Consider the following 288,358-nt stretch of genomic DNA (forward strand, 5'->3'; position numbering starts at 1 on the left):
AGATGGATAGTTGTTTGAATAGCGCCACATTCACAGTAAATATCATTGTGCTCAGGAAGAAACCCCCATTTTTCCATTTGATCTTTAGTTCTACCCAAGCCAGTGTGCAGTCTATTTAAGCAGGCAAGTTGCTTCCTAGATATATGTTGCCATATTTTACTATACTGTACATTCATTCTATTCAGTCATTCGGAAGATAGCTTGTCCTTTAAGTGCAGTGTAATATTTCTTGACCCCCTTCTCCACACAAGTGCTGCTCTGATCTGATATCAGTGTGGCTTCCCTGAATCCCCATTCTGTAATTGAGAAAAACAGCCCATAAATACAGCCCAGCAACTGCTCTAGAGGAAACATGTTTCCTCTGTAGCAGTGAGTTCGCAGTAGCAGTGAGTTGGACCCCTTGTTCTATCTCCCAGCTCCTAGGATTTCCCTCCTGTCTCCCTTCATCGTATCTGGTCATTTTGAGAGGTTGCTTCATTGCTCCCCTGCACAAGGGGTGGGTGGGTGGGTTGGTTGGTTTCTTGCCACAAAAACTAGTGCAAGGCAACAATGAGGATGGGAGGGTAGAGCACTGGCTGGAGTGCAGTTTTTATCCCCACCCCCACCCTCAGTGTCTGCTAGGGTGTGCTAGTCTCATGAGCTTCTGCAGCAGCACTGCTAACTGTTGTTTGAATACAGTTGTGAAGGTTTGGGATAGGTGAAAACAGTGGCTCTGTGGATGTTTTGACATATTCCTGGTGAAATGATTAGTTCTTCCTGACTCTCCTCAATCTATACATTAAAGATTAATTTATAGACATTCCCTTTCCCATTCTGGAAATTGGAAGATGTAAAAATTCACTGTGTACATTTAGTATAGCCACACTTGCACCTGAAGCATCCAGAGGTCCCTCATATATCTCTATAGGAGCTAGAGGCCAGGATCTGCCTGTTGTGATGTTTATGGTCCATGTAGTCCAGAGTGGGTTGTTACAGTGGGTTTTTCATGTGCCATTGCTCAATTTTTTTCCAGTTAGAAGCCAAAATATCAAATCCAAAAATGTTCATAAACGTTCAGCCTAAGTCATGTACGTGTCCTGTCTTGCTCTTTCCTCTCTACTTCTTTTAAGTTTGTCATTTCTGAGAAAGTTAAATAGGTCACAGCTTTGATCTGACTTTGAATCAAGCTGAATTGCTTCCAGAGCAGATTAGACATAAACATCTATGTAATTGGTGAATTAGGACACCGAGCAAACTTGTTTGAGAGCTGCCAGTAGTTGAATGAGTCAGCATATTATGAAACAATGTAATGTAGCACTAATATAGCACAATGATTGTACATCAAACATGTCAGATTGTACACAGACGTGTAATTTTTTTTAACCTTTTTCTTTCAGAGTTAATGGATGCTTGGTCACATCCAAGGAAACAAGGTGTTTTTCTGGCTCGACTCCTTTGTTGCTACCCCCTTGACAGTTTTATGGGTCATGCTCTCCAATGAAGGAGAAGGTATGACTGTTTTAAGTCTCTTCCCACTCAACATTGAAAATCTGGAGGGAAGGAGAAATACCTGCTCATTCTGGGTGGTGAGTTCATCCTTCCACATTAGGAAAAGTTTTATTCCTCTATTTCAAATCAGGCAGAAGTTTGAATGTTTTAAAAGCTAAAGCTAAAATTATGAACTTATTATGTTCATAAACTGTTTCTGCCTGGTAAAAACCAGTCCATGCTAAGGCTTTCTTAAGTCAAGCTCAACTCCTTATGTTCATGTAGTATTCTTGGTATTGTTGTCTTCCATGGTGTTTTTTCAACTTCCCAGTCAAGCCTACAGCCTTGGGATTTCTTTCTTGCATCCAAAAATAATAATCAGTCTAACTTTTCATAGTTTTTTTTTTTTTTTTAGTCTAGGTCAGCTACATGCTGCCATCTGAGCTGAACAGTAAACAATTAACAATTCCATAAATACTGTGAATTTTCTCTTCATCCATCTCTTCATTCCAAACAATCCTTATAGGCTAGACAAAACTTACCCAGATCTGGTGCTGTTGAGATGTGTGATGTTACAGTTCCCATTATCCTGCCCTGCTGAGAAGAGGTGATTGGTTTGTTGGTCAACAGATTGGGGAGTTCCTGTTTGCAAAGACTTATATAGAAGAAATACATACCTCATAATAGCTAGGCTAAGGTACTTCAGTAGAAAGAAGACAAGGCAAAAGAGCTGGGAAAGGAAGTCTAATTTTATGGAAAATAAAAGTATCAGTAACCATTGATAGAGATGCTCAAGGCATTTACCCTACTTTGTAGGACATTGCATGATATAGGATTGTCAATCAAATAGGGCAGATTGTTCTTTATGCTGTTATAGATTCTCTCCAGGATCTAGACACTATGAGAAATAAGATTATCTCAGTCCGGGTCTTCGTAAAATAATGTGTCCACCCTATAGAAGTAACTTCTATTTTATTCCATTCATAAATAATAAAAGCAGGACAATATTCGCATCTCAGTATATATATTTAAGCTTTATTATAAGCATCAAATTATTAATTTGCTGTTGGAACATTGCTATATGACAAGTAATTAAGTATCATTATCCCTCTTTTTACAGATGGGAAACTCAAAATACACATTTGTTTAGTAATTTCACAAAAACACCCACTTCTGTACACTAAAACCTGTGCTATCAATTAAGCGAATACTATAAAATCAAAGTAGAATTTCACCCACTTGCAAAAATATGCAGAAGGCATTAATTCAGAAAAGACAACATAGGATACATGACTATTCAAAAGGCCAGCCTTAAACAGTTTCATCACTTTATTTCCCTTCTTTTTTTTTTCTTTTTTAAAAAACTCAATGCAAGTATTGACTACAGTGGCTACACAATTTAAATGAGACCCTGATTTTCAATTTGGAAAAAGGCCTTGGGCCAAATTTGAGGACCTCCAGTCCACAGTGCCCCAAAGCCATCTAGAAAAGCCAGGTCTTTAAAAATTTGTGAAAGCACATCATGTCCCCCCCACCACCAAATCCTGCTGTGCTGCTCATCATGATGGCAGGTGGTGGGGTATTCTTGGGAGGTATGAGTGAAGAACACTGGGAGTGTATGGCAAGAATGACCCAAGACATAAAGATGATCTCAGTTGCCAGCTAAGGCAAGCAGGCACCTATATTGGGCAGCAGTGATATAGGAAGATGTCGGAGGCAAATGATCACTTCAGTGATAATGGCAAAGGCATCACTTGATACTGCATGGGAGAAGGCAATGATAAACTACTCATGTGTTTTATCAAGGAAGCCATATGGATCGACAAGATAAAGCAGTGTTTTTCAAACCTGGCCACTTTAACATGTGTAGACTTCAACTCCCAGAATTCCCTAGCTGGCTGAAGTTCATATCTTAAAGCGGCCAGGTTTGAAAAACACTGTGATAAAGCAATTGACAGTAGAGTACCAGATGATTGGCCCCTCAAATCGGATGGCACTCAACATGCTACTGAGGAAGAGCTGAGGAGCTTTCATGATACCAATGGTATTCATGACGTGTCTACATTAAAGCCTTCGAGACTCATCATTTACAAGGAGGACATCAAGAATTGCTTTGAAATCCTGAACCTTCTTGATAGGGAACCAGAGAAATTGTAGAATGAATTCAAATAGGTTGTTAATGATAAATGTGAAAAGAGACTGCCAAAGACCAAGAAACAGAAGAAAGTAAACTGAATGTTTACTTCAGATAAACATTAAGATAAACCAAACCAAGAAAGACAAAGATTTGAGGTGGAAGTTAACAAAGAATTTCAGAGGGCTGTTAGAGGAGACAAGAAGCAATATTACAACAACATCTATAAAGATATAGAAGATGGATACAAGGAGAGAAAAACAAGGAAAGTTTTCCAAAAGATCTTCAAACTCAAAAGAAGATTCCAACTTTGAATTGGTATGCTAAAGGACTCCAATGGACAGATAGTAACCAATTCAAAGAAGATCAAACAAAGATGGAAGGGGTATTGAAACTGTGTAGGGATGTCAACATACAAGATACCTTAGCAGATATTCCCTATTTACAAGAACCTCTAGTCCTAGAAGATGAAGTTAGATCAGCGCTTAGGTCATTACCAAGACTACAGGAACTAATGGAATATTTACAAAAAAACCGCAACCAGCAGAAGAACTATCAGTACAGATTCTAACCAAACTATATCAGCAAATCTGGAGAATGACCCAATGGTCAAAAGATGGGAAAAAATCAGTCTACATACTTATACCAAAGAAAGAAGACTGAGTATGGAAATTGTCATATAATATCCTTAATTTTATTGTCTAGCAAAATAACGCTTAGGATCATCCAATGCAGATTAGAGCCCTGCATGGAAAGTGAGATGCCAAATGTTCAAGCTGGCTTTAGAAAAGGCCAAGAAATATGCACGCTAGATAATTGAGAAAACCAAAATATTCCAAAAATGAATCAATATGTCTTTCATTGATTATAGAAAGGCCTTCAATTGTGTCAACTGTTTTAAGCTATGAAATGTCATTAGCAAAATGGAAATCCTAGAATATTTCATTGTTCTCATGTGACACCTATATACAAGACAGGAAGCCACAGTTCAGACAGAACATAGAAAAACAGATTGGCTCCAGGTGAGCAAAGGAGTGAGACAAGACTCTTCTTATTTATTTAACATATTTGTTGAATAAACTGTATATTGAGGGAAGCTGGATTGGAAGAAGATGAGTGTGGTTGTAAAACTGAAGGAATAAACACCAATAACCTGCACTATGTTGATACCTGAAAATGCAAATCATCTTGTACTCTAATAATTAAAGTCAAAGAGCACAGTGAAAAAAATGAGACTCAAATTATATTTAAAGAAGACCAAACTAATGACACAGGTGCAGCAACAAGCCTTAGAATTGACAATGAAGCTGTTGAAGTGATAGATAGTTTCTGCCTTTTAGAATTGACTGTCAACAGTAAAGGAACCACCAGTCAAGAAATATGACACAGACTAGCACTTGGTAGAGTAGCAATAAAGGCAGTGAAAAAGATATTCAGATTCTGTGATGTGTCTGTACCTACGAAGATCAGAATCATGCAAGCAAGGTTTTTGCTGTGACACTCTCTGGAAGCGGAAGTTGAACTTTGAAGAAGTAGGATAAAAAGAGTAATGAACATGTTGAACTTTGGTGTTGAAAATGACTCTTGAGAATAGCATGGCTAGCCAAGAAGACAAGCAAGTGAATCACAAAACAAATCAATCCAGAGTTCTCACTTAAAGTACAAATGACCAGGCTCAAATTATATTTTGGACATACTATGTGAAGATCTAGCTCTCTAAGAAATCTATAATGCTAGGAAAGATGGAAGGAAAGAGTGGAAGAGGATGACCGGCAGCAAGGTGGGTGGATCCAATTACAGCAGCAATGGGTGCTCTGTTGAAAGACCTGAAGGACCAGATTATCGACAGATTATTCTGGAGAAGGTTTATCTGTGTGGTTGCTAGGAGTTGATATCGACATGATGGCACATAATCACATAAGAGGCAGGGCCATATGCCCTTTGAGGGGAATGCTGTTTCATAGTGAAGACCCACAGCTTAGGTCCACAAGATGATATTGCCTTACAAATGGGACCTGGCGCAATCCAATTCTGACAAATTTTACTGCAGTACAAAAACAATAAGAGAGAGGTGTTCCTGTAGGTGTTCAGGTCCTAAGCCATGAAGGGCTTTATAGATGACAAGCATACCTTAAATTGCATCTGGAAGTTTACCAGTAACCAGTGCAGCTCACAAAATAGAGTTGTTGCATGGCAAAATGGGAAATGCTACTTGTGTCACCACATTCTGGAAGTGGTCTTCAAAAGTAGCCTTATATAGAGCAAAGTGCAGTGGTCCAGACAGGAGGTGATGAAGACATGAGTGACTGTGAGAAGGTATAGATATATATTATAGATTTGTTGCTTATTCTTGTTTTTGAAAGCATGCCAACAGTCAGATTTCACAGCCCTTTTCCTCTCCTATGAGAGAAGTAGCAGACAGCACCTATGCTGCAGTAGTTCTGAGATACTATAACATTATCTTCCCAGAACGTTGAGATTTGCTGCAGTATTTGGATTTCTTTGATCTTCCTGAATTGGCCCAATTTGGTTGTGGATTCAAGATTTGTCCAAATCTGTTGTATGCTACTAATATGCCTTTCATTTTATCATTCTTAAGCCAAGAAACAATCTGAACGTATGCATTAGGACTATGTGTGCTTTGAAAATGAATCAGAAGTGGTCTAGATTATATGCAGGTATAACACCTGTCTGCTGTTTATTAAAGAAGTCCTATGTTTTTCAGGTTTCTATGTGAGTTTGAAAATAAGATACTGCTGCTTTAAGGAATCTTCTCATTAAAGTTAATGTGTTTGTTAAAGGGGCAGCCTTTTTTTAGGCTCAAACAGAAGTCTGAAAAAGTTGGGATTCTTTAAGGAATAGCAGAGAGGAGACATGCTTGTATGAGGTCCAAAGAACTTCTGAGAGTTTTCAAAACATGCACAACTTTGCTGTTCATGTTTATTCAGAATAAGGCTGAGTGAGTTCAGCAGGACTTAATCCAAAGTAATTGTGTATAAGATTGCAACTGAAAACTCATAACAAGTGAATTAAGTGGCTTATCTGAACACAGGCAGCAGCTGATACTTTACCTTGATTTGTGGCCTTACATCAGAAGTTACAAAAAAATATTAGATTAGGGCTATAGCAATGCTTTTGGAAAGATGAAAATATTTCAAATCCCAGATGATAATCTCTAGGTATAATCCTGTTTATGCTGTGTGAAAACCACTGGGAAGTTTTTACAAACTGATCAAGAGAGATAGTTGCACTCAACCCAGAATGGTATTGCCAACAAGAAATACTGGTTTAGCTTATCTAAAGCATAATCAGAACTATAAGCAGTTTTTAATCCCCCTTCCCTAAAATACTTTGGGCAAATTGAATTTGGAGTATACATCTGTACAAATACATTTTAAATTCTATTGATTTAATTTTGTATATTAAATGGGATTACAATCCTATGGTGATCCTCTGGTATTAGGGAGGGGACTGTGGTAGGGCTACCATAGTAAGCTGCAAAATGCCAGATGATCAATGGAGAGTTTCTGTATCTGGTTGCTGACCTCTAACATTCATCCAGATTTTTACAGCCTAGACCATGAGTACTACAAACAGCTCTTTCCATGGACTGGTCCTCTTAGAGACTGAGAGACCCAGACTACTTCCCCTTTTCTTATCCAACTATAATAAAAATAAAAATGAATATTAAATATTAAAAACAGTAAAACTTAATTTGAATGGTTTATAAATTTTATAAAGAATCACTAAAGAATTTAATATATCAAACTAATTTATTTCCTAAACAGTTTTCTTAACAGTATTAGAGCAATATTTATCCTATTTAAAAATGTCTAGGGATTTTTATCTTATCTTACCTTATCTTTCAAGGTGGCTTACATTTTAAAAATTCTATATAATAAAATAGCAAAAATAAATACAATCCATTAACATCAACAGTAATGCAGTTTAGACAGTACAAAACTCAGAGATAACAGGTGCGACTCAAGAACAGTCCAATAAATCGCAATCAAGAAAAAGCTGAAGATTTTTTTTTTTTAGGGATTTCCTAACAGTGTGCCCTGATAAGGCCTAATATAAACTGTATCAGAAGAAACAGCTTGTCAGGAAATGACCACAGAGGCATATATTGATTACATACAATATATGCACTCATAGTCCAGAACTGAAATAATGGCAGAAGTAGAAAACTGGAGATAGCATCAATCCGCAGTTTGTGAGAGGGTAGCACAGAGGACCATATGGAGTTTCTTCTACTTTTACTTATCCTGATTATTGCATGTGCTATTTGCATGTGCACAATAAAACTTGGTCTATATATTACACTTACCTATAATGTGATTTGTTTGGTTTTAGCTTAGTGCAATCTATTAATTTAGCCATTACAGTTCATAAACCATATTTGGTGTCTTAGTGCAGTGGATATAGTGAATTGTGGCTTAGTAAGCCATGGTTAAACAAGTTATGGCTTAACATAATGAATGAACCTGACCTGTGTGTATCGGTAGATATCCAGACCTGAATGATCCTTAAACTGGAGGGCAACACCTCCTTTAGCAGCACTGTATGCAGGATATCTGTTGTGTTAGGGGCTGAAGTTCTGTAAAAGGGTAGGAAAGGATGAGATTCTGAGACAGTGCCTGCCTTCTGCCCAGCAAAGCCATAAAGCACTGTTCCCCAATTTTGTACTCTCCAGATGTGTTGGGTTTACAGGCCACAGAATTCCTAACCAAAGTTACAGAAAGATTTCTTGGCTGGGAATTCTTGAGGTCTTAGTCACAACATATCAGGACAGCACCAATTTGGTGAAGGCTGCTCTAAGGTTAGGATTAGCATTCAGTCCATAGGTATTTGTAAACTACAGTAGGATACATTACAACTTTGTATGAGGATCTGCACTCACTCACTTGCAGAACAGACAATGTTCTGTGGTAGTTTGGGGAAGAGGGGACATACTGTAGGTAGAATGCACTTAGAAATGTTTATTCACTCATCAAAAAACAACAGGGAAGCTGAGTTGGAGCTAATGTTCCTTATCATATAGTATAAATATAGTAGCAAGGTATTCTACATTTCTTTAATTGGCTACTCATGAAGGTTTAATGAGTGAAAAGTTTTTCTTATTTTGCCTTATTTTGCCTTTTGCAGTATCTTGCCTTTTTTTCTCTGTTTTGTGGCATTATTTCTTCTTAATACATGCAATGTTTTGACTGTATATTTTGCATTTAAGTTCACTGTGAGTTCTTGCTTTATTTGTCTGCTTCCTGTAGTAGCTGATATCTACACTTACAGCGTCTTTGCCACTTCTATTAATGTAAATGGCATATTTCATATTTCATGCAAATAAGGCCACTTCACAAAGCTCTTACATTAGAGACACGTCTGAAAGTGAAAGAAATAGGCAGTGCTTGTCAGGGTCACAAGCAGTGATAAATACTGTTTACTATGATCATATTCTACTTTTATTTTGAAAAATGAAATTTCTCCATAATCAGGATGGTTTGGCTGACATATAAGTCATTCAGAAAGTTCAACTATCATTCACAAGAGGTACTAGTTTTTCATTTCTACAGAATCATTTTTAAAGTCAGTTAAAACAGTCTTCAGAATTGCAGTAAAGTAAGCCTATGGAATGCTTGTGCAAAACTGAATTACAAGGTTTACTCCAAGTTCTTTTTGAGGAATATGAATGTGTGCAAATGCTGGGAGACGTTTTCACTGGGTATGGTAAATGCAAGTGGAAGGTTTCAGATAACACCAGAAGAATGTTCTACCCAGATATTGCTATAGCAGTGGTAAATATATTTCCTCACATACTAGGCATTTTTTAAAAACAACATATGGGTATTTGTACTAGAAGTATAGAATCCAGGCCTGTTCAAAAGTTTTCTGTGTGTATATGGAGAGAGGAGGACAGGAAGAGACTCTTGAGCAGGATGGATTTTGTGGGCTACTGTATCTGAGTGCACTAAAAGTATATATAGGTGATACAACTAGAATATGCAGCCTTGCCATGCTACCCATTTTAAAATCATCACGCTCAAACAGGGCTAATGAGAGCAAGACCAGTATATTTTGGAAATCTAGATTGCTAAAAACTTGTTATTGTATACAGTTTTTCTGTAAGACCACTCCATTCATTAGGTACCTTCCAGTGTAGCATATTTTAGCAGCCTAGAAGAACATGTACAGGTATCTACAACAAATAAATAAATGTATGATGATAAAAAAATTAACACAAACAGTTGATGTAAATATAATTACTGATAAATATTTTTCTCATCATATGTGCTTGGTTTCACTTGGAAGGAGACAGGAAGAAACTTAACTTGGATTAATAGTTATTTCCTCTCTTTAGGGAAATTTAAAAACAGTAGAATATTTATCATAATTGAATTCCCAGTATTTTTTTGAAGGATGTTATTACTATCAGATATAAAACTGGTATATGTTTACTTTGTGGATTTGCCCTGTGACTCATATGGAGCTATGTGATGCTAAGAGGCATTGTTAGCATAAACTCAATGGCCACAGTTAAAATCCTTTAACAGGTTGCTTTTTCATTCTGTTCTTACCAAGTATCAGGAAGTAGAAATCTACTCTAAAATGAAACAGTTGCTCCAGTTCAAGTACAAAATGTTAATATTCTCAGGTGTTTGTTAGTAAACATGTACACTTTACAATATTTGGAAGGACAATCAAAGTAGTTTTACAAGCTTTCTTACTAGAAATTTATAATCTTACAATAAGTAGGGGATTAGAGTATGGAAAGGCAAATCAGACCAAGAAAGAAGCAGTTACATGGTATTTTTCTCAAGTGGGGTGAATCCAATTTCTCCAGCGAATGGAATGCAAATAATATGTGTACTGATCAACAAATTGAATACTATTTAAATAATTTGCTTGGCCTTTCTCTATTTGCCTTTTTTAAAAATTAAAGTTCTGCATGTACATTTATACAATTAAATATACTTTACTTTTTAAATTTTAAAAGCACTGGATGAGTTTAAGAGTTGAAACAGTGCTCCACGGAGGACTTTTATGCTATCGTGCTTCAAACCAGTCAAAGCTGTCCATAGCTCACTGTTTCCTGCACATGTGAGCTGCAAAAGAAGATGGTGTATTTGAACAGTAATTAAGTAATGTTAGGATTGTGAAAGCTATGAACATTAACCAGGCATATTAAGAGTTTTCTGCTATTGATATGATGGAATATTCTCATTAAACCACTGTCAGAAACAATGAGAATTCATTAGTTAATTGGCTGTACATAGTTGGCAGGAAAGAGACCAAGCTTTCCATGTAAACAGCCTTTCCACCAATGTTCATCAGAGTTGTCCAGGACTTCTATGACATCTCCAGTGCAGAACCCCAGCTCATCGCCCTCCACTGCTTCAAAATCATACAAGGCACGGACCCATTGTGGCCTCTAGTAACAAAGAAAGAAATGCATCAGCCACAAATACAAATCTTAGAGATTATAGTGAAATTTGCTATCATCAAATCACTAATGGCCTAACTTTACTTGCAACGTGGAGAGCTTGTATCTTAGGACATGCTGCTGGATTTAGAGGCAACCAGACAGGATATGGACCAGAGGAAGCAGTACCAGATGATCTATAGCCAGGGAGGAGAGGAGAAGAAACTGGGAAGAAGCCAGTGGCACCTGAAGACCAAGGAAGGTTTTACAAAGAAGTGGTAGAAGGGAGAATGGAGCCCTGGTTTGTAGATGACGGCAAAGCAAAAACCAGGTAGTTCTGGTGCTGGGCAAGAGTGCATTAAGGAGAAAAAAATAGTGGACTCCAGTACAGTAACAGGTTAGGCAGGAAAAGCATTCCTGAGCCATGCTGTTGATAAACAAGTGTGGGAGGAAGAAGAAAGTAGCAGCTCAGAAAAGACTCAGAAAAGAAAGTGTAAGAGCAGAGGTTGGAGTACTTTATGTCTATTAGTATACCTTTAATAGAATATTGTTAATGTATATACTTATATACTGTAGATGCTTGGTTACTATGTACATAAACACTTGGTCACTAGAATTATTGTAAATACATTTTGCGCTAAACTGGTATAATAATAAACAGTACGGTATTTCACTTGTTAGCTCTGTGTGTGTCTGGCTTCATTCCTATCCATACCCACATTCTGATACTTATAAATAAAGATTATAACAGATTGGCACTTTACTTTATAGCATGCCAGCTGTAAAGCTTCTCCTAGCAATGTGGACAGGCATTTAAGAATACAAAAACTACTGGTACTGTATGTAGATTTGTTGTAAAAATAAAAGCTAAAGAAGCCATTACAAAAGAATTCCAGCAAAGGAGTCCACATGTTATGGTCAAAAAAGTCACAACACACATAAAAAACAGGTTAGGGTCACACTGTCATGGCTGCTGGAATGTTTTCCATCTTTTTTGGGGGGGAAGGGGGGTAACTGACTAATCTGTTATCAGGCTGTTTGCTTGTGACTATGTGAGAACTTGTTCTAATTAACAAAGTTAACTGACAGAAATCAAAGGAGTTGTCTGTATGCATACTGGTATTCATAGGTACCATGTTGTGTTATGAGCCAAAGGCCATGGTATAGATCCTCAGCTGTTTCTGGGTTGAAGGCTGTGCTTGATATTTAAGAGTTCTGCTGGGTTGCACTCCAAAAGATAGTGTGTGGGACCAAGAAAATAACTAAGTTTGATCATTTACATTTAAGTTTAATTAAAATAATATAATCAAAATGCATACCCTCCAATTATTTAAATTACTTCAATATTTAAATTATTAAGTAGCTCCCCTTCCATAACATTAAATATTGCAGTTTCTTAACCATTTTTGGAAGTTCCTGAGAGCTTCTCCAAAACTTCCCATTTTGCTTAATGTCATTTTTCTCTTCAAGTGACATACTGTACACAGAAAAATGAATTTGAACTGTTTTTTTAACCAAAGTTGAGTTGCATTACCTATCAGTCTAAATTCTGTCTCTGAAAAAAAGATGAGCTTACAATACCTGTGACTGTTGCGCTGGATCAGTGTGTCTCCGGAACATAGATGATGCACTTGGTTCTCCACAATCCTTTGGGCCCTTAGGCCGATCTTGAATATCCAAACTCCTGCCAAGTCTTTTCTATGAAATAAAATAACATCAGCACCATGAATATGATCCAATATGGAACTCAGATTTTCATGGATACCCATTAATATTAACAGCTATTGTTGGTAAACTCATATAGTGTAATTTTTATATAGTGACATTGTTAGTTACATCCTATTTATTGTTATAATAATTATTAATAACAATGAATATAGAATGACAGGTATTACAAGGATAGGAGAACAGTGCAACCTCAATTATACAAACTTTATTCTTTAAACCAAGTTGTTTAAAATGTCATAAGGATCTACTACCAATTAATGAAGCCCATATCAGTACCAAGAAACATGGATTGATTATGTGCCGTCAAGACAGTGTCAGCTCTTAGCAAGCATATAGATAGATCTTCAGGATGATTTCTCCCTAACCTGGCCCTTCATGTCTTCCAATGGTGCACCCATCACCTCTGTAATTGAGTCCATCCACCTTGCTGCTGGTTGCCCTCTTCTGCTCTTTTCTTCCATTTTTCCCAGCATTATGGATTTCTCAGACAGTTAGGTCTTTGCATGATATGTCCAAAATATGATAATTTGAACCTGGTCATTTGTGCATCACATGAGAACTCTGAATTTATTTGTTTTCTTGGCTAGCCATGCTATTCTCAGGAGTTACCTCCAGTACCAACATTGAAAAGTATTCAATTATTTCTCTGTCATGCTTTTCAAAGCTCAACTTTTCCTTTCGTAAAGTGTTACAGGGAAAAGTATTGCCTGCACTATTCAGATCTTTGGAGATATTCAGTTGCCACGATGTGTCTACACCTACAAAAATCAGAATCATGCAAGCAATAGGAGAGGTCAAGACTGAAGCTTCTGAACTGTGGGGTGCCAGAGGGCTCAGTGCTCTTGCCTTTCATGGGTAACATCTACATAAAGTAGTGGGTGAGGTCATCTGTCAACATGGGATCAGGTATCATCAGTACCCAGATGATACTCAGTTATACATCTCAAGACCTGGTTGACCAAGTGATGCTAAGTGATGTTAAGGTTTTGTCCAAATGGATGGAGGCTATTGGGGGCTAAATAGGCTTAAGCTCAACCCTGACAAAGCTAAGTGGTTGTGGATTATGTGTCACATTAAATCCTGGATTTTCCCCAGGCCCTGGGTTAGGTTACGTGTTCCATCTGTGTCATAAATTTTCAATCCTCAGTTCTGAATAGGATTGGGTTTTTTCCTAGATTTGCAGCTGCTGCTCAAAAGTAAGTGGCAGCTGTGCCCAGGAGGTCCCCTGCATAGATTCATCTGGCATACCATTGGGCCCTTTTCGGGACTGAGAGTCCCTTTTCACAATTACTTATGCCTTTGTCATCTTGTGTGTGAACTATTACAATGCACTGTACATGGGGCTGCCCTAGAATACCACTTGGAAGTCACAGCTGGTCCAGAATGCAGCAGCATGAGCAGTTTTAAGTGTACTCTAGTGTGCCCATTTGCTACATGAGCTCCGGTGAGCTTCCAGGAGCAATTCAATGTCTTTATTGTCATCTGCAAAGTTCTATAGGACCTGACTATCTGAGGGACTGCCTTTCTCCCATTGTTTCTCCCTGTCTTGTAAGATCTGAAAAAGTGGACATGTTCCAGGTTCCATTTGTTAAGAAATGCCATCTAATGGGGCCTAGGAAGCATACCTTCTCTATCATGGCATCTGTCTTCTGGCACAGTATTCCCATGGAGGTTTGGAAACTCCAACCCTGCTATCATTTAATGAACCTTGAAGACCTGGATTTTTCCCAGGCCCTGGGTTCAGTTAGGGAGTGTGCACACCTGGACTGGAGTAAGTCTGATGTGTCTGTGTTACTTTTTTTCCCCTTGGTTATGGCCATAGTGATGTTTTACTGGTTTAATGTATTGAGGCTTTGTTTTTTTAAATCTGTATACTGCCTGGAGTCACTGTAAATTGGGTGGCCTTAAACATCTAAATGATTGTGCCATGGTTAAATGCAAATGGGGACAGAGCCATGGTGTAATTTAGGCCATATTTATTTCATTACAGGAACACCTCTTTTCTTGGATTGTGAAATGTTTTCTGCTGTACTTTATATAATGGTAGGTGGGAATCAGGCTCTGCATTGCCATAGGCTATCTGCAACCCAAATCCTCGCTAGGACACTCAAAATTCTATTTATATGCATCACTACTATAAACATCACAAAAATAAGTTGGAAAAAAATTCAAAAGGAAATGTAGTGTTTTAATTTTGAATTATGCTCTGAGTTGGGGAATTTTATGCCTAAAAGGCATAAAAAATACCTAAAGATTCAGAACTTGATTTTCAGGTTTGTACATCAATTTGGACCACTGTTCATCATGACTAGCCATAATCCTAAAGTCATGCAAATAGGACAACAGAAATCATCATCACCATCACCATCATTATCATCCTATGGAGCACAGAGATCAGCAGGCATCTACTTAAATTCTACCAACAGGAGCCAAATGCCGAAGATATGCATGTAGAATAATTCTAAATTGAGGAACTAGCTGAGCTGAATGGAGTTCATACACATAAAAATCCATTCCTAGTTATCTTAAGCTTTTTAAATTAAACTTAATTTTATTAATTTTATTCTTTTATTTAATTCAATTTGGACACTGCCCAACTCCAACTGTCTCTGGGTGGTTCACAAACAGTAACATAAGAACCCGTACAAACCCGAAACAAGATGGTTTCTTGGCACAATATAAAAACAGAAAACAAAAATAGCAAACACACTTAAGGGGCCCCATCCAACTCACAGCAAGGCCTGGGGAAACAACAAGGTCTTCAAGGCCTTTATAGAACAGCAACAGAGTGGGAGCCAAGCAGACCAGCCACCAGCACGGCTTGTGGAGCAGAGGGGTCACATGGTCATACTGAGGCATACCCTTCACTGCTCACACCACTGTGTTCTGGACCACCTGAAGCTTCTGAATGGTTTTCATGTAGAGTACATTGCAGTAGTCGAACCTTTGGGTGACTAGGGCATGATTGTCTGAAGGGCCTCCTAATCCAGAATATGGAGCTGAGCGAAGGCTCCCTTGGCCAGAGCTGCCCCTTGTTTTTTGAGCAGGAGCTGTGAGTCCTCATATTGTGCATCATTCTTGAGCAGGTAAGTGCTACTCCATCCAAGATTATGGATGGAAAGTCCTTGGATCCAGGGGTTCCTAATATCCACAGCTACTCAGTCTTTGTAGGATTGAGTCAGAGTCAGTTCTTCCCCAACCAGGCCTGCATAGCTTCCAAGCACTCAAGAGCCTCATGTGGCCAGCCTGGAGTCATAAGGTATAATTGGGTATCATCAACCTATTGATGATGATACCAAACCCCAAACTGACAGATGACCTCATCCAGTGGCTTCATGTAGATGTTAAACAAGAGGGGAGAGAGCATCAAACCCTGTGGCATCCTACATAATAGGGGCCTAGGGGATGACCTTTTTCTGCCTGCCAACAAAGACTGGAACTCGCCAAGAAAGAAGGATGAGAACCACCATAAAACGGTGTACCCGGTTTCAAACCCGGCAGCCAATTCAAAAGGATACTGTGATCAATGGTACCAAAAGCCACTGAGATATCAAGGAGCACTAGGATGGATGCCCCACTTCTATTCCAGCTTTACCACAGTTCATCAACAAGTGCAACCAAGGCTGTCTCAGTACCAAATCCCAGCCTGAAACCTGACTGAAACAGGTCTAGATAGGTAATCATTTTTATTGTTATCATTATTAAAAATTCTGAGAAATAAATCCTTGTTGATATATCACATAGCTCCAGATCTATTTTCTGCCTACTCTTGATCGTTGTATTACCTGCTTATGATGCCAAGATGCAAAAGGATCCTCATACTTATTGTGCTCTGATGGCCTTGCGTCTTTCATAGATGGATGGAACACTTCCTGCTCCTTTTTAGATTGGTTCTTAACGCATGCTTCCTGGAAAGAAACAAGTTTTTCCTGTTATACCACATATTTATTCTTAAATATTCCTTCCCATAAAAGATGTCCCTGTTTTTCAGCTTAGATTTCTTGTAAGTTTTCCCAGAGTCATAATCACATGAATCTATGATTCAACAAAAGCAACAGAGTATGGTGGTGTTTAGAAACCAGTTTATTACAGCATAAACTTCTGTGGATTAGAAAAACTTTTAAGACAGCTGTATTAGCGTGACTAGTCCAATTTACAAGTAAGCAAACCATTGGGATAGCCACACTGTCTCTAGCATTCCAGGATGTTTTCTGTGTTTTTTCCTTCCAAACAAAAAAGTGAACTCCAATTATCCATTACTTTTTACTTTCTAAGAACATCTTTGGGTTAGGGCCCAGAAACATTCTTGGAAATAAAGATTATACCTGAGAGCAGAGCTTTCTTTTGCAGCATGTTACCTTCCCAGAAGAAAAGTTCAGGGCTGCAAAAATATGTACACCCTTACATATTTTTTATGTGGAATGACAGAACCATGAATCAAGGCAACTTGATGTCAGAGTAAAAATATCAAGATTGAACATTGACTTTCTGGAAATCAGTCAATTGAAATGGACTGGAATGGGTCACTTCTCATCAGAGGAACATTAGATCTACTGCAAACAAGAAAAATGACAGAGGTACTGGAGTAGCCATCATTATTATTGAAATTTGTTTAGGATACAATCCAAAAATGATAGAATGATCTCCATTTGAGTCAAAGGTGAGGAAATCAATATAACAGTAATCCAGGTTTATGTTCTGACTACAGATGCTGAAGGAATAGAAGTTCTATGATGACATGCAAACCTTGCTGACAAGTACTTAAATAAATAAATAGTCACACTAATTACTGGCAACTAGAATGCTAAAGTTGGAAATAATGGGAAAATTTGGCTTCAGGGTATGAAACAAAGTTGAAGATGAACTGGATTCTTTGAAGAAAATTCAATATTTAAGGCAAATATTGGATGCCAGTACTTGCATTTGAATTTATCCCTGTCTTGGAGTATGGCATTTGACAAACCATGAAGGGTTTTCCTTCTACTACTTTACCTGCTGATCCTTTTCCTTCCTTTTATGTTACTCTTCTACCCCATTTCCTGTTCTACATTACCTGCCTGGCGAATTGTTCTTTAACTTCTGGTAGGTTTCCTGATTCTTTTAAGCACTCCCTTAAACTGAAATATTGATAAGACTATCATGTTTTGGCTGATCTTGAATCATTTTCCTATTTGTCTTCAGGGCTCCCAAGTTGCTCCAGTTTAATCTATCCACAAACATGAGGTCTTCATTGATGACCTGCTGATTTTGGGCCCTTTTAGTGATTTTATAGCTAGGGTTGCTAATTTTACTTGATAAATATTCTTAGGAGCCAGGTGTTTCTGGTGGAGGAGACTGCAGGATTATTGGTTTGTGCCTTGCTTGTCTCATGCTTGATTATTATTTTAATAGTCTCCTAGCAGGTATTTCTGATTTCTGTCTTCATCCCCTTATCTTAGTCAGAACAGTGCTGCTTAAGCTTTTGTGGACCTTCCATTGTTAGTCTCAGGCCTTCATACAGTGCAGGGCTTTTCATTGGCTCCCTGTTCCAGCCAAAGCCCAGTTTAAACGAAAAGCCCTTGTGTTTAGAGCCTCTAGTCGTGGCTGTGGCTGTCTGCTCTTACATTCCTCTTAGCAGGGCTTTCTTTCAGTTCCTCGCTCCAGGGTTATAGTCTCTAAGTTATCAGTTAGGGATCTTGGTTTATAACTCTGGATCAGCTCCCTTCTTCCCTTTGTTTCTGTGGAACTGTGATGGCCTTTAATAGAGATTTAAGGACCTTTTTCTTTGATTCATGGGTTAGGTACTTATTATCAAGGATGAGGTTTTCTTAGATGTAATGTGCCTGTGAAAGACCATCAGAAAGGCTGAACAAAAAAATAAAAATAAAAATAAAAATAGAAGCTTTTGAAATGTGGTATTGGAGAAAATTTTGAGGCCTTGAAGAACAGCAAAATCATTCACAACAAATCACTCACTATTAGATGAAGGAAAAACTGAAAGCATTAATAATGAAGCTACAACCTAAACATTTTGGTACATAAGGAGGAAGCAAGTGTCACTGGAAGAAACCTAATGCTTCGAAAAATTTAAGATAATTGAAAAAGAGGCCAACAAAATACAAGGTAGCTGATTACTACTACTTATGAGATGAGCTGGAGCTTATAAGAACTCTAAGAAGCAGTTACCGGACAACAATAATCCTGGTGAGATTATGTCTATTGGGTTACAAATAGCTGGAAGCAAATTTGGCCGGGGGGGGGGGGGCAGAGTCATTTTTTGGCCTGTGCTTTATGTAAGGGTGAAATGGTGCTTGAACTAGTTACAAATACTAATTGGCTAGAATCTTCATTTGTACTACATGTAATCATTCACACAGAATATATTCAAAGTCATCTGAATCCTGCCATGCAAATAATTTGGAATGCTGTACAGGTGGTCCCCAGGTTAAGAACACCCAGTTTAAGGACAACCCATAGTTAAGAACAGAGCCTATTGTAGCAAAATTTGAGTTAAATACACAATGATTCAAGTTAAATACACAATGGTTCGAGTTAAATTATACAGTACTACTTATACAGTATTATACAATAATATTGCCTGGCTTAAGTACAAATTCAACTTAAGGACAGAGCTTAGGAATAGAACTCATTCTTAAATTGGGGACTACTTGTATTGAGAAATCTTGTGCATCCATTAATTTAAGCTACCATATCTGGGTTGCAAGAATTCAGATGACCATTAGTTGCCAGCAGAAAGGTTGTATATCTTTGTTTCCATCTAGTGGTCATCTGGAGTTTTGTTGTTATGATATGATAACCCTACATAACTACCATCTAACACTGACAGCAACCAATGAGGTTTACCAAAATAGCAACAAAAAATCTTCAGTCCCAACTTGAACTGCTTATAATACACAAAAAGTATCAGCTTACATAAATATTTTATCTCTAAAATCTAATATTTGTTTGCAGTATATTCACAGCATGTATATTTATGAATTGCTTTTTAATTAAAAAGGAACTACTTAATATTTCATGTAGTAGCTTGCTGCAATGACCATTTGAAAGGGAGACTCATGTCTCTAAATACATTGAGAGTGCTTCCGTAATTGAGCAATGGCTGTGTTATTTTCTTTTAAATCATGTTCTTTTCTGCAAAACCACAGAAGCTGGTTTTTCTAAACTCACACACTTAGTGTTTAGTCATCTTTGTCAATCTTACAAATTGAACTTTTTGAATGAGTAGATCTACAAATTCCTACAGTTTATGCCATTCTGCAAATAAGGGAATTAAGATTCTCAACTCTTTGTTAATTTTGTTTTCTTTAGCTTTATGTGACTTTCAGTCATGCTTTATGCCTGCTTTCGCTTTGGGGGCTTAAATCTGTTGGCACCCATTTATATGAACATAAATTCATTGCTAATGAGAAAAAAAGAGATTCCTGTAATGGTGGTAAACAGTTCAAAGCCACGGAGGTTTCATATCCAAAACACAAAGTGATTTCTTTTCTTTGTAACAAAAGATACTAAGAAAGAGAACAAAATATCCAAGCACAATTCAGATTAGGGGTTCTAACTAATACTAGATTCTCTCCTAGGACTTTCCTTAAAAACCAGGTTTTAGCGGCTCTCCTAAAACAGAACAGTCCGATCTTGGGTGGAAAAAGGAGTGCTTCCGACAAGAAGGCTCCAAGAGCTTGTAATCAAAAGGCACTGTGCAAATATCCTATTTTTTTCCCTTTACAAATATTTTTCTGGAAAGATAAAAGATGGAAGAAACAATGGCAAAACACAAGAGGGTTATTAGAGGAGACAGTCTCCAGGATTTCTCATAAAATTCCATGAGTGAGGCAAGATAATTGCAAGGTAAAAATCTCATCCAAAATGATCAGTAGTTCCGTGGTCAAAAACATTATCCTTCAGCATGACTGTCTTTATAGATGCTTCACCCTTTTTGTACTGTTGCTGATGCTGATACAGTACTTTCTGATATGTTTTAATGTTCTAGAATGTTTAAGCATTTAAATGGGTTACAGGTGGAAAGAAAGTCGATAATTTAACATTCCTTTTATCAAGAGCTCTTCCTCCTCACCATAAGGCCTATAAAAACATTATTATTCTTGTGAGCACATACTATTCTTTTTCTTGTCTCAGCACTCATATCCTGGTAATTTAATGTTAGCGTCCACTTCCTTGTTAAAACAGGGCTTTGGTTATTGTGGTTTCAGTGCACATTTCCTCAGTTGTGTCTTGGGTAAAATGATTTGCAGTCACTGAATGACTGCAATCTTGCAGTTCTAGCATGGGCTGAAATAAATTGTCAGTGGTCTGGGATCTCTCCCAAATAACCTATTTTCTCTTTTTAGTGCTTGAATTATTCCAATATCTGTGGCTGTTTTTATCACTATACTGAAAAATATGCCTTTGTTGCAAACCTCAAAGCCTTCTTTGTATTTAGGTAGATTGCTTTGTGAATAAATACAGGTGATGTGTTTCATAGTGTAATTTTTTTTTCCTAGGTGGAAGTATACTTTGTATACTAAGTTAAAGAGTAGAAACCCTTTTTCTAGAGGTCAATTGCAGCACTCCTCCACTCTTTTAATGTACTCATGAATCATTGTGTTCCTCTGTTCTCTTCTGTCATACATATATGTGACTTCCTTCCATTATAGCTGTAGTTCCCATATTGTGTAATCCTGCTACATCACATTGGTGTCAGTGTCCCTGTTTTATTATCTTCATATTCAATACAAATAAATAATCCCAATTCTTTATTCGTTTGATCTGATTTATATCCCAACTTTCTGTCCAAGCAGGCCTATTAAAGGGGCTAACAATAACCTAGAATTTTAAAAAAGGCAGTTTTGTTCTACCTGGAGAATGAAAGTTGTGTGTTATCATTCTGTATAGTCCTTTAAAACTATGTTTCCTGAGAATGACTTGGGATCTTCAACCACTTACTAGCACAAGTGACAAAGCAACTGCATAAGAACAGAGGAAGCTGCTTTCCCTTATACCAAGTCAAGCTGTCTATCCTGCCTGGTATTGTCTACTCTGACAGTGGTTTTCCAGGTGCTCAGACACAGGTGTTTCCCATCATCAGCTACCTGAGTTTTTTTAACTGGAGGTGCCAAGGATTGGACCAGGAATTATCAGCATGCAAGCCATGTGCTTACTATAGCTCCAGAGCAATTAATCTTTGATTTACATCTCAGTTCTGCAGCTACTTTAAGGTATTTTGTTGTATGGACCAGGAAGCCCAGTTTATACTCCTCTACCTTTCCTACAACCTGACCCCGCTTTCCTATAACCTGTGAAACACATCTAAGCTGATGACAAATGTATAAATAGTTGGTTTATATTTCTGACAAACGTATCTGACAGTAGTTGAACATAAAGTCAAAGAATATTTCATGGACTTGAATTTGATACTGTTTCATATAAGCTCTGACAACATCGTTTTTCTGCCCTAGTCATGTTGTGAATAGCCAACTTGCATTCACAATACAGTACTGTACCCTCCCTGCCAGTCTAAATGCAAGAGTGTATCTAAGTTTGAATACACATGTCTTCTGAGGCATGGGCTTAAGCATGTATACTCAGGAGATTCCCCCAGCCTCTCACTCTAACAGAGAAAATGTGATGTTCTTTAAAAATTAAAAGCAGAATTCCACACAAATGGAGCAAAAGGTTCCTGTGCCTGAGCTGGGAAAAGATGAGCACATGTGTGTGTGTTCAACCTCTCCCCAATCACTCTGGTTAGAATTACTCCAAGAGACTTGGAAGGTCCAGGAAAAGAAGCAGAGAATTTTGCTTTGAAGTTCAGGCTGTCTCTAAGAAATCAGTAAATATTTTAGACAGAAATATTAAATGCATTAAATTTTAAATTGTTTGCTGTATGTGCAGAAGTCTAATATTCTTTATATCTCTGTCTAAACTCAGTAATTGTATTCTTTATGACAGCCTGGAATGATACATCAGACATGTTCCAGAATATCTTAGTATTTCCCTTTTTAAAATAATAATAATAATAATAATAATAATAATAATAATAATAATAATAATAATAATAAAAAAATACAAAGAAGGAGAAGGAGAAGAATGGCATCTTGTGATCAGTATGGTGCATTACATTGTCAGTTGACTTTTCACCAAACCAGATCCAACTTCTTAAACAATGAAGGTTTGCATTTTTTATTTTAAAAAGGATTCTTACTGTTTATAAAAATACAGTTTTGTTTTTGTTCATCTCTTCTGAAATTAGTCTGTCTCCCCAAGTGGGGAAGAAAGGGTTGAAACCTCTAGTCGCATGTCTTTACGCTACAAGACAAGGAATTTGCATTACAGGAAATGTTTCATTTTTTCTTTTTATTGCCAGCAATGTAATATGGGTGGTCAGGGCCCTTTTTATTATGGGGAAGGTCACCAGGTGAGATACTCCCTGAAAGATATGTTGTAGCAGCAGCAGGAACTACCAAGCACCTACTCATAATAAGGAGATGGGGCCAGGGTATGTAGAACCAATGGGCTTATGCAAGAAGAGATTTCCAGCTTTTTATCCTACAGGCTCAGGTGTGCTGGTACAGCCCATGACATTACCTTCATCTCATCCCCAGCCCATGAATGAGACAAGCATAAGTCCTCAACTCTATCAGTGTTAAAGTGGTATTTCTCCCCTTATTCCAACAATGCTCAGGGTGCGCAATATCTGTTTATGACTTTGCCACCCAGTATCTTGGAGAAATGGCTTCAGCCTGCCTTAGCAGCAAGCTGGCCTTCAGATGGAGGCTGTAGTGTCCTCAAATGACATGTCCTCAACCAGTGGTAAGCAGGGAGACTCAGAACTGGGCTGTGTGGATGAGCCCAATGTTACAAAGGAATGATAAAAGGCTTAAATAAGGTGTTAGCAAGTTAGCAACAAGCTCCCTGCATCTTCATATACTGTTATAGGTTTTACTCAGTATGACTACACATGATCCCTTCCTGAATTTTTGATCTTTGTGAACTTTCTAAATAGGTGGCCCAGGCCACTGCCAGTTAATGATAGTGACAGTTTGATGTTTGTTTCAACCAAGTGCTGGCTGGCCAAAGAAGGTATATAGGCATATAGGTCTGTGAAACAGCATTTGCCCTTTTGGATTTTCTGAATTTTTGCATATCTTTGCCATTGAATGTTTTTGGATCCTGCTGATAAAGGTAGTCTGAGTTTGGTGCTTGTTTCATTCATATGATTAACAAAATCATCTGACATATAATGTGCCTGTGTAATTGCCCCCTAAATTCATTAACTGGTTGCACCTTTGCTGCAATAGCTGTAACCACATGATTCCCGTAACTGGTGATCAATTTCTCACATCACTATATAGCAATTTTGGCACATTCTTCTACACTGCACTGCTTCAATTAAGTAACACTTGAAAGTTTTCTATCATGAATTGCATATTTCATGCACTGCCACACTTTTGATGCAGTTTAAGTCTGGATTGAGTTCTCCATTCCAAATCACTGAATTTGTTCTTCATTCATTCTTTTATGGACTAGTTTGTATTTTTGGGCATTATTTGTTTTTCTGCATGACCTATTTCTGCTTTAGCTGATGGACATGTGGCTGATATTCTTCAGTAGAATTCTCCGATTCTACACAGAATGTGTGCTTCCTTCCTTCAGGTTGTCCAGGTTCTGAAGCAGCAGAGCACCCCCAAACCATGACATTACCACCTCCATGCTTGACCAGCTGGCATGAGCTTATTGTGGAATGCAGTATTTGGTTGCTACCAGATTTAACAACACCCCATAGCCCACAATATTCCATTTTTGACTGGAATTTTGGCCCCAGTGCTTTTTGGCAAACTTGAAATTAGTATCAGTAGTGATCCTTGCTACTTTCCCATGAACCCCTTTTGTATCTAGTGCTTTTATGATTTTGGAATCTTGAACACTGATTTTCTCATGATGAGAGATGCCTGCAGATCTTTTGATGATGTTCTAAGGAAGTCATCCTGGATGCATTTATGCTGTGCTTTTGGGAGTGATTTTGACAGGGTGGCCACTCTTTGGAACTTTACTGTTGTCACAAATCTTCCCTATTTCAAGACTACTGTATGTTTGATTGTGCATTGGTGGAACCACAAAGTTTTAGAAATGGTTTTGTAACATTTTGTTAAACTGATAGGCATTATTTACTTTTTTACAGAAGTCTTCAGAAATTTATTTTGAGTGGAGTTTGAATATGTCTCTAGAATCTGTATGGTGAATATTTCACTATGATGAAGGCAATCAACACTTTTGATATATATAAAAGGCAAGGCTGGCTCAGCCTTGAATGTTTAATGAAGTATTCACAGAATTGTTTTAATTCTGGAAAGAGATTAGGAAGACGGCCATGTAAGACTGGTTAGAATTTAATTAGAAAGAGTTAAAACTACTTGGTTCTTAGATCCAAAATGAATTAGCCTTCTAGCACTGATAGATGTACATACAATGATAGCATAGATCTAGCACAGCACATAACCAGCTTCCCCAAATCAGTTTTTTCTAATGTGTTGGGCTATAAGTCTCATTGTCAACCAGCAGACCAGTAGCCATGCTTTCTTGGGATGGCTGATGTAATGATTTAACACCACTGGGGAGCCCTGTGTTAAGGAAGCCTGCTATATAAAATTGGTAAAAGGAAGGAGAACCCCTATGTAGAAACAACTCATGTAAAAGTTGATAGGGTGGCTAATCTCATGACAAAAGTCACCTTACAGGATATCTAATTACAACTTTTTCTTCCACTCTGTCATAAAAACTGACCTCTCTGAGGTTTACTTGTGATCCTTTCTTGGTTTCTTCTCTCAAGAAAATCTGTTTGTGTTTGGAGATGGAGACACTCTTATAATACTCCACAAGTTTGTTTAGTGACTGAAACTTCTCACTCCATAGAAAATAATTGCCCTTTGTGTCCTTCATCACTTTGAAATGCTGGACATCCTCTTCATGCCTGGGTACCAATGGAGAATACAAAACATTTGGCAATCCAATCATCTAATTTTAAAGTAGCATTATCATATTTGTACTCTGTATTAACATTCATAAATTGGTGTCCTTTAGATGAAAAGCATTATTTGAATTATTTGTGAAAATACTAATACTTATTATTCTATATCATTCTTCATAAATGGTTCATGGTGGTTTACATTTAAATGTTTTAAATACAGTACATATATTAAAGTTAATGCAACTCATATTAAAACATATTAAATAGTTTAATATCTTAAACAATTAAAATTATTGAAAGCCAGACTGAAAAGATGGGTTTGTAGACCCCTGATATCTACAGGCAGTGTGTTCCACAATCTGGGGATGATGGCTGGGAAGGTCTAGTCTCAAGTCACCATCAGAGAAGCTATTGGCACTGGAGATGGGTTAATGAGTGATGAGTATCATATAAAAGAAAGGCATTTTCTCAGGTAACTGAGGCTTAAGCTATTTAGGATTTTAAAGGTAAGAGCCAGCATTTCAGTTGGTGTGGGGTGGGGAGGAGAGATCTGCTCAGAAGTCTCTACTTTGTTAAGAGCCTCATGGCTCTCTACTCTCTCCACTCCTCTTTACCATCTCTATGAAACCACTGGGGGAAGTCATCCATCAGCATGAGGTCTGCTATCACACTGATGATACCCAATTATACATCTTGCCCCAGGGCCAAACAAATATATAAGTGCCTGGAGGCTATCATGGTTTGGATAGGGAGGAAAGGACTGACTGAATTCCTCCGATGGAGTAGCTTTGGGTTTATAGACCTAACAATTCCAAGGAAATACCATCTTTGACTTTGAATGAAGTTGAATGGAGTTGTGTTCAGAGGTGATTCACAATTTGGGTGTTCTCTTGAACTCATGGTTCCTGCTTAATGAGCAGGTGGCAGTTGTGGCTAGCACAGCTTTTGCACATCTACACTAACTGTGGCCAGCCTTTAGGTTCTTACTCATGCCTTAATCACTTCCCACTTGTGTTACGGTAATGAGCTTTACATAGGGCTGCCTTTGAAAAGCATTCAGAAGCTGCTGTTGGTACAAAATTAGGTATGTTTGCTGCCTTGAGTTATTTATATATAAAAAAAAAAGGGATAATTTTTTTTAAAAAAATGCAGCAGTGTGTGCAGTAATGGGTATATCCTGATACACTTGGGTAACCCCACTATTTTAAGAGCTCCATTGCTTGCTGGTTGGCTTCTAGGTGTGACTCAAGGGGCTAATTATCACCTTTAAGGCTCTACATAGCTCTGGACTCTTATCTGTGGGACTACCTCCTCCTATATTCATCTGCCCATCTGATCAGATCAAAAAGGGCTAACTCCCTCCAGGTCTCATGTTTAGAAGATTGTCATTTGATGGGGTCTTGAAAGCAGACATTTTAGACTGCTACCCCCATTCTTTGGAATCTTTGCCTTAGAGATCTGGTCTGCTCCTTTCTTCCTAGGCTTCAGGACAGCAGCCAAGGTCTGATTGTTCAGTCTAGTGCAGGATGAGGGTATGTTGTGAGTGAAGGTTGGAGCCCAGCAGATGCACAACCCTGCATTTTTGTTAAATTATGTTTATATTTGGGGGCTTTACTCATTATTTTTGTGGGGGCTTTATTCTTTATTTTGGTCTACCAGATAAGACACTGGAGACCCAAGTTCTAGTCTGCCTTAGGCACAAAGCCAGCTGGGTGATCTTGGGCCAATCATTCTCTCTCAGCCCTAGGAAGCAGGCCATGGCAAACTACTTCCAAAAATGTTGCCTAGAAAACTGCAGTGAATATATGATTTGATCATCCATTCCATTCTCCCAATTAAATCATACACAAGACAAATTACTTGGATAAGATTATCACATTTGGACCACAGAAATCTAGATGACCACTAGATGGCAGAAAAGAATTAGACTCTGAAAGAATTAGAATTTCTCAGTTGCCATTTTGTGGTCATCTGGATTTTTGCAGCTGAGATACAGTAGCCCTATACTTGTGGTGTTTCCAGGTGAGGCTTTTATTACTTGACTTTGTAATAATAGTAAGATGGATTTTGTTTTTGTCTTTTTTAACTATGATTTATGGAAAAAGTTATACTGGCTTGAGTTTCATGCAGCTTTAAGCCAGAATGCGTAGGTTCAAACATCACATTAAGTCAAAATAAACTACACTGTAAAATACTCATATTCTTTTACACTTGAAAGCAATATCCCCTTGTTCCTCTGTATTTTATCTTTACACAAGGAAAATCTGTTATGGAAGGAAAAAGAATAGCTTCACAATACTTTTGATTGTGTCTGGGAGCATTTGAAAGACTTAAAACATAGTTCATGGAAAGAGTTCTGCCTGAAACCCTGGAACATCCCACAAGTTTATGAAACCATGATGATAGCTTCTTCCGTTTTGTTGCTCCTTTGTACATTTTCTTTGCAACTGGACACCTGGCATAGCAGACAAAACCACAGCTTTCAGCCACCCAAAAAATAATCCAATCAAGCATCTGCTTGAATATGTAATTACTGGGCAATATTTGCTTGATGCAAAGCACCTCAATTCTCTCAAATTTTCCTTCTTGTGCCTGTCAGCTGTTCCAGTCTGAAATAGGTGTAGGTAATTTCCACCTCACTGGTTTCACGAAGTGAGGGAGGAATCTGTTTTAGCAAGATCTACCAAGTTGACATAATAGGGCTACTATCTTTGGGCTGCAAAAATCTGGAAGATCACTAGATGGGAGCAAAGATCTCTTCACAGTCATCTGGTGGTGGTCTGCATTTTTGAAGCCCAGATATGATAGCCATAGAAATAAGCACTGTGATCATGTATAAATCCAAGTTACTGACATTACTGTATTGTCATTCTTAAATTAAGCACTCAGCAGTTTTGACTTACAAAGAAATTACTTTCTGTCATCTTCAAAGGCTTAGTCTAGATAATGGCTTTTTATTCCTCTATAGGGTTAATAATTTACCAAATCTAGGATGTTTGTGATACCATTACTCAAGTTTTGTGAATGGTCACTGTGAATAATAATAATGATGAGGATGAGGATGTGTGCGCCTTCAGGTCAGTTTTTTAGTCCTGGGGACTGCCTGGACTAGTCCCTGCAGTTTTCTTGGCAAGGTTTTTCAGAAGTGGTTTGCCATTGCCTGTTTCCTACGACTGAGAGAAAGTGACTGGCCCAGGGTCACCCAGCTGGTTTCATGCCTAAGGCAGGACTAGAACTATGGTCTCCCGGTTTCTAGCCTGATGCCATAACCATTACACCAAAATGGCTCTCGTGAATTATTTTACATGCAATTTAATGTTAATTTTCCTAGTCTGTGTTTAATCTCCACCTAAAAATTCCATCCTGCCTCTGGCAAGTTAGAGAATAGGTATCTGCCAATACAGGATGTTTCATGCATTAGAGGAATTAAAGTTAAGTCATAATACATTTGTTTAATATATTAAACAGGATTCTTTGTTACTTTGGCTAAAATAGATTAATGCAGGTAAATTCCTGGAAAGGTTTAGTTTTAAAGTATTTGTAACAGCTGCTACTTTTTGTTTGTTTTGAAGTGTTTTCTGATTTAGGACTGTTTTGTGTCTGCTTTTAGAAGTCTTTAAAATCATATATACGTTTACCTAAGGGAAGCCCCACTGAGTGATTTACTTCTCAGTAAGTAATGCATAGTATTAAGTACTTATTCCTCAGTTAACAATGTACTGGATTTTATTGGTGGATTTTTTATAATATGAGAAACCAGCCTTTTCCAACCTGGAGTTTTAACATATTTACAAGAGCTGGATTGGAAAAAACTGTTATGGGCCATCCAGAGGCTCCTATGGTGGTAGGGAACACATTTTGAAATAAACAAACCACTCTTGCACACACAGAACAAAACACTACTTTAAGATACCTATCGCATAAAGCCCCCTGCCTCCCAACATCCATCTTTCTTAAATGAGAGAAAGGAAGAAGGAAGCAAATCACTGTTACCTGACAGAGATAGAGAAGTCTCCTGGGGAGTTCTGACTAGCTCGGACTATGAAAGCACCAACTCCTTTATCCCTGAGCATCGTCTCAGCCATGTGGCGGGATACTTTCTCTTGGAACCAGCTGTCAAAGGCAACAAATCGTAGGTGATGATAATGGAAAATTTGAGAGAGAGTAAGCCTGATTTAAAAAGTATACAAGGGTAGGAAATGCTTCAAAATTTATTCTGAAACAACACAATCATCATCATCACAATCACCATCACCATCATCATCATCATCATCTCCTTCTAGCCTCTATAGATAACCTGTGTTTAAAAGATGTTATGGAAGAGGAACAAGTTTTACCAGACAAGACTGAGACTGATCTGAAAGTAGATTTAAAAACGACAGGCTTCAAGAATGATATGGAAAAAGATGCTACACTGGGCATACAAAAGAAGCTGGCTGATGTCTTAATAATTAAAAGGAATATACAAATAACAAGCCAAGAGAGTGATCTGGATGATCCAATCCTATACTGGATTTACAAAAGAGGCTCGTTAAAGCTTCGAAGAATTTTGTGAGAAGGGACAAAGAAAAAATGAAAAGAAATCAAGGTCTAGGAGATTATTTGAAGGAACTAAAGATCAAGATGGTTAAAAGTAAAAGGAAGGAATATAAAGTTGGTTTTATTTGATCAAGGTTAAAATAATTATGTTGTTATCTCTGGTAACCCTTAATGGACTTTTGCTGACCAGGACTGATATGATGAGGTTTTTAAGGATTTGGTTATAGATAAGAAATGGGATATGGGAAGAGATCATTTGTTGTATTTTAAGAGAAGGTGATAAGTTACTAAAATTGTTTATACTTTTGATGAAGGGGAAGTTATATGTATATAATATATATATATATATATATATATATATATATATATATTCTTTTTCTTTACTATATTCTTATTTTTTCTTTGTTTTCTATTTTTTCTTTTCTGCACTTTCTATTTTTTCTTTTTCTTTTATTTTTTTAGTCTGTATTAGTTTTTATCTTTTTAATTGTAATTTTTAATACAATTACTATAAAAATTAAGATTTATGTGTAGAGAACTAAATAAATAATATAGTTCAGGAGGCTAATACAGATAAGCATATATCACCCTAATGCAATAAACTAAAGGGCAGGCACTTCAAAGAGGAAAAACTGATCAACTTTAAATTTAAAATGAAGTATAAGCCAGCTTGTTTTGTTTTGGTTTGTCAGGAGTCCCAAGGTGGCAGCAGAGCAGAAGGTCAAAAGAAATGCCTATGAGTATAGTGCTCATGTTCATTTGTACATCTGAAATAAAAATATTAGCATAGGTATAGACACACACGCACACACACATGTATCATCCTAATTTTTGAAAGAGTAAGAACTTTATGCAGAGTATATAAATGAGTATGAAGTCATAAGCCAAAGAAATTAAAAGCAGGAGTTACGAAGAAAGAAACAACTGTAATTAAATCTATTTTATGCCAACACCATTCATTATTATTGCTCCATACTTTTTTATCCTTGCAAACTATCCTTGCTTCTACCACTTTCATATTCCAATTGATATAAGGCCTTTTGTTTTAACCACTACTTGTTAAGAAGCCACTGTCACTTGGTTCACAATAACAGGAAAAAAAAGCCACAAAACTCATGGTTTTCATGCTATAATGACTGGATTCACATGCTATTTCCTTCCTGGATAAGTCATGTGATACAGAGCACAAAAAGCAGTAAGAAATACAAAGCTGCTCTCTTTTTGAGGATTCATCAGCCTGAGCCCATTTCTACTTTTTCAAACTTCCCTTTCCTCTCAGTTCATTCATGTTTTTCATATATTTGTCTTGCAGTTTAATCTTTATTCATTTTCTCTGTGACCAAGCCACTTCTGTTTCATTCAACTTACATTACTCCTGACATACTCAAGTCTCAGTTCCATATAACAAGTGGGGAGAAGCCCACACTTATTTATAGTAATTTTTGTTTTAATATCCTGCAACGGATCATATCTAGCCACTACCTTTTTATCAGCATTTACATCTCAACATTTCTCCATTTATTTTCCCAACTTTAGTTAACATTCTACTGAGGTTCATCCACTTGCTTTAATTTTTTTGCTATGTATAAACTTGCAAACATTAATTCCACAACTATTTTGGTTTCTGATACATTAATTTCTAGATCCACACTTCTTACTGCAATTATTGTAAATCACTGAGGTTCTCAGCCACAACGTCATTATCTGTGTATAAAAGTATGCATACGTCCCCAGCCTTCACACATCATAAGAGTTCCTTATACATTTATCTATAAAAACATTAAACCATATCTCACATCCTTGGTTTATTCTGTGATCAGTGTTGAACACTGAACATTCCATTAATTCTAATGCATGCTTCCATCATATACTGCTCTTATATTTCTTTATTATTTCAGTTTATATACCATTCTGTTTCCGAACTTTCTGTTGCTTAGAAAGTGCCAGTATAACAGGATTATAAACAAAAGCATTAATAACAATTCAGTCATGCAGATATGCCACCATCTGGGGGATAGCATGAACTTCATTTGTCCTCAGATGCCTTTCTGAAGAGCCATATCTTCTTGGCTCTTCAAAAATAAAGGATGAGGTATCAAATATCTGGGGTTAGTTTGTGTCAAAGGATGGGGGCAATCACCAACAAGTCTCCCTCCTGAGGTCCCTGAAGATGATGTTCCATTGATAGTGGAACCCCAGCAGGGCAATCTCCAAGATTTTCTCTGCCAGATCTTATTGGGCATTGGGGAACCAACCTTCAACTCCATATTCAGGTGAAACATTCCATAATTCAAGCTTATTCACTTTCTTTCTCACAGTCATACATATTTCAATGACTTGTTGAAAGAAAAGTTCAATTTAAGCATGGCTTACTAATAACATCTAGGAAGCTGTTAAAATTAAGAAAACTCCATTATGGAAACGAAAGGCTTGTCTTAATGAGAACAAAAGGAGTATACATTCTGATAGAAAAAATGTAAGATGATAAAGAATTTAAAAAATAAGAATTTGAGGAGTGTTAAGGCAAAAAATATAAGGAAGAACTTTTCAACGATTATGTTGAAAGCAAAAAAACAGCCAGGGAAGCAACAGAGCTGTTAAAAGGGTTCCTTAAGAAGAACAGGGATATTGCAAAGAAACTGAATGAATGGTTTCTATCTGTACTTCCTGCAGAAGTTATAGGGCAGCTACCTAAAACTGAACTGACTTATTCAGGTAGGGAATAAGAAAAAGTAAAGCAAATTGAAATAACAAAGTAATTTAGGATGTTTTGAGAGACTAAACAATAGCAAATCGCCAGGTCCTGATGGCATCTATCCAAGAGATCTTAAAATAAATGTGAAATTACTGATCTATTAGCAAAAATAAGTAACTTGTCACTCAAATCCGGCTCATTGCCAAAGATCTGAAAATAGTAATGTGGCACTAATTTTTACAAAGGGATCCAGAGAAGATCCAGGAAATTCTAGGCCAGTCAGTTTAATATTAATTGGTAGAAATGGTAACCAAAGAGAATCTAAACTATGAAATAGGGGAATAACCCTTGTTGAAACATAATTAGCATGGATTCTGCAAAGATAAACCCTGTCTCACCAATCTTTTACAGCATTTTGAAAATGTCAGCTAGTACATGGATGGAGGTGATCCTCTTGACAATGTGTATTTGGATTTTGAGAAAGCCTTTGATAGAATTGGCTATTTGACAGAAAGGCTCTTGAGTAAACTTAGCAGACATCTAAGCAGACACCTGTCTTTTATGGATTGCTATCTGGTTAAAAAGCAGAAAGCAAACTGTAGAATTAAATGAACATTTTTTCCTCAGTGGAGGGAGGTAAGAGGTGAAGTCCCTCAAGGATCGGTGTTGGGACTGGTGCTTTTTAACTTGTTCATAAATTACTTAGGGGTAAGCAGTGAGCTGGCCAGGTTTGTGGATGAAACAAAGCTATTCATTTTCTCTGCCTCTTTTAATCTTAACTATTTCTTGCTTTCTTTGACTACGTGCTTTGCAATTTTCCCTTTTACACATTAAACAGTATCTTTCTGTCATTTCCATTTTTGCAACAATAATGTTTTTTCTCCCACCCACAGCCTCTTTCACTTTTTCATTGTATATATGAATAACACCTTTTTACTTCCCAACAGAAAAGATTTCAACTGAATTCTGTTCATAAAGCCAAAGAATTTCTGGAAAAATTTAAAGGAGACCTGGAGGAGATGCAAGTGGAGGAAGAGCAGACAACCTCAAAAGTCAAACAGACCGAGGAGGAAGATGAAAAAGAGGACTCTGAGTTGGGTGCCACAGTTATAGACTTTTCTAAACTACTGGCTTAATTATGGATTACAAATGGCTAATATGGAATATTAATCGTGCAAAGGCTCCAAAATAGAGAAGAAAAGTATTTCACATTTAAAAAAACTTAAACAAGATGTAATTTGATTACAAGAAACTCATGTTAAAAAGAAGGACATAAAATACTTGATTTATAAGAATTTGGGATAAGAATTTATTTTGGCAGGTCCAAAAAAAGTTAATGGAGTTGTGTTATATGTTAACCCACAATTAAAACCAAAATTAGTTTTGGCTGATGAACATGGTACATTTGTAGAGTAGAAGTCAAATTACAATTTGTCTTGGGACTTTATACTCCAAATGAAGATAAAGGAAAGCCGGGGAGATGGTTGGCGTATAAACTAAGAAAGCAGAAAGAAAAGAAAATGATTACAAAACTTCAAGAGGGTGATACTGTAATAACAGGCAATGAGAGTATTCAAAAAAATTTTTTTATCAGTATTACTCTAATTTATATAAAAGACAGGATCTCTCTCTGGAAAAAATATATGACTACTTAAAAAAACAAAATTTGCCAAAGCTTTCAGATAAACAAAGACAAATTATGAATGGACCCATAACAATAATGGAAGTATCTGAAGCTATAAAAAAGTTTAACCCAAGTAAAGCCCCAGGACCAGATGGGCTTCCAGGATCATATTATAAAAATTTTGAGGATGAAATTCTACAACCACTGCAATCTATGATGAACTTTATATTGCTGGAAGGTGGAATGCCAGAGTCTTGGAAGGAGGCCACTATACCATTATTACCTAAAGAAATGATAATAAAAATAAATGGTTAACTTATGGTGATGTGTTGGAATTTTCTCAAAGGGACTTTAAAGACAGAAGAGGAATTGATATCAGAAGGATACATGTGCCAATGGTTTCTTATGTACAATGACGAGAAAGATTTAAAATAGATAAAAGGATGTATGGTTTTGAATATGGTAAGACTGAATTTGAAGCAGAATTATGTACTAATGATGAACATGTTATATTGCAAAGATGTACTGTATAAACTTTTCCTCAAACTAGAGACAGAAGATGAACAAGTTAAGGACTGTATGACAAAATGGGCTAAAAACTTTGGCTACAATGTACAGATGGAACAATGGGAAAATATGTGGCAGAAAAGACTGAAATTTACATTGTATTATAACCTTAAAGAGAATTTTTATGAAGTGATGTATTATTGGTACATCGTCAGAAAAATGATCTAAAATGTATAAAGGTACTTTGAATGTATGCTGGAAATGTGAACAAGAAGAAGGGACATTTTATCATCTTCGGTGGACTTGTAAAAAAGCAAAAAATAAAATATAAAAATAAAAAATTGGAATCAGATACATATCTGTATACTGAAGATTTTAAAGATCAATATTCAGTCAAAACCAGATACTTTCCTTTTGGGTTTGATGGATAAACAGTTGGAAAAAACTCATGGTACTTTGTTTTTATATATGATAACAGCAGCAAGGCTTTTATATGCACAGAGGTGGAAAGATAAGACATTACCTACAATGGAAGAATGGATGGTGAAGTTGATGGAGTTGGCTGAGATGGCAACACTGACAGCTTTGATTTGAGATAAGATATTGTACAATTTTAATGCTAACTGGAAACCTTTTTTGGATTTTTTGTGGGAAACAAAAAATGAAATTATGTTGTATGGATTTGATGATTAGAAATAATACGGGTTAATAGACATAATGGAAGTTATGCTTTAAACTTAGAGTAAGAATTTGATGTATTTATTCATTTATTTATTAAATTTATATGCCGCCCATCTCCCCCAGTGGGTGACTCTGGGCGGCTCACAAGTAAGATCAAACATTAAAAACAGTAAAAATATAAATACCCATATTAAATTAGCTAAAAAATAATACTATATAAAAAGACTATATACATAAAAAGACTATAAAGTTCACATTTTCACATGATACATCAACTGCCAAAGGTAGTTTAGCTCCAGGATGACTAATGACTCCTCTTCCTGGTTCCATGGCTGCAGACACCCATCCATGCTTCACATACCAGCAGGGCAGCCATGCCAACCAGATGCTGTGACCCCTTTTGCTTGGAATAAACCTGAGAGAGAATCTTTTGTGGTACATTTATTTGCAAGTTTCCCCTCACATTTATTTTAACCGTAAACAGTCTTTACGCCAGGTTTATGTGAGACAGCCATTGGAAAACAATGGGAAGTTGCAGCTAGTATACTCAGCCAGAGTCCTCAAGTGTTTCTGCAGCCAAGCTGTGGTTGGTAGTGATGTTACTTTTATCTGTTGCAAGGAGGGTCGGAAGTCAATTCTTTGTTTTTTCTTTTCTTTTCTGTACCTTTGATCTTTACTATTTTCTTTTTTTTTCAGTTTTGTTTTTCTTCTTCTTTCTCTCAGTACTAGTTTTTGTTAGTTTTTACTGTTCCTTTTTAAAAACTTAATAAAGTTATTACAAAAAAATGTTTTCATTACTGTTATATCAACATAGTAAAGATTAGGTGATGCTACAAGTCTAGTGAGAAAATGGTTTTTGCTTTTTTTTTTTAATGAGTCAACACTGATATTTTTGAATGACTACAGGAACTACACATTCCACCAGTGGCAGAAATTATAGGTACTTTTACAAGGAATTCTGGTGTTTGTGCCTCATATACATCTTTTCCTTGGCTTCCCTTAATATATTCCAAGTGGATACTGAAGCATCCATTATTTGGCCAGGCCAGGCCAGGCCAGGCCAGGGAGGGTAGGTGAAAAAAGGAAACAGAACTCTTTTCCAGAAATTTGCCACTTCCTTCTTTTTACCTCTGTTTGCTAAATGATTTCTTAAATGTGTACACAAAACCCAATACCTTAAAACACTGACGTAAATGTACAAATTATATACTTACCTGGGAACCTGAAAATCAATATAATTCTTTGGGACATATCCCTCATAGTTCTTCAACTCAGCTTTGTACCAATTTTCTTGAGAGCTTAAGATCTGTAAATCAGGAGGAAAATTGTAATTAGTTGAAAGTACTGTATATGTGAGTCTTCTGCTAGCCTACATTTTGAAGGTTCCATACCTCCTTAACTCCTTCGCTATGCTTCCTGCTATCAGCTCTTACCAGTTTGCCCCCAGAGATCTGAAACAAGCTTCAGCTATTTTTTTTTCCTGAAAAGAACTCTGTTCTTTCAACTCAGTAGAAATGAACTAGCATAGCAGCTGTGCCAAGCCAACTGTTAAGAGAAACATAGCTCCTGACTTTCATTTATTAGGCATGGACATCTGTAGGAAGAAAGCCTACATGCAAAGACTTTTCCTTTAAGAAAAAACCCTGATTTCACAGAATTTCAGCTCCAGAAAAAGTTTGTGTGCACAGAGATCTATGTGCTTCAGCTCTGCAAAAAAGTCAAAAGGGTGGACCTAAGCAACTATGTAAACATAACAAGAAAAATGAAAATTAGAAGCTGTATTGGGTATTTGGAGTTATTCTCCTATATGTTTTGGTTAATTCCTTTATCAAGAAAAACTCTTATCATATAATGTCAACCAAAATGTCTCCTTTCCTTGAATGAGCCCGTGTCAGGTACCCAACATAACAGTGGCTTCTGATGTATTGCTTAGGCTTTAGTTCTCCCCTTAAAGATGTTCAGGCTTAGTGGGAGATGGTGGACCAGTGAAGTGGCTCTGCTGTCCTTTAAGTGTTTAACTCTTTATAAATGGCTGCAAAGACAGAAGTGAAATCATTCCAGAAATCTTGCAACTTTAATAATATAATTAATATAGTATATAATTCTTCCTTCCCCTGTGTGAGGGAATAACTCTTTCATTGGAAGCTATGCAGTCAAAAGGAAAAAGAAATAAGGAAATCAAATAGTTTGGGAGTGTCAGGCCCAGCCCAAGAACAGCAACAAGACAGTCCAATACAATATAGTCCCTTTATTAGCTTGCACCTAATACACAGAATCTCGCCAGATTAACCTATGCTAAAGCAACTATGGACATACCCCGTGAGACTCTAGGGAGGGGCCAGCCTCATCCTCTTTGTCTTCCCACGTTCCTGCTGGGGACTAAGAAAGCACTTGCTCTGGAATGTTCCTCCTCCCTCCTGATAACCTTGTTCCTCCATTCCAGTATCCTCCTTGCTCATGCCATCCATTACAGGGAGGTTACTGTAGCCTGGATTGGGACTGTGGAATTGCTGAGATGATTTTAGAAAGGAGAGGTAGAAAATGCGTTCAGAAGAACTACTGTACATTATAATAAAAATAAAAAAAAATAGAAGGAGATGTGCTAGTTTTACCCGTTTTTCTGGACCTCGGAAGCACATCTTCTCTGTAGCAGTGCCTGACCTCTGGAATGAAGTACTCCCTGATAGTCAAATGACTCCCACCCTACTGGTATTAAAGACCAGCTCTTCACCCAGGCCTTTGGAGAGAATGACAGATGCCCCTTTCTTCCTTTCAGTTCCCTTCTGGGTTTGTTTTCTTTACCATCGTCTTGTGCTGTTTTTTGTGTTTTTTGTATTGTTCCTTAAATGTCTTAAATGTTTTAATAATTGTAAACCACCCAGAGTCACTGGGAGCTGGATGGCATATACTGTATATTTAATAAATTATTATTGGTTGCACAGTCAGCCATATGTTTAGACTGGATTTGGCATTTTTATCCACTTATTGAGTCCTTCCCAAGGACCTGGGATAGGCAGATGATGTTGTTTGATGGTGTTAGAGGTATTGTCACAGCATATAAGCTGTTCCAAGTAAATCTGTCTTTTGCAATTGACTGATGGTGATTTTGTCAATGCCGGTGGTCTTCAAGTGGTACTCCAGATGATTTGGGATTGCAGCCAAGGCGCCTATAACTATTGGTATTATCTTTGCTTTCTTTTGCCACAGTTGTTCTATTTCTATTTGCAGGTCTTCGTATTTTGTGATTTTTTCCAGTTCTTTCTCTTCTATTCTGCTGCCTCCAGGTATTGCAGTGTCCACTATCCAGACTTTTTTGTCTTTCTTATCAACAATTGTTAAGTCTGGGGTGTTGTGTGGCACGTGCTGGTCTGTTTGAATTCTAAAGTCCCAGAGCACTTTAGCTTCTTCATTTTCGATTACTTTGTCTGTTTTGCGGTCCCACCAGTTCTTGCTTGCAGGCAAATGGTATTTCTTGCAGATATTCCAATGCACCATAGTTGCTACTTTGTTTTGCCGTTGTTTCTAGTCAGTTTGTATGATCTTCTTGCAGCAGCTAACTAGGTGGTCCACTCTTTCTTCAGCTTCTTTGCAGAGGCGGTATTTGCTGTCTGTTGCTGCCTTTTCGATTCTGGCTTTGTAAGCATCTCTTCTTAAGGCTTGGTCTTGTGCAGCCAGAATTAGCCCCTCTGTCTTTCTGCAGCTTTCCTGCTCTTAGCCATTGCCAGGTCTTGTTGTTATCTGCTTTGCCTGCTAGTTTTATGTGTGTGTGCCTGTACTAGCCATGTAATACTTTGCCTTGCCATGTTTCTTTTCTATTCTTCATTTGGTCTTTCTTATAAGCCAGTTTGTTCTCTTTGGTATTCAGTAAGCCTTTGTGGTGTACTAGCTTCAGTGCCTCTTCTTCACTGTCTTTCAGATATTCTTCTAATGTCCTTTTTTCTTCAACTGTCTGGTGTACTTGCAACATTCCATGCCCACCTATGCTCCTTGGTAAGTAGAGTCTGTCAACATTGCTGCATGGATGAAGGGCAAGATTCGCTGTCATTATTTTCTGGTCTTCCTATCCAGGGCTTCTAGTTCTGCTTGAGTCCAGTCCACTACTTCAGCTGTGTATCTAATGACTGGAATTGCTCAGGTGTTAATTGCCTGGATGGTATATCCTCCACTGAGTTTGGACTTTAAGATCTTCTTCACTCTCATGATGTATTCACTACTAACCTTCTTGACTTCAATGTGCTTGATGTTGTCAGCTTGAAGGATGCCCAGGTATTCGTAGTGATCCTTCATCCAGACTCTTGATGTTATTTCCATAGGGCATCTTGATTCCTTCAGTTTTCATTATTTTTCCCCTGTTGATGGTAAGGGTGGCACACTTGTCTGATCCAAACTCCATTGCAATATCTTGGCTGTATACTCAGACAGTGTTGAGCAGCGAATCTATTTCAGATGGTGTTTTTCCATATAGCTTCAGATCGGCTATATAAAGGAGGTGGGATAGGTTGGCAGATGTTTTTGATGTTTGATAGCCATGGCCTGACTTGTTCAGTGTTGTTGACAGAGGAATCAATGCAATGACAAACTGTAGTGGTGATAGTGAGTCTCCTTGAAAGATTCCTCTCTTGATATTAGCCTCTCCCACTCTATCACTATTGACCAGCAACTGTCTTCCATTGTGCCATTGGTCTTTGCCCAAAGCTTCTGATGTTTCTACTGACTCCTGTTATTTCTAGGCATTTGATTATCCAATCATGTGTCAGGGAGTCAAATGCCTTCTTGTAATCAATCCAATCTATATTCAAGTTGCTTTTCCTTCTCTTGCAGTTTTCCAAAATCATCAATTAGGAGCTGATCTTTTGTTCCTCTGCTATTTGGGCAGTCTCCTTTCTGCTCAGATGGAAAGAGCTTGTTTTAAACTAGATGCTGTTGAACTGCATCAGCTACCACATCAGTTAGCAATTTGAAAGTTGCTGGTAAGCAGGTAATTGGCCTGTAGTTGCCTGGTGCTGCTCCTTTTATTGGATCTTTCATTATCAGTTCGGTTTTGCCAGATGTTAACCAATTTTCAATTTCACCTCATTACTACTACTACTACTACTACTACTACTATCCACTAGTTTAAGTAGAGGGTAGAGGAAATCTTTAAAAAGTCAGTATATAGAACAAAGTGCATGCAAGCTTATGCATAACAGTGCATTCACGTGTAATTGAGAATAAATGTTCATACTATTCTTGCATGAGGAACAGGTACTAAATTCATGAGACAAGGGTTCACACTCAATTTCATTACTCATGGTTGTGACAGCACATATGCTTAAGCAAGTCATTGTCTCTGCTGAATTGTAGTAATTGTGTTTGGCATTATCTCTTCACATTCACTAAAGGGTATGCTCTAATTGGGTAGCATTTTAAGTTTCTTACACAGGTTGAATGTGTGAAGTCTATCAGTTAGCAAAATAATGACTACTTCTGCTTCACCATCAGAATGCTACCCTTACTTATCTCTGCAACCATAAATTAGAATTTCTGTAAATGTTAGTAATTTCATCTCAGTCAAATTGCCAAAAAAGTAATGCTACCCCAGCAAACTTTTATAAAAAGCTCCTGATCTCAAAATTCCTTTATGTCTAAAACGATTACAATTTTTTTCTTCCAGTGGATGAATTCTGAAATCCAAACAATACTAAAAACTCTTAAGGATACTTGTATAACTGGAATTATATTTCCAGTGAAATCAATATACTCTGGGGTAAAGAGGACTGACTTTTGATACTATCTTTTTGAGAAGAGGTTAATGTGGAGACATAGATTTCCTCCTGTCAGTGGGCCTCATCCTTCCTGCTTTTTTAATGTCTATATTGAAGCTGTACTCTTTTTGCCCTTTGAAAGCAATTCAGCACTCTTTAAACCAGGAGTTTTTTAATTTTTTTCAAAATTGGCTCTATTTGAGAGAATTTTTGGGGTTTTGTCCTTAGTCTTTCTACAACCCCACAACTTCTTGTGGAACTCAGTTTGAAAAAAACCTGCCCTAAACTGTGTGTATAAGAAAGGTATTTCACATTTGTGATCATACTATTTTCTTATGAATACTGAGAATATTCAAATATTTAGGGAAACCTTTTTCGTGTATTAATGATTTTCCCTGGAAATTTCTCCTAAAAGATTGCTTTCTGAACATTTTTTCCAAAATTCAAAATTGAGTAATATCTTGTGCCAAATCCATTTATTTCATTCTTTAACTCATCTTTGAAATACAAACAAAAAACTTGTACTGAAGAGGAAAAAAACATTTGCAAACTTGCAGTGATCAATGAGTCTCTTAGCTAGAGATGATATTTTTAGAATCAGTTCAAGTTTATGCCTCGTGGCACTGATTATTAATAGTACATATACAGGTAGTCCTCAACTTACGAGCACAACTGGGACTGGAATTTCCATCGCTAAGCGATGCGGTCATAAAGTGAGATGTCATGTGACTGCATCACTTAGTGATGGGAATCCCGGTGCTCCCATCATTAAATAAATTCCACAGGTCATTAGTTTAGTCATATTCCAGGCCTGGTCCCTCCCAGCCTTGAGCCTCAGTAAGGTAAGGGACTGCCTCCAACTCCCCACAACTGCCCATCTCTCCCATCCATCTCTGCCCTTTTGTCTGCCCTGCACTCTGCCTTGTGGGCTGGCCAGCGGCCACAGAACCACACAGCTCTGAGGCTGCTTGCCATGCTGCAGCTCAGGGGCTTCTTGGCCCTCCTTCCCCCTTTGCTCGCTTGTACCACACCTTCCTTCCCCCTTCGCTTGCATGCACGCACTGCACCCTCCTTCCCCTTTTGCTCACTCGCATGTACCAGCACCCTCCTTCCCCCTTTGTTCACTGAAGGACTCTCCAGGGTGCTTCCAGCACTGAAGGAGTGCTCCAGGGAGCTTCTGGGTGCTAAAGAACTCTCTGCAGCTTATGTTGGAAGCTGCTGGCCATTTGTGAGGCTTTCTCCTTCCTCCTGCAAAGCCTTCCTCCTGCAAAGTCCCGGAGCCACAGTGCAGTGTGAAGGGGGTGTGGTGCATGCGAGTGAATGAAGGAGGACAGAGGGCATGGTGCGTGCATGTGAGTGAGCGAGTGAAGTGGGAAAGGAGGATGTGGTGCATGCAAGTGAAGAAAGGCCAGGGTGGGTTGGGGGAGACTTACCTGAGCGACTTTCAACCTCCTCTGCTGGCTTCCCCACTGACTTTGCTTGTGGAAAGCTGGCAGGGAAGGTTGCAAATGGCAATCACGTGATCGCGGAGTGCTTGGCAACTGGTTGTAAGTGTGAATGGGTTGCCAAGTGCCTAGATCACGATCATGTGACCACAGGGGCACTGCAATGGCCGTAACTTCAGGGACCAGTTGTGAGTCCATTTTTTCAGCATCGTTGTAACTACAAATGGTCATAACTTGAGGACTACCTGTGCATTATCTCTTCACAGCAAACACCTCCATATCCAGTCTTTGCTCTGTTCCAAAATCAGTTTTGCACCTATGTGACCTAGGCCATTTCTGTTTGGCAGCTAAGCCAATTTATTTCTGGTTTACTTGCAATGTATTCAGAATCACCTTTCCCACTGGAAATGCTGAAGCTGTTTAGTATTTTCGTTATAAGATTTCTCCATTGGCAGAAAACTGTCTCTTGATTCTTCATTTCAAACCAGCTTCTTCCCTTTCCCTACAGAGTTCAGCATCAAGCTGCTGCAGTCACTGATTTTTTAAAGGTAGCCAAGGGATATTCCCTTGGTGGCATTGCAGCTTCCCTTGTTGCCTGTGCTCACCATTTTGAGGAAATTACCAGATAAATTAATACTTAATTATTAACCTGGGTAAGGGATGGCTGAATGCCACTTTGTGCTATCTTAGTGGTCGTCTGGAGAGAACAATTACAGTGTTTTTAGCACTTTGAGTTCACTGGCAGTGAAGATAATTGTTGGTTAGCTTCAAACTGCTTTTGAGGATTTGGGGAATAGAAAAGGTGATGCTGTGGAATTGCTCTTTGAAGAAGTGTTGATTGATACATACCTTCAGAACATCCCGTGCCTGGAAACTTAGCTCATCTTCTCCTGATGCATTAAAGTCAAATTTGGCAATGGCTTCCATGGTATCTCCTGTTATAGGATGAAGTAGAAGATACTATTTATAACTGTTCTGTAGTTTTCGTCCATAATAACCTTTATTATTAACCTGTTGCTCAGGAATCTTTGGTTGAATTTGTAAGGCAATGATGTTGTCATTTATGGTACCAGCCATGGAAGCATTCCAGTCATCTGGTTTCACTGAAGTGGTGGCTTTGCCATAACCAGCTTCAGTTAACATAGACACAATCCTAAATGCAACCAACAGCTGATTCAATAGTATTGTATAACAATCACAGAAGCAAAAGGTAAATGCAGTAACACTAAGAGTAATTCTACAGCTTCCCTGAAAAGTACTATCACCAATTCAATCATTGTCTTGGCCACAGATCAACACAAGGCAAAACCTAGACAGTTCCATTCTGTCATCCAACCTAATACAACTCCCTTGCGTGCACAGTGTCTAATCATCATCCATCAGAGGCCCAAATGATGCCGAATTATGCTCATAGGAACCTTCATGAGCACTGCATTGCAGTAGCATTGAACTTTCAAATCCATGTAAATACAGTGGTGTCCAGCAATTTCCACAGCAAAGAATACTGTTAGAAAGTTAGAAAAAGGCAGGTCTGACCTAATTATGAAAGGAGGAAATAGGATTTCTACCAAAATAGTTTTTGAGAGATATCATTAATTATAGGAGTTATCAATTTTCATAAATATCAAAACTGGAATTGATACTGATAGCAGCTTCATCAATTTTGTCTGTAATGGATCCTTTATTTTTCCCACTACATTATCATTGTAAAATGTGTATTATGCACAGGTATTTACCAAGCAAGAGGCAGCAATATTAATACATATGTGCTTTATTACTAATTGTACCTTTAGCTTCTAATAATGCGTTGAGATGAATCAAACGTACAATCAACACATGATCATGCAGTAGTACTGGCTGATTGCATCTTGTTCTGTTGCTGAAGTAGACATAAGCCACTCTTACCATTTCCTGCTAGCATGACTGTGGTAAGATTTGAAAAGAAGATCAGAGTCAACTTTTAGTAGATTGATCTGCTGCTCCTCCCTACTGAGGCTCCCAACAGCAACACAGGAAGTGGCTCAGTTTAGGGAGTGAAAAGCAACACTATACTGTAGTGTGAGCAGATGAAATAGACAACCAGATCACAAAAATCTACAGAATACAGCCCATTATTTGTTAATGCATTTCATTCTTTGTTAAAATATATTTATCCTTTTATTAACTGACTGCTTTACACAATACCATTAGGATATTTTTACAGCTTGCTCTTTTTCTTTTTAAATATTAATAATATTCATGCTAGATATATCATTAACTCTATATTTCTTGCAATAACCACACAAGGAAAGTCTATGGTTTTCAGTAGGTTCCAATTGGGAAATAACTTTACTACTTGACTTTTGGGAGGAATGTATCAACTCAGATGATTAACACATTGATTTTGACAAAGCTTTGGAGGACTACATGAACCTGTCAAATTTGTATCTGATGATGTATCTGCTCCATGTATGGATGCCAGCCCTACGAGATAGACCAGATTAGGAGACTGACTCCACAGAAAGATTAGGGCTATACTTTATTGTGATAGGCTACAATAACAGAATTTTGCAAGCCTGATTGTGCTTTACCTCCCCTCTCTTATATCCCAGTGAATCAGGAAGGAGCATGCCTGAGTCTTCCACTTCCAGACACTATCTTGCTTCTCAGGACTTGAGAAATATTTCAGCCCTCTTTGCTTATATAATGATAGTTGCCTATTTCCTTCAAGGTCATCTCCCTGACGCTCGACACTAGGTATTTGTAAGAATATTTCCACAGGAGTAGGTCGAGGACTGTAAAATAGTACATATGAATGAAATCTGAATTTATAGCATGCAGCATTATAATACATCCCTATTGTTTTTGTTACTTAGTGGCATATTCCATAACAGAAATACTGTAGAACACCATGTTTTTCATAACTTTGATAATTTGTCATGAAAAGGGTCACATGATCTATAATAGCCATCTCTAGTCCATCCTACCTAATACTGGGCCTTAGTTTGAGGCTGCTTTCTAACCCCTTTCCAGAGAGTCTAAGCCTGGTGACTTCTGATGTAAATTATGCAACTTTACTTCATCTCTGAAATATTCATGAGCATTCTGTAGAGAAGCACTGCAGTCCGCATGAAATGATTTTTGAAGCAGAGATGAGGAGAAATCAGTCAACTTGGTTAGGGTTTGATTTTACTTTACTTTAAAATTGTTGATCAGCCATTTTTTTCATTGGTTAATATTATACAACTTCTACTTTATTTTAATTATAACCTGCATGTATGCTTAGAATAGAACAGAAATTCTATTATAGAATTGTAGATATGTATCTAATTGCACATTTAATTAAAAGCAAACACCTGAGAATATCAAAGAGCAGGTTGGTTGCAATCCTGGTGACTTAATATTTTGGGCAGCTGGTCACCCATGGCAGAAACTGGTATACTTTTAGCCAACCATTTCTTTTTCAGGGATAAGCTTCAGATCCAGATGATTACTTTCCATCTGTGGCTAAAAACCTCAAGTGTTGGTCCAATGAAGCTGTTCAAGTTCTAAGACAATTGATGTCAGTAATGTACTGAATGAAGGAAAACAAATTGTTGCTTAATCTAGATAACGCAGAAGCACTTCTAGTAGGAATAGGAACTATGCAGAACTATCTCCCTTCCTGTCATTCTAAATGCCTATGTATTCTCTTAACTCCAAGTTCACTCACCAAGAAACAAAGGTAATCCTGCTATACAAATTTCTCAAGATCTGGGCTGTGTATTGTGGTAGATCTGGTGCCAGCCTATCCAATTATCAGAGCAAACCTGTTTCTGGAACTGTGGAAAGAGGTTCCCCAGAGATCCAGATGGCCCCCATTCTGCTGTCATTTAGAAGAGCCATGAAGACCTGGCTCTTCACCCAGGCCTTTGGCGAGGGACAGCGAGACCCCTTGCTTCATAGTGCTTGCCATTTTTTATTTTTTATTGATTTTATGGTAATTTCTTTGTTTGATTGTTGTGAGCCACCCAGACTCATTGAGTTTAGTTACTCATAGTAATTTAGTTACATCCTCCATGGGTTATTATAATATGCTTTATGTAGAATTGCCTTGTGTTTCAAGTGTTTAGAAACTTTAGCTAATGCTCCTATCAGATTTAGATGAGTCAGATGAGGAAGAAGAGGCTATTCAGCCAATATTGCTATTTCCAAGAGCAGATGATGATAGATTTCCTTCAGCCATACCTGGAATGTGATCAACTAAGAAGCTGACTGGGGTCTGGATAAAGTACCAGGCATCTGGCAAAAGGAGGATACGTCCTCCTTTTTGTCCTTATATCCTCCTTCCAGCAAGCAGAGCCTTAAAATCAAATATTGTCTGGCTTTTTCAGTGTTTTGTTTTTTAATTACTTATTCATTAAATCATATACATTTAATTTATTATTATTATTGACTGTTTTCACAACAGTAGTAATTCAAACGTTCATGTATCATGAGCTTGTAAATTGTCCGCTTCTTTCTTTCCTTTGTCTGTTGATAGACTCGACATCTAGATTTACATTATTTAATTTTATTTGCCAATTCCGGCAATTGGCTTCAATCCAGCCCCTTCAAATCTATGATTACTGTAGTCTGTAGATCACATGACTCATCATATGTTTCTATAGTGAAATTTGAAAAGTACATCGTTGTCGATTCTATATTATTGCTAGCATATGTTATTGAAAATAAAGATTAGTTGGAAAAATATTGCAATTGAAAAACCAGTCTTTCTGATACTGGAAAAAATAATTTCACATACATGTAGGCCTAAGTACTTTCTTTTTTGCAGTTTTTTTTCTGTATTTTTCTTGCGGATACCAAGAAAGTTAAACAGTTAGTATGTCTTCCTTTCCCCCCTCATTTGTCCTCGGATTGTCTGTGTCCTTCTTTGCCTATTCAGATATCTGGTAACCCTAGGCTTGGAACAATGTGGAATATTCCTAAATTCATGAGAGCAAAGACGTGTGTGTAGAGTGCCAGAGGTAGAACCTGAAAATCCTGCTTGGGGTGGGGTCGGGGGGCAAAATGAAGAAAGAATCAAACTTCCTGCAGCTACTTGCAACAGAACAAGCTGAAACAGAAGAAGGGCAAGAGATACATCAGCTGTAATAACCTTAGTCAACAGTTATAAACCCTTGTTCCTTTTTGATTGCTGCTACAGTACTTGACATTACAGCTTATGCTCCTGCTTTACATCTTGACTCCGTTTTCTTTTGCTCTGTTTGTGTGATCTCCTATCTTTGATCTTTGATACTTTGAAGACCGCTGTGTGCCCTTCCACCACCTGTTTGGAAGACTCCAGTAGGGCATTCAGCCTCGATCAGAGCAACGTTATTAAATTAGTTAGTTATAAGAAGCAGGCAATTCTGCTTAGGGCTGCCTTTAAAGACTACGCAGAAAATTCAGTTGATACAGAATGCAGCTGCATGCTTGCAGGTGGCGATGGGGAGGAGCGAGGATCTGCTTCAGCAGGGCAACCCCTGTAGCACTGGTTGCCATCATACTTTTGAGTACAATTCAAAGTGCTGGTTTTGAGCTATGAAGCCCTTCATGGTTTGGGCCCTAGTTATCTGCAGGGTAGAATCTGCCTGTCTTGAGAATTCAGTCTGGGAAGGGATGCATTAGACCCCCTTCCATGGAATGTGAGGGGGGCGGGAGTCTGAAAGCAGCCCTTTTTGATTATGGCCTGCCCTCCAAGGTCTGGATGGTTGTTAGTCAGTTATTTACTTGGTTCAAGACTTACAGAGTTTAAAATACAGCATACCATTAATACATGCATAAATAACAGTACATACAGTATATAAAAGGGGAAAACCCCCCCTATAAAGTTAACATTTCATTGAAGTCAGCAAATGATTTCTATAAGCTTAGACTATAAATAGAAATTTTGCTGCTACCTTCAGAACACCTGGGTATTGGTCATTTAATAAGAATACCTCAATCTCTTTGTCATGAGTGGCATTTATCAGACTCAAGAGTGGGTGTATTAGCTCTGATCGCTAGTGCCAGTACAGTGGGCAATTTAAAAAGATGTGTGAAACAGACTCAACCTCTGTGTTTAAGCAAATAGATATGGAAGGTTGGCATATCAACCAGCTGTCACCCTAGTATGGAGAGCATCCATCTATATAGGATAGGAGAAGACCCTTCTATGTGAGGTATGCAGATTCTTATAGAAGTAATTGGGGAGTGTCCAGGGGGAGAGAGCAATGAGACATGGGAAAGTTTGGCTGTCTACCTAAATATCTAACTCCCATACCCTCTGCTTAAGTTCTACCACGTTTTTTTTCTAGGCCTAAAGCAAGTGAGGCTGGTATTGACCACACTCAGATCTCGGCCTATTTGTTTTTTCAGAGTAGACTGATGTATATCCTATAGAACAAGATGTACCAATGAGGTTCCCCAAATGATTTGTTTCTCCCAGAATCTTAGACAATATAATCTTGCCTAAGCCTCGAATGAGATGAACCTAGTTCTAATCTTGTAATGGTATTAGAAGTAAAGTATGGGGTGTATGCTATTGATTTAAATAATTATGTTTGTATACATTCAAGGAATGAGAAATTTTTGTAAATACATGTCTAAGATCCATATAGCAGCATGCCAAGAACTTTGATCTTGAATAGTTTAACTGCTGCAAGGATGAAGTTTCTCCCCTGTCAATTAGCAAATTTGTTGATCGCTAGAGATAGTTTTTGACCTTTCATAGCTAACTCTCTCATTTGATGACCCCAGCATATGGAGGATTGGAAGTGAATACCTAGGTATTTAAATGATTTCACCTGCTCAATGAGTCTGCCATTAACTGACCAGGTTGATGGATTATCAGGGCATCTTCTGGCAAAAACAGAACTTTTGATTTTTGGTAGTTTATTTCGAGGTATTCTCTATCACGATATCTTGAAAGTTCCTTGAGACTTTTACATAGCTCAGTTTTTGAAACCAAAAGAACAGCTGTGTCATCCACATTCAGAATTGGGATTGGAGAATGGGTGAAATGTGAAGGATGGAAGTCTGGATTGGCAAAAGCCACAACAGTATCATTAATGTCAAGGTTAAACAATAGGGGGGCTAGTATACATCCTTGCTTAACTCCTTTATGAGTGGGGATAGGCTCTGCTAGATCACTAAAATTAGTGCCTTTAATGTGTGTAGTGGTATTGCAATGTAACTGAATAATCTATGATGATCGACTGATGAGTTAGCTAGTTTCCTCCAAAGTTTTTCTCAGGGAATGGAATCAAAAGCCTCCTTTAAAGGCAGCAAAAAGAGCTCCATTTGAAAATTTATAGTATTTTTCTGCCAGATGCTGTCTCATATAGGCACTGATTTATTATTGAATGTCCATCCCTAAATCCTGCCTTTTCTGGCACCATAATGTTCTCGGAATACATCCAGTGCTGTAATTTGTGGCACAGAAATCTAGCATAAAGTTTACTAATTACAGAGAGAAAACTAATTGGATGGTAGTTGGCAGAATCTCGTTTGACTCCTTTCTTATCTGTTGGGAGAGTGATGGAATTAAGCCAGTTTTTAGGAATGACCATGGAGGAATTTATAGTGGTGAAAAGTGGGGCTAACACTGAAGCCCACCATGGTGGATTTAATTTTAAGAATTCTAGAGGAATTAAATCTGAACCAGGAGCTTTATTATTCTTTGGTACTCAATTAGTTTTTGTATTTCCGCATGGGTTACTAATGGCCACTCTGGAATAGGGTCCTCTAATACCAGAATGTTTGATATGCAGTCTTGGGTAGCTGAAAATACACTTTGAAAATGCCTGTACCAGGTGTGAAGGGGGATTGAATTAATATCATTTTCTGGCTTTGCGTTAACTTTAGTTTTTGATATTAGAAGCCAAAATAACTTATGATTTTTGTTTGTTACTGCCTGCTGAATCCCTGCTCAGGATTCCTGGGTGTATTTATTCTTTTTTTTTTCTTTAATAGCTTCGTATATCTCCTTTTATGCTTATAAAAGATTTCATAGGACTAGGGATTATTAGTTAAACATGCCCTCTTATATGCCTGCATTACCTGGGTTTTAACCAAAGCACATTCTTTATCAAACCATGGTTTAGATCTCCTAACTGGTCGATGCATAGGTGGTGGAACTGTAGGCTGGATATAATTTTGGGCGACACTAGTAAGACTTTGAAAGACAGAAACTGTTTCATTATAGCTACTTGAAATCCACAGAGACTGCCATAAGAGGACAGTTTGGGGGACATTAAAAAACCGGGATGCAGCAGAAGCTAACTTGTTTATCCATTTTGGCCTGATATAACTGCCATTGGCAGATAAGGGCTTAGGGTCCTGTTGTCTATTCTGCCTGATACCAGCCAGGGTAATGAGGCCCAGTATTAAGAGGTGGTCACTCCCTTCATGAAATACCACTCTAAAATCCTGACACAAAGATAGGTTGCTTTTCAGTATTAACATATGATCAAGGGTAGACAGTCCTTGGGAACTCCAGAAGGTGAGCTGCTTTTCAGTCACCAGGCATACAGCCATTTAATATTTTTACATCAAATGTTACTGTCAGTAAATATAGTCTCCATCCACCCATGTTACTACCATTATCTTTTGACTTTTGTGAGGTATCCCCATAAAGGGAAGAATATGGGGCATCAGATTGTTGTTATAAAGCCTTATCATTTGGCCCTATTCTGCCCTTAAATTTACCAGCCAATAGCAAAATAAAATCAGGATGCTGCACAATTAGGTCACTAAACCAGGTTTCAAAACAGTCCTAGCACTTATTAATTTGGGCTATTAGTCTTTCTGGAGGAAAATAGACATTTACCGGAAAAAATTTAGCTGAATTAATTAGGCTAGAGACTGTTATTGCTAGTTGGTCACATCTGAAGACAGACACCGTTTGAATGTGCAAGGAATCAGATAATAGGATACTGATACGCCCTAAAGATCAGCCTCTCTTCAGACTTGGATGGGCCAGTAATGAATGAGATCTCTGTAAGGACTCGGTATCCCATGTCTCTTGTAGAAATATTATTTATACAAGAGACATGGGATACATGGGAAATGATTTGTAACTTCTACAAAACCTGGGATGGTTGTTAGCATGTAAAAAAGTAGCAAAGATGGTGCTTTTCTGTTTTGTGTTTGAGGATTAGGTGCCACCAAGTCATTGGGCTGCTTTTATTCTTAAGGGTTTTTAAATTTTGGTTTTTTTAAAAAAAATAGTTGTTAGGTTAGTACTTAACATATCTGATATAATTATTTAATTGATTGTGGTGGATTATGTTTTTTATTAATTATATGAGCCATCCAGAGTCTTCTGAAGAAGGATGCATGTAATCAAACAAACAAACAAAAAATGCAACCCTTCATTAAAAAGGAGCTTCTAGTCCCTTTCTAAAAAAAAAATTCAGTGCTGGTTATGACCAGCATGGGATCAGATTATTTGAAACGTCTAATTTCTTATATACCAGGTGCCTCCCTGGGCTATAAGATCTTCAGGAGACACCCTTCTCTCAGTCTCACCCCCATTAGAGGCAGATTTGGTACAAGGGCCTTTTAATGGCTGTTCAGCAGGGTTTGGAAGTCAAAATAGCTACTTCTCTGTTACCTTTGGTAAGTGGACAAAGATTCTCTTATTCAGGTATGTCTTTGGCACTGAAGGTAGTTTTCTACAGAGGTGGGTTTTAGTGGAAGTATGTGCTTTTTGTTTTGTTTAAAATGATTCATTTTTAAATCTTATTTTACATTGTTAGCTGTCTTGACAGGGCTGCTTATAAATTAATGCCATAGTTGCCATAGTATTCATGAGTTAATCTGAACTCACAGTAGTGAACTCAGAACACTGTTTGTAGGCCTGGAATAGCTCACAGTCTTTCTCTGTTACTATTCCACTTTTGAAATATGTGTATCTGCATGCATTGGCTGGATAATTTTTAAATGTTTAGAAATGTATTATTTTTAAAAAGTGAGAACTGATTGATAAATTTTACAAAGGCCTCCTTTGCTCCAACATTTTATTTTTCAACAGACATGCTGCTGCCCAGTTACTGACTCTGCAAAATCCTTCTTTTTGCAACTGGGCTATGATGTCTGAGTGATTATATGAGCTGTGGTTTGGGGAACTTAACGTAGTTTCGGGAATTAGGATTCCAAAAAGAGCAGAGGCTCTCCATGCAATAAGTACAGTGGTACCTCGGTTCACGAACTTAATTTGTTCCACGACTCTGGTTGCGAACCGAATTGGTCGCCAACCGAATCAAATTTTCCCATAAGGTTCAATGTAAATATGGTTAATCCGTTCTGAACCATACAGTATGTATTTTTTTTTAAACCACAAAAATATGAAACAAAATACATTACAGTACAGTATGAAGAGAGAGAACACTAACCTTGCTTGACTTCTGGTGTGGAGGAGAGGAAGGCGGGTGGGGAGACGGTTATTGTTTGGAGGGAGAGTCCCCCTCTCTACAGGAAGCCACAACCATGTGTCACAGCAGGGAAAATGGCCGTGGGTCATGTTCGTCACCCGATGCAGAGTTCACGAATGGAAGCAAAATTTTGCGAACGGTGCTAGTCGCGAACCGAATTGTTCGTGAACAGAAGCGTTCATGAACCGAGGTACCACTATATCTGCAGATTGCTCACCTTCTATCTGTATCCTGAATCTTAAATATTTTTGTTTTATTATTTTTGCTTATAGAAGGTTTTTCAAGCTCAATCCTTGGCACTGCCAAGTAGGATACCTAGTCTGAAATGGAGAAAAGCCACCATCTCTCATTGTCAACAATACTGAGCTAGATGGCTGATTCTGTACAAGGCAGCTTCTTACGTCCAAATATCCCTGTGGCAATAACAATTTTTTAAAAAAACTAAAAAAATGCTTAGGGACTACAAATATGTTTTGCATTATGTTTTGGAATGAAATGGAGATACATTTTCATTTTTCTGCCTCCAAGCTGCAAAACATGAAACTTGAAATTAGATTTCTTAACAGGAATAGCTCTGGGTAAACATTAAATTATGAGTTTTGCTTACAAAAGGGTTGGTTCCAATATTTACAGCTTCAGTGAGACTCTGTGAAACAAACCATCTTCAAACAATCTGATAGATGATGGATTAACTGTTTTTTCATTGCCAAGGATTGGCTGTATAAGTAATGGAAACATCCTATGCAGTAGTCAGCTTGATTGACACACTGGTATTACAATAAGACCTTAGCCTTAAACTTTCCCTTGCTCAACATGGCTAAACATTATTGGTCAGGAAATTTAGTTTTGAGACACACCCCCATATCTTCATCCTATGAAGTATAAGCAATTTGTACTTGTTTTCTTATATTTTCCAGTCATCATTGGGCTTATTATGAAAGCTTTTCTGTTAATGGTTCATTCTTCTTTAAATGTAAGGGAGTGTTCCCTGATGTTTTTAGACACTGATTTGCATTTATTTTACATTCCTCAGAAGGTTTTTATCTTACTGGATATTAAGGCCTCTTTCAAACTGTGAATGAAATTATGCCTTTTGTTGGCTGATATAATTCTGTCAGCTTTGAGGGGCTGCAAAAATATAACTGATTGAATTTATGCTATGTTCAGCTTTATACAAAAAACTGCTATTATTTCTCACAACAAGCATAATTTACAAGAGTAAATTACCTGATGGGCATACAAAAACAGCAAAAATAAATATTTTAATATAAGGTTATAGGTAGATATTTTTGTGATGTGTAGGTATACTAATAGATACTCTTAAGAAAGCCCTTTTGATAGATCTACAGCTATACTATACAAGCACATCACCTACCAGTCAGAAACCTCTTCCTACATCTCAGTGCCCTTCCAGACAACGCACTGGTATGGACCCTCTCTCAGGAACTTGTCCTATTCTTACAAACATTCCAACAAGAAGACATCTCATAACACTTCTTCTTTGGCACTTTCCCAAACAATATTGTTTGCATATTAATTCCTTCCCCTCTGGATTTCTCCATGCCAAGTCTTGGCCATATCACTCTTCCACCTATGCAGGAAAACTTTCTAGCCATTCTTTTGATCAGTCAGCTGGGTTCCAAGTATGGGTATGTGAAGCAGGAGAAGGAAAGGGTTTTTCTGCATTGTCCAGCAAGAACAGCAGCAAGGATCATCTATTGCCAGAAAAATAATAGTTTCTGAATTCTCCATTCCTACTCTAGCGCTTACCATACCATTTTTGCCCTGCTCATAGGACAGCCTGGCAGGCATTCTTACAACCAACCAGCTGCTTAAGTTAAAAAAGAAAAAGTATTGTGTTCATTAAAAAGTAAAGTGTCTTTCAAGTCAAGCTTGACTCATGGTGATTTCCAAATAGTTTTTAATAACAATATGGACTCCCATTGTCTTCTTCCAGGATGTCCCCCCCCCCCCAATATTTCCAATCTAACCCACTGCCCTGGGATTTCCTGATAAAGTCTTTCTTGAGTTACAGTACTGTACACATATAAATGGATCACAAGGTTGAGGAGAAGACTGCTAACAAGTCCGTTTTCTTTCTGTGGAGGAGGGGACTATAATCAACTAGTTTGAAGACAGCAAACATATCCCAGATTGGTTAAGGTATTCAAGAAACATCCCATGATTCCCCCACATGCCCTCCCCTCCAAGAAAAGATTCTGAAACTTAGAAGTTAAAGAGAGGCATAAACCATTGCTTATGTTTTTGATTCCAAATTCACAAGGTTTAGGCAATGGCTGCACTCTTAGTTTGCAAATAGCCTAAGACAGGGATAGAAACCTAGAAGGCAGGGAAGCTTCCAGTGAGGAAATGGCAAACTGACATCCTGCAGAACAGTGGGAGACATTATGGACAAAAACAGCGGGAGACATTACGGCCAAAAATGGCGGCTTTGCTGGACTACCAAAGTCTTTCTGGAGAAAGAAGAGATCTTTGAAATCACCCATATGTACTCCAGACATCTGTTTTCTGTGAGTAGATGGCAGGAACTGAGGTTTTTGTGGCCACTTGCAATCAGCTGGGAGTTGCGGGATTTCACCGAGCTCATACCTGTTAATGTAGTCTTCCACGAACTCAAGGTCTGACCAAATCTCACTCCTTAATCATTTTCAATTTTACTTTTTTAATTGCTTTTCAGGGATTGAGAACCTTCAGAATCATAAGCTTTGTTGTATTCACTGTGTGAGGTTTTTTTCCTTCAGTCCTTTAAGAAAGAAAATTACGAGTGTAAGATTTTGTAAAAAATTTCTTTTTTGGAATATACAGCAAAAGGGTGATTAGAGTATTGATTTTAGAAAGTTTTAAACAGATTTAGGGTATAGATGGACTTGAACGAAGACCTTGAAGTTAATTAAAAGGATCCTTCTCATAGGAAACTTTCTACGTTTACATTTGAAAACAAAAAAACCTGATAAGATGACTTTGAAGATTGGTCTCTAGAGGGCACCAGAAGGAAGTGAATGTATCAGTGGATTCATTGAGAGAGATATGTGACTTTTGGGTGCAAAAAATAATTTTAAAGTTATCTGCCATGATAGATAAACTGGATAGTGTTATGGAAGAGGAACAAGTTTTATTGAATAAAGTTGAAATTGATCTAAATGGGGACTTTAAAATGTATAAGTAGATGGAAAAAGATGGAACAGTGGATTCACAAAAAGATGAACTGTTGGATATACAAGTGAAACCAGCTGATGTTTTAACAATTAAAAAGACATACAAATACTAAACAAGAAGAGTGATTTGGTTAACCTCTTTATTTGGGATTTACAAAAGGGATTTGTTAAAGCTGTCGATTTTGTGAGAAGAGACAGTGAAAATATGAAAAGTGATGTGGATAACCTCTTTATACTGGATGTACAAAAGGGGCTTGCAAAAGTTACCAATGATTTTGTGAGAAGAGACAAAGAAAGCATGAAAAGAAAACAGATGTTTGGAGATTTCTGAGGGGACTAAAGATTGTTATGAGAAAGGGGAAAGATTACAGAGTCAGTTTTTTTGATCACGGTTAAAATGGATTACTATTTCTAATGGACTTATGTGGACTAGGACTGGATGATGATGTTTTGTTTATTTGAAGAAATGAGATGGGATTTGTTTCAATAGAAAATCAGAAATAAATGTAAAAGGAAGGATTCAAAATGGGCTTATTAGATATGGTTTGCAATAGTTATGTTGTTACTTCTGAACTCTTAATGGACTTTTTGCTGATTAAGATGGAGTGATGAGGTTTTAAAAATTTGTTTATAGAGGATGGGGTGGGATATGGGAAGAAGAGACGGTTGGTTGTATTTTAAGAGAGGGTGATAAGCTGCTAATGTTTACTATACTTGCTGGGGATGAAGGAGGAGGCTCTTTTTTCTTTTTCTTTTTTTCTTTTTTCTTTTTCTCTTCTGCACTTTTAATTTTTCTATATATTTTTCTTTATTGTTTTTGTATTTTTTACCTTTTATAGTTTGTATTAGTTTTATTTGTATAATATAATTCTTAATAAAATTATTACAAAGAAGAAGAAGAAGAAGAAGAAGAAGAAGAAGAAGAAGAAGAAGAAGAAGAAGAAGAAGAAGAAGAAGAAGAAGAAGAAGCAGCAGCAGCAGCAGCAGCAGCAGCAGCAGCCTAGAGCTTGGAATTATATCTGGCTCTGGGAGAGAGGACCAGAAAAGATTGGGACTGGAAAAGGTGATGAGTGTAAGTGTTAATGAGGAGGGAAGCAGAAGGGATGGCTTGCCTTTGCCTACTAGGAAAATTGCTCATAGCAGCAAAAAAAAAAAAAAAGAGCCACAGACAAGTCCCATAGCTTCTTTCCCTCTTAATGAAACAGTTAGAATGACTGTATATATAAATAGATACCCAACTGATCCCATTTTTATTTTGTCTTTTATCCTGACTTTTATTGTACTGACATAAAATTTTAAATTCTGAATAAAATATATTAATTTCATGGTCTCCCAGTTTCTAGCCTGATGCCTTAACCATTATACCAAACTGGCTCTCTTTTTTATATACTAAAAATATATAAATATATATGCTGTAGTATATATTTTAAATACTATACAAGAAACAGGCATGGTAGATTGAAAACACCTAATATTATACTCTTACAGGAATTGTAAGGCTAATAAATTTGAAAGCTAATAAAAATATATACTATTTGTAAGGTAACAAAAATACAAACCCTAGTTTGAGAATACCATACACAATCAATCTTTTCAAAATAAAACAGGCTCTTATTCAAGTTAATCACATACCCAAGTAGTGGCAGATTACATAATTTTTTTGCTACTTTTCTCCCAAACCAACTCTCCTCCTTAATCATTTTTGTTAATAGGGCAATTTTGCCCTAGAACTTCACTGGGGGCAAAAAGCAGTTGGGGGAATGGAAGAATTCAACATCTTCTTTCAGCTTTTTAAGCCCATCCTCTTCATAGAAATATAGGAAGAGCCTCCATTTTTATGCAGGATTTGCTGCTATCATATTTAGTTAATCTCTGAACAACTGTTGTAATAATAAATGTACTTTAATATAATTAAAAAGTGCCAGCCCCTCAGTGAATGTACAGTTTTACATTTAAGAATAGCTTGTTGCAATTTAATTTAATTAGGGAGAGAGAGTCAGTATGAAAAAGTGAAATGAAGGTCTCCTTATGGGATGTTGATCACTTTAATGAAACTGGTTTCAACAAACTATGCAAATTAAAGCAATAGACTGGATGCAAACCCTTTACTTTCTATAATATAATGGATTTTCAAAGACCCTCACATTTTTATGGCTGTATTGCATAATCCAGACATGTGTCTCCATCAAAATCATTTCAGAGACAATGGCAATACAAATCATGTAATGATACATAGATATTCTGGTTCAAACCAGTGAGCCGGATCCTCCCAAATACAATTCCTTTATATTTGGGTTAGTCAGCCTCTCATATTCTGACATCTAGTAGCTGTTTTGGGATTGTAACTCCAGAATTCCCTTTGGCTTTGCTAGTGAGGAATTCAGTGAGAAGGCTGTTGTAAGCCAATTTGAAAAGAATAGCATTATCTAGAGTTTCTTTTGAGAAACGTTAATCTGTGGCTACAAAACTGGGCTGAAAATATCTTCATATCACCACTTCTTTGATAACAGTTCCAGGATCTTTGATTTTTTTGGTGAACTGTGAACATCTAGAGAGAAGCAATTTGTGTGTGTTGCTTTCTACAACTTCAGTTTTCTGTCATGAAGTATAAAATAATCATAAAAATGTAGGTGGATTTGAAGAGTAACACGATTGGAACTTTTGTCCAGCTCCAATTTTGTTAGCATTTGAGGTTAATTGGGGTTTGGCTCTGGGTTGTTTTTTCGCACCTAAACTGGTTCAACCTTTTCCTAATTAGTTTGGCTCAAGAAAGCAATGCTGTCAAAAACTGAAGAGACTGTGCACAAGAAGGTGTAACCTTGGAATGGAGGAGAGTTTCAGTTGTCATGTTTTGTAGTGAGGATCAATTAATCAACCAATGGATGAAACTGTCAGGCTATAACTTCACAACAAGGAGAGAGTTATGAATGGTAGCTGTCCAGCTTTCTTGATCTTCCATCTATTTCTGTCTCAGATGTGTTACACATAAAGCAATTCATCCTTTTCCTTGCCTCTGACAAAAGACAGCTGGTTTAAGATATATGTAATGGCAAGTCATTAAGAGGGTGTTATTTCTTCAGAGAAGCATCAGCATAGGGCATGTGTACATTTCTTTACTGAACTTTACTGATATATCTTTGTCAAGTCCTGCTGAGCTCCTGTGATCAGGTTACTTCCTCAGATCTGTAAACCACTCAGATTTATAATGAATTCACATGTACCAATCCTTGTATTGCAGAAGGATAAGTACATTTAGCCTTAACATTATTATTATTAATACTTTCATCCAGCTGCAAACCTTGGCTATTAATTTCATTGCTGGCCAGTGCATTATATCTTTCAGACTTAAGTCCTCCTCTTTAATTTTGAATAATAATAACCTCAACTCCATAGAATTTAGGGGAGGCAAGGGGAGATTCTTTGTATCTTGCAAACCACATGTAAACACTTTTCTCTCTCTCTGAATAATGACTGTTATGAATAAGAAAATGGGAGTAGATCCTAGTTATCTATGGTAACAGTGACAAATGTCAAGAAGATGAATGACTTGGGATTAACATACAGTATGTATTGCTACAGGTTTGATGTTTAAGACAAGAACAAATGCTTTTAAAATGTATTGTCTTGCAGTTTTATTTTGAATACGTCCAAGAGCAGGCATCTTCTTGCATTCTCTGTTATTAGGGGGTGCAAAACATTTTAAATGTGAAATGTTTTGAACTTGAAACAGAGTTTTCTGACTATTACAGAAGTATTTTGACTTTGAAACAGCTTTGATTTGAACTCAAAACAACTATTGTTAACTTGAAAAAGAATTGTTTTAAGCTTGAAATACTTCAAGAATAACTTGTGGAATAACTTGTTTTATCTATCTATCTATCTATCTATCTATCTATCTATCTATCTATCTATCTATCTATCTATCTATCTATCTATCCATCCATCCATCCATCCATCCATCCATCCATCAAATTTATATGGCCACCCATCTCACAAAAAGTGACTCTGAGCAGCATACAACAGTTGAATACAAGAAGTTTTATTGTTTTAAGCTCAAAACAACAATATATTGTTACTTATAGATGTTGACCAAGCTTCCTGTGGTCCTGCTAGGACCAGAACATAGCTTGCAAGTCTGGAACCTTGTGGTCTTGAGGTTCACCAATCCAGTTGCTATGCTGAGTCTTTTAAAATAAAATCAGAAGAGACTGGCTATACTCTGGGGTTAAATCTCAGTCATATATCACATAATTATTTTCCCAGAGAGCCTCTGAGTGGGCTGGTCCCTGTGGGCCATGAAGCATCTTAGTGAAAGGAAGGTGCTGGATGTGACTGCAACTTTGATCTGCAGCATGCTTAAATTCTCTGAGCTTGGTTGTTTTCTTGCAGACATTTCGTTACTTGGCTAGGTAACATCTTCAGTGCTAGAAGGGAGTGGGGTTTGTTCTCTGTTTATATACAGTAGCTACTCTGTTTATATGCAGTATATATAATATACTGTATACAGTAGCTTCTGTATGTAAACAGAGAGCAGACCCCACTCCCTTCTAGCACTGAAGATGTTACCTAGCCAGGTAACGAAACGTCTGCAAGAAAACAACCAAGCTCAGAGAACCCCAAGGACTCTGCAGTTCACCCCTGAGCTACATATATTATCCTCTATTGATGCTTAAATTCCTCTGGAAGTGTTTTTAAATGTACAGCTGTGGTGGGAGGGGGGGAACAAGAATAAGTATTAGGGAGAGAAAAGGTAGAGAAGGAGGGAAAATTTGCACATGGGGATTGGGGAGGAGAAGAAATAAAAATGAATGAGAGTAAGCACCGGGATGAGGGATTGGAAGAGATAAGATGGGGGCCCCAGAAATAGGAGTAGTTCTGCTTTAACCCTCAGCCAGAGGCATCTGCGAGGGGGCAAAGGTGGTCAGAATGAGGGAAGCAGAATTGTGATATCACTAAAGCCCCACTGTATTTCCATGTCCATTACACACAACTCCAAAAGGGTACAGTTTGTGGCAGGATGTTGCAACACTGCTTTTGTTAGGAGAGCCTGCAGATGTCACTCCCTTAGCCCCAGCAGCACCACTGGGTAAACCTCCATGAACTGTTACGAGGATCGCAAAACTGCTTTAGTAATAATTATAAATAAAATTGTATTACAGAAAAGCCTTGGCTTTATTGGCCAGGCTTTTCTATGCCAGTGGGTGAGATTTAGTTATTTATAGAATTAAATACAGCTTTTCATTACAAGTAAAACCAAAAGTGGTTCACTCATCATATTAGGTTATGGCTTGTTTTAGCTGTGGTTTGTTCAATAAGTTCATTTGTCTGAATTTACACGATACATTAAGCCAAAGTGAGTCATCACATTATAGCTTGGTATGATGTGTGAACCAAATCAATGCTTTCTCAATGCTTGAAATTCCAATTTTTTATAGCAGACAGACAGTAAAGGTGGGTGTGGGGGGGTAACAGTGAGTAATTTTCTACCACCATTTTTTCAGGACAAGGAAAGGAGGAAATTCACAGACACAGGAAAATAGGAGCAATGCTTGCACATTAAAAAGGATATCTCTATTATGAACGTGAAGACCCATGCACTTCAATAGTCACTGTGATGGTTCATCTCATTTTCCCTGATCACCGTCTGAACTTCTACTAAACTAAGCAAGTGAGAAAATGGCCAGCAGAACACCATAAAAATGTGCTACACGGGTGGTTGATTTTCTTAGTAGGAGAGAGAAGGAGAAACTTCCTCAATTAGTCTAAATTTCTAGTGAGACTCATTTGACCATACATTAATTTTGAGGATGCACACGATCCTTTTGATGAGTGGCTTGTGATCCTGGAGGTCTTTTAACCACCAGAAAAGGATGATTTCTCCTAAATCCCATTTCTGTTTCTTTCTGTTGGTTTTAATGATGATAATCTGTTTGAGTCGCTTCATGTGAAAGTTTATGAAGCAACTTAAGTTGCTTAATCTACAATGATCTTGACTCTAGGATCCCCAAAAATAACTTGCTATCTATTAGAAGAATGCTAATTTAATATGCTTCCTTTCGTTAACGTTGTTATGGAGTAGATTCCTTCCTCTTCCCCCCCCTTGAAATTAGACAATATACAAACACAATGGGTGCTTTGGTGCTGTAAAGACTGGATGGATCAAAACAAGCTCAGATTAAATCCCTAAAAGTAATAGTTCCTGTTTGTTGGTGATCGATCTGGCCTTTGTCCAGTTCTAACTTGGACTCTGGATGGAGTCACACAGCAACTTAAGGAAAGGCTCCACTATCTGGGGGTCCTCCTGGACTTGCAGCTTTTGCTACAGCTGCAGCCCAGGGGGCCTTTGCTAGTTCTGGCTAGTCTTCCCATTGTGGATCTTGGAGCTGGGGCATCATGGCAAAGTGATTCATACACTCATTGTTTTATATATAGTCTTGTAATGTACCATACCTGGAGTTGCCTTGGAAAATGACTTGGAAGCTCCAACTGGTCGAAAATGCAGCGACTAGTCTGCTAACTGGGAGCAGCAGATTCAGCAGCGTTATACATATGCTGCAATTATTGCACTGATTACCAGTTCAAAACACTGGCTACTACCCTTAAGGCCCTTCAGGGTGCAAGGCATATAGGGGATCATCTTTCCTGCCTAGATTCATTCCACCCTGTGGGATATTTGAGGGAAGATATGTTGAGTGTCTCCACTGTGCAAGAGGTGAAGGGGTGCGGGTTTGAGAACATGCCTTCTTGGTGAAGGCCTCATTCTTTGGAATCCGTGGTCTGCTGAGATATGGAATGTCCCCCATCTTCTGACCTTTAAAAAAGCCCTGACAATTCTTTTACTCCACAGACTATATGGGTACTGATGGTATAAGCACTGACTAGGTCTAGTGAGATTAGATTCAATGGGCTATTGTTTTTAATGTCTTATGGGTTCTTGACTGCCTCAAGTCCATTGTGGAAATGGGTAGTCCATAAATAATTATAGAAATAAATAAATCTTAAAATAGTGAATTTCCTTAAAATTTCTTGTTTTTTTCCTTGGCAAACTGAAAAGTTTCTTTAAGCACACACTTTATATACAAAATATTCAAATAATGTTTGTTTAAAGTTTTGACTGAGAGATTATTTTAAGTTAACATGATTTGATCTGTGTACAGAGGTAAATGGAAGTTTTTTGGTGGTCTCTTGGAATGATCTCTAATTTCTACACCTCCACATGCACTTTTACTAACATGTATATATTCTGAAGAACAGAAGCTGATTGCAGACTCTCCCCCAGCTTTGTCATTGTTTCAGGCACACTGTTCGCTTTGTTCATGGTTCTATTTTTTATGTGCCTGGTTATTTATTCAATTAAGCATCTGCTCAGATTTTTAAATGAGTTTTATTTTCAATGTACAGCTCTACACAGATCAAGTAATGTTAACTTAAAATTATAAAATAGTTTAAAATCTACTGCATAGGGCTAGAAGAAAAAGCAAACAGATCTGGGGACACTAGATCTTTTTTTGTTAGCATTCATGGTATGGTTTGCGATTGCCTGACAACAATGGAGACAGTGGTGGCCTGGCTGCTATCTACTAGCTCAGCTGGCTGCAGCTTCATTGTGTAACTGAAGCAGATGCTGCAGAAGTTTCCACTAATCGACCACTTTTGTGAGAATTTTTTCTGATGAGGAACTACAGCAGGGAGCCACAAAATCTTCTGACCTATTTGTCAGAATGCATCTAACAAAAATTGGAGCTTTGTGCAAAGTGTATGAATGAGTCATTTGACATTTTCAGGTTGACTGAAATAATTCTGCTGCATTTATTTCTAAACTCAACATACTATTCACATATTCAACACTGCAGAAAGAAACTCTACTGCATACTGTTAATATACAAAAAGTTAAAGAGTTTCCAGCCTGTGTTATCTAGTTCCAGACAGGTACATTTGGAATTTTGGGAGAGTGTTTTCAAAAACAAAAGTTTGGAAAAGAAGGTTGTCCAAAGGCGGAGTTGGAGTTTGAGCTCCAAATTTTCTCCTTTTGATTCTACAGTTTTATGGACAAACTAATAAGGCTCAGGGATTAATAACTTGGCCAAGAAACTTAGTTCAAGGGAAAATGCCCTCCAAGGAGAACTCATCTCTTGGTGTCTCTCATCCAAGTACCAATCAAGTCCAACCCTGCTTAGTTTCTGAGCTCAGATGAGGACTGCCAGTACTCTGCTGAGATTTTACTTATTTTCCCTAATGGAAAAAATAATAATAAATATTATAAAAGACAAACTAGGACTTTGTGTATACAATACAAAAATAAACAAATAAATATACTATACATTTGTGTAGTAACAGCATTGTAAAGCTTAATGTTTACAATACTATATAGGACATCCTGAATCATCAAACTAGTAATATTGAGAGAAAAATCACAGAGGAAATATCCAGCCATTCCAATCTTCCTCCTTACCTCCCCCACCCTGGTAATAATTTGCCCAATGCAAACAAAACAGTGAACTTTCTGTAATGAGGATAAAGATTTCTCTGTCAATTGTAAGAAAAAGTTTGGAACTTAGCGTGCATATGCCTGGTTATTTTTTCTAATATAAATTGCAGTTACCAATGTTCAATTTCAAGATCTTATTGCTCAGTCACAAAATTTTGCAAGACTTTCTTGTAATTCTTATTACTTTGTCTTAGACTTTATTTCATTCATTTTGCATATAATTATAATGATTGCTGGTACTGTTCTCTCTCTCTCTCTCTCTCTCTCACACACACACACACGCACACACACACACACACACACACATGAATCAGCATTTGTTATCTTCCCTGCTATACTTGATACTGGACATAGTTACACAACTGGATATATAAGGCTTATCATGAGAATAACTGTGTTCTCAAACTTAACCAGTAACTACAGATTAGCATTTACTGTTTTCAAATACAGTATAATTTAGTAAGAGACAAAAGGAAGCACAGCAGAAGGATGGGGGATACCTGCACATTCTGCATGGAAGAAGATGCCACTGAAGGGAAGTATGTGTTATTAGCTCTGTTTGGGAAATGGTTTCTAGGGCTTCTCTCTATTGGTTTTTCTACCAAAAAAAGCTAGGTAGAAAAGAGCACACAATGTTAAATGCTGATTTTTGGAGACTTCTGGTGAGGATTCATAGTGAACTAGACATCCCTGAAGATTGCATCAGAGATCAGCAGCCAGATGGCAAATTCTGGTTGGCAAAGTCTCTCTGGAAAAAGGAGATATTGTGAGATCGCCCACTTGTACTCTGAACAACTGCTCCTTATGTGTGGACTGCAGGAACTGAGGTTTTTGTGGTCAGCTCATGAGGCAAATGGCTGGGAGTTGAAGGATTTTAATCAACCTCACAGCCATAATGTAGCCTATATGGACATAAGGTTTGTGAAGCCTTATTTCTTAATCACTTTCAGAAATTGCTTCTTAACTGCTTTTCATCTGTTAGGAACCTTTGGAACAATAGGTTTTACAGCACCAGGTAAGTTTCCTTCAATCCTTAGTGAAAGAAGTTTTAAATACAAGTTTAAGGACTTAAAAATCTTTTTTTGGAATAAACAGCAAAAAGTGATTAGAACGTTGATTTTGAAAAGTTACAAATGGACTAAGGGTCAAGATGAATTTGAAATAAGATTTTGAAATTAATAATAAGAATCCTTCCCATGGAAAAATAAGTTCTTAAAAAAAAATGATAGGATGGAATTTTGAAGTATTTTAACACTGGATGTACTGAAGGATATTTTTGAACAATGTACTCAGAAGTTAACTTTAAGAGTTTTTATAATAAGTGCTATTATAGATAGCCTGTGTTTAAAGATATTATGGAAGAGGAACAAGTTTTACCAGGCAAGACTGAGGCTGATTTGAAATTGGATTTAAACATGACAGGCTACAAGAATGATATGGAAAAAGATGCTACACTGGGATTTCTGGTGGAGACGACTGGCAGTTTAGTCATCTCTGAAGGAGCAGAGATGGCATCGCAGTGGAGATCGACTCTCAGAGGGCCAACACTGGACACCAAAATCCCTCTGGATGAAGGAAGGAACATGAAATAACCCACTTGTTCTATGGACAGCTGCTTCCCATAAATAAACTGCAGGTATGGAGGTTTTTGCAGTTAGCTTACGAGTTGAGTGGCTGGGAGCCATGGGATTCCATCTAGGTTCACAGCTACAGTGTATCCTATAAGGACAATAAGATCTGAGCCTAATTTCTTAGCCACATTTGGAAATAATTAATCTACAGCCTGAGAGAGATTTTCTTTTACAACATATAAGTACTCTTCTTGGTGACTCTCATTTTTTCTAGATTACAATATTAAAAGAAGATTTAAAGACTTAAAGTATACAGACTACTTGGCAAAAAGCTTAACAAAGGATGATATAAGAAAGCTTAAAATGGATAAAGGGGAATGTTATTTTTTAAAAGATTAATTTTTCTACAACACTGCATTGGAAAAACTATAACTGAATTAGGTAGTTGACTCGGACCTTCCGTGGGAATGTTTTTTGCTTTTTACTAAAGACCGTCGATTTATAAAACAAAAGATAAAGGTAAATTGAATAGACTGAGTACTTGACTGTAACCATGACTGATTTGAAATTATAGTGGTACCTTGGGTCACGAACTTAATTTGTTCCACGACTCTGGTCGCGACCCGAATTGGTCGTGACCCGAATCAAATTTTCCCATAAGGTTCAATGTAAATACGGTTAATCCGTTCTGAACCATATGTATTTTTTTTTAAAACCACAAAAATATGACACAAAGTACAGTACAGTACACTGAAGAGAGAGAACGCTAACCTTGCTTGAGGCGTGGAGGACAGGAAGGCAGGTGGAGAGGTGGTTATTGTTTGGAGGGAGAGTCCCCCTCCCTACAGGAAGCCACGACCACGTGTCACGGCAGGGAAAATGGCTGCGGATCCTGTTTGTCACCTGATGCAGAGTTCGCGAATGGAAGCAAAATTTTGCGAATGGTGCTGTTCGTGACCCGAATTGGTCGTGAACAGAAGCGTTCGTGACCCGAGGTACCACTGTATATGCAACTTGCTGTCTAGTTCGGATGAAAGAGTGGATGATGCTGAGAAATAGAAGGTTATTGGAGCTAGAAGGACATGATTTGAGATTTGGGTGGCATGGATACTTATGGTACAATAAAGTTAAGGTTAATGTAAGTTTTAAAAATCATTTTGTTAGACGTGCTATATTGAGAATATGGAATAGATATAAACCCAGGTTGTGTCTGAAAATACCTTTGTGGCTCTCATCACAAGAAGCATTTCATAGATGAGAAATGATAAGTAAACACAAACGGTTAATTTATTTTGAAGAATAAGTGAAAAAATGTATGATAAAATTGGCTAAACATTTTGATTACAACTTACTAATGGAACAGTGAGAGAATATGTGGGTAAAAGGACTGAAATTTACATTATGTTAAAATCTTAAGGAGAATGTTTATAAAATGATATATCATTGGTATATGTCACTAGAAAATTATCTAGAATGTGTAAAGGTACTTTGAATTTATGTTGGAAATGTGAACAACAAGACAGGACATTTTACCATGCTTGGTGGACGGTGGAAGCTAAAAACGTTTGGACTCAACTACACGAATTCAGAAGATTTTAAAGTTTAATATACAATTGAAACCAGAGGTATTTCTTTAGGGATTGATTGGTAAACAGCTGGAAAAATGTCATGGAACTTTGTTTTTATATATAACTGCAGCGAGATTATTATATGCACAAAGGTGCAAAGATTTGACATTACCCACAATGGAGGAATGGATGGTGAAGATGATGGAACTTGCTGGGATGGACAAATTGACATCTTTGATCAGAGAAAAGACATTAACCAAGTTTAATGCTGACTGGAAACCCCTTATAGACTTTTTGCATGAAACAGAAATAAAACTTAACAGAACTTATGATATATGGTTTTGATGCTTAGAAAAACAAAGATTATAGAAAAAATGAAAGTCATTCTGTAACCATAGAGTAAGAGGTTAATTTACACTTATTAATGCTCTAAAAGAAAATTGGAAGTTACTTCTTTATCTTTTCTTTCTTTCCTTTTCTTTCCTGCACTTTTGAGTTTATCTTTTCTTTCTTTCTTTACATCTTTCTTTTCTTTATTCTAAACATTAGTTTTTGTTAGTTTTTATCTTTTTTGTTTAAAATCTTAATAAAGTTATTTAAAAAAAGAAAAAAGATACTACATGGGATATACAAATGAAATCAGCTGATGGCTTAATAATTAAAAGGGGTATACAAAGAATAAACCAAAAGAGTGACCTGGATAACTTTCCTATATTAGATTTACAAGGGAAACTTCTAAAGATTGGAAGGATTTTGTGAGAAGGAACAAAGAAAAAATGAAAAGAAATCAAGTTCTAGGACATTACTTGAAGGAATTAAAAATCAAAATTGTTAAAAGTAAAAGGTATATAAAGTTGGTTTATTTGATCAAGGTTAAAATAGATATGTTGTTTTCTCCGGTAATCTTAATGGACTTTTGCTGACCAGGATTGAACAACGAGGCTTTAAGAATTTGTTTATAGATAAGAGATGAGATATGGGAAGAAGAGATTATTTGTTGTATTTTAAGAGAAGGTGATAAGTTACTAAAATTGTTTATACTTGTTGTGATGAAGGGGGAAGTAGTTTCTTTATATATTTATTTTCTTTTTCTATACTATATTCTTATTTTTTCTTTCTATTTTTTTTCTTCTTTCCTGCACTTTCTATGTTTCTTTAGTCTTTTATTTTTTAGTTTGTATTCTTATCTTTTTAATTGTAATGTTTAATAAAATTATTATAAAAATGTTAAATGCTGCTTTTCAGAATTGTATGGATCATATTAGAGTAATGGGTCCCTATACTGCTACTTGACCCACTCTTTCCTGAGAAGGATGGGTGGAGCAAGGCAAGAGTGGCTAAAATTTGTCCCTGCCTTTAAAAGAGAAGAACAAATGGAATGTCTGAGAAAGGGGTGGGGGAGGGAGCAGAAGCTTTGTAATTTCTACAAGGGAGTGAACAAAAAACCACAACTGCCAGAAGAGTGTGCATAGCTCCAGGCAACCATTGCCAAGGAGACTGCAAAGCTGAGAGAATAGTAGCTAAAGGAGAGTATGCAGTTCAACCAACAAGAGAAGATTGAGCAATGAAGTTGACAAGGGGAAAAGGAAAAATAAATACTGTCTTTGGAATGGATTTAAGGAAGCAGCAATGGTATCATGATATTGAGGGCTGGTAGACAGTGTGTTGTAGTGGTTTAGTTGTTGGAAGCAGGTCCTTAGATTCAAGTTTAAGTCCACCCTCAGCCATGAACAATTCATTGGGTGAGTTCTTCCAGTTACTCTCCCTCAGCCCAGCGTATCCCATGAGGTTGATGTTCTGGGAGAATTCAGAGCACTGGGTTTGCCATTTTAAACTCCTAAAAGAAAGGCAATGTATAAATTTAACATGCCATACAGCGTGGAAGTCAGTTATGTATAGCCTTTAGACTGACTAGTACAAATTGCTATGAAAGACAGAAGGATTGAGAGAAGTGAAAGAATCAGAGGTCAGTGAACTGCAGATCTTAACACTATGATAGCTGGGTAGCATTATGGAACTTCCTCATAACCCCATAACCACAGCATGAACATCCCCAGTAACTCAGTTTTTTATGCCATATCAGCATGATGTTGCTTTTGTCTCATCTGCAACCTGCAGAAGAGGCAACTTAAGTTTATCTTTAGCTGCTCCAGTTTTATAGTAGTGTTTTCCCTTTTCTCCTGACACAATTCTTGCAATGGAAACCATCTAGCATGCTTCATCAACAGAGCTGATGAAACAGTCAGGGGCTTGGAACTGCCCAGGTCCTCTTGGCTGCTTTAAGGTTGCTGCAGAGCACTGTTCTCCATATCCATCTTTGCTTGGACTGCATCTGCCTCCATAATCCTCGACTGGTGTTTCCAAAGTGCATATCAGGTCTTACTTAGACTCCTTAGGTGCATGCGTTAGTGCTCTTTTGAAACAGCGATAGATGTTTTTAAAACATGGATTTAACACATGAACAATAGACGCTTGTTTTAAAAACAGGGCTACTGTTCTCGTGAGGAGGAGTTTCCCACAGCTATGCGATCATTTGGTGAGAGATGATGCAAAGCCAGGGAAATCCACCAATTGTTTTCCTTAACTTGCTCTGTGGCAAAACACCAATCTTCAGCTTTGTGGCTATGGTAAACTAGGCACTAGCTGTTAGGACAGCACAATTTATGCTAGCATAGTTTTCTGCTAGCTATAGTAGTTTAATATGGTCATCTGACTATGGCTCTAGTTATTAGAGAAGATGCATTTTAGTATTTGCATGGCAAAGCACATAAGTTCATTATTATAAGTTGAGGGGGAGTTACTTGTTAAAAATGTACTCAAACTTTCATCCCACAGTGTCTGCTGTTAGGGACCATAAGCTACAGCAGCAGATTTGATGAGGAAGCACCTCCCCCTCTGATCTGATATCTGGCTTTCTCTGTAGAGAATAAGGCTGATATCCTTGTTAGTTCTTTGGGCCCTTTCTGGCTCAGATAATCTCAGGAAGGTTAATTGTGACAAGTTCACAATTTAGTGAACTGAGCAGAATAAAAGGGGAGCACTCAAGTGGAAACTTAAAACCACCTTTAGCCATCCGAGTAATATGTTGTCTCTTTTGCTGTACTTTGAGTATATTATTAGCCATAGTCAAAAACTATGTGGCCAGATTAATGGCAGTATTTATATCCCACCCACAATCAATAGTCTCTGGGTGGTTCACAATGAATAAAGGGTACACATAAAAGAACCTATAACCTTAAAAAATTCCCAAGGACTCAAATGAAAGAAAAGAATAAAATGCATAAATATATATGGGAATATAGAAATACAGAGATAAGGAAGAAATGGAGTATAGAAATAAAAAAGTCTCCAAGAATCAGGTAGCCCAGACTGCCCAGCAAAATAAATCTGTCTTCATTGCCTTCCTTAAAATAGATATGATGGGATCCAGCTGGGTCTCTGGGGGCAAATTATTTCCTAATGGCGGGGTACCACTGAGAGAAGCTGTCTCTAGGTTCCCACCAATCTCACCTCTCAACACAGTAAAATTATACTCAGAAACCTCTTAGCAATTAATGCAGCACCTGCAAATTAGAAGTCACACTGCTGAAGCCAGATAACATCCAGGACTAGCCCATGGTCACTATGGAGTCTATGAATTCCTGAGCCTATCCAGATCCCAACTACAGGGCATGGAGTTTGAAATTCCCCAGTACTAACAACTAGGTAGTGTCCAGTACCAGCTCTGCAATGAGATCTAGTTGCTCAGGAAGGGACAGTGCTAGGTAGCAGGGTGGATAGTACACCAGCAGTTTCCTTAACTTGTTTGTACAGTCTGAGTTCAAATAGAGGCCACTCATATCCAATCTCCAATGAAGCAAGACACCTAACACTACCAAAGCCTCACACAGAATCATTGTTATTCCTCCTCCCCAGCCTTGGTGTGATGGAATTCTCTGATCCTGGGAATGAAAATTGGGCGTTTCCAAAAAATATCAATCTATTCTTGTTCTACAATATTTCATCCCCAGGGTCAGAGAATTCCGTCATGCTTGGAGTTGTGGTTGTTGAAGCACCTCAAACCAGGAGGACAAGTTTAGGATAGGGCCACCTATTCAAGTTTGACAGGTCCACATGCTCATCCACAACAAAGTCATGAATGAAAATGGCTTTATTACATATGGATCTAGCATTTATCAACACAGCCGGAAGCCAAGGCACTCAGTAATCTGATCTTATGGATCCAGGGAGAAGGTGGGCTAGGAAAGTGCTGATTCCTTCTCTTTATTTATTTGTTCATCTATATTTCAAATTTGTCACCCCCCATCTCACTGTGGAGTGACTCTGGGCGGTTTACAGTAAAAATAGAATAAATATTAATTAAAATAGATAAATATTAATTAATTAATTAAAATATGCTAAAAACAAACTTCCTTTATAATACTTCCAAGAGGCTGTTGTTAATTAGGTGTTAATAAACTCAGGGAGCATCGTCAAGGTGCCAGCCATCCCCAGGGTCGATTGTATCTTTCCCCGTCCCACACAAGTTGGCAGAGCCAAGTCTTCAATTTCCTCCGAAAAATTGGGAGGGTAGGGGCCCACCTCACCTCTGGCGGGGAGAGTATTCTATAGGGCAGGGGCAACAACAGAGAAGGCTCTCCTCCTGGAACTTGCCAGTCGACATTCTCTCACTGATGGGATATGCAACATGTCTTCTCTGCCAGACCAGGGGGGACGGGTTGATGTAATGGGGATGAGACAGTCCCTCAGGTAACCTGGACTCATGCCATGTAGGGCTTTAAAGGTGATAATCAACACCTTGCATTGGACCCGGAAGCAAACTGGAACCCAATGCAGCTCTTGCAACAAAGGTGTTACATGTGCCCTCCTTGGGGCACCCATGTTTGCATGCGGGGCCGCATTTTGAACCAGCTGTAGCTGCCAGATACTCTTCAAGGGTAGCCCCATGTAAAGCTCATTGCAACAGTCTAAATGAGAGATGACCAGAGTGTGAGTAATAGACTGGAGGGACTCCTGATCCAGGAAGGGGTGTAACTGGTGCACAACACGAAGTTGCGCAAAGGCCCTCCTGGCCACGACTGCCACCTGCTCCTCAAGCAGGAGTCATGTGTCCAGGAGGACCCCCAGATTACACACCGGGTCTGTCTGGGGCAGCGCAACCCCATCAAGAACCAAAGATGGTAAACCCCCAGATACAGAGGAGCCTCCAATCCACAGCCACTCTGTCTTACCAGGGTTCAGCTGAAGCCTATTGTTCTCCATCCAGACCCCTACCGTCTCCAGGCACCATGAAAATTAAACCATGCATTTTAGGCATGCTTATTCAAAAGTAAATTCATTTTTGCTGATTAGAACTACTTTCAGTATGAAGCTTCCTGGAACCGTCAGCCCAACTCCTCCTATCTTATCTGTACCTGCCATTGCTGTGGTAATTCATTCCCTGCCATCAGTAATAAAAGTTCAAAATAAATATATAAAGATTATGTTAGGAAGTCTCTCCTTTTGCTGTAGCCATCACTTTTCCTCTCAACCTTCCTTTTTGCTGGTCTTGGCTAATTTTACCCAAATTATTCATGATGGGATAGTGATGGGCAAATGCACCAGTAAAGCAGCTGGCTCCATTCTTATGTCAGCATTGCAAATTATTTAAGGAGGTACAAACTATGTTTAAATAAAAACTCATCAGCCTTAGTCGAGTTAACTGAAATTACCAGGCTTCAACAATATTTGGGAAATGAGATTTATATATCAGAAGGGTTCTGACTTGGAAAATTTAGTGCATTAAATATAGTAGTATTTCTTCCATTGCCTTTGATCCATTGTAATTTTGTAGCAAGTTATATCAGGTTCCTTTTGTCTTTTAATTAACATTTCAACTTAAACTGCTATTAATGAAATCTAACAAAATAAAATTGTTTTCCATATTTGCACATCAAGCTGAACAACTGTGACCCACCCCACCCATTTTTATTCATAGGTCTGCTTGACTATTTCAATTTATGCTGATAGTCATGTTGGAAAATGTTACACTGCAGAGCAGGTTCTAAAGTGCAAATAAATAAATACACAGTATGGATGCCAAGGGTAGTATTTGCATGAATTGCCACAAACTGTAGTCATGTTAATTTTTTAGAAACTGAAAAGGGAATTTTAAAAAGGCTGCTTCCTCTTCATTCTTTTGGAAATCAATACTTGTAACCAAGCATTTTAAAAAAATGTTAGCAAAAGGAATTCCAGTCTATATAGGGACAATTTACTATAAACCCTTGGCTGGACATTGCTTGAACTTATGGTACCAGAAATATGATGGACAAAAACCTGTTCCAATGACCTATGTTAATACTGAACACAATTCAGCCAAAGATGAAAAACTGTAAGATTTATTGATTTGGTAATAATGAGACATTAAACCATACATTTTAGGCATGCTTATTCAAAAGTAAATTCATTTTTGCTGATTGGAATTACTTTCAGTACAAAGCAAGGGTGTACAGGATTGCAGGCAAAGGTGATAAACCAGTAGTAAGCTCCATGGGACATTTCCCTGAACATACACGCATACGATTCTGTACATATTTAACACCCAGTCACAGAAATTAAACATAAATGTTATGTGGTTGAATTATATTCCCCCAACTAATATTTTGTCAGTGTGAGGCTAGATAAAATTGAATTGTGCAATCGCTTTTCCAGTCAACTATTAATACAAATTTAGATAGAAATTATTAACAAGTTAGTGTAAATGTTTTCTTACCTGAGCCACTTCCTTTCACAAATATAATTACTTACTTACTTTCAATCCTTTCCTTGTACCAGATTTAATGCAGAAAGAGAGATTGAGCTTGGTAAAAACAGTATGATAAAAATGTTGGTAGGTGGATCCGGAAATGTATCTGTCAAAAGATAATTGCCTGATTCCCAACCACAGTAAAAAATGTACCATAGAGAGCTGCGGTCGTATTTCACTTTTAGTTTTCTTTGCTCATTTATTTGTAGTCCAGTGCAAATCTATTCTGTAGTATGCTAAGTTTCTTTCTTTCTGAGTCTTTATACAGCTACAGACTTGGTGATTATGTTAAAGCTTACATATCTGGGCTGCAAAATTCCAGATGACCACTAGATAGCAGCAAACAGATATAACATTTCTAGCGGTCATCTAGATTTTTGCAGCCAAGATATGGTAGCTCTATGCTCCGTAACAGGATGATTCTGTTGAGATAAGATTCTGTTCTTAACATAGAGCTATTATCTAAAAATGTTCCTCCCATGACTAACATCCTTTTCCTTCAAATAAGTTCATTTTAGCAAATTGAAATGCTTGCCCATTTTATTTTTTTCTTGTTGAATATGGTTGGGGTATCACTGATGGATACATATAGTCTCCTGTTACCTTTAATGACATTGTGTGTGTGTGCATGTGTGTCCATGTTTTATTTACTAGTTTGTCTTGTTGCTGTTATTTTTTTTAACCACAGAATACCATTATTTCTTAAAAATGAAAAAAAAAATTAGGAAAATAATAATTAACAGAAACATTAGGATCAATGAAAGGAGCTTCTTAAAGAGCAGTTTATAGATAATTCATTGGTAATGCTGCTGTATGTGCAAGAAAAAAATATGATAGGCAGGACATACAGGCAACAAACTTTTAATTAAAGGCGCAATAGTTCTGAAAAGCTTCAATACCACTTTACCAATCCACACTGGAAAACTGGTGCTAAATCTACATGTTAGCTGGATTATTTTGCCAAAACTAAGTAAAGAAAGAATAACGAGCTAGTGTAGTCAGAACACTGCATGAACTTCAGAGCTGGGAATGTCTGGGCAATAATATAATAAATCTATCTGTCTGGGCAACAGTAGCTTACAAGCTAGCCTCTAGAATAGAAATCCTAGCTTGCATTGGTGTTATTGATTCAGTGTTGGCAATAGAGAAGATGAACATGATTAACTTGAAACTGTTTGTTAGGTAATGGTGAGGAAGAGATTTCAACCAGTGTGGATTATAGGATATGAAATCCAACAAATATAGATGGCCCCTTCTTCGGAAGATTGTTTTTTTGTAGATCTGGTGGGATGTGTATTATACTTGCAATAGCATTTTATGCATATTGATTCAAAAACTATTTATTGGATTTTAATTTGTACTTTGTAACCTTTTTAACGATCTGCACTAGTAACCTATACACTGCTAGATGTTGTCCAGTCTGAGTGCAATAGAACACTTTTGTGTTTGTAGCATTTTTTTTTAGTACTCCTGTGAAAATTTGAATGCAGAATATTGTTATATACCATATTATTATATCTGTATCTGGATATTATTACCATCTCAGGCATTTTTTATTGTTTCATGCATTTTGTGAACACTGAAATTTTATATACTTTTTGACACCATTGTGTTAGGTCAGCCTTTCCCCATCTGATACTCTCCTGACATCTTGGGTTTCAACTCTCATAATTTGCCTGTCAGCATGACTTTATACCCTAGTGGATTGGCATTAGAAGACTTGAAGTCCAACATATCTAGAATGCATGTTAGAGTATATGGCTTGAAATAAGTTAGTTGCTGGCATTTAGACTATAAATATTTAATAGCTGTACTTGCAGCTTTTACTTTCCCAGTCAAATATGATTAGAAATAATGGCTAGTTTTGATTGTATATAAAGTTATTCTTGAAAACTAACAGTTTGAAAGTTTTAAAAATATATATTTTTTGTTACATCTGTGGTCCTTTTTGAAACTTTAGCCCCATTTTCATCAAATGAAAAAAAGCCTCTACTAAACTATGTCAGCAGCCAAAAATAACGCCCCCCCAAAAAAGATTCATCTTGTTGTCAATGTCCAATGTGACAGAATGATAAAAGAGCAAGAAGAGATGACAGTGAACTGAGAAAAACGAGGAAAAAAGATGAGGAAGCTATACCTCATTATATGGACTATAATATAAAACATTTCAGAACATTGAGGAGACAAAATTCATCCAGATGTTTAGTTCTTGAGAAGATAGCTCTTCTCAAGTTCTAATAACTCTTATATGTTTCTCTGTAAGGAGAACGTAAGTTTATTTATGTATTTATTAGATTTATATCTCACTCTCCCTCCAGAATATTCTTCCAGACAGCTTATGTGAAGGTTATAGCAGAAGCCAGTAGTTCTCAGGCCAGAGATGGCAGGTGTGCAAATATGCAACAACTCTCAGTTTCAAGGCCACCAAAAGTAATGCCAACAGTTCATTAATTTGTGGCAAGTGCAGGAGGATAAAACAATATATGTAAACTACTGAGGGCATAAGTCATTTGCACACTCTCACTAGCAGTGGGCAGACAACTATTTTGTATGGCTTCATTCTCATCAGCAATAAAGATTCTTATCTAGGTGAACCACATTTGTGAGTCTCCTGCCAAGTCAAGCCAAAGAGCTGAGCTAAATAGAGTTAGGAGATTTGTGAATTACTTTCAAGTCCTGGTTGAGGAAGCTAGACAGCTTACACTGAATTGCCTCCTTCAATTTTTCCTTCCGATAACAACCTTGGGAGGTAGATTGCACTGAGAGACATGACTGGCCAAAAATCGCTCAATAAACTTCCATCCTGAGGATGGACTTGAACCTGGGTCTCCACCATGCCATGCTTCTCTCTACGTCTGTCTCTAAATTGCTTTCTTTCTCAGCAACAGACAAGCTGCTGAGATTGGGAGAAGTGGCTGCAAATAGTAAATTAAATGTTAGAAATAGAGAAAAAGCCTGGAGAAAATAGCCAGTCCATCTGCTTCCCACCTAGTGCTTTAACTCCCTTCTCTGAATACCCAGTAAACAATCTAAAACACATACAAAAACCTTTGCAAGAGCCCAATTTGCTGCCACCTTTAATTTCTCTGCTTTGATGCTTCAATAATTGTGCTGGGAAAGGGGTACATGTAGAAGATCCTCTCTTATGCTCTACTTGCCAGTGCAATCAGCTGATAGCAGCATCACAAGGTTGTTTTATAGATTATTAGATGTATGTTTTAAATGATGGCATGGAGTTCCAGAGCAAAAAGGAAAGACATTTATGATCCATTCCAGAAATGTTTAGAAACCAATGGAAAACAAAATAATGCATGTTCTTGGGCTTATAACCTGAAACACGGCTCAGAGGAAAAACAAGGGTGAAGGAGGGAGGAGAAAAAAACAAAGTCAAGTGCCAGCTCACAGATTCATAGAAATTTTGTTTAAAACCTTTTAAAGATCTTTTGTTTAAAGAATTTAAAACAAGCAGGGAGTGAGGCCTTAGTAAACAGCTCCACTCTTGTCATCATGCATGCCATTTAACCTCTTTCGAAGTGCTTGCATGTATAATGTTAACATCTGCAGAATGGGGCCTTCCCTCAGCTAACAGCTGGGGTTCTGGTTTGCATGGAAGCATCTACACATATAGCTGGATATAAAATGAATATATATAGTAAAATAAGAGGGTATAAAGAAAAGTAACCAACATGCATCATTTATTTTATGAAACTACAGTGTTGATTGCTTTATGAGTAAAAAAGTAAGACAAAACAGTTGGGTGTATCATTTAAAATAGTCTCAAGGCTTTATATTCCTTCCAGGTAGTAGTATTTGGTAATCTGTAATACTGATTTTAAAATTTATTTTCTTTGAATGTGTTCCAACAATTATGAAAAAAATAATCCTTAATTAATGCTGAACACTGTAAATGTATAAATAAACAGAATTGGCTCTAGGCTAAGGCTGAGTAGGCGCTGGCCTAAGGGTGCCAAAATTGAAAAGGTTTCTGAAAAACATAATAAAAAAGCAAAAAGCAGTAACAGTGTACTTTGTGAACCAGCGCACCCATTCAAGGGTTAAATATAATTTCACAGTGTAAACAGGGTGAAAATGTCTGAGAAAAGAAAAAAAAAAAGTCCGGACTGAAAATCATAAGTGTAAAGCTCAAAAACTCAAAGAAAAAAAGAAACAAGAGGGCACGTTTTTGAAATTCCTAACAAAATTGGAAGATGAGGCAAACCATAGGGGGTGCCAGAATATGCCTTTGCCTTGGGCACCAAAATGTCTACAGCCAGCCTTGTAATTAAACAGGGATAGTTGGGAGGTTAAGTTTGCTTTTTAGTCTAATTAGTAAATGATTTAGAACAACTTTTTAAAAAAATCTGCACACACACACACACACACACACACACACATCATTGTAAATGTAGTAAATGCAAAGGATCTGGTCTGGAGGAAGAAATGGCAGACTGAAGACAGCTCTGTGAAAAACTGAGCTGATGACCATGGTGGAATGAAGAGCTGGCAAATAGATTGGCTCTTTGAAACCTCTCTGGACAAGGAGAGGACTTGAGATCACACACAAGTGCTCCAGACAGTTGATCCCCATGAGAAGACTGCAGTTAGCAGTCTCTGATGGGTTTAGAGCTCTGGGAGACAAGGGAATAGCCATCTTGCTCAAACCGCAGTTGGACCCTTTGAAAGGACACTAAGTTTGCATACTTCCTTTCCTAATCACTTTCAGAAATTGCTTGTTAGCTGCTATTCAGCTATTAGAAACCTTTGTATTGGCAGCATCGGTTGGGTTTCCCTTCATTCCTTAGTGAAAGAAAGTTTAACTACAAGTTTAAGAACTTTAAAAAATGCTTTTGGAATAAACAGCAAAAGGGTGATTAAAACTTTGATTTTAGAAAGTTACAAACAGACTAAGGGTGCAGATAAATTTGAAATAAGATTTTGGAATGAATTATAAAGAATCCTCCCCATGGGAAAATGCCTTTGTTTTCAATTTTTTAAAAAACATAGTAAGATTTTAAAAATTGGACACTAGAGCGAAGTAAAGTTTACAATTAAAGGAGAAGAACTCATAAACTTGACTTATAATTACAGAATGAAGCAAAATATTCTAACATTGGACATATTGAAGAATATTTTTGAAAAATGGACTCAGAAGTTAATGTGTCCACAGAGACATCTGCCTCTATGGAGAGACTGTGTCTAAAAGATGTTATGGAAGAGGAACAAGTTTTACCTGACAAGATCAAGACTGAGTTGAAAGTGGATTTACAAATGACAGGTTGCAAGAATGACAGGGAAAAAGATGTTATACTGGACATACAAAAGAAACTGGCTGATGTTTTAATAATTAAAAGGGATATACAAACAATAAACCAAGAGAGTGACCTGGATAATTTTCCTATACTGAATTTACAAAAGAGGCTTGTTAAAGCTTTGAAGAATCTTATGAGAAGGGAGAAAGAAAAAATGAAAAGAAATCAAGTTCTATTTGAATGGACTAAAGATTAAGGATGTTAGAAATAAAAGGAAGGAATATAAAGTTGGTTTATTTGATCAAGGTTAAAATATATATGTTGTTATTTTTGGTAATCCTTAATGGACTTTTGCTGACACCAGGACTGAAATGACTATGCTTTATGGATTTGTTTGTAAAGAGATGGGATATGGGAAGAAGAGATCATTTGTTATATTTTAAGAGAAGGTGCTAAGTTACTAAAATTGTTTATACTTGTGATGAAGTTGGGAAGTCACTTCTTTATATACTTCTTTTTTCTCTTTACTATATTCTTACTTTTCTTTCTCTTTCTCTTTCTTCCTTTTCCCCCTTTTTTTCTGTACCTTCTACTCCTTTTTATTCTTCTTTCAGTTTGTATTAGTCTTCACTCTTGTATTAATAAAATTATTATAAAAAAGTAAATGCAAAGGATCTGCTCCTCTTTGAAAACAAAGTTTTCCTAACCTGTGCAGAATTTGGCAGAGAAATGAAAAATATAATACAAATGTGTACTTCAACATTCAGAAGTATAAACAGGCAATAGGGAATAGGGAAAATAACTGTTTTGAAATTAGTATTTCAAATTCTGCAGAATATATCACTAGATCCTGTGCAATGCATCATTTGGCTTGCCTTGTATCAATCCATTGTAGGATGAAGACTTTTTCATTGAAGGTTATGGTCCATAATCTACTAGGCTGATCCAGTGTGGTTGGGAGATAGATGTTTTTCAACTTCCCAGTCTAGGGCTGAGAGAGATGATTGGCTTAAAGTCCTCCCAACCAGCTTCTGCACCAAAGGGAGGACTAGAACCTGGGTCTCCCCATTCCTAGTCCAGCACTCCAGGGAAGCAGGAGTATAGGGATTGGCAAGCTGGAACATTGGCAATTTGGAGGAAGCACTGGTTGGCTCCATGAAAGGATGAACTCAGGAGTAGCAATACTTGCCTACTGTGAAGAAGCTGCTGTATGTAGAGGGTTGAAAGAATTAGGCAAGAGCTGTGTAAAAGTCTTCTTGTTTATACCAACTGCAACCTTATACCAATTTATCTCACAAGTATGGCTGAGCAGTTTAAATAATCTTCAACTTAATTAGACAGCTGCAGATTGTAGGACTGACTACAATGAGGGGCCAGTTTAGTATTTAAAAATATAAAATTGACACAGGGATCTTCTCCATAGTAGTTAAGGTGCTCTCCACCTATCTGTGTGTAAGCAAAACACACCTGCTGTGACTGGTGATGGTTTTGACAAATGACTTAACCCAGGGGTTTAGTAATCTGTCAGAAATTGACCCTACTCCATGGACACGTTTGTCTCCACTGAGCTATGCACATCCCCACAAAAATTATTTATACCAGCAGCTTGTAAGATTCTGGCAAATGGGGAAGGGGGAAATCCCATCACCCCATTGTCATACTTCTTCCTGTCATTTCTCTTGGAGAAACTTCTAAGAGAGCACAGAAATAATTTTGCTGCAAGAAACTAGAGGTTAGTTGATGAGGGTGATCTTGATTTGTAGAAGAGACATTCCTAGACCTCCTTTTAAGGATGTGAAAAGTTCCTGTGTAATTCTGATCCTTTCCTTAGGGTATTAGAGGGTAGAAAGTAAGTAAATGCACTTTCAATCTGGCTCCTTCTGCAGTTTTTTTTTTAAACAACCAGTGAAGGGCAAACTCTGCAAGTTCTATCACATTTGATTTGGCCCTACATTATTCTAAACAATTACTATAGATAACCTTCAAAGAAGCTCTTTGCAATAAATAATGTGTTATTCATATTGTCCCCCGCATTTACTGTATTCCCTGGGATTGTGGGAGAGGTTCTCTATACATATTGTATATGGCAAGTATAGTTTGTTAGAGTGGAAATAATTGTACAGATTTAAAGATAGGATACATGTTTATTTTATGGGAAGCTGACATTAAAAATGGCTTTATATTAGTAGTTAAGAAATAAACATTGGAAAAGAAACATCCGGCACTGCAAGAAAAGAAACCCATTCTTTTTTTATTCTGCAGTGGCTAGAAAAAACAGCATTCTATAAAATGTTAAAGGCTATTTGCAAGCAACATGTGTTTGGTAATCCAGAGACTGATGTGTTTTCTTAGCAATGGGATTTGGACTATCTACTAATCTGTTCTCATAGTTTTAAAAGAGCTGCTGTGTGATCTTAATACCAGAGGAAGGCATCTTTTTCAACAATCCTGTGAGATTAACCTCTTCTGCTGCTATCTTTAAACAGTTCTCAGAACGCCCGCATAATCTGATTACAATTACACTTTCAAAAATGACTGAATTGCTGCAAGAATCATCAATCACTACTACAGGTATTTAAAGATACTGCAGGGCCACAATTTTATGACGACTCTGGTTTGTTAATTATGATGATTTTCTACAAAAGAAATTGAACCATAGCTGTTTTAATTATGAGACCCTATTTCACACTGTAGCCACAAGAGAGAAACCTATCCTAGAAGGGCTCCAAGCTTCATTTTGGAGATTCCCAATATAAACTTGCAACAGGAACCTCTCCTACATAGATATCTGACCTCATTGTATTCTTATAATGCATGAATCATGCACTAAAAGTTTAATTATATTAATTCTAAAATTGTATTCTCTCCACATATGAAATTAAGCCATTACAAATTACTACCATGCCCTCAAACATAACCACAACTTTATTTTGTCATTTTTTGTGCTACTAAAGTGAGGCCTTTTCAGCATTTTTTTCTTTTTAATTCTGATTTTAACAAGCCTGAGCATCTTCAGCTATTTTATTACTAGATCAATTCATTTAAAAGCTTTATTTTTCTAGTCTTTTTCATTCCAGCGTCATAGAATCATAGAACTGGGAGTGGCCTTGTGGGCCTTCAAGCCTAACATTCTGCTCAGTGCAGGAATTCAAATTAAAACACCTGAGCCAGGTGATTGTCTGAGCTCTTCTTGAACACATCCAGTGGAGGAGAGCCTACCAAAAGCATATGTGATGCTGAAATCAAAACCCTTCCTATGTGCAACACATGTGAAAGAGGGGCAGGGTTTCAACTGTTAGATTGCAAATGCTATCTTGACCTTCTGACCCTTCCTGTGGATGTCCTTGGATCCTATCACCTCTCTGGGTGTTATGGGCAACAGTGCTGAACTGCTTTAACTGTTAAAGGCTTGAACAGTGTCATCAACGCTAATCTTTCTGTTCCTAGTTCCCATTCAAAACATAAAATTGTTAGATTTCATAACTGTCCTTGCTCTCTTTTAGAATCTCTACAGTTTTTGGAGAATGCTAATGGGCTGAAATTCCTTTTCTTTCTATTTTAGTAAATTTATTTAAACAATCTGGAAGGTTAATCAAGCAGTGCAAATTATTTGCTGCTGTTTTTATACATATTTACTTGAATTTAAGGCATACCTTCCCCAACAATGGAAAATTTAACAGAAAAAAGCATGTCTGGCTTGCTATATTCTCAGAAAATCTAATGTAAACGCATTTTTATGATAAATTATCTGGAGAAAAAAAACTCTAGTCCTGATAAAATGCTGAGATAAAATACTGTAAATAAGTTTTACAGTAATGTAAGTAGTAAGTGGAGAACTCTCATATTCTTTTTGAAAATTAGATTTGTAGATTTTGTTCAGATGCAATATTTCAAAAGAAAAAATCTCAGAAAGATCTGTAAGATTTTTGCAACATAAATAGTGGGTCACACATCTTTGGTCTTACACATTTTACCAGCAGCACTGACCTCTACTTTTTCTTACTGATATCAGATTCTTTGATTATTCTTGTGTTTTGCCTGTTCTACCAGCTTTCTGATTTATGAACCAGGAGATCTGGGATTAGTAATTTTTTAGACAGCATGTCACAGGTGGATCTTCTAAACTGCAAATCGTATTTTAATGTAAGCATACACACTTTGTTCTAGTTGAGGACTTGGAGCAGCTCTGGAAGTCATATTAATACTGCCTCTGATTGGCTAGAGCACACCTCATAAAATGTGGATGGTAAGAATGTAAAGTATTACTTCATGTATATGTATAAATAATGTTCAATCCCTTTTAATTACAAGATTAATCACAATCACATTAATAATCTATTAATAGTATCAAAAACAAATATTCAGTGCTATCAATAATATGTAGTATCTGTCTTCATACTTCATACAGTACTGAAAAGTTACTTTTCTCCAGACAAGTTTCTCATAGTTCTCTTTAGCAAGTTTTATTGAGTTGTATAGAATACGATTTCAAAAATTCCAGCGAATGTAATATTTTCCATTTACCAATATACCCTTGTATACATTACGGCAGAGGCTTTCTGATTTTTTTCAAACAACTTTCCTATGCTCCAGTGAGGAGGTGGATCTCTTCACTGATAATGGGGAAACTTGCCAACTGGCTGTTTGAATAATGGTCTCCAGAATTGGTCTGGACAGCTGTTGCAATATAACAGCAACTATTGAAACAATTCAGCTACAAACTTGCATCAGTTAATCAACTGAAACTGATTTCAGTTAAAAATATTTAGACAATCAAATGTTAATATCTTCTTTAAACAAGGAACCCAGAAAGTCTTCCACAATGATGTGGCACCACCAAAATACCATTTTCCTTGCTAACCCGTCTCATGTCTCTTATTGGTGGAGATATGAAGAGGCTTTTTATGGCCCATTTTAAAGTACAAATTTGGCTTTAAATATTAGAAACCAGCAATCTGAAATGGATCCAGAGTTCTCCTGACAACTAGTATGACCAGCATTAGTTAATTCTTATATGATCATCTAGCCTGCTTCATTTTGCACTAGATACAACCTTCTAAGCTTGCTTCAAAACAGTGTGTAAAATAGATTTCAGGGTAATTGCCAACAACAATAAAGCAATAAAACTGTATCAAGCTAGAATACATTTTAGTGTGAACACTTTGACAAGGTCTGTTGTCTCTAACTCAAGGCACAACCGGCTGATCAGCAGAATCTGATTGACAGCTTCTTGGGCAGTGAGCCCACCAGAAGAAAATTTCCAGTCAAACATGCAGTATTAAAGGCTGGATGTTGCATTAGTGAAAAACATTCACTTCCCCACTAAAGAGGAAAGGGGATGGGGGGAGCAGAAGAAGAAGCACATTCAGCAAATACATGCTTACAGACTTTTCCTCATAAAAACAAACTAAATAGCCTACTTGAAGGCAGCAAGTAGCTTTTAATTAAACATTAAAATTGTTAAAAAGAGTTGAGAATTAGCAACTTTGAGGGAAGCCTTAAGTTTTGCTTTAGTTCAAAAATGTTTAGAGGAAAACGGATAATATTTGCCCTCAAACCATTTCAGGGTCACAGAAATCTGAATGTTTGTTGGTTGGAGAGTTGGGGAAAGAGAAAAGTACATGGCATCTTGATTTTAGCTGATCTCAAAAATGTTAAAGAGAGTCAGATTTGGATAAGAAACTACTAGGAGATCTCAAGCTGTGGATTAGACAGGAAAGTAAAATAACTAAAATGAACCCAGACAAAAACATCCTGAAAGAAGGCAATGGGAAACCACTTCCATATAGTTGCTAAGAAAACAGCATAGATATATCTAGGTAGTCACCAAGAAATTGAGCTTAAGTCCTATCTTGAAAGTACTTTTTCTAGAACCTTATTCTGAAAGAAGGAATGGCTGGCTGGCTAGCTAAAACAACAAACAGAGACTCTCCATACTGCAGTATATCATTTAAGTCCTTGTTCTATTTTTAAAGAAATTGATCACATACCTTTAGGAGAATCTAGGCAAGTAAATATCTTTGATTTGTTTATGAAATCCCACATGCACAGAATTCAAGATATCAAATTATGGTGGAATTGTGTTCCATAACACATGAGAAAACTGTTTTCTCCATAAACCGATAACTTTGAGAATCGTTCATGATCACAGTAGGCTTTTGTCACTGTTATTGCCCTCCACTTTAAACTTCTGCCAATCATACAATTAAGATGAAAACCACAAGTCATGGAAGAACTCAAGTGCTGGGTATAGGCTTAGTTAACAGTTGTGGTTTTCTTTTTTTCAGAGTCAAGTGATATATTACTTTGCAGTCTTATGAGACTGAGACATTTCTTTACACCCAGCATTGCAACATATTCTGTGATTTCCTATACAGAATTTCCTCTTATGCAATATCCCACAATATAATTAAGTCCTTTAGAAAGAATAGATCTCAAAACAATTTCAGCTACCCCATTTAAATAGTAGGATTGTCCTTTATTCCCTGACCTGTGTGGTGCCTCTTGCACATCCCCTCACACCCTTGCACACTTTCCCCAACCCTCTCATGGATCCTTGCGCACCCTCCCTGACCCACATGGCACCTCTCACGCATCCCCCCACACCCTTCTGACCCACACGGTGCCTCTTATGTACACCTTTCCACTCTTGTGCATCCTCCACGACCCTCTCACGCATCCTCACGCACCCATGCTGCACCGTGCCTCTTGTGCACTCTCCCTGACCGTCCCCCACACCCCTTGCATCCCCTTGCTCCCTCCCCCACCCTGCAGCAGCCACCTACCTGCCTGCAGGCCTGGGATTTGCAACTTCCTGCCGGCTTCCCCACTGACTTTGGTTGTAGGAAGCTGGCAAGAAGTTGCCTCACCTAACAAGTGTGGGATTCAGTTAACAACCACACCTGGGACTTCAGGGAATGCCATTACTAAGGGATGCGGTCACGCTTTACGACCACATCGCTTAGCAATAGAAATTCTGGTCCCAATTGCTGTTGTAAGTCTAGGGCTACCTGTATTAAACAATAATCTATCATGCTTGCTCTCCACCCACAAGTAAAAGTGAATTTACCAGGGTGATCATGGACCATTGTAACATTCAAGATTAATCTTTTTATTACAAAGTCTAGCTAAACAAGAGCCCATATAGTTGATGTTCTGATCTTTAAACTGTCATACAAACGACTCGCTCAAGTTTTGGCAGAACTAAGTAACAGAACTTGGTTAATAGTACTTCATTATTAGGGCCAGTTTGGGCATTTAAATCATCCAGAATCACAAAACGTGTATGGGGGAATTTTAAAAGCAGACTGTGTATGTGTGTGTGTGTGTGTATACAGTATATATTTCCAATTCTATCCAAATATGTTTAATTTGGAATCTTGTTTTAACTGGTGGAAGTTAAATATTTATAATTATTAAATTAAAATGCTTTTTTAAAGCAATTGATATTCAGTTATTAACTATTTGCAATAAAGCACAGTCCCTTTTACTTTATTGCAAATAGTTACTAACTGAATATCAATTGCTGAAAAAAAAACATAAGCAGGAGAAGATGGTTACATTCACAGACATCAGGTTGACCAGTGTGAGAAAGGATTGCTGAACTAGATAGAACTTTGCTCTGATCCAGCATGGTTCTTTTGTTTGTTCTTGGAAAAACAGTGGTAAAGGATTTGTAGTTAATATATACTGAAAGAGAAAATGTTAAGTTTGGTAAATGATAAATTTGCTCTCCAATTCCTGCTTACAGCTTCTGTTAGTGATTTTAAAAGGAAGAAACTGGTCATGAAAATAATCAAGCATCTATGTAATCTAGCATCTTGACCAGTGTTATATTTCCAGGAAGTGCATAAGCAGGACTTGAGGGCAACTAACCTAGACTGTTATTTGTCCCTTATCTTGAGAAAACAGGATACTGTTGATAGGTTGGAGAAGATGATCCATATGAACAATGATACTCTCCACTGACAATCACCAGTGTTAGGAAATTGTTCATGCATCTACTTTATGATGTCTGATTGGGCCTTTGGAGACCAAAGATAGCTATTTCCTGTATCATTCAGAAATAAAATAAAGTATGTAAATGCAATTCTAGTTCTAGTGTTTAGAACATATAATAGCAGCTGCAATGGGGAACAGAATTGAGACTCTCCCAATATATCACGAGATCAAGAATGGTAGATTTTTCTGCCATAGGGAATGGCTAAAAGAATTATTATATAATGGTGTGAGGAGAAATCTATGCCTGATTTGTATGAATGGATTGTTGATAAGTAGATTTTGTCCACATTTGAATCAGTGTTTTCTCAACAGAGAGGCAAGGAAGAAAACTTCCAAGCAACATGGTTAATTTTTTTGGAATTTTCTTTATCAAATAATTTATAAGCTTTATCGATGCTTATCAATTTTGAGATTGTATTACTCCTTTAATGCTATGTATGTATTTGTATTTTTCTGTTGCTGATTGGCAATGGGTCTTCCTGGAACTAATAACAACTGAATGGGGAAGGAATGGGGGAATGGGCAATGGGCAAATGGGGAAGAGGTTAACCCTTTCAGTAATCCTAATCCTTCTTTTCACTCTTCTCACAGCTGCTATTTATCTGATTAAGACTAGAGATGTTAATTGCATTCATGTAAGTAGCCACTTTTGCACAAGGACTCTGTGCCAGTTCAAACATGCTCTGTGATCTCATGATGTCAGCATTCCTTTCAGCACAGTTCCACTCCATTTCCACCTGACAATTCATAAACCAATTTCAGTCATCTTCACTTGTGCTGGCCTCAAAACTCTGAGAACAGGCAGGGAACAGACAGCTGGTCTCTCCAGCTAACCAATAAGAAGTTCCAAAAATGGGATTTAATGTCCCACCTGTACAAAATATGACAGCTCCTACAGTACTTGTCACCTGCCCCAAGTAACAAAATTAAAATATAATACATTGTTATTAGCTTCTCCCCAGTATGTGTTTTGAGGTACATTGTCTGCAGTTTGCAAAACGAAACCAAAACACAGGCCCAGTTATTTTAGGAGAAAGTCAGTGTCCCATGACACACCATTCCTCCTGTTTCTATTTCAAACTCTCTGTTAGCTGGAAGGATAGGACTGTGGCTTTCTTTTTCACAATAACTATAGCCCTGCTTGTAGTTTGTAGCACAGAGCTCTTACACATGTGCAAATGGAGCAGAAGATGAGAGAGAAGAACAGCTCATTTGATCTGAGAGGTAGGGTGAGGCAAGAGTTATGTAAGCAGCGAAAATCAAGTTGGAAAGTTATTTTCATGGGTAATGAAACTCTCTAGAAGATTTAAGATTGATTCCATGGATAAATGCTGCTCTTGCAAAGTGGGAAATCAAGTTTTTTATATGGATTGTGAAACTAACCAGAAAGTTATCGCAATGATTAATATCCAGTTCCCTAGTAAAGTTGCCTATATTCCTTCACTAACATAATTAAGTTGTAGCAGACATTGAACAAGAGCTTAAGTGTGCTCATGGGCTAGGAAATATGGTAAAGGAAGACAGAGCTAATAGAAAAATAAATTGCCCATAAGCCCCATACCTTGAAAAAAGAGTCCACTTTTGTTCTTTTAGATAAATTGTTATAGAGCTAGAAAAATACAGATTCAGCACTTCAGAAAAACTAAGATTTTAGGGATAGGCAGCGGTCTGGACCCAGTCCAGGACAGTGAGAAAGAGTACATGTGGTGGAGTCATGAATTTGGCAAATGCCTGTGTTATCCTTTTGGACCTTCTGTGAAGGTTGGGAGCGCTGCTTTGCAGTGGTTCAATTCCTTCCTGTGTGGGCAGCTCCAGCTGGTTTGTCTAGGGGAGAAGAGGTTGAGCTCTTGGGCAGTTCAATGTAAGTTGCTCCAGATAGTGCTGAGTGGGGAGAGAGTTTAACATGTATTGGAGGAGAAAATAAAGGAAGGTTCTTTTTGTCAGGCCATTGTTGAAAATGCATTTATTTCAATATGTATTTAAATAATTTATATGAGGTATTAGGAATGTGTAACATTAGAAAATGTTACAGAGATGCAAGTGTGAAGAGATGAGGAGAGGTTGGGCTCAAGAGACAAGTTGTGGGTGATGTACCAGCTTCCATGCTGCATAGGTTTATCTCTGCCCAAGTTGCTCTAACTCACCACAGGGTTGATATTGCAGTTTCCTAGACATCAATATGCTAATGATACCCAGTTATATATCATCACCCTGGGCTGAATAAGGGATGCAACTGGGGTCCTGTCTTTATATCTGGAAGATACTAGAATCTGGAAGGGGGAAAATAGGTTTAAGCTTAATTCCAACCAGTCAGAATGGTTATGAATTTGGAAACTGACTGATTCAGAGATAGTTCATGTTTAGCTCTGGATCAGGTGGTGCTCCCCAGACAGAGGTGGTTTGCAATTTGGAAGTTGCCTTGGACTCACAGTTTGTGCTAAAACAGCAGGCAAAAGTCATGGCCGAGAGACCTTTTTCATCTGGTGGGCCAGCTATCATTATTTCTTGAACAGGAGGCATTGCTGATCATCACTCACAGCCTTGCTAACTCTTGTCTGGATGACTGCAACTCGCTTAACATGAGAGTTATGGATGCTTTGAGATTTGCCCATGTGACAGTTCTACTGCAGGAGCTGCATTTGATGCTGACTACTTTCTGGGTGTAAGTCAAGATGTTGGTTATTACTCTTAAAGCCCTATATAGCTTATGGCCTGGGCATCTCAGAGATGTCCTGCTCAAAGTGGAATCTGCCCATTTGGTGAAAACAGAAAAAGAAGATATGCAAAGCATCCTTCCACTGAGAGAATGTCATTTCAGGAACCCCATTCTCATGCCTTTTTGGTGATGGAATAACTTCCCCTCAGAGACAAGGATTGCCCCTTCATTGTTAAGTTTTTGAAAACCATTAAAGACTTGTCTCTTCCAAAAGATGTTTGGGGAAGAGATGAAATGTTTAATTATTCCCAAAGTGCTGGTGCATTTTCTGCTTTAGTGGAAGCAAGATGTTGTGGGTGTTTGCTGTTGCTTGTGGTTCAATGATTTTTACTTTATTGCTTATATGAGGAGACTGTAAGCCACTTAAAGTCTTCTAATTTTGGTGGCACAGAAACCTGAATGAGCAGACAAATAAAACTGTGAACTCCATGGAAGATCTCAACAGCACACAAATACATGATTAATTAAAACATAATTTACTGATTTAACCCAATAGCCCAAGTTTGCCTGTGCCATACTGTGCTGCAAAAGGAAAGCAGGTGTCCCCAGCCACCACACAAATAAATTCTACTTTTAGAAAGGAAATCGTATCCAGCACAAGATTGACTAATTATTACTGTTATGTAGCCAAACAGGGCAGGTTTAATCTCCAAAATTATTAAACCCAAATCTCTATCTATGTTCTTTGCCAAATTTGTCTCCCATCTGGAAGCAGCACCGCAGTTACACTTTTATTAGTAGGAGTTACATTATACAAATAAATTGTATGGATTCTTCTACAAAGTGAACCACAAATTTCATTTAGATTTGCATTCCAGAAATCATAAATGAGTTTCAGTATATGAAATAAAGATGAATCATGATTAACAAATTGCACAGACTAGGTCACAGATACAAGGGGCCTGATTTTGTATGAGGGAAATAAACAGTTCTTAGAAAACAGTGACTGTGTGGGGTTTAAAAAAAAAGCTACAGTTGGCAACCAGTGGAGATGTCTTAGATAAGTGATGGGCCTGAGAACAACCATTATCTAGATGGAAACCTCTTTGAAACAAGGAAAGGGGTGGGGCTATAGAAGGAACATTCTGATTGGTGTGGTAGATAGGTTCTGCAAATGATTGATGGCAGTTTAAAAAGCAGGTGTAAATGCCTTAACTGTCACAGTTGAGTTGTTTCCTCAGGTAGAGCAGAATAAGATTAATAGAGTAGAAAATTTTCTATAGGAGTGTGATTAGTTTGGAGAGAAGTTGTAGTCTCCCTTTATGGAACTGTATTTGAAATTATATTGGGGGTGTAGCCTTATATTTTCCTTGTGTGATGTAAGAAATACTAATTCATCTTATATCATGGATAAATACTAATAGTACTATACAACAGTTTTGTATTAGTGAAACTATTAATACATAAAATGTATATAGATTTCAGAGGTAGAGTGCCTCTGAGAATACCTAAAACTGAAATAATTTCTAGTTTACCTCCTGAGCAAGTTGGGCACATCTTCTCAGTTTTGTTTTTTAGGTGGACCATTAAGACTGTAAAGTTCTGGCAAGTATGTTTTATGGGACCCTGCAGCTGTTACAGATTATAACTATTATATGTGCTAATCTTTTATTTTTAATTGATTTTATTATATTGTATTGATTGAATTTTATAGCTATATGGAGTGTTGCTGCTGAAATCCAGCATTACAATATTATGCTATATACTGACTTATATAGCAGATTTGGGTATCAGTTCCATAAAAGGAAATCAAAGCAGTCTGTTGAAAACCAAACCAGGTTGGGATTGACCAAAAACAAACACATATACAAAATGCAAGAGGATCAAATTTCTGTTTATATCTGATGATACAACAATAGTTATATGTAATTTGTAGAAAAACCCCCAAATCAGTATTTGCTGCTATACAGTATAACCAGTGTCACAGTGAAGATCTCTCTGCACTGAGAAAGTGATGCTTATTAAAGCAAATAGTTTAAATCTTTGGCAGAAGATTTAACAGATTCGTTGAAACACATTATCAACTCATTTTTTTTCTCTGCATGAGCAATACAAAGAAAAAGTCTGTATGTGAAGTACAGATAAAAGGGAGAATTGGCAAATGGTAAAATGGTTAGTGCCCATCAATAGGCTCTCCTGCTTCATAGTGCTGGGAATTTACCTTTGGCAAAATATTTGTTGATTTTGTACATTTTAGAGCTATATTTTGTACATTTTTTGATAAAAAGAATGAAAATATAAAAAGGAACATTTTGACTTTTTGCTTCAAATTCCTCTTGATTCTGAACTTAAACCATTCTTAATCAGCAATTTTAACTGTCAGGGCAACAATATTACGGTATATGAGGTAGAAAATGAACACATTTATTATGAATTGTAATATTTGGCATTTGGGCGTATAAAATCTGATTATAAATTGTGTCTCTGGCCAAGGCTGGGTGCATATCAGAGCTTGAAATCAATTTGATAAATGATTATAGCAATATTCTATAGAGATTCAGGAACTCTACAGAGGCTTACACACCTTGATGCTAATTAATGAAGAGAAGGAAGGAAGAAGTGGTGAAAATTTCATAAAGATGTGACCAGATAATTCACAATGATTTAAGCTGTTTAGAGGCTGCACTGTCCTTGAAGCACTAAAACACTTAAAGCACTGTAGCACTAAAATGCACTCCTGGATGTTGGCACCAGCTGTGAATTCCAACTATTAAGTTAATCAATGTAGATTAAATATTTTCATAGTCCTGCAGAGGCCATCAGGCAAATGAACCCTACTTTTCCTTCTTCCTTTTCCTTCTTTATTTTAGAGCCCCTCAGAATGTTTAATACTTGGTCTTCTACAGATGCACAAACAGCTTCGACATTTCTCACTTGCTCTGCCAGATCAGAATAAGTAATGCTCCTTGATTTGTATTCTAATTTTTTTTTCCCTAACTGCGTTTTGCAAATTGTAATTATTTACTGGGGCATCAGACACTGTTTTTTAACCAGGGAGCCACAGATGAATAATTCACCTAACAGGTAGCAGAATTTTAGATACTCTTTTGTGTATGTGTGTGTGTGTGTATACCCAAAGAGACATAATGTCTGATCTGCCAAACCATTGAGAATATGCCATAAATTTGTTCCTCCTATAACTGCTACTAGTTAATGCTAATCTATATTTTGCCTGATTTGGACATAGAAGGGACTTGTGGGCAAGAGAGGAAGAAGTATCCCGCACCCTTTCAGCATATTCCCATATCCTTTGACCTGTAGGATCAGGAAATGAACTAGTGTGTGATCTTGATTCATACCAGGAATTTCTGAGCAAAAGAAATCATAGCTTTTGTATTGGGCTTCTGATTAATTATTGGGAAAGAAGGCAAGTATTACATATTGAACCTCTTTGAAAATTTTGTATGGTATCGTTCTGATTGGTAACATATCAATTTTCTGCCATTTTACCTACAGAATTCTAGTGGTTACTGCAGTGGAAAATGGAAAGAGAGAAAGCAATCATAGAAAAAATCCTTCAACATTTCCCATCTGTTTAATAAAGCAAACAGCAATTTGCCACATTCATGGCACTCAGGAGGCATGTAAAAAACTTTGTGAAAAATTATTCTGAAGCTGAGATCAAAGTCAGAGAAGCAACTTCTAATGATCCTTGGGGCCCCTCTAGTTCTCTAATGTTAGAGATAAGTGACCTGACATACAACACAATTTCCCTTTCTGAGATTATGAACATGATCTGGCATAGGATGAATGACCATGGAAAAAACTGGAGGCATGTGTACAAATCTCTTACACTCTTGGACTATCTCCTCAAGAATGGTTCAAAGAAAGTCATACAACATTGTCAAGAGGGTTTCTTTAACATTCAGGTATTAAAAGATTTTCATCATCTAGATGAAGCTGGAAAAGATCAAGGTAAGATTAAAAATACTTGAATATATCCGTTCAAATTAAATGTGTTTGTGGGTAGTACTGGGTAAGGATACCAGATGTGAGCTGCAACAATCCAGAAACCCACTAGATGGCAGCAAAAGGACAAGTGTTTTCTCTATCTTTTTGCTATCACCTAGTGGTAATCCTTGAAGGTAAAAGATGAGAGTGCAAAAGTCAGTCTGATGCTTAATAGTTAAAAAAAAAACCCCTAGGATTATGTCAACTGCTGGTGCTGGCTCAGCACCAACTGGTAAAGAAATAGTGGAAGTAGTAACATACTTTATCTTTCTGGGCTTAAAAATCCACAAAGATGGTGACTGTAACATGAAACAAAGGGATTTCTGCTTGGGGAGAAAGACTATGATAAATCTAGACAAAATATGGAAGTGTAGATAAATTATAGTGCCAACAAAGGTATGTACTGTTAAAACAATGATCTTGCCCAGACAGTCAGAAAGGCTAAATGAAGAAAAACTGATGTCTTTGAATTATAGTGCTGGAGAAAATTGTTGGGAGTACAGCAGGATAGCAGGAAGATCAAATCATTTGGTACTAGTAAGACCAGACAGCTCACTGAAAGCCCTAATAATGAAGTTAAAGCTGAAATATTTTAGATACACAATGCAAAAGCAAGAGTTCTTTGGAAAAGTCTCTGATGCTCGAAAAAATGGACTGCTATAGCAAAGGGAGCCAGCAGAAGACATGATGGCTAGATGTTATCACTGATGACACAAGCATGAGTTTACAAAAATTTAAAAAAGGAATTACAAACAGTCCTGGTCAATTGTCTATCAGGTCATCATGAAGAGTTGAAAGCAACTGAACAACTGAATAACAACAAGAAAGTGGTTATCCAGATTTTGGCAGCCTAGATCTGGTAGCCTTAATAGTGGGGGCTAAGTGTAGGGATGGTTCTAATTATCTATTTACTCATGGATTAAAAATTTCTGAAGCAAACTCTTATGATTAGACATGAGGAGAGGCCATAGTTCAGTAGTACTGCATATACTTTGGATATAGAAAAAGTCAGCTTCATTCCTCAGCATTTCCAGGTAAAACAGAGCCATTGTGCCCTTTTTTTCCTATAAGGGGCTGTTTAACCCATGGAAAAAGTCAGTAAGAGGGTGAAACCAATGGTGATTAGACTTTTTAAATTTGTACAAAAGTATAGCTGTCTTGCTGTGATCCCTCCCCATTCTTTTCCCTCTTCCAGCTGATCTGTCTCCCTGTGCAATACTATATCTTTCTCCTCTACTACCAGCTTGATCTATGAGCGCCTGCATCCCCGAACCCCATATATCACTCAAGAGGTTGCAGATAGTGAGGGCTGGTTTAGTTTTTTGCTGGTGTCATTATCACCTTACAAACTGCATATGTGTGTATTGAATGGATTTATAGGTTTGTTTTTGGCAGGCAACAAGCTAGATGGACTAATTAGGCAGAGTGTGAAATTAAAAGAAAGTTATATAAACTCATATAAGACTATATTAATGATAGGAAAACCATTAACAGCATAATCAATCAGATCCCTATATGATATATGTAAACAAATCCCTCACATGGCATTCTTGATCTTAGCTTTTAGTATTTTAGTTTTAATGATTTAGATATGCCAGTTATTTTTATTTATGTGGTTTGCAGGACAAGAAACCACACAGTGAAACAAAAGAACAGCAACGTCTTTGTTTATATATAATAGTGAAGCTGTGTACTGTATTACTGTTTTATCTCCTGTTGACATAAATGATAGAGTGCCTTTTAAATAAATTATTCCATTGTCTTGCAAGATGCAGTAGGTCTTTAGCTTCCAACGGTTAAAACTGATTCATAAATAATCATGTCAGGATCCTTAGTTAATAACTATTTCAATAAAAAAGTTCCCTTCTTATCACCAAATTGTAAATTATGTAAGTCTATGATACTCTGCTGTAGGTTGGGTTACAAACAATGGTAGAGAGAATATCCACTAACTGATGCATGTGCAATTTGCAATGTTTAGGATGCCATATAATAGATGCAACATACCTGTTATATGTTGCAGATATCAGTTGTATACAGATGGCCCTCATCCATAGTCTCATTATCCATGGCTTTGCATGTTTGTGATTTATAAGCTCAATATACATAAGCATGGTTTGGCCTTGTTTTTCCTTATTTTATGCCTGCTTAAAATGGCAAATGCCAGATGGACTTTTCTGCATGCTTAAAGTATATTGCTTAAGATTAGGTTGGCTGGACAAAGTATCTGTATTTTCTTGTTCTTCTCCTCATTCAGTCATGGTGGATCTCAGCCAGGTCACAAGGCTCTACATGACTTTCTTGGAGTGGTTGGTCTTTTTCCTCTATAGAGCAACTTGCTCAGCTGGTATCTGAGAAAGTTGCCAGCTGGGTAATGGGATGAGCTGCAAGCTGGGTGATGGAGTTAGCATCCTTTGGCAGATCAAGAGGCCTCTCCACTGAGATTGTGAAAGAGCCGTGCAGAGCAGAGAAATAAATATAAGCCATGTGGTGTAAATGGGGATAACTCCATCCACCACCACTCCAGTAAGTCGTTCTAAAGGAAAAGATGGCCAGCTGCAACAAGGAAGCCATGTGGAGTCTCACAACTAAACTAATTCAATAAAATCCACCTTGAACAAGTGAGGAGGAGAAAATACAGTATATTGAACTGGTGACAGCTGTGTGGAGGAAGAAGAGGAAGTATTTTTGGGAGGAAGAGGATGACTACAAGTTCTGGAATCTAATTCTTCTTCCATAGACTCCAAGTCTTGCTTATTCATTATTTACAGTTTTATGTTGGAATGTAAAAGTACCATCAGCATATTTCTTACAATATCAGGGAATAACATTTCAAGCTGTATTTGCATGACATCCCCTATTTCTGAAAGTGGCAGTTTCTCATAACACTACTTTAGCTAAGGACACATACAATTCTTAGGCTATTTTAACAAATACTTGTTAGAAAAAATATTTGAATTACATTTACAATTTTTATTAGAGGCGGTTCTATGATGTGATTATGATCTGAAAAACAAGGTAACTGTACTAGGTATAAAGACCTTTACATTATTGGCATTTAAGCATTTTCCAAATCCATAAAGTCCTGTGACAAATATAGTGAGTAACATAGAATCTATTACTGTAGTAAACTTTACAAATTTATCAATATTTCCTTTTCAACAGGTTTCCATGTGAGGGAGAAGGCTAAGCAAGTCCTTGCTTTATTAAAAGATGAACAACTGTTGCACAATGAACGTGAAATTGCACGCCGAACTAGACGGCGCACTTCATATGCAATGCTTTTCTCCCAGAAGCCTTCTGACAAAGCTTATGTACCAACTATGCTTGGCTCAGATCCCATTTCAGAGCTTCCTCCTTCAGAAAATGTCCAACGTAAGCAGTAAATGTTTACATTGCAATCCTTGTTTTTGCATTTGAAAGTTTCAGGAGCTTCAGTTCCAGCATTACCAGGGGTCTCTTAGCTAAGTCATCCAAACAAGCATGTAAAAGTATCCTTAGTTTTCACGTTAGATGAAAAGTCATCTGTTTGGCTTAGAAAGCAGGATGTTAAAAAAAGATGGACCTTTGGTCTCATCCAGCAAGGCTCTCCTTGCATTCTTATTCTCCTTTGTGATGCACAAAATGACAAAAACCATTTAATAATGGGTATCTAATGGAAGAACATTAAACCTGAACCCCTTTTCAAGTGTATCTGCTCTTCCTTAGAGCAGTATTAAAGCTTTGGCGTCTATCTTTTCAGTGTTTTACTGTGTATTGATCTTCTGTAAAAATGGGTAAGTCTTCAGGGAAATTATAACCAACATACAGTCTGGAAAATTGCTGAGGTGAATGAAACCTGAACAAATGAAGGAGCTGGCCAGGTGTAGGAGGGGAACACTTAAATTTGAATTACAGATATTCTTTCGTCAAGGCTGAGATCAATTGGCATGAGTATATGAGATACTGATTTTTCTAATCAGAAATATGCGGGTTTGCATAAATTGCTGGTAAGTTAGGAAATGGATTAGTCAAGAAAATACACCAAAATATTTAATTAAGGAGTACTAGAACATAAACATGTAGTTTAAGTAGTAATTTATGCCCATTCTAATCCTTGGCTTTCATGAGACAGAATAAAAACTAATTAGGTGGGCCAGGATAGGCATCCTCCAGGCATTTTGAACTACAATTCCCCACAATGCTTTCTTGGCCTTGTGAGTTGGGACCAATAGGAATTGAATCCAAAATTGATTTGGTGAATTGCCTATCTCTGGACTGGGTTGCAAAACACAACCAGGTCAGTTCAAGATCTACCCTTGGTTATTTTTAATCTTGGCTAGGATTTTTTGTGCCTTAGAGTGTTATAAAAACCTAGCCAGCTTAGTTATTGTATGACTTAGTGGAACAGTTTAATTCGATAACTAAATTATGCACAAGAAGTGAACGTAAGCATGAAGCAAAATTGTAAAGCAAGCCAAAGGTCCTGTATGCACTTCTTTTTGTTGTACATCAAAAGGACATGAGGAATGTTATTTTATTTTATTTGTGAAAGAAAAAATAGTTTGTCTTTATAGCACTTTTCTGCAAGTCAGTGCTGTTTGCAGCTTGTCATTAATGAATGTACATATTAAGCTAGCTCATCAGACACCCTGAAGAAAACTCTTTTACTCTAGAAGATTTAATAAGCAGATCTCAGGACCTGGTTTTGAAGCTCTGTATGTCCTTCTAAGATATACCTATTTATAAGGAATGAGCAAAGCAAGGCACGAAGGACTTGACTGTACTTATCCCCAAAGGAAATATGAATTAAGCTGTAATTGTTTTGGACCTTGCAGCAGTAGACAAGAAAATATATTATTTTTAATAATAGTTGATTAACATAAGAAAATAATGCATATAGGAAAGCTGTTATTATGAGAGTTTGGAAGTAGCAGTTAACATTGAAAGGAGACTGTAGCTTCAGTCTATTTATTGCTACGCATTTCCATCTGTCTCTTGATTTTAAAAAAAGTGTGCCTCAGGATTGTAGCAGTACAAATAATCTATTATCTTTCAAAAGTTCTCTAAAGTCCTTTTTAGCAACTTTGATGTAAAACATTTACATACCATGCTGCAGTAATAGCACTCTGTTTAAATAGTGATTGGAAAATTTAGTGACAGAAGATTGAAATTTACATTGTTATAACCTTTTATAAAATGATGTACAGTTGGTATATGACACCAGAAAAATTATCCAGAATGTATAAAGATACTTCAAATTCATGTTGGAAATGTGAACAACAAGAAGGGTAATTTTATCATGTTTGGTGGACGTGTAAAAGAGCTAGAAAGTTTTGGGCTCCACTACATAGCGTGATTCAGAGGATTTTAGAGATTAACATTCAGTTGAAATCAGAACTTATCCTCCTGGGACTCCTGGACAAGCAGTTAGAAAAGAGCCGTGGAACATTGTTTTATATATGATAACTGCAGCGAGATTACTGTATGCACAAAGATGGAAAGATTTGGCAATACTTACAACGGTGGAATGGTTGGTGAAGATGACAGAACTTGCTGAAATAGCTAAATTGACTAGTTTGATTAGAGAAAAGGCAATATCTATATTTATTGGTGACTGGAAACCCCTTATGGACTTTTTGCATAAAAAATAAAAAAAAAACCCTTATGATTTATGTTTTTGAAGATTAGACAGTAGATTGTAGAAAGAAGAGTCATGCTATAACTTTAGAGAGAGAAATTAAAATATAATTGTACTTATAACTTCTGTGAAGAAGATTGGAAATCACCTCTTTATATCTTTCTTTGTATCTTTTTTTGTGTTTTTATTGTGCACCCACAATAAATTTCTATTCTGTTCTTTTTATTTTTCTTCTACTTTTTTCTTTCTGCACTTTTAGCTTTTTCTTTTCTCCTTTCCTCTTCTTTTTTGTTCAGTTTTAGTTTGCATTAGTTCTTATTGTTGTTAAAACTTTCAATAAAAATTATAAAAATGGAAATTTAGTGACAGAGAGGGATGATAGTGGGCCTAATTTTCTGGTTCCTTCCAAATCATTTTCACACTGTTTGTTCTTTATGTTAATTTCCCCCACTTGGGGAAAAAAGAGATCATAAGCAGAGCTAGTAGTAAAGTTCAGCAGGTTTCTGTGGAAATTTGAATTTTGTCTGGGTATGTGAATTAGCCTAGCCACGGCTGGTGATACTGTAGCACCAGTCTTTTAAAGACATTGGGGGTGGGGTGAGGGGAGGGTTAACTAACTTTGGGGAAGTTTTTCCTTTTTTCTGACACACACACACACTCACTATATGTGTGTGTGTGTGTGTGTGCATATATATTACAATATATTTACAATATATCTACAATATATTTACAATATATTTCTTTGACAGATTTGCTGCCTAAGGCATTACCTGCAGCAGAGCAAAGCCAGCAGACAGGCAAAGCAGAAATAGCCCAAGAAACAACTGCACAGAATATCATTGCAAAGAAGTCATCAGAGGTAATAATAGTATTATGGTGTTCTTCAATATGACAAAGAATCCTTGCAATTTCTGTAACTCTTGCACTGAGAAATTGGTATGTATCTGCTTGAAGTAATTGCTCTTAAAACCAGATCTCTCCAAAACAATTGGTAACTGTGAACATTCTGGCAACATGTTTATCTTCTCCCACGCCCATGAGAAAGATAGACTGAAGTTTTCCTTACCTGTCTTAGTATTAAAATAGTATTTCCCTCTTTATTCCCATCCATTATCATCCAAGGGCAGATAACGGATGGGAAGTGGAGAGAGGATCAGGAATGGAAACAGCAAATTTCATGCCAGTACAGTGTTTTGTCACTGTAAAGAATGGGTGGATATAATTTCATGAAGGCTAAATTTGCTAGCAGCAGTTACATGAGCAGTAGATGGTTTCTCAACCTCCAAGTAGCGGATCCTAGAAATAAAAATTCTGATCTGTGATTACTGTTATGCCTTGCTTATGGGTGTTCAGAGATATCTTGTAATCATTGTTCAAAACCAAATGCTGGACCTTTGTGCGATTGTTCAAACAATTATTCTGAACAAGTCATCTAATAATAACTTACCATTGCCTACATAAGGCACTGTTGTTCAGTGGTAAGTCATGCACAGTGCATGCACCCCAGATTCAATACCTTTAAAAAAAAATGTTTCTATTATGTCAAACTAATTAAAATAAAGAAGAAAGATTACCTACATAGACAGAGTTTAAGTAGATGAACATACCTAATACTCCTTCTTCCTCCTATTTTCCCCACGACAACAACTCTGTGAGGTGAGTTGGGCTGAGAGAGAGTGACTGGCCCAAAGTCACCCAGCCGGCTTTCATGCCTAAGGTGGGACTAGAACTCACAATCTCCTGATTTCTAGCCTGTTGTCTTGACCATTAGACCAAACTGCTTAAAAATCCATGTAAATCTAGCCTGAGCTGGGTGCACAACAGTTGAAACAACAAGCTACAAGCCAAGGTAGCTGTTACAATCTTAGCATCCTCATTTTTCAAGGAAATAAACCCACAATATGAACAGATATTAAGACCCCTACCTTACATAAGAAAGACTGTAATACTAACCTCCTTAAAATTAGGAGACAGGATTCTGTTTGAAACAATGCTGACATATACAGTACTCCAATAGAATGGGATGTAAGAATTCAATACAGTTTTTGTACTGATCAATTGGAAAACTACCGGGTCTGAGAACCGTTCCCACTTTCATCCATTTAATTGTAGTCACAATTAAAGGGAAGTGTGGTTAGGTTCTGGCAGTGGTTAATTCCTCTTTAAGGGAGGGTGTGGTACTACCATCCCTTAAGGAGGTGGTGGTTTGCCCCCTTCTCAAGGGGCTATCACTAGATCCCTCATTCTGGACAATTTTCAACCAGTTTCCAACCTTCCCTTTTTAGGGAAGCTTACAGAGAAGGTGGTTGCACTGCAGCTTCAGAGGACTCTGGAACAAGCAGATTATCTGGACCCCTTTCAGTCAGGGTTCAGGCCTGGGTATGGGACTGAGATGGCATTGATCACACTCTTGGATGACCTCTGGCTGGAGTGGGATGGCAGTGGTGCACCCACTCTTGCTCTTCTTGACCTCTCAGCAGCTTTTGATGCCATCAATCATAGTATCCTTCTTGGCCAGCTCCAGGAGTTGGGGGCAGGTGGCACAGTGTTGTGCTGGTTCTCCTCCTTCTTCCAGGATCAGTTCTAGTCAGTGTTGATGGGGGGAGAGATCTAGCTGGCAGCCCCTTTTCTGTAGGGTGGTACAGGGCTCAGTATTCTCTCCCTTCCTTTTTAACACCTACATGTTAAGGATGGTGCAGGGCTCACTGCTGGGTGAGATCATCCAGTGGTTTGGGGTGAGGTACTTATGTGTGGTGATGATACTCAGTTTTATATCTCCACCCCAGGCTGCCTGAGTGGATGTTCTATCTCAGTGCTTGGAGGCTGTGGGGGCCTGGATGGGTTGCAACAGGCTTCAGCTTAACCCAAGCAAGCCTGAGTGGCTCTGGGCATTTGGGCCTCCTGGTTCCAGAGACCTTCCATCTTTGGTTCTGGATAGGGTGATATTGCCCCAGACAGACCCAGTGTGCAATCTGGGGGGTCCTAGGAGGGCCTTTGCGCAACTTCGGGTTGTGTATCAGTTGCACCCATTCCTGGATCGGGAGACTCTTCTTGCAGTCAGTCATGCTCTTGTGACCTCCAGGCTGGACTGTTGCAATGCATTTTATATGGGGCTGCCCTTGAAGAGTATTCGGAAGCTTCAACTGGTGCAGAATGCGGCAGTGCGGGCAGTTACTGGTGCCAGTTACTCAGTGTATGTGACACCACTGCTCACAAGCTGTATTGGCTTCCAGTGTGCTTCCAGGTGCAACTCAAAGTGCCCATAATTACCTTTAAAGTCCTTCATAGCTTGGGACCGGGTTACTTACAGCACTGTCTCTCCCTAATTGTCTCTATCAGTCCCACCCAATCCAGCAGGAGGGGCATGCTACAGATACCATCAGTTGGTGGGACCCAGAAGGAGAACCTTTTCTGCTGTGGCACCTGCCCTTTGGAACATTATCCCCCCCACCCCGATTAGATTGGCCATATCCCTGTTGGCCTTCAGTAAGGCCTTGAAAACTTGGTTTTGTGCCCAGGCTTGGAGCCCTGGGCATGTGACAGAGTCCATCTCCTGGCTGTGTGGATAATTGGTTGGATGATGCCTGGCTGCTGTGTGTTCTATTTTTATGTTTTTATATTGTGATTTTATGTATTTTATTTATCTTATTGTGAGCCGCTTATAGCCACATAGGTGAGATGGGCAGCTATATAAATCAAATAAATAAATAAATAAATTTCCTGAACAGAAAACAAGAAAATGAGATTCATAACCTGGTCCTAGGATAACAGTTGCAGTCTCACATTCTGTGAAAAGAATCTATCTCCCCATCTGTTTTTGAGAGACTGGAACTATGCAGTTAGGAGTAAAATTTTAAGAACTGTTGTTGGTAGACACTGTCCCCTGTATATAAGATAAACAGTGGAATATTGTGTTACTTAACTGAAGTCTAAAGGATAGTAATTTATTAGTCTTTGTTGATAGAAGAAAAATTATACCATTTCACTTTTCCATCTGCTTAATTAGATTATCATTTGAAAAAGATACATTCCCAGATCATTTAAAAAAGGTACACAAATGATTGTCCAGAGATAACTTCACAGGAACAGAGCGGTAGCATCTGTGACATGTGTTGTCACTTTAGATATCAAAGGACGAGATATCAGGGATTAATCTAAATGAAAATAGTTTTGATGTGCAGAAGGGAAGAAATTATTTACTTTGAGAAGGGTTACCAGAATACTGTACCAAATATCCTTTAGGTAAATTTTGGGTTATGGGGGAGGGGAAGGGGATTGATATCTAAAAAGGGAACTAAAAGGGAACTACAATTATTACATGAACCATTGGCAATGTACAGTTGTGTGGGTTCTGAAGAGTGTGTAGCTGGATCATTTAAATTTAATAATTAGTATTAACAAACAACATAATTATTCTATTTTTTCTTCAGCCATCAATTGGAACATCAATACTGCAACACTTCTTGCACGTTTAGAATTACCACTTCAGTACACTTCCTCAGTCCAACCTTTTTGTAAGAACTGTTTAACCTTGGAAGAATATGAATCCTCTGTGAAGATGTAATTTCAGATCCCATTCTTTAAACTTAGAGAATGCTTTTCTACACTTTTAAGGAGACTCCAGCCCTTCAGTATTCCATGTTGCAAAAGAAAATGTGATTAAAATAAATTAATACTAGAAACAGAATAGATACAGATTTTGATAGCACCTACAAGACTAAGTAACTTTATTGGGGCATAAGCTAATTAGAAACAGCTAGGAAGAAAAAAGGCAACTGGAGAATGCAGATATTCCCCTCCTCTTCTCTCCAGATTAATCCCTGGTATTGCCATGGAGAGAAAAAAAATCCTGACTGAAACCATGAGAAGCTGCTACCAGTCAGTGTTAATACAAACGTTTTATTACAGCCAAAGACCAGCATACCAGTCTTAATCCTGGGCTAGACAGATCAGTGGTCTGTCTCAGAACTACTCCTAAACAATTTCTTGTAAATGGTGTCTCTGCTTTGGGAAAAGGCATGAAAATGGAACGGGATTCTCCAGCACTGCTCTGTTCCTGTGAAGCTTCTCTTTGCATCAACATTAGTAGCATTTACCACAATCTAGCTCTTCTTTTCAAAGGGCACTCTGTATGAGAAAACGTGGAGATGCCATACATGCTGTGTTGTTGTGTAAAATGTTAACAACAACAAACAATAACACACCAGTGGAATGCTAAAAAACAATTCATCTTTATAGTTGTAAAAATTAGCATCAGCAAAACTTGACAATAGTACCAGTGCTGAGACAAGCTATTTAAATTGTGTTTTCCATTAATATTATATAGATTTCAATCCTGAGCAATATTTTCTCATTTCCTCCTCCTTCAGTTTTCATAGTTAATCATATTTATCACTTATGTGAAGTGCCTCATGGTTTCTAGTCACTGTTGTTGACTAATTAAGCATCATTTTAATTGTCATTAATGTCAACATTTACTCAGATAATGTACTGTGTCATAATGCTTGAAATGGTGCATTCATTTTTTGTTCTATAAATAGGGGTTTAACACAATAGCTGCCAGCATGTGAGCTATTTGTGTCTTTCTTGGTGATCCAGTACGCAGGCTTACTTTATTGTAGGTGAGATGTGACAAACTATTTGAATGCACTGTAGAAAAGTTTCATTGTTCTTCACTTGAGTGCTCAAATTAAAAAAAGTCTTACACAGACTGCCAAAAACTATTTGGGAGTTGGCAAACCTTCAGATGGAAGACTTCTCTGAGTGTCAAATAGCTGCTGCAGATGTTTCTCTAAGGTCATTTCTGCAGCAGCCATTGTTGATGTAATATAAAGCCTATCTGCATTACTGATCATTTGGTGTAACAATGTTTGGGTGACTCCAGAAGATGCTGTAAATTACTCATGGAGAAATTGCTGGCCAGAGATTGTGGTAGTTGGACACATCTGACTGACACCAGGTTGTGGAAGACTCTTCTAAAGGTTTGTGGCCTTTTTATGTCAAAGAGTCCTGAGATTTGTTCAGGGGAAGACTCTTGGCTATATGCTATTTGTGGTGGGGCCAGAATCAGTGATGTGATCAATCCAAACATGGGTAGGAGAATAGATGAGAGTCCATCTGATTTCTTTCAGGCTTCCTTTCTTTGTCTCTCCCAACCCCTCCTTCAGATTCTGAGGCCTAGCTTAGGGATTATTTTGCATAAAGCATTTAGTCTAATATGTAGATTGCAAAGGAATGAATAATTGCAACCAGATCTGCAGTAAACAAAAATGAATGTCATTAACCTCTCAGTTATACTGATCATTATTACTTTAATATGGATACACTTAGCACCCAGGTAGAAAAGGATGAATGCTCCAAGGTACTGTAACTGCATGTAAACAGGAGGGAGAAAAATTGAAACTTTCATCAGCATTTTAATGAAATGAGCTCATATGTCTTTATGCCCATATAATTTCAACCATGTCCTTCATAAATGTCTGCTTAGGTATGCTATAGCAGATGTTTGGTTTGGATGGAAGAGGGGTGTTGCTGAGAAATAGAAGGCTTTTGGAGTTAGAAGGACACAACCTGAGATTTGGGTGGCATGAATATTGGTATTGGAATATTGGGTACGACAAAGTCAAAGTTAATGTGGATTTTTAAAATCATTATGTTAGACGTGTCATACTAAGAATATGGAATAGATATAAACCCAGGTTGGGCCCAAAAACACCTTCGTGGCTCTCAGCATGAGAAGAATAGGCAAACACAAATGGCTAATCATGAAATGCTAGAATTTTGTCAAGGGGAATGCAAAATAAAAAGAGAAGAACTGGTGGCAGAGGGATATACAGTAGTTGTCAATGGTTCTCTTATTTACAATTATTAGAAAGATTTAAAGTAAAAGAATTTATGGTTTTGAACATTGTAAGACTGAGTCTGAAATAGAATTATGTACAAATGATGAACATGTAATTGCTAAAATGTATAAACTTTTATTGAAATTTGAAACAGAAGAATAACAAGTGAAAGACTATATGATAAAATGAACTAAAATTTTTGGTTATAGTATACAGATGGAGCAATGGGAAATATGTGGTTGAAAGGATTGAAATTTATATTATGTTATAATCTTAAAGAGAATTTTTATAAAATGATGTACCATTGGTATACAGTATGTCACCAAGGAAATTGTCAAGAATGTATAAAAGTACTTCAAATTTATGTTGGAAATACAAACAACAAGAATGGACATTTTATCATGTTTGGTGGACAAGTAAAAAAGCTAGAAAACTCTGGATTCAAATACATACACTGATTCAGAGGATTGTAAAGACTAATATACAATTGAAACCAGATGTTTTTCTTTTGGGATTGGTGGACATACAGTTGGAAAAAAGTCATGGATTTTTGTTTTTGTACATGATAACTGCAGTGAGATTATTGTATGCACAAAGATGGAAAGATTCAGCATTACCCACAATGTAGGAATGGTTGCTGAAGATGATGGAACTTGCTGGGATGGACAAATTGACATCTTTGATCAGAGAAAAGACAATATCTATGTTTATTGCTGACTTGAAACCCCTTATAGACTTTGTGTGGAACAGAAAAAAAATAACTTACGATTTATAGTTTTGATGATTAGACAGAATAGATTGTGGAAAGAATTATGTTGTAACCAGAGTAAGAGGTAAACTTATAATTGTACTTATAACTGCTGTAAAGAAGATTGGAAGCTACTTCTTTGTATCTTTTTTCTTTTCTACTTTTCTTTTACTTTTTTTCCTTTCTTGCGCTTTTAGCTTCTTTGATTTCTTTCTCTTTTCTTTTTCTTACTTTATATTAGTTTGTATTGGTTTTTATCTTCCTTCTTAAACATCTTTAATAAAATTATACCAAAAAAAGGTATGCTATAGCAGCTAAAATATCTGTTCCAAGAGTAAGATTTTTTTTCTTGATAAAGTGTGTCCTCAAGTATATTCATAGTACACCTCTGTCTCTCTCTCTCTGTCTCTCTCTGTCTAAAATTCAAATCACAATAGAAACTGCAATGAGAAAATTAGGAAATGACATAATGGGAGTTTAGGCAAGATTGCATATTTTTTATCCTTCTAAAGGTCTATTCAATTACTTATCTATATGCAAAACATTTCATTAAGGAATTATTAAATAACCGTTTTAGGCTGGCCTTTTTTTTTTTTTTTTCTATCATGATGCGTAAATAATGGAACGGAAATTGCTTTTCTAATTTATTTCCAGGTGCTTTGAAATATCAGATATACTTCCCTCTGCCTTAATTCAGGCGTATGTTTTTTAAATCTAAAGACATTTCCATATCACCATATCTTCTACTCCCTAATCCTTTCCAAAGCAGTTTGAACTCCTGCAGGACAAGGCAGGAGTTCCCAATGATGACCCACCCAGTTCTCGCCCACCCCAGAGTTATAGCAGGAATGTAACAAATTTGTCTTTGGTATATTTCCTCTGGACATGTAGCTGACCAAATTCATATCTGAAATTAGACTTAATGTTCAAAAGACCATTGGAAGTCCCACATTGTAATTCAAAAGACATCCCTAAGACTGAATCAGTGCCACCCTTGTGCATGGAAGGACCTTTATTCAAAGCAAATACTGTAGACTTTCCTTGATGATGTCTCTACAAATCACAAGTTTCAGTCTTGCCCCTTTGTGCTGTTTTCATGATTACCTGGTAGAACACATGCCCTAAAGATGAAAAAGACTCAACCAAAATTGGAAGGGCTTACCTCTTATTTTGGCTATCTTTTAGCATTTTGTCATCTTCACTGAGCAGCTAGTATACTGATTGATTTTTCTTCCTTTTAGTTTGAACGTATCAGAATGTTCTTAGCATTCATCACCAATCTCATATTACTGTGAGCATTAGCATTTCTGAGACCATCTCTCCAATTCCTGGCTGTCTTTGTACTTGTGTCCATCCTCTGTCATAGAATCACAGAATGCAAGGGTTGGAAGGGACCTTGGAGGTTATTTAAGTCAAGTCCCTGCCATGCAATAATCCACCACTACAGTATTCCTGCCAGATGGAATGCTAGTCTCTGTTTAAACAGTTCAAGCAAAGGCGGGTCTACTGCCAGCAGCACATAGAATGTTACCTAAAGAAACAAATAATTAGATATTTTGAAATGTAGACCTCTCTGAAATGTGAATGGAGAAGCAATACAAGTTTAAAAGAAGTAATATACTCCATTCCATCTGAGGAGAACAGGCAGGAAGATTTGCATATATCTTAAGTTATGATAATTCTCACAGCAACCCATGAAATAGCTCCCTGGCCTCTGATGGTAAAGCAAGATATTAATCTCCCAATGTTGCAAATACCTCACTTCTGTGAGTGATGAGAAGTTCTAGGGCAATCCTACCCAGGACTATGCTTCATTTGGAGAAGGGCACATTGGAGGTTTACTGCGTTTTTACAATAATTACTTATATATTTGAAAGTAAAGCATAAAGCAACAGGCATGTATATTTCAATGAAGTGGCAAATCTCAGTTGTTCTGTCAAAATAGAAGTGCTTTTTCTCCAAGCAGGCTGCTTTTCCAGAAAGGTTGTAATTAACTATAGCTGTGTTTTCTGCTCTGTGACAGTCAGCTTCATCCTAACTTTTTAACACCAATCTTTCCCAAGCAAAATGCACTAGCCTTTTATTGACCCATGTGTTCTTTATCAGATAGCATTTAAACTGTCACTTGAAACACAGCATTGACATTTCTAGTTCTACTTCCAATTCTTAAATCAGTGTGTCCTTTTCTGTTTACAGATCTTTTTGTTCAGATACGTTAGCTGCTTCTTTTGCCTCCCATCATTCTTCCTCATTGAAATGGTTTGCCATTGTGCTTTTAATGTCTCCTTTTAAGGAACTCCCATCTGTCTTGGGCTTCTTTTCCCATTAGCTTCTTCTGCCATGGCATCTCAGTTATCACTGCTATGGGTTCATTAAAATCCAGTTTCTGGAATCTAAGATACATATTTGCTTACACTCAGTTTTACTTTTCTAAAATCAAGAGTTTCAGCATTACATGGCCCCTTTTCGTGATATTCTTGTTACTTCCATTTAAGTAATATTAAGTCAAGTATAGGTGATCTTTTGGTGCCTTCCTATTTTCTCTGAAGCAGACGTTTATCACCAAACAAGTCAGGAACTTCCTAGTAAAACCATGTTTAGCAGAGTTGATCTTCCAGCATATATCAGGCTCATTAAAATTCCCTATTACAGTTATTTCATGCCTTTTTAAAGGAACTGCAATTTTTTTTTTTTTGGTTTCTTCTTCTTGGTTGACTTGGCTATACTAACTATAGTATTGGTTTGATTTATCCCTCCAGATTCTCTCTACTGTATCACCAGTTCACTTTTGGATTTCAGAGCAGGTGTCAATATGTTTAACAGTGCAAATCCTCCTTCCTATTGCTTTGGTCTCTTTTGAAAACTTGTGTCCTTTACAACAGTTGATGTATCCCAAATAGATGTAATATAGTTAAAAAAGAAATGCCTTCTCACCAAGTAGATGTCCTAGGAGGAGAGCTGTGTTACACCATGTGGCAAAAAATAAGTCTGGTAGCACCTTTTTCAACTAACAAATTTTATTAAAAGGCATGTGCTTTTGTGAGTTGCAGCTCCCTTCATCAGATGCATAAAGTCACTAGACTGATGTAGGATTTAAATTGGGATCAAACTGGGGGGAAATGGAGGGAAAGACAGGTTGGTTATGCAGATTCAGGTTACATGTGAGAAGATTACAAGAACCATATCAATTAACAGTTGTGTTAAAAATCCATTTATTTGGATTTTTAGTTCAGTTTTTAACACATTACAGTTGTTAAATTGATAACTTTATTATTTTAACTTTATACCAGCATCCATATGTCAAATTGGAATTATGGTTACATAAAAACATATCAACTTCTTCTAGCTTATTTTTAAAGCAGAAAATGTGGGTTCCCTCTCCACTCCATTTTGATAATCCACTTTATAATTTAAGCTACGTCTTTTGGTTCAGATTCCCTAATGACAAACTCTTGCATTTGTGATTGGTGAACTTGATTAATATATGCTAAAGGCAAACCAACATTGTTTTGCATTGCTCTGTAGGTAGTAGATCTCTTTGGGTTTGCAGGCAAATCACTCAACTCCCCCCCCCCGCCCCAAATTGAGGCTGTGGCTTCTCAGGTAAGAGAAAGGGAAGGAGGGTCTTACATGCTGCAGCAGCAGTGGACTTGAGACCCATCAAGGTGTCCTCTCACTTCCTCAGACACCAACAGTCTCTCGCCCTCCTGGTATACCAGTAGACCTGGGCGGACTTCCTCTCACTGTCCCATTCAGAGTACAACTATCTGTGCATACAACACACTCAGTTTCTCCTCTCAGAAATACCTCCCCAAAAGAATACACAAAAACTTAGGTTATTACTAGATGGCAGCAAAGAGTTAAAGAGTTTTTCTGATGGGATATGCCTCTGAGGGCCCTGCTTCCAGCGCATGGTATTGCTGCTGAGGCAATGACTGATTTGGGAGCACAGCAGGGGAGGATGTAGTACAGCAGTGGCAGCAACATTTCCCTCAATCCCTCCCTCCGACTCTCCCCCCTCCTTTCTTTCATACTCCTCTTCTTACAGGACTCTTACTGGGGACCTATGCTTGGGTTACCTTGCCTGAGCTGCAAAAATCTGCATGATGGCTGCAGAAAAATACAGAAAATTCTTTTTGCTGTCATGTAGTAGTCATCTGGAAGTTTACAGCCCAGATCTTTGGTTCTGCCTGTGCAGTCAGGTATGTTGTATGTGTAGGGCAGATGGCAAGGGGAGTGCCTTGTAGCAGGCCCCCTCTGCTGCAGGTCCCAAAGTAGCTGTTTCTCCTGCCTTCTCTCTATTTATGCCTCTGGGATCGTTTCAAAAGCTGTGGTTTAGAAAGAGCTGAATTCAATTTCCCCATAGCTACATGTGTGGTTAAAGTGTTTTCTGTACCAGACTGAGCACTGCTTCAAACACCTGTTGTTTTTCTACTACAGAAAACTGTTTCAAGCTCTCTTTGAAACAGTTTGCACTGTGGTCTTCATCCTATAACTTTTAATTTTTCTTACAAAGAGTAAAAAAAAATTTAAATATTTTCTGCTTGAAATTAAGAATAATTCTATCTCAGTTGTGCAACATTTGAGGATGTGAGTTTTTATGAAACATGGAAAATGTTAAAAGTGGCACATTTATAAGTGAGTGACAATAAATACCATTTTTAGCTACAGAAGCAAACCAAGTGTTAGTTTTAGATATGATTTTTCACTAAGTTAAAATAGTGTGTGTGTATATATATATATATATATGTAATAGGTTTCCAAATGTACTGGGGACATATAGCTGTATAATTAATTAAATACCATGTCTACATCAAGTCAGTGTTTGATTTCTTGTACATCTGATCATGTTTTGCTTCTTCATATGAAAAGTGTTTCTTAAGAAAAAATGAAATATATGATAGTCCATCTAATTTGATGAAAATTAACTTGTAAATCCTTAGTTCAGCAGGTCTGTACTAGCTGAAGACATGTTCCAATAGATCAGATTCCTTTGGGCAGAGAGTCTCTTTAAAAAAAAGAAGAAATCAAGAGAATTTAAGATTTTTTTTTCCTTTCTGCTGATTTGCTACGCAGTGTAATGAGATGTTTTAGATTGTTTATTTCCCCACCACCGCCACATCTGATAACACAGAATATTGCTACCTGAAGCTTACATATTTTAGCAATGTAAAGTATTGTGAGAGCCATGAAAAGTATTGTGTAATTATAAATTATTAGTAATATGAAATAATATCTGTTGATTTGATTATGCTTTTTGTATTTTCTAAGTTATCCTGGAGCACAATATATTCTGTGGGAGTTTTATGAAAATTAGGATGAGAACTGGTTTGGAAAGTTTTCTTACTTTGAAAAAGGCAATTAGTTGTTTATAATTGTTGTATTGTTTTTTCCCTTTTTTGAGTGGTGAGTTCATTTTTATTTTATATATATTTATTTGAAATGGACTGTCTTTTTTAACATAATTGATCAATAATATTTAATTAAAAATTTTAAAAATGAAAGCTTTCTTACTGCTTCTCATTCCAGCACAGTTCTAAAATATTTCATGCCAAGTTCTATTTATTTCAGCTTTCATATGCAAGATTGTATAGATAGTTACTCAAAAAACAATTCTTCTAGACAAGGCTTCGATCCAAAAAAACTCATAAGCACATGGATCCAACTCAATCTGTATTTATTTTAAATCTTGAATACTCTAACCTTCTCTACATAAGCAGGAAGCATTTGCATTTCTTTAGGAGATGTTGATATTTTCATCAGGTGGCAATTCTTTATACCTCATGGAGTGCTACTCCAGAAGGTCACTGGAAGGGGGTTCGAAAAGCCCACAGTATACAAATAACGCACTACTGAATGCATGGTAGGCTGCAAAACATTATGACTTATGTTTGACAAAAGTGGGCACTAACCATTCAGGAAGTACAGCCAGTGGCATACACACACACCCATCATTGGTGGCTCATAAGTGATGGAACGAATGGCTGACAAGCAGCTGCATGGCCGGGTATGGCCTGTTTCCTGGGCACCCCATGACCAATCAAGCAGATAAAAGGACTGGAGGTGGTTCTAAGTGTTACATTTACATTTGGTAGCTGTTCACTGGAACTCTCAACATGAGGTCCAAAGAGGTGTCCATGAGAGTGAAGGAGGCCATCATTAGGCTGAGAAAACAAAATAAACCCATCAGAGAGAGACAGCAAAACATTGGGAGTGGCCAATACAACAGTTTGGAACATCCTGAAAAAGAAGGAATTAACTGGAAAGCTAATTGGACTGATGAAACCAAGATTAACTTGCACCAGAATGATGGCAAGAGAAAAGTATGGAGAAGGAAAGGAACAGCTCATGATCCAAAGCATACCACATCATCTATCAAACATGGTGGAGGCAGTGTTATGGCATGGGCATGTATGGCTGCCAATGGAACTGGGTCAATGGTGTTTATTGATGACTTGACTGGTGATAAAAGCAGCAGGATGAATTCTGAAGTGAATAGGGCTATACTTTCTGCTCAGATTCAGCCAAATGTTGCCAAACTGATAGGTCGCCACTTCATATTGCAGATGGATAATGACCCAAAACATACAGCAAAAACTACCCAAGATTTCTGGTCCTGACTGTATATCTGAAAAAAGGTATCACGTAGCAAAGCTGAAGTAGATCTCTGTATGAAACCCTAATTTTGATTCATATATAATGCAGTTTTGAATGTACTACCCATTTGGTTAAATGCTGCAAAATAGTTCCTCTTTTGTACATTCTTCCAATATGCTTTCTAACTCTTCCTAGATTAATTTCTATTTTTCTTTTGTATCAGGACTTGATCATCTTTAGTGAGGATGAATCCTGTCCTGCAACTGTGCAGTCAACATTTCCAGCTACTGTCTGTAAAGAGGAATTGGCAAAAGGCACAAAGGCAGCTACTAATAACTCCTGGAATACAAGTATGTAGAAAATAAACTGAATTTGTACTAAATCGCATATTCAGTAGTAAATAAGCCAATTGGGAGTAAATGATTTATTACATGCAGCTCCCATTTTTCCCCTAAGAAGCTCATATGAGGTCACTCCTCAGTTTATTCTCTCAGATGCAATCCAATGAGTTAGGTTTTGTTGAGAGAAAGGGACTGGTGAATTCCATGGTTGCATGAGAACTTGAATTTGTTTTTCCCTGATCCCAGTCTCACACTTAACCACACAGAAAGATATGGTAGGTTCAAACTGCATTAGATAAAAATGCTTTTAATGCTATATATTTGACTTTGAGGTTCTACAGTCGCTCAGAATCCTTGTTGTTCAGAATGCTTGAGGTCATCCAAAGGCTAGCAATAGACTATTTATTTACAGCATAGATAAATGACTAATGGAATTTAATGCTTGAAAATGTTTTGATGATCATTAGCTTAGCTTGGCACATTCTGTGCCTTCAGAAATGGTTACCATAGAAACAACAACAACAAAAAAAACCCAGGTAGGACTTCAGCTGTGTGATGTTATTAATAGGGAAATAAACTGTTGGGAGAGTGAATTTAAAAGAGATAATTTTATTTTCCTATCAGATCTTATGTCCTAGGAGACAAAGGACATTTGACCATAGATCTGAAATGTCCATTAAAAAATCTGTAGGTGATGGAAATAGACACAAATCAATGTGAAATAGAGCATAAATTCATCATTCTGAAATGCAGTCAACATATGGACTGGGAACCAAATGTTCATCTCTTCACTGCTGTGAATACAATAGCAAACAGTCAAGCAGCATACAGTTGGAAAGTAATGGGCTTTACTGCATATTTTTCTGTAGTTATCTTGTCAAAATGATAATCACATACAAATTTGTAGCCTAAATTAAAACTGAGTTATTTCAGGATCAGATCTGCTCAAAATTAAGTCAATTTATATAGAAAATTGAAGTTTCAGCTGGGCTTTGTCTATTCCCACACCTGCAAATTTGTCTTTGCATGTTTTGCTGCGACCTAACGCAAGTGCTTCTAGTGGCTTGTCTCTGGACACAATTTAGGACACATCTTAGAAACTATATAATATCAGGATGATTCTTTCCTAGAAAGAGACAGTATTATGTAGCATATGGAGAATGTTAAAATGAATTAGAAAACTAATGATAGGAAGTTGTAAACCTAGTGAATGATACTTTCTACAGACCTTTGATATTCAGCCTCTCTAATGCAGGACAAAAAAAAGGCAAGGCTGTTATATTTATTTCCATGTACAAGGCTAGTTCTGACTGTAATCCTATATCTAGCTGCAGTGCCTATATATACTAAATTTACATGGCGTCTTTTCATCTTGAGAAAAGACTCACATAAAACAACAGAACTGTTTAAATCAGCGTAATATCATAACTGTTATATACCAATATAGTCATTCACCTCAACAGCAAAACTTAACAAGAACAACATATTGTTACCTTCAATGTCAGTGAGGTTTTCTTATGTCTCAAGAGGAAGCTACGCTAGCCATTTTTATTGGGCAGGTATTCTGTTTCACTGATGTTTTTGTATAAAGATCCATGCAGCATTTCTCAGAGAACAATAATACTGTGACAAGCAAACTTCTCTACATGCTTTCAGGGAAAAACAGCTTCTGAACTATAAACTATTGTTCTGTTAGGATGTTCTGAATACATTGTTACTGTGAGTAATAGTACGTAGTTGCGTGTTGAATTGGAAAAAAAATTTCTGAGTGGAAGAGCACGTTTCTTTCTCTTCTACGATGAAACAGATGAATATAGGCCAGTACCATCTCATAGTATAATTATGTTGCTTTTCCACAAGAATAGGGCAAAACTTCATATAAAGTTATCTTTTTGCCAACTTTCCTAAAAAAAATCTTTAGTGGAGAACCAATCAAGCCACATCCTATCATTTCTTTATGTGATTTCTTCTTCCAACAAAACTTTTATCTGTAGGCCAGGCATATCTTTGTTGAAAGAAGAAAGGAATTCAGAATTAGGAATTGCAAGCAGCAGTAAGCACAAATCATAACTCACTTGCTGTTTTGTTAAAAAAGATGACATGTTCAAGACAAATTTAATAATGTTAATGAATGTGCATCTTCCTTGAAAGAGTATAGTTAAATAATAGTACACGTTTAAAACAGGCCAGAAAAAAGTAGTAATCCAGGGATATTCATCTTAGCTGTTTTAAAACTAGCTCTCCTTGGAAAGAATTCCACAAGGGAAACAGCTAAAAGGCTGGAACTGCATCAGACTATTTTGAGATCATTTACTATTTGGGTTTTTAAAAAAAATCGTGTACAGTGTGAGCCAGACAATGTGAACTCAATACAGAGAAAAGTTAATAATATACAGAAGCTTTAAGAAAGTTGTGTCACAATTGTTTTCTGAAAAGAGAAAGGAACTCATAAGTACCTGCAGGGCTGATGTGAGGATTATTCTAGGTATCTGTTGGATTATATGTTAAATAATTTTACCTTTACAGCCAGATTCCAACTCCAAGTGAGTCTGAACAACTTTATAAAGCCCTACATGGTGTAGGACCATGTTACTTGTGGGGCCAGCTTTCTCCCATTGTTTCTGCTCACCCCACCACATCTAGCACAGAGGGCATGCACCAGATCCCTTCTATTAAACAACGTCATCTTGGTGGACCCAGGAGTTGTGTCTTCTCAGTGGCAGCACCTGCCTTGTGAAACAGCATCACCCTGGATATCCAGATAGCTCCAAACTGTTAGCCTTGTTTTCCCAGGCATCTGGGCCAGGAAGTTAGGCAAGCTCTGTTGTTGATGTGATTTTATGATTGGTTTGTAGTATTCACCTTGGGCGTCATGGACTAGTGTTTGCAACTCTTGGGTTTTTAACCTTTGTACATCACCCAGAGTCATGCTGTGAGATGAGAGGCCATGTAAGTTATTCAAATACATACATACATACATACGTAAATTTAGGAGTACAGCCTTACTTTATGCAGATGAAGAAGTTGCACATGGAAGATTTTCCCACTGGCTTTACAGTGCTTATCCTGCCCCTTCCTCACAATTCATAGAGGAAGCACACTCAACAAAGCGTGTTTTTTTTCATGGTATGAAAAGTGCATAATGAACTCCTATCCTATAGATTGTGGTGGTTGTGGGGATCTGTTCATATATGAACATTGTACTCAGAAAGGTTAGATCATATCCAGGAGGCATTTTTCACATATTCTTCTATATCTTATACCTGTTATGTAACTAAATCATACATTAGTTAGAAAGTAAAATTAAAATAAATATTCCCAACTTAGTGAGTCAGTTTGCTCTAGTACTTAAGGTGTTGGACTGGGAGTGTGGAAATCTGAGTTGCAGTCCTGTTTTGGGCACATTAGTCAGTTAGTTGTCTATGGGGCAGCTGCTCTGTCTTAGCACAAGGGAGAAGGCAATGGGAAACCACCTCTGAAAATGCTCCAAGAAAACTGCAGGGACTTATCCATGTAGTTGTCAGGAATCAAGTCTGACTAGAAGGTGCAAAAAGAAAAAACAAATTCTGACTCAATATTATTTGTATGTTGAATGTTGGTTAAAAACTTCCAAACAAGAAAGAAACTTTACTTTGGTCAATGACCAGCATATAGCAAGATAAACTATGGTAAAAACAACCAAATGCACAATAAATGATCCATATAAATATGAATAAAGTGAATAAAATATAACATTATGGCTTCCTAACAATAAGAGCGGTTTAACAGTAGAACCAATTACTTAGAGAAGTAGCAGCCGCTCTTTAATTGGTTTGGTTCAAGAGGGGGGTAGACTGCCATCTATCTGACATGTTTTAATTGGGATTCCTGTGTTGAGCAGGGGGTTGGACGTGATGCCCTAACTGGCCCCCTCCATGATTCTATGATTTTCTGTTCCATTAAGATATTCTCAGTAGATATTCAAAGGTCATTTTGGTATTATCATCCAAGACAGGGCCGTTTTTACTCATAGTTCTCCTGCTAAATACCATGGGAAGGATCAGGGACATCCACAGTGGGGTCAAAAAAGCCAATATGGTAGCCACAACCATGCAATCATGATGTATATAAAAAGAGTGGAGCTTTGATCATATGGTTGTGGCCACCATATTGACTTTTTTTACCCCTACCCTGCAAAAATACCTGGGAAGGATCCTGGTGTCCTCAGTGAAGAGTAGATCCCATACTAGTCATTGTTATTGTTTCAATGTGCCCACCCAGAGATAAACAGTTGACAAAGGAGAGGATATATTGGCTAAGGTATAAAAAAGATTGAGGAGATACATAGACAAATTAAACCATAGCATCCTATGCAGCAGTCATAGATCTGTGTTGCCATTTCTTCATGGCTGCACATGTTGCTGGAAGTAACCACGTGGCCCAATCCATCCCACTTTCCTGCACAGATGCAGCTTTTTCCTGAGTATTAGTACTGTAGTTTATAGAGAATATACCTGGGCATCTTGAGAGGTGGCAGTTCAGGATATTAAATGGATCTCCATGCTTTGGACTTTCCAAGGCATTAGTAAAATCAACATCATTCTTCTTTCTTTGAAAAAAAATCTATAAAGGCAATATATAGATATTTTGACCTGTGGAACTTATAATTAGTACATAAACTATATTCGAGTTTTTTCCATTATATTCCTTTTGTAATCTCTTGTTTTATTGTGGAAAAGGCTTTTCCAAACTGATTCACATATAACAGATTTAGGTCACAAAAGTTTGATTTGCCTAAGTGTAATTCATTAGGAACAAGTATCAGGTGTGCCAAGTCTAATTAAAGATCCAATTGGCTATGCCAGTTATAAGCCCAATGGGAAAGATAAGAAGCCACCATAATTCCTGATTTTCCTCCCTTGAATACTCAGAAAATGAAGTTTTATTCTGCATTACTAAAATATGCATGGTATATTAACTTTCCTCTGGGTCTCTTCAGGGAAGACAAGGAACTGATAAAGATTTCAGTACTTCCCTCTGAGATTAGTGGGAAACGAGAAAACTCAGAAATGCAGTTCTCTTTCCTAATTCCTTAAGCAACATAATGAGCCCTGCTTACACTATTTACCAGCTGAATTTGCAAGCCATCCCTAATCAAAAGTTTGCTTTTCCTTTGCATCACTCTTACCTGCTGCTATTTGCAATCTGTAGTCTGGGACTCAGATGTTGTAATGAGGAGTCAATCTCCCAAACTAAAACAAAAGCAAAAAGCAAAGCCTAGGAAGAGATGTAATGTTTCGTCCTCCAGAGCAATGTGGCAAAGACCTCTTTTCCATTTATTTTTGTTTTTTGTATTTTGCTATTTCACACGTGCCACTGTGAAATTGCATATGGCAGCATGAGAGTGCTGGGTCTGTATTGAATGGTAGACACAGGTTTTTCTGCGCATGTGGTAAGACTCATTGCTTGCTATGTCAAAACCAACTTTTTATGAGATGGAACACAAGAATCTAACTGAAATAGTAATTGCATCTTAGTATTTGTTCTTTCCTGATCTTCAGATCAAGAAGTCAGCAAGAAATAGTTGAGCTTCCCCCTATCAACTCAGTTAGTCTTGTTTGCCTCTCAATTATAGGTTTTTGAAACCTAAAGCTTAGGTGGAAAATGGAGTACAGTATATGGTACTTAGTACTTTTCTTCCTTCTTCTCCATACTGTGCTCTCATGGTGGGCTTCAGTGTTAGCCCCTCTTTTCACTACTATAAATTCCTCTATGATACTTCCTAAAAATTGGCTCAATTCCATCACTCTCCCAATATATAAGAAAGGAGACAGATGAGATACTGCCAATACCATCCAATTAGTCTTCTCTCTGTAATTAGTAAACTTTATGCTAGATTTCTCTGCCACAAATTACAGGACTGGATGTATTCTGAAAACATTATGGTGCCAGAACAGGCAGGATTTAGAGATGGACATTCTACAATAAATCAGTGCCTAATGTTACATCATTTGGCAGAGAAATAGTATAAACTTGAATGGAGCTCTTTTTGCTGCCTTTATCAACTTAAAGGCAGCCTTTGATTCCATTCCCCAATAAAAACTTTGGAGGAAACTAATTCAAAAATTGATTGTTGAGGTCTTAATTTGATTTCAGGTAGTCCCCAGTTTAAGAACAAATTCCGTTCCCAAGGTCTGTCCTTAAGTCAAATTTGTACAGTATGTAAGCTGGAACAGTATTATTGTATAATACTGTAAAACTAGTATTATGAACTCAAATCATTCTGTATTTAACTTGAATTTTGCTATAATAGGCTCCGTTTTTAACTATGGGTCATTCTTAAACTAGGCATTCTTAACCTGGGGACTACCTGTATACAGTTACTCTGTGACACCACTACAAAGGTTAAAGGCAATAATTTTGGTGATCTATCCCCACCCATAAAGGGGTTAAGCAAGGATGTATAATAGCACCCCCCTATTGTTTAATCTTTACATTAATGATATTGTTCAAGCTTTTGCCAAGCCAGATTTCCATCCTCCGCCCCTCACCCATTGTCCAATCCCCATTCTTCAGTATGTGGATGATACAGCTATTATTTCGGTTTCAAAAATTGGACTACATAAAGGTCTCAAGGAGCTTTCAAGATGCTGTGATAGAGAACACCTCTAAATAAACTACCAAAAAATGAAAGTTCTGGTTTTTTCCAGGAGATGCTCTGATAATCCATCAATCTGGTCAGTTAATGGCAGACTTATTGAACAGGTGAAATTATTTAAATACCTAGGTATTCACTTCCAATATTCTGGAATTCCAGGGTCATTAAATAAGACAGTTAACTATGAAAGCTTAGAAAGTATCACTAGTGATCAACAAATTTACTAGTTGGTGGGGGAACAACTTTGTCCCTCCAGCAATTAAACTATTCAAGATCAAAGTTCTTGGAATGCTGCTATATGGATCTCAAATGTGTATTTACAAAAAATTGTCAATCCTTGAATGTATACAAACAAAATTCTTTAAATCAATAGCACACATCCCATACTTGATTTCTAATACCATTACAAGATTAGAACTTGGTTATATCTCATTCGAGGCTTAGGCAAGATTATATTGTCAAAGATTCTGGGAGAAACAAATCATTTGGGGAACCTCATTGGTACATCTTGTTCTATATGATATACATTAATCTACTCTGAAAAAACAAATAGTCCAAGATCTGAGTCAGTGTGGACTGTCAATACCAGCCCTGCTTGCTTTAGGCCTAGAAAAAACTTAAGCTGAGGGTATAGACATTCAGGTAGACAGAGCCAAACCTTTCCATCTCTCATACAGACAGATTGGTCTCTCCCTTTGCTTTCTCCCCTTGAACACTCCTCGATTACTTCTATAAGATTCTGTACACCCCACGTAGAAAGGTCTTCTCCTGAACTTGTATAGATGCTCTCTATACTAGGGTGAGAGCTGGTCGATACGCCTGCCTTCCATATGAAGATTATGTATCTGCTCAAATATAGAGGTTGAGTCTGTTTTGCACATCCTTTTAAAGTGCCCACTTACATGCACTGGCAATTAGAGCGAATACATCTGCTCCTTAGTTTGATAAACTCCACTCATGATAAGGAGATTGAGGTGTTCTTATTAAATGACCAATACTCAGATGTTTGAAGGCAGTAGCAATATTTTTACTTATAGCCTTAGCTTATAGAAACTGTTTGGTCCCTTCTATGCAATGTTAACTTTATAGGGTTTCCCCCTTTTAAGTGTGTGTGTGTGTGTGTACTTATACATGTGTTAAAGGTGTGCTGTATTTTTTAAATTCTGTGACTTGGTCTTAGATTGTAAATAAATAAATAAAGTGCTCTCAGATGCCCCATTTCCTTCTCACCTCTGAGAATTCTTTTATCTATCTGAAATTTGTACTCTATAATAAGTTTTTGAATAAAACTATCATACTGATTTCTGGGAAGAAAACCTCTCCTAGATGATTAGCATTTAAATAGGACAGATAGCCTTTAAAGCCTATATTATATTCACTAAATCAGTGTTCATTTTAAGCAAGAAAGATTTGAATACAGTATTATTACAGCTCATAATGACAGATATGGAAGTGTAGTTACACTGATTGGTTATAAGTCATTACATGAAGCTAGCCTTAAAATAACAAGATAACTCCAGGTCAAATGAATTTTCCAGTGGCAAAATTTTACAGCACATCATTGGGCATAATTATAGGACATAGTTTATTGTAATAGTAGAATTGTCTACTTAACTATTGTCATTGGTATATATTCATTTATATATATGGAGAGAGAGAAAAAATGAATATAATTAATTGACTCTTTCCAAGTCTTAAAAACTGTTTCCAAAGGATTCACTGAAGCTTGGATAATTGCCATGTCAGAACCAATGTTGTTGACAACATGTCCACTGAGAGCCCAAGAATAACATTTTGGAGCCACTAGAAAATTATATTACTTACACATACACACACAGAGCACATGATCCCATCTCATACATTAAATCTGGTGAATTGTAATTTAAAAAAAAAATTAATTCCAAGATTACAATTTGTATATTCCTAAAACACCACCATAGTTCAACACCATGGTCCACACTGCAACTTTTCTACCATGCCCTTAACATCCCCACCTCCTTTTTTACATTTTTTTAAAAATGCAATAGCCAAAGTGAAAAAGAATTCCATTAAGTTTCCTGAGGTATTTTGTAGCTATTGGAAGCTTTAGTAAAGTTATTCTGTCAATACCTTGATTTCTTAAATAATGGACCAATGTGGCAGAAATATTTTAGATAAAGTCTGCAATCTTGTAGCTTCTGGGACAGCATCCTAGAGACCATAAGAAAGATTTGATTGTTCCCCCTGAGTTTAGAAAGAGGTCTTAAATTTTGAAGGAAAAAAAAAATCTGACATTACAAGAAACTATTACAATCTTGCTATTTCATCTTATAGTTTAGCCATTATAAATATTTCTAGTTACTTACAATATTCTTAAAATCCTATCACTGCCTGAAGAAGCATAGTCATTTTCATTTTTTATCTGCTGCATGTGTGAACTTTTATTGTTTTCTATTATTTCTGCTGCTGCTGTTGTTATTATTAAGCTTTATTTTAAGTCACCTTCACACAATTTGGTAAAAATGGAAACTATTATAATTAAAATTATTAACCATTTAACTTCTAATTACAGGTACTGTTTTGAGTCCATCAGAAAGAAATCCACTCCCTTTGCATAAGTGGGATTCAGGCAGAAAATCGAAGAGTTCTGTTGTTTCCAGAGTTATGCTGAAATCTCCTCCAAGGAGGCCATCAAGCGCAAATAGTCACCAGGTTGCCACAACTTTGCTTGATCTTTGGTCATCCAGTCCAGAGGAGTTTACTGCTATTAACAAACAGCAAATCCCCAAGTCTGATTTGGCTTGCTGTCATACCAGGGCCTCTGTTGAGACCATCTATAAGTCTCCCACCTTTCAAACCTTTGATCCTCTCGGAACCCCTATAACAAATACCCTGAAAACCTCTCCAGCTTCTCAGCGATACTGTGGGCCTAGTGTAGCTAGCTTGCGAAACCTCCACTTTTTAACACCAAGCATTGTAGAGGCAGCTGGTTTGAGTGGTCATCCCGCCCCCAGACCAGGTGAGTTTCTCATTTCCACGTCTAACTATGGCTTCGCAGCTCCCATTCTCACTTTGTAGTTTTGCAAAACCATCACGCTTTTTAAATAATACCCAGAAAAATGGCTTTCACTCTATACACATGTTAACATACTGCTTTGGCTACCTAGCCCTTCTGATAGTTATTTTATAATATAATAATCTATTTCTATACAGGTAGTCCTCACTTACCAACCACAATAGGGACTGGCAACTCTGTTGCTAAGCAGCACGGGTATTAAGTGCAACATCATATGACTGCACCAACTTAGGACTGTTCTGGCTGCGATTGTTAAGCAGATCACTGCAGGTCGTTAAGCATGAGTCACAAGACCATGACTTGCGACTTCCTGCCAGCTCCCCCATTGACTTTGCTTGTCAGAAGCCAGCTGTGAAGCTCGGAAATGGAAATCATTTGACCATGGGATGCTGCAACTGTCATAAATGTGTGCCAGTTGCCAAGTGCTTGAATCGCAATCACATGACTGCACCGATGCTGCAACAGCTGCAACTTCGAGGACCAATCGTAAGTCTCATTTTTCAGCACCATTGTAACTTCAAATGGTCGCTGAACGAGGACTACCTGTAGTTAGAATTTATTCTGCATAAAATGGACTGAGGCAATAGCAACTAGGTTTCTTTACAGTAATGAAATATATGAACTGCTGCAGCCCTTAGTTTCTTTGTCATAGTACAAAACCTCTTCAGCTAAGAATTCCCTTCAGTGGCAAAAATGAGGTATAGTATCTCAAATGAACTTGTAGGTTACCAAAATCTGGGCTACCATAGCAACACAGAGATACAGAAAACTGTTTGCTGCCATCTTGTGGTTATCTGCATTTTTGCAGTACGGATCTGGTAGCCAGTTTTAGCTACACTGTAGATGAGCTAAAAAAAAAAGTTCAACTCTTGAATACTGCTGTGGTGGGAAACCTAAAAACAGATCTTTCAGTGCTAAAATTCACTTGGCAGTTTGTTCCATTTTTTTCTGCTCCTCTATTAGCTTGTGAATAGTAGGACTTGGTTATGAGTAAAACAGTGAGGCTACTTGAGTCCCTGTGAGTTGTGGAAGTACTTACTAATAATAGTAGGATGCTACCATATCTTTTCATGGAGTGGTTTCAGGACTATGTATTTGTGAATTGTTCTAGTGGCATGAACTAATCTCTCAGTTCAGTGATAATTTTAATCACTCCATATAATATTTTATATATAATACAATATATATAATATATAATATTATATTCATATAATATAATAATTTAATTGTCTTTAATTCTGCTTTTATTTTGCGGAGAAGAGGGATTAATAACATACCGTCTGTATAGACAGCATATAGAATGACTCTTTTCTTAAATCTTATTTTTAAGGAAGCAAACTGTAAAGGTCCAGTTTCCTTATGAAGCTTCAGCAGAGTTAGTCAGTGTTGACTCTTAGTGACCAGATAGGTAGATTTTCTCCATGATGATCTGTCTCTAATCTGGTCTTTCAGATCTTCCAACGGTGCCCCCATCACCACTATAACTGTGTTCATCCACCTTGCTGCTGGTCATTCTCTTCTTCTCTTTCCTTCCACCTTTCCCAGCATTAGAGCCTTCTCTAGAGAGCTAGGTCTTTGCAGAATGTGTGCAAAGTAGCATAATTTGACCCTGCTCATTTGTGCCTTGAGTGACGGTTGATTTGTTCAATGATCCATTTGTTTGTTTACTTGACTGTCCATGGAGGAGTCTTCTCCAACTCCAAAGCGTCAATACTCTTCCTATCCTGCTTCTTCAAAGTCCAGCTTTCGCTTCCATAGAGTATCACAAGGAATACCATTGCTTGCACTATTCTGAACTTTATAGGTATAGATACATCGTGGCAACTGAATATCTTTTTCAAGGCCTTTCTGGCTGCCCTACCACATGCTAGTCTGCAGCATATTTCTTGACTGCTTGTTGCTTTACTGTTGATAGTTGATCCTAAAAGACAGCAATGATCTTCATTGTCAATTCTAAGCAGAGTTATTAGAGCCTCTAATTAATCCTCCAAAGCAATGCTTATTATTTTTCAACTTCTCTCACCTCTTGAATACAACAACTTTGAAGCAACTCATCAACGTTTCTGTGTTCAGCTGTGGTAGTACGTGCACCTGTGCTTCCTTACAGCAAGTTATGACTAGAGCCATTAAACATTGCCTGGCTCCTGAAGCAATCTTTATCTAGCCTGACTTTGTGCCTGTTATGGGCTTGTATGGATGGCTGGGGTCTTTCAGCCATCACCTAGAGCCCCTTGGTGCTGAATCTGGCCCATGGACAATTCAGTTTTTATTTATTTAGTTATGGTGTGTGTGTATACACGCACACCATCTAAGTCCAACTGGACTCTAGGTGGTTTACAACATATGTAATAAAATATAATAATACAGTAAGATAAAATGTAAGTAATACATAAAATTGCCCAATTCAACCATATGTTTCCAACCCCTCCATTCCCAACAGAAAACAACCCCAATTCTCCCTTCCCCACTTGTCCCAGTTTCCTTATGAGGCAGAATTCCCAGTTGCGTCAGAGTTGGTAAAATTGTTCTCTTAGTCCAGGGAGCAGGCTCTCCTCCTCAGTTTTCTAACTCTTGCTCAGAGAACCAGTAGTTCTGTTCTTTTCTCTATGGTTTGTTCTCCCACCTTCTCCTCCATTACTATATGTAGGAAGAAGAGGGCTAAGACTGCTCCCTTTTGTTCCACTTGAATAGGATCAGTTTCACTCAGTCTCCTACCTAACTGGCCTGGCTGTCTTGACTTCTCTGCCCTATTTTACCCCATAACCTGCAGTTTACATCCCAATTACTGAGATCAAAGTAGTTTCCATCAGTAGCTTTTGGAATAAACCTTTCCCCAAAATTCTTACAGTCCATGAGCTCCACGTAGTTTCATTTTTTCTGCTTCCAAGTTCACTGTGGTCTGCTTTCTCATGCAGCCACTTTATGTAGGCCTCCCCATCACCTGGGCTTCTTTGTCTTTTGACGGAAGCAAGCTGCCATGAATCAGCTTTTTCTTGGAGACAAAGTATTAATCAAATGTTCAGAAGACAAGGAGACAGCCACTATTATCTGCAATAGCAGATACATAAGACTTTAAAATGTGCTCTTCCTTTGGCTGTATGGATACATGAGGATACACATGAGCTAGATTTCTCCTTATGTATTTGATTTTGTAGTAATTTTGTAGCAGGAGAGCTCCTACTAAATCAAAAGATAGGGAAAGTTTCACCAGGCTAAGCCTCCAAATAGTATCCCCCCAAGCTTTGAACAAGCCCAACCCTGCTGTCCTTTACAGGAGTATTGAGGATCTGGCTTTTCCCTGAGGTTCTGGATCAGGTGGTGTCCGCCTGAATGACATTTTGTTAACAGAGTTGGGGTGTCTTGTTTTCCCGTGGTTACAGCTGTCTTTATTTATTGGCTTATTGTTGGGCTATGTTTTTAATTTGTATGTTGCCAAAAGCTGTTGTGAGTTGGGCAGCATCATACATTTAATAGATAGATAATTAATACATAATGCAGACTTCAGGCTTCAGGTAGGAATTCTGCTTACACTCAGGAATCTCAAAAGCTGCATTTGCTCTTTATAAGAGACTTCCACTTAAATAACTTAGTTTACATTTACTTTGTAAATAAATATGTATGTGTTCACAGTGTAAAGCCTCTCTGTCCAAGACTACGGTGTTTGGACTGCAGAAATCTGGACAACCACTAGGTGACAGCAAAGACAAACTAACTAACTCTCTATCGCCATCTCATGGTGGTTGTGATTTTTGCCGCCCATATATAGTAGCCCGTTCAGCTGAAATAACTATGAGGTCAACCCTGATTTGAAGAAGTTTAGTGTCACCTTTCTAAAGTTATAATAGTAAATATTAGATAGGAGTAGCAGCCAATATAATATGCAATGAAGTGGCATGGTGATTGTAGAAAGTTTCTTTGTTTAAATAATGAAAGAACTTGAAAAACAGCAATATAATACTGCATTTCAACTGAATTTACATTACTGAGTTACTGAATAATTAACATTTTCTCAGTCAGAATTCATGTACACTATCAAGGCAAGTACAACTCTGTGTCTGTACAATTATTGGACAAAACTAGGCAATATTTTAAATGCATGTATACATTTAATTTGTCTTCTTGTCTGCTTATTTCATTTGCAGATTATAAGGCCTTTAAGTCCATAAGTTATGATGATGCAAAAAAAAAAGTCTAAGCAGTTTTCTACACAGTTAACTGTGTAAAAGATATAAAATAATATATCAAAATATATCCATTTCTCCTATTACAGTGTTTAAACCAATGTGTGCAAAGCTCCTTAAACTAAAGAGACAGTTTAGCTATTCATACATTAATGTTAATGAAAAGTTACTTTTACATTTTTAGTTACATATATTTATGCTTTTACTATTTCATTGTCCTTGCCTGAGTATCTTTGGCCCCATCCCTCTGCCTAATAGCACCTAGGGCTATGTTTGGAAGCCCATTTATGGATTCTGCATCATATATTGCATACTGTATGTGTAATTGGAACAGCAAATCTGCTTTTCTCAAATCTCATTCTTCATACAATATTTCTGATCTTTAATTGTGTAGCTCAGCTTAAAGATGCAGTTTTCTCTATTCTTGTATCATGTTTTGAGGAAGCTGTGTCCCTCTACCTATATACAGATGGTATAAACCTTCCGTGACTCCAGACCCAGAATGCTCTGTAGTTTATAGAGTAAGAATCTTCCATAGATGGTTGAGTTTTCTGCTAATAATACCCCAAAGAAATCATGACTTATTTTACAAGCAGTAGAAAAGACTGTAGATGTATTTAGCTTAACAAAGACAATTATATAGTAGTTGTTACAGCTGTTGTTATAATTACGACTATTACTAGAAGCCCAATATGGTACACATGACTCCTCCTAGTCAATTTTATCCCACTCAATCCTGAAACTTATCAGAGTGAGAGGCAGTGATTCCCTCTGCCCCACCCCCACCATCTCCATGAGCTTTACAGCTCACTGAAATTTTAGCGTGGATCAAGCAAAAAGTACTCTACCATACAGAAACATCAATTGCTTGTTCAGATCCAGTAGACTTGGATTCAGATTCCATCTCTTATTTCCCCACATGTGTATCTCTTCTGGCAGAATTTCAGATACTAAAGAAAAGACCTGAATTCTAAAAAATAGATTTTTATAACCAATACTTCTTAACATCACATATTCAGTAAACTTAAAAGTTTCTCTATCCATGCTGGATATGATAAATAACGCATGTGCATACACACACAAATGCCATTAAGGTGAATTCCTAATTTGCCAATGCTGTGCAGGGATATGCACTGTATGTTATATTTTGGTCAAATAGTAATAATCTTAATAGAAGAGAACATATGTAGTTCAGAGTTGAACTGTGGAGTCCTTGGGGTTCTCTGAGCTTGGTTGGTTTTTTGCAGACGTTTCATTACCCAGCTAGGTAACATCTTCAGTGTTAGAAGGGAGTGGGGCTTGCTCTCTGTTTATATAGCTTGCCCTGTCATCATCATCATATTTATTTTGGTCATTGACCAATAAAAATAGATACAATAAAACAGACAACAATATTACCCCTTTCATCAATAACTACTAGCAACCATTTGTGGGCGAAGCTTACACATTATGTAGCAAAATTTTGCAACTTTTAAAGAAATAGATCTGTCTTGATTATTTAACAAATAATGCAAGTAAAAATTATCGGAATGCCTGGGGAATTTAAATAAAAGAGGGGTCATCAGCTGAAAGTGAATGTCCCTATAATACTGACAATACAAAAGAACATGGACCGTGGTTTCAATGGCACCTGTACCACAGGGGCAGTATCAAATATCATAAGGGATTTTCCCGTATTTTCCTTCTAAAACAGCTGTAGGGAGAGCGTTAAATCGAGCTAAGGATAAAGCTCTCCTGAATTTTGGGACTGTAATATGATACAAGTATGAGACTGGTTTGCTCACTAGAATTTGGTTATTTGCAATTATATTGTGGGTAAAAACAGCAGTTTCTGCTTGGCCTTCTGTATCTAAGATCCCTTGCCTTAGTAGTGACCTTGCTCGATCAAACTCTAAAGTCAAAATGTCATCGTTGGAAAACCCATAGAGACTCAGTTTCTTTTGGATAGCTGTTTTCCAGGTCGTCTCAAAGTTATCTGCCAGTATTAGATGGGTCAGTCCACTGGGGTTATGGTGTAATTTTAGCTAGTGGGTAAAGATATTAATCCATAGATTGATTTCAAGTGTACTGACTCCTGCTTCCCGTCGGAGTACTGCATTTGGAACACAGCTGGGTACCTGGAAGATGTTTCTTAGAAATTTTGTTTGAACTCTTTCCAAGGTAATCATGTTGTTGTATGGTCCTAATTGGGCCCCATATAACAGTTGTGCTCGAGCTTTGGCTGCAAACAACTTAATTGCAGCAGGAATAAACTGCGCTCCTCTGGAAAAGTAAGAGGTTTGGATGGCTAAGGCAGACCTCTGGGCGTTACGAGTTACATAGTCCAGATGGGCATTTCTATTTCCTGAGGCTTGGAAAACAATCCCTAGATATTTGAAGACTTTAACCTGCTCAATGGACTGCCCACCTAAATTCCAACTTCTTTGTTTAGGGCGTTTAGAAAAAGTAAGGATCTTAGTCTTGGTATAATTTATTATTAATTCCTCCTCGTTACAATAATCTATAAGTGAGTGAGTTCAAAGCTCTCTTAAGGCCAATAGAGGTTAATGATAGAATTACTGCATCATCAGCATACAATAATAAGTTAATATGTCTTTGAGCTAATTTAGGGGGGTGGAATGTAGAATTACTTAAATAAGAAACTAATGAGTTTATATAATAATTAAATAAAACTGGGGCCAGTACACATCCCTGTCTAACTCCCTTCTTTACAGGTATTTCTTTTGTGCCGTGGCCTTGAGTGCTGCACCTAACCTTCAATCTGGTGTTCTCATGGATTTTAATAAGCAGCAGTAATAGGCATTTATCTATTGTGGAATTTTTTAATTTAAGCCACAGTTTAGTTCTAGAAACAGTATCAAAAGCTGACCTAAAATCAAGAAAAGCTGCATAAAGAGATTGTCGCGATTTATGAGTGTACTTCTCAACTAAATGTTGCAGGACCAAGGCATGGTCCAATGTTGATCGTCCTGTTCTAAACCCAGCTTGTTCATCCTTTATAATATTTTCAGATTCAAGCCAATCTAGTAATTTCTCCTGTAGGTGTTTGGCATACATTTTACTAATCTGGTTTAACAAACTGATTGGGCGATAGTTGGCTGGATCATCCCTTTTACCCTTCTTATATATTGGTATTATAACGGCCAGACCCCAGTCCTCTGGTATCACAGCCAGACGATCTATTGCTGTGAAAAGTGAAGCTAACACAGGGATCCACCAATCCAGGTTATTTTTTATTACTTCAATTGTAATGAAATCTGCTCCTGGGGCTTTCCCTGGTTTAAATTGTTTGATTATATTTCTGATCTCCAAGTGTGAGACTGGGGGCCAGTAGGGGAGAGAGAAGACATCCAACTCTAAATCTGCCAAGGAATTTTCAGCTTGACTATATAGGGTAACAAAATATTGCTCCCATATATTGGCTGGTATATGCGGCAAGGAACTATAAGTATTATCAGAAAAAGATGGAGCTACCATTCTCCAAAAGAGGGCTGGAATTTTTGCACTGGCAGCCTCTATCAAGCGTTGCCAGGATGTCCATATGGCTTCCCTTTTTTTTTGACAGATTAACTGTTTGTACTGTTTTTTCAGTTTCACTAGCTCAGAGACTATACAGGAGCCAGGTATCTCTTTATATAGCTTGAAATGATAATTTAAAGAATCCCAGGCTTCATGGCATTCATGGTCAAACCAAGCATGCCATGACCTTAGGTCATGTCTTATTGCAACTGGTTGTGGGGCAGTTAGCAGAGACAAGAGTGATCTAGCTAGACTGTTAAAGTTGGCCAGTAAGGTATTATCTATCTTGCCATCCACTATTGCTGAGTAAAGTGAATTTGCTGGTTCCCCTCTGATAAAGTTAGTGATTTTTACTGCTTGTTGAGAAGTCCATTTAGCACGAATGGGGCAAAGATAATCAGCCACTGCTGTAATGTGGAGCTTGCCCTGTCAGTGTTGGTGGGGGTGTTGTTTTCTCCTTGGTAGTTCCTTGATTATGCTGTTGTTTACTGCTTATCTGGGTGTTGATTGCTGGTGAGGAGGTGTTCTGGTCTTTTTGTTTCCTTTTTATTGTCTCTTTTGAATAGTGCGTAGATGTTGTTTATCTCTATGTGTCTGTTGATGGCTGACTTGTCTGAATACCAAGCTTCAGGAATTCCCTCATGTTTTTGGATTTAGCTTGGTCTAAAATGCTGACAGTTTCCCAGTTGAAACTATGATTAAGTCTGTCCATGTGTTGTGAGATTAAGGAGTTTTCATTGTGTCTTCTGACTGCTGGTTGGTGTTCATGGATGCACTCTGCTAGCCTTCTGCCTGTCTGTCCTACATAGTGGTTGTTACAGTCCTTACACTGTATGTTGTAGATGACTCCTGTTTTTTCTTCTTGGGCTACTGGGTCTTTTAGTTTACTTAAGATGTTTTGGAGGGCTTTAGTTGGTTTGTATGCTACAGAGATGCCATGTGGTTAGTCTCTTGGTTGTTTCTGAGATGTTTCTGATGTATGGCAGTGTTATCCTTGTCATAGCTTGGGTTGGTTGTGCTGTAGTAGGTTGAGTGGTCAGGCACTTTTTGATAAAGTTGCATGGATATCCATTTTGTTGGAAGATGTTGCAGAGGTGGTCTGTTTCCTTTTTCTTCTGTTCTGGGTTGCTGCAGTGTGTTTGCACTCATTTGAATAATGTTCTTACACAGCTCCTCTTGTGGGAGGTTGGATTGTTGCTTTGGTAATGGAATACTTGGTTAGTGTGGGTTGTTTTTCGATAGACTTGTGTTTCTAATTTGCCATCATTTCCTCTGCTGATGAGGATATCCAGGAAGGGTAGTGTGTTGTTGTTGTTTTCCTTCTCTAGTGAATTTTATTCCTTTGAAGATGTTGTTGATAGTTTCATGTGTCTTCTCTAGTTGTTCTTTTTTTATTATGACAAAGGTGTCATCTACATACCGGATCCATACTTTTGGTTGCATGCGTGGAAGTGCTATAGTTTCTAGATGCTACATTACAATCTCTACTATGAATCCTGACAGTGGTGATCCCATGGGTATACCTTTGATTTGTTGGTATATTTGTCCATCAAACTGAAAATAGGTAGTGAGGCAGAGGTTGACGAGGTCGATGATTCTGGGTATTTCAATCTTGGTGTATTTGGTTAGGTCGGGTGTGTTGTGTAGTACTGTTGACATGGATCCTTTTGCTAGTTCTGGGTTTATGGATGTAAAGAATGCTGTGATATCAGATGCGATCATAATTTCATCTTCATCTATTTGTACATCTTTATCTATTTATACATCTTTGATTTTCTAGAGGAACTGTAGTGGGGAGTTGATAGAATATTTGCCCCCTCTGTGAGATGTCCAAGCTTTTTTGTCAGTTCTTTCACTATGTTGTATGTTGAGGTCCCTGGTAACAATACAATTGGTTGGAGAGATATGTCAAGATTGTGTATTTTTGGTGGTCCATAGAAGTGTGGGAGGATGGGTCCACTGCTTTTCATCCAACACTGTTCTTCTTTTGTGATATAGCCTTTCTTGGTTAGGTCGTTAAGGGTTCTCTTGATCAGGTTGTGTAGTTTCTGTATTGGGTTGGTGTTAACTGGGATGTAGGTTTCTTTGTCCTCCAAGATTTTTTTGGTTTTTTGTATGTATTGTGATTTATCCATGATAACTCTGGCCCGGCCTTTGTCTGCTGGGAGGATGATGATGATTTGGTCCTTCTTTAGGTTTTTGAGGGTTGCTCTGTCCTCTGCTTTGAGCTGGTTCTGATTCTGTGTTCTTCTGATCTGTGGTATGATTGTCTGCCTTATGTTTTCTTGGGTCTTTGTGTAAAGTCCTGTGATTTTAAATGCTGCTCCTAAGGCTGCACAGAATTCTAGCTGATTGGCATTGTCCATGCTATAGTCGAGGCCTTTCTGGAGGATATTGTGTTCTGCAGTGGATAGTGGTTGGCTGGACATGTTGACTACCCATTCGGGTTCCAGTACCTCTTTGTTTCTGGGGTTTAGTTTGAACAGTTTAGTTTGGTTTTTTGTTTTTCAGCTTGTCTTAGGGATATAGTCTTGATGGTGGTTATCAATATATTTGTGTGCTCTGGGGTCATGGTGTCTTCCAGTGGTTCCCTGAGGTTGTCTATGGTATGCTGGTATTTGTTGAGTCTGAGGTGTGCATCATGATCAATAATCGTATCATTTTACAGCCGCTTTGTTGCACTATTTTCCATCCAGCTGTGCAGTTTATTGGAGGTTTGTATTTGATGCTGGTGGGCAGGGAATAGTTGTTCCTTGGTGGAAGTTTGCCTGCATGCACAACACATGGACAGACTTAACCATAGTTTCAGCTGGGAAACTGTCAGCATTTTAGATCAAGCTAAATCCAAAAACATGGGGGAATTCCTGGAAGCTTGGTATTCAGACACGTCAGCCATCAGCAGACACATAGAGATAAACAACATGTACAGACTATTCAAAAGAGACACCTCCTCACCAGCAATCAACACCCAGATAAGCAGAGATTCACACCAGGATTAACACTAGACAATCAAGCAGTAAACAATACCCTAATCAAGGAACTACCAACAGACAGATAATCAAGCAATAAACAACAACCTAATCAAGGAACTACCAAGAAGAAAACAACACGCCCACCAATGCTGACAGGGCAAGCAACTGTATATGAACAGAGAACAAACCCACTCCCTTCTAGCACTGAAGATGTTACTTAGCTGGGTAATGAAATGTCTGTAAGAAAACAACCAAGCTCAGAGAACCTCAAGGACTCCACACTAACAATCTGTTCAGACATTTTAGAAAATCACACAGTGATTCTAATTCAAGCTAAGAGGATGAAGTCTCCATTTTAAGAGTACTTCTTTTGGAAAGTTTAAGTGTCAGTGATGCTTATTCTAAAAGAATTTGAGTTGATGCAAAAAACGTAATGTTCACAGATCTTGAAAAAATGGAAAGTAATTTCGTTTAGTGCAAGAAACAGTGAAATACTTGTAATTTTAAATTCTGAATTTATTTGGTGGAATAAATTATTTAAATGATAATGTATTTCTTCATTTACATCAAATGTTGGTAAGCTAACCATGCTGCATTTGGAGCATTCTTCCTTACTTAAAAATTACTATTTTGTTCATTATTGTTCTACATTTCAGTCAGCTGTGGCACATGGATCTAACTTAGGGCTGATTCATATAGCTGATTTCCATTCTGTAAAAGCAGGCCTGGTCCTTGACCATTGTGAACCATTTCCAGCTCTGACTAATGTCTAGGAATTTGCAGTCCAATCTTACTATTTTAAACTCTGTATTCCATTGTCTTAATTGTGTTACTTATTTAACCTGGTATACGGTAAATTAAGATGCTTAAATTTATAATTACCAAAACTTAAAAGAGTATTAAATATGAATACATAGTTTTGGCAAACAATGAATAATCTTTTTTTGTATATATATATGTATATATTTTTTTAGATTCTGCCAGCTCCATTGGAACAACTTCTTCCTTTTCTACTTTCTCCATGTCATCCCCAGAGTCAGCGGTACCAAACAACACCCCTCAGCCCCATTCCATTGCACCCCATGGCCCTTCATATATGTCTTCACCACATGGATTACCTTCTATTTTCTTTAAAGATCTCAAGGAACGGATTGCACATTCTTTTTCTCCTTGCCCAGTGTCTGATGTAGATGACAATGCTAGCATTTTAAGCCTACTACCTGATAATTCAAAATGTTCTGTTGAGAAAAATGATAGCTTTAGGAGCAGAACTTGTCGCATTTCTGGTGAAAGTTGGGCAAACAATTTAGTGGAGAACGTACTTTCTGGACCTAATCCTGATGTACCTCCTGCCACAAAACTTCCTCCTGCCACAGATCTTTTTCCTTTGAGTGCTGAGGAAAAAAACATGACCATTTTGGAAGAAATAAAAAATGCAGTTTGTGGCCTGAGAGGGGACTTCTGCAGTGTGGCACAGGAGTTACGTACTATAGGTAGCGAATTGGCAAATATGGTAGTTTCAGTTCAAAGTATGAACCAATTTTTTGCAGCTCCCCAAACTGCTAAAGATGACCTTACTGAAATGTAGTTCTCACATTGGCTCATAATGAGGGAGTTCGAGAACAGTTATATATTCTGTTTTACTAATGTCCTTGCCATACTTTGGGGTTTACTTGAACAAAAGCAAATGCTTATATGTATATATATACACACATAATATATGTACCTGCTATATTTTTGCTGTGGAAAATAAATTGTGATTTACATCTTATTCTTTTGCAGTGGTGAATGTTTCCATTTTTTTTTTTAAAAAAGTAACTACTTGAGTATATGAAATGCTTATCTCTAAGGTAGTCTGAAAACAACGCATCATCTCTTTCGGCATGAAATATCTCTAAGTGCTCCTCAAAGGAGTAATTAGGATCAATTGGATTGAGCAGTCATTAATATCCTGAGCAGTACCTTGCTATGTTATGTCCTTATCAGTGGGCAGAATACATAAATGCAGGTTGATCATGCTGATGAGATGCTGTTAATTTACTGTTGATGAGTTAATTGCCTTTCTCTGTTTCTCTGTTTTTACTATGTAGTTTTTATGTTATTCCTTATTATTATGCTTCAGTTGTATTTGTTGCCCAGAGTCACTGTGTGAGATGAATGGCAATATAAATTGATTTATTATGAATGGATGATAATGACTTAATAATTAATTAATACATCTTGTTTGAACCCAAATGGAGCCATCCATGGAACTCCCTGTCCATCCTCTGTAGATTACTTCCCTTGCTCTCTGAGCAAGGTGAGAATGTATGTCTTCACAGTTAGCCAGTTGCAAAGAAAATCCTTTGAAAAGGGCTTGAGGAAATGAGTGAATACAGTATGTGTCTACAAAGCCATTCTCCCTCCACAAAAATAAAATAAAATGCAAATTATTACCCACCTACCCCCCCAGCATCCTCATGATGTTGATCTATCTGCTGCAAACCCAACAGATATTATGCATAATTAGAGTAACCAAGCTGGATGGGAAGTGGGAAAGACAATTTCTTTGGAAACTCACACTGTTTTACATCTGATTTTTGAAAGAAGAAGGGATTGGAAGAGGTAAGGCTGATTAAGAGCTCTTCCATATGAATGGAAGAGAACTTTACTGCTATATTGGCATGGTGATTTAACTCCATGGAGGATAAAATCAAAACAATGAACCTACCTGCAAAGCTGTAAAGGAAATGGAAAGTTCAGAGGGAAATGATCTCATTGGTCCTCACCTCACCAGAGGGTTAACCTTGAGAAAATGAGAAGTATTTTGGGATGTCCCAAGTTTGAATTATCTGGAAAGAGAATTGAGGAAAAACTTTTTTTTTTTCAAGTACAGGAAAAAAATAGAATAGAGAAATTGTAATAATGGATTAGGAGTGCTTTGATGACTACATCAAAAAGATGGCATGTATATTTGGCATTAACCAACCACTCCAGTGTCATTTTCACTCAGTTTTATAAGAGGCTTTTAGCTCCAATAATGGAGGAGGAGGAGGAGGAGGAGAAGAAGAAATCACTAATGCAAAAATACTCTTATTCCTCTATGCCACTATCTAAAATTCCCTTCCACCCATTAAATTATATACTGATAGTGTTCACCAACATTGTTTGCAAGTACAATGAACGGTCATGTGAAGGTGTATACATAACCTTTTGGGGATAAATGCCTGGCTAAGAAAACTACCTGGTAATTTGGAAATGACCAAAAGACAATTTTCAAAATGTTAGCTAGACACATTGATTTAAGAATCTTTAGCATGGGAAGTAGCACTAGATGTGCTGTTTTTCCAATAACAGTTTAAATGCTATGTAATAAAAGAGTCATGGGGCAATAAAAAGCTAGTGTGTTTTCCTTTGAAAAAAATGGTGTTAAAGGTGAGGATAGAGATAATTATTAAAGAATGGACAATGCAGATATGTTGCAACCTAACAAGCAAAACTTAGAGGAAAAAAAAAGAAATGTGCTAACTTGTAGAAAATATATGCCTATTGCCTTATAGACAGACAGACACAATAAACCACCTCCAAAGGAAGCATCCTGTGGGTAGAATTGTCCCTAGACCACCTCTTCACTCACAGCAGTGAGATAGATGCAACATTGTGAGATCAATCCCTTGCCCTTCTACCAGAAGTCAGGCTGTTTCTTTTTTTCAAAATAGTTTTTATTAAAAGAATACACACACACACACATACATAATTACATTCAAAGAAAAAGATATGGTACATGTAAAAGAGAAAAGGAAAAGAAAAAAAGAGACAAAAAAGGAGATAAAAAAAAAGAACAGAACACCCCCCCCCCAGAAAACATGAAAAGAACTATAAGGAAATGCCTTCCAATCTTCTTCCTGGCAGTTATGCATACAGTTCTAATCAAAACTCTCTCTCTCTAAGATTACATCATAATTCCCTTCTTTCTATAACTTATTCTTTCTAATCTTCAAAACCATAAGTCACAAAATGATTTTCTTTTTTATGCAAAAAGTCTGTAAGGGTTTTTGAATCATTGATGAATGTTAAAAATAACCTTTCTCTAATCAAAGAAGTCAATTTGTCCATCTCAGCAAATTCTGTCAATTTCACCAACCATTCCTTTACGGTGGGTAGTGCTGAATCTTTCTATCTTTGTGCATGTAATAATCTCACTGCAGTAATCTTATATTGAAATAATCTTTCATGACTCTTTTCTGTGTATCCATCAATCCTAAAAGGATAAGTTCTGGCTTCAACTGAATATTAATCTTTAAAATCTCTGTATCAATGTGGGTATTTGAATCCAATTTTTAAAAGCTTTTTAACATGTCCACCAAGCATGATAGAATGTCCCCTCGTGTTGTTCACATTTCCAACATACATTTTGAATGTCTCTATACATTCTAGATAATTTCTCTGATGTCATGTACCAATGATTCATTATTTTATAAAAATTATATTTAAGATCATAACATATTGTAAATTTCATCCCTTTTAACATATTTACCCATTGATCCATCTGTATATTATAACCAAAATTCTTAGCCCACTATCATACATTCTTTTGCCTGTTCTTCTTCTATTTCAATTTTCAACAGAAGTTTATACATTTTAGCAATTACATGTTCATTATTGGTACACAATTGCAATTCAAATTCTGTCTTTCTTTGCTCCATACCATAAGTCTTTTTATCCATTTTAAATCTTTCTGGTAACTATAAATGGGAAAACCATTGATAATTATATCCTTCTGCCATTAGTTGCTCTCTTAATTTAATTTTATATTCCCTTGGTGATTCTCCAATAATTCCTGGTATGTTAACCATTTGTCTTTGCTTGCCGTTTCTTTTCTGTAAAATGCTTCTTGTGCTGGGATCCATAGAGGTGTTTTCAGGCATAGCCTGGGTTTATATCTGTTCCATATTCTCAATATGGCATGTCTAATAAAGTGGTTTTAAAAATCCATATTAACTTTAACTTTATCATACCATAAATATCCATGCCACCCAAACCTCAGGTCTTGCTCTTCTAACTCTAAAAGTTTTTTGTTTCTCAGCAATGCCAATTCTTTCATACAAGCCAAACAAACTGCAAAATACAATTTCAAATCAGATAAACCCAATTCTCCTCTTTCCTTTGCAACTTGTATTTAACTTGTGGTTTTTTAAACTTGCCATACAAATTAAACACTTTGTGTTTAACATGTGGTTTTTTCTCTTGCCATACAAATTTAGATATATCTTTTTGCCATTGCTTAAATGGTACATCAGTTGTCAAAACAGGTATTGTCTGAAACAAAAATATAATTTTAGGTAAAACATTTGTTTTTATCACAGAAATTCTGTGTGACAGTGAATTTTAATTTCTCCCATCTTAACATGTCCTCCTTAATTTTGTTCCATGTCTTAACCATAATTATTTTGAAATAACATACAATTCATATTCGTTATAATACTACCCAAGCATTTTACTTTTTTCTCAATCTTAAAGCCAGTTCTATCCATCAATTCTGTCTGACCTTCTATTTTCATATTTTTTGTTAACATCTTCATCTTCTGATTATTAATCTTAAAACCTGCAAGCATAGCAGAGTCCTTTAATCTTCCCATTAATGTTTCTATTCCCTCTAACAGACCCTCCAAACCTGTCACCAGGTCATCTGCAAATGTCCTTAACTTATAAGTTTATTTTTTAATCTTTACTCTTGTGATTCCCTCAACTTGTCTTATGTCTCTGTTCAGTACCTCAAGAACTAAAATGAACAGGAGTGGAGACAGCAGGCATCCTTGTCTTGTCTCTTTTTGAATCTTACAAGGTTTTGTGAATTCTTCATTAACAATTATTTGTGCTTTCAGTGAGTATAAATCAGTCTTACCCATTTAATAAAATTATCTCCAAAGTTCATATCTTCCAAAACTCTAAACAAAAAATTCAGTTCAAATTATCAGAGGCCTTCTCTACATCTAAGAAAATCAATACAGCTTGTTTTTCACTGTGCTGCTCCAAATACTCCAGAATAGTCAACACATTTATAATATATCTCATAATTGTCTGTTAGGTAAAAACCCACATTGATCTTCATGAATAAAGTCCTATAAAATTATTTTCAACCTTTGAGCCAAAATCATTGTAAACAACTTATAGTTATTATTCAATAAATATATTGATGGATAATTTCTTGTTAAAGTCAGGTCCTGGGCCACTTTAGGTATCAATGCTATATTGGCATCTTTCCAGCTGTCAGGAATCTTTCCATTCTGTAAAATAATATTCATTGTTTGTTGTAAAGGTTGTAAAAGTTCATCCTCAAAAGATTTATAATAAGAGGCCAGCAGACCATCTGGACCAGCTGTCTTTCCTGTTTTAGTCTTTTCAATAGCTTCACAGATAGCTGTTTCATAGGCTGCTGAGGAGGAGGGGGCAGTCTGGGTATAACTTACTTAACACATACAAATCCTCTTACCTATTTTTCTCGGCTGGAATGGAGTGTGTCATCTCTTCAAAGCTCTGATTACTTCCCCATTCAAAACATTTAGGAGAGATTTCCATTAAAAACAACAATACATCTAATCATTAGTTTTCCCCTGAAGTAACATCAGCTAATGTGGTGGTGTTAGTACAGGTGATGAACTCTCCTTTGCTAGCGATGTCTCAGCAGGGGCTAGATAGCCACCTCTGCTGCGGTTGTGGATTCCCACGGGCAGTGAGTTGGACTACAAGGTTTCCATAGTCCCATCTAACATTTAAACTTATGTTTCTATGAATGTTTCAGGTTATTAAAAAATAATCTGCCTTACAAAAGAAAAGGTCAGCAGTAGACATAATGACACTATTCTAAACACACGCAAAAGCAGTTGTTGCCTATATATTGGGCTGGTAGGAGAAGGAAGATTTTTTTCTGCTGGTGTTACTAAGTGAAACAGTTTAACTCTTTCCTTAATTTCACAGTAGAAGACTTATAAGACAGATTCCTTTGATGAATATTTAATTCTTTGATAGAAGCACATCTATGTTGATTAATGTTTCAGATTCCAATGGTATATGTTTTTGGCCTCATTTTCTTTTTGTCCTTGCGAATTCCACTTTGAACAGTTACAATATGGTCAGAATGTAAGAATCTAAAGTTTAGTCAGACTCCTTATTACATTCTTACAGTAGCTGATCTCAAGTAAGATATGAAGGTAACAAATCCCACTGAAAAGAAAGGACTTTTGCAAAAAAAAAAAATGCATTTAATATTTCTTTTCCATTATTCTATGTTCAACATCCATCTTTAAAAAATATACTGGTGTATTCTAGCAGCACTTCTGTATCTATGTATTAAAACCCAATATTACCTCTAAATTCCAGGTTTGTGCAAACACAACAATGACTGCAAGGTAGATATAAAATTCATATATCAGAATTTAACAGCCTCACTTGCTCTGCTTTCACTATAAATAAATATGTGACAGGCTTGAAAACCTGAGGAAACTGCAAAATCCAAAGAAATGCGGATCAGAATTTATAGTCCAAGAAAGGGCTACCCATAGTAACCTTTTCCCCCTTCACAGCCATGGCAGAATAGGACTGTACCTTAATGGCACTAAATTTTGTGTGCATGTGTAGGTGTTACTAATGAAATGGGGATAAAGAATTTTACAATTTCATCTTTTAAAATTTTGCTGGGAATTTTGAATTGTCTGAGGACGTTTTCTACTTTTTTTCCTAACCATTTAGCAATTAGTTTTAGGGCAATCATATTATCAATGTTATTGATAAGAATAGCATTAGAACATGTTGATTGTCTATCTTCTATCTTGAAATTCTAGCATCAGCTTCTGATTCTTGGGTTTATATTCTTATATATATCGCAGAAGTGCAAAACATTAAAACATTATTTTATAATAAAGTCATTTTGGTACTAAATATGATTTTTGAAAATATCACTTTTTCACTTAAAGGACCAAATGGACTTTTTCATAAAATGGAATATATACTTTGCAGTCTTAACTTGAAATACATTTTGTACATGAGTGCATTTTTCAGAGTTCAAAGCAAAGCAAGCCAAGGAAAACACCATCTCCTTAATTAGTTGGGGTTACAATCATATCTCAGCAGTTACTGGAAACTTGCAAATGAGGAACAATCAGACACATTTCTGTACAGTGGTACCTCTAGTTACGAACTTAATCCGTTCCGTGACTCTGGTTGCAACTCGAGTTGGTTGCAACTCGAGGTAAATTTCCCCATAAGGTTCAATGTAAATACGGCTAATTTCCCCATAAGGTTCAATGTAAATACGGCTAATCCGCCCTCCGAATTTGGTTGCACCACGAGGCAAATTTCCCCCATAAGGTTCAATGTAAATACATATGGTTAAACAGTTCTGAAACATATGCATTTTATTTTTAAACCACAAAAACATGAAAATAGTCGAGATGGTTGACTTCGCCATCTTGTACTCCAAGGCCAGATCAGTCACACGAATACCACGATCGTGCTTTTCTATAATGTCCTTCTTAAGTTCGATCATCACTTTTTTCTTCAAAGCCTTATTCTTGCCAAGCCTGCTCTGCATTTTCTTTGGAGCCATGCTGACAAGCACACCAAACACCTTCCAAATGCCACAAAACACACCACAAGCCTCACCGAATGTCTCCTTGCTACCGCAATCTCGCCCACAGGAAGCCGCGACTGCATGGCAGCAGGGAAAATGGCCGCGGATCCGGTTCATAACTCGAGGCGGAGTTCGCAAGTCAAGGTAAATTTTTGGGGCCGGAGCTGGTCGTATCTCAAAAAATTCGTAAGGAGGGGCGTTTGTAACTTGAGGTACCACTGTATTTGGATCTGAAAAGTTTACATCATAACTTTATATTTGATTATGGAATATTTTAATCATGGATTCAAGACAACTCCTTTTCTGATTCAACAGATCTGCCAGCTATGTGTATAATGTGTAGTCTCATTAACTTCTCAGAGGTAATATAAAGTATACGATGGATTTTTATCATTAACTGAGTGTTACTTGTCAATTGCTTGTATGAATGTTCATTTACTTCTAAATGGAAGTATCATCGGGGGAAGTTACAGTTAACGCATGCTGTAATGCGTTTCTGTGCAGTGATCTATTTTTCGACTAAGCAAAGCAGAATGCTGACAAAATGGAGCTTTTCCTGATGCCATGAGGATAAACACTATTAAATACATATATGGTATATATTTTCAAGCATGCATGCCAAACAATTACCATGTATGACATGAGACAAGCATAAAAAATAACTGAGCTTTGAAACCAGCTTCTTAATGGTGTTCTCTGGGAGCCTGTGACCTTGGAAATGGGAAGAATCCATGAAAAACAGTAATTTTACTGAAAATGGTATAATCTTGTACCATTATAGAAGGGGACAAGTGCAAACTCCTTAAAGGATTTGAATACTTTATCTGAAGCAAAGTAGGCTGAAGGGATGAGAACAGCTAAATTTATTTCCCTCTAAGAAAATGAAAATATTTAATGATGCCATTTAAAACTCATTTTTTTATAGGAGAGAAATATATATGGATACTGGATATGGGAATAGTTCCTTATATGATAAGCCTATCACGGAATTTGGAAGCCAGTGCAGAATCTGATCTTATTAATCTCAAGAACTATAAGCCAGTAGAAATCTAAATGCTATAGTGACAATATAAAAGACGCTCAGCTTAACATGTAAGATGCATGAGATGCAAGTATGGAAAAAGTGGCATTTGCTGAGTTTATGAAATTATTGTATGCTTCATTGTATACTTAAAGTGCAACTATTTATCCCTCTGCAAGGCTTCTAAAATTGGAGGATGACTTGGAACACTGTCATCTGAATAACACATGAAGCAACTGGATTATCCATATATCTCTATTCAGCATTCACCAATTGCTTAGGAATATAGAAAATCTCATCTAGTAATGGATTTAGCAGACCTTAACCAGACAAGATGGATTCCTTTAGTCTAGTTTAATCCAGCTGATCATTCACAGGCTCCCAAAGACTCAGTGAGTGTTGCCCGTTTCTATCAGAATAGATACTAATTGGGGACTTCCATACCACTACGCTGTCCATTCTCCAGCTGCTCAGATTTAGACTTGCAATAACTTGCTGCTGTTTCCAAAAGCAGCGCTGGAGCACATTTTTGAAAACCAGCACTCCTTCCTCCAGTTGGCAAAAGAGAAGTTCAGAATTGGCCTCCTGTGGATGTCATGCCCATCAGTCCTTGCCCTGTTGTAGTTCTTTTTCCAAAAAAAGCTTAGTGTAGAAAAAAAGGATCGATTGTGATCCCACAATGATGATAAATGCAGAAAATTTGTTTCTGTAACTGACAACCATAAGCTGATCTGAGAGCTGACAGAAATGTTTTATTGAACATATAATGACAGTAATTTCTTCATTGTTCCACAGTCATAATGAACTGTTTTTTAAAAGCTTGCCGTTTTAACTCATTGGTTTTGCTGAATTTCAGACCACTGCAATTTCAGTTCTGTTGTCATGGCTGATCCATGTTAAAGCCAGGGGCTAAGATAGCAATCAGAAGCTACCTTAAACATAAAGCTATATTTAAGGGGGAAAATTAACTTGTAATTTTACGGTTCACCTGGTGATTGATAAGGCAGATATTAATGTCTGTGTACATATATTGTATAAATAATTTTGTTTACTACAGTTTATTGAATAAATAATGATTTCCTGGATGAAAATATGCCATTATAAATAATTCATTATTTATAATTCAGAGTGGCTGAGTTCATATACATCAAGACAAAACAAAAACAAAAAACAAAGTATCAGATCCAATGACCATCTTGGTAATATTTGGGTAGATCTCCATTGTCATTAGATACATGGAATCCATAAAAATCCAAGAATTAGTACATGTAAAGTTATACATTCTTCAAGCTTTCACTGGCCATGCGATTTCACAGCATCCATGTACGTATTTTATAATTTTTTATTTATTGAATGTAAAATTCCCAAAATCAAAACAGAGTAGGACCAAACTAGTGGGTGGGAGCAGCCAGAAAAGGAAAGATTGAGTTTGAAAATGGGCTGGAGCCAGGCAGAGACTATGGAGAAAAAAATTCTAGGGAAAAAATTCCTGATGTATTTCTTTGGGAGATGCAATCAAGCAGTGGCTTCATATGTCTTTGACTGCTTGACTCTAAGCCCCCTCCCAACTCTTTTTGATCATGTGACCAGAGCAGAGCATATGCAGCTGACCCTATACTTCCCAGTGCACACATGTACACAAAACTACAGAGATGCAATATATACAAAAGAAAATAGAGATATATTTATTTATACAATTTATGGGCCACCTGACTCAACAATTCTGGGTGCTTTACAATTAAAATTTTAAAAAAGAATACAAAACACAAAAAAGAATCATGCACAGCCTCCAGAGCAACATAAAACCAAAAAAAGCCCATCGAACAGGGGCTCAACCTTTACTCTGCCCTAGAGCCTGTAAGAATAACCAAGTCTTTAATAGCTTCCTGAACTTCATCAGGGTGGGAGACATCTGGATCTCTGGGGGAATATCATTCCAGAGGGCAGATACCGCAACAGAGAATGCATGTTTCCTGGCTCCACAAGATGACACTGGAGCTTGCCCACCCTGCCTGATTGCACTGTCTGGCAAAAACAATTGGAGATAGGCAATCCCTCAGATAACCAGGCCCTATGCCATATAGGGCTTTAAAGGTGATAATCAGCACCTTGAATTGTACCTGGAAGCCAACTGGTAACTAGTGCAGCTTGTGGAGCAATGAGGTCACAAGAGCATAATGAGGCAAGCCCAATGCTGCCTACACCACCACATTCTGTACAGCTGGAGCTTCTGAATGATCTTCAAGGGCAGTCCCATGTAGAGTGGATTACAGTAATCCAATTGTGAAGTGACCAGGGCATGAGTGACCATCTGAAGTGGCTCTCAGTCCAAACTGGCACACGAGGTGTACTTATGCAAAGGTCCTCTTGGCCACTGCTGCCACCTGCTCTTTGAGCAGGAGCTATGAGTCCAAAATGCCAAAGTTGCACACCAGTCTTAATGGGGAAGTGCAGCCCCTTCCAAGACCAAGGATGGAAGATCTCCAGAACCAGGGGGGCTGAATATGTGTACTCAGTCTTGTTGGGATTGAGCCTGAGTCTGTTCCTCCCCATCCAGACCCACACAGCCTCCAGTGCTGGGACAGGACTTTGTCAGAATCACTTGGTTGGCTCAGGACCAAGATGTATAACTGGATCTCATTAGCATACTGATGATACCTGACTTCCAACTGATAGATGACCTGACCAATTCTATGACCACTGCTGGTAAACAGGCTGAAAAAAAAAAAAACTACAGAAGCCATGTTCAGTATGCCTTCCCTACTTTATTATTCTTTCCAACCCAGTGGAATGCTGAAAGTAAGTAAAGGAGCTCAGGAGTCTCTCAGTGCAATAATTCTCTGCAAAGTGGACAGAATGGGATCAAATTTGGCGCACGGAGATTGTTGCAAGAGAAAGATTCAGTTAAAAAATGAGCCAGATAAGGGTCTGCAGAGAAAAAAATTCTCCCATTCCTGTGGGAGAGACAGTTAAGAAAGACTTGGAATGTTGCCGATTGCTCCATTCTAAGCCCTCCTCTTTCCTGGTCACATGCCCCGAAGCAGAGCTATGCTTCTTGGTGCACATATGCCCAGAAACACAGCTGCCATTCAAAGGGAGAACAGAAACACATGCCCACACACAGAGCACTTTATCTCCTGAAGCCACAGCAAGTAAAGGGATCGGAAAGAATTACAGAAGCCATGTTCTTAGTTTATCTTGTTTGTTATACCTTCTTTAAAAAGATAACTAAGTAACATCCTCTCTGTGTTTATTTTTTCATCTTTGAAAGATCATGAAGTATGCTAGATGTGTTATTTTATAAATGAAAAGTTATTCATTTTTAAATCATAGACACGTGCATGTACAACTTCCCTAGCAATATGCCAGCAGTAAAGTGTCTTGTGGTATGTGGCCAAATCTTTTGTTTAATTTTTGTTCTGTTACCATTTTTTAACTTTTAACTTCATATGTTTCTTCGCCACTGGCATCTGAGAAGTGCAACATTCCAAAAGAGAGAAATGAAAGGCCACATCTCAAATGGTTCATTCTTGAATGTTCATTGAGAACACGGTGGCCTTATAGCTCCACTTACAACTGGATTCTGAACCCATTTCAATCAGTGTTTTGTTTGAATTATGGTTCTGAGACTGTTTTGGTTGCTTTAGTGGGTAATCTGTGCCAGATGTAGGCAGTGCAACTCTACTAGTTCTCTTGGATCCCTGAGTGGCTTTCAGTATTAATGATTGTGATATCCTTCTAGATCATCTGATAGTGTTGGGCTGTGGGGCCATTGTCTTACAGTGGTTCCAGTCCTTCCTATTGGGATGTGCCAAGAAGGTGGTGCTAGGGAATTACTGTTCAACACCTAGGTCACTGATCTACAATGTCCCTCAGGGATCTATCCTGACCCTGTCCTCTTTAATTTCTGCAGGAAATCACTGGGGGAGGCCTTCCAATGCTTTGGAGTTGGATGCCATCAATATACAAAACCCAGCTCTACTGCTCTGTACCTTCCAAAGGAGCAACACCATGAGTGTTGCCTAACCTTAATAAGGAACTGGATGAAAGAAAACAAGCTGAAACAAAACCCAGATATGATGGAGATGATGCTGATAAGGAAATAGTTGGATTCTGGGACTGAGGTGAAGTATGTGCTATATAGTAGTGTACTTCCACAGAAAAAGCAGGTTCACACTACTGAAAGAATTGCATTGGCTGCTAATTAGCTAGAGCACAATTCAAGATGTTGATACTGAACTTTGAAGTCTGAAACAGCTTAGGACCTAGCGGTCTGTGGGGCGACTGTTCCAGTCACTTAGATGAGCAGCAGAGGCTGAATCTAAGACTTCTCAGTGGTTTACTACTAATTTTATCTGTATGGTTTTTGGGAGGTCTGTGGGAAAGCATAAAAAGGAATTAAAGGTCTACGTGCAGCCCATTGCCTGTGGTTTGCTGTCTTTCACCCATACGATTGCAAGATCACTATTTTGTGGAGTGGCCTATTTGGAACTATCTTAAGTGATTTAAGCCATAACAGATGAAGCTGGCTTGAATTAGCTTTTATAAAATAAATAAATAAAGTTAAAAGATGGTAGAATCAAAGTCAGCTGGAATCAAAAACTGGAAATCCTCATTCATCACTTCACAGAATTGATCTAGAGATAATAGAACCCTGCCAATTAAAGGGAGTAAAAAGATATTAAGAAGGTAATAAGAGTTCTTAGGGGACCTCCATAGGATACAGTTCTGTACATATAAGCTGGACATATATTTCATCTATATGGGGACACCTACAGTGGTACCTGTTGACTTCCAATTCAAAGTCAAGTTGTTGGTTAAATGTTCTCACAATTTTGATCCAGTATTTTTCAAAAATTGACCCTTAATCCATTCACATTTAAAATAATCTAACAGGTTTTTTATGGTGGCTTCATAAAGGAAATGTTTGGTTTCTAGGGGTAGACGCAGGCCCTTCTTAGTAATAGCTCCAAATTTGCTCTGATTTTGAGCAGCCATCTATGCTTACCTTTAAGAATCTATATTATCTCTATTTTTTCAGCTCATGAGGTATGTTACTATTTTCTATTGATAGAAATTATTTTAATACCTGTGGGTTTCTTTTAACAGTTTTGGCAGTATCTAGCCAACTGGCTGGTCTTTGACAGCTAAGTAGGGTGAGAGCTAATTAGTACTTGAATGGAAAATCACAGGGTTGTAGATGATGCTCAGAAGTCAGAAAAATATCCTGGAGAAAACAATGGCAAATCACTTCCATATTGTGAAGAAAACTACATGGATGCAACTGCAAAGCGTGCTTTACTATGCAAAACTGTTCAACAGGCTATTGAATTTCAATGTTTTGAACTATTAAGTACTTCCACCTGAGATGGAAAAATACTGTATTTTCTTACTCAATCTTTTTGATGGTCAGCCTGTAGCAAAAAAAGCTTTCAGCATTTTAAATTACGTGCAGGCCTGATTAAATGCCTAATTTCATCTCCTCAGTATTTTTATAAGCTGAATGTGATTCAACAGGCTTACATATGCAAGAGGAATTCAGTTTCATTTAAGTCATTTAAATATTGCCTAAAATTTGACCATTTTGCACTTCTCTATTGTCCTCTGAATTTCCAGCAAAAAATGCCAATCACTTATACAGTATTGCTGCATTTAAGATTCTCAGAAAGTCCCAAAGAATTAACAACAACTTGTGGCTTCAGGGAAGAAAGCATTATCTCTCCACTCCACTCCTCTCCACTCACCTACCCATGACCTTCACCCCCAAATCTTCCATTTCTCCCTACACTCAACATGGGGAAGCAAACAAGTGAGCATACAGAAGTTCCCTGTTTGAACATAACAGGCCCTGTTTATCCTGTCAGCAGTTTATTCTCCTGGAACAGGAATGTTATAAACTGTGCCATGTATCAATCAACCATCTATTTCACTCAATCTTCTGGTGGCTACAGCTGACAACTTTAGGTACAAAAAAGAGGAAAAAGAATGAGAAACAAGTTCCTACAATGATAAACAGGCAGATTTAGGTTTGCTGAAAACAACCTGAGATGATAGATCACCTGGTCACCAGTTAAATGCTCCCCAATACTTAGTTGTTGTCTAAAATCTTTTATTCCTTGAATCAAAATGCAGGACGGTGCTCCCATGTCATACAGGATAAGCTTCATGAACCACCTGGTGAATCTTATTTCAGTACTCATGAGATAACATCATGCAGCACAGGAAGCCACTTTAGGAGAACTGATCAGTCTACTTGGTACATATAGTTCTAAGTTTCAAAAGAGGGGAACAGATTGGAGGTTGAGGAGGTACAATGAAAATACTGCCACTACTATTTCCTCCCCTGGTATTGCCATTCTGCCTGATAGCAGGGCCAGGCCTGATGCAATTCTACAAGCTCTGAATCATAAATGAATAACCCAGCCAACCACAATTTGCTTTTCAACTTGTAGGCATAAGTGTCTGTCCTAGACCATCTATAGCAAAGAGAAAGCAGTGGAGATTTGTCTGTTACCTACACTCAGACCAGCTGCCAGATACTTCTCTAGTTATGAGTTATGGTGTGCTTCTATTTCCTCCAATGAAATAAATTCACCCAGGCAGGCAGTTATGCTTCCCCACCTATTTTTGATTAGGGAGATGCCTCCCTCACCTGGAATCTGGATTGGAGAAGAACAGGAAATCCCCTTTCCCAGGAAAAACACTTTTTAAAAAATGGCCCCAGTTTTCCCCTTCATTCTGGGTGACCAAGCTCTAGTGGTTTTGCAATGTGTGATCCTAGGTTACAAATCCAACTCTGGAATAATCAAGAAAAGAAGGATATTTATTTTAAGAAGACAACAAGTAAGGATTTGGAGGAGGAGTTTAACTGCAACAAATTACATGAGGCTAAGATCTGTATTCCAAAGCTAGCAGTCAGTAAACTGTAAACAGTCTGAACAAAGAAAGAGATAGATGGACAGGGAATTGGAGCAGATATAAAACTATCCGCAATTGAGCAAACTGCACTTAAAATAAATAAATGGTCCCTCACACAACTAATTAAATGTTCTCTGCCAAGTTTATTTAAGAGTTGGTTCTCCGACTGCTAAAGATTCAAGTGACTGTTATGTAAACAACCAGCTTCAGGCTTTCTCATTATCAGTGAAGAGAAACTTCCCCTTCAATGCACTGTAAGACTATGAGAAACAGAATCACTGAAAACAAAGAAACTTCAAGCATCTTCTTCCCTGAATCCTGTCTCCTGCGGTTCATTGAAGAGCTGGTCTAAGAAATCTGAGCTAGTCAGCAATTTGTTCAAAATTAGAGTCCCTGTAAATCCACCATAGCATCCTCCTACTCTGTAGTAGAATGGGATGCTGAATTTCTTGTTTTCTTGCATTGCTTGCTTCCAAACATCCTTTAGCTGGTAAATGAAGACATTCAGTGATCGCCTGCTCCTAGTCAAAACTCTTTCTCTTAGCCTAATCTTAACCGCAACAGAACCATAACCACAAAAGGTAAGATTCTGGCTGAGCTTCTTATTTCCATTGTTCTAATCCCAGGTCTTACATACATTTTATTCTTTATCTTAATGTGATTTCCAGCACTATCTGAAGAAGTGCCTTGTGTATACACTGTCCACAGCACTGTAAATAACACTCCTCCATTGCCATGATAGCAGAGAATTTTTAAAAAGAAAGGAATTCAGATTCATCAAGCAGTATCCGGAATATTGAGGGCTAGATATAATGCTGCAATCCTTTTTATCTTCTGCAGCCTCACACCATGCAGATGTATCAGGAGCTGCAATTCCAACACATCTGGGGGACACAAGGCTGAAGATGGCAAAGTTAAAAGCTTTCACCCATCCTCGGGGTCTCTATCTAGATGCACCCTTCCATTCTTGCTAATTGCAGGGTTCATCTGTTTTAATCCTGTTTTCATTTATCAACATTGCTATGAATCCCTATCTACAAAGAGTTGTTTGGAAATTTTTTCACTATGTTCAAAATAGGAAAAGGTGGAACTGTCAGGACACACTCTTGATTAAACCATGCTGAGTATTTCTAAAACATCTTGTCTGACGATTAAATCAACAATGGGTTGACTTGATTAGTGGTAGAAGGAAAGTAGTTCAGTTTTAACTCTGTATGATCCCTAACATGCTATTTCACAGGCCAGGCAGTCCTTCATAGAAAAGAGTTTCCCTATATCTGAGATTAAGGAACAGAGGAAAATATTCCTTCACAATGTATAAGCAAAAGACAATCACCTGTTTCAATCCTACTTTCTCATTTTAAATATATAACAGTCTGATTCTTGACTAGGAGAGGACCCACTGCACAAGTCACTCCTGGGAAATGTGGTAACTAGTAGTAGGTCGTTCTGGTACGTTTGGAAACAGAGAGTCTCAGAAAGATAGGATTATCCCTTTCACCAATAATGTGGGTGACAGTGCACTTGATCTGAGGATGAAACTTTAGCCATAGCTTTCAGAAATCTTTTTTTCCACTAACATCATTCCACCAACAGCAGGAATCTTTTTTTCACTAACATAGTCCTTATTTGGACTATGCTTTGCTGTTCTTGCCCATTTCCAGAAAACAGTGGAATTATTAGTTATATTGAGCTTGGGTCAAAATACCAGTCGTGTGCAACCAGGTGCATACATATAAAGGAAGCCTTTCAGGCTTATGTTGATATAGGCTGTGCCCATAGACGTCACAGTCTCCAGAATGATTGACAGCAGAGGCGTATTCTCTCTAAAACCTTGCCTTACATTTTTAAATTCTCCCATTAGGGGTCGCTAGAATCTAAAGACAGAACAACTAGACGGAACAATCCACTTCTACCCACCCCTTTTCTCTTTTAACTGCTGCCAGGGCGATCTTATTTAAAGATGAAAACGCCCTCTCAAATGCTCAGACGTGCGTGCACAGTTTATCCTTAATCCTGACCTGGCTTTCAAGTTTGGATGGATATGTGTGTGTACACGTCCACTCGCTCACAAACTTGCAGTAGCATTTACTTCTCATGTAATTATAAAAGAAAGAGGAAGAAAGAAAGTAATGGCATAGCAGGATACAGGTTTATCCAGAGGAACTGCATGATTAGTTTTAAAGAACTAATTGATGTGAGCTCATTGGGCATTCTGGACACAGCATATGCAGGCATGCAAATACACAAATACCCACCCCCTCACACAGAGATGACAGTAGTATCTTAGGTGGGCGAGCAGTGTCCAATGAACAAACTTGAATACACCCACACATTGCAAATTCTAAATGCCGGAAAATGGAACTTAGCTGACTATAAAGATTAAGAAAGAAAGAAAGAAAGAAAGAAAGAAAGAAAGAAAGAAAGAAAGAAAGAAAGAAAGAAAGAAAGAAAGAGAAAAGCTTATGGAAAGAGGCATATTGGAGGACAATATGCAGATTGAATATAATGGACAGCTTGCTAACTCCTGACTGCAATGAGGCCAGCTATTTCCACTAGTCCAACAATCATACCAAAACCCGAACATCCAAGACGTATGCCGAATCAGTTGCCAATGCACAACTTACAACCCTGTTATATTTGCATCCTGTCATATGTCACATCTAGATTATTCAAATCTGGACTGCCTTGAGGTACTTTATTAGTGTTTCTATCCAATTCCACACAGTGCCATGCTGAGAGATATTTAGCATGTGGTTTGCTCATTGGCTGTGCATGGGACCAATGCAAGTGGAATCACAAAGTCCTAAATTTAAGACATTTGCCCACAGAGCTTATGGGGTGACTTTGAGCCAATAATTCTCTCTTATCCCAAATTATCTCGCAAACCGTTTTGGGGATAAAATGAGGAGAGAGGAGATTGTGTGACTTGAGCTCTCAGAGAAAAGGAAATAAATGCAATCAATCAACACTCAGTCAGTAAGCAAGCAAGCAAATGGTAAAATATCTCCAGGCAACAGCACCTAACCATAATGTGAAAAAGTTGGTACCTGAAGACACTCTTCTAATATAGGCTTATATAGATGTGGAATGTACTAGATTTGTAGATAATGGGCAACAGAATATATTAGGAATTTAGGCTAGCTGAAGATATTATACAGTTACTTTATCTTATAGAAAGGCAGGGGAGACATATGAGAAATAAATAATTCCGTCAGTCAGTCAGTCAGTCAGTCAGTCAGTCAGTCAGTCAGTCAGTCAGTCAGTCAGTCAACCATTTAATACTGGTCCAAATTGTTTGGCAAGAGAAATTGCACTTAATTTGAGAATTATGGGCAAGCATCATCCTCTACAGTACTGCAAATGTCAGACATATATCTAACTCTTCTACATGGTTGAGGATTGTATGGCTCTCTGAATGATGCTGAACAAATCCCAGTAGCCTTTGTCAGCATGGCCAATACAGATGCTGAGAGTTGTAGTTCAGTAACATCTGGAGAGCCACTTTTTTTTTAACCTTCTGGATAGATAGAACATTTCTAATTTGTGTCTTGGAAAGAATGGTACTTATGACCAATCTTTAAGTGCCTTGTGCTTGATCAAGTTCTGAATAAGGCTGTCTGGCTTGTCAAATACTAATGCGGAGGGGGAAGGTTGTATTAATCTAACAGGTTTTCTAGGATTTGAAAAGTCTAAGTAGTAAGTTTATTAATATATTAGTAATTTAAAATTTTGTGGGAATGAGAAATACATATTCTTGTTTAATTAAGATTATATATGTATTTTCCAAAGGTGATAGAAAAATGTACCAATTTAATGAATTCCACATAAATAGATACACTGTGATTTATTATTAGTGCTGTAGAATTTAATTAGGAATCCGAACTAAGAATATGGGATCCTCATAGACACGTTTGTTCTTTCTCAACTGTGGAACATCTTTCTAATTTTTATTTCTAAAGGTATTTCACTTCTTCATATGACAAATATGTGTACTTGATTTTCAGTGTTTGTAAACTTATTTGTTCACATATATTTGTACTTTTATGTGCTTAAGAAAAATAAATATTCAATTTTAAAAAGAAGTTACTCAAGTTCTATACAGAACTATCTTTCAGCCAGTGAATGTAATTACTTCCTCAGACACATTTTTGAGGGCTATCTACATATGACACTTCTTCAGTAGAATATGTTATAACTACATAACGGCATGATTTATTGTGCAATGGAAGCAGGAATGGCCCATCCACACCAATGAACTACACTAAGCGGTTGCCTGAAAAGCCAAATAAAGCAAGAACACTACATCTGAGCTAAAAATAATTTTAAAAAATCCTTTTGGTGGAGGTGAGGATGCTATTTGCATGGTTCACCTGCAGCTAGTCTGCAGTCATCATTGATTGTGAGTATAGTTGCACAGTCCTGGTTGAAAAACTAATTCATCTGGTGCTTGTTCAAAATGCAACAAGGCACACTTTTATGTTAATTGCATTTCATCATAATGCAATTTCTCTTTGATGTTCTTAAAACTTCCTTCCTGGACATGCCTTCTTCTGTAGAACAAAGAGAGTGGTCAGCTTTACAACTAGTTCTTCTGCAGAAGAAAGTTGCTTACAAGCACAGTTCTATCCTTCCTGCATTAACCTTCTTATTCATTATATATGAGTCAGATATTCATTACATGGTGGGGGAACAGACCGCATATCTCTGATGCTGGTTTAGTATTAACATCAGTACAGGGCTAAAAATGAATCCTTTGAAAATTCCTTGAAGACCTTTGGGACTCATGTTAACATAAGAATGCCACACATCATTAACCAGGCATAAGGGAAAATATGTATTGAACAGAAATAAAAACAACAGGCTTGAATTCCTAACCTTCATGTCAGCCCAGCCTTCTGTTTAGCTGTTTCCAATACAAACTGAGAATAACAACAAACATTTGGAAGCTATATATTATTCTCATAGTATATTTCTTGCCAGTTCTAGATCCCCATGTCAGCTGACTTTCTTTCCTCACTAGGAGGAACAGTAGCTTCGGTTTCCAAATAAATTGCCTTTTCTTATACAGTTCCTCACAACCACCAAGGTGAGGGAGGTTGAAAACACAGTTCTCTTGGGAGGCCTGACTCTTGCTATCTTTCTTGTGATAAAGGAGGAGGAGCATTGCCAAAGACATGTTTTCCTTGCAGTCTAGCAAGAAATCTACCGTGAGAAGATGTTGTTTGTGATAATACCATTTTGATTTTTTTTTTCTTGTGAAGAGTCAAGGCCAAACTAGACATGACTGGAACAGCCAGATTTATTGTTCATGGTGATGTGTAAAGTAGCGGATAGGGTCTCAGTTTTAAAATGAACAATAAAAATGGGGGAACCCTTACCCTCTTTGCCATCTCTGTAGTTTGTTGCTGGAAGCATTTTTCTCTCAATGCCAGCCCCAGTGCCAACGCTCCAGTGCTAATGCTTTTTGTAAGGAAAAAAGAAGCATGAATGATGTAGTGCAGTGACAGATGTCTGGGGGAAGGGAGGTTTACCTCTCACTATATGAATTTTGTAGCAACTCCCGTCTCCAAAAACAAACACAAACATGCACACACGTATGCACATATATGCATATGGATCCAGCTGTATTGCCATAATTCATGTGAATTTTGTGACTGGGGAGATCCAGTTTCAAGTTCCCATTCGATCTCTGAACTTGATTGGCATGGTCTCTGGCACAGTCACACTCTTTCAGTCTACCTACCTCATAGTGTTATTGTCATGGGGATAAAATGAAGGGAGATCACCCCATGTATGTGGGCTCAAGAAAAAAGGTGAGATTATAAATGCCATTCAAAAAGTAAAAATAATTAAGATAGGCTATGTTGAATATTATTTTTAATAGAAACCGGTGCAGTTTGATTTCCTCCTTTGTCCTTTACTATTACTTTTATAAATGCTTCACCAAAGCTGTATGGTGCAGGTTCTAATAGAACTGACCCTCCAATGCAATACAATTTATTTTGTTGTTTCTTTGTTATTTACCATACCTGAGGTTACTACTTACAAATCTGCAGAGCTGAACAGCCCCTCACCTTCAACCTAGCTGACTTCAGAGAATAATTGTGAGAACATAAGAAGAAGGGCAAGAATATGTACCTGATGTCTTTGGAACAACAAAGGAATACAAATGAAACAAAACTTATGGATCTGGTTTGTGCAGAGCCATCATTCTCATTGTCTAGCAGAGTGAGAGTGAGACTCCGCATCTCATAATCTCACACGAGCATCTCCACTTTCTTTTCCTGCCTATTTAACTCAGTAAACAGTATTGCATGTTTTCTCACAAAGGTCAATTGGCTATATTCATACAACATGCTGTACTTGGTTGTGCATTCCCAGACTATTTGATTAGTTTATAGTTCAGTATACAGTGGTACCTCGGTTCACGAACTTAATTCGTTCCGCGACTCTGGTCGTGACCCGAATCAGTTGCGACCCGAATCAATTTTTCCCATAAGGTTCAATGTAAATACGGTTAATCCATTCTGACCCCTCCGAATTTGGTTGCGACCCGATTTTGGTCGTGTCCCGAATCAAATTTCCCCATAAGGTTTAGTTCATAATGGTTAATCCGTTCTGAACCATATGTATTTTTTTTTTAAAACCGCAAAAATATGAAACAAAATACAGTACGAAGAGAGAGAACGCTAACCTTGCTCGACACGACTTCTGGCGTGGAGGACAGGAAGGCGGGTGGAGAGGCGGTTATTGCTTGGAGGGAGAGTCCCCCTCCCTACAGGAAGCCACGACCATGTGTCACAGCAGGGAAAATGGCCGTGGATCCTGTTCATCACCCGATCCGGCATTCGCGAACGGAGGCAAAATTTTGCGAACAGAGCTGTTCGTGACTCGAATTGGTCGTGAACAGAAGCGTTCGTGACCCGAGGTACTACTGTACTGTGCAAACCCAGAAAGTGGGCTAATTCAGTAATCAGGTTAAAAGAGTTATGTGGCTGCAATCAATAAGTACGCCTAGATTTCCAACATTCAAGTCTGCTACAGAATGTTTGTTAATGCTTGTTAAAATGTGGAAACCAATGCTAAGTTATATTCCCCCTATGCAACGACTTCCAGCAATAGGCATTTCAAGAAATGTGTGGTTTCTAACCTTGTAGAATGCCAAGTGTTTTGCAGTGTGCAAAATGCTGAAAATACTGCATAAAATGCAAAAAGAAAACCAAACAAAAAATTAAAGCATGTCTTGAAATGTGGTGGGCGAAAAAAGGTGTACGGACAAAGTTAATCAATGAGGAAATGTGGCTGGAGGGATCAGGAAGTGCTTCTTAATGTGAGAAAATAGACTTCAATGGAAATAATGGAAATCCACATGGCTTGATTTCTGTAGGCTATTCAAAGAATTAAGACTATAATTGGGGAAATGATGCTACAGCAACTGGAGGGTTTGGGGTAGGTGGGAGGATCAAAGTGAGCTGCTTGCTGTTTAACCATTCTATTATATTCATGATCTATAAAAGAAATGTGGACTGAATAGTTGGACTTCCAGGGAAGAAATGGTGGACTGGAGATGACTCTGTGAAAAGCAGAGCCAATGACCACAGCGGAATGAAGAGCCAGTGAGTAGACAGGCACTTTGAAACCTCTCTGGACAAGGAGAGGGCTTGAGATCTCCCACAAGTGCTCTTGACAGCTGCTCCTCATGAGGAGACCACAAGATAGCAGTCTCTGGCAAGTTTAGAGCTCTGGAAGATGAGGGAATAGCCATCTTGCTCAAACCACAGTCAGTGTTTTTGAAAGGACACTGGGTTCGGATACTTTCTTTTCTCATCACTTTTGGAAATTGCTTGTTAACTGCTTTTCAGTTACTAGGAACCTTTGGGTCGACAGGTTTTTCAGCACCCGGTGATTTGCCTTCAATCCTTAATGAAAGAAGTTTTAAATACAAGTTCAAGAACTTTAAAAAAATGTTTTTTTGGAATAAACAGCAAAAGGGTGATTAAAACTTTGATTTTAGAAAGTTACAAATGGACTACAGGTCCAGATGAATTTGAAATAAGATTTTGAAATTAATTATAAAGAATCCTTTCCATGGGAAAATGCTTTTGTTTTGAATTCTTTAAAAAAAACCCCATAAGACATTAAAAATTGAACACTAGAGGGAACGAGAGGAAGTAAAGATTATAATTAAAGAAGAACATTCAACTCAACTTACAATTACAGAATGAAAAAAATATTTTAACATTGGACATATTGAAGGGTATCTTTGAACAATGGACCCAGAAGTTAATTTCAATAGTGTCTGCCTCTATGGAGAGACTGTATTTAAAAGATGTTATGGAAGAGTAACAAGTTTTACCTAACAAGACTGAGCTGATTTGAAAGTGGATTTAAAAATGAAAGGCTACAAGAATGACATGGAAAAAGATGTTATGCTTGACATACAAAAATTTTCCTATACTGGATTTACAAAGAGGCTTGTTAAAGTTTTGAAGAATTTTGTGAGAAGGGACAAAGAAAAAATAAAAAGAAATCAAGTTCTATGACATTATTTGATGGGACTAAAGATCAAGATTGTTAAAAGTAAAAGGAAGGAATACAAAGCTGGCTTATATGATCAAGGTTAAAATAGATATGTTGTTATCTCTGGTAACCCTTAATGGACTTTTGATGACATCACAACTGAAATAACAAGGCTTTATGGATTTGTTAATAGATAAGAGATGGGATATGGGAAGAAGAGCTCATTTGTTGTATTTTAAGAGAAGGTAATAAGTTACTAAAATTGTTTATACTTGTGATGAAGGGGGAAATCACGTCTTTATATATTTCTTTTCTTTTTCTTTACTATATTCTTATTTTTTTCTTTTCTATTTCTCTATTTTTTCTCTCTTTTTTCTCTCTTTTCTGCACCTTTTATTTTTTTATTTTTATTCTTTCATTTTTTTAGTTTGTATTAGTTGTTACTGTTGTAATTGTAATCTTTAATAAAGTTACTATATAAAAAAAAAAGGAATGTGGACTGTTTATTGGATAAACAGATACACTGAGAGCCAATCATTAGGTTCTGGCTTCTTCTTGGGCCTGCTTTTTCCAATAAGGCTCTGATGGCATCTCTGAGAATAATTTAAGAAAGCATGTTGGTTTCTAGAACAATCCTCTATCCAATCAGCTTTGCTGACTCTGACTTTTCAAAACTATTTCACAATTGGTTTTTAACTCTCCAATCATTTACCATGCTACTTCTAGCTTCTACTACCACTACTTTGATCATTCTCAAGGATCAAAATCATGCTGAGAGCATTTATTTACGACTCACCAAGAGATCATCTTCTGAGGGTTATGGAGATTTTGTGGGGAGGGGAATCCCAGCAGAACTGTACAAAGCATCTGTGCTGGCTGAGTCATTCATATTCCTTTTCTTTTTCTCTCCCCTCCACATTCACATTTTCTGTCTACTTTCATTACAACACTTTCTCTTTGCTGATTAGGTGTATGAAAGGAAGATCAAACCTTAGGGAAACACAAGCAGTAAAGTAGGAAGAAAACATTTTTCTTTCCAAACACTCATCTTCATGTCCCCAAACCATGACAGGAAGATGCCCTAATAATTGTTTTTGAAATCCTCATGATATTGTCTTTGTCTCATCCCCATCCCATTGCAGAGGCATTTGTCATTAGCTGTTTTGGCATTGAAGTGTTGTTTCCCCTCTTCTTGCAACACAACTCTTGCCATCCAAAGGATATCCAAACCCCATGATGGTGTGGTCAATGAAGTGGTCAGGGACTGAGTTCTGCTCACGTTTTATTGGCCACCTAAAACTGGTATGAGCATATCTCCAGTCCCCTATTCCCTGGACACTGTTTTCCAGGACCATTTTGCTTTTGGCGGTGAACAGTTTATTTCTTTCAAATTGGGCCTCCCTCTTCATCAAAAAGCCATCTCTCCCTGGTTCTCCTGCCACCCTACTTAGGCTTGGTAAGGAGATCCCTGGCTGCCCAGGGTGGTAAGAAAAGGAAGGTTTGAAACAGCTTTCTAGTGCCCATTTCTCTGATCCCATCAAGGTGATCCACTGGATTAGAGAACTAGTGGCGAAAGAGACACTCCCTTCCTCCCATGTCTTGCCATCCCTCTGAGCCTTGGCAAGAGAAGCAGAAAGGAGTTGCTGTTTAGCTGCCTGTTGCCCTACTCCATTATTAGCTCCATGGGACTGGAGAACTGGTGGCAAAAGAGCTGCTTCCCCACTTTGTTTTTCTTGCCAGCTTGAGGATAGAATGGCAAGATAAGTGAGAATGGGAAATAAATAGTTGGCTCCTTACTGCCGGCGCCTGTTAGTCAGCCTATACAAGAGCTGATGGATGCTGTGTGGTGAATGATTCAGTGGTTCAGTGAAACAAGAGGTACCTTGCTTCTCCACAAGGCCCACCCAATATCTGTCAAGCCCTTTTTCAGACTACATATAATATGGTTATGGAACACTCCCCCCACCCCCTACCCCAAGTCCTGCCATGCTGCATCCTCGTGGTGGTTGGTGGTGGAGTGTTCCTGACAGGGATGAGTGAATGCATGCTCAGAGTTTATACTCCTACCATGTACACCCAAAGTGTAAAGGTCATCCCAGGTCCCCAGCAAAAACCAGTAGTCACCTATATCAGGCAGCAGCAATATAGAAAGATGCTGGAGGTGGATGATCACTTTAGTCACAACAGCAAAGGCATCATTTCATACTGTGTGGGAAAGGGCAATGGTAAACCACTCTTATATTTTACCAAAAAAAAAAAAAAAATCCAAACCAAACCAAAACCCTATGCGGATGGACAAAACATGATTGACAATATAGTGCTGCATGATAGGCCTGTTGGATCCAATGGCACTCAATGCTACTGAGGAAAAGCTGAGGATCTTTCAAAATACTCATGGTGTTTATAACATGACTGGATTAAAGCCTTTGAACCTTCTTGCTGCTGATGTTCCCATGTTGGAAAAAAAATCCAAAGTTGCAAAGAGAGAATTACAGAGGGAATGTGGAATGTAAGAAACATCAACCTGGCAAAGCTCAACACAGTGAAAGATGAATTGAAATGGATGGAATTGGACATTTTTGGTCAGAAGATCACACTGTTTACTATGCATGACACAAATAACAGAGGAAAGATACTGGTTTAAGTCAGAAAGGATATAGTAAAACATTCATTGGTACAATGCAGTCAATGACCAAATAATATCAGTTTGTGGACAATCCTTCAATATGACGGTTATCTAAGTTTATGCTCCACTCACAAATGTATAAGAAGAGAAGATTGATGAATTTTATGGACAAGTTCAATTTGATATGCATTCAAGCGAGATATGCTGCTGCTTACGGTTAGAGACTGGAAAGCCAAAGTTGGATATAGTAAGGAGGAAAATGTGATTGGGCTATATGGCCTAGGAAGCAGAAATGAAACAGAATGACTTGTCAATTTCTGCCAATACAATGCTTTTTTCATTGCTAATGTGTTCTTCGAACAACCAAAATGAAGCCTATATACATGGGCATCACTAGACTGAACACACATAAATAAAACATACTATGTTACTGATACAAGGAGCTAGAAAAGCTCAGTTATAAAAGCAAAGTCATGGTCAAGAGCTGACCATGAAACAGATTTTGAACTGCTCATTTGCAAGTTCCAAGACAAGCTAAAGGAGAAGAACAAAGCCAACCAGTTTCCATGATATGATCTTGAGCATATACCCACTATTTTCAAGGAAAGCATCAGGAATCCCTTTGAAGTCCTGAACCTGAACTATAGAAGGAAATCAAAGAATTTATTAAGGAGGAATGGGGAAAGAGACTGCCAAATATCAAGAAACAGAAAAAAGCAAACTAGATGTCAGAACAGATGATAAAAATTGCCAAGAAGAGAAGAGAAGCCAAAGCCAAGAAAGGCAAAGATCTCAGAAAGGAGTTTAACAAATATTTTTTCTCTCTCCTTATTTATTCAATATGCATGCTGAACATGCATTGAGGGAGGCTGGATTGGAAGAAGAGGAGCGTCCTTGTAAAATGGAGAAAGAAACATCAACAACCTATGCTATGCTGACAATACTGCTCTGATAGCTGAAAATGTGAATTACAGTATCTGCAAGCTCAAATAATGAAAGACAAGGAACATCATGAAAAAATGAGACTACATTTAAATACAGTACGTATAAAGAAGACCAAAGTAATTACAACAAGCACAGTAAACATTGTCAGTAAACAAGTGTTAGAACTGACAATGAAGACACAGAAGTGGTGGATTATTTCTGCCTTTTAGTATCAACAAGCTATAAAGGAACCAGCAGTCAAGAAATACACTACAGACTAGCATTTGGTAGGTTAGTAATGAAGACCTTGGAAGAGATATTTGGATGCCATCACGTGTCTAGACCTACAAACATCAGACTTGTGCAGGGAATGGTTTTTACTGTGATACTCTATGGAAGTGAAAGTTGAACTTTAAAGAAACATTATAAAAACAGTATTGATGCTTTTGAACTTTTGTGTCAGACAAGAGATGTGAGTTTTCATAGCTAGCCAAGAAAACAAACAAATGGATCTTAAATCAGTCCAGAGTTCTCACTCAAGGTATGAATGCCCAGGCTCAAATTAAAATATTTTGGACACAATATGTAAAGTCCTAACTCTCTTGAGGAGTCTATAATGCTGGGAAAGGTAGAAGGAAAGAGCAGAAAGAGGTGGATGGACTCAATTACAGCAATGATGAATGCACCATTGGCAGACCTGAAGAGCTAGGTTGGGGACAGATCATCCTGAAGAAAATCTATCTGTGTGGTTTCTAAGAGCTGACATTGACTTGATGACATATAATAATCAACTATCATAGAACAGTTATGGAAGAACACAAGATCTATGTTTAAAAATATCTGTCCCTACATATTCTACCAGCCTGGAAAAAAGTCACAGGTAGTGGGAGTGGTGAAGCAGGATTCCATAATGCTGCTAATACCATGTTAGAAACAACATCTGATCTGCAGGTTGGGTGGTAGTTTCCCAGTAAAGAAGGAAAGGAGAGGTTTTTCTCTTTACTTGAACACATCTACCCACTCCACAGATCAGTTTGATCCAGCAGGGGCAGAACTTTCCTCAAGGGTCTGTTCCAAGAGGGGCAAAATTTCCCCTAAGGATCAGCTGTCTTAGCATCAGGTTTTAAAACTATAGGTCTAGTCTTCTATCAGACATTGCCTCCTCCTTTATGAGAGAAGCCACTATGGTTGTTTTTCCTGCCAGCAGCTGATATTGGGGAAATCCACCATTCAGACTCCTTAAGTTATCAATTATTAAATATTTGAGGACAGCACCAGTGGTTGGTCTTGCTTCTGAGGAACAACAGTACTCAGCAATGAGGTCAGAGCAAAGCAAGCATGCTGGCATACTTCTGCACTGCTCCCAGATTGGAGGCAAGCACACCACCACAGCCATGAGGAGAAGCCCATAATCAATCAAATAAGTGAAATAAATGTAATAACACTCTCATGGAAAACATACAGATTACTAAAATTGTTGACAAAAGGTTAAGGGCTGGATTGGTTTTCAGAAAAATAAGCTGTGTAAATTTGTTGCAGCAAAAATGCAAAACAGATCTGTAAGATGAAGTGGAGCCATTCTGAAAGCAGAAGAAGATCATTGGCTGCCAGCTATATACAGCAGCCTTCACTGTCTTGTTCATACTGAATCTTGGTGTGTGAGTCTTCTCTGAGAACATAGGCTGGTCTTCATTTTCCAGGGCAGAAACAGGGGAAAGGCTTGATACTTCAGCCCTCTTCTCTTATACTGAATTTCCAGATTTTCCTCTCCCAAGCTGATTCGGCCCTCTGACAGTGAGATACCAGCATTTGTTAGTAGGGGATGCACCAAACTTTATAAAATTGTGAACACTGAAGTAGTAGCACAGAAATTTCATATAGGTGACCATGTTTGCCTCTTGGCACAATGAAAGAGACGTATGTGATTAGTTTTTTGACAGTGGAAACAGCTTGGCATCCCTTGCCAACATTGTTACAATAAGAAAAGATGGTGATGAGGGGAGAGTGTTTCATTGTTTCAGTCATGGCAAATGAAGTCTCATATTTTGAGCTAACTGGCAGAGAAGAAAGTACTGCACTCAGGAAACATGACAGCCAGCCAACACCTTCCCACTCCCCTTAATATACATGCACGCTCATACTTACCTTTAGCTCTTTCCCCCTTAACAGACTTATTGCTATAGCAACAGAAATCTTAGGTCATGAGTCTTTATAAAAAATGCCATCCCCGATTATAGCAGTGGCAATGGAATCTAATTTTCATCAGAGTCATTATGATTGTTTTTGCATAATTGTATATTAATACTCAACATGACAATATTTGGTTAAAATTCATGAACTCTGTTTTAAAATAAGGAATGATGGCCAAGGGCTTATTCCTTTCCCTTTCAAAAAATATTGTAAGGTTTGAATTCACATTTCAGCAGGCTCCTTTTATTAATCTAACTATTAATGAGGAAAAGGGGATGCACAGAGCAAAACAAAAATGTATTTTTTAAACTCACAAAACAAAGGGCAAGTTAAATGTAAATGCTTGGACGATGTAGAAAAGTCATATCACAAGTTGATGCATAGGATATATGAGATCTAATATTGCACAGATTATGGAAAACCTGGGCCCATTTCTGCAAAGGTCAACTAATAGCTCAAGAGCATTCAACCTCCATCCCATTTTGGCAACCTCCAGAACGTCCCAGGATTGTACAATTAAATTTGGTGGCAAAATGTGTTTTGTTTTGTTTTCCCTTTGGCCTTTTTTTTTTTTTTTATGAAATAAGGTTACATAGGCATTAAGCCTCAGATTTAATACACTTGGTTTGAGGTTATTTTTCTTTTTTTAAAAAAAAGGTTCAACGTTTTTAGTTTTTTCCCTTGAATCCAATGAAGAGGACAAGGAGAAACCATATCTTACATGGTGATAAAGAATTCTGGGAGGACCCCAAAACCTGAAGAATACTGAAGCCCATATAAAGTGTATTTGTGAGAAAACAGATGGCTGTGTATTTGGAGATTGCAGAAATGAAGCCATTAGTGGCAAACTGATTATGGGCATTCTGCACAATGTGGTTTCTATTCAGAACCACATAAAGAAACTGCTTTAACTTTAGAAGGGGCTGCGTGGGTGATAAGAAGCTCAGCACTGCTCAAGGACCAGATGTAAGACCAAGGAACCGTGATAAGTCTACAGCAGGAAGCTAAGAAATCTTAGCCATCAAAACAAAACTAAAGAGAGGAAACAAGCTGAAAGCCCAACTAGGCAGACTTTGCCCTATGATCAAAACAATCTGCATCTATAAAGCTGAAGAGTTTAAATGTACTTACTGTGAAAAAGGATATGTACAGAGGGCAGAATGTCCCGCTAAGACTGCTGAGTGCCACAATTGTAAGAAAATGGGTCACTACATCTGTGTCATATGTAAGAGGGGTGACAGAGGTTTATTTATTTATTATTAATCAAATTTATATGGCTGCCCATCTCATAAAAAGTGACTCTAAATTTGCTAAACAGGGTGCTATTAAAGAACCTTTCTTTTGTGGACCAATTTTATGCCTTTTTCCCAGTATTTTGAGATTGCAACCATGACTGATCTCGCAAGATCTACTGCTATTAGTTGCTTTAAAAAATTATAAAGGCTAGGTGGGGATTTCCTGAATAACTCATAATATATAATGTTACATAATTCTCTGGGAAAGTTGATACTTTCTTTAGAGAAGTGTAACTTTACTCATATTATAGCAAGGGCCCGCTACAACTACCACAAGCCAATGAAGTAGTGTAGTCTGAGCAGAACTACTCAAACTACACAGCAAAGTCTAGCAGAGGAAGAGTAATTTTAACTTTAACAAATTACTGAGTAACCCCCATCCATGCCAGTAAATAAAGACAGGCACAAATAATCATAGATCAATGACCGTGAACCCAGTTCCTTTCTTTGAAACAAACAGATATCTTCAGTGGCCTGATTTCAGGAAAGAATGCTACTTTGGTAACCATAATGATGTGCATGTATTGCCAGAATTACATCTAGGATCCCAAGTGCAAATTAAATTAGGTGATCAGAATGGATGGTAAGAATGATCACTTGTGCAGGAATTTTTTCAAGACAAGGAGTGATACAATCAAGAGAAACAGAACATATATATGCACAGCTAGTTCCTGAGAAGCAAGAAGTCTCAGACTCATAGGAACATCCAGAAATAGGAATAAACAAAATACGCTTGTCAATAGATGAGAATGAGTTACTACTACCAAGAGATGACAACATCAACTGACATTATCTTTTGTATTCAAGCATGGAGCCCATAACTTCGAGAGATAGAATGATACAAAATCCTACATGTTACAGAGACTAGTTTGTGTGGGTTGTAGAAATAGCAACCATTTCTTAAGGCAGAGTAAACTCCAGGTGTTTTTAGAGATCTACTTATCCCTTCATACACATACAAATCCATCACGCTATTGCCTTTTGGGATAAGCAACATTATACAAAGTTCAGAAAAAGAATAAGGAATAGTAAGCAAAATGAATCAAGGCATGAGATAAGGAAAAAGGAAGTATGGTTAAATCTAGTTTAAACTAATACCATTTAGTCAAACTTTCCATACAATTTTATCCTTGAAAATCATCCTCACTTCCATCATGTCTATGCCTTCATTTGATTGTCTTTTGTATTTTAAACTTCTCCACTCTCTTGTCTTTTATACACACACACACACACACACACACACACACGATTACAATGAAAATATTGAAAAAAATAAAAATTATTGAAAAAAAGAATTTTGATTATAATAATAAAATCTAATACAAACTAAACTTAGAGTTCTGTCCGTCTGTCTGTAATGTGGAGCCAGAGCACCTGAATCTCCAGTGACAAGGTGAGGATGACATGATTGCTTCTACCCTCCCCAAACACTAGATGCCTATCCTCATGCTGGGGCAAGCAGGAAGTATGGATCATCCCAAAGATTATACAGAGTATAAACTCTGTAAATTATGATACCATATGGAGTACGATAATCCCATACTCAACTATCTAAATATAGGCTAAGTGTATCACTTTTCAAAATGAACCCAAACATTATTCTTCTTTTATGGAAACAATTAAAATCAAGAATGCCTTTGTATAGCAACTCCAGCTTCAAATAGCACAGACACCTCTTTGAGAATTTAATACTGTAATTCTTCCTCTTGTTATCCTCTGCAGGTGATCCCACCAGGCATGCAGCATGTATTTCTCATATCTAGCCCATTACCTCCATCATGTCCTAGAAGGCCTGGCAATCCAATTTGACCCTGAAGTGGAGACACCAGTGGAAAGGGAAAAAAATGAAGCACCATTTTTTTTCTTTTTTCTTTTATGAAGCTTGGAAATTTACAAAAGAAATGTGAAGACAGAACAAATACTCTTAGCAAAAGTTGTTATTTGAAGCTTGGCAAATAAACAGGGAACAGTTATGTTTAAAGATTGGGATCATTGAGCAAATTAGCGCTAAAAGTTGAATTATAACCCTACATTATCAAGTTCTAAGTATGAAAATAATGCTTGTTCTCTGGACCTCCAAGTTGTTTTTGAATTTATATTGTTAACAGGATACAGTAGTGTCAGCTGTTACCTAAATATCTGTTGCAATTTGAGAACGCTCACTATGCATAGGAAAAGGAGGCAATCACTCTCATTTTACCCCCTTCTTCTCTCACTGTTGTGTGATGGGGTTGTCTGTCTTAATCTTGTATAAGTTAAAAAAGAAACTTCAAGAAAGACAAGAGAATAGAGAGGAGTAAAAAGTGCAAGGAAAAAGAAAGAAAAAGAAAAAAAGAGAAGAAAGAGAAAACTAAGAATATAATAAAGAAAAAAAATATATAAAGAAGTGACTTCCAACCTTCATCACAACAAGTATAAACAAATTTAGTAACTCTTCACCCTTTCTAAAGTTACAAACATTTATCCCTTCATCCCATATCCCATTACGTATCTATAAACAAATCCATAAAACATAATCTTTTCAGTCCTGGTGTCAGCAGGAAGTCCATAAAGGGTAGCCAGAAGTAACAATAATCTTATTTTAACCTTGATCAGATAAACCAACTATATATTCCTTTCTTTTAATTCTAACAGTCTTAATCTTCACTTCATTGAAATATTGTTGTAGGATTTGATTTCTCTTCATTTCTTTTTTGTCCCATCTCACAAAGTTCTTCAAGGCTTTAACAAGCCTCTTTTGTAAACCCAATAGGAAAAAATTATCCTGGTCACTCTCTTGGTTTGTCATTTGTATTTTCCTTTTAAATTTTAAAACCTCAGCCAGTTTCTTTTGTAGATCCAGTGAAACATCCTTTTCTTGGTCTGTCAGTTGCAAATCCAATTTCGATACCAACTCTATCTTGTCAGATAGAATTTGTTCTACATCTGACATTTCTTCAATAACATCTTTTGGACATAGTCCATCCATAGAAGCAGGCATCATTACTGACATTGTTGATATTGCAGCTACTATTTTCTGATTCCATTCTTCAAAAGTCTCCTTCAGTATTTTTATTGCAATAACATTTTGTACCATCTTTCATCCCTGCATATCTTTCTACTACCTAAAACCTTTAGTCCCCTCTAGCATCCAGTTTTTGAAATCATGAAATTATTTATCTATGTTATATCTTGTAAAAATCAAAATAGGATCTATTTCCCACGAGAAGCTGTTTGTACTTTATAATTAATTCCAAAATCTTACTGTAAAACTTTCAATATTCCAGTTTTACCTGGACCTTTATATCTTTTTAAAATCAAAATCTTATTTAGCTTTTTGCTGTTAATTTCAGATTCTTTAAATTTTCAAGCTTATGATTAATTTTTGTTGTTGTTGTTCAGGATTTAAGGCAGACTCACCCAGTGTTTTCAAACTTGTCATTCCAACGGTCTCTAACAGCTTAGAAGTAGTTAATATGCAATTTCCAAAAGTGATTAGAAAGTGAGGTTTGCAAACTTAGCGTCCTTTAAAAGTCTCTGCTGTGATTGTGAGCAAGATGGCTAATCCCATTGTCTCCTGGTGCTCAAACCCACGGAAAACCACTCTCCTGCAGTCTTCTCAGTGGGAGCTGCCATCTGGAGAACCTGTGGGTGATCTCTTGTCCCCTTCTTATCCAGAGAGGTTTCAAGGAACCAGTCTACTCACTGGTTCCTTGATCTTTGCCATGGTCATTGGCTCTGTCTTCAGTTTGCCATACATTCCCCAGAAGCTCCTCCGTTCTCTTGTCTTAAGGATTTCATCAGATCCAGCCAAATGCAACTTTCTCAGTCTTCCCTGTTCTCTCAGCCCATTAATTCCAATTCATATATTTTTGTGATTTGATCCCCATTTATTCTCCCTTTATGACCAAGCCATCTCAACATACTGTTTTCATACTGATCACTGACTTTTATTTTTAATTCCATTGAAAAGTTGCAAGCTCCTTATTTAGCCCTCTTCACCCACTTCCAAATCAAATTTTTATTTCTATCAAAATCAGTTTGCATTTTCTCTCCCTTTTTTGATCTTAGCTGTTACTTGTTCTATTTTGACTACATTATGTCAACTATTTTTTTATCCATATATATTTTAAATCTCTTTCTCTTATCCTCATTTTGCAGCAAATATTTCTTACATGCATTTTTCTCATCATAGCCTCTTTACTATATCATTCCACCAAGCATCCTTTTCATACTTCCCATTTATGTAGCTCCACAAACTTCTAGGGCTCTCTATAACATAATTCTGTTCACTCTATTTATATATCATCTTTCCCTATGTCCATTTTCCATTCATTCTCTTGAGAGATTATTCTGTCTTTTAATACTTCTGTATTCATGTTTCTTTCATTTCTTTCCTTTTCTTTCATCTCCATTTTTTTCCAAACATCCCCTCATCCTAATAATAGTCTGCCCCTCATGTTGAGCCTCTCCTCTCTGGTGTTCTTTTCTAATCAGACATGATTTTGACTCATTTCTTTTCCACTGGAGTTCAGAAACAGAATACTTCAGTATTGTTTATTATATATTTTGGATTTCATATAGTTTATGACTCAAAGGAGGAGAAAGGCAGTAATTTCACTTAGCTAATAGGAGGAGGAGGAGCCAAAATTTTATAAGACAAGGAAGAATCCAGAGAGAACAGAAGCAGGAGATAGTTGGGGAAAGAGGATTTCAATTAGGAAAATGTAAGGGATGTAAACAGTTTATTCGTTCCATTCATACATTTACTGTAGATAAATAATTGTTATTTAAGCAGGTTAGTTGACCGTAAATAAATAAATGTGTCCCCTGGTTGCAAAAAGGTTGCTGACTCATAGCCTTCCCTAACATTTGATTATAGTTCCCTTATGAGAGTTGGACCATAATGCTTATAATTTCTTATTAGGGATGGCTTTCTTATTTTTAGGAATAGGACATTCCTTGATCCTCCAATTTAATATTATAGTCTAAAATCAGTAGTGAAAAAAAAACCTGTCTGTGGTGGCTCCCTCATCTTTACACACAATTTAGTTATTATGTAGTTTTGAGTTAGGTTCATTGTTTGAACCTTCCCAATCTCCATGCTAGTTTGCCTTTTATTCAAATAAGCGTTATGGCTGGAGGCAGTCAGCAAATTAGCACTTGACAAAGAGGTTCAGAATAAAAAGTTGAAAAATGAAGGGTGTATTCCTTGAATAGCCATCATAAACATATGGAAAATCTCATGAAGTATTTTATTTTGATACCCTATCCAAATTGTTCTCTAGGATCTTATCATTGAAATCTGCCAATGCTGGTTGCCATTTGTGGGGAATATAAACATTACTTAGGAAAAGCCCAGAAAGAAGAGGATATCACAAGCAAAAGGGATCTTTACAAAACGTTATGATGGAGACAATCTGAAATAATAATACTAGCAAGAATACCAACAATGAAAATAATGATGATTCTCAGAAAAGCACTTTGCTTCTGTAAAGCAGAGGGAGTTTGCTGGAGAGACCTAAAGGAATTTAACATCACATCTCAATAAAGTGTAACTGAGAAAATGGACAAACTTTTTATTCCTGGGGTTTCTCTCTTGATGTTGGATTCTAAACAAAAACTTTCTTTTCAGCAGAAACCTTCCTCAGGAACTATTCTGCCCCCCACCCTCCCAAAGATGGAAGGGTTAATTCCTGCGTTCCTCTTTAGCCTCATCCTCTTTTTCGTTTTAGCAAGAAGTACTTCATTTGTCTTGCCTAAACTCTGCCATGGGGCATCATTCCCAGCTCCAGAGTCCCTTAAGGGAGTGAATGACAAGCAAGAAGACATATAGCTCAGATGGGAAGGCGAGAACACTCCAAACAGACGCTTTCATGCAAACTGAGACGTTAAATCACATGATGATAAATTATTATGGCACGGAGGGTTTGAGTGACTTGCCTCCTGTTCTGTTGAGGAAAGGCATTTAAGCCTGCCTGATATTCACAAGGGATCATCAGGGACTGTAACCTGAAGAACAGATTCCTACGTCATTTAGTTAGGTAGTATAACTTTGCCCATATACAGCAGTGAATCAGCTCCCTGTCTTGCCTGACTACATTAAAAAATATCTTTAGCTAAAACAATAATAAATGGGAAGCTGCTATGGTGCAAAAGCATAACCATTTCCAGCATTTTCCTTATTTCCAAAAAACGCCTCTGGGCCCCAAATACAGATATTGGCTAGACACATCTGCCCAGAAACAAACGTGACCTAGAATGATAAAAAAAAATCCTGGGAAGACTACAGTGGGTAGTAACACTTACTGTTCCCTCCAGTTCCTCAATTCCAGTAATTACTTGAAGGAAAACACATTTTCATGTGCACCCCACTCTCTACTTTGTTCTTTGTTTCTTCTGAACGCTATCATTTTTTTCCTACTTCAGTAGCTGACTTTTACGTGCTGGAACATTCTATTAAAAAAAATCATATTTCCATCCTTCATCTTCCTGTATGTCCTCCTGTATATTCCCAAATTCAGCCTATTATATCATCAAAAGTATGTGTAAGAATTTACAAAAAATACATATGAGGTGCTGCAGCTATGAATCTTCTATACAGTTTTATACACTGGCAGCGGACATCTGCATTGCTTAGAGGGTTCCTTCTCAGCTTCTTATTTAAATTTTAAAGAAGTAAGTATGCAGGAGATTAAAAGGAAATTGGCATATTTATAATGTCTGAACGATTTGGCGGTATCAAACGGGCAGAATTTGCAGACATTAAATGCAACTAAACTCTGTGGTCAGAACTCACATTTGACCATTTAAGATATATATATATATTAAAGGGAATAGTAATATTCAAATTTTGAAGTGGCAAGTGGCAACTATATTACTTTTAAAAGTAATGTTTAAGCCACCTTTAATTAATGTTCACATTATGCATATTTTTCCTATGTGCCTTCTTTACTGACAGAGCTAAAATGGATATAAATGGCAATTTATACTAAGAGGCATGATGTGTCTGAATTTACTGATTACATACACCCTCGTGGCTAATGGCCACAAGTAAGTTTATCCTTCCTTGAATTTCTTTAACTCCCTTTTAAAAAAATTAAAAATCAGACTGTAAAATTGTTAGACTGTACAGGGACAGGGTAAGTTGCTCCCATGGTGATAATGTTGGCCATTTTAGAATATCCAAGGTATTTCAAGATTTTAGTGTTCAACACTTTGGCTTATAAAGGTCATATTTCTGAACAAAATGTGAACTCAGCGTTTTGCATTTAACCATCTTGTTGGATGGTTACTGACTCTCCAATATGTAATAAGGGCCCTAAAGAAATGATTAAAAGTCTTATTTTACTACAATCTCACATTTGAACTGGATGCCTGAGATCTTTGGTGACAAATTCTGTTCTTGTGACACATGTTATCTTCAAGGTATGTTTCTTACTATCTCCTCCAGTGGCTGTGTTCACTTGCATATAACCACAAACCATTACTGTTGAGACAAATGCACATTTATCCCTTCTGCTCGCTTACACAGATGAGGACTGATACATAGCAGTCACACAAGCTTTAATGCAGAAGGCAAACCCTTTATATGCCGAGATGAACATTATAAATGAAAAACACTCTGAAGTCAACAGGGCATAAAATCAGCATTAGTGTGAAAATGACAGAGCTGCATCACCTGGAATGCAAAGTATATGGACAGCAAGAGACTGCACCTTTTATTTGAAATAGGTGAGCTGTAATGGCACAGAAAAAACCTGCGCCAAACCTGAAATCAGGCCTGATCTATATTTTCAGACTACAGGTACCTTTTGGACATCATCTCGACTCACTGACTCTCTTAGCAGTGAGGGTTGTTGTGTGGATCACATGAGGGGAGACTGCAAGATTACAAATGCAATGCATATATTTCAGAGCAAGGGAATGCAAAGAAGGTTGGGTGTATCTATCAGAAGAGATGGTGGGCACAGAATGTGCTCCAAGCCCCACCTATTGCCTCCAACCTCCAACCACAGGCTGATGTAGCTCCTGAGGACAAAGAGAACATGCAGCCAGTGAGCCCATATGAATCATTTTATGTTCTTCGTTATACACTCTTAGTATTTGAGCTCCGTCTGCAATTTGTTCAGTTCTCATTTTATGAATATTTATGGCTATTTTTATAACTCTGCTAATCAAAACATATGAACTGTAACTTTCCACCTCATGGAGAGACAATTTTTGCCAAATAAATGTTAATCCTATTCATTGTGTCTGAAATGTTCTGGACACAGCCTTCAAATAAGATCAACTAAGTGTCACCACACTGTAAAAATAGCCAAACAATCACATGGCCAGAAAGTTTAATAAAAAAACCCATTTTAACTGCAGACTAGTAGGTTCTAATTTTTACAGAAACCACTAAGAATGCATGCTTGTTCAGGAAATGTGTGAACTTCAAATGGAAAATCCATCAATAATTTAAATCATTTTTTTTTCTCAATGACACAGAAATGTATGGTAACCTACATCTTCTAGATATCAGAGTCCCACAATTTCTTGCCACACCACTGGAAGTCTATAAACACATGGAGGGCATCAGGTTGCTATGGTGATTTAAATCAAAACTTCACCGGCTTTAAAAGTGGGGTTGGGGTTATTTCCAGAGTTTTTCTGTCTGATTGCTTAATCACAGCATCTTCCATTTTCTTTGTTAATGCCTCAGAATTATCTTCAAGTTGTTAGTAAACACTATGGGTGTTATTCAACATTATAGGAACACACTTTGCTTTGCACAACAGCACTTCTGCTTTCTCTCCTCCTCAGCAGCCCTCTTTCCATATCAAGATCTTGTCCACAGTGATTAATCTTTTTTTTTTTGTAGCTGTATAGAATTGTGCCCACTAATAAAAGCACTTTGTCTTCTTATGATGGCTTGGCAACACAGTTACAACCACAAGCCAATCACCACTTGGATTTCTGAACTCAGATCTCACAGGGTGAGACATCTCAACTGTGCACCATTCTGAAAAAACTTAGCATCACCTTTCAGAGGTTAGTATATTTTTGGCCTCCATATGCACAAAATATACAGATTTATATTCCACATTTTGATCAGGAGCTTAAGGCATCATGCATAGTGTTCCTGCTTTCATTTCCCCCATAACAATTCTGGGTTGTTGAAGGTTGGGTTGAGAGTGGCCCCAAAGTCACCCATTGAACTTCCACACGTGGAGATGCACTTGAACCTGGGTCTTCCCAATACCAAACCAACACCTGCTGATATAGGGATCTTTAGTCCATAGCAGTTTCTCAGTGTGAGGACACTTATAAACTGCAATCAAACTCTTCAGTCATGTGATGAGCTACAGTGGCTAAGCCATCCTAAATCCCCATAAATGCTTGGTTTCCAGGCACTCTGGAAACAAATAAATGCTTCTAATATCAATATGCATGCTGTATGCTTAAGATGTGATTCAGCTTCTTCCACTTGCCATGAAAGGGACAGAAATGAGGCAACAAAAGCAGAACAGCTGAAAGCTGGTAAAGAGCTGATAATAGGCAGACACAAATCTGTGCTCTTTAATTCCATACAGTTTTTTCCTTCTTTACAAGTATAACAGCAGATTCTAATCACTGACACTGACACATTGTCCACTTCAGTGTGATATAAATTGTAATTATAACTGGCAGACCATTTTAAAGTAGAGATGTGTACATATGCTCATATGTATCAAGGCAGAATCCAGGGACGGTACATGTATTGTGCCACTTAATCTGAGTCTTTTTTTGGTACTTTGGTGCCATAATTATTAACTCAGTGTCACCAATATAAAGTACTTGCACTTTGGTTTGGATAGCCCAGATAGGGGGCTTCAATTGTTGAAATGCTACTCATCCTTGAGGTGACAGAAAACTAAACCGTCATGAGATGTACAGCCCCCATTCCTAAATAGTGCTGTCCTGATTTTATGTATACAGCTCATGGTAGGGAAGTGGACTGGTTGAGTCCTCTGGCTTTGCTGCCCTCACACTTCAGCACATTATCAGCTGGCAAAGAAAAGTCTGTCTGTCACAGCAGTGCAGTGGGAGTGGGGCAGGGAGGACTATGTCTATCATCTCTAGACAGGTTCTTTCATATGTCCTTTTACTACACTCTATTGTGTCATAACCTGAGTTGCATAAAGTTAAAAAATAATAATAAAAATGATTGGAGTTACAGAGAGAAATGAAGCCCAAGTGGCATTTTTCTTAGGTTTCTTTTTTCTTTTCTTTTCTTTTCTTTTCTTTTCTTTTCTTTTCTTTTCTTTTCTTTTCTTTTCTTTTCTTTTCTTTTCTTTTCTTTTCTCTTCTCTTCTCTTCTCTTCTCTTTTTTCTTCTTTTCTTTTCTTTTCTTTTCTTTTCTTTTCTTTTATTTTCTTTTCTTTTCTTTTCTTTTTTTTTTCTTTTTCCTTTCCTTTCCTTTCCTTTCCTTTCCTTTCCTTTCCTTTCCTTTCCTTTCCTTTCCTTTCCTTTCCTTTCCGAGACAACAAATGCTGACTTCCAGATAGCACTATGTTGTATTCTGGAGAAAATTATTTGATCTGCTTGTTTAGTTATCTGTCTTTACATAATGCTGACCAATTGAAGTCCTTTGGAAGTATTGGTTCCCATCATTGTAACATGGTATTATTTCAGCCTGTTATGCTATTTTACTCACTATTACAGAATTTCACTGTTTTGCTAGTTCAGTCAGTGCAGCTGCCTGAGCAGTCTTGCACTATTGCACAGTTCTGGTAGACCATTGGCACAGTGCTATTGTAACCGGTTCTTTATGGAGACAATAGCACTATGGCAACAGATGAGGCTGACTGGAGACCAGATGGGGGGGGCATACCTGCATCAGTCTGAAACAGTCAATAAGAGCAGCTTTGACCCATTTACTACACGTCACCTGCCATAATGCGTGCCAGAGCATAACAGATTTTACACTTTGTAGCTGTTATGCTATTGGCTTAAGGGGGGAAACACTGTTTCAACTCTGCTACAGCTCGGGTGGATCTAGGCCTGTTTGACTCATGGACTGGGGATGAGATGATGGGAACATCATGGAATATGGTAGGAAAAATGTTTCTAGGGTATGTTTGTATTGTCGTCAGTTGCAAATGTTGATAGCCCATATAAAGAACAGCAAAAGCTCATACGCTTGCAAATAAATTTATTTCTGCTCGAGTTAAAATTGAGCAGTTTAACAATTGCACTGTGAATCATTTTGATAGAATACTATGGGCCAGATAGAAAAGACTGGGGATGCTACATTTGGCTTTAATATACCAGATATTCTCAAAATGACTACAGAGTTGAAAAAAAATGGTTTTGGTCCAATAGCATCTGGGGGATTTAAAAAATTACAGTTTTCCAGTAGAAACAAGTATGTTTAGTCAGACAATTCTTGTGGAAGAAAAAAAGAAAAGGAAGTACTGGTGAAACTGTGGGTTCTGGCAAAAGTAATCTGAATATGCTCTCACCAAAGGAATGGGGAGAAATTAGTTGCACTTTCAGATGAATTTATAGCCCTAAAATCAATTACCCTTAACAATTGAGTTCTTTAAATTTATAACGTAATTCTCCAGTAAAAACAATGTATATATGTATACATATATTGGGTGAATATACAAATAAAATAATTACTAGTGTAAATAATATTCAGAAATACATAATATTCAGAAATGTTTGCATATATAGTAAACAAAACCTGTGCAACCATATGAATATTTTTCTCTTTGAACGTGTCAGAAGTTTTAATGATCTGGAAACATTTAAGGTTGGAAACAATGAAAAATTGAGAAGAAATGAAATTGATAGATCCTTCTGCCCCCTGCTTCCATCTTTAACGGTGACAACTCATAATGGGAATATTTATTTATATTTCAAATGTTGTCATGTTATTGGTTAGTCAAAATAAAATAGGGGTAAGATAAACGCATCACAAGAAATTAAATGCCTTTCAATTCCCTAATAATGGACAAGTGCATTTTTTTTTCATTTTTCTGGAGTAAAGATTTGACTATTCTTTGATTAAGACAAGAGTGAAATGCACCTCTTTTTGGTTTAGATGGGCTTCGTTCTGGAAGAGCTGCTCCTTATTAATTCAGCAGGCCTTTAGGAAATGCATCACTGAGATAACTCACAGAACTCCATGGTGCCCTTTTCCTTATCTGCAATCACCTACACAATATAAACCCATTCACGGAGTCAGATTCTAAGTTTATGGGAAGAATAAAGGTTTCAGGCAACCCATTGGATTGAAGCAGATTGAAAACCTAAAGAAATGTTTAGGTCTAAACTACATGTGGTTGAGGATAGATGTTGATTGGGGGTGCTACGTCTCCCTATACTTGTTGCTTAACTAGGCAAGCAGATAGCTGGTCCCCACATTTTATCTGTTTTATAAAACATTTCATAGATTGAGAGTAGAAGTTTTCTGTTTGAAATCACAAGTGTGACCCAGTGTTGAAAAGACTGGAGACCTGAAAAGATGCAGTGTTGCAAGATGTTAAATGTTTCTTACCTATAATGCAGAAAACATTGAATATTCGTTGAACTAAATAGGACCTAAGGAATCATTCCACTAAAAACATTAGCAAAAGTGTGAACATACAAAATCTTTACTTTTGCAGTCACTGAGAGGAGTCCCTCCTATGTTTATTCCACATGCATATGGATTTTGTTCAATTTATGAGCTTGAGTTTGGCATACTTGCATCTCTTTTATTCAGATTAAAACTATCCACAGTAATTGCTTGATAGCTTCCTTTGTAATTTATAGGGCTTCTAAATGACTAGAAAAAAGGTAGCTGAGCTTTTGAAATTTTACTTCTGGATCAGCTGTTCAATCCCCACCAAAAACTGGTCGATTCTGCTCTCTGACCCTGAAGATGCCACCTTCAGACAAATTATTTCAGTTGATAATGTGCTGGAAAAACTAATCCCTTCGCTTCTCCAGTTTGAGTAGGAGAGCTGTTAATTCACGGATTTGTATTAAGTGCCCCACTCCAGCGGAGCTGTAGCAAATCGCCCTCCTCTGAAGAGCAGGAAAAAAATGACACCAGATTGCAATAATTTTTGTCAAAAGGCAATACTTTAATGTTCAAAACTTTCTACACAAAGTGCAATTGTCTCTTGTGGTTTTTTTTTCCCACTTTGTATTACTGAGGAAGAATCGCAGTGAGACTTCCTCCCTGTGAGGTTTCTGTGATTGAAGAGATTCCAGTATAAGCACAGAAACAAAGAGGGGCTACATCTTCTTGTGACTCCCCATTAAAGAGACTGGACAAGAGAGCCGCTGAGGAAAATAAAACCAACCAAGTATAAACAGATTTTCCCCCACGCCCAACTCTCAAATATGGAACGGAAGCCTCGTTCTGAGTTAATATGCACAAAGAGCCAATTTTGTTGCATTTTAATAACTTTCTCTCTGGGAAGAATAGATATTTCCTCTTTTTTTCAAAACCATTAGTAAATAATTAAAAGGAAGAGACAAAATATTCTCTAAAGATAACTTCGTCTTCAGTTGCCATAGTAACCAGGCTTTCCTAGGCTAGGCCACAAGCTTTTTTTTTTTTTTGCTTTGCTTGTATAGTAAAATAAAACACAAGCAAAAAGAATCCAGTATTTGAAGGAAGGGTAAGATTTGGTTGATGACATGAAGGTGTCTCTGCTGTCATACATTCAAATGATATACAATATAATGCAAACCAGTTGGGACTCCCATAGTCATGAATAAGCAGTAGCACCTTTAAAAAAATAAAGATCAATAAATACCACTTGCAACAAAGGCCAGCATATATGCCTCAGTTCACAACTGAAATCATTAATTTTTCCAATTCGTTTTATTCACTTCCTGTACTTGTAGTTCAAAAATTTTGCTGCACAGGCACACACTAAGGAGGCAAACTTGTGTACACTTATTTGTGAGTAAGGGAAAATTGGTTTTAAATCGAGACATGTGGGCAAGCATCTCTGGGCCACAAACAGATGGAGACAACCCCCAACCCCTCCAATACTTCTTATGGTAAGGTTCTGAAAAACTTGCCAACAAACACTAACTCCAAAGGCTTAAAGTAAGTGACTAAAACGTGTGCAAGAGGAAAACACAGACACACATGCACACACAAAGGAGATGAGTCACGAATTGTAGAATTTGCTCAATTTGACTCAAGCCTACAAACATAAGAAAAATACTTCTTGAAATATGTATTAGTGTGAAACTGGCTGGAAGGCTGAAGCATGTTGGAATTCCTAGGGAGTAGTATATGTGACATAGATGAAGAAACCTTTTTTTTGTTGGAATGTGATTAGAGTATCTTATCCAGACATCACAGAGAAACTGGCTGTGGCCCAAAATACTAGATGGCTACCAGGAGAGCCCAGTACAGGGGATTTGGTCACAGATAAAGCTCAATGTCTAAGATGTGACAGGTATCCTGTCCCATCTCCAAGTCATGCTGAAGATCTGGTCCCCATATTACAGCACAGTTGCCTACAATGAGAAACCCTTCTGTACATGTGACAGTTCCATGTGAATTGGAAGCCAGGATTCAATGTGTTCTTAGCATTTTCATGCTAACATATAGCCAGGAAGTCCCCCTCCCCTTTTATGATTTCCCATACAATTTAAGATCAACTGTGAACCCTACTTTACATGTCATTCTTTGAAGAAATTTGGTATGATTAAGGTATGAGTTAGTATCTAGAAGTATCTCTGAAGATGAATTGGCCCCTGATATCTGTGAAGTGCTTCTCTAGTTTCTGATGTGATATGACTGATGGCAGGATAGTTGCTGGGTGATCAGATCTTGGAAAGCCACTGAGCAATTTTATACACAATTTTGCTTAGCTAGTAATATCCTGGCAGAATATCACTTCATTAGACAAGCTACATCAGATTACAATGCATCTGTGGCCAGATTTAGATTTATCCCCACCTTCTCATTGACAGGAATATAATTTTTAGGTTAACATCATCAGTTGCTACTATTCTTTAATTCAGGGATTTTCTTTTTTTCATGTAATCCAACTTAGGACTTTAGCAGAAAGTGACTTAATTTGGTATTCTTAAATACATTCTGCCAAAAATCATAAGACAATGTTTTCTCAAACATGAACATCAGAAACCCATTACCCTAACACTACTGGAGAATAAAACTTAGGTTTGATAAAACATACATAGGATTGGATTCCATAGTGATACATATTTGAAAGCTGTCATACGCTATGTCTGTAGGTCACTTTTAGGGCAGATCTATAAGTAACATATTACATAAAGTTATATACTGCCCAGTCAAAATGACTGGGTAGTAGAATCCTAAAATTATGGTATAAACCTGATGCAGGGACAAAACAGTGGGCATGGGAAGGGTTGAGCATCCCTCTTCTCTTGTGAAAACCTTCAGAATTTTGGTCACTTCCATTCTTACACAGGCTCCCAGCTCCTTTTCATGACTATCTTCCCATCCTTTTAAGGCTACATTTGTCCAAATCACAGACTGTGCAAATGCTTTCTATGCACGTAAGTTTTCTTTTTGGTCTCTCTACTCTTCAAGTACAATTAAGCACAAATTCAATGTCAGATATTCAGTTCACATCATGACAATCTGGAATAATGCTGGCAACACATACAAATGACAAAGTTATATTAGTTATATAACTTAGTTATAATCCCATACATTGAAGCAGGCAGGATCCAACCAGAATGTGAAATTCCTACCTACCTATTGGAATAGATTCACACAGCTCTTTTAGCCGGCAGAGTGAAGCTACAGTGCCTCGGCTGGTTTCTGCATTGCAGCTAAAGTTATCATCTGACTGGTTTGCCATAACTGCAAATAGCCACAGAGTTATAATGAACAGAAATAACTGGGTCTGCAGATGGAGTAGTGACAAAGCTCATTTGATTTCAGTTTCTTACTATGTGTTGATATGGATGGCTTCCTTGTCCTTTCAAAAGCATGTCTTTTAAGAGGTCTGCCTTTTTTTTTTGCCCACCATTTCTGCTTCATAAAGAACAAGCAGAAAGCATGCTACAAGTTAGCGTGCATGCACGCACGCACGCACACACACGCACACACAGAGAACATTTAAAATTAGGACCACTATTATTGCTTTATTAATGAAGACCATGAGCCTTCTCTGAAGCAGTCAGGAATTCCTGCGTTCTTTTCTCCCAGAGCATTAGACACTGTTCATTTCCGTTTTGTACTCTCTAAAAAATACACATTACTTTTCAAGAGATGAATTCATCATGAATTCATCTCCTGTCCACTGTGAAGTATTTGGTATTCATTGACTCATTATAATGAAAATAAAGCAGCTATTTGATGTACAAACCAGCATTGCCACGTCTTCTAAAATTCTCTGCTACAGTCCTGGATGTTGAAAGGCTCTTGATGCTGGGCCCGAATGTGTAAAGATGGGCTATTTAATCAAGGATGGCTGACTCCATATTTCAGGGAAAAGACATACTTAAGTTCCAATGAGAATGTGCCTCTCATGGAAGATGAACAAGTTTCAAGGAAAGGAGATTTCTTGTTTACTTTTTTTTCCCCAGAACACTTTGAATTAGTTTCCAACTTTTAACCAGTCCTTGCCTGGATCTGCCCATAACAGTACTTCAGTCTGCAGCAATAAACTAGTGAAACAGAACATTTTCATGCTGTGGAAAAGCTTTACCTGCCCATTTCTGTGTATCATAGCCGAGTCCAAGGCATATGAGTTGCCAGGGTTGGGTTTTTTTTTTTTGGGTGGTGGTGAGGTGTCAATAATAAAATAATTTGGGAGTTGTATCTATGATTGTTCTGTTCTTGCCTTGAAATAGAAAATGATAATATTGTCAGAAGCCAGGCTTCCTGCTAGATGGCTTGGCTGGTGGTAGGAAACATTAAGACAGGATAAAAAAGTACCTTGAAAGGGGACTGATAATCAGGAGAGAGAAGTTGATTTTGAGAGTAATCCCTACATATAACTGAGCAAGTTTCAGCTATCTGTCTTCTGCCTCTAGCACTCCATCCTCTATATACAGCCATACATACACATGTTCACTCAAGGCCAAATAACAAATGACATTAAATAGATATTTTGCTATTATTGTAAAAGAGCAAATAACATCTGGATCATAACTGGCAGTACAGTTTAACTCTTTTCTTCAGTGCCACCCTATCGATGAAACTACCGCTTGGCTTGAAACAGAAGCTCCCACTGATGCTAATTTCCTTTTCATTTCAAATAACAGCTCCCACAAATGGGAGGTGGAATTTTTGTCAGGAATGTAGTGCAAAAGCCAGCCCTCTCCCCCAACCTAATACTGTACCCGACAGAGATTTCTGGATTTTTTTTCTCCTTTTATGTTGTGGTTCCAGTCTTGCTTCTCCCATTTTAGCAATTAATTATAATTTCAAAAAGTTACGTGCAGTGTCAAATCATGACAAGCAGCTTGGCCCTGACTATCAGTGAAAAATGTGCTAATCGATTGCTTTGAATTCTTAGAATGGCTGGAGGTATCTCATCTGACACAATTCAGGGGACACCCCATTAACTTAGCTAACTAAGCCATGAAAGGTATTAGGGTAGGAAGTGGCTTGTGTTCTTCTCTTATGGAAACATAGAAATGGTTCTGGAGGGGTCAAAATAAGAGGCCTATGTTGGATACAATGAGCTTGTTATGCTTCTTCTTCCTCATTCTCTAGCATTTTTTTTTTCTTTCACTATATTTGTAAAAAATAGCATACCTTTCTTTAGAGATGGTTTTTGCACCTCTGGGCTTCTAAAATAGATTCTTCACAAATATTGAATAGTAAACAAAATAAACTACAAATCCTGATCCGTTAGCAGTACAAAGTGGTTTTCCCCACGCAGCTTTCTTTCTAAATCCTCCCACAAACAAACAAACAAACAAACGAAAAAGCACAATCAATGAAAATCAGAGCACCGAGTAATTTGCCATGTGGCTTCTGCTTTTGTCTCCTGGTTCTTGTAATATTTCCTTTATTGTTAAAGGAAATTGCTAGAGCGAGCTTCCCCAGCCCTGCATCCTCTCCATGTGCGGGACTACAATTCCATCACCCTCTGCCAACTAAAACATCCCAAGGGCATCAGATTGGGGAAGCCCACCTAGAGCTTTTAATACTACACAGCCCACACAGACTTTTCTATTGGTTGAGTTTACATCTAAGGAGTCTGAGAATTTCACTGATGCTACCTGAGGAGTTTAACAAAGCTGAGCTTCAGATGCTATTGCACCCCCTCGAAGTATCTCCAAAGAGTATCTTCATATAACTATCTCCCCAAACACCCCCCCACCCACCAAGATGTGGATCATAGTTTTTACTACCATCACCATCAGCACCCCACAAAACACAACATGTATTATGCAATTTTGCTTGAAAGAGATTCCCAAGCCCTAAAAATTTGACTGGGTTCCTCATTTCATTTTAATTTTATTTTCCCAAAGACCCTGCCCTTTTCATACTTAGCACTTTCTGGAAGTCCTAAGCTCTCCGTAAAAAAAATAAATAAATCATTCTATATATCTGTACATATATATTTGTATATGCAGAGGGCTAAACAGCTGCATCCAGCCAGCTAATTATTTGGTTGGAGAGTCTTCTTCACCCTCTTAACTTTGTCCCACTGTCATCTTTGCAGAGGTAGTGGTCCCCTGCAAATGTGGGATGTTCTCATATTGCTATCACTCTCTCAAGTCTCTGAGGTATGGTACAAAAGTCGTTTTCCACACACACACACAAGCGGACACACATACACACGTGCACACATACAGACATACATATTTATATTTGTGTGGTTGCTTGTTTCCCTTTCCAGAGTCCTCTCATTGGGAACTGCTCTTAGGAAGTGGCAGCCAGAGCAAGCCTGTTTCACATGCCGCAGGGAGACTCATCTATGTCTCTTGCTGACTCTGCTCCCCAGCTGCAGCTCAGAAGGAACTGGGGAGCTGTGGTCCGGAGTCCCAATTCTGTCTAAGCCCTCTGGTACATCACCCTCTCTTGGAGAAGGGCTGTTCTTGCAGAAGTCTGTCACCCAAGAGGGCATGGATAAAAACCCCCTTGGGTCAACTGAGTAGAACTGCTTGGCTTCATTTGCTGCAGAACCCCGTGAAGAAGAGTTGGCATGGAGACTGCTGGTGCTGTTGCACTTCTTCACGAGTGCCAGAGCTTGGGATGGAGGAGGTGGCGAAAAGAGAGAAGTCAGAGAGAAACTGCTGAGGGTCTCTGACTGCTCACTGCTGTTGCCTCCTCCCCTTAGGCTGCTCCCTATCCCTTCCTCATCAGAAGGGTCCATGGAGTCATGATAAGTACAACCTGGGCTAGTGCTTCCTCCACTGCTGTGGCTCCGCTGGTGCCTCCTGATGTTCTGAAGAGTGAAGATGCCACGGCCCCTTATACTCTGCCTGCGAGAGGCAGGAGAAAGTGGTACCACCAAAGCTTTTTGAGTGGCTGCTGGCACTGGGCATAATGCTACTGGGAGATCTAGCGTGCACTGGGGTAAGCCACTAAGGTTTAAACTGTCCTCCAGTGTGGTTTGCAAGCTGCCTTCTGAGCTATTGCTCCTGCCATCATCAAGGGAAGCGTCACTCTCTGTGGTCTGCAAGGCCAAGAAATAACAAACAAACAAACAAAAAAATCAGTCTTCATATTGGGCCCAAGGAATAGGGCATCAGCTGTAACTTTATACATCAACTAACAAAAGCAGATGATTGTTGCCAGCCCCCACTTTCATCTGGCAGCATTAACTAGTTAATATAAGGACACAATTCTGATTCTTAGCTGTCAGTCAGCAATATCAGCTGAGAACAACAGTGTGTAACATCATTGCAAGGAACCTGGTTGACTAAAACATTCATTTGCTGTCTCTTCACATATCCAATACTAGCCATAAATAGACTGATCTTCCATCAATCTGTCTTGACATTTTCAGATATAGGGCCCATTCTCACTCTTATTGTAGGTTTATTTAATAGTCATGCTTATTGGTTATTAGAATACAAAGGTTTAATTAGAAGGACCCCAATGTTACATAGGACTTATTCAGTTTTTAACCTGGTTTGCATAATTTGGTATGCATCTAAAATTTGTTTTAAATGGAGAATGCAAAGTCTGTGTACAATGGGCATCTATTTCTCCTCCTGGAGCATTTTCTTCATATCCACTTGTAGTGGTGGACAAATGGGAGACAAAGTCATTATAGGAACACTCACCTGGTGAATAAGTGAGGAGTTTACATTTGGAGATTGCAGTGAGGCCCAGGAAGCCTGCAGAGAGATTTTAGGAAGGTCCTCTGGACAAGATACTTTCTCCTGACTTGACAGTTTGGCAGAAACAGCTGGGAGAAAAAACTCTGTCTGTACTGGCAACAGACAATGGGGTGCATCTGCACAGAAGAAAACAAGGGGGATTTGGTAAAGTCAGGGAGAAAGAAATAGAAAGAGGATATGTCACTCTCTGCTTTCCAGTTTTCCTATTGGGGCAGAAATCTAAAAAGTCAATTTAAGTTACTCTTAATGAGGGAACAGAGGAAATCAAACTACTTGTAATCATGCATATTCCTCTTTCTCTTACAACTCCAGTCTCTTTCTTTGGTAGCTAGTTTAGGAAGCACTAATTTGTTTTGTTCTTGGCTGGCACTTCTAACAAGGAATAAGCAGAAGCATTTCTTCTAACACGTTTTGGCTAACATGTTTCCTGTCCCCTGGATAATTTTCCCTAAGAGAACACAGCTGATAATTTGAACATGGCCTTTAGTATTAGACAAATCAACACTTGCCAGCATATTAGCAAGAGGGATTATGGCAATGTTCCAGGCTTTTTTTCACATTCATCAGGGTTGTACTTTAAAGTCTTTTTTGTTTTAGAGTTTAAAGTAATTCTAGGTAACTTTGTCATGAAGCTTAGAAGTTGGTCTAGTCATTACTTAGTTCATACGGTTGTTATAGAAAAGAGACAGGAGCTACCTGTGCTGCCCTCATGATCCTGGAAAAAGAGTGGGATATAGAAATGAAATAAAAAACAAACAAATCAATATTACAGTGATCAGAAGGATGAGTTTTGACACTGAGTTAAGAGGACCTGTAATACACAGATGAACAGGTGGGAAAGAAAACTTTATGAGGCTTCAAACTTACAAAATTATGAAGCTAATTCTTGCTTTTTACAATACAGTTTCCTTGACTACAGGTAAAATATAAAACATATTGCAGTGTTCTCAACTTGATGTCTTTCAGATGTGTCTCCTAGCTATTGTCCCTGATGAGAATCATGGACACATCTGGAATATATCCAATTGAAAGAGGCTGAGATACTGTGTTAAATTATGTATATATGTATACAGTACCATTTTCCACTCCTAGATCAATGAGTGAAAAAGACTTGGGAAAACATCAATTTCTTTATAACTATGTTGTTTGGAACTGATGCATTTTTCATGTCTATACCTGAATATAATGCATAATAATATGAAAGAGCTCTTTAAAAAAGCAGGTATCTCTATTGGGCACCATATTAATGCAGGTCAACTATGTGGCAATGCCTACCTTGGCTGGCTTCATTCTTTAGCCAAGACTGGGCTGGACTGAAAGGGATTTTTTCCATTTCATACAGGTAGCTTTCTGGAGGCAGAGAAGGTCCTGTATTTGTTAAAGGGAAGAGACATTCTTCCAAGCCTGCAATCCTTGTAGAGTTAGGACTGTCTTCACCATCCTAGTCAGAATAAAGATATTTGTCTTATAAAGCTTCACAAAAAAGAGAACAAAATCAATTATTTAAATAAGAGGAAACTTTGCAAGGCTGAAAAAATGCATCCAAAACATTATCAGAGGGTATTAGCACTATGCATAATTTCCCATGGGCTTCTAACCATGTTATGAACGTACCCTGTTAAATTCTTTATCCTGTTCTCTCCCAAAGATATTGCCTCCATCTTAAACCATTCTGTTTATTCTGTTGGCAGTGCAGTCAGCTGACTGTCTAGCGCCTATTGAACACTTTAATCTTGCATAAGGATGTCCTTGTTACTGAGGCCTTGGGTAGTCTTCTCTGTCATCTGTCTTTCTTTTTCCCCTTTTGGGAAGAAGGAGCAGGCAGAGCAGGCAACTCTATGGGTAGTTTCCTTGGCCTGTCAAACAACTGATTATTGGGCTGTGAGAACAGCTTAATAAAGCCAGAGAGACTGTCCTATTTTACTAAGCTGCCATGTCCCTCCACAGATCAGTTGTTTGATGAGCTTCAGGAGGTATCAGGGCTGTGATTGGTAGATGGTTTCCCAACAGAATTCTAAAACAGGGATGGCAACAAAGAATGTAATCAATGGCTTTTTAAATATGCCAAAACAGAATCTATAGAGGTAGGATAAGGATCAGCAGTCAGAACATAAACTTTTACATTATGCTGGTTTAGTTTTCTGCTAGCTCAAGGAGGGTAGATAACACTTTACCTGAGCTGTGGGGAAAGATGCTAGATATCAGAGCTTTATTGGAGCTCTTGACTGAGCTAGTTTGCTTTATACATTTCAGTAACCGATTCCCCTTATTGGAAAAGTTCTGGTGAAAAATGAAAATGTTCCATATGCACATATGGGTCTTGTGTTTCATGAAGGATGTCATGCCAGGAATAATATGATGAAACAAGTAGGGATGAGCATGCCTCCCCACATTTGTTATGGCCCTACCTGAGCATTGGCAATGCAGTTTTCATCACTACTATGGTCTTAAATCATAAGTTTTAATACTCTCTCAAAAGCTCTAAAAATGTTACAGTTTTAAGATTCAAAGTTTTGCTCATTTGTGTGAAGTAGACCCATGCTATGCAGCCACCAATGTCAATGCACCCCCTCCCCAACAAAACAAAATAAACAAAAAGTGTGACCTCAGTAATCAAAAGGTTTCACACTCCTGAAACAGAGGATAATAAGTTCTTTCAGAAAACTTAAGAAAAAAGCATTCTCCATCCTATAGAATTTCCCCATCCATCTATCCATGCTTCCATCCATTTCCCACTCCCTTCTTCCCGAAAAAAAGGATTCTTTCAAAGGAAGGTGGTCCTTATATATACATAGTTTACCTTTGTTTCCTTAGGGCTTGGCTGGTCAATATTGGAGTCATCTCCATCATCTCCTAGCAGGATAGAAGACTTATCAGAATTGAGTGATAAGGCCTCCATTTCAGCCAGCTGGATCTACAGTAAGGGGAGTGGGTGGATTTCAGGAAAGAAGCTGTCAAATAACACTTTCAACAGTCACATTACTTTAGGAAAGAGTTTGGACACAAAGAGGAAGGTCATATTTGATGTTTACAGAGGCCTAACTCAATTTTGCATATGATGAAAGATTCTTAGGGTGAGATGAAGATAAACAAAAATAAAATACACTTTTTGTGTACATTTGTGATGGACCATGTCACCTGAAGAATTCTCCTTTTCATCTTCTGTGGAAGGAAATTAGAGAGAAAGTCTTTCAATCTGCACTAAGGATTGGATTCATAATTCTGAGTATAATTGAGTCTATATTAAGAGACTGAGAATTCTCTGAGAATAATATAGTCTGGGGATCATTAAAAAAAGGACCGCCTTGTCTTGGATAGCAGAATTTATTCCCATCAACAGGCAAATTATGGTTATGGAGAAGCCTTCATTTCAGCAGTAGTAATCATGCAATCCATATGAAAATCATGCAGCTGAACACTTTTTCTTTATTCTTTTCCACCTATTTTTCCCTCCTGAGCTTCTAATTCCAACTTACTAAAAGAAAGAAAGAAATCATTCTGTTCCTTGTTATCATTCTACTTTGTTTTTTTTTTCTTTTCTTCTTTTTAACAAAATTCTATATAATAATATAATCTTCCTTATTTTCACATCTCTGGCTCAAATTATTAGTTTCCTACAACAAATAATCTCCCAGCACCATCTCTCCATCTTCTTCTACTTCATCCCTTTGATTTTTTCCCCTTTTTCATTCATGGGTTACATTCCCGCTTATTTCTCCTGTCACCCAGCCTACTATTCTCCCCTTTAAAAGTATTTTTTTCACTTAGTGCCAGTCTCTAAGGAACTTTTTAAACTATTTTGGCATTTGCTCTTTCTTGGTTATTATTTTATCTCTGTTAATATGACCTAGTTTGCAGAGCTCCTTAGACAAGGCTCTGCTTTCCTGAATTTGTGCAGAACACTTCACTGGTGTAAATAGTGGCAAAAAGTGATATGGAGAGCTGATGGCTTTGGACAGGATGTGTAACAGAATCAGTGGCAGTGCCAAATGTTAGGACTCCTTCAGACGACAGTTCATTTGGAATTAATGGAAGATATGCCTGAAGTAGATTTCCAAAATGGTAATTCACTATCATGATGTAATCTGTCACAAGGATATAATGATGGCAGTGTTCACACTAGAACCACAATATTTCCATGGAGGCTATCTGCTGAACTACTACTGTTTAGAGATTGTGGGCACAATCCAGTGCATAGTCATGTCAGCTTAAATGCCTTCAAGATCAATAGGATTTATGCATGCTTCTTAGTGTGCTGGATTATGTCCAAGGATGCATAATACAGAAATGTTACCAGATACAGCAACCACCAATCATCTAAACACCACATCACATCAAAACACAAACACAACTACCAACCACAATATCTGTACATATTATAAAAACACAAACTTTGTATGAATGAACTTCTAACAAATTTAGTAAACTATCATATTCCTAACTGAAGTTCAAATGAAAGCATCCTTAATTGTGCCAGTAGTGGTTTAGATATGACAAAAAACTATAAGATTCTTATTAATACCCATCTGCAATTACAAATGGTAGATCACTTGATTAATGTTCCATTGTTGTTTTGTAAGAAATAGCCTTCTTTTCTATTGAATACCAGCACAAAAAGAACACCCTAATAAAGTATAAAAGAAAAATATTAAGCTCAAATCTACAAGCCTCCATTATGTACTAATAGACCATGTGAAGACAATTAACCACTCCATATACCACCAGTATGAATTCTAAACAAATTATTTATTTTTTTTTGACACAGATATTAAAATCAGAGTAATGCAATGAAGAATAAAAGATTAGTGTGATGAGAGTGTGTATATTTTAATGCTGTAGCCTGCCTAGACTACAGAATATTTAAATAGCTGATGTGTTAAAAAAATATAAAAAACCTAATTCTTGCAGGACAAAATTCATAGTTTCTGTTGTAGTCAAGTTAGTTTCACCTCTAAATCTTGTTCCAGATATAAAAAGTTAATAGAATTAAACTAATTTATTTTCCTCTCAACTTATGTTTGAATGTATATAGATAAATTGAACATTTTGGAAATCAAGATCTATGTTTCATCTGTAGGAAACTAATATTAAGAAGGGAATTTATTTTTATGAAGCAAAAATAAACTTAGAAATATTGTAACTTGTTTCTAAATATGTTCTTAAAATCAAGATTAAATTTTGCTTTGGTTCTGTCCCCCAACTATTAACACTAAAGTATACCACAGGATAGGAAAAGAGAGTTGGTATGAAATACAGAAATAGGATGATTTTGTTGACACTGGTAGATTTTGCTCAATGAGCTTTTAAAGTTCAGGGTAATTGTTTATTTTTTTCATATAATTCTTACACAGATCCAGATTTATAATTGTTACAAATATTTTGTGACATGTAACCACTCACTCTCTCTCACAAACTAGCAATGCAGCTGCAAAGATTAACTGACTGAAAATGTATTATTAGACCAAAATATAACATATGAGAAATATTAAATAACACAAAGAACTTTTTTTTAAAAAAAAATAAATTTTATGGATTAAACCTGAAAGGTGCTCATGTTTCAGTAAACTGAAAAATGGAAATGATCACTGAATGGACATAAACTACTTAACAAATTCCACTGTAATGAAATAATGTGACTTAACAGCATTACTTCCCTCTTCTGACAATCTGAGTTATTTCAACATGGCTTGCATGGATGAACGCCACAGATAAATATGTCCTTGATTCAGTATCCCACCTAAATGGTTTACAGCCATTTTATTATCCTTGTTTGGAAATGCCTATGGAAAAGTGATTGAACATTATGTACCACGGGGACCAACTTATATTGCTGGTGGGCTCTGCAGGTATGAGGGAGTCTAACCCATCTAGGAGAAGGAACCCCAAAATCAAACCTGGAAGAATGCAATGGTAAACCTACATTGTTGCCAAGAAAACTGTATGAACATAGCTAAAATATTTAGATAGGTTTGGGTGACAGACGATAAGACTTCCAGTTACTGGGGAAGAATGTCACACATTACTGGATTATGATGAACATGGACAGACCAGATCTGAAAGGAAGTTTGGTCATGGATATTGAAGCTGGATTTCTTGTTTAGAGGGACACATAATTAGAACCTGGAATGTGAAATGCATGAACAAAATAACAAAACAAAACAAAACTGAAATTATCGAAGTAGAAATGAAGTGTATTAAACAAGATGTTTTAGGAATAGATGAATTTAGGTGAATCAAATTAAATAATTATGTGACATTCTATTCAGGACATGAGACCATACTAAGTAATGGGGCAGTCAAGGATGTTAAAAAAAATGGGTTTGCTACAATCCAATATGGGACAGGATTATATCTATTAGAATTAGTGGATCTGCAGTGAACATCAATGTTATACAAATATATGCATCTGCTAACAAATTGGAAGAGGTGTTAAATCCAACATCAAAAGATGACACAGTACTACTAACTGACGATTGGAATGCAAAAGTTGGAGAAATAAAGGAATCTGGATTTAGAGGGAGACTTGCATTGGGTAAACACAATAATGAAGGAGATAGGTAAATCAAGTTTTGTGAAGATAATTCTTTGTTTACTTGTTTGTTTACCAACTCCTGCTTCAAGCAAGATAAACCACATACTCTCTTCTATGGATATAATCACAACATAAAAATCAAAGCAGCTATATGAAAGTAAACAAAAGATGGGGAAGTGAAATCCAGTCAGTCAGGATATTCCAAGTACAGACTGTGGAATGTACCTTGAATTTATGTTAAATATATGGGTTAAATTTAGAAAATTAAAAAAAAGACTAGGTGTGCCAGTAAGATTCCACTTGGAGGTCATATAGTCAAAATATAAGACCAATGTGAGGAACAGATTTAGTATGATTAACTTAAGCCAAAGGAAACAGAGACTATATGGAAAGATATAAGAGACACATGAAAATTTAAGAGGAAAAAAAAAGCCCCAATGTCAAAGATCTAACCAGCAAGTGATTATTATAGCAAACAACAATAACAACAACAAAAACCCTCCAAAGAAAAACAAGGCAAACAAAGAACAAAGGATGACATCTGTACACAACATGAAGGACGTACAAAAACTAAATGCAGAGTCAATAAGCAACAAGAATCAAGAATGTCATCAAAGAGAAGAAATAGTAAGAAAAAGAAAAGTAGGAGATGTTTTTAGGAAGATCAAAGAAATTGCAGGAAAATGTACAGTTTAGATAGATACACTCAGTTTATGTACAGTTTAGATAGATACATTCAAGATTAATCCTGGAAGTGATTGAATGAAGGCCAATGAGGTTAAATGAAGATGGACAGACATATATTTAAATATTTTAAAAATGGCATTATAGAAGGAGAGAAACATCTGCAGAGGGAGGATATATTCAGAAACTGACTCTGCTAAAAAGTAAGGTACAAAAGGTGAAGAGACAAGTGCTAACAGCTTTATATCCACAAATATACAAGAAGACTGTGGGGCCTAGATATGTGTATACACTAATTTCAAAGAAGAGTGTACAAGAGAATATGTAAATTACTTAATGCACTACTATAATTCCTCACGTTAAGCAATATCTATCTTTATAAGAACTTAAGATAAGCAGAACCAAAGGTGGAGAAGAAAATGTTAAAGGAACAGGCAGGTTTCAGACAGAAGGGCAAGAGATCAGATAGCTAATATAAGATGGATAATGGGGCGAGCAAGAGAATGCAAGAGGGAGGCTTAATTTTGCTTTATTGACTACAGCAAGGCCTTATGTAGATCATGCCAGGATATGGTGTTTATTAAAAGTAAAGATGGACAGTGTGCTAAATAATTAAAGAGTTTAATTCTAGAGCAGAACACAGTGATAAATTTAGACAAGTTCATGAAAGATAAGTACATTTATACGACAGCAAAGATCAGAATAATTAAATCAATTGTCTTTCCAGCAGCAATGTACAGCTTTGAAATTGGGATACTGGGAAAGAGCAGGAGAAACAAAACAGATGCTTTTGAACAGTGGATTTGGAGATAGTTACTAAGGGTATCAATCAATCCTGGACCTAATAAAGACTGACTGTTCCCTTGAGGTGATGATCAGCAAGCAGTAATTCATATATCTGGATGTGTTAGGAGTGGAGGATGATCTAGAAATAACTGTATTTGTCAAGTAGATGAAAGGGAAGATAATGGAAAAGATGGATGGACGGGATCAAAGACTTTACAGAAATATTCTTGGAAGAACTACAAGGTAGATAAGCTAAAACGGCAAGCATTTGTCCATGCAGTTACCAGGAATCTAGCCCCGTATAGAAACACCTAACCCACTTTTATTATGTATAAATGCATTATGGATGAGTGATACATAATGCATTAGACATATTTAAGAAACATTTCTTATATTTTTATTACATGATAAGATGCAAATTGTCACAGAAAGGGCATTGATGGAATATGGGCTAGAGTCTCATGCTCCTCATCACAAGGGCAAGGTTGATACTCGGGGATAATTTTACACCTTTCTTCCAGTATCATGGAGGGCAAGACATAAAAGTGGGCCAAAGAGACAGCTCTACAGTGTACTGGACAGATATGTTGCTGGCAGGAAGAGTATCCTGGATTAAATACTCTTTTTTATCCCGGCAAACTTTTTTTTTTCTTTTTTGACAGTAATTTAAATACTGTTTGGGCTATGCAAGCTAATGAAAGAGGTTCAGCATATTCATACTTCTGGAAGCACAAAGGCATTGCATTCTTTTGGAAGGTTTGCATGGCAATTTCGAAGGCTATTCCAGCTGCTGTATGTATTTGTGCATGCACACACATAGCTATGGATGAACCACTGAGGCAACCATGCAAGTCTTTCAAAGGAAGTGGCTCTCTTAATGCATCGAGTGCAGTGTTTTGCTCACTTAACATGCAATGTGAAGCTGTAAAACAAGGAATGGCAGTGGGAGATGGGGGAAAAGGTTACTTGTATACTTACAACTGAATAAACACGATAATCTAAGATAGTGCCAGCCTCCATAAGAATACTTAAACCAAGATATAAAATGACTAGCTTTACTACCGGCAACAATCTACCAATGAGATTTTTTTTTACTTGTGAACATTTAACTGGACTTCTCTGCCCTCTGGAATCTATGCAACTAAAGCATTCACATTAATTGCAAAGAATTGACAATCAATGATTCTATCAGTGATGATATGCAAAAATAACATGTTTGATTGAGACCACTTAAGTTGTAGTTCCCTACAACCATCACTCACACCTCAGTAAGAAATCTGTTTTCTTCCATTTCCTGCACCTTCCACTAGCAATTTAATTAACAAGAGGACTTCAAAACTAAGACAAAGTGAAACAGCAGCCAGCATTTTAAAAACTTAAAGAGATTTTATCTTGAACTATACTGTTTTAGAGTACTTCTTAGTACCAGAAAATAGAGTTCCACCTAAAACTAAGCACGCCATTTAAAATGCTCTCTAAACCTTGAAAGACAGCCAGTTTGGTGTAGTAGTTAAGACATCAGGCTAGAAAGTGGGAGACTGTGAGTTCTAGACCTGCCTTAGGCACAAAGCCAGCTGGAGGACCTTGGGCCCTAGGAAGGAGGCAATGGCAAACCACTTCTGAAAAACCTTGCTAAGAAAACTGCAGGTACTGGTCCAGGCAGTCTCTGAGAATCAGACACAATTGAACGGATAGGAAGGAAAAAAAAAAACCTTGAAAACCATGGAACAATGCATTGTGCTCCTTTTACAAATCAGTCTACAATATGCAAAACTGAATGCTATCTTCTCTAAAGAGCCAATCGTATCTCCATAATGATGAAAGTTTTTTTTTTTTCAGCTCTCCTTGTCAGTCTAGCTGTCTTTCAGCTCAGCCTTCTGCTAACACAAATATGCTTTTCCTCCTTTCAAGAACATGCTTTCAGGAAAGCACTTTAATGGCAAAACTTCTATCAAAATTATCTATAACCAGGAGACAATCCCAGGGAGACCTTGTGCTTAGTGTGGGTGTGTGTGTTCTGAAATGCATGGGATGTTCCCTCCCGTATCCTCGCATGCAGGTTACCTCTTGCTTGTCATGGTTACACTTCTCGCACATGGCCGGCGAGGAGTAATGATGGAAGACGGAGCCCGATAGGTTATCGATGATCATTAACTCCCCGTCGAAGGAGTCTTTAATTATTAAAGACACACTGTCCAGCCATAAGTTCTCCTAGGGGACAAGAAAGGGGGAGGATGGGAGACATTATTTTAAGAACTCGATGTTTTTGCTTGTTTCAGTGTTCTTTTGCATAATGTAGCTTTATCTTCTGCCACTTGCACTCATACTGGTTAATTCTGTGGCAAATAGCCACATCTGAGTGTACAGTCCTACAGAATATGAGTAAATGAGGCAGAATGTGGCCCTGCACAATGATGTAAAATGAAGGGGCTCAGATGGATATTGTGCAGAGAGGCACCACTGAAGCTTCCTATAGAAACTTACACGTGTTCCTCGAGTTACCTTGCAAAATAATTTTGTGTTCTGCTGCTGTATTTCCGCTATTGTACCTTAGGCCTGCCTCACGGTATCTTTTTAAATTTTATTTTTCAACTTTTCACAAAACCCAGATCTCATCCTGTTCAGCACTAATTGCTGTTCTAAGTCTTGACTTCATGAGAATTTTTCAGTACACAGAACTCCTAGCCTACAACTGAATGCCAGCCAGTCATGGGATGTTTAAATACCCTCTTTTCTATAATGAGGCTCTATACTCTTCTAAGCTGTCTTTCTTCTCCCACATCAGTGTGCCAAAGGCTTGCTAGCAGCAAGCAAGAATGCTCCGCCTACCTGTGCTGGAGAGTAACATGTCATGCATAGATGTCCTTCAGAGTCCTTTCTCCCACCTCCTCCATCTTTTCCAGGATTCAGTGAGCTAGTGCTATGGGGGCACAATCCATGTGCCATCTCAAGCTCAATCTCAGCATCCATTTCTGCATCCTCTTGCGCTTCCTTGTTGCTGTCATCTAGGTGCTTCATAAGGACAGCTACTACAACATTGATGAGTACAAACTGGGCTGTGAGCACGAAGCTAACAAAGTAGAGCGGAGAGATGAACTGCAGGTTGCTCAGGCAGCTCCGGTCATCGTGAGTGCAGTCACGTAGTGTATCCTTGAGGAATTAAGTTAGGCCAAAAAGTGAGAAAGAAAACCAAACAACTCCCCATACAACACACAGACACGAGTACAAAACACAGAGAAAAGGGAGACATTATTTTAAAAAATGAAGGCAAAAATAGTTGCTTTCTCAAATAAAATATTTAAACAAGGCTCAAGACTCCTAATGTATGATGTTTCCAGACACAGAATTTTCTCTTTCTCTCTCCAACCTCTACATCCTTAATTCTATCATTTTCTGGATCCACAAGAAATCTATCAGATCAGTAAATCCCAGTTAACTACAAAATGATATCCCTTTTTATTTTAGCACACATGAATAGGAAGTAATGCAGCAATAAAATATTTATTCCTGCCCCATGTCCCAATATTCTATTGAGACAGCGTATTTTGTGCTTTGAGATGTATGTTTTATAGTACTGAGAATTTAATATGGAATGTCAATTATTTCAGTGACTAAAGTCTATGCCAACTTGTGACTTTGAAGAGCTCACTCATGTGCATTAGATACTGTCCTATACTGAGGACATAGGTCCAGATGAGGACAGATATGGGTCAGTGATCCTACTGAGCAAGATATATGAGTAAGTGAGCATCTGTATGGGGACACAGGAATAATGAGTGCTGTCTTAGCCAAATCATAACATTTCTTCCAAAGAGTTTGCTCTAATTTTGTACTAGTACATTACTCAAAACCCACTTGCTACCAAAATGGTATATTTTAAAAATTATTTAAAGAGATGGTTCACTTTAGCTATCCCAGTGGAAGTGTCTTTCAGGCAAGCACATGCATGCCCAGAAGTTCTCTAGGGGCTCAAAGCAACTGCTGCAAATCTAAAAGCAGATGAGGCTGTTTTATGGCCTTGAGCAGCAGATTCTTAGAGGCACTTTGTGAGTTATGCACCTCCTGAAATGGTTTGCACAGGCTCAACATTCTTTCGCTTTAATGTAGCCATGGAAAGATTTGCATTGCCACAGCTCTTATATGATGCTACAAAAGTAACCGTTTGTTTATGTGGTAAGTGTGTTAGCCCTATAGTATCCCTGCCCTTTCCTCTTGTTACCTTCGATTCAGGAATTCCCATTTCATACAGGATCTGAAAATATTGCAAAAATTCACCACATCCCCAAAATGAGGGGATAGATATATCAAGCCAAGCTCTGACTATCATTATAGATAACATTCTACCACTTCTTGTCATACTAAGCATTTGTAGTCACTGATTGGATAGTTGCAATATTTCTAAATCCAATCTTCTTCCATTTTTCTTTTGGATCAGAAATATTAAATATTGTAGAAATCACAGTATACACAGCATGCTTTAAGTATACACTATCTGATCCTTTCCTTTATTTTTCATTCCTCACTCTCCTTACCTGATTTTAAGAAGTGCAAATCTGTTTCCATTTCAGGATACAGTACTAGTCATGAGAGCACAAAACATGTTGCCATAAATGGTCCCAATTACCTTCATAATTCCGTTCCAGTTGTCACCAGTGGAAACCTGGAAAAGCGTGAGGAAGGCCATCCCAAAATTCTCAAAGGTGGCATGACGGCTCATTCCTTCACATGGGTTTTCATCATTGCATACTGGAAAGAAGGAATTTATAGATGAAAAAGTAAGCATGAGGCTATATTCCACTGAAGTTTAAGGTTTGAAAAGGCAGTTTATAAATTTGAATCCTGTCTTTATATCCAAACCTAGATAAAAGATTGAATAGCCTAGTCAACATCTGATTACCTCTAAATGTACCAGGATGAGAACATACTATACTCTTATATTTCTGCAAAATTTACCACCTCTCCCCAAATTTGCTCTATAATATATAATAAGCCAGGTTCAAATAATGTGTCTTATTTTCCATATATCTGCCTTGCAACCTCTCTCTCTTTCTCCAAAACATATTTCTCTGTTGCTTTTAGATTCCACTTCTAAAAAATGTTTCCTAAAAATTAATAATTTATTAGCATGCATGTGCAATCAACAAATGCATTGCAGCCTGCTGTCAAAACCAGCAAGAGTGTCCAATGAAGTGATTGAATTTCCATTCTAATTCTAATTTATTTCAAGATTTATAAGGCCATCCAACAAAAACAATGTGACTCTGGGTGGTGTACAGCATAAAAAGAAACAATAAGTCAAAAAAGAAAAAAACCCACCATATACAGTAACAATAATCCATTATAACATATAAATACAAAATATAAAATGGCAACCAGCACCTAACAGAACAACCAAAAGTGGGGACTCTCACTCAATTGGCTTCTAATACCTGGGGGAAGAGCCAGGTCTTAATGGCTTTCCTAAAGGTGAGAAAAATTGGGGCCTGTTTTATGTCAGGAGGGATGTTGTTCCAGAGAACAGGAGCAACCACAGAAAAGGCACACATCCTAGGTCCCATAAGATGACAAGATTTAAAAGATGGAACCTGAAGCAGACCCTCCCTATGGAACATGTGAGGTGGACAGATGTTCTTGGGAGAAGGTGGTCCCTCAAGTAACCCAATCCTGCGCCATGTAGGATTTTAAAGGTGATAACCCCAGACCTTGAATCACACCCAGAAGCCTATTGGAAGCCAGTGCAGCTTGCAGAGTAGTGGTGTTAAATGGGCATAATGAGATCTGTCCATAACTCCCTGGGTTGCTACCTTCTGGACCAACTGAAGCTACCAGATGGTTTTCAAGGGCAGCTCCATATACAACATGTTGCAAGAGGCCAATTGGGAGGTGACCAAGTTGTAAGTGACCTGAACAGGGCCCCCAATCCAGAAATGGGTGCAACTGGCATCCAAGGTGCAGTTGTGCAAATGCCCCCCTGGCCACAGTTGCTACCTGCTCTTTGAGCAGGAACAGTAATCCAGGAGAACCCCCAGACTGCACCAAAAGTCTGAATGGGATAGCGCCACCCCATCCAGAACCAAAGATGGAAATTCTGTAACTCCTGGATCCAGATTCAAAACCCATAGCCACTCAACCTCCTTGCTACAGATAAAGCCTTCAACCTAAAGTATCTGTGAGTCTGAGATCAGATGTCTGTTGCTGATATTGCTGAAGTTTTGTTCAGTACACAAGCCAAAATGCAGATGGGGATGGAGTGGAGACAGGTGCAAGTTCAACAGAAAGAGGGAAATAATGAGGCAGTCTACCCCAATGTGGTACCTGGCTTGCTTCACACGTGTTTATTTCAATTACCATAATATCTGGCCATTATCACCAAAGGCAAGTAGGTTATCAAGGGATGAATTAAAGCTATTATAGTTACATATGTTTGTCCATGGCTTTCTGAAAAGTAAGTTATATGGGAGGGATTTGATGGGGGTAAGACCCATCAACTCCTTGTTTCTTGCTTATTATTATCATTTAGCTGTTTTCAACAAAAGTAAACGATGTTTGAAGGAGAGATGAATTTTCCTTAAAACAATTCTCCTTAATATAGCCATGTTACAAGTGCTTGGTACCCATGTGGCAAAACAAAGAAATGAGGCAAGTAGATATTATGAAGACAAAAATACAAATGAGGGGTCCCGCCTAATGATAAAAAAGTGGCAAAAGAAATTCTACTTTTTTCCCCAATAACAGAAATGCCTTGAAGATTAAGAAAATAAAATTACCTGTCTCTGAAGAAGCTGGAAGAAAAACATGAATTGCCTGCAGCCATTGAATAATGAAGTATCTTGCAAAATATCAATGGAAACGCTTAGACTAACTGCGGGCAATATGTAAGAGAAATCCCCTGTCACACTAGATTTCTTAGTAAGATGAAAATAATCAGAAATACATTCAGATTATTCAGCTAAAGTGAAACATATTATGGGAGTTTTCCACTTATGACAGCCATGAACCATAACTTACAAAGGGCAGCCCTTTATTTGAAGATGTATGCTTGATCTGAATGACTGTCCATCTGAAATTTGGTTTAAAAAATACGAGAAAGGAAAGCAGAGCCCTTGAAGTTGCCCATAAACAGTTAGCTAGACAGCAGAACAAGCAGGCATGCAGGTCTAATCTTCTGTATTAAGATGCATTGGATTTCTATTTAAATCATAGGAATTATTTCTAAGTTAGCATATTGTTTTGGTAATTCTCCCCTGTTCTGGGGGGAAGGTGATGTAACTGGAGTTAGACAATTCCACCTTTCCTCTATGACACATACCTTGATGCTGGAAAACTTACCAAGTTTTCCAAAAAGCTCCACCCCTAGAGCAGCATAGATGAAAAAAAGGAGCATGAAGAGCAGTCCAAGATTCCCAACCTGGAAGTAAATCAAATTAATGTCAAATAATCCATACTGATCCAACATGAGACAAAAGACACTGTTGAAAAAAGAAAAAGAGACTGAACACATGAACTAGCACAATTGGTGGATCAAATGTTCACCAGGATTGAACAATATAATTTTGTAAGTCACCATTCAATTCACACTTGAATGAAGTTGGAAAAAACCAAACGCAACCCTGAAATTTCTGCATGATGTACAACCTGCGGTCCTAGAAGTGCATATAGCTCAAAAAGCTTTGGGTGCATCAAAAGTTGTTACCAAATTGTAAATTTTAATGTGATAGGGGAAAAATAAGTAAATGAAAAATTAAATGAAATCAAATTTAGTTTTTGATCTGGCCCCATCCACTACTTTCGGGAGCGTGCTCCTTGGAACACTTCTTCAGCCCAGGAAAAATTGTGTACTTCTGGTATAGGACATTTTGAAAGGCTATGTTGATAGGCTCCCCAAGCCCACTGAAATTAATACATGACACCATTAACTGTTACAACTGATCTTGTGAATCACTGGATGATTCTGTGCTTGCCCAGAATTGTCCACACTATTGTAGCCTATAGTTAACTGAATTATCAATAGAAGCGAATATGTGTAGTTCAGGGTTGAACTGTGGAGTCCTTGGGGTTCTCTGAGCTTGGTTGAACCCCAAGAACTCCACATAACTGAATTATTCACCCATGGGGGCAAAAATGATTGTGTATACAGGTGTGTCTGTAGAGGGAGGAAGAAGAGGGGAAATTATGACTTATGTACTCGGGTCAGATGTAATGCTGCAAATATATATTATATGATGTGAATGACAACAACATGATGCATGTATCTTTGTTTTGACTTCATTCTGGCAAGTAATGAATGGCCATATTTGTATGTCCACCTCTTTAATCTCTTTAGGGAAGAGGTTTGTCCAAGGATGTATTCAAAAGTTTTTCTCATGATAAGCCTAAGAAATCCTGCTGAATTTGTGAGTGTAATTATTAATTGATTAAATTTATATTCCATCTTTCCTTCACTCTGGTAGCAAAACAAAAACAAAGAAACCCACACCCCAATATGGTATTTACTTTCAAAAAATATATTAAGTGATCGAAAGGATTGTTCTACCTTTGCCTAGCCTTCATACAGTCAGTGTGTTTACAGCACCTCTGGGCTCTTTGCATAGAAGTTTCTTTCTGTTGAGTTCCAGCTTAACACAACTGTAAATCTAAGTTCTCCAGACTCTCAATCTCTTACTCTGGAACTGGCATATTCAGCTGTAGCTGTTCAGGCATAACTCAGCTAGTATAGATACTTTACCGCAGATAAGAATGAAGCTAACTACAACAGAAGACTTGCCTATTGCAATATTCAGCAGTCACAGCCTATATACTGTATGTGTCAATACCACAGAGATTAATTTCTAGTTCTCCTCTTGCCTTTCTAAGGTAAAAGATATTTGCTTGTTCTCTTAATGATAATAGAAGAGAGTTGGGATTTGTTGATAGTAAAGTTCTCACTAGTTCTAGAATTACGAGTGCTTGCTATTATGCCTTCTTTCTTAACATTTCCTTTTTAAAAATGCTACCTGATATGACCACATGACCAAGCAAAGTTATATAGTCACATGTTGTTTTTGAAAGGTATAGGTATCCTATTGCTGAAAATTATATTTAAACATGTATACCTTATCTTTTTGTCTCACAACATGGGATCCCCCAAAATTGCTACCAAAACTTCAAAGCACACCAACAAATTACATGGGAACATGGGAATCAAATCAACACCACCAGCAAAACCAAAACCAAAACCAAAACCAAAGAGAGCTGCTTAGGAGGGGTGGAGGAGCAATTTTAGTTATGCTATATTGCTATCACACTGTCAATTAAAAAGTAGCCCAAACAGCCTCCCAATGTCATATCAACCATCCTCATATTGAGCGTTATTCAACAAAATTATTTTGGAAAATAAAAATAATTAAAGAAAAAGAATATTATTTTGAAAGATGGGCTTCTTTGGTAGCTTCTGATAAAACATAAATATAAAACAGTTCCCCAAAATGAGTAACATGCAGTATGCAGATGCGCATCACATGTATCTGCCTGCCATATGTTATGGTTGACAGAATGAATATCATGTGGTTACACACTTTCACATGAAAGCATGCTCCAAAGTAGACATAAAACCAAAGCAGAGAAGATAGATGGGGAGAGAGATTTAATTCTGAAATGCTTGTTCTGCCAGAATTAATCAATTGCAGAGAAGCATAATGTTATGGATAATTTGGTTGTCCCCTGAAGAGTCAGTGTACAAAACATGAACATTCAGCCTAATCACTTAAATGTAGAACATTTTTTTCTTTTTTTGCTGCCTTGAGTAAAACTCACAGCGCAGCCTTAACTATGGCTTCATATTTGCAGCTCCTATAATGTAATTTTATCAAATGCTTTTGAAAGAAGAGGGCACTGTGCTTTTTAGATGCTTAGAATTCTTGAAGCAATATCTGGGTCATGCATTAGAAAACACATTTTCACATGCTGATAATTTAGGAAGAGTTTTTGCAACGGTTTTTATCCAATGCAAGAAAGAAGTAGCCTTGGGGATTTCTATGGAGCCCAGGAGTGGGAGGTCAAGGCTTGTAATTGCTATATTTATTCCCAGGAGATGGAATTGGAGCATTTTTTGAACCTTGAGATGCCAACCTAGTGATAATTGCTCTAATGCTGTGTCTGATGGTGGTTCAGTTTTAGTGGTTTTGCATTTTTATTAAGTTAATTTTTAGAAAGATTTAAATTACATTTTTTTCAGCATTCCATAAAATATTAGAAATAGAATAAAGCATAATCAATGCACTGATATTTCTAGCCTAAAGAGTGAAATATGATATTTCTTGCCTAAATCTAAGATTTCTGTGAGGTATAAAACAAGTTGTTGCTGCTTTAGAAGAAAAGAAAGCAACATACATACTGAAATTTATCATGACTTAACAACCTAAAGCTCAGCTGTATATTTATTTCCAATGGATACCTAAGATAATATGCATAACATTCATAATACTATGCAAAATGCCAACTGAATTTTGCAGTTTCTAAAGTAGGAAAAAATGTGAATAGTATTAGTAGTTGATAATGAAAACAAACATGGTATGATATATATGAAGAAGACTAGAAACAACTTGAGTTGAAACTGCAGTCCTGGAGAAAAAGGTATTGAAGGCTTTCCTATGTCTCCTTCCCTTGGACTATTTCCCCAACAGAAATGGCATCCACCCTCAGTACACCACTTGCTACAGTATTGGCCACTGAGTCTAAATATTTTAAATATCCAGGTTTAATAGTTATAGGTAACTGCATACCTTCTAATCCATAGCTAATAGGAGCTGTGGGGTGGGTGGTGGGGGAGTGCTTTCTAGCAGGGGAATGGCAAGGGAGAAAAGAGTTAATCCCTGCCTTCAGCAAGTGGTTGCAAACCAGCTCCTACAGTTGTTTTTAGGACAATACAAGGACTTTGGAGATTCTATCACTATTTCTCATATCACGTCCAGTTTAACACTTTGGCAATGCAAATTTATACATTACTCAGAACAATGTCCTTCCCTCCCTTTTAGAAATTTACAAGGTCATCCAATTCTACAACAACTCTGGGTGGGAGACAGTAAAAGTAATCATATATTTCTACTCCCACAGCCCTTAACAACACTGAAATCACTTTTAAAGGTCTTTCTGGAAAAAAGGGACAGATCAGTCTTTTCCAGTCTGGTGCCCTCATGATCTAGTGGGACTGTAACTCCCAGTAGTCCAGCAAGCATTGGCCAATGAGAATTTTGGGACTTGTAATCCCATAACATCTAGAACACATTAAATTGGGAAACTAGGTTAGATATATATTATCTGCTATGTGAAATAATTAACGAACAATGCAGTGGAATAAACATTCTGTGATGTGAGCAGTGCGATCATAGGTAGCCCACTGGAAGTAATATGTCACTGATTTAACCTACGCTGTGACTATGGAGTGATTCACAGAGACATTTGGGAAATGGAAATCTTTATGTGCTTTTATATTTTGGTATCTTTCAAGGACATTTTTGTTTTCAAATGATGGTGGGCCACTATTTCTTATAATTGTTTCTTATGTAAAATGAAGTTAATAATATGAAGATTTTACTCCATCAAAAAGAATTCTTCTTTCAACATTCACAAGTCAAAAATAGGGGACACTATCATAATTCTCTCACTTGTAAATTGTACTGCAGTCCCTGTTTTCATCATGAAAAAAGAGTGCCCTCTTGACCATACGGATTCTCATAGGCCAAGTCTAATGTCTTGTATTAGATCAGGCTTCACCTATTTGGTGCGATTCAGACATGCTAGAACAGCTGCTCCCTGGGAGATAGTCCCAACACATCCCAAATGTACCTGGCTGGAGAAGCATGAACTGTGTGGCAATGTATTGAAGACAAGACGTAAGATCATGCAAGGATTTTATCTTGAGAAAGGTCTCTTATTTTTTCTCATGCACACTGAGATACATTACTGGACCAGTTCACTAACAAATTCTTTTCTTTGGGACAAGAATAAATAAAACATCACCATTGCTTGAGAACAGTTGCTTACTTGGTAAATGTATCATTTTTTTAACACTTAAAAAGGGCTTCTTTCTCTTTTCTTTCCTTCCCTAACTAGTTACCTGTGCTTGTTTATGGGGAGAAAGAATCTCCAAGACTGGTTTTAGCTGGAGATGGCACTCTAGGTTGACAAGGTGAAGCAAGTGGATGTTGTTCAGAATGTTTGTCTGCATTTATAATCTTTTTCTATGTACTCTTCCTTTTGAAGAGGATCATCTTAAATTCAAGGTTCTCTTAAGGACAATCTATATTTAAAAAGTGGTTAGATCTGAGCCAGTCAATTATAATTTGGTCAGTCTACTAAATGTGAAATGTAAAATCTAAGTGGATCATCTATATTTACTGGAAAGGACAGAGCAATATTCTGGCTGAGAATTTACCAGGGTTCAGAGTTTGGGAGATTAACAATAGATTAATGTATTATATTGCAACATCTGGTATAGAAGTGCATAAATAACTTCTGGGAAATCTTATAAGTGGGCCCAAATCACCTTTTCTGAATTGACTCCGAAGCACTGCACAGTCTTATGTATTCCATATTCCATATTTTATATGGAGCTTAAAGAGGCCAATCTGGGTTTACCATGTGATATCCTGCTCAAATAGCAGCAAGAAGGCACAAAAGCCCTTAGCTTCAGGATCTTGGACCTGCAGACCATGTCTTGTGATTATTAATTAACCCTGAGTACTCATCAACTGAAAAATAGGCCAAGAACTTTTGTGTTTTACATATGCATCTTGCATTTTATTTTGTATTTTACATATGCATGATAGATGCTCAACCATTTCTTCAGTCTGCATAAAAAAGTCCAATTTCTGGAATAATATTTTATTTATTGTAAGGATCAGAAGATAATTAAACAAATCTACTGATTTATTTAAAAAATCCAAATGGATATACAAATACAAATGCATATAGTGGATGCAAGCTTTGGCAAAGCTTCCGGGGAGAAAATGATGTCCTCAGCAACCTTCCTCTGTCCCATGGCATGTGCTTGTCAAAATATATCAAATTCTGAGAATGTTAAATATATGATGCAAAATTAAGAGTTTATTCTTTACTTTTGCAGTATTTACTTTGAGAACAAAATCCACGGAACCTTAGTGAAAAAAGAACATCCAACCCAAGAGAGAAAAAGAGAAACTGAATAAGGAAAATAACAGTAGAGTTACTTAATGCTGTAAAAATATTGATCAATGAGGCCTAAGTGGATCAAAGAATCTAAGGAATAAGTGTTAATTACCTAAATAGAGTTTTCTTTTTCTGAACTGTAGAATGAAAAAGACTGGAGCTAATGCATGTTTGCTTATTTGAATGACCATACTGGTAGCCCTTGTTCAGCAACCACAACTGGGACCGTTAAATGAAGTAGTCACTAAGTTAAACCTGTGCTTATGATTTTATTTCAGATTTCCTTTGCACTACAGATCTGCAAAGGTCATAAATGCAAGAATTGGTCATAAAGTTACTTTTCATCACTGTAAACTGTAAACAGTCACTAAACTAGGCAGTCACTAAATAAGGACTACCTGTCCTGATTTTGCAAGTGGTGGGCATGCTGGATCAGCTGCATTGCTACTTACATAAGATTTTAAGGTATCTGTTTCTAGTTCAAAGGCCTCTGTCTTCAAGGGGTTTTGAACTAGTGTAAGGCAGAGCTTTGTAGACCATTACAGGTAGTCCTTGACTTATGACAACCATTGGGTCTGGAATTTCTGTTGCTAAATGATGCAGTCATAAAGCATGACTGCATCATTTTGTGACAATTCCTGCAGTCCTAGTTGCTGTTGTTAACTGAATACCATGGTCGTTAGTGAGGCAACTTCCTGCCAGCTTCCCACAACCAAAGTCAGTGGGGAACTTGCAGGAAGCTGCAAGTCCCAGGCTGGCAGGCAGGTCAATGGTGCTGCTGGGTGGGGGAGGGTGTGAGGGCTTCACGAGAGGTGCAGCCTAGGTTGGGGAAGGTGCACGAGAGTGTGAGGGGGTACACAAGAGGTGTGCCCTGGGGAGGGGAGGGTGTGTGAGGGTGTGCGAAAGGCATGCTACGTCACGGGGAGGGGGTGTGGGGGTGTGTGAGTGGCCAGCACGGTGTGAGCACAGAGGGGCTAGGGGAGGGTATGCGGGTGGGGGAGATTTACCCCAGCAACTTGCAGCCTTCCCTGCCACCTTCCCCATTGACTTTCTGGAGAAGCTGGCAGGGAAGGTTGCAAATGGCCATCACGTTATTGTGGGGCATTGCAACTGCTCATAAGTGCAAACTGGTTGCCAAGCATTCAGATTGCAATCACATGACTGTAGGGGTGTTGGGAACTCAGGATCAGTTGTTACCATCATCCGTTCAGCACTGTTAGTTGCTGAACGAATGGTTATAGGTTGAGGACTACCTGTATTCCAGACTGCTGCTTGATGCAAGTCATCTAGAGCTTTCTAACATGGGAGTGACCATTACTGAATTAGATCTTGGCCTAGAAATTACTGAAGTAGACCTATTTAAATCTGTGAAACAAATTAGCTATGAAAAAACAAAGTCCGACTGTTTCAATTGATTTATTTTAGGTTTAACTTAGCTGACAGTTAAGTAGTATAAGCAAAAAATGAAAAAGATTGTATCATATCTGATCTTCTAATGAAGAGTTCTATGCATTTTCAGCATCAGGAATCTTACTTTTAAAATGTACAGAGTTGTGTTTATACGCAACCAAGTTGGCTCATTAAAAAAATATTATCAGTTTTCAAGTCTGAAACTGTAATTCTAAAACAAATGTTCCAAGAAGAATTTGAGGATGTCTGTAATTAGCATCTCAAACTAATATTTCAAAATGTTTAACACACTGAAATTAATATTTCAAAATGTTTAACACATGCAGTGGAATTCCATTTCTGTTTAAGCAGGGATATATTTGCTAGATGATTTGTTTTAGGTTATAGCCTTAGATTAGAATCCCATAATCATAAATTTGGGAGTATTTTTGAATGCGGTTGGATTTATTTTTGGATAAAGAAACATATGGTTGAATGGTTAAATTCAAATTACTTCCAGGGCACTTTCCTTCTTCAGATAATGATGTTAGGGTCCTGTCTTGCAGAAAATTTGTGCTGATCTAGCACTGGCACCACACCATTGTGTTCCATCCTGGTTTCCTCTTTTGGAAGCTGAGCAGATTTTTTGGTAAAATATTTGTTTTGCAATTTACAGCATTGATACTCCAAGTAGTTCAGTGTGGATCATTTTTGCACTTCTGGGAGTTCTTGCCTTGATCTTCTCTGTCAAGTGCCCTGGACCTACCAGGTGACATTGCTTTCAAAAGAGCATGCTCACTGTACCAGACTCTGTGGGACAGGAAGAAACCATTGGGGATAGGCAATCCCATAAGTACTATTAATCTAGTTTGGTATTGTGTCAGTTCCACATGTATGCAATCATAGATCTGTTCAAATTTCTGTGCTAGTCTGAGGCATTAAAAATCTATGCAAAATCTACACACACATGCTTTTATACAACTTGCAGAGTATACATATTTTATATGCAACTTTAATATATGCATTTTAACTGCAATATTTGAGCTTGCATTTCCATCATAAAATTTGGAGAAGTGCAATATCTTAAGGATAATTTTATTTTCGTCCATTTATTAGTCCAGCGGCTGCAAGTTAACTCAGTTCAATTAGCAATGTGTGCCAATCAAAATTCTCTTCCACTTCTGCTCTCAGATAGAGTAGCCTTAGAAATTTCTGACCTAAATATTTTGTACTCTTCAGTTTAAGAACTTATGCAGCATTATATTGAAAAACAGCTTTCCTTACCTGTGGCAGTGCTTGTACTACAGTGTCCAGTAAAGCTCTCATCCCAGTTGCCATCTTCAAAAGCTTCAAAACTATCATGAGAAAGCAAGACAAGTGGTAGCTCATTGCTGCTTTGTTTTTCTCTTTGGAGCAGCAGGCCAAACATTAATTCTGTTGCTGGGATATCTCCTACTGAATGTAGGCATGGGTATATATATCCCCCCACCCCCCAATATTTAGTTCTTTTTATTATATAGGGCTACAGGGAAGAATGAACATATACCACTGGACACATTCATAGCTTATCATAAACCATGTACACTTGTCTATCTCACAGGGTGGGTTGTTGTGGGGAAAAATAGGAGGAGGGAGCACTGCGAACTATGCCATCATGAAGTTCTGTAAAAAAAAAAAAAAGCAGGATCTAAAGCGGGCACATAATAAGTAAGGGGTGAAAACTCTGACCTATCTTGTATTTATGTCTTGTTGTGCTTCTGATATAATTGAAAAGATGTTATTAAGGAAATATCAGGATCACCCACTCTGGGAATGACACTTCTGGGCAATAATGGTATTGACGATGGGATGCTGAATATCTGAACTTATATAAATAGGAATTATACTTTGCCAAATTCCCTGCATCCATTCTAGATCCTCTGTAGAGCCTGAAATTACAATGGTTTTGGCACCTGCAACATTAACTAATTTCTTATTGTCATGAATATTGCTAAGTAAATATCAGCAGTAGAAAAGTATTTCCTATTACTATCAAAACCTATACATTCATGTTTATAATCCTAACTCTGGGAGGTCAATGAACACCTTAATTCAGAACTTGGCTGAATTGTGATACATATGCACTCATGCTGTGTATGTCTGGCAGCATTCCAAATTGATCTTGTTGACATGATTGATTATGTAAATACATGGGTCATATTCTTACCTGTCCCACACGGTTTCTAAACCATGACCACCAACTCCTGTATGGCTAAATATTTGTGGTCAATGTGGAGTGTCCACCATTTCCTGTTAGAGCTAACAAGAATTTGAATCTAAAATTACCCTTTTACTTCAGATTCCAGCTAGTGGTAATTAGAAATGGTTCCCACTCTGGGTAGGGAGCTATGGATAAGGAACTAAGTGGGACGTGAGAGATAAATTGATGAAGTGCACATTTATGCTAACCATCTGGAAAGATTTAACGTGTGGTGTCCATAATACAGTACAAATGAAACAGAGGCTATCACATGACAAAAGTAAATTAGATAGGCTTATGTCTTTGGAGAAATTTTAGAGTAAAGGAAACTAGCATATTTTAAAAAGCTGAGTAACTGCAAACAGGCTGGGTTTGCAGGCTTGGGAGAAGAGCCAGGTCTTCAAGGCCCTCTGGAATACTATTAGGGTGGAAGCCACCCAGATTGCAGAGGGAATGTCATCTCAGAGGGCAGGAGCCATGACAGAGAAGGCACACCTCCTGGCTCCCAAAAGATGACACTGTTAAAGGGCCTTGAAGTACATGGACCTATCAATTAATATTGGCTGAGCAGGTACCACAGGAGATAGACAGTTTCTCAAACAACTAGGCCCTATGCCATGTAGGGTTTTATAGGTCATAACCAGTAACCTAAATTGTACCTGGAAGCAGACTGGCAGCCAGTACAGCTTGTGGAGCAGAATTGTCATATAAGCATATCAAGGGAAGTACATCACTGCCTGCACCGCTGCATTCTGGACCAGTTGAAGCTTCTGAGTGGTCTTCAAGGACAGTCTCACATAGAGAGCATTGCAGTAGTCAAGCTGTGAGGTGACTATGGCATGAGTGACTGTCTGAAGGGCTTCCCAATCCAGTTATGGTAACCCAGCCATTCTCTCAGTATACTGTGTGAACCATGCCACTGTGTTAAACCCTAATATGATTTATTTATTCAGCAATTAAACCTGATTTACCAGGTTAAGAAGTATGGATCCAGCCATATTATACAATTAAGCTGGATGACTGTGTCTGCACAATTCTGGTTTATATACAGGAAATAATAATAATAATAATAATAATAATAATAATAATAATAATAATAATATAAAACAAAGAAATACTGATCTGCCGTTACAATCAATGAGAAGAGGATATCTGAAAATAATACACCAGTTCTGGAAAGAACAACATCCAGAATCAGCAATAACAGAACAGAGGCTAGCAGATCAACATCGATTTATAATACAAAATAAAATATTCACAGAAGTAGAATTGGAAGAATTACCCAGGGCAAAGAAATCAAAGCCTTGCCAGAAGTAGCTTAGACTGTACAGGCAAACCAGGGGGAGTTGGCAGTAGAGGAAGCCAGCATAGCTATTGAATCGTTTTCATTCCCAAACCAGGCACCCTCTCCTCTGCCTTCTCCTCAGAAAGAACAAAGCCCTCTAACTAAAAAACAAGAGGAATTGAAACAAAGAATAACTGAGCATCTAGAACAGCACAAAAACAACAGAATAAGGTTGCCTGAATTGAAGCTTGTTACAAAGAAAAAGCTAGCACAAGTATTAAAAGATGCCAATAATGTAATATCAAATATAAACACCATTGCAAGAAACAACCAACTAATGTACAACATGGCTGCAGTTATAACTGAATACCTTGGGTGCAAAATCAACAAACAAGAAAAAAAGCCAAACAGTGCACCACCAAAATGGAAGATCAGGTTGGAAAATAAGTTCAGCATGCTAAGATCAGGCACAAGCAAGCTAGAACAAATGAAAGAAAAGAAGCTGAAGAACAAGAAGACCAAAGAATACCTGATCAAGATATATCACCTAGAAACCAAGAAGATCAAAGAAGCACTGGAAATAATACAGCAGCAAGTAACAGCCATAGCCAAAAAGATCAGCAGATACGAAGCTCGAATTACATACTATGGGCAGAATTTCCAATTTCAGTCGAATCAGAAATGTTTCTACCAATCCATCAAATGGAAAGACTGCAATAGATCAGTCAACACCTGACAAGAAGAAACAGTGCAGTTCTGGGTGCAGCTGTGGGACAACTGAAAGAAATACAATAAGAATGCAGTTTGGATAAAGAAGGTGGATAAGAATAAAAAAAAAGCTGAAATGAAAGAACTTGTAATAACAACAGAAATAGTGGAGAAAAGGGCAAGGATGATCAAGAATTGGTTAGTACCAGGTGAAGATGAATTGCATGGCTTTTGGTTGAAACATCTGACTGAGCTGCACCCACTCACTGCCAAGCAGTTTAACAACATACTGCAAGGAGGTGAAATTGAAGATTGGTTAACATCTGGCAAAACCTACCTGATAATGAAAAATTCAACAAAAGGGGCAACACCAGGCAACTACAGTCCAATTATCTGCTTACCAACAATCTTCAAATTACTAACTGGTGTGGTAGCTCATGCAGCTGTGAGAAAAATATATCTTTGGGTGAATCTTTGAGTGAAAAAGACAAGTTTTTAGAGGCCTCAGATGAATGGGATTGCCTTAATAAGATTGAAACATAAAGGCATATGGAAGCATCCTTGAAGCTGATGTGAACCAGGCCAGTTGTAAACTCCTTATCACAAGCATCCCCATAGCAACCTAGGTATCGGCCCTGAGGGAGGATGCCTTTTTCCTGGCATTTGGCACCTTGAACTAATTTGTTTCTTCTTCTCTGTGACACTATTGTTTTACTAGCAGATAACAGATAACAGAGGGGCAGAGAGTAACTTGAGAACTATTGCTTATTTAGGTATGCCTGCATCATCATATGAATATGTATGTATATACGTTCTTTTTCCCTTCCCCTTTTTGTAGAACTGTATAAATATCAGAGCATCCATTTTGCCTGTAGGGGAGTGCCTCCCACTAACTTCTGGTGGGGTCCCCCTCCAGTACGTACTGCTCAATAAACACTGCAGTGAAGCCTTGATTATTCTGCATTTGTGTCCTGTGTTTTGATTCCACACAGTCCAACAGCATATAGTTGAAAACAAGCTCTTTCCATCTGAGCAGAAAGGAAACTGCCCAAACAACAGAGGAACAAAAGATCAGATCCTAATTGACAAGATGATTTTGGAAAACTGCAAGAGAAGGAAAACCAACCTGAATGTAGCTTGGATTGATTACAAGAAGGCATTCGACTCCCTGCCACATGATTGGATAATCAAATGTCTAGAAATAACAGGAGTCAGTAGAAACATCAGAAGCTTTGTGCAAAGATCAATGGCACAATGGAAGACACAGTGCTGGTCATTGGTGATAGACTGGGAGAGGTTAATATCAAGACAGGAAACTTTTAAGGAGACTCACTATCACCGCTACTGTTTGTCATTGAATTGGTTCCTTGTCAACAATACTGAACAAGTCAGGCCCTGGCTATCAAAACATCAAAAACATCTGCCAGGCTATCCCACCTCCTTTACACAGACAATCTGGAGCTGTATGGAAAAATACCATCTGAAATAGAATCACTGCTCAACACTGTCCAAATATACAACCAAGATATTGCAAAGGAGTTTGGACTGGACAAATGTGCCACCCTTATCATCAACAGGGGAAAAATAGTGAAAACTGAAGGAATCAAGATGCCCAATGGAAATAACATCAAGAATCTGGATGAAGAAGATCACTACAAATACCTGGGAATCCTTCAAGTTGACGACATCAAGCACATTGAAGTCAAGAAGAAGGTTAGTAGTGAATACATCACGAAAGTGAAAAAGATCTTAAAGTCCAAACTCAGTGAAGGAAATACCTTCAAAGCAATTAACACCTGGGCAATTCCAGTCAAGAATTGGTGGGACCACAAAACAGACAAAGTAATAGAAAATTAAAAAGCTAAAGTGCTGTGGGACTTTAGAATTCAAACAGACCAGCACCTGCCACAAAACACCCCAGACGTAACAACTGTTGATAAGAAAGACAAAGAAGTCTGGATAGTGGACATTGCAATACCTGGAGACAGCAGAATAGAAGAGAAAGAACTGGAGAAAATCACAAAATACAAAGACCTGTAAATAGAAATAGAATGACTGTGGCAAAAGAAAGCAAATATAGTACCAACAGTAATAGGCGCCTTGGGTGCAATCCCAAAACATCTGGAGTACCACTTGAAGACCATCGACAATGACAAAATCAACATCAGTCAATTGGAAAAGGCAGCTTTACTTGGAACAGCTTACATCCTGCAACAATACCTTTAACACCATCAAACAACATCTGCCTATCCCAGGTCCTTGGGAAGGACTTGATAGGTGGATAAAAATGCCAAATCCAGTCTAAACATCTGGCTGACTGTGAGACCAACCATAATAATTCATATGCTGCCCAATTGCTACTGTAAAACTCTGGGCAATTTACAAATTGTTAAAAACGTTTAAAAACAAGTAACAATACAAGAAACACAAAACAAAGAAAAAAAGATGGCAGAGAAAATAAACCTGGAGAGGATCAGGAAAAGGAAGAAAAGGGGTGTCAATCATCCTCACCAAAGGCCTGGGCAAAGAGCCATGTCTTCAGGGACCTTTAAAATACCAGTAGGGCGGAGGCCATTTGAATCTCAGCAAGAACCTCATTCCAGAGGGTAGGCGGTGCTATAGAGAAGGGGCACTTCCGGGGTCCAAAAATATGGTATTGTTTAATTGATGGAACCCAGAGCACGCCAGCCCTGCCAGATTGAATTTATGTAATTGGTTAGTATCTACTGGGCAGATACTAACCAATTACATAAACATCATGGTTTCAGTGCTATCATTCTACTGATGTATTGTTCCCCAAAACACAGCTATAAGTCAGGTTATTCTCTGTGGCTCCTTCTCTTACCTCGGGCAATACGAAGCACTCTCATGATGCGGATGATGGTGGGATTGATAGGAAGGGCAGCATTGATTTCAATCTCCTCCAGTGTAATACCCATGACCGACAGCAGAACAATAGCCAGGTCCAGCTGGTTCCACCTTTAAGAAATTGGGGAAAAGAAGATGCCTTTTCTGCCTTGCTGAAAGATGGAATCCAGTTATTTCTTTGTTTTTTTCAAAAAATCCAAACTAGGTTATGAATAAGTTCTTTAGAATATTGCATTAATCAAGTACACCAATTTTAAAAATTGAAATAAATATGCAGATCTTTTTTCATTTAATGTATTAATATCCTTTATTTTGGCTGCTCAGTTTATTTTGATGAGGTTAGTCTTTATACATGTGTGTGTGTTTTAATGATACATGGAGATACTTCTTACTGAACTAGATCAATGGTTAGTCTACTGTAAAATTGAATATTTTGACTGGACAGAAGCTTTGGGAATATTTATTAAGACAAAGGGATTGACCAAATAATGTGAAGCAATAGGGAATTCTAATGAACGAAGTAGTATTTATCCTTATCTATACTTCCTTTAATCTTCAAGCATTACTTTGTTTGAAGAATTTTTTTCCCCAGTGATCACATGGATTACAATATTTCCCTTTCCTTTTAATGTTACACTGATGTTATTTAATAAGTGGTAGAAGAAAAGTCTGTGTAACATCAATTGAACTATATATTGAATACTGACTTTGATTACAGAATCCTAAATATGGAAAAAAAGAAAGGGACTAATTTATGGAAATCTCTTCAATCATCTTATCTCCATGAAATATTGAAATAATGTCTGCTGATTTCCAGTTAGTGGTGTTTGTGGGACCTTCTGATCCTGGTATACCATTACCCTCTACAAGAAGACACTGGGAATGTGTCCCTTGCATTTAAGTGTTTTGAATACAGTAATAGGTCAAATAATGTATGGTTGTAATATTCAAGTACAGGATATATCACTTTTGATCTTCTGGTTCTCACAGAATATGTATCATCTTCATTCCAGCTCACCTGTCTTTAAAAAAGCGTCTCAGTCCAAAGGCCACAAGCTTCAAAACGGCTTCCAAAACAAAGACTGTAGTAAACATATAGTTGCAGTACTTAAGAGCAGTCTCCAGGGACTATGAATAGGAGGAAAAAGAAACATTACTAACATAAAGCTCTGGGACTGATATGGTCTATGGCTGGTAAAGAATCAAGATATAAATATGGATGTACGGTCCCTTTTTAAAATGTTCCTTGTTACATTCCAGAGAACCCAAACTTCTTTGGAAATCCAAATTCTCAGTTTGCAGCAGATCCCACACCTGCACAGTTCTGCTTGGCAGATTCCAGCGTAAATCCCAACCTTCCCTTTGCTCCAGTGGAACAGAGTTGAGTGGCCTGGTTGGTCTTCACGTAAATGACACCTTCGTCATGACTCAGAGCAGGGAGACAAAAACAGTTTATCTTGTTTCTAACAGCCTCAAAATACTGAAAGGGTTGGATGAAAGTACTGTACGAGGTGCATGAGAACAGCAACAATATAGTGTCTCACCTTATACTTGAAAGGATAAGGAAAACACAATCAGTATTAGATCTGATGCTAGGATGATGAGTAACCAGATCTGCTTTGGATGTTGGGAGGTCCTAGTCAGATTGCCCTTGAAGAGCCCACTGATTTATTTTCAGGTGGTTAAGCTGCCCAGATTTAAAGATGCCATGAAAATGACAGCAACAATGTTGCACACAGCTGTGAGTAGTGCACCTGAACTCATCAGTGCTGTCAACCTAATTATGCTACTCTTAACATGCATACTTTGCTGTTGGAACTAGCATAATTAAGATGACAGCATGAGAGTTCAGGCTCACCACTGTTCCTCCAGTCCTTACTGCAGGAGGGGAAGACTCTGCTGCTCTCTGGACTCATGTAAATGCCAATCTTTATATGTACATAATTAAATGGTAGTGAGTTTGAAAAGGCAGTATGTAATTCCACTTTACATCCCTCAACTCAGGCCCCAGTATGGATGGGGAACAATCAGCAACCGGTACAGCAGCAGCCTGACAGTCTCCCAGGTTTGACCTAGTAATATTGTTTGCCAGATCTTGATGTCTTCTAAAAGGAAAGATGGCTACAAATTCTAATGATTACAGTCGCAACACATCTGAAAGGCTCATGGTCAGTGCATTAGATGCAGTTCTGTGCAAATTATATCTGTTATTTGCAAAATACACAAAAACTGATGAATGTGAATTCATCTTATTCAGCTGGAAATGAGTCATTGCATTCCCAAAGGGAAAATCTATCTGAAGAAGCTGAGAACTCCCTTCTCTATAGCATTAGGGGATTTTTTCAAAGTTAGTCAAGCTGTATGAAGCTACTGAAGCTCACCCCAAAGGACTGGATAGTTAAAGCATTTTATAAGCATTCCTCTAAACAAATGTTGTGACAGGAAGGTGAAAACATTTGTCTTCCATGATTAACAATTTGATGGATTTAATAAGCAGGGAGATAATAAACTGTGCAGCATAAACTAAAGAATGCTGAGCCCAGGAACACAGCTTTGTTCCTGTGATTTCATACAAGGTCAATGGAAGATATAGAGAGATGCTATATAAAAGACCTCTCATATAATTCCCCCCTAGATGATGAACTTTCTTGAATCTGTAACTCTGTGGGATAAAAGATAGCAATTAAGAAATATAAATCTTATCCAATCTGCTGCAACTGCAAACCTTCCAATGCTAATGTTAAAGCATTGTTAGCATCCCTTCATTTTTAAAGAGAATAAAGAGTTGGATTGCTTTCAAATGCACAGCAATATGCCCATATTTGCAAGGTGTTGCCATCTTCTTTTTATAATGGTATAGATATCTTATAATATTCATATAAATATTCATATATTTGTATAGGCTGTTTTATGTTTGTATAAGTATTTGAATAATATTTATATAAGTATTTGTTTGGTATTTAAAATATATATGCACTTTGTGTTTACTTTTCCCTAATATGGATTTTTGGCAGTGGTGGGGGCGGGGGGTGGTGAAGTTATTGACCACAAACTGCATCCAAAACTTTAGATAAATGCAATTGTCCAAGTATAATTGTTTTCATTCATGTGCCTTTTGGGGGGGGGGGGTGATTTAAATAAATTCACCTGAAAATGTAAAGTACATGAATTTCTTCTGCATTGCTAGGCCAGACCAGATGCAAATGGTAATCAAGATAGTTTACTGAATTGGAAAAAGGAGAAAAAAAAAATATCCAGCAGTTATGAAGGAATGACAAAAGAAACTGCTTGCTTATTTTCCCCTTCCCTGCAACATATCTGAGACAGGAAATCTTTTCCTAAATAACTTTCTAAGAGCTGCCAAGTTTTCTTACTAACTGTCAAGATCTCTGATTTTCTGTTTTATATGAAGGAGCTCTTTTATGTAGAAGGAAGAAAAAGAAAAGAGGGCATAAATGCCAAAAAATTAGTCTCTTGAACTCACCACTGGCTGGTTGTAGTGCTCCAAAGACATGGTGACGACGTTGAGGCAAATGACAAAGGTGATGAAGATGTCTAAGTAGTGGCTGGTGCAGACTGAATGGATGAGGAGACGGACAGAGCAATAGGTGGCATAGTATGGCAAGCGCTGTGCCTCTTCAGTGGAGGTGAGGGAGCAAGTCAGAAAAAGGGTAGAAAAGAGGGGATTCAGGTTAGGACAGGTGTGTGTGTGTGTGTGTGAGAGAGAGAGAGAGAATTGAGAGATGAGAGGTGAAGAAGAAAGGGAAAGAATTGAAGGAAAAGAAAGGAAACAAACATTAAGAAAAGCAAAATAGGCAGCAATATTACAGAAATATAATAAAGGAAGGGAAGGGGAAGAAAACAAAAGGAAGGCAAATAGCAAAAAGGAAGGAAAAGAGGGGGAGAACAATGAAACTGTTAGTTCTATACTTGTGGAAACAATAGCAAATTACTCTTTCAATTTCAATAAAGGGAAGGGGGAGATAAAGGGAGTCACATTGTTTCAGGAATGGGGTACATTCAAATAAGTATTTAAAATGTACAGGAAGGGAGAGACTGTGAGGTACGGATGAGTTAATTAAGCCCACACTTCCATTTTAAAGCAAGGAGCTTCATTTACTGTAGAACTGCTGAGTTAGGCCCATTTCCCCACTAGTGACCTAGAATGTCTTCCTAGCATAGCATAGGGTAACATCACCCAGCCATTGTTGAAGAGACAGAGAATCTGTTCTCATTACTATTATTTTGGCACAAGAAAGACTGGATGAACTAAGATGTGCAATAAGTTCCTAGTGCGGAAATGTACTAAAACAAAGTCTGTTAAAGTTGTGAAAAGGTTTGCAGCTTTCAGAGCCCAATAGAAAACAAATAGTTCCTTCCTTGAGATGAAGAAAGGAAAAGCTCAATAAAATGTTTGGCAGTGAATTCCCATCAAATGGTAAGCAGTTCTAATACATGCACATATACACCGAGTTTATAAACAGAAATGAAATAAGATTTTTCTCAGGAAACCTTGGCCTACGAACCAACAAAACACTTAGGTTGTTCCTTACTCCTACGCTTCTTCTCCAGGCGCCTCAGGCGCTTTTCCTCCCGCCTCCGGGCCTCTTCGGCTTCTTGGTGTTGCCGACACTTGTGGAAATTCTCCACCACCACCCCTACAAACATGTTGAGCACGAAGAAGCTGACGATGAGTAAGAAAGAAATGAAGTAAAGAAGCATCCAAGGGTTGTTGTTGGTCACTGGCTGGAATGTAAATAAAAAAAGTAAAACAAACGACTGAGTTTAACAAGGTTGACATTATAAAAAGAATCATAACAGGGTGGTGCTTTGTTGTTGAGAATCAAGAATTCTGGAAAATAAACGAGTTAATTAGAATGCATGTTTCCATGGAATGCTTTGCAATCTCCACAGAACTACTGTTAGCCATTAGAAATAAATTATGTAAGTCTTCATCAATGTGGCATCATTCAGATGTGGGGTGACAACTGCTGGCCATAGTGGCTGAGAATGAACTCCAAAATCTAACTTGGAGAAAGGCAAACCATTTCTGTAATTGTTGCCAAGAAAACTGTATAGATATAGCTGAAATATTTATATAAGTTTGAGTGTCAGATGATGAGACCTTTATGTCAAAAGGCTCTCCTTTACTTAGAAAAAGGCTGAACATTCATGTGTAGATATGATGACGTGACCAAATGAAAGCTGAAAGGAGGTCTGACCATTGATGGTGCCTGTACTGCACAAGTAGTTCACCATTTCATGAGGACATATAGATAGTCCTTGTTTAACATCCACTTGTTCAGTGACCATTCAAAGGTATGACAGCACTGAATGAGGTATACTTACGACAGCTCCTTGTACTTGTGGCCATCGCAGCATCCCTGTGGTCATGAGATCACAATTTGGGTGCTTGGTGACTGGCTCTCAATTATGACATTGCAGTGTCCTGTGGTCATGTGATCACCATTTGCAACCTTCACTGCTGGCTTCTGACAAGCAAAGTCAATGGGGAAGCTGGCAGGAGGTCTGAAATGGTGATTACGTGACGGGATGTTGCAGCTATGTGGGATTCACCTAACAATGGCAACTGGGACTGCTGGAACTGCTGTCATAAGTCAGCATAGTCACGTGATGGTGCGCCTTACAACTACGTCACTTAGCAACAGAGTTCCCAGTCCCAATTACCATCGGTAAGCAAGGACTACCTGTATACAGTTGGAACATGGAATGTGAGATGCATGAATCAAGGACAATGTGAAATCATCAAAGTGGGAATAGTATACCAGACAGGATGTTTGAATAGGCCACTTTAAATCACTGATTGCACAATACAGACAGTCCCCTACTTACGAACAGGTTACATTCCAAGAGGCTGTTTGTAAGTCCATTTTATTTGTAAGTACAACCAAGTAAAAAGTAAAAAAAAAAGAGGAGGCAGGAGGCAGGGCAGCAGTGTGGGCAGAGGAGCCCTATATTCTGCTGCCAATGGGTTGCCAGGTGAGGCAGGAGTGGGGGTGGTAGCGGAGGAGAGGGGAGCAAAGGACGAGCCAGTGGGGCACAGCATGCTCCATTGCCAGGGGAGGCAGGAGACCTCCACCCCCTCTCCCCTGTCCCCTGCAAAGACTCCCTCTCCTGCCTCCCCTGGCCATGGAGTGCACTGCATAAACTAACCTTTTCTGGGAACTCCAACTTCAGTGCAAACCTCCAAAGCAAATGGAAGGTGGGAGAAGGTGGGAAAGGATTAGTTTGCGCCACGCTGTAAACTAACCCTTTCCTGCCTTCTCCTGACTTCCAGTTCCAACTTCCAACCCGACTTCCAGTTCTGACTTCCGGATCCATCTTGTTCATATCAGTGAAAGTTCACAACATGAATGTTCACAAGTAGGGAACTGTCTGTATACTATTCAGAGAGAGGGAAAGGAAGACATCCCTAAGTATGTGCTTGGCTATAACCAAATGACACTAAGGAATTCTATAGCAAATTGCAAAAGATGCCAAATGCAACATCAAGAAAACTATAACACTACTAATAGATACTTGGAATGCAAAAGTTGGAGAAACAAAGAAACCTGAAATTACAGAAAAAACTGAACTGGGCAAGTGCAATATGAAGGGGATAGGTAAATAGAATTTTGTGATGACAATTCTTTGTTTACTGCTAACACCTGCTTCAAGCAACATAAACACAGACTTTATGCATGGATGTTACCAGATGGACAATACTGGAGTCAAGTCAACTGAAATCAGTAGGAAATGTAAGATGGAAAAGCACGATCCAATCAACAAGGACATTTCCAGATGCAGATTGTGTAACAGACCATGAATTACTGGTATAAAATATATGGATTAAATTTAGAAAATCAAAGGGAATAGATTGCCAGCAAAATTTGACCAGAAGGACATACAATCAGAATAAAGGATCAATATAAATAACAGATTCAGTATTCTAAATTATGTGAAAGAGAATCTGAGCATAAAGTATTATCTCTCTGGAAAGAGATGACAAATATCTTGGAAACAGTAGTGGAAATAATTTCTAAATTTTCCAAAGGAAAAAGAATGAGCTATTGTAATAGCCAGTTGGGAGATCTAGTTTGGTTAGTGGTTAAGGCACCAGGCTAGAAACTGCGAGACTGTGAATTCTAGTCCTGCCTTAGGTACAAAGCCAGCTGGATAACCTTGGGCTAGTCATTCTTCCTCAATCCTAGGAAGCAGGCAATGGGAAACCACTTCTGAAATCTTGCCAAGAAAACTGCAGGGACTTGTCCAGGCAGTCCCCAGAAGTCAACACTGACTCCAAGGCACAAAATAAATATTGGAATAGTCAAAGATGGAAGATGGAAGCAACAAAAATGTTGTACAACAACTAAACCCAGCTTTTCAGTATCAAGCAAGAAACTAAGTAAATCAAGAATGTCAACAAACAAAAGAAAATTGAGATATTTTAAGATCAGGAAAATGTAAGAATACTCAAGATAATCACAGAAGAGATGATTGGAGAGATATTAAATTAAAGAAAGATGAACAGACTATTCTGAAATCCTTTACAAATGAGATTACAGTATAAAAGGTCATCTGGAGGTTGAGTCATGGCAATTGGACTTCTTTTCTTTTAGCTTAGAGATGTTTTGCTACTTGTCCAAGCAGCTTCTTCAGTCCGGACTTCAGTCAGGGCTGAAGAAGCTGCTTGGACAAGTAGTGAAACGTCTCTAACTTAAAAGAAAAGAAGTCCAGTTGCCATGACTCAATCTCCAGACAATTCCACCTGGATGACTGAGAATCTTCATAAACAGTATAGAAGGTCAAAAACATCTACAAAGGGAGAATGTTTCAGAAACCAACTCTACCAAAAAGTGAGATACAAGAGTTGATAAACCATGGTCAATAAGGAGAGCTCCAGACACAGATAAAATATCCCCTGAATACTCCTCTCTGAAGGAGAAGAGATAGTTAAAGTGCTTCCAACTCTATAGCAACACATACTGCATGGCCTACAGACTGGAAAGGCTGCATGGTCTACAGATTAGAAAATATTGGTGTATATACATACCAACATAGGAAAATGCAAAAGAATGTGCAGATTACTGAATGAACTAATCCCTCAGGGAAGCATACTTATGTTCAATACCTTAGTAGAAGAACAGAGCCAAGCATGGAGAGCAAAATGTCAAATAGAGGTAAGTTTCAAAAAAGGCAAAAGGACACAAGATTAGATACAGAACATAAGATAGATAATGGTGAGAACAAGAGAATGTAAGGTTTGGCTTTGCTTTATTAACTGCAGCAAGGCTTTTAGTTTTGTAGATCATACTAGAATATGGAATATTAACAATGAAGCTGGACAGGATGCTGGAGAAATAAAGAGGGGTTTCACTTTAGGGAGGAAGGCAATGACAAATTAATACAAGTTCCAGGATATTTCTGGACATTGAGAAAAAGCAACAGAAACAAAACAGATGCTTTCAAATAATGGATCTGGAGATAGTTACTAAGAATACCACAGACTACAGGAAGAACCAATCAATCCTAGATCTAATAAAAACAGATTGTTTACTTGATGCGATTGTCAGCAAGTAGAAACAATATACAGTACATGGCCAAGCGATGCAAGCAGATGATGGAGTAGAATAAACAATCATGTTTGGGAAGGCTGATGAAGTGGGAGGAAAATACAATGGATCAAGTTGATGTAAGGGATAAAAGAAATTACAGGGCTATCCTTGAAAGAGCCATAAGTTATTATTAGAGACCAGCTGAGATATAATTACTCCAACTGTTTTTACTCTTCTCATTCAATTATAAAAACTGTTTTAAATAGATTTTTAAAATCAAGTCAGATTTAGAGCTGTTTCATAAGATGATTTTGCACAAATTTTCAACTACTGTGATTTTTCTACAAATCTGCGAACTTTTTGAAGAATGTTTCTAAACTCTTTAACATGGAGTTTGATCAGAATATAAAAGAGTATATTTCAATATTTTGTTGACTTGGTGGAGCAAGCTGGGTAGCTGGAAAAAGGAATTGTTTGTTTCTTTGTTAAATTTATATAGCTGTAAAAAAAACATAGGTGGGAGAGTACCATTCATTTTCATAAAAGTACAATCACTTAGCAGGCTCTCCACTAATGTCACCGGATCCCCAGAAAAGAGAGCAAAGCCACATCTTCAGGCTCTTCTGGAAGGCCAACAAGGTCAGGGCCAATTTCCCCTTGGGGGGAAGATGTTCCAAAGGGTGGATGCTGCGGCAGAAAAGGCTTTCCTCCTGGCTCCTGCCAGATGACATTGGTTTGTGGATGGGACCTGTAACATGCCCTTTCTGCCAGACCTGATGGGATGGGGTAGATGTGACTGGGGAGAGGCAGTCCCTGGTTATTGTTGTTAAGTGAATCATCATGGGTCATTAAGTGAGGACCTCACATGATTGCGACTTCTGACTTCCTGCTGGCTTCCCCATTGACTTTGCTTGTGGGAAGCTGGCAGGGAAGGTTGCAAATTGCAATCACATAACTGCGAGATGCTGCAATGGTCAGAAATCTGGGCCAATTGCCGAGTGCCTGAATCATAATCACATGACCGCAGGGGTGCTGTGATGGCCAGAACTTTGAGGACCAGTCCTAAGTATCACTCATTCAGCACCTTCCCAAGTCTGAACCATCACTGAATAAGTGGTTGTTAAATGAGGACCACCTGTATACTTTTGTTAATGCGTGTAGCTTAGGATTGCTGCTCTTCATTTGTTTATCTATTACAAATGTTTCTATGGCTCTTCAATCATATGATTCTAAGTCGCTTATAGCGTAACATAAAATACATCCAGTATAATATAATAGATAAATCATTATCAAAACGATTAGACATACCAATAGTAATATTATTAACATTGGCTTAATATAATTATAATAATATAATAATTAAATAATTTGCTTTGGGGATCTGCATCACACTGTTAGCTCATGTTCAACTTGTGATCCACCAAGAGCAGGGTTTTTTTTATTTTATTTTATTTATATTTCAAATTTAGATACCAACCATCTCACGAAAAAGTGACTCTGGGCGATTCACAATAAAACAACAATAAATATTAATTAAAATACAATATAAAATACAGTAAAAATAAAGCCAGACACATATGCAGATAATTCCTGTGGCCACAGTTCCTGTGGCCTTTGATTTTTCCTACCCAAATTAAGGACCTAGCATTTGTCCCTGTTCTTGCTGGTTTCTGCCCACTGTTCCAGCTTGTTAAAATCCTCCAAAACCTTGAAAAATCTCCTACATCTTTGTGTCATCAGCAGATTTGATAATTGTATTTTCTAAACTCTCATCTAGCTCACATGGAACAAAATAGGTCCCTGCATTATATCACTTGACACACTTCCTTCCAGCTTGATCAGGAGCTGTTGATATGCTCTCATTGGGTGCAAGTGTTCAACCAGACCTGCATCCATCTAATGGTAGTATGTCTAAGTATCTTCCCTCTAACAAAATAATGAGTAAACAGTTACATATTTTTTGCATATCATTAAACAAATTAATGTGGAACAAATTAATCTTCAGACTGGAAAGTCTTTAAATGTACACAGAAATTTCTTTTTTGTTAAACATATAGCTTTTCCAAATGCAGTACAGGACTTCATATTTGTATATTCCCCTATGTAAATAAACATTTGTTTATTTATAAATGTAAATAAACATCCTTATAACTATTTGGAGGTTGCACTAGTAAATGGTTCTTTCAAAAGGCCTGTCAGAAATAAAGCCATGTTGCTTTGTGAAGAGAACAAACAGAATCACAGTGTGGGTATCATAGATCATCAAAGCTGTCTGGCCCTATGCAGCCACCATCTGTATTAGGAAGTGACCTCCTGTTATTAAACTGAACAGGAAAAGCATTAGATTGTAGCTGTCAGTCATGAGAACTTTCTTAGGATGGAAACCACCGCCAGTGAGTAGACGTCAGAAGGTCATGCCATGTGCCCTCAAAACATATGCCACAACTGTAAGACCAGTAGGAGATAAAGCAATGGTCGCCTCACATTTTTAACAAACAGATAAAGATAGGAGCATTAGACATTTCATTCTTGCTAGTTACCTGAAAGATACTCTGCTTCTGGTATGAGAGTAGCATCTACAGCAAATTAGAAAAGTGATGCCAAAATGGGAAAATGGGAAGGACCAACATACTGATATACCTACAGGACATATATGTGTATGTCCATGTGATTGTCTGTCTGTCTGTCTGTCTGTCTATGAATCATCTTGGTATGGGGATAAAGAGTAGCTCATCCAGCCTGCTTAACAATCCAGTTCAAAACAATATGAATGATAAATCTGTGAGGTAACTTCTCTACCTGCTGATCAACTGCCACGGCATCCAGTCCATTGTACATAATATTGACCCAGCCATCTTTGGAAGCCAGAACAAAGAGTGACATCAATGCCTGAAATACATGAGATGCGTCACATAGTTTTATGTGCATTTATTTGCATTTTTAAAAAATAAAAATTACCTGTGAACTGTTTCTTCACCAACTGCCCCCCACACACATCCATTAAGAAAACATATAAAGGTGGTGGTGAATTCTGAGTTAATTTATTGTGTGTACAAACAGGGGAATAAATTAATCAGAAATATAAAGCATCCCACAAAACCTTCTGAGTTTATTCTTTCTAAGGTCCCTATATCCTAAACGTTTCCCTGAGCAACCATGTTCATTTCCTCAGCAATTCTTTTCTTGAAAAAGGTGTTTCCTAATATCTTATCTAAACCTCCAACCCTCAATGTCCTTCTCTATTACTCTTACACAGTTGTTTTCTCCTTACCTGATTGAATTTTTTCATATTTGAAAACTGCCAGCAGGTTTCTCAAGGTGGTGTAGTATAAATAATTAAAGAGAGTATACAAGATAAGTGAAGTGGCAGATCAGAGTCATGAGGATAAACTTCTGTGTATGCTTTAGCTTTTCTGCCTATACAATTCAGACCCTATGCAGAAGAGCAGCTGCACTGCATGGAGATCAGAGGTGATGCCTATTCCTATGAGCCCTACCAGATGCAGGGGAAACTACACATCTCCTCTGATGCTTTCGTACTATCACCTACAATCTGGTGATTGGAAATAGGAAAAAAGTTCCCCAGAGAACCGGCATTCATTTTGTGTTTGTTTTTCCCATGCATGAGACAGTGTCCCCTCCAAGCTTCCATTTCCCATCACAGAATGGGGAGAAACCCCCTGATTTCTTCTCTTTCCCAATGGGTTTGAGCAGCTACCAGGTTCTCTATCAGCAAGAGATCAATTGCTGACAGTACTTGGAAATTCAGGCCAGGGAACATGATATGTAGAAAGGCACAGCCACATTAAAGTGAATTTGGGATGATTTGGGCATAGAACAAATTATGGATGATAGAGCTTCATGATTCTGCTACATGAACAACTTGACAAACTTCTGAAAGGTATTTAAAATATGCTATATACTTCTTTTTTGATACATATATGTGTCCTATATAGTTTAGGCCTCATTTAAGACAAAGTTAGGCACTGTTACATGGCCACTAAATACAATATGAGAGCTATTGCATTCATTGTTGCTCTATTGTAGTGGGATTGCTGTTTTCAATTATTTTTGTTATATTGATTATCATATTGTATTTTGCCTAAGGAAAAATATGGCTGAAGGATTGTATGCAAATTAACATAGTAAACACCTACTTATATAAATAAATATTTTCTACTGAAACCAAAGACACACATAAGTGTTTAACAATGCCTGAGTTGTGCCCTTTGTCATTATGATTACCATCTTCTACCAAGCACATCCATCTTGTAACAACTGTAACAGGAACCCCTTCTGAAGATAACCTCAGCAAAATAATATCATGATTAGGAATTTGTGAATGGATCTAAAGCTTTGAAATTACAGCCCTGCCACCGATGAATCTTAAGTAGGTCTAAGATAATTTGGAGGATTCTATATTTACCTGGCCCAGATTGTCAAAGTTGTATTTGTGATGCACCCATTTGTAATTGGCAGCCATGCAGTCAGACCTATTTGTGATATTTCGGATATCAACACCCAGGCAATGGTAGAATTTTCCTTTGAAAAGCTATAAGAAAAAGGGATTTTTGTCAGACTTTGCCAGAATAAAGAGACAAGAGATTGGTGCTGTATTTTTTGAACTGGATTCCGTTCATTTTTTTACATTTGTTTGGAGTATTACAGGTGGGAATGGAAGAGGAAGGCCTCTAAAAGGGAAACTGCTTCTATTCTCAACCCTAATTCCCAAAAATAGTCTGAAATCCACCACAGAACAGGGATTTGGGGATGTCTTTGGGAGTTGTAAAATTGAGGATGGGAGCAGAGCCCTCCCATTCCCATCTTTACCAGATAACCACAAAATAAAAGACCAAAACAAATTGGTTGGACACCTTTCAGTACCAGGACGCTAAACTGAAGCATCTGCCCACCCTATGAAGAGCCATAAAAACTATGTTTTAGCAAGAGCATCTGTTTCCCACACTTCTTATAAATTGTGAAGCTGTCCCTCTTTGAAATAGGCAATACAGAGACTATGTAGTATTTTTACATAAAGATAGAAGCACTACTAACAGTAGACTAGAATAAAGAGAATGACATTTCTTTTTATCTCCAAATAGCTGAAGTGGGATTTTGTGCTTGAAATATGGGGGAGTGTCAGAGAAATAAGAATGAAGCTTTTTTTTTTTTTTTTAAAAAGATAAATAATTGGTTGTCTTAAGGCATCTCATCTCTGTCCAGAAATCAGCATATCATTCCAGCATTGTTTCCTATGATCCAAATACATCTTACTGTGGCTCAAAATCCAGACCATCATAGCTTGTTATTTTGAAATCTGCCCTTTCTTTGTAGCGCATGGGAAATAGATCAAGAAGTATAACCATTAACATGATGGACCCAGTTGATTTCCAAGATATTTCTTTGTCTTCCTTTTTTGGGGCATATTATTCTCCAGCCACTATTAGAGATCTGTCTTTGTATTAAGACACAAAGAAAGTACTCTATAATGATGGTGCTGCAATGACAGAGAGAAGCTTACTGCACCTCTTTGGACATACATCTACCTACTTTGATCTATTATTATAAATGGGAAATTGGACATGTCGACCACTAAGAAATGTTAGGTTGGGGAAACATGGGTAGGGCCATCTTTTGTTGACAGCCCAGAAATGGAACTCTATCCCTAAGAAGGCCAAAGCTGAGAACTGGGAGAGTTGGAATCCCAACACATCTAAAGGGCACCAGGTTGAGGAAAGTTGTTTTAAACCATACTTTTCAAAAGTGTTTGAAACTGTAAATCAAAACAAACATATATGCCTACAGTACTTTTGTGTACAGTAGATACCATACCTGCACTCCAAGAATTCCAAAGATTATAAAGAAAGCACAGCAGATGAGGACGATATTTCCAATAGGCTTGAGTGATGAAATGAGAGTTTCAACCACCAGCTTCAGGCCTGGAGCGCGGCTGATGACCCTGAAACAGGAGCACTGTGAGAGGAGGCTATAGGAGAGATCCTAATGCTTCACTTTCTATGCAAAGTGTCATACCAAAAGAGTTTGGCTTGCAGCTCTGCAAGATGGTTGGCTTGGGAGATCTCTCCTCAACTCCTCAGACCCCAAGTTAAATTTTAAGCAACTCATCAGATAATAAACCTCTCTCAAAAGTAGAAAAAAGAACTAAGGAAAGAAAAGGGTTTTAACTTCTACAAAGGAAATTACTTTTAAAAGCTGTTTTTCTCTAAGGGCTAATCTGTATGGCCAGGCTGTCTACTGTCTATATTGATCAGCAACCATTTTTGAGGGGTAGGAATGGATGACATTGCTCTGTACACCCAATGGAAATATGACCTCTGGGTGCATTTTCCTAGTCCACTATCCAAGTACAGGTAATCCTCGGGTTACGACCATTCATTCAGTGACTGTTCAAAGTTACAACGGTGCTGAGGAAGGGGGACTTACAATGGGTCCTCAGAGTTCCAGTTGTCATAGCATCCCTCAGTCATCTGATCATGATTTCTGACGTTCCCTGCCAACTTCCCACAAGCAAAGGAAGTCAGAAATTGCAATCAGGTGAGGTCCTTGCTTAAGTAAGGCAACCGGGACTGCTGGAATTGATGTCGCTAAGCAACATAGTCATGTGACATTGTGCTTTACAACCATGTCACTTAGTGACTGAGTTCCCAGTCCCAATTGCCATTGTAAGCCGAGGACTACCTTAGTGTTTTCCTGCTTCTGGTGTCTCAAAGCATTGCTGTTTGGTTTGCCTGCTGCACTCTACTTTTTGTAGGCCAACCCTGCACTTTGGCTACTTTGCAGAGGCAGGAATGCCAGCTCACCATGCTTTTCCTGAACAACAGTTGCTGCTGGGTATGTTACAAAAGGTCTTCTTACTCATGTAATGGGTATAATGCTTGTCTTAGATGCTGAACATTTCTGGTTTGAAACTTGGCAGGAATGTTGTTTTTTAAATTGCTATTCTTTTACCCCTGAGCGACCTATTTTTTTTTTTCTGGGCTGTATTTCTTTTTTAATTAGTCCACTGATGCACTATTTCATCATTTTGCCACTTATTTGAGTCACTCCATGGTTGAAAGGTTATAAATAGACCAGTAAGATAGTCCCCGGGTTAAGGATGCCCAGTTTATAGACAACCCATAGTTAAGAACTGAGCTTATTGTAGCAAAATTCGAGTTAAATACACAATGATTCGAGTTAAATACACAATGGTTCGAGTTAATTATACAATACTATTTATACAGTATTATACAATAATACTGTTCTGTCTTACATACAAATTTGACTTAAGGACAGCCCTTGGGAATGGAACTTGTTCTTAAACTGGGGACTACCTATACTAACAAAACAATCAGCTTTGATTACTTTGAAGACAGAAGATAATATATGTAGTTCTGTGTTAAACTGTTGGGTTCTTGATGTTCTCTAAGCTTGGCGGTTTTCCTGCAGACATTTTGTTATCAGGCTAGGTAAAATCATCAGTGTACGGGAGAGTGAAGTTTGCTGGTCGTTCATATAACCACAACCCAGCCAAGATTAGGAGGGCAAGCTGCTACATATAAACAACCAGCAAATTTCACTCTCTCATCCACTGATGATATTAACTAGGCTGGTAATGAAATGTCTGTAGGAAAATAACCAAGTCAGTGAACACTATGAACCCAATGAGAATAATGTTTGGTATTTGAAGTCTCCTAATAGAGGTGAACAAAATTCAAACCTCCATCTTCATGGTCAAAAGAGGTAGGATGGCAGCACTACAATCCAAGCCTAACCCTACTGTACTTACATGTATGAGGCTTGGATCATGATGCCATCTTGCCTGTATTGACCCCTGTTGTGGATGCTGATGGGTCAATCTTCAGAAAGAAAGCAGAGATCATAGATACATTTTTAAAATTGCTTGTGTCTGTATAGCAACCTAAAATAACATGCCATGATAAGATAGAATATTTCTTTCAAACATCATGCTAACACTTCTGTGACAAGAACATAACTCAGATTCAGAGGGGGAAAATAAAGAAATAATAAAAATAAGTAAAGATAGGCAAGAGTCCTGGAAAAAAAATGCACCACCAATGCATTTTTAAAGCTTTCAGGGAAGAACTCCCACAACCCCCATATGTGAAAATATTGTTTAGCTTCATCTTGAATAGAGGCAGTATTCTTAATGCATCAAAAAAATTGAGAATAATAGTTGTCCTTAGACACAATACAGATTTAAGAGATGTAGTCAGAATCGTGGTTGGATGCAAAAACCCTATCGACTCTAATGTTAAGAAGAATCAAAGTCTTCATCACAATTGTATACATTCAGATATACAGAAATCATGCCAAAAATGTAGAAGTCCATTTTTATAACGAAAGGATTCAGAACAATTTATTTCTTCAGTCACAAGAAAATGCCTGTGTTATTGCTCACACTGGATGTTTTTAAAATACTTGATTCTTTAAACTGCTGTTCCTTACACCAGCTGTTATGATTAACATTCTTAATTAAATATATGCAGAAGCAACAACTATAATTTATACAAATGATGTTAAGTCAGAAGAGCTTGATTTAGTTAGAGGCATAAGGCAGGGTAGCCTTTCTTCCCTTCACTATCTGCTATTGTAATTGCAATTGAATTAGTGGATTAAAAATTATATGAACTTGTGAAAGTCTAAAGTTAATATTTGGGGGCAGCAATAAAAATGACAATACTCTCTAAATCACTATCTTTATTTCAAATGCTGCTGGGCGGACTTCCAAACACTTCATGTAATAAAGTGTCAAAAGTTAATCAATGAGTTTATTCATAATAATAAAACATCCAGGTGTTCAAAAAAATCATATTTAAATATATTTAAAGAGAATCCACAAGTTTCATGCAACTTCCTTTGGAAATATATTTTTACCAAGCGATTCTCCCCACCCTCAATCAAAGTGAATGATAATTAAATATATTCACAACCGTTTTTATTTGAATACTCTACAGGGTTAATCCTTTAAAGGAAAAATACTAGTTCTCCTTATGTCAATATTTATAGACATTTGTAGAACACCCTTTTTTCAGTGATCCAAACATAACACTTTTATTCAGTATGAAAACAAACTGCGATTTATAGAACTAAAGATTTGTTTTAGAACAAAACTCTTTCCATTCCAAAAGAGAATGATCAGCTGAAGGATAGCATCAAGCAAAACAGATGCCTTTGCCCAGAACAGCAATCAAGATAAAATTTGTAAAATTTGAAAAAAATCAGTGCACTGATTATTTTTGAGGCTCTTTGTGTTTAGTCTTCATGAGAATTTGCATAACAGATATTATTCATACTGTTCAAACTTTACATTCACCTTGGGAGAACCTGTGGTCTCATGCCATTTATAAATAAAAATTTGTAACTATGAAAGGACATGCAATCAAATTATTTATAAATCATATCACATACCAGTAAAAAGTCATCATATAATTCTATCATCTCATCCTATATTGGAGAGGGTTGTAGCAAAAGTGCTTTGCATTTACATTTGTAGCTTACATTACCTTAAAACAAATGTAACCTCGAAATATCTCAGGGAATTGACACACAATTGTTACTATTGATGGACTTAACAATTCAGTAGCATACAATGACTTGATATGTTTTATGTTAGCATATGTGTGTATAGAAACTGAAAATGTTGAAAGTCTGTAGTGGATTTTAGAGACTGGAATCGGACTAAGAGAATATGGCACAAAGCATTAATAGGACATGGACATGGAGAGCCCAAATAAGCAAGCTAAAAATATTAAACAAATCAGGATTTTTTTCTTCCAGTATTTAAATAAAGCAATATTTTACCAGTATGCAAATAAAGTTTCATCACTTTGTCAACTTTCCGAGCAATATTTTGTAAAAACTGCATCTGAAGTATTTCTGGACTAGTTTTGAACATAGATTTTGATGATCAACAAGGAATGTTCTTTCCTTGACCAATGATCTCATATATATTTATTTTACATAAATAAAAAATATTGGCTGCATAGAAGAACACTGGTGTGTTTGTTTATTTACACAATTATAGAAATACTATTCTGTAAGTAAACAGATATATCACAGTTATTTTATAAAGACAGTTTATATTACTTATATTTCAATACTTTAAGTAAACAAAGCTGAATGCCAAGTATGTATACACACATATGCATACTTACACATTTGTAATCAAAGTCTCTGCAACCTACTAAATTTATAACAAGGGATATCATTTCTTTTGTCTCTTTCCTAAAGCAATACTTCTCTTTCTTTGCTTCACAGACATAGGGAGGATTGAAAGTGCATAGGACAGTTACATGTAGTTGCTATTATATTCATGCAGGACCTTTGCCAATCAGTGAAATAACCCTTACTGACTTAATACCACATTACTGAGGTTCAGGCTCCCATGATGCACTGGTACTGAGTGGCATTGCAAGGCTGAGATGAGGAAAGCAGCTGCTTCACAAGTGATCTTAGTAAGCTTTCATTGCTCTGACCGTTCTGTAACGTCAAGGTCTGGAAGTATGGCCTTGGGAGGGGTGTCTGCAGAATGTGGTGAAGAGTCAAGATTTCAGCCATGATGGTGTGTTCGAAACTCCATGACACATTTAAAAAATAAGCAGAGCTTCAATTGTACCATTATGGCCCCCATCTTGACTTTTTGACTATACTCTGCTGGCAGCCCTGCCCATGAGTTAGATCAGCCTCCATTTTGTAGTCATTTTCAGCACAAAACCACTTATTTTTGCAGCACATTTTTCACTTTTTGCTTTTAAAAGACCTAGAGTAGGCATGTTAGCTGAGGCTTAATGTACCTGTTTTGTATCCTTGTTTAGCTCAAAGTTGCAAAAAGGTCTGCATTTTGGTTTGGTCTGCAATACCATCAATATTTCATCCGACATACTCTGAGACCTTTAAATACAAGGGGGAAGAAATGGAGTGCTTTTCCTGGCCAGAAAACAAATTGTCCATCCCTGCAACAATACTTCTAGAATGTTGTGTTTTCTTCTTGCATATGCTCTAAGCAACTTTTAAAATATCTAGGCAAGTGTGCTTCATTTGGTAGTTTCCCACATTGCTCAAGTCTTCTGCTTCCTTCCTCATCTGTCATTCTCCTTCTCCTCTTTCTTTCCCTATCTCTCTTCACATCCAGGTTCCAATCCTGGAATAAGCATTTGAATCTTGCCTTAATTTCAGATAGTGACTGTTTTTTTTTTCATTGCCCTTATACCTAGTCAACCTTGGTTGCTCTAAAAAGTTGAAGCAGGGTCAAACCTGACTAGTATGGGGATGGGGATTACCAGGAAATCTGTAGACTAGATTAGGAGTTGAAGCAAACATCCCTGAAGGCAGCAATGGTAACTCACTTCTGTATAGTTGCCAAGAAACCACGTGGATGTCCATGTCCATGTCTATGGAAGCACTAGGAGCTGAGCTTGATTTGAGAGAGGCTTTACCTTACCAAATTCTTTTATTTGGCCAAGCACAAGAGACGGCACAAAAGGTATTTTTGAAATTTCCAAAGCAGGATTATTACGCGGATGAGGTCTAGTTTCCTGGATCTTACCTGAGGGGGCGTAAAGTGCGCAGCAGTCGGAGGACTCGTAGCACTCCCAGGATTTTGGCTCCTCCAGCAGAAGCTACTGAAACCACGATATCAATAATGGATACAAACACCAAAAAGCCATCCAAGATATTCCAGCTACTGCGTAGGTAGGCCTGTTCTCCAAAATACAGACCAAGAGAGACTACCTAGAGAAGATTAAGGAATATATGAGCATGAGAAATGAAACCATGAAACAATAAAGCTAAGTCACATCTCTAGTGATGTACACTTCTGATTCCTCAAGGATGGATTCACTGGGTCATAGAATCCACTATAATAAGGATGGGCAAGGAATTAATGTAAACACAATAGCCAACTGTGTGAACATGCTGTTCATCTCTTTCCACAGAATAAATTTTGAGGAAAAGAGGAATTAAAATTGGAAGCCTTGACCAGTTCCTTCAAGAAATATCTTCTATAAAACTATTACCAACTTTAAGATGCTGATGACCTCTACTCCCTCTTATTGTACACATCCTTTCTCCTCATAAGGACGATTATACATTTTAGATAAGTAAGAGTAGATATGAAAAGGTTTACAGATTCAGTCTTTGGGAGGAAATTGAAAAAAGAGGCTCCAAAGCCATGCTGAACATTTATTAATTTTTATTTTTGCACTGAAATGGGTCTTGTCTTTTCCAAAGAGGAATGAATAATTTGGGAACCGGGGGGTGGGGGGGGGGGAACATCATTGAAATGTGGAAGCTTTTAACTTCTTTCTTTTCCTTCCAAAGATCTGGCTTTTTTTCCTGCCTAGGGCTTCTTTCTAAATTAATTCTAGCTAATTGGAAATCATGTAGTGAACCTGATGATGTGATAATGTTACACAACTCCTAAATAAATCTGTCCATCTGTTGAAATCACTGAGTGCAAACAAAGCCAATTCATAATGAAAGCAATCCTTTCTCAACAGAGAGTATTTTCTTCCTTTCCACAGCACTGAGAAATTCTGTGACACCATCCAGTGAAAATAGTTGTGAAAATGGCACTCCTTTTCAACTGAGGTGAAAAGGATTAGTTGAGCCAGCACAGCAAGAATGACTTGGCAGTGGATAACTTACCTTCAGTGTCATCTCAGCAACAAAGATTGCTGTGAAGATGTAATTGGATACCGTGAGGAAGATTCTCTCCTAGAACAACCAAAGGCAGCCTCAAAATACATATAATAAGTATCTTTCCATTTGAATTATTACTACAGGCTTGGGAAATGGTACTAACATTAAAATTAAGAATGAGCTATGATTGAAAATATCGTTTATTTGGGGATGTTGCCCAAAAAGCATCTCCCAATCCAGTACTTCAAAGAATTTGCTTTCTCCTCTCCCAGATGAATCATATGATTCAGTTCATTTTAGGCAGAAATGTATTTGAATCAACCAATGACTATGGTTTTTTTTCTTTCTTATAGACACAAATGGCTTTAAAAATGCAAATACAATTGGTGTGGAGAGAAGCAAACTTCTGAATAGCAGGACACAAATACATGGAAGTCCTCATCAATGCAAAATAAGGTTATTCCAGATCAGGATGTACTGATCATGGGAACGCATATATCAGTTTACAACTGCCCATTAACAAATGAATGTTCTTAAGATTGAAAACTCTTTAAGGACTTTTTGCTGAAAAGGGTTAAAAATGACCTGGCTGATTTTTGCTTTTGTTAATTAAAAAGGGTTGAATATGGGAAGAGGGGAAATATGTATGAAATTTTAAAGGGGGAGGAGAGAAAATGAGTTTGTAACTGATGTAAAGAAGTTGCTCAGAGGAGCTTTGCGTGAGACGGGTGGCTATATAAATGGGTCAAATAAATAAATAAATAAAAGATTGGAAGTTGCTTCTTTTTTCTCGTTTTCTCTTGTTCTTTTCTTGTTCCTTTTCTGCACTTTTTCTTTCATCTTTTTTTTTAACTGTGTTTTATATTTTTTCATCTTTTATTCATGTAAAAAAAATTCTATAAAAAATATAAAAAACAACAAATGAATCGCATCATCTGACTAATAGCAACTTCCTTGTTCCCAGGCAATGCCCTTTCCCATCATTTGCTACCTGCTCCATTTTTAACCAGAGATGCTAGAAACTGAACACGGAAACATGCAAAGTATATTTTACACCAATGAGCTATGGTTCCTCCCTTTTCATGTGAAACAGCTGCTATATATAATATTGGACTGTTTTCAATCCACCTAAATCCACCTAGTTGACATGTTTGCACAGAAATGAGATTCTGTGCTTGTTCTGGCAATCACTACATGCCCAAGGCTTATATATGGAAATTCAAAAGTTACATCTTAGGCATGAGAAAACCTCAAAGCTGTTATCCCAAATATACTTTTAAAGCTTACTCCAAAAATAACCAAATGATCATACATAATTTCTTCAACCCAAATATATAATTAATTATAATTGAAATAATAAATTTCCAACTTTGGATTTTTCTGCAATTATATGGAATGTTTATATACAGTATAAGAAAGATACTTAACTGTTTTACAAATAGGTAAAAAATATATTACTATATTCCAAATAGCTAGTCCAAATAGGTAACAAATGTGCCAGTTTGAAACTTGAGACAGGAAGAATTTTCTTTAAATAGATTAAATTGAAGACGCTCCCCAAGTCTAACTCCTTGGAAGATATTTATTATTATATAGGAAGTCTTCTTGTAATGTATTTTAATTCATATTTATTCTATTTTAATTCATATTTATTCTTTTTACTGTAAACCACCCAGAGTTGCTCTGCAATGAGATGGACAGTGACAAATTTGAAATATAAATAAATATATAAATAAATATAAATAAATAAATATGTTGCCAGGGGATATATTTAGGAATTATATGAAGGCATGTTTTTAAACTTCTGAAACTGAGCTCAATGATTTCTTTTTACTATTACTAACAGAAAGTAGAAACACCACTCTAACCATATACATTTTTTTCAACATCCTTTGCTTTTATTATCTGTATAATATATTATTACCCACTCTTGATCACACTAAGCAGGGATGCACAAAGGAGATGGGTCTTCCTCATCTTTAGATCCGTCTTTTGTGGGAGCCCAGTCACTATCCTACAGCCATCAAGCATGAACACAAGCAAGGATGGTCTTCTACCATTTAAATGTTATTTATATCCATATGATCTTTACTATCCTCTGAAATAAATGTCTCTGGATATTTCTGAACACCATAAAGTGAATCCTTAGAATTAAATCCAATTTCTGTACACAGTACTATTTACAGGCTGAAGAAAGCATTTATGAGATCCCAGGTCCTAAAGATGCAAATTTACTCATTATTATAGAAAGCTACTTACTGTGCTCCTTTGTTCAATCTCAGGTCTCTCCAAGGCGATAGTGATGCAGTTCAAGAAAATGAAGGCCAGGACGACATAATCAAATAGCTTATGAGCAATGATAGTTTGGCAGAGAATGCGAAACCTGGAAGACAGTTGGTTTAAAACTATGAAAGGTTATCTAGGAATATATGAACAGTGGACATATCATGGTCATAACAGGCTGCCAGCACTCTCCCACCCCATGCAACCCAGTTCACATTAACAAAATTTGGTGGTAAACCCACCACTTTTCAAATGCAGCCTCTTCAGACATTTTTTCATCCCCCAAAGGTACAAAACAAGCTTTGGGGAAGCTTAACACACCTATTTTATACCAAACAAGCTCCTCTTGGTGATATTACCCTGTCCTTGCACATGTCACTGCACCTTTTGATGGCCTAAAAAAATTCAGCCCCTGACCAGAAAAATCATAACTGGATTACAGGACACTTGGAAGATTTAAAAGAAGTAGGGAAAAGGTACTGCATAAACTTCAGTTGTTAATCAAAATTGAAAAATAGAAAGTGTTAGTGATAGCTATTTTCTCCCATTTTCTTGATGGCCCATAATTGATCAATCAACTCCCATTTTAAAAGCTAGAATAATTCCCTCTGTTTCTGTAGGCTTTGTATTGAAATGCAGAATGATTTGCTCAGGGCATGTTGTATAGTGGAGCCTGTATTTTTTCAAACGCAATTATTTGGCAACCACACGTTTATGAATACAGTTGTCTATAGTGTAATACACCAATGTATATTTTTGTAATTTGGGAGAAGTAGGAACATTTTTAAAGGTCATGCATGTTATAGAATTTGTGTTTACTACATAAGCACATGCTACAAGCCACAACACACTGCTGCAATTCTCCGTGAAGTGGGAGGTCATGCTGCTGTTGTTAAGTATGGCACATACATGCGTAACTGCTTAGTAAGGACAGAAATGCAGGCTTAAAAATAGATGCTGTGTGGTTATGCAGAAAAAACAAATTTCTTGCCTGCAAATACCTGTTACCCTGACAAAGATCAAAGGAGAAGGAGGGAGAAAATGTTGCAAAGTAGATTCTACAGCTTTAAATCATCTTTACTGGTAAGATTTCCAAAGTGCCTAAACCTAAATGCATATGATCTGAGACTATGCTGAAACTACAATCACAGGGAAAAAAATAAAAGAGCCAGAATAGTATGGGGAAAGTACAAAACCCTAAGTTAAAATAATATCAGGAGAATGGGACGATGATTTATGTTATATACCACATGGAGTTAAGATAAAATGCCAGTACAGCTTCTCCTGGAAAATATGGAAAACAAAATTCAATAGCAAGAGCAAAGGAAGGAGAAGAAAAAAAAAATGGAGGAAAAGAAAAAAACGAGCAATGTTTCATTATTGTTCCTAATTTCATATTATGATAACCTGAAAGTACAATAGAAAAGTAAGTCTTCTTGTATGACTGAAAGTAGTTAAATTGTTTCTAAAATTGAAGGCAGGGTGATAAAGCCATAGTTGAATCTCCATTCCTTAAAACACAACAAATGAAACATACTTGTTTTCTGGTGAGAATAAATAGATGGACCAATCTTCCCGCAACTCACACCAGTCTGGCTTGTAGGCCTCTATCATCTTCTTTATACGGAAACAGAGGCTCTGTAGAAACAGAAACAGAAGATCAGAAGCTGTTTTCTTCTTGGCTTCACATGAGCAGTACTTGCTTCTCTTTCTTCTGTATCTAGCATGTCCACCTGAAAATCTCCCAGTTACTGATTGATCATCTTATTGGGTTGTTCACTATCTAGTATACCTCCTGCATATTATAAAAACCCAAGCAAAAATTACATGCATAAGGTGACGATGGCATGATCAGCGTGTTCAAAAGGTTTGCTCTGATCTATCATAGAACTATTTATCACATAGGAATGGAATGGAAGACGCATAGGAATGGAAGAACAATGTATAACAGCTAGAATAACGCAGTAAAATAATTTGCTTTGTGAACCTTGAGCCACTTGAATACTGTGGCTTTTCCTCCTAAATGGGATGCAATTGTGGGATCATCTTCCAGTGATCACTGTTGAACATCTGGAAGGAATCACACTAAAGCTTTGTTGTGTTTTCCTCTTGCTCTATACAGTAGTGGAGCTCATCTGTTTATTTACTATAATTTTCCTCAGCTTTTCAAACATTTTTTTAGTAAAGATAGCAAATATTTACATAATCTATCTCTTCCTCATCTTCTCCATGGTCTTTCCGATTGTTCATTTCTGGAAAGATGTCCTTAGCGATAGTGGGCATTTTACCATTGCAGTCCTGGTGCTTGTTTGGCCCTATAGCCACTCCTATCTTCCATGATGGATTGTGACTGGATGAGACTGCTGGAGCCAACTCCAATTCAGAGGAATCTTTGGTATCCAAGGAAAATGTGCGTCGATGATGGTGAATTACTGGCCTTTCTCGTTCTGCCTCTGTTATTCTGTGCCGCTCCCCAGATAAAAGTGATTCATGTTCAGCTGAAGAAGGCTTGTGTTTGAGGCTGTGTCCTCGAGCGAGGCTGTTCCAACTGGAACGTCGGCTTCCCCAGCCTCCACTAGGATTCCGAGCTCCATGGTGAGAGCTCCGGGAGCTAGACTGTAAGAAAGCCAAAAGGAAACCATTTAGTGCCCCCACTTAAAACAAGAGGTTTGATATAGTTTTCAGTCATGCGCCAGCACACTTTTATTACTTATTATACATTCTATACTGCTGCATTTAACCCTAAGTGCATTAACTCCCACTTAACATTCCCTTCTCAGAAAAGCAGAGCACGGAAATAGATAAGTGGACGAATAAGTGGAAAAGTGAGGTAAAATTTTCAGTTTCTTTGCAACTTATTCAATAACTGATGGTGCCACAAAAATTCAGCGTTCCCCTTTTTGATGCATCACTGTACTTGGATCACTTAATTAAAAACATTTAAAATATAGCCTTATTGTGCTGTACCTCCTCCTCTTCTTATACTCCTATGAATTAAGGAAGCATCTGCCTGAGCCTCTGCCAAATATTATCAGTCTGTTGTGGACTTAAGACATGTTTCACCCCTCATTGCTTTGGAAACAGAACTTGGGTATGTCCATCAAGACCATTTTCCTTAGTCTCTATAGATGGCAAACACAATCTAAAAAGAAGTACTCTCCTTTTATGAACCCTATTCGAGCAGATGTCTTCTTTATTATGATGACTACTGTCATCCAAGACCACGTTTTTGCCAAGATGGGAACTGAACTTTGTTTTTCCCCTCCAAGTCTAGGATTGTGTCCATTATGGGTGGGAAATCTCTAACTCCACAGACTGCATTGGATTCAACTCTCATCATCCTAGCTGATGGTCAGAATGATAGAAAGTATAATACAATCATCTGCAGAGTCAAAGACCATCCACACTAGACCATCCCATACAGGTTTTCAGCACATCAAGCTAGTTTATTTGTACATTAGAAAAGCAAAGGCTTATACTAAGCACACCTTTAATTACCTTGGCCTAGTTCCTATTTCCATTATACGACAGCCTGTGTTAACTACTATTCACCAGAACACTTCCTATATCAACTCTTAGCTGTTTTGTACAATCTTATTCCTTTCAATAGATGGAAAGATAATCAAATATCCTCTTTCCTCTGATGTTAAAAACCAGTTCTGAAAAAACATATGGAGAAGGGCAGGGAAAGTACATAGATATCAATCAAACATACTGATTGTGGAAAATATATGTAGAAAAGTTTACCTAATGACTCTACTAATTAAAGGCCATGTCGTCAGATATTGGGGTTGGAAGGTGATCCTAATATATTGCTTTTGAGATAAGTATGTTGCACATGGATTTAAGTCCACTTACTAAAGACATCACACTGCTTTTTCTGGATTCGAGGGCCATGAGGATGTCTGATTGCAGAGCACTGCGGGATGGATTCATCATTCCAGCGGTTGTCCCAGGCTGGTTGAGACAAGGAAGGCTGGGATCAAGATGTCCATTTGGGGTCATGGGAATTGCACAAAGCTTTGGATCTGAGAAAAACAAAACAGACAAAATAGTGAAAGAAAGAGAGATACTATCCAGAGAGGATTTTTAAAAAAGTAATCTGTGCTTTAATATAAACTGTTCAACTTACTTATGTTCTAACCCTGTAGTTATGCCTCTAGAAAACAAGAAACAATGTGGAAAGAAATTAATCTTTTTTCCATCTTTCCTCCTGTTCCTGTTTTAACAACGTTTCATGCTATGCTTATTGAAGCTTGGAAATATTTGATGAAACTCTGCTCCTTTAAAGTGAAAAAAACCGTATCCTTTAACATTTGCTTAACATTTACCAGCACAAGTTTCTTTCATTGTAGCAGAACAAGAACTGTTAGAGTAGATAAAGGGAGCCCCAGTGTTAACAGTTCATAAATAAATTTGTGGTGAGTGCAGCTAGCCACAATGACACCAGAATGACAAAATGTATGTCATGAAACCACAAAGCAAGCTCTACACTTTTGCTCCTGCATCACAAGTATGTAAGGGATGAAATTCGTGTCATCATTTCATGATGCACATTTCACCCCAAATCCCAAATTTAGTAAAATGAAGCAGAGAAGATTAATGGGAATGGTGCAATATATTTTTCATGCTTCAGATGAGTTGGAGACTATAATTACCATCCTTCCCAGCTAGCATCAAATGATGGTTAGAGATTATTGTAATTTTAGTTAAACAAATATGAGAAATACTGGGCAGGGAAAGAAACCTATAGATCGACAGTAATTTGTGGCATCATCCTCTGTTTTTCTTTTGATTGAAAGTTGGGGAAATGGACTTATATAGCCATTGGCATGTATAGTGCCAAGTTGGAGTGAAGGAAACATAAGGCATTACTCAGAAAAAGACTGCAGAATGCAATTTCTCATTCATATTTGGTCTTCAAATGCTATTCTAGTGTTCTGATTTCCATTCTTTCAGCCTTTGTTCCAAAGTGATGCTTGGACACACCTTTGTTGGGTCTTTTGAGACCCTTCCAACACAGATTCTTCCTGCAAACCTGCTTAGTTTTACAGTCTATAGAATTAGACTTTTTCCTTCTCTCTCAAAATATTCTGAATTGTTAACCTTGGCAAACAACCCTTTTGTAGCCAAGGGTCGTACTTGATGCTTTTCAGGTGGCTGAGGCTTGCAAAGTGTGTAGAACCATATCATACACATGATATACTTTTACTTTGTTTTTGTGATATACTTATTTTAGAGCTTACACAACAGTTTTAATCTGTTTCCCAACTCAAAATGTCAGGAAATTGTATCATTGGTTTTCAGCAATCATGGCTCCAAGGGCAGCAAAATGAAGATCTGACAAGCTCCATGTAGCAGTAGGTTCAGGTTGCTAACCCCAGATCTATTGCCCAGTTCCTTTCATCTTGTCACTAAATCTTGGCTTTTACTGGTTTAAATCATCCAAAGTTTGGTGTTGCTAAATCAGTAGCCACTAGATATTTCATACTTTTTTGAAACTTAACTAATTTGTTCATGCAGTTTGAACACTAGGGGTCTGATTGAAACTCAGCTCAGAAATTGATTTGAACAGCTTTATCATCATTATTGTAGCTCCTATGAAACTATTTGAATTTTATCAGGATTGCTCATAAAGTCACTGTTGCACTAAGTTAATCATGTCTCTTGGATAAAAGAAACAGGATCTGAATTACAGCAGGTTAATACAGCAAATATTCCTTAGAAATGTTTGAGAACTAGAAATGTCAGTGGATTGAAGGATTAATCTCTGTGGATCCAGAGCATGCCTTGGAGCAAAAGGAAGGAAGGATACTTTCCAAGATGTTATATACTTTCATACAGACAGACATATAGCATTGTGTATTCCCTGCTAATACCTGAACTATCCTGGAACTTGTCAAATTCTTCAATATTTGATGAACTCTGGTCTTCATCTGAATATGACCGGTTAGCATCACCCTGTATTGGGAAAATAAATGCAAAGACCTGGGAATTGTGAGCATCATGAGAGGCACAGAGGGATTTCCCTTTGATTTCAGAGAATTGCCAAGGTGGACAAATTACTTCATGGAAATTATTGGATAATATACCACTGTGTGAAAGAAATAATAGCATTCAGATTATTAGATGTGGATGAACGTCTCAACAGATCAGTTTTCCCTTTTTCTTTTTGTAATGCTTACTAAAATAATATCTGTACTTTTTAAAGTCCATCTGAAAATGTGTATATATTATCATCTGGATTTCAACTAATGTAAACATTTTAAATGCATTTATCCTGCTGCAGAGTCGGTAACGACTGAGCGCAGATTTAAAAAAAAAAAAAAAGGCATTGTAATTCCACATGCTGTTTCAGGCTGGGCCTGCTGCAGGTCTCTTCTCTGTGCCAATATCATCAGGCTGGATTTAGGAAGTGTGCTTTTTCCCTGGCAGTGCCTACCTCCTTGAATGTCCCCTTCACCCCCAGATACAATCAGTTCTGACCCTTCTAGCCTTTTGTAAGGCATTAAGAACCTGTTTTTTCCCTTGGGCATTTGGGTCAGTTTGTTAGATGTGCCCATCTTGGGAGACAGTATCATATGGTTTGACAGCCAGATTGTATGTTTCTTTTTCTTTTTTCTTTTTTGTTGAATAGTCTTGTTAACCACCCAGAGTCACTCTGAGGAGTGAGCAGCCACATAAATTGATTAAATAAATAAGTCATATTTTTGTATGCATTTCTGATTTGAGCACTGCATCACAATTCAGATTTTAAAAGACATGTTCCCACTTTGAGAAGTGGGAAATAGATTGAATTTTTACTAAATTCTATTCCAACTATATATCTTTTTTATCCTTGGATATCACATACTCCTGAATTGATAATCGTAATTGTTTCCAAGATCACCCACAACAAAACATGATTTAAAACTATCTCCCTCAAATCTGTACTTATCAGATGTGTTGGAATTCAACTCCCCATGGCCTCACCACATAGAAACTGGATGCACTGGTGGGAGTGATGTGAGTTTTTGTTCAAGACAATGCCTGGTTGGCAAAGATTGGAAAAGTCACTAGAAATCTGATGCTGAATCTCTCCCTTATTTGCAATTGACCTTTCTGAAAGCAATTGGTGTAGCAACTCACCTCTGCCTGGAATCCCTCTACTAGGATTGCCACCAGCAGGTTGAAGAGAACGTAATTTCCAAAGGTCATGAGAGCCACGAAATAAAGAGATGCCCATGGAGACGTTGAGGCCATGCCATTATAAAGTACAACATTCCAATCCTCCTGAGTCAAGATCTGAATTGTAAAGTTCAAGGTTATAAAGTCAAGTCCAGAACAAATGTATTTGGCAGAAATATGGGATATATACAGTACATCCAATAAATAAATTGCTAAAAAACAGAATATAGTATCAAACTAATTTGCCAACAGGAAAGGTCTCTAATATTTCTATTCCAATATTTCCCATATGCATGGGAAGGGGTGCAGTCATAAGATGATTTCTATGAGGATATGCATCTAGCTATGTTGTACTATGCCATCATCAGAGGCAATCTCTGGAAAGGATTGACATCCACATATTACTGCAGTGTGAAAGATGCCATAGCAAGGGCAGCTCTGCTTGCGAATGTCAGTAGGTTTCAAGTGATGATATGATGGGTCTATATGAGCTGTTTGTTATGGAAACACTATGTAACCTGGTTCTATGATAGGAAGACTGAAAGTTTAAACTGTATCCACTCTTTCTTCCTTACCCTACTTTGGACTCACCTGGAATACAGTGACAATGGCCCAAAGCAAGGAGTCAAAATTTTTCCGGTCAGGGACTGTGTCTCCTGTGTCAGTTCTAAGGCTAAATTTACAACCAAAGATGTGCATTCCCAGGATGCTGTAGGGAAGAAGAAATGTTTTATGGTTTTTAAAAGCATCAATCAATGTCTGCTTGTTTTCAAATTCTTGAAGTGTTTGAATTTATCTAATTATTTATATCCTATTCTTCCTCTTTCAAAAAATGTAGGGCAATCTTCATGAGTTTCCCCAACTGTACAACAACCCTTCGAAATAGGATCAAAATGGCACTTCTTAGCTATTCATAGTAGATGGCATTGGTTAGCGTCCTCATTCTTCAGATTCAGACGTATCCCAAAACAACCCATCAAATTCATTTCTCAATTTCTCATTTCTAAAATTTCTCAATTTCTCATTTCTAAAAAAGTAAGAAAGCAAAGCTTATTGATTACTTTGAAATATTGTGAGATTTATTTTGCTTTTCTTCATCCACATTTTAACTGTTACTTCATTAAACTTCTAGCCTTATTGCATAGTTTTTTAGTTAAAGGCAAAGAAACCTGGCTAAATTGAAAAAAGTATTGAAAGATGTCATTGTTCTTGAACAGAAGGTGCTAAAATTCAAAATATCAGGAGGGCGTTGGTCTAGAACATTTAGAGGAAACCAGATTGGAAAAGGCTGGTCTTATTTGTAATTAACTTCCTTTTCTTCTGATCTGAAGACAAAGGAGTAAACATCTGTTCTTGCTGTAGTCAAAACCCTTCCTTTGCAAACTGCATTGACATCCTGGACCTCCACATGGGTGGAAGCTACAATTGGTCTAGAAGGGACCAGGTAGAGTGCTACCAGGACAACTTATCAGTGCAATTCTACATTATTTTAAGGTCACTACACAAATTACCAATAGGCATCCAGGCCTTTTTAAAGTGCTGCTTATTACTTTACAATTTAGCACCTGCACACATCACACATTACCTTGCCAAAATGGACTTTGTCCATCCAATCTGTTCATCTTGACAGAACCTGCTTAGAGTCCTCCTATGGGTAAGTTCATGGGACTTGGGTCAGGCAGCAGACTTCCTCTACTGACCCCCATGCTCTGGAATATGTTTTCCCTCCTTGCTTTTCATAAAGTGATTAAAACCATTTCGTTCTATAATGCCTTTAACCTTATGTGACTGCAGGGGTTTTATTTTATTTTTATTATTTCCTGGAGTTTTGCTTTGTTGTACATCATCCAGACTCTAAATAAATAAATAAATAAATGTACTAACTATATGCATGAATGGTGCAGTTGGTGTCAGCCCATTACAGCTTAAAACTGTCCCTGATGAGTTAGGATAGCCTTCCTCACTTGGGCACCCCCAGATACATGAACTTGAATTCTTTCTGTTTCCAGCCAGCATAACTATTGAAAATTCTGAGAGCTGAAGTCACCACATCTGGAAGGCACTCATGATGGGGAAATTGGCTTTAGGGTTAGAGATTTTACATAATATTCAGATTTTTACAAACTTGTTTTTATTAACATTATCCTTTCTCAGTGTTTGACCTAGTAAAATGAAGCCAATCCTGTATTAATCTTTCATGTTCACTTGTTAGTTCCTAGGCACCTTTCTGCTTCCAGCAAGAAAAGCTAACCACACATCCTATACAGGTCTTATTATCTTCAGTATGCATTACATCTTCTTACCTGAAGATAAAGATAAAGAGCATGAGGAGCATACAGAAGGTTGCTACATTATCCATGGTCTTCATCAGTACCACAAGCTGACGCCGCAAGGCAGGCATGAATCTCACCAGCTTCAATACCCTCAATAGCCGGAATGTCCTCAGCACTGACAGGCCACCATCAGCCTGACCTATGATCTCCCAGATGCTGCAGATCCAGGCAATCAGAAGAAGACACACAGAAAGAAAGTGAGGGAGAGACTGCTAAGACCATAATGAGACTGGAAAAATAATAAAAGGGATTCAATAAGAGGATTTGCAACAGCATAAACAACACAATTCATTCAGTCATCTTTCATTAGACCCCAGGCAGATACTGTGTGTGAGAGCATTTGTGAGTGTAAGAGCGGTATAATTTCTCCATCAACTGCACTGGTAACTAAAAATCAATTGTTTCTGATGTAATCCAAAGGGTTCCTTAACCTGCCATAAACCCTAGCTAGAAAGGCCACTGATATTAAGGGAGGTGAGAAATCCAGCACACCTGGAAGCTCCAATCTGATATAACTGAAACAATATCTGAACTAATCATGTGTGAACAAAATAATATTTTTGTAAATACCCTTTTGAATCAATTGTGTGTTTGTGTTTGTGTTTGAGAATATGTGTGTGTGGGTATATGCATATATGTGTGTGTAAACAGTAGATATAGATATAGATGTAGAATATCTGAGCATATAGAATATCTGTGTGTATAGATATAGATTAGATATAGATAAAGATATAGAATATCTGAGCAAGCAAGCTCATTAAAGGAGCAAAGGATTTTGGTAGGGAAGAGTAAAAGAGAAAGAGGATCAAAGATGAGATAAGCCAGGGAGAGCAGAGACCACAGACTACTGCTGCTGCTGCTGCTGCTGCCTGTTTCCTGACTGTTGCTGATGCACATTGCACTACTCATTGCCCACTGGACCATTGTTGGTTGCCATCCTATTTGAAGCAACTTCAGGAGAGATATAAGGAAGCAGTTCGAAGAGAACAAACTATCTGAGTAAGCAAACAGGGAGCTGTGGATGAAATGAAGGGGGAGGCATTTATTTTTGGTTTGTTTATTGTTCACATGAAGGATATGAACTGCTCTTGTGACCTGCAGGGGCTGTGTCATGTTGGCTTCTCTCCCTAAAGATGTCAATAATTAGACATGCTGCAAGTGCAGGCTCGATGCCTTCCTGTAAGAGAAGGTGAAGAGGCTAGAGGCAAAACTGTTCACTGCTCAGTACAGTGTCAAGATCAAGAGAAGTCATTTCTCTCTATTCTGCTTTGATTGGACCACAGCTAGAATACTACATTCAGTTCTGAGCACAGCATTTTAGAAAGAACATTGACAAATGGAACATGTCCAGAGAAAAGCAACCAAGATAATTAGGGACCTGAAAGAAAGAAAAAAAAAGTATGACAAATGGTTGGAGGCATTGGGTATGTTTAGTCTGGAGGAGAGGAGACTACAAAGAGACATGATAGCTGTCTTCAAGTATCAGAAGGGCTGTCATGTAGAAGACAGGGCAGAATTGTTCAGAGTTGTTCCAGAAGACAGGACAAGAAACAATGGGTTCAAATTATTCGGAATTGGATTTCTGTGGAAGATCAGGAAAAGTTTCCTAACAGTAAGAGTTGTTCAACAATGGAAAAGACTGCCTGGGGGAAGGGGCTGAACACTTTTTATTTGGAGATATTTAAAGTGAGGCTGGTCAGCCATCTGTCAAGGATGCTATAGAAGTGGTCCCTGCACTGAGCAGGGGACTGAATCAAATAATCTCCAAAGTCCTTTCCTGCTATGCCATACCATGCCATGCCACACCATGCCACTGATTCTTCTATGTATGTACATGTCTGTTCAGTAATGGAGACATCCATTTCCACCAAACAAAGCAGTCTGTATATCTAGAGGCACAGAAAAGTCCATCTATCTCTTTAAATTTACTAAAACAGATGGCTGTGGCTAAGTGTATGGGAAATGCCATTGTTTAACCATAGTTTAAGGCAGTTTCATATGTTCCTAAAGACAAGGATTGTGAATACAGAAAGAAGAGGTAGAAACTGAATGCCATATCTAGGCATAATGTTTTACTATACAAGTAGACTTTGCTTAATGATGCCTTGTTTAGCAACTGTTCAAAGTTACGATGGCACTGAAAAAGTAACTTTACGACTGGTCCTTGCACTTATGACCATCACAGCATCCCCTCAGTCATGTGATCAAGATTTGTGTGCTTCACAACCGGCGGGTGTTTACAATCGTCGCTGCATCCCATGGTCATGTGATTGCCATTTGCACTCTTCACAGCCGGCTTCAGACAAGCAGAGTCAATGGAGAAGCCAGCAGTAAAATCACAAGTCGCAGTCACATGAAGTCTCGCTTAACAACCACACTGCTTAGCGACAGAGTTGCCAGTCCCAACGGTGATCGTTAAGTGAGGATTAGCTCTAGTTATATTTATAGTTTGGCACAAATTATTTGTTATGCTGATCCTGCAATATAGCACTATAAGATTGGAAAAAACATTTATTGGGGCTTTAATATGATATTCCTGGTTTCACATTTGAGAAAATAGCATGCATTTATGGAGCAAATATAGGCTATCCTGAATATAACTGGTAAACCTGTGGCAAAATTTGAAATATAATCAAATCTTCAGGTTCCCTGACTCTCCACATAAATGTTTTGGGTGGTTATACTGTATTAGTTTAAAAGGCTAGCTCAAAATAATGATGTAAATATAATTCATCATCACTAATCATTAGCCATTCCCAGTCCTCACCCTTCGGCACAATGGATTTGTTTGGAAATAAGATGAATTATCACAATGTAGGCACACACATACTTAAAATCAGTAGATAACATGACTTAGTCCTGATCTACTCTAATTTGGATGGCCAGAAGCTAGCTATCATCATCCATTGTTGTTACGTGACATTTCATTATTGATTCAATAGAGATTTGAATTGTCATTACCTGATGATGACAATGATGCTGTCAAAAATGTTGTATGGGTTGCGAAGGTAATCAAATAGACCAAAGGCGGCAAGTTTCAAAATCATCTCCAGAGCAAACATGCTGGTAAACACAACATTGCAAATTTCCAAAATATTTGTCAGCTCCTCTGGCTACAGGCAAAAGAAAGAAGCCAAGACATCAAAAGAGTTTAGAAAATGTCACGTACTTTTCTGCATGGGATACAGGAAATGAGCACCTGGGTAAAGGAAGGGCATTTGGAGCCTTTCAAGGATCTTCCTCTAATTGCAGCATGAACATGAACTTCCAAGGCTACCATCTTCCAATGATGCTCCAACATTTCATGAATTTCAATCTCTCCCCCCTCCTCCCCCTTTTTTTTATTAAACTCCTTTCTATTCTGTGTGGTCTTTCACTCCAACACTGCAGTGCCTATTACTTTGGTAATTTATTCATTTTTAAAAAATAATTTAACTGCTCAGTACTTGAAGGCAACTGAGAATTGTGAAAGTCCCTCATTTTGAAGTGTATGTTGGATTTGCTATTTGTGCCCCAGTATCATATCATTTATGATTATTATAACTCAAAGTATTTTCACCATTGTCTTGTGAAATTGTCACTGTCTGCTTGTGTAAATTCCACAAGCAATGGAGTTTTGCCTCAACATTTGAAGATTTTTCTAATCACTGGATGTTTTTTTCTTCTCATATGTTAGTATGGCTACAAAATTTCAGGATGATAGAATTGCAATTCTTAACACATGTGGAAAGCACCAGGTTTGTGCTTTTCCATTTTGGGAGGATAAAAGGACTCACTTCACCTTCTATTACCCTCCTTTCCCACTTTGTTTTCCTCTGCTCTTTCTACTGGCATTCTTCTACTAGCAACATACTTGGCCCTATTATAATCTTCCTCATAACTTTCTCAGAAGTGGTCTAACTAATTACTGTGAGGAACATCAACATGCATGAATTAGGCAGCAGAAAGCAGTGGACTGCTAAAATGTGCCAACCAGGAAGAGAGCGCAAAATTCAGCCGAGGAAACATCAAAACAATATTGCTTCTGCTACACTGGATGATGGGGCCTTCTGGTATTTTTTAAAGCTATAATTTAGTCTAATTAGGGAGGTACCAAGAGTTCTTTATGGCAGACCATATATTTATCCCACATAAATATTACAGAAAATGATAATGGGGGATACATAGGAAACTGTTTTATCAAATGAGAATTGGTTTTGTTCATGAACTACAGCATGACAGTCAGTGTGACATGGCCGTTAAACTTCCTTAAACATCAAAGTTCACTCGATGAATTTGGGACAGTCATTCTCTCTTAGCCAACCTTGTAATAAATCTGGAAAAGAAGTGGTATGTATACCACCTTGAACTTATAGAGGAAAAGGATGATGATGATGATGATGATGATGATGATGATGATGATGATGATGATACAATACATCTATATTATTCTATAGAGTCTATAGCACAATTCTGTGCTCTACTGAAGGCATGTCATTCATGTTGCTTCTAGCTTATATGTGAGTTATATAGATTGGGATAACAACAGTACAGAAACCAGAAATGAAAGAACCAGCGAGAGTCTGGTAGCACTTTTAACACTAACAAATGTTATTATAAGGCATAAGTTTTCATGAGCTGCAGCTCATTTCATCAGATGTGTGAAGTGGCTTTCAGAAATGGAAGTGTTCTGCACAGAATAATTATTAGTCTTTCCTTGCGACCACATTTCTCACTTAAAGGTAGGAATGATACCTGAATGAAATTATGAAACCTTGGATGCATAGAAAATTAGGATTAGGCTCAGGACTTTTACACTACCCTTTCCTAGTCCAGATGTTTTGGATTACAATTCCTATTATTCTCATTCACTGTGATAATCAAGTATGCATCTGGCTAAGATCTTGGAAATTACATTCAATGGATACCAATTTGGGAAAGACTGCTTCAAAACCTTCCAGGAAATTACAAATAACAGTCACTCACTGAAATAGGAAAATGCACTTCTTAGTTGAATGAACAGAGGGATCAATTCCTTAGCCACCTGCCCTCTAATCTTTTTCTCAGCATTACCATCCCAGTTCCTGAGTGCTTTGTTCACACAATCACCTCTTTACTTCATCAAGTGATTTTGACAACTGTTGCACAAAAATGACAAAACCTTATTTTCTCCATGTTTTCCTATTTCAATTCCATACTTCATTGTGGAATTGTGATCAGTGTTTTTATACTAATTTGAATTATACTAATATTATACTAATTTGAATATGGCAAAAAGGGTGTATGTAAGGAAATGATACAATTTTCCCATGCCAGAGATTTGATTGCAATTCCCAATTCCCCTAAGTACAAAACCAAAAGAGGGGTAGGGGAGGGTGGTGGTGATTGACTCAGTTTCCATCTGCTCCATGTTTCTCTACCAACACAGAACACAAAAAACCACTCAAACTCTGAAGTCACTTTCCATAATTTCAGTGTGGTTTGCTGCCACATGAGCGTTCATAGGATTGCATAAATTACTTTTAATAAATATGCATAGGAATAGAGTGTAATGTTTTCTGTGTTATTTTTTTTTCTTTAAAAATCCAGCCTGCAGTATAAAGAAAATAAAATCAGCCATTTTGGACTGAAGTGGAAAATTCCTCACATGAAATGTTCCCTTTATCTCCCTGCGATCACTGAGACCAACATTCCTCTCCAGGTGTTCTCTAGATAAACTGGAAATGCAGCTGAGCAATTATGGGAGCTGAAGTCCCAACAATTATGGGAGGGAAACAGGTAGGAAAAGGCGGCTTTGGCCTATCACTTCCTCTTGGTATTAGCACATAGAGTGAACTCCCATGGCCAGTGAAGTGATTTCTTCCTTAATATTTCATTTTTTCCCCTCAGATTACATTATTTTTGGGGATGACCATGGTTTCCATTCATTACAGGGTTAGCTTATGTTTATAAAGCAGTAGAAACTCTTTGGTCCCAGCTAGGGGAGGGGGGAAAAGTGACTTGCAGATGTGCAAGTGACTTAAAAATAAACCAACATACTTGTGCAAGTCCAACATGATCTCTACTGAACTTAAAGTAGCCACTATAACCCTAATATTGAGGTTCATAGCTTGTGCATTACACAAACGTTCTTGAAAATAAATATTCCTGCACACATGCAGTTACCAAACTTAAAAAAGAAAAGCAAAATGAAACTTATAACACTAACAGTTGCAGAATTGTAGGATGGCTTGTGGCATGCATTCACGATAGACTCAGAAATGATAAAACATACGGTGCCTTTCAGATTTAGCCCTATAACTGTTATATGGCATTTCACTGGACTAAATACACAGTAGATATAGCGCTATTTTATTAAAGTGTGTATCCTGAAAGGCAGTTGCATCTGGAAATACTGCCACCAGAGTGCCTCTGAAAGCATTCCACTGAAAATTTTCCCGCTGACTTTTTCTTAGCTAAAATAAAATTTGCTTCGTAAAACCAGAACTATCTAAACAATGCTGCAACTCTATTTTAGCCTTTGTGTTAAGCTCTTTCAAAGGAGCAGAAGAGTTGTGGGGAGGCCGCTCTGCAATTCTGCATTTTTTTAAAGAATAAGGCTGTGCACCTACTCTTTGCAAAATGTGATGACACATGACACTGAGTGTGTGTATGCGTGTATTGTGTGCGTGTATGTATGGTTTTCCTGGCTCATCTAAAAATGATTCAGGAAAAGAGTTTCATTATTAAATGTATATCTTTTTATGAATACGAACATCGATGTTCATTCTGACATCCGTCTCCACAGCATATATCATGTGACAGTATATTTTGCATTTTACTTCTTATGTTCATCTTTGAAAAAGTGAATGCGGAAAGAAGAAGTTGTTTTAAGTTTAACTGGGAAGCGATTAATTGCCTATAATCACTTGGTGTGATACCTTTGTCTTCAGTTTGGATTATCATGTTGCAGAATGCTTTCCATTTTTGTTTTCTCCAGTCAGAGGGAGGCATAAGGGCCCAGGTGCCACTTCAGTGTAGCACAGAATGATGTCCTGAACTTCCATGCTGATCTTTTAATTTTCAGATAACATAGCACCCTGGGTTTCATTTAAACATCTCTCCTGACTCTCTGAGAACGGGGAATGAGGATCCAGCTTTTCTTACTCAATGTCTACAGAGGGGTAAAAAAAGTCAAGATGGTGTCCACAACCATGTGATCAAAGCCCCACCCCCTTTTTCCAGTGTGATTGCTGAAGCCAATGAGAATTCCTGGAATCTCTATTCCAGGGTTTTTCAAATTGGGTTCCATGGATCCTTGGGGTTTTGTTAATGCCTATGGAATTCAGGGAAGAAAAGGTCACCTGAGCAGAACCAATTTTCTGTCTCTACAACTCTGCTCTTAATTGGGGGCTTTGGATTTTTTTTCTAAACTACAGGTGCCACATTCTGAAAATGTTTGAAAACCCCTGCTCTCTTCCATTTGACAATTACAATAAACTGTATCAAGAAATTATTGCAAGCACAAACTATTTTACAAAGTTAGAAATACAAAATGTAACCCTTTTCCATTATAGATACAGGTATGCATCCAGGTGAACTAAACGAACATTCTTCATACTGCTCTCAACTTATTTAGATGTACACCTGTGTGCGTTGGTGTGTGTGAGCTGCACGCACAAATCCACTATAACAGAACTTCGGTAAAAACAAGAAAAATGAAAGATACTTGTTCTGATTCCATCTAAACAATTACGTCAGTAATCAGAAGAAACTGAATGTGGCATCTGGGTATAATGGTGGATTGTTCTCCTTCCTTCCACTGACATATCTGCTCTTTTGCTCTTTCTATATCATAATGAGGAACTGATGTTTTAAAAGTCATGCTTGTCTCTCCATTACAGAAAAGGTCATTTGTTCCTGCTCACTCTCTGTTCTTCCTTGCAATGGGTTTCTCTAGCCAACTGTGCACCTGTTTATCTTTTTCTAATGGGCCTTCTTCTTCCCAGAAAATGAGTTCACTCAAGGAGATGGGCAAGAAGAGAAGAACTTCCAGAGGGCTGAATGCACAAAAGGAACCAGAAAAAGAAAGGAGAAAACAACAAAATCAGAGATAAGGATTGAAAGGAAAACAAACAGAATGTGTTTCAAAGAGAAGCAAACTGAAAAGCATATAACAGATAATTGAAGTATTGGTGAAACAAACTATTGCTTATTTGCATTGAAATCTTACATTAAATTACAATTTAAATGTCAGCCAGTGAATCGTTATTCCTCTTTTTGTGTTGTGAGCCACTCGGGGCTTGTCAGTGAATGTGGTATATAAATTAAAGTCACAACAGCAGCAGCAATGAGAAATAATTAAGGTAGAAAGATAGAGAATGGGAGGTAGTAAGGGGAAAAGTTAATTCATAATTACACCCACCCACATAGCTTGAGAAAAAACAGCCGTATAGGGCAAAGAAATATCCTCTATTTCTTCAAAGATACAAAATTAGAGTGAAAATCATTACTTGCTTTATGCCCTAAGTGCCAAAAAGACTCTTAGCAACTCTTACAAAAGATTCCAAAAAATATTTCTGAAATCACTATTGATTGAGACTTGAAAATCCCTGACTAAGCTTAGTTAGCTTAGTTAATTTTAAAGCAGCAGTAGGCAATTCATATTCCCCAACCCTCCCATTTATGTCTCTCCCAGCACTGGGATCATGCTGACATTTAAACAGCAAAATGACCAATTTCAGCAACACAATTTCAGGCTATTTTTGTTTGGAGAAGGTTGGAGGACTTTAAGGTGACAATGGCAGTGGTGTGCCTCCCAGAGGCTTGGCTTCCATTCCTAGCCTTAGAACTCCTAAACAATGTAAAAAACAACAACACCAAATTCCAACCAACCCCCCCCTCCAAAAAAACCCGCCCCACCCCACGGACCAAAGAATTCACCCAAAACAAAAACCCACAAAAAACAAAAACCCAACCAAGCTGAAACATTCTGGTCAAACCTCTTCATTGCATCATGTGATGGTCTCCTGTGAGCCTCCAGAAGAGTTAGAGACATGAGTTGCAGATACCTCATGGTATCTTTTTTGTGATAAAGTGGTATGTAGACAGATAGACAGACATTAAACAAACTAAGGTAGGAAAAAGAAGGGTTTTCATTCTGTATGATTGTTAGCACTTTCCTGTCTCCCTTAAATTATTGTATTGTTGGAAAAGATAAAAGAAAAGGAGGAAGAAGTGTTTGAACTTCATAATTTAAGATGGGTCTAAAATGGGACTAAAATAAAAAGAAGACCAAACTAATAACCGCAGGTAGAACAACCACACTTAGAATTGACAATGAAGATATTAAAGTGGTGAATAGAAAACCCTTCTTTTTCCTACCTTAGTTTGTTTAATGCCTTCTGTCTTTTAGGATCAACCATCAACAGTAGAGGAAACAAGCAGTCAAGAAATATGCTGCAGACTAGCCCTTGGTATAGCAGCCATGAAGCCTTGGAAAAGATATTCAAGTATGTCTATACCTATGAAGATCAGAATAGTGCAAGCCATGGTATTCCCTGTGACACTCTATGGAAGTGAAAGTTGGACTTTGAAGAAGTAAGATAGGAAGAGTATTGATGCTTTTGAACTTTGGTGTTAGAGAAGACTCCTGAGAATACCATGGACAGCCAAGAAAACAAACAAATGGATCATCAAACAAATAACCCCAAAGTTCTCACTTGAGGCACACATGATCAGGCTTAGATTATCCTACTTCAGATACATTTGCAGAGACCTAGCTCTCTGGAGAAGGCTGTAATGCTGGGAAAGCTGGAAGGAAAGAGGAGATGAGAATAACCCACAGCAAGGTGAATAGACCCAGTTACAGTAGCGATGGGGGCGGCATTGGAAGAGCTGAAGGACCAGGTTAGGGACAGATCATCATGGAAAAAATCGATCTGTGTGGTCACTAAGAACAACAGTGAAACAGTCCAGTTAAGTTCCTTTATTTGCTTACATCATATAGACAGAATCCTGTCAGACTAAATCTATACTACTGCAATTAGTGGATTCTGTATACCCTGGGAGATTCTAGGGAGTGGCTATTCTGAGCTTCTTATACTTCCCACGCTCCCCCTGTGGACTGTGTTGTCTTTTGTCTTCTTTTCCTTCCTGGAATGCACCCCCTCCTTCCTGATAGCCTTGCTCTCTGTTGCTTTCCACCACAAATGCCAATGGTAGTATGTTGTGTCTGGCCCTGAAGCAGTCCTTCCTCAACCTGGGGAAGGTTGATTGTTTATGTGCCATCAAGTTGGTGTTGACTTTTAGTGACCATATAGATTTTTTCCATGATAATCTGATCCTTCAGGTCTTCCAACAGCGCACCCACTGTAATTGAGTCCATCCACCTTGCTGCTGGTTTTCCTCTTCTTCTCTTTCCTTCCACCTTTCCCAGCACTAGAGCCTTCTCCAGAGAGCTAGGTCTCTGCATAATATGTCCAAAGTAGCATCTATAAATACGGGTAGTCCTTGGTTACCAACGGCAATTGGGACCAGAATTTCTGGTGCTAAGCAGCGTGGTTGTGAAGCACAACATCATGTGACCATGCTGCTTAGTGATGGAAATTCTGGCACTTCCAGTTGCCGTCATTAAGTGAATCACTGCAGGTTATTAAGTGAAGACGTCATGTGGTCGCCATTTGCAACCTCCTGCTGGCTTCCCCATTGACTTTGCTTGTAGGAAGCCAGCAAAGAAGGTCAGAAATGTCAATCACGTGACTGTGGGACGCTGCAACTTTGTAAGTATGAGGACCAGTCGTAACTACTACTCATTCAGCACCATCATAAGTTTGAGTGGTTGCTGAATGAGTGGTTGTTAAACAAGGACCACCTGTATCTTTCAGATTGCTAAGTACCTTTAGCTATCAAGTCTGCTGTTCTGAGAGACTTTGGTTTGGAGGATTATCTTTTTTGCCTAGTTGAAACCAGAGAGTAGTAGCAAATCTACAGCAAGTCCAGAAAGCCTCAGTTGATTGATTCACTGTGATAATAATGGTGAGGGGTGGTCTTTTCTCAGAATTAATGGTACCAGGCTGTTGGGGAAAAATATAATCTTCAGCCAGTATCTTATGACTAGCCTCCATGTTCTTACCTTTATTCTGGACATTTCTATCTCAGACCTGAATACTGCATTGGGAACTCTTTGGAGCTGCAAATATGGACCTTACAGATTTTGCTTGGATGGACTTGAGTATGTTTCTCTTTATATAAAGTCTTACTTGGGTTCCATATGAGGTTTTAACCTCAAACAATTTTAGGGCAGCTGGTATTAGTTCTCTTCCTTTGGTATAAAAGAACCTCTTAATAGCCATTGACAATTTTGAAATTGTTTCAGCTACAGTATATCTTCCTGGTGGGCTGTCCAAGTCCTCTGTGCATGATATGATACCAATCCTGAAAAATACAGCCTGCAAAAGGTCAACGAACTCAGCTCAACCACCAGGACATGTGAACAGTTCACACAATGAACTTGCTAATCACCCCCAGCAGCCCCTCGTTAACAATTCAATAGAAGAAAAAACCCTGCCTAATCCCCAGGAAGATACACATAGATTCTGACACCAAAACAAGCAGCCACTCAGTAACCCAACCCCCCCACACACACACCCAATGCCCCCTTTCCCCCCCTCAGATCTCTATAAATACCCACAAAAAGGGTCACATCACCCTGGGCACAGAGAGAACTGCTCCTGTCTGTGCTCCTGCACTCTGAAGATGCTGGTCACAGGTGCTGGCGAAACGTTAGGAAACAAAACTTCCAGAACACGGCCACACAGCCTGGAAGACCCACACCAGCCATCGTATGCCGGCCGTGAAAGCCTTCGACAATACAAATAGTACATTATTCCAGGCTTACACAGATTTAAAATAAACAATTCATTTATTTCGGGCCTAAATCTTTCTTTGACTATGTGGCTGCTGGATAACTTTTCCCTTGTATAAGTCTTTTGCTGAGATCTTTTTGCATACTAGCAGGTAATTATCCAAATTGTCCTCTCCCTTTAGTCACCACCGATTAAAATGTTACCTAGTCATCTTTGTTAATCTTTCTTTTATGTCAGATCTTCCCATTTTTAAAAAAACATGATTTCTGTTTTTATATTGCTCTCCTCTGAATTGAGCATCAATTTTGTTTAGGCTGAGCTGCCTAGATTAGTGCTTATTATATAAAGCAGTGGTTCTAATCAATCAAGGCCCTCTTAAAAGGCAAATGCCCACACTATCTGATTCACAGACTATGAGTATTCCATAAACGTACAAGAAGACTGTGGGCAGGTTAATCAGCCAATGTGAATGGTCGTCATACATTGTAAAAACATGGAAAATGGCATTTTTCATGCTTACTGGCTGCAATCTGATAAAGCATTTACAGAAAATACACATATATTTTGTTAGGGACTATGGTTGGTTGATCTGATGTAGGTGAAGGCTGAATATGAATGACTTCCAATAGCTTTACTAACCTTGAATAGGTCTTGGATGCCACTAAATAGTAGATCCCAGTCAGGAAGTAACTTCCTCATCTTTACATCCTGCTGCATACAGTACATCTGCCTACATCATTTGTTAAGCACAGAGACGGCAGTTTCCTCCTGACCTTTGTTCTCATTTCTATTTCATTTTATTCCTCCCTACCTGCTCTCTCTCTCTCCTGTCTGGCTATTAACCATATCTACAGAACTACTCACAGCAATACTCTTGCCATTTCACAGGACTGTCATACTACAGTAACTCTGCTAATTCCAGGCTCTTATGCTTACAACACCAGTGATAGAGTCCTAGCTTAGATTACTAGTGTTATCATGGGCACTGGCTTAGTTGTGCTGAGTTCTTTACAATTGAAAATGTGATGGCACTAGAAGACACTGTCCCATTGTTTATAATGCATGGAGCTGAATAACTGGCTCTGTTTCACCTTGAACTGTTCTAAACAACAAACAGATAGATATGACAACTGGTGCCATAAAACAGGCACCAATCATGCCAGCAGGTTCTGTAAAAGAGAAAAATGATAACAACAGGAAGAGTTTTGTTGAGTTCTGTTAGAGGTAGAACAAGGACAATAGGAAGATTTTTTTTTTCAATATTTCAGGTTTCAAAGCAAACTATTTAATGTGCAGAGATCAGGCAGGACATCATCTGCTATAGTAGATGCATAGAAGCATTAAGAAGTGACCTGAACTCAAAGCAAATGAATTGGAAGTTAGTGTCACAAAAATGGCGATGAGGAATCTTCAGACCACAATAGGTGAGAGAAACTCTTTGGCTAAACTGAGGGATCACTGACCCTGTCATTGTCTTCTCTGTCATGACAACATTCCTTCTTGTTCACATTGTGACAACTGCTTTGCTGCACTGTTAACAAGGCTTGCTTACATGGAAAATCCTTGACTGTATCAGTCATCAATTCCCAAGATATCAGCTGCTTTCTAGAATGTTTTTATTTGATGGGAAAACAGTAGATACTATCTAGGTTTCCAGGTTCATTGAAAAGTTTTCCTACATCTTTATCTTGTGATAATCAACTCCTAGGATTTTGAAATATACCAGTTTCAGTGATACAGTTGAGGTGCATATTTCTGCAAACCAATGATTAGAGCAGAATTAATAATACAGAGAGAATTTTTAAAAAGCTGAAGGTGATACATGTTGGGAGAAATCAAACATTAGATAAATGTTTAACTGAAATGTCCATTCATCTTTAAAAATACTTAGGGTCAATAAACCCATAATTTGGATGGCATATAATTTATTGCTAATTTTTTTCAAGATGGTACCTGACTTGGAATTATTACCAATGATAACCAACACAGAGCTACTTCCTACCTCTTTGCTATATTTTTTTAATAAAGACCAATGGTGCATAGGTTTTTAAGTAAGATATCAAACAAATGTCCCATTTGATAAACTTAAAAGTTCCTTAAAAGAAATCTGAATCATGGTCAAAAGAACATCAGCAATGGGCCTAGAAGCAAGCACTCATATCAGCTGAGGAACCCAGGGCCTGAGTAGAGTAGAATCAGGCTCAACCAATAGCAGAATTCACACATACACAAAACAGTATTACCATTGAACCCATTTATTGATATATTAAAATATTCTGAAAGGCAGTCTTCTTCAACCTGAGGCCCTCCAGATGTGCAATAATCCAATTCATCTAGAGGACACCAGGCTGCTGGAAAAAGGCTGAAAGAGGGTGTATCTCAGGAGATGAGTTTGATGGGGCTGGAACAGTATTACCATGCCCAAAAATATCCTACTCAACCTTCCCTAATCTGTTGCCTTCCAAATATATTGGATTATAACTCCCACAGTCCCTAGATAAATATGCTGCACAGGGCCAGAGAGTATAATCTGTTTTAAAAGTACCCAGATTATTCACTTTCCACAGACCACCTATTATTAGGATGCAGTGACTGGGAATACATCATGTGGAGGAACAGAACTAACTTGCAAGAATTAATTGCTGATGATTAACATGTGTTCTAAATTGTGTCCATCAACTTATGTGAGGTCAAACTATGGCTGTTCTTGTATGATGTGAAAAAATTGAAACAACTCTTGGGGGGGAAATGAAGTAAAAACCCTTTAAAAATTAGATTAGTGCATTTTTTTTCAGAGATGTCACTATTTAGATTCTAAGCCTGCAGGCAGTGTTTACTTGCTTGTTTGTTTTAATGAAATTATTGTATGGCATCCAGTGCTGAACCATTTTACAGATAATAACAACTACAGTCATTATTCCTGCACTTACAATCTCTTAGTGCATTGTTCCCACTTTTTAAAATAACCTTTGCAAGAACAAGGGCTGTCAAGCTCCCCTTAAAACAAAAATTCTGCCTAGAATTATAAAGATTCAAATACACATTTCTGAGCCTCACAGATTTGCCTTCAAAACAGCTTGTTCCCTTGCCCCCACTGCAGTCTGCTACGCCCCCACAATGGTAGGACTCATAGGCTTTGAGCTTTAGGCTGTCAGTACAAACATTTCAGGTCTGGCATAGATGGCTTACAACACACTCAAATGACAGTGAAATGGTACCAATCATTAAATGCTAGGGCTTGGACAGTGGAGACAGCTACATTTATGGATGAACAGAGTATTACCACTTCTTTCTTATATTAATCCATTCTTCGGCAGACAGGAACACATAAAAACAGTGGTTCTCAACCACTCTGTGACTTGAGTGGCAAAAAGCTTTCTGGAGCTCAAGTCACCTGATTCTCTTCTACCCTGTTCAGACAGGCTGTGCTTCTGTGTCTCTTAATTAAGCTGGAAATAGTGGCAAGCTGATGGATTTGCTTTGAGCAGAGGGCGAAGTGCCTGTGCTGTCTCCAGAGAGCATATTAAAGTAAACCAAATAGACTAAGGATTTCAGTTAGCTAATGAAGGAGAATCAGCTCAGAAGGAGGGGAAGAGGAGGAGGAGGTGGCAACAAGGAGAATAGACAGGGAGGGATGGGCAGTTGAATGGAATTGAGAGGGAAAAAAAGAAGATATACATCTGATATGAGGGCTAGATACAGAAGGACAAAAAATATGGAAAACCAAAAGAAAATCACAGAACAATAATAACTACCTAGATGGAAATAGAGAAGAATGAACTCAGTTCAGGACATTCTCTCATTTTTTTTCTTTTTTTGTTAAACTACATTTGCTTAGCAGTGAACACATACACTTAGCTTAGTCCTGAAAAATTTTAAAAATGTTTAGTTTTTATCTGAAAACCACAGTAGGACAATGCATTAATTAGAATTCATGTAAGTAAAATGTCACTAAACACTTTCCAAAATGGATACAGAAAATTGCAGAACAAATAGATTTTAATTTTCATTAAATGAAATGACAGCTATGACTCTTGTTTGGTTCCAGTAGTCTTTGGTGCCATTGAAATCTGAATTTAGCATAGACTAATTTAATTTGTACAACTCTTCCTACTTCTCCATCTCAAAATGGTTATGTATTAGAAATTTTCAGTACCTATATTTTTATTTTTCCCTATCCTTTCAATTTTGTTTAATATCCAGATTAAAGATGAAATCTGGATAATTAAACATTTAGTAGCAGTTTTGACATTTGGTTGGTCCTAATAAATGTAATTCTTTATTTGGTTTTGGGATCTAATTAACCAACAGAGCTGCTTAATGTCTGCCTCATTCATCTGTCCACATTTTCAAAGGACCAAATATGCTTAGTTCTAAGACTCTGGCTTCAGTCTACCAAGCATGCATGTCACTAAAACCCCTCCAGTAAGATTTATATCCAACAGTATCTTCATTCAGTGATGACACTGGGGTGATATGGTAGAGTCTCTTTCCACCTTCTTAATCTTTCAACTCAACATTTAATTGCTGCTGCTTGATTGCATTGGTGGCTCTGTGGCCATATAACTCACCAGTCCCATAGGTTGCCAAATTCCCAAGATAGGTAAACCAGTTGGGCAATGTCATGTTGCTGTCCACAAAACGTATCCTAGTGGTTGCAACTTGCTAATTATCCATCATTTTGAAACTTTACAATTTTATCCCAGGATACTGAATTAATTTTTTTGGTTTCGAGTGCCCATCAGTCCCTTACCTGCTCATGGTGCTCAATGCCCATGCTGATGGTATTTACAAGGATGGCAATCATGATTCCACGGTTGAAGTATTTGCTTTCCACGATTCCCCTCAATTTGACTCTCACTTCTTGCCACATGTCATTGCAAAGTGTGAGCTGTCCTACTTCTTCTCCATCATCCTCTTCTTTTTCCAAATCTGTGTTAGACTCCATGACTCCTTTCCCTCCATCTCCCTCTTTGTCACAGGCTTTCTCTCCATCTTCCTGATCCAAATTGACACTTTCGAGCACCGAAAGTCTTTGGGTTGCTTCCTGTTGGACCTTGTAACATTTTGGGCAGTTGCTGGGTTCAGAGGCCAATGTCTTGGTAATAGGCTGACCAAGTCCTTGAGGCGTATAATCAATAGAAGAATGTTTCCGGCAACGTGCTGGTTAATAATACATGCAGGGATTCAATGTAAGGTTTAAAGATGCCCTTTTCATAATACAGTTCTACATCTCAATATTTAATTATGCAAAGCAACTGGGTTGTTGGCCATTTTAACGGAGAAGAAAATGAAGCACTGGAACTGCTAGTGTTAAGCATCTCATCAGAGACTTTAAATGGAGATTGCTTGTCTCTAAGAGATACGCTCTACTTCAGCCACAATAGATTACACTCGATTGTGTTCAGCTGTGTAGCAGGCAGGGAATAATTCTCTAGACTGCAAGAATCATTAAATAAGGGCCATGACCTGTATGTATCATACTGGAGGTTAAAAAAAATTAAACGCTTGTTTCGTAAAAATCTAGGGAGTCTTATTGATCTCATAACACAAATATTTCAAATATAATATACTGTGCATATAAAATGTGGTAAGTCTGTCTTTGCTACTACATAATATGTGAAATCATCCAAAAAAGCTTATCTTGGCAAATGGAGCAGAACTAGAAAGGCATATCTGACTTGACAAGCATATGATTTTTTTTTTTTTAAAGTAGCACTGGCAAAGTCACTTCTGCTGATTTTCTACAACTAAAATAATTTTGTAGGATCTAAAAAAAACGGCTATAGATCAGTGACAAGCACATGCATTGCACACAAAAGATTCCAGTTATAATCCCTGGCACTTCCAGGTACAGCAAAAAAGACTCCAGTCTGAAATCCTGGAAGGATGCTTACAATATAAATAGTAAGGGACAAAGCTTGTAGCCTGATTTGTATCAAACCAAATGTCCCAATTCATCTGAACTATTTTCAATTAAATAGTCAGTAAAGCAGAGGCCAATAGCATAGTCCTGCAGGTACTAGGTACCATAGTGCTGCTATTTGGCATGGCTGAATCTGGCAAAGAGGAAGCAGCAGTTCTCAGGCTAAACAGAACCATTATATAAGCATTAAGCTGATGTCTCCCAACATCAAAGCCAAATTTCCATGGACTCAAACAGGCAACAGAATTTCAACCTTGGAGTATGCATAGTATGTATGTATGGAGTATGTATATTTGATTTCTGTGTTCTGCTATAGGCCAGTATCTGTATATGGTGTATATCTTGTCTGCACAATAAAGCAACTAATCTAGCTGTGTTATGTCTGTGAACTTTTGTTGTAACTATGTTCCTGAATATGGAAGAAATGTCTGGGAGTTTAGATTTACTGCTGTGGCTGGTATGACATCTGACACACAGATTTAAGATGCACTTTTTAGGTGACTCAAATCTTGCAAGATCACCGCCAGATCACATGAGATTTTAGTGTTTATGAAGGCAATCTTGTGAGAATGCAGTGACACCATGTCAATCTTCTCACATGGACTTTTGGAGTAGGCCGGCTATAACAAATTTTAAGCTTTGTCACACAAGATCACATACGATCCTGGTGGTGAGTTTCCAGAAGTCTTGTGAAATTTTGGTGATTTAAAAATAATTGTTTTGCTATCCCATGCCCTTGTACCAGATCGGCTTGAAAAGGTCACTGACCTTTACTGTAGACACCTCTTATCTTTTTGATAAAAGCTAGTAATTTCCACAGTTGTATTTATGTTTGCCCACTTCTTATTCTGTATCATTCTCTGCTGTTAAATCAAGAAACTTACATAATGTATCCAATAACATATCGATTAAACATAAATTCTCGAATACACTCTCCTATGTTTATGCATCCTATATAGTGCCTTCCATTAACTTAAGTATAGGACAGGTGTTTTAAGTAGGAACGGAAGATAATTTTGTTCAGTCACCATTTTTAGTTAAGTAATCTCATTTTAATTTCCTTGGCTATTACACAAATCATGATTCAGCTATCCTTCAGACTGAACTCTGAATTTTGGGATGCAGTTCTCTGCTCAAAATGTATATACAACTTTCCATATGTTTCCAGTTAATATAAACTGGATATACAAATGCATATTTTCTGAGGAAGTGTGTATCATTTAAATGTAAAATTTTCAACATTACAAAAGTATCTACAGAAAATGGGAAAGAACAATCTTATGATTGATACCTTGTAGTCTGATCCACAGTGAAGGCCTTACCAATCATCTACATCCCCCCCCTCCCCCGCCTTATTTGGCAGGCTTAGTCTACAAATCTTACTATATTGCCTCTGGTCTTTTCCATTCACACTCTGTTTGGCAGTGCCTGACTCTGTTTGGCTGAGGCGACGATCTTGCAGGCTGTTGTAGAAGCCAAGGGTACGACGCTTGGCTTTACGAACAATGTGGCAGACATATTGGAAGATCTCTTCATAACAGTCTCCTGGTTCCATGTAGCTGGCCACAGTGCTGGAGGACAGGTATCGTGCTCGCTGCTCTTGCATCAGTTGGTGTTCTCGTTGCTTGGTCTCTGAAAATTGGGTGGCAATGACTACCAGGCACAGATTGATCATAAAGAAGGAGCCCACCTAGGAACCAAGAGATGAAAAAAGCATAATTAAGGATCGGGGGGGGGGGCTAGAAGGTAGAAAAAAAGTAGAAGACATGAAACACGGGGGGCGGCGGGGGGGGGGAATCTAGAATCCAAGGATTGCAAAGCCCTTTTCTCAGAACCTGTAACTCACCCTGACTCCATTGTTAAATTTCAGCTATAAGGTTGCTGAAAATTAATGCCAAATTTTCCTGCCATTTTAAGGTGAAATTGTAGAAACACTACAGAAACACTACAACATAACCCTCAAAAAGGTTTAACACTGTTAAAACACCCTAAAACCAGGGAAACTCCATTCCTGCCCACATGTGTGCATGACACAAGCCACAGGATTTACATCACTGACCTTCCTTTCCCATTCTAATAGTTAACCTTCCTTGCTGTGTTCATGGTAGCTCTCAGCCACCAAAAGGTCACAGAGACCTGTTGAAGATACAGCTGAAATGCTGTTTCATAGCATCTATCGTAACTTGAGAAATTTTTATTCTGCCTTTCCACCTGACAAATGGCTTCAATAAGCTGACAATAAGCAAAAACAAAAACATACAAAGAATATATTTTAGGGGCCCAATGGACCCTTCGATGAATGTGCACAAGATTCATCTTTTCTCAACCTGGTACCTTCCAGATGTGTTGGGCTACAACTTTCATTGCCACCTATATTGGCTGCAGATATATTTTAACAACAGGATAGCACCAGATTAGGAAAAGAGAATTTAGGTTGTTTTTATTCTCTAGTTAAAAAAAAATCAAACATCTCTCTTCTGTGCATCTCCTTTGTTTTTAAAAACACACAATACAATATAACAATATTTATTCTTCTTTTAAAAACTTAGGAAGAATATCCTTACTAGTAGTTCTGGTGTTACTCTAAAACCATCTACAGTCTTATTCTTAATTTAAATGTCATGAAATATTTTTTACAAAGAGGACTCAAAAATGTTATGTAGATCTTCATGTCATTCCAATTAACAGTAAACAATCACTGAATTTATCTTTTCAGCATTCATTACTGTGTCCCATAGCCCCCACCCCATAAACAAAATATTATTTGCTATTATCTGGTGCAACCTGACACAAATATCAGGATAAAAATAACAAATAAGCATCTTTCTAAATATCTTTCAAAGTTCAATCTGCCTAAAAAGCAACTGTATAAGCCCCAAACTAGGAAGAGGTAAAAAAAAAATTAAGGGCGAATTTAATACTGCCATCTCCTCAAGTCATAAAAAGAGGAGGAAAAGAGTTACTGTTTTTCCACCTAACAGCATTCAAACATAATTATCCACAGAATAGACCACGATGCCCTTCTACCCTTGTTGCACAGCTTGCCTAGACAAAGGTGCTAGAAGGCTCTATTGGATAGTCAATCCATTCACTTTTAGCAGTTCAAAGGGGCCTGGTCTCTGCTAGCACTTGAATTAGCCTTTGAAAAACAGCCTTTCCTGGCCAGCTTCAGAATAGTTCACCGTTTCAAAATAAAATAGTTTTTTAAAGGTTTTAACAGCTATTTTAAAACACTCAGGCTGAATACTGGGAAGAAATTCCTATTGGCAAGAACTGTTACAGTGGAACAATTTGCCCAGAAAAAAATGAGGGATTCCTACTTGCTGGAAGTTTTTGAATGAGGGCTAGAGGGCCAGTTGCTGGGACTGGATATATTGTAATGTAAAGTCCTTTCCATCTCACACCTTCTGTGTTTTTATGAAATCTGTTCCAATGGTATCCACTTTCATTTCAGCTCATTCACTGTTTCACAGTCTGGTATCAACAGGGTGGAGAAAGTTGCTTTAGAATTGTTAAATATGTGCAGTATTTGGATCCAAAGCTGGAAAGGCCTTTGGATCTAGTGTGAATGCACTCACAATACCTGTCAACAACATCTTAAAGAAGTTGCTTCCTTAAATGCTGTTGACAGGTACAGTGAGTGCACTGATGCTGGAATCAAAGGACCTTTTCTGCTTTGGATCTGAATACCTGCGTATGCTGTTTGACTTATACTGATCCCTATAACATCTGAGAAATTTGCCAAACAAATGCTTTTCTTTTTCTACATCCTTTAAGACAGGATTCTGAAAGCTCATTCCAATTCCAAACATGCACTCTATCTTCCTTTTTGCTTTATTATTGTCTTCCTGTTCATAGAAACTCTGACTAGGCAGAAATTGTGAGTATCTTAGGTTATGATTCTTTCACAGCAGCTTTCTGCAAATCAGTGCTTCTCCAAATACTGTATTTTAGAGTTTAACTTTTATAATCCCCTCTCTTTGTTTGCAAACAAACAAAAAAACAAAAGAGCAGGGGTGGGGGGACTCCCAGAAAAGCAGTGTTTTAGCATAATAGAAAGGGTGGGAAGTTTAGCTTCAAGTTATAGAAAGAGAGAAATGGAAGAACGGAGGATTATAGCCTAAGGGCACTGCTTCAACCATTACTGTGTGCTTTGACCACTGTAGGTTGATTGCAGAGGAATATTTATGCTGGGGCACTGAGAAATTAGTAAAAAGATATAATCTTAACAGACACTAGGTCTCTGGGTGGCTTCTGCTCTCCAGTGTTGCCATATATGGAATGAAGATGTATGTGAAGGTATATCATACCCAGAATTATGGACCCCATCAACTTTTGCCTCACTACCTACTTTCAGTTTGATGGACAGATACACCAACAAATCAGAGGAACATCTATGGGATCATCACTCTCAGGACTCATAGCAGAGACTGTAATGCACTGTCTAGAAACTATAGCACTCCCACACATACAACCAAAAGTAAGGATCCAGTATGTAGATGACACCTTTGTCATAATAAGAAAGGAACAACTAGAGAAGACATGTGAAACAATCAACAACATCTTCAAAGGAATAAAATTCACAAGGGAAAAAGAAAGCAACAACACATTACCCTTCCTGGATATCCTCATCAGCAGAGGAAATGACGGCAAATTAGAAACACAAGTCTATCAAAAAACAACCCATACTAACCAAGTGCTCCATTACCAAAGTAACAACCCAACCTCCCACAAGAGGAACTGTATAAGAACATTATTCAGACGAGCACAAATGCACTGCAGCAACCCAGAACACCAGAAAAAGGAAACAGATGGCCAATGCAACATCTTCCAACAAAATGGATACCTACACAACTTCATCAAAAAATGCCTGACCACTCAACCCACTACAACACAACTGACACAAGCTATGAAAAGGATAACACTACCATACATCAAAAACATCTCAGAAACAACCAACAGACTATTACAACTACATGGCATCACCATAGCACACAAACCAATTAAAGCCCTCCAAAACATCCTAGGTAAACCAAAAGACCCAGCAGCCCAAGAAGAAAAAACAGGAGTCATCTATGTACAACATATAGTATAAGGACTGTAACAGCCACTCTGTGGGACAGACAGGCAGAAGACTAGCAGAGCACATCCATGTGTCAGAAGACACAATGAAAGTGTGACACTTCTGCAGTCAGAAGACACAATGAAAACTCCTTAATCTCACAACACATGGACAGACTTAACCAGTTTCAACTGGGAAACTGTAGATGACTCCTGTTTTTTCTTCTTGGGCTACTGGGTCTTTAGTTGGTTTATGTGCTACATTATTCAAATGCACTGCAGTAACCCAGAACAGCAGAAAAAAGAAACAGACCACCTATATAATATCTTCCAACAAAATGGATAACTATGCAACTTTATCAAAAAGTGCCTGGCCACTCAACCTACTACAACACAACCAACCAACACAAGCTATGAAAAGGATAACACTGCCATACATCAGAAACGTCTCAGAAACTACCAACAGACTATTACAACCACATGGCATCTCTGTAGCACACAACATGCATAAACAAGAGGGGATGCTTGTAAATCAGTGCTACTTCTGCCTGCTCCTTAAAGAGTCCCAGGAGCTCAGAACCCTCCACCCCATTTTAAGGTAACCAGTTAAATAGCTTTTCCAGTCAGTCCCTTTTTCTGTGTCCATTGATTCCTGCAGGCACTGGTTCTGTTGCCTTCTAGAACCTAAACACAGGGCATTTCAGTGGAATTATCACATGGTGGAACACTTAGGAATCTATAAGGCAAGAGCCAAGAATAAATAGTTGAGGCCCTATGCGTAAAGGATAAAGAACATTCTCATTCTCAAAAAAAAAAAAAGGTGTGTGTGTTAATCATCATCCTTGATATTCTTCAATCCAACAGTGGCTTTGTTTAAAACACTTCCCTCTTTTCTTTTCCCATTAGTTTTTATCGCTTTTTAAAATCTCTTGCTCAAATCATAGGTGTGGATAGAAGCTAAGAAACACAGGAAGTCTAAATGCCTACATCTTCTTTTGATAAATAAATGAAGTTGGAACAGCTGCAAGTCTTGTGATTTATTATTATATTTGCTCATTTGACCTAAACATAAACAGTAAGAGCATAAAATGGTATAAAAATAATACAAAAGTGTACAGACCTTTTTTGTGTACAGAATTTCCTATCACAGCCTTCTTCAACCTGATGCCTTCCAAATGGACTGGATAGCTAATATCTATGGCCACCACCCAGGCTGGCTGGGAATTCTGAAAAGTTCAGATGTTTTGTTGCCACTTTAGTAGTTAGTGTTCAGCTCTGACCATCACTAAGCTCTTTCTTTCCTGCCACATACACTTGTGGAATATTCTACAAGTCTGTTTAAACTGTAAGCTCTTGGATCATGTTTATAAATTAGTACTTAAATATGATAACAGATTTCAAAGAACTTGGAAAGAATTCAAGAATGGCAAAGTCAATTTGATTCATGAACTAGAATGATTTTGCTATTTCAAAGAAAGGATTTGAAATCTGTGTCTCCTAGAATTACTTGCAACAGGTATTTGACTTCAAAGAACATAAATGTCCAGCTCCCTGGTTTATTGGGATATAAAATTTGTTTCTCTCATGTGAAGGACATAAATTTTATCTACTCAGTGAAGGGACTATTGTACTTACAATGATCAGCAAAATGAAGTAAATGAAGTTGTAGAATGAATGAGCATCCATCACATAATACATAATCTCCACCCACCCTTCCAGAGTGATCACCTGAAAGAGGAGAGAGAGAATAGGGAAATTATCAGTAACTACAAGGAGATAGGTTATCCAAATTTGTCATAAGGTATTTTAAGGAAACCCTGCCAAAAGCAAAGTGAGGAACTCCTTATGGCCCACTAAAGCAACTTCCCCTAACCTGATGCTCTCAAAAGATATTAGGTCTGAAACCTCCAGAATTATCAGCTGCATGGGTATTCAAATTCCAAAATATTGCAGAAGGTTGTATTAAATTAAAACTAGTATGACTCAGCCTCAGTGGCAGAGAATCAGAAGTTATTTCATTATTTAAAACCAATGGGTTTTAATAAATAATATTTTATAATAAATAAAAATATATTCAGTTTAATTGGATTACATACATAGATGACAACTATGATTCTATATTCCCTGTTAGGCTTATTGCAATTTAATGGGAACAGATGATCAACAGGCATATAGTTAACTCCTGGCTGCAGTTAACTTGAATTCCAAAGACCTGCTGATAGGTTGAGAAATAATTTAAAATCAGGTAAAAAAGTTGTCACAAGAAAGTTGTTAGGAGCAACACCTTCTAGACTTAATAGGTAAATAAGACATCCCATGTCATCGCATCTCCCTACTCCTCAGAGTCCCCCTTTTCTCTTGAAGATAAAGCACCTTGGATTCTGGGATTAGATTTTGGGTGCATTTTTCTCTGCACTACTAAGGTAGGTCTCAGTTGAGGAGGAATTATTAACCTAATCTCTACTAGGTTGCAATACTATCACTCCTATTATGAGCATACCATAGTTCTTCAGTCCACCAGGACTGTGTGTTCCAAGGAATCTGGCTGACTCTATGTATAAATTGTTCCAAGCTATATTCTTCACTCTGAACAGCAGACTTGGCTTCAACTCCTGTCCCTAGGAACTGGGGGCAGGGGGAGGAGTGATGAAATCTACTTTATGATGCAATCACCACCACCCACACTTAGGTGTTTGCATGGGACATTGTGATGCAAGTACAAGGGCAGAGCTTGTGTTGTGATATCATGCCATACTGTACATTTGATCATTTGGGCATCATTGTGGTTAGGAATACTGCATACATCTAGGTGTCTGTCCATTTTTTATTACATTTCCATTGCTAACCTTTTAAGAATAACTCCTCTGGTTATTCATCTGTTTTAGAGAATAGAATTATGTTTGTAATATAATCTGTTCTGAACTCCTACACTGACTTCCTAACCTCAGGCATGACACAGCACACTGTTCTCTTGCCAACATCCAGTCCAAGGTATCTGCTGTATGAAGTTAGGGCTAAAATTCCTTCCCCAGTTCCATAAACAGAAGCCAACTGGAGAGCAAGTAACTCTCATTTGGACATTGGTAAGAAATAATGTCTTCAAACTATATTTTATAGTATGTTAAGGCAAGGTGACTTGTGCCCCCAGAGCTTCACATAGTGTTGCAAAGGATTGGGTGTGATCCCCACAAATTTTGTCAGAACATTTTAAATATCATGAGGAGTAATTGTATCAGCTTCCTTAATTTAATGTCTTAATTCTATTTGAGTTTTAACTTCTTATTTTTCTCATTTTAGATTTTATTTTTCATCATCTCCTTCTTTGTCATGGTTCTGCCTACTGGGGAGTGCAGCTCTTGGCAGACCAAAGTGTAGCTGCCTTTGCCAAAAGGCTGTGCATCCCTGGCTTAGAGGCATAGGACTGCTTCATGCCACTCTCCTGAAATAAACCACAGTTCTCAATATCTGTCACTTGAGATAGACACTGCCAGCATTCAAATAAAATTAAGCAAACAGGCCCATTTCTGTTCTTTGCCGCAGGAAACAAAGTATCTTGGGCTGGCCCTGGATAGATCACTCTTGAAAAGGTGTTGTGGGGACCTCATCTTTGGAATGAGTAGAAAGCTTAGATAACCTGACTCAGATTACCTGGAATATAACAATCCATGCATAGCCAATATTATCAAAGTTGATTGCCCCTTTGTGTGGATTGGCATTGCCTGTACGACACTCATTGTAATACTGGTTCCAGTTAACGCACATGCCACTGACGTTGAACTCCTGCCTGACCGAGGTATAGTAGAAGTAGTCATCCTTGTCCAAGCAGCATTCGTGACCCCGTTCTTTCAGGGGCGGTATCTCTTGACAGCCCATGATACCATTATCGCCTGACAGTGAACAGATGAAGGGCATTTCATCGTCCTCCTCAGGTTGATAATAGGGAGGAAGAGTGATGTTACCTTGTCTGAAAGAACACATGAACAAAATTGTCATGGCAAATATTATAGTTAATAATACCTGTGGACACTGTCTAGGCCACTCGATCAAAAAAGCTTTACAATCATCTACTGCAGCAAAAAAAAATAAAAAATGATCTAGTGAAGCAGAGGATTAATAATGTTATACATTCAGAGATATTGGCTGGATTAGAAATATTAATAAGAACAATATGAGTAAAATGCTTATATTAATTACAAGATCCAGTTTAAGATCCAGTTTCACAGCTGCACACTTGTTTGTCACCACATTCCCCATAGAACACTAAAGCCATAATTTTCTATTGTGGTCAATGCTTGCTCTCCAACCCAGAATTAGAAAGCAGTAGATTCCTAATCAGAAAGTCTTCTCCAAGTGTTAAAAACAGAGTGGAAACTAACTTTATTATTCTCTTTTTGACAGCTCTACCATTAGTTTTCTCAGTACCATAGAGCAAAAGGACTGAAAGAAGATTCCTTCTTCCTGTGTTCAGCTCAATGCATTTAGATGACCCCTTGCAACCAGGAACCTTGGGCAGGTACTCAACAGAATGAATGAAGGATCTCCTTTTTTACTCTTCTTATTCAGCTCAGAAAATTTGGGAGTTGAAGGTATGGGAAACCTGGAAATGGGATTAGCATGTGTGGTTCAGCTTCCCCTCTGTGTTTCAGCCTGAACTCTAGAACAGGGTTAGTTTGTAATTATTGGTTGGAGAAGAAATGCTAACTACTATTTGTTTGTTCAGGTGTCATAGCAAAGTATGATATGGAGAAGGAAACCAAAAGTTTGTGGCTCATTCAAGATGACCCAGACCAATAGTTTAGAGGATGATCTGAAGTGAATTATAGCCCCAAGCAAAATCCAATTTCCGCACACTAGGGAAGAGACGTTGAAAAAGGCCAAAGAAAGAGTATGTTCTCATCCATTTTTTCCTTGAGTGGAAGACTTGTGACATAGTTAGAATTAAAATAGACAGCAGATGCTTCCTAGAGCAAATGGGTAATCTGGTATCATGCCAGCATATGGAATCATTAAGCATACTTATTTCTCAACATCTGATAGCAATACTTCCGACAATATTGAATCCAAACTTGGAATAGGAGAAGTAAGCTCACAAAAATAAAAATATGTAAAAATTAAAATGGAATGAATGAATGATCTAAAAATATTGTAGCGCAATTTTAAACGAGTTTACCCATTTTACAATATGCTTCTTTACTCATGATATTGCTTCAGATGTATACTATAATGCTTTAAAATGTAATGTGAATTCAACAAGTGCATGTTTGTTACTTACTATGTACAGTAAGAGGGCAGAAAAACCACAGGAAATGCATTAAAATGCTACAAATGCTTTATAAATATGTACCATAAAGGTACATCATTAGGAAGTCCATGTTGGCAGCAATTCTTGATATGATATGAATCATAATATGAAATAGCCTTTGGGCAAAGCAAAATTTAAAACTACATACTTGTACCATAGGCTAGACTTCTACCACTGTGTAAAATTACAGAGAGGAAGAGTTAAGAATCTGCAAGTGCCAACACCTTGGAGATCCAGACAGGGAAACAGAAAGGTTAGCACCACAGTTCTCCTTGAAGTTACCACCCAGTATCATATATCATCTGTTTCAATAGTGGGAACGAATGTGGGGAAACATATGAGAATCTATTGAGCAAAACCTGAAAGGGAGAAATGAGAGAGGGTGTGGTTGTTTACTATGCAGTCTTACCTAACCTGATTCCCTTCAAATGTGTTGCACTACAGTTCTTAGAATTGACAGATCATTCTGGAGGACAATAGCAGTGAATAGTCCAACATCCATCAAGGGCACTGGGTGGGAAAGGCAGGTAATTCCAATAGTCAGTTGTTTAAAAATATATATATACAAATTTTAATAAAGAATATATTTTTAAAAATATACATGCAAATGTTAATAAATTATAATAGTTTGAACATGTAAGCATATACTTGAAGTTGTGGATTCTCCTTCACTGAAGAACAGAGGCCAGAAATCCATGTTCTCTGTCTGGATTTTCTGCATCAAGCAGAGAATTGGACTAGATAGACCACATGGTTCTCTCCAATATCTTTGATTTTATAACAATCTTTGAATTTTCTTGTTGATGGCATACATAATCATACAGCAGTAATTTCAACATCCTCACAGGTCCCTTTCAAGAAGCAGATGGAACTTTTAGATTTTGTACACAAGGAAGAGGGAGTTAGGGACTGGAATTAGCTCAATATCAAAGCTCAAAGAAATTGAGGGAGGACAGAGGCTTCAGAAACATGAAAAGGAAAGAGAGAATCATTTCCTGAGCACTCACATTGTCAAGTTCTCTTCCATGAAACAGCGGTTTCTCAGTAGACCAGCCCACAGCTGCACACCGATGATCCCAAAGATGAAGAAGACAAAGAAGCAGAGAAGCAGAACATTCCCCAGCATGGGCAGTGTGTCCAAGAGCAAATTCACCAATATTCGCATGCCTGAGAGAGGGACCAGGGCCAGGGAGGGAGGGACAGATCACCCCACAGGAGCAGAGGTTGAAGATGGAAAAAGAAAAGAAACAAGGGGAAACAAGGAAAATATGGTAGTAAGACCAGAAGAAGTAGAGAAAGGAAGGTAACAATATAGAAAGAAATCCTGAATGGGGGGAGGGGGGGAGAAGGAGGCAGCTAGAAAACTTACAATAGATATGCAGCTTTGAATTATGTTACAATAATACATTTAGTCTAATGGTTGATCCAGCCAGGCTGTTCCTGTTATATCTGTTCTTATAAATAGATTCTCATAAATGTCTGCAATATCTAAGATACAGGAGGCACTTCCTATTTTTAGTTTTCAAGATCCAAAATGTTAAAGTAAATCAAAAATACCTGACATTTTTAAATTGAAATACATTCTATATCATGGATATGGTTTAAAGAAAGCTTCTGTTTAGGCAGTTATACATTTAGAAAAAAAAATCCCCTAATGAATATAGTATTTTAGTACCTACCTGTTATTACTGTTGGATCCTGATCAACTGAATATTACGCTCTTTTTATGCACGTATTCTTTAAAATTATCAGGATTCAAAGAAATTGTTCAAATGTGGGTTGGCTCTCTAACTTTGCTAAGCTAAGAGGTTGATCAGTAGATCAATGATAAGAATGGATTGTGCCTTTTTCTAAATTAATCATAGTGCTTGTGTTCTCCATTGTACCTTGCATTTCAATAATCCTTTTAACAAACAGTAACACTCCTAATCCCTCATTTACTTCCCTATCTTCTTCTGAGACACCTCACTCTACTGGATGGGTCCAGGGAATTTCATCTAACAAGATGCTGCATGTAGGGCAGTGTATAATTGACTAATTAGCTATTTATAACTAGTCTATTACTTCAAATGGCTAGGGAGGGGAGGGGAAGGGAGAGGGAGAGATAAGATTAGGATTCTGTGACAACCCCCTGAGGCACTAGCTAATCCCCTTTCTATGCCCTCTGTTATATAATTAGCTACATTATTTTGTGCTTTCCTCTTTGTCTCATTTTCCCATGTCATTGTTTTCCAGCAATTGGGAATAAAGGATTCTCTGGAAAAAAAAAAAAAGTGCATGGAACTGAGCTCCATGAACAATTAGAGTATTCACAGATGAAAGTATATATGTACAGGCATGGGTTTAATGCTCATGAAAGCATTCTGGGTTTTTGTAGCCTCATTTCTTTGATGTTTATAAAAATCAAGCCACAGCAAGAGAAGAAAACAACTCACATAATACCAGTGATGAGAGATGGCATTTATGTATCTAATCACTTATCATACTTAACTCCAGGGACTCCAATTTTCATCAATAAGATATAAATGATGTAAAATCATTTTAACCATTGTATGTCTTACACAGTTAAAAATCCCCTGATTTAGTCCTTTACAAGTAAATGAATAATAAATGATGAAGGACAAAATCCACCAGTCCTTCTTGCCCATATAGCAAATGATATTTGGTCATACATGCGAGAGCTAAGCAAACAAAAGGTGTGAGAGAACATAAGGATGATTGCATGGGGATTGAATCAACAACTTTTATGTAAGAGTTATATGGCCAGGCAGGTACCATAAATGAATGGGAGAATTGTGGATGTGAGCCTTAGTACTACATGAAGCCAGTGGCAGGAAAGATGAAATGGAATGAGAGAGTCTATGAAAATGTTCTCCAACATGGTGCCTTCCAGTTGCCTTTTACTACAGTTGTCTTCATCATCCCTGCTGGCTGGTAATGAGAATATTAGTACAACACAGATCAAGAGTGCCAAGTTTGCCTTAGGGAATTTGTAAGAAGTTTCATACCAGGTAGAGATGTATAGGGCAGAAGGTCCAATAACAATTTATCTGGGGAAAGCCCCAGCGGGGAAGCTCAGTCTCGTTTACCTGAGACCAAGCCTCACTGGAATAAGTGGGATTTATTTGTAATAAACGTGTCTAAGATTGCTCTTCTAAAAAAAATTGCAATGCCTTTTTAGGATGATTACTTTATGCCATATTTTAAGTTTAGTGCAAATAATTTAAATTATTTTATGAGCTAATTCTGGGGGAAGGAAGAATGTTGCAACAAAATGGGTTACCTGCTTAATGCTTTTGGATGCCATTAATACAGTTCAGCAGAAAGCAAGAGTGCTTACATATGAAATCTCTTCCAGTAAAATATATATAATTAATCTATCCCAAATATTTTTCTACTTGCAAACATCCATTGGTATGTTTTAAAAAGTAATTCCATGGGACATATACTTCTCAACTCAATGTAATTCATCTCAAGTATTCAACAATGAAATTGTCGGGATACAGCCAGGTGAAGATGACTAGAGGTATTTAATAAGATCACTGATAAAGAGGTAAAGTCTGATGCAGAGGAGCTTAAAACCAACTAGTCAACTACTGGTTACTTGGACTGAAATTTCATTTACATTAAAGGGATTTACTTCTGACTTTGTAGCTTCAGAATGAAAAACACATTGAGCTTCAGTCAGGTGAAATATACTAACTGGCTTTAAAGAGCTTGCAAAATAACACCATCTGAATGGTGCCATTTAAAGTGTGAAATAAAAACCTTATGGACACATCAACTCTTTGCTTGATTATATTGTTAATTCTCAGTTCTTGAAAACAATTTGATGCAAACAGTAGTAAAATCTGAAAGCTTTATTATCACCTCATTCCTTTGCCAGAGCAAGGAGGATCCATCAGTTTTCCTAACACTGGCAGATGTTTTCTATTTTTTTTAAATATTGTAGCTTTCCGATTTGTAATTAAGATGGCATTAAAGTGACAGCTTTTAATATAGGGATGTTTTTCTTCCTGTAGAGATCTAAGGAAGAGACCATCCTAGTACAGCTACAACTTTATAAAGACAGTTAAGGAGTTCATTTTTAAAAAGTTTGCATGTATTCATTTTGATAAAATGTTCTTTGTTAGCAGGAATCCAGATGTGACTATAACATATGAAAAAGAACAGTGATCCAATAAATAGCCAGTGCCAATCTAAAGTCCAACTATTAGGGTTAATTCAAAATTTTATCCCCTCTCTTCTGGAATATAGCATTAAGAAGCCATTATCTGTTTTCTGAGCCATCAAATTATTCAAGATTAGGGAGACCCATGCAATATAGAATTAGCCACATGTGCTGGGGATTATGAGAATTGTCATCCAATATTTGGGAGGCTACTCTAAATGTTAAGTAAGGACAAACTGCTTTTAGTCTTCTAGGTCAAAGCATACCTACTTGCATGATGTTACTAGCAAGCACGGAGCAATTTACTCAATAGGTATACGACAAGGTCACAAATGCATTGTCTAGTGTCTTAGTAACATGCATAGGAAACCACTAGGAACATTCAAGTACTTATCACTCTTATTCTTTCCAAACTGTTGCAGTACTATGTAAAAAGTGATACCATTTTATGAAACACAAGTCTTGACTCCTGATCAGGTTGTGCTCATTATAAAGCAGCACTGGAACAATCCAAATAGCATACATAGCCTAAGGTCTCAGCCAGGTGTCAAGGTGGCATCGCTAGTTCTGCCTGTTGTACCTCTGAAAACTCTTCAATTTGTTTCAGCATGTCATTTTCTTCCTATCCTTTCTTACTGAAGAACATTACTATGCAATAAAAGCCAAGCAACAGTGCTTTCTGCAAAAGAAAATTAGTTCCAGCACGTTCAATATGTATAGTCATTTAATTAAAGTTTTATTCAGTCAAAGTTTTGGGGGTTCATGCAGACCATAGGTGTTATATAAATGAAGCAGCTCACGGCCTCCATCACCAACATTATTGTCATTTCAGTGCTAAATAAAGACCTGGCTATTCACCTAGACTTTAGGAGCCATCACAACAGCTTGTCTTTTCATGCAGTTTTGTCCTGAATGCTTTAGGGTTCAATTGATTTCTTGTTTTTACTGATTGACATCTGAACTGATGCTATTTGATGTAGGCGAGGTTAACTTTTAGTAAATGAAAACAAATTAATATTTGCCTGTGTCTGCTAATTAGTTTAGAAGGACAGAGTTAGCTCTAAGTTTTGTCTCTGCAGTTGGTAGCAGAGTGAGAACTATGACCCACTTCCCTTCTCATACAATAATAGAACTTGGGATCAATGTGATAACAACTGAATGTTAGGGGCACTCTGTTCTCCCAGTTGTTTTAGAGCAGATTTACAATTCACACATCACACTTGAAATGAAGTAATTTTCACATTTTTCTCATATGCCCATTCTGGTCTGAAATGTGGCAGAAACTGTGAGATTCAGATGGCAAGCAAGTTACTTTGGGCCCAACAGGCACCTTTTCAATAATGGTTTGTAAAACAATTCTTTGTTTCTTGCTGTCTTCCTCTCCTACTGCTTCATTGTGAGATAGATAGATAGATAGATAGATAGATAGATGTGTGTATGTGTGTGTGAGAGAGAGAGACTCTGTCTCCATTAGCTTTTTTATTTTTAACATCTTCTCACTGTGCTTATCTCCCTTGCTATTCTTTTCTAGTTCTCCCTGCTTATATACTATTATTTGGAACTCCATCTTTCCCTCCTCCTCATTTGGCCTTTTCCAATGCCAGAGCAGGAGCCACACTGGCTCACAGTGAGGAGCAGAGAATATGAAAGAGACAGTGACCTTTTCTAAGGCTGTCTTCAAAAAACAGCCGTTCTATGTAAAAAGGGAATGGAGGCTCGGGAGGAGAACTCTGATGAAGCAGTATTTGGCAAACAAAACAGGCTTCTGGGACATCAAATATGAAAAGAGGCACTCTTCACAGTGAAGAACAGCACACAGAGAATTAAATATGCATGGATACCAGGTGTGGATTCTGAAAAGAGAGAAACAGAAATGTACTAGTTGAACCTTGGTCTCCAGTCTTATAGGTAGACATACGGAGTATCAGCCACTTATCAGAGGGGACAATGGAGGTTTCTAGCTGGCAAATATTCACCTAGATACACAGTTTGTGAACCACACTTTTCAATGTTGTACTTCCTCACAATTGACTATTGAGAGAATGTGTGCACAAGGGGAAGAATGGTGCACACTGCTGAAAAGACTGCTTGCAAATGGTGGCTTTTTAAAATTCTCCATCAGATTGGATGGATGACTTCAGAATTTCTCCATGGGAAGGAGAAATTATACAACAAATTCTCAAGAGCAGAACTCTTTTGAAAGGACAATGGCTGAAAAAACCTCAAAGGGAGGAATTCCGTCATAGTATCTTCTCTTGAGATTTCAGTGAAGCATAAGGAGGTTGCAGATCATTGGGGAGATGATTCTACAATAAAAGACAGGATGTTCACATACCTTTCGTGGCCATTTCATAACTACAGAAGTGCAGGAATTCTGTATTCTACTCATGAAATTTCCTCTGAAATTCTCTTTCATGAGCGAAGGGTAGAAGAATCTGAGAAGCTACCTTTTGATCCTATGAAAATCAAATAGTATAATTTTGGAGGGGGGAAATGTTTGAACTCCATTTTGGAATGGTGGGCAAAGGGAATATATTCTGGAGGTGCCTCAGTGCCTTTTCTGACAAGCTTCTGTCAACTTTAGAGAGTCCATGCCCCCTCCAGACAGTTCCTGTCAGCCCCTATTAGCTAGGCTGCCACTGCAGAAGCCATCTCCAATGAAGCAAGTAGCATGTGCCAACTCTTGGGAAAACAGAAGTGATTTAGAAAAGGGTGAGAGGGGTGTGTGTGTGTGTGTGTGTGTGTGTGTGAGAGAGAGAGAGAGAGAGAGAGACGCAATTAACATGCACAGGCAAGTCTCATATTTAAGTTTCTATCCTTTTAACATGCTTCCTTCTCATATTTTACAAAGCAGATCATTTTTGCACACCCATTGCTTTTCATTGCATATACTGTCCCAAAGTCAAATGAACTGTTTGAGAAATAGACTTTTCTTATGCAGCATTAATCATTATAGCTTCCAAGTGCCTACGTGAAGATATTATGAGGCTTCCACTTAATAAAAAATCACCCAAAGGGCAGTTGACATTAATTTCATCTTCTCCATTGTAGCATGACTTACAATTTCTGGCCAGGTATACAGAGGGCAAGAACTGGCTGCTGCTATTTAATGCCAGGACTGCCAGTAATAAATCTCTCCTCGTCCATAATCTTATTGTGGATGAGAGGATAGATCTGTCTTGTATTACTGAGATATAGATTAGAGGGGGGTATACCCCCCCTTGGAAATGAACCATTCTGGGTTTGGGATTGGCCATGAACTCAGGACAGAGAAGATGCCATGGTAATTATTATGTGGAAAAGTTGGTCTCTAGGGACAAGCTGAGTTGTTTCCCCACAACTGCACAGTGGCATCCATGCCATTGTGACAATGACATGACAAAGTCATGACAATGAACAGAGGTGACTATCCTTCTCCTTTAGATCAAGTTACATGGTTATAACCATGCAACTTGCAACTTGATTTGAAGGAGGACAGTCTCCTCCATTCATTGTCTTGGCCAGATCACTGACTGACATGGGATTGAGTTGTTCTATCAAACTCCACAGGGAGGATAGATCTATTTGCTTGGTCGGTCCTAGGCGACTAATGAATCCTTTGGTTTCCCAGAGGATGCTTAGGATTTCTTGGATTAGGAGGCCTTGCTCACCTATCTAGATTATTGCAACATGGTCTGTGTGGGTCTGCCCTTGAAGACCACCAGAAAGTACATCTAGTCCAGAATGCAATACCTCAAGAAGTTTGGGGTGCTAACCAATTTACCCTCTTTGGGTAAATCTGAGTGGGTCTCTTCTCTAACTTTGGCCTCACTGCATGTATTTTTTTCCAGAAGAGTTTGAAGTAAAATAAATGTAATGAAGACCTATGAAACTGAGATGTCTGAAGGCAGAGGCATCTGAAAATGGGGTGTAAAAAAATGAAGTTAGTGATTGTGACCACACAGCTGACACTGCCATCTTAACTTCTTTGACTACCCCTCGCACCCTTGTCTAACACCTCTGTTTAAGGAGCTGTATTAGTTACTGGTTTGTCTCTGGGTGTAATGCAAAGTCCTTGTTTTCACCTTTCATGCTTGTCATGGCTCACAGCCTGGATACCGGCAGGACCATCTTCTCCCAGTGGTCTCTGCCTGTCCATTGAGACCTGGAAGAGAAAGCTCCCTCAGCTCCTGATCTTTAGGGAGTGTTATCTAAAGGGATCCCATGGTTGGGCCTTCTCAGACCCTATACCCCTCCTCTGAAATAGCATTATCCCTGATATCAGATGAGCCCCAACTCTGTTAGTTTCTGTCCAGCTGTTAAGACTGGGTTGCTTCAGTTGGCTTTTGAGGTCTGAGGTATTGTTTTGTCTTTCCTGGGGAGTGATCGGTAATATGGACCATGGTTGCTCCTTGGCTCTTGGGAAATGTTACATTGTTGTTCTGTTTGTATTGTTATGCTTATTTTTAATCTTTTTACCATTTTGGAGATCTATGAGCTGCTCAGATTCATGACTGAAGTGGCATATAAGCCTAGTAAAATAAAAAATAAAAAGAAGTGGATTTATGAACCAGGCAATATATGGATATTGCTTACCCCAGCTTGGTGCAAGGTCTGTGGAATTACTTCTTGCACAATATTTTAAAGTGAAGTCTCTTCAACTGATGGAAATTATCCATTTTAATGTATCCAGAATTGAACTAGACAGCTTACACAGGAGTATAGGGACCATATTATACAGCCAGAGAATATTATTAGCATCTTTAACACTCTCAAAAATACCTTTATAAAATGTTCAGGAAGGCTTTAGTATTTTCTCAGATCCCCACCTCCAACTTTTTTTAAATTTCTTGAAAATAATTGCTTTCTTGCTCCTTCCCATAAGGATTTTGGAAAGCATACTAAGTGTGGAAGATATGGAGGCCATATAGAAATCAGTTTTGTGGGGAAAAAAATCCCAATCTGTTGCTTTGATTAATGTCTAAAATTATCTCATTCTGTAGCCTATTGATGGAAAATCTATGGCCCTTCAGGTGTTGTTTAACTATTGTTCCCAGGATCTCTCACCATTGGCAAAGCTGGTTGAAATTGCTAGGAGTCATGGTTTAGCAACATCTGATAGGCCACTGTCCTATCACCAGTCCAACTTTCCCCAACCCGATATCCTCCAGGTGCATTGGACAACATTTCCAGCCACTTCCAGAAAAATTTGCATGCTGATTGGGCATGATGAGGATTATACTCCAACAGAAATGGAGGATTTTGTTCTTCCTGTCACTTGGGCTAGGGAACATTTTTACTCCAATATATCCATGCATTGTAATCTCATGCGCATTTTACAGAGCCATCATCATCATCATCATCATTCTTTCTTTTGTGTTGAAATATGAAATCTTTTATCAAACAATGTATTTGGCATTAAGCAATGGACAATGTAGGAGTGAAATACAAATCAAAGATTAGTAAACACTGAAGATCACCTTTACTTCTAGCCAACCTGAAGTTTAATTGCTTCATGGCAAATGTGTTGTATTACTTTGGTTTAGCAAGTCAAGGACAGGGCAGACATTCAGGAGACAGTACTTGTATTTCTGACTCCATGAGTCACTGGCTCTCACCCACAGCTGGGGGGCAAAAAAAATCTAACAATAGTAAAAGTACCCGTTCTGGAGATTTCAGAAATGCAGGT

At 37.7% G+C, this 288,358-nt stretch overlaps 3 protein-coding genes across 6 annotated transcripts in view; 1 reads left to right on the forward strand and 2 right to left on the reverse strand.

Moving 5' to 3' along the window:
* Nucleotides 1-2,486: 2,486 nt before the first annotated feature.
* GRAP2 (GRB2 related adaptor protein 2) lies at nucleotides 2,487-86,406 on the reverse strand. The gene is made up of 8 exons (XM_088141023.1): nucleotides 86,187-86,406; nucleotides 43,792-43,877; nucleotides 36,968-37,059; nucleotides 29,701-29,820; nucleotides 25,524-25,710; nucleotides 16,535-16,657; nucleotides 12,603-12,719; nucleotides 2,487-11,030 (listed from the first exon to the last, which is right to left on the reverse strand). The coding sequence occupies exons 1-8, from the start codon at nucleotides 86,239-86,241 to the stop codon at nucleotides 10,854-10,856; spliced, it is 957 nt and encodes a 318-aa protein (XP_087997149.1). The 5' UTR covers nucleotides 86,242-86,406; the 3' UTR covers nucleotides 2,487-10,853.
* Nucleotides 65,404-137,121, forward strand: ENTHD1 (ENTH domain containing 1). Of its 3 annotated transcripts, none has more exons than XM_007420015.4 (8): nucleotides 65,404-65,560; nucleotides 66,444-66,657; nucleotides 94,370-94,828; nucleotides 98,030-98,239; nucleotides 101,234-101,343; nucleotides 114,895-115,021; nucleotides 124,201-124,647; nucleotides 136,351-137,121. In XM_007420015.4, the coding sequence occupies exons 3-8, from the start codon at nucleotides 94,480-94,482 to the stop codon at nucleotides 136,962-136,964; spliced, it is 1,857 nt and encodes a 618-aa protein (XP_007420077.3). In that variant the 5' UTR covers nucleotides 65,404-65,560; nucleotides 66,444-66,657; nucleotides 94,370-94,479; the 3' UTR covers nucleotides 136,965-137,121. The 3 variants fall into 3 exon arrangements, with proteins under 3 accessions (XP_007420077.3, XP_025030744.1, XP_025030711.1); XM_025174976.2 differs by lacking the exon at nucleotides 65,404-65,560 and adding an exon at nucleotides 65,657-65,938; XM_025174943.2 differs by lacking the exon at nucleotides 65,404-65,560 and adding an exon at nucleotides 65,960-66,036.
* Nucleotides 137,122-186,371: 49,250 nt separating this feature from the next.
* Nucleotides 186,372-288,358, reverse strand: part of CACNA1I (calcium voltage-gated channel subunit alpha1 I) — a 297,225-nt gene continuing 195,238 nt past the window's right edge. Inside the window, exons 5-36 of one of the 2 annotated variants that reach the window (XM_088141549.1) lie at nucleotides 279,527-279,686; nucleotides 276,866-277,181; nucleotides 274,853-274,945; nucleotides 269,540-269,846; nucleotides 266,984-267,393; nucleotides 253,367-253,518; nucleotides 250,376-250,561; nucleotides 248,664-248,781; nucleotides 248,034-248,189; nucleotides 246,785-246,893; nucleotides 244,764-244,933; nucleotides 243,108-243,521; nucleotides 242,443-242,543; nucleotides 240,882-241,005; nucleotides 238,629-238,697; nucleotides 237,529-237,713; nucleotides 231,792-231,918; nucleotides 230,386-230,511; nucleotides 228,759-228,848; nucleotides 221,958-222,150; nucleotides 220,889-221,040; nucleotides 218,423-218,532; nucleotides 217,382-217,515; nucleotides 211,589-211,659; nucleotides 203,081-203,159; nucleotides 200,376-200,497; nucleotides 198,581-198,901; nucleotides 197,816-197,962; nucleotides 190,550-190,663; nucleotides 189,031-189,190; nucleotides 187,693-187,895; nucleotides 186,372-187,079 (exon numbers count right to left, since the gene is read on the reverse strand). In XM_088141549.1, the coding sequence (XP_087997675.1) occupies nucleotides 186,372-187,079; nucleotides 187,693-187,895; nucleotides 189,031-189,190; nucleotides 190,550-190,663; nucleotides 197,816-197,962; nucleotides 198,581-198,901; nucleotides 200,376-200,497; nucleotides 203,081-203,159; nucleotides 211,589-211,659; nucleotides 217,382-217,515; nucleotides 218,423-218,532; nucleotides 220,889-221,040; nucleotides 221,958-222,150; nucleotides 228,759-228,848; nucleotides 230,386-230,511; nucleotides 231,792-231,918; nucleotides 237,529-237,713; nucleotides 238,629-238,697; nucleotides 240,882-241,005; nucleotides 242,443-242,543; nucleotides 243,108-243,521; nucleotides 244,764-244,933; nucleotides 246,785-246,893; nucleotides 248,034-248,189; nucleotides 248,664-248,781; nucleotides 250,376-250,561; nucleotides 253,367-253,518; nucleotides 266,984-267,393; nucleotides 269,540-269,846; nucleotides 274,853-274,945; nucleotides 276,866-277,181; nucleotides 279,527-279,686 (5,927 nt within the window). Of the gene's footprint in view, nucleotides 187,080-187,692; nucleotides 187,896-189,023; nucleotides 189,191-190,549; nucleotides 190,664-197,815; nucleotides 197,963-198,580; nucleotides 198,902-200,375; nucleotides 200,498-203,080; nucleotides 203,160-211,588; nucleotides 211,660-217,381; nucleotides 217,516-218,422; nucleotides 218,533-220,888; nucleotides 221,041-221,957; nucleotides 222,151-228,758; nucleotides 228,849-230,385; nucleotides 230,512-231,791; nucleotides 231,919-237,528; nucleotides 237,714-238,628; nucleotides 238,698-240,881; nucleotides 241,006-242,442; nucleotides 242,544-243,107; nucleotides 243,522-244,763; nucleotides 244,934-246,784; nucleotides 246,894-248,033; nucleotides 248,190-248,663; nucleotides 248,782-250,375; nucleotides 250,562-253,366; nucleotides 253,519-266,983; nucleotides 267,394-269,539; nucleotides 269,847-274,852; nucleotides 274,946-276,865; nucleotides 277,182-279,526; nucleotides 279,687-288,358 lie in introns of both variants that reach the window. The other variant, XM_088141550.1, reaches the window with a different exon arrangement.

This window comes from Python bivittatus, unplaced genomic scaffold (assembly GCF_059951505.1).
Source record: "Python bivittatus isolate LINGU-HERP-01145 unplaced genomic scaffold, Pbiv_v1 ctg000330_np1212, whole genome shotgun sequence".
NCBI classification, from domain to species: Eukaryota; Metazoa; Chordata; class Lepidosauria; order Squamata; family Pythonidae; genus Python; species Python bivittatus.

What these genes read in the sequence shown, in the direction of transcription:
- GRAP2 (XM_088141023.1), bottom strand. Translation starts at nt 86,241, where the DNA reads ATGTGGGATTTCATAAACAAATCAAAGATATTTACTTGCCTAGATTCT. An exon ending in GACTTCTCTATCTCTGTCAG is followed by an intron (nt 25,711 to 29,700) that starts GTAACAGTGATT and finishes ATTGGTACCCAG; the next exon opens with GCATGAAGAGGATGTCCAGC. An exon ending in ATCCAGCGCAACAGTCACAG is followed by an intron (nt 11,031 to 12,602) that starts GTATTGTAAGCT and finishes CTTTGTTACTAG; the next exon opens with AGGCCACAATGGGTCCGTGC.
- ENTHD1 (XM_007420015.4), top strand. Translation starts at nt 94,480, where the DNA reads ATGGCACTCAGGAGGCATGTAAAAAACTTTGTGAAAAATTATTCTGAA. An exon ending in TCCTTCAGAAAATGTCCAAC is followed by an intron (nt 98,240 to 101,233) that starts GTAAGCAGTAAA and finishes TTTCTTTGACAG; the next exon opens with ATTTGCTGCCTAAGGCATTA. An exon ending in TAATAACTCCTGGAATACAA is followed by an intron (nt 115,022 to 124,200) that starts GTATGTAGAAAA and finishes TTCTAATTACAG; the next exon opens with GTACTGTTTTGAGTCCATCA.